The 245,525-nt window shown below is 40.5% G+C and overlaps 1 protein-coding gene across 1 annotated transcript; it reads left to right on the top strand.

The window, feature by feature from the left end:
• The first annotated feature begins 24,306 nt into the window (after nt 1-24,306).
• Nucleotides 24,307-202,801, top strand: gsk3ba (glycogen synthase kinase 3 beta, genome duplicate a). The gene is made up of 11 exons (XM_072260292.1): nt 24,307-24,950; nt 96,353-96,546; nt 127,797-127,880; nt 170,722-170,832; nt 176,998-177,128; nt 178,645-178,751; nt 180,910-181,007; nt 181,919-182,014; nt 187,903-188,089; nt 193,511-193,609; nt 198,624-202,801. Exons 1-11 carry the CDS (start codon nt 24,863-24,865, stop codon nt 198,692-198,694), a joined length of 1,266 nt encoding a protein of 421 aa, XP_072116393.1. The 5' UTR covers nt 24,307-24,862; the 3' UTR covers nt 198,695-202,801.
• The last annotated feature ends 42,724 nt before the right edge of the window (nt 202,802-245,525 follow it).

Raw genomic sequence — 245,525 nt, forward strand, 5'->3', positions numbered from 1 at the left:
TTCTGCTTTCTCCCAGCCAAATGATTAGGCATGGTGCATGAGAGAATGAAAAGAATACATTGAGTACACTAGTTAGCTTAACAATAGTTTAAAAGCTTCCAGGAAGAGATACAATACCACACTAATTCCTGGAAGTCCCTGGCTCATGACCACTCAGTGTGGAGATGAAGCATTTGGGATGGTACAAAGAGCTTCAAAGCCCTGCACTGGGAGAAAACAGAAGTGGATGAAGCATAGCACCTCACAAGCTACCCAGTCAAACAACCCATTAGCCACCACTTGCCCTTCTGCAAAAGGATCAGCAGTTCTCATGTTGGTATCAACAGGCTCCTATGAACCCATAAAACTGGAAGGGAAATGGGTTTTTCTCAATTCCAAATGGTAGTCTAAGAAGATGAAGTTGGGCCCATCAGTATATATGTGTTTGGTGGTCAGTGGTTCAGGAGGTGGTTCAATGCAAAGTGTTGAATTTATATTTTAAATGAAAGCCAGGGAAATAAATTTTTCTTTCATAATCACAATATCAGATTCCAAAAAGATATGATTTTGTCTGATTATGGAAAAAAGAACACTTTTATTACTTGGTCAATTTAATTTTGTCTCAGGATATCAATGACTTTGGCAAACCACACTTAGTTGTCCATTGCTAATTGTTCTGATAATTGACTTGGCTGCTAGACCACTTCAACGTGTATTAAATGTCAATCAACAAATGTACAACATACACCATTCCCTATACTTCACCTGATTCAGCCGTGAGGAAGAGAAGCAGATATCAAAGGCAGTGGAACAAGGGTCCCAGGGTGCCTGGACAAAATGGGATCTGCCTAAGCGCAAGATCTCATGGGCAGAGTTATGGAGACTGGAGCCCTTCCGTATTTCCTTCCTCCTGTGATCCGTGTATGACACCCTTCCTTCACCATTACGTCTGTACACACGGGGGATGAGAGTAGACTCGAACTGTAAGCTCTGTGGTCAAAAGGGGACACTGGCTCATACACTGTCCGGGTGTAAAACAGCTCTAACTCAAGGATGGTATAGGAGGCGCCATGATAAGGTGCTTCTGGCTCTTGCTGACACACTAGAGTGAGAGAGACGCAAGAAGAGGACAGCTGGAATAGATTTGAGGAAGGCCACCACCTTCATCAAAGAAGGAGCTAGGCCTTTCGTAACCAAACAACCAAAGCCCAATCTGCTGCTAACGGCCAGGTCCTGGGAGATGAGGGTCGATGTGGGAAGGGGGTTGCAGTTCCCAGATGTGGTGCACACAACCCTATGCCCAGACATTGTACTGTGGTCAACCGAAGACAAGAAAATAATTCTGGTTGAGCTGACTGTGCCGTGGGAGGAGGGATGGGAAGAGGCCCACAAGAGAGAGGCCTTGAAGTACCAGCCCTTAGTGCAGGAGTGTAAAGACAAGGGATGGCAGGCATGGTTGTTCCCTGTGGAGATCGGCTGAAGAGGTTTCCCAGCCAAATCAGCATGGCATTTGTTGTCAGATCTGGGCCTGGACAAAAGGAGCAAAAAACAAGCAGCTCGTAGGATGGGGGAAGAGGCAGAACGAGCCTCTTGTTGGATTTGGAGTAGGCGAGAGGAAGGAAGCTGGAAGCCAGGAGCAGATGGGCAGTGATTTGGCCACCACTGCTAGCCCACCAACTGGAGAGTGTCGTGGTTAAGGGTCGAAACACTCGGTGAAGATTGGGAGCCACCTGATGACATCTGCTCCTGGCTGAAGGCTACTGTTACCTTATAAGGTAACTGGAGAATGCACCCTAACAGGTGTATGTAACAAGTAACAAGTGGATTTCCCAGTCAATACAACCTTTGATGTTTCCTGATTCACCAGTTTTCCCATCTATCATTCAATACCTTCATACAACAGGCCTGATTCCATGCTGTGTCTAATAGAATAGAGTCAAAGGACACTACAGCACAGAAACAGGACCTTCAGTTCATCTAGTCTATGCCATGATGTCTGCTTGGTCCCATCAACCTGCACCCAGACCATAACCCTCCATACCCCTCCCATCCATGTACCTATCCAAATTTCTCTTAAATGTTGAAATTGTACCTGCATCCACCACTTTCACTGGCAGCTTGTGCCATAGTCTCATGTCCCTCTGAGTGAAGATGTTTCCACTAATGTTCCCCTTAAACTTCTCACCTTAATCCATGACCTCTAGTTGTAGTCTTACCCAACCTCAATGGAAGCCTGCTTCCATTTATCTTCTCTATACTCCTCATAATTTTAGATACCTCTATCAAATCTTCCTCTAGGGAATAAAGTTTTAACTTATTCACTTTTTCCCTATAACTCAGGACCCCAAATCCTAGCAATATCCTTGCAAATTTTCTCTACATTCTTTCAATCTTATTGACATCTTCCTTGTAGGTGGATGACCAAAACATGCACACAATAGGCCAAATTAGGTCTCGCCAATGCCTTAAACAACTTCAATGTAACATCCCAAGTCCTGGACTCAATACTTAATTTATGAAAGCCAATGTACCAGAAGCTTTCTTTATGACCCTATCTACCTGTGATGACACTTTCAAGGAATTATGGATCTGTAATCCCAGATCCCACTGTTCTACCACACTGCTCAGCGCCCTACCACTCACCATGTAAGTCCTACTCTAGTTTGTCCTCTCAAAATGCAACACCTTACACTAGTATGCATTAAACACCATCTGCCATTTTTTCAGCCCATTTATCAAGCTGGTCCAGATACCACTGCAAGTTGTGATGGTCTTCTTTGCTGTCCACTACACCTCCAATCTTGGTATCATCTGCAAATTTGCTGATTCAGTTTACCACATTATCATCCAGTTTGTTGATATAGATGACAAACAACAATGGACCCAACATTGATCCCTGTGACACATCATTAGTCACAGGCCTCCAGTCAGAGGAAATCATCTACTACAACTCTTTGGCTAATCCCATTTACTACCTCATCTTGAATGCCAAACAACATCCGATGTGGGATCTTGTCAAATGCCTTGCTAAAGTCCATGTAGGCAACACCCATTGCCTTGCCTCCATTAGCATTCCAGGTAACTTCCTCAAAAAACTCTATAAGATTGGTTAGACACAACTTACCATGCACAAAGCCACACTAACTATCTCTAATCAGTCCCTGTCTGTCCAAATACTTATATATCCAACCCCTTAAAATATTTTTGAATAATCTACCCATAACTGATGTCAGGATTACTGGCCTATAGTTTCCTGGCCTATTCTTAGAGACTTTCTTAAACAGTGGAACAACATTAGCTATCCTCCAATCCTCCGGTACCTCACCTATCGCTAAGGCTGATTTAAATATCTCTGCTAGGGCCCCTGCAATTTCTGGAATAGCCTCCCACAGGAAGGCTCATGACCTCACTGCTGCTTTGCTTCACTTCTATAGACTCTGGTCCAACTCCTGAGTAAATACAGATGCAAAAAAATCAATTTAAAATCTCACCCTTTTCTTGCGGCTCCATGCATAAATGACCACTCTGATCTTCAAGAGGACCAATTTTGTCCTTTACTATCCTTTTGCTCTTAATATATCTGTAGAAGCCATTGGGATTCTCCTTCAAGTTGTCTGCTAGAGCAACTTCATGCCTTCTTTTAGCCCTCCCAATGTCCTTTTAAGTGTTCTCTTGCATTTCTTAATACTTCTCAAGTACCTCATTTGTTCCTGTCTACCTCTACCTGCTATGCATCTTCTTCTTCTTCTTCTTAACCAGGACCTCAATATCTGTCAAGGACCAAGGTTTCCTAAACCTGTTTTCTTTACCTTTTATTCTGACGGGCACATACAGAATTGATACTCTCAAAATTTCACTTTTGAAGGCCTCCCACTTGCCAAGTATACTCTTGCCAGAAAACAGCCTGTTCCAATCCACACTTGCCAGATCCTTTCAATTACCATCAAAATTGGCCTTTCTCAGCCTGAGGACCATGCTTATCCTTCCTCATAATTACCTTGAAACTAATGGCATTATGATCACTAGATACAAAGAGTTCCCATACACAACTTCTGTAAACTGCCCTGTCTCATTCCCTAGTAAGTGTTCTCGTATCGCATTCTCTCTAGTTGGGACCTCTATGTACTGATCAAGGAAACTCTATCCCATCCAGTCCTTTCACAACATGGTAGTCCCAGTCAATAGATGGAAAGTTAAAATCACCTATTATCACAACCTTATGTCTCTCGCAACAGTCTGCGATCCTCTACAAATTTGCTCCTCTAAATCCTATGACCTGTTGGGTGGTCAAAAATGTAATCCCATTAATGTAGTCATCCCTTGCTTCTTCTTCAGTTCCACCCACATAGCCTCAGTTGATGAACTCTAAGGCCTGTCATGTTTGAGCACTGCCATGACATTTTCCCTGACTAGTAATGCCACCCCTTCTCCTTTAATCCCTCCCGCTCTATCACGTCTAAAGCAATGGAAACCTGGAACATTGAGCTACCCCTCCTCTAACCAAGTTTCTCTAATGGCTAAAATATCATAATTATACCTGCTGATCCATGCCCTAAGCTCACCTGCCTTTCCTACATTACTCTTTGCATTGAAATGCACAGAATTTAGAACATTAGTCCCACCATACTTAATTGTTTGATTCCCAACTTTGTATGTAGCTTAATAACATCTTTCCCCACAACCACTCCACTATCTGCTCTGTCATTCTGGTTCCCATCCCCCTGCAACTCCAGTTTAACCCCTCCCCCCCAACAAGAATATTAGTTTCCCTGCAGTTCAGGTGCAAACTGTCTTTTCTGTACAGGTCCCACCTTCCCTGTACGACAGCCCCAAGGATGTGAAAATCTGAAGCCCTCCTCCCTCCTGAACCATCTCCCAAGCCACCAGTTAAACTGTATGATCTTTCTACTTCTGGCCTCACTAGCACATGGTACACGTAGCAATCCTGAGATCACATTCCTGAAGGCCCTATACTTTAAATGAGCATCTAACTCCCCAAACTCACTTTGTTCTACTTCTTCACTCTTCCTACCCATGTAATTGGTACCAACATGGACCATGATCTCTGGTTGCTCACCCTCCCACTTAAGAATGCTGTGGACGCTATCGAAGATGTCCTCACCCTGGCATCTAAGTGGTAACACCATCGGGAATCTCATTCTTTTCCATGGCACCTCCTGTTTGTTCCCCTAACCAATGAATTCCCTATCACTACAGTTCACCTCATCTCTCCCCTCCAGCTTCCTTCTGAGCCACAGTTAGATTCAGTGCCTGAGACCCGACTGCTGTGGCTTTCCTCTGCAAGGTCATCACTACCCACCCCCAATAGAATCCAAAGGTGTATATCAGTGGTTGAGGGGAATGGCTACAGGGGAACTCTGAACTAGTCCCCACTCCCCCTCCTGATCACCCAGCTACCTGTGTCCTGCACCTCGGATGTAACTACCGCCCTGTTTGTCCTGTCGATCAACTCTCAGCCTCCTGAAAAATCTGGAGTTCATCCAGCTCCAGCTCCAATTCCCTAACAAGGTCTGAAAGAAGTTGCAATTGGATGCACGTCAGGGATACTGGAGGTCTCCCTGCCTCCCCACATCCCACCAGAGGAGCATTCCACTATACTTCTTGGCATCCCTACTGCTCTAACTATGCAATAAGAAAAAATAAACAAAAGTAATTCTACCTACAGCCTTCGCCTCTCCAAAGCCTGAACTCCCCACTCTAGTACTGGCTCATTCACACAATAGCCGCTCCACTCAATCCTAACCTTTTTATGGGCCCTTAACAAGTGTATAATTATGCATAATCCAATGACGCCTTGGGAACTGTGGCGCACAGAATGTCTCTATGACTAATAGTTAAAATTACTTTACTTTTGCTGTGGAATATGTCCTAAGGATTTTCTGCAACAAAAAAAGAACAAAAGACTAATGGATTATTTCCATTGAGAAGTCTATTTTTGTCTACAAGGATGGAGTGAATTTCTAGCTATCAAATTTATAGTGAATACATCCATTACATGCATTATTAACTATGGATTGATTGACTACTCACTAACCTGTTTATAGTCCAGAGTTATACAGCATGGAAATAGGTCCTTCACCCAACTCATCCAGGCCAATCATGGTTCCTTCCTGAGCTGGTGCATTTACCTGCATCTAGCCCAAACCTTTCCTATCCATGAACTTGAACCAATTCTCACTGAAGGGCCAGTGGTGGAAAGGGTATGCAGTTTCAAGTTCATGGACTTCAGTATCTCAGAGGATCTATCCAGGGTCCTACGCATTGATGCAATCCTGATGAAGGCATACAATATTTCATCAGGAGTTTGAGGATATTTGATATGTCACCAAAAACTCAAGCAAATTTCTACAGAGTTTTCTGACTGGTTGCATCACAGACTGGTATGAAGGCGCCAATGCACAGGATCGTATGGGGTTTCAGTGTTGTAGTCTGAGCCAGCTCCATCATGGACACAAACCTCCCCATCATCAAAGACATCTTCAAAAGACAGTAGCTCAAGAAGGCAACATCCATCATTAAGGACCCTCATCATTTGGGCCATGACCTCTTCTCATTACTGTCATCAGGGAGGGGATACAGGAGCCTGAAGATCCACACTCAACATTTTAAGAACAGTTTCTTCCTTTCTTGTCATCAAATTTCTGAACGGTCTATGAACACTAATTCACTATTCCTATTTTGTACTAGTTATTTATACTTTATTGTAACTTAGAGTAACTTGTTATGCCTGACTGTATCGCTGCCACAAAACAATAAATTTCACATTTTATGCCACTGACAATAAACCGGATTCCGATTTTATTTACTAGTATGCCTAGGTCTATCTGATCTACAATAATCCAAATGACCTTGTCATTTACTATACAAGTTCTACCTTGGTTTAACTTCCCAAAGTGCACAAACTATACTTTATTGTCGCCAAGCAATTGATACTAGAATGTACAATCATCACAACGATATTTGATTCTGCACTTCCCGCTCACTGGAGTACAAATCGATAGTAAATATTAAAAATTTAAATTATAAATCATAAATAGAAAATAGAAAATGGAAAGTAAGGTAATGCAAAAAAAATACCAAGAGGCAGGTCTGGATATTTGGAGGGTATGGCCCAGATCCGGGTCAGGATCCGTTCAGCAGTCTTATCACAGTTGAAAAGAAGCTCTTCCCAAATCTGGCCGTACGAGTCTTCAAGCTCCCGAGCCTTCTCCCGGAGGGAAGAGGGACGAAAGTGTGTTGGCTGGGTGGGTCGTGTCCTTGATTATCCTGGCAGCACTGCTCCGACAGCGTTCGATGTAAAGTGAGTCCAAGGATGGAAGATTGATTTGTGTGATGCGCTGCGCTGTGTTCACGATCTTCTGCAGCTTCTTTCGGTCTTGGACAGGACAACTTACATACCAGGTTGTGATGCACCCTAGAAGAATGCTTTCTACGGTGCATCTATAAAAACTAGTGAGGGTTTTAGGGGACAGGCCAAATTTCTTTAGTTTTCTCAGGAAGTAAAGGCGCTGGTGGGCCTTCTTGGCAGTGGACTCTGCTTGGTTGAACCAAGTCAGGTCATTTGTGATATTGACCCCAAAGAACTTAAAGCTTTTGATCTGTTCCACTTGCGCACCACCGATGTAAATTGGGTCGTGCGGTCCGCTACTCCTTCTGAAGTCAACAACCAATTCCTTCATCTTGCTGACGTTGAGGGATAGGTTATTGTCTTCGCACCATGCCACCAGGTTCTTAATTTCCTCTCTGTACTCAAACTCATCATTACCCGAGATATGGCCTACAATTGTTGTGTCATCAGCAAGCTTATATATTGAGTTCGATGGAAATTTGGCTACACAATCATGGGTGTACAGTGAGTACAGCAGGGGGCTGAGTACACAGCCTTGTGGGGCACAGGTGCTCAGAGTGATTGTAGAGGAGAGCTTGTCCCCTATTTTTACAGCCTGGGTCCTGTCTGTGAGGAAGTTGAAGATCCAGCTGCGGATCTGAGTGCTAAGGCCCAGGTTCCGGAGCTTAGGAATCAGTTTATTTGGAACGATAGTATTAAAGGCAGAGCTTTAGTCAATGAAAAGGAGTTTTACGTATGTGTCTTTATTCTCCAGGTGTTCTAAGGAGGAATGTATGGCCAGAGAGATGGTATCTGCCGTTGACCTGTTGCTCCAGTATATACTTGTTACATTCCATCTGCCATTCCTTGACCCACTTTACCAGTTAGTCTAAATCCTGTTAAAACTTTAGGCAACTTTCTTTACTGCTCATCACACCATCAATTTTGTTGTCATTTAGAAGCTTACCAATCATGCCACTGCATTTTCATCTAAACAGAGGGGGATAATTCAAAAGTGATGTGAAGGCAGTGTACGTTCTTCACACAGAGAGTGGTAGGTATTTGGAATGTGCTGCTATGAGTGGTAGTGGAGGCATTTAAGATGCTCTAGGATGGACACAGGAGTATGCAGAGTACAGAGCAATATGGAATCTTGTGTAGGCAGAAGTATGGATTAGGCATCATTAGCTTGATGAGTTTGGCACAACGTAGTGGACCAAAAGGCCTGTCCCTGTCTATGTTCTATGTTCAAAATGTTAATTTGCATGTTTATATGCAGAACACACCTAGGTTTTTTTTGTGATGTATGAGTGATAGCAAAATTTACTTGCATGTCAGACGTCTGCCCTATGGTTCATAAGATAGAAATAAAATATACATTTTAAATCAATTCAAATATATAGTTATATTTAAATAAGGCTTTGGACATGGACATTAATAAAAATATTCCCAAGGAGGCAGATGCCTTTTCAATACTTAAAAAACTTCAGTAATTATAAAAAGGAACCAGAAAAGCTACATCCACACCTGAGGTTGTTGAGAACTATTTGCAAGTAATGCATTAATTCTGTTTGCACGCTTTTGTTTTCACTCGCCTAAGGAGCTCATTTACACTTTTTAGGATCTATCACCACACTTAAGCCATTATGATTTTCTTGTTAACTGGCTTCCAAGTGGCTGAAAGCAGCCAGGTGTTGTTTTGCCATTTGATCATTCCTCTCCTCATACATGACAGCACTTAATCATTGGCTGGCTTATGAAACATACACTCCTTAGAGAATTTCAGATATGGAAACATGTTTTCCCATTCCAACATGTGCTTTCTATCCTCTTAAACACATTAATATTTTTCAGGTATCATATAAAATAATTGCACATGAAAAATAGGTGAAAATGGGACAAAAAGAAAGCTGAGCACATCTTTTGCATTCTTATTCACTTAATCACATTATCTAACCATTTACAATTTTTAAATGGTTTCTTCAGTATATTCCCACAATCCCCATAATTTCAGTGGTGCTAGTTGTCAGTGAGGTTAAGCAGACACAGCCTTCACCATAACACCTTCAAACATCGGAGCATAATTAGGCCACTCGGCCCATCAAGTCTGCTACGCCATTCCATTATAGCTGATTTACTATCCCTCTCAACTCCATTCACCTGCCTTCTTCTCATAACCTTTGATGCCCTGGCTAATCAAAAACCTATCACTTCTGCTTTAAATATACTAATTGACTTGGCTTCACAACCAGCCAAGACAATGAATTCCACAGATTCACCGCCCCCCCTGCATAAAGAAATTCTTCCTCATCTCCGCTATAAATGGACATTCCTCTATTCTGAGGCTATGCCCTCTGGTCCTACAATCACCCACTCTACGAAACATCCTCTCCACATCTACTCATAAATTAACTCTTTCATTCCCAGAATCATTCTCATGAACCTCCTCTGAATCCTCTTCAATGTAATCACATCCTTTCTTAAATCAGCTCACAATACCCCAAGTAAGGCTTCGCTAGTGCTTTATAGAGCCTCAGCAATACATCCTTGTTTTCATATTTTAGTCCTCTCAAAATGAATGCTAACAGTTCTTTACCAGTGGCTCAACCTTCAAATTAACCTTTAGGGAATCCTGCATAAGAACTCCCAAGTCCCTATGCATCTCTGATTTTGAATTTTCTTCCTGTTTAGAAAATAATCTGCACCTTCATTCCTTCTACCAAAGTGCATGACCATTCATTTCCCTACACTCTATTCCACCTGTCACTACTTTTCCAATTCTCCCAATCTGTCAAAGTCTGCACTCCCTGATTCCTCAACATCACCTGTCCCTCCACCTACCTTTCTTATCATCTGCAAACTTGGTTGCAAAGCCATGAATTCTTTCATCCAAGTTGTTGACATATACTGTGAAAAGAAGTCTCCCCAATACAGGCCCCTACAGAACACCAGTAGTCACCATCAGTCAACCAGAATAGGCCCCCTTTATTCCTACTCTTGCTTCCTGTTAGTCAGCCAACCTTCTATCCATGCTAGTACCTTTCCTGTAACACCATCGGCTCTCAGCCTCATGCACAACATCTTGTCAAAGGCCTTCTGAAAACCCAAGGAAACAACACCCACTGACTCTCCTTTGTCTGCTATTTCCTCAAAGAATTCCAGCAGCTTTGTAAGGCAAGGTGTCCTCTTAACAAAACCATGCTGACTTTGGCTAACTTTATCATGCATCTCCAAATACCCCAAACCTCATTCTTAATAATGAACTCCAACATCTTCGAAACCACTGAAGTCAGGCTAACTGGCCTATAATTTCCTTTCTTCTGCCTCCTTTCCTTCATAAAGAGTGGAGAGACATTTGCAATTTCCCAGTCCTCTGGACTATTCTAGAATCTACTGATTCTTGAAGGATCATTACTAATGCCCCCACAATCTCTTCAGCCACCTCTTTCAAAACCTTGTGGTGCAGTCCAGCGGGTCCAAGTAACTTATCTACCTTAAGACCATAAGAAGACCTTCAGACCTTTAAGCTTCCCAAACACCCTTTCCTTACTAATAGCAACTACACTCATTTCTGCCCGACAGTCTCAAATTTCTGGCATAAGGCTAGTGTGTTCCACAAAATACCGATTAAGTTCATCCACCATTTCTTTGTCTCCATTACTACCTCTCTAGCGTCATTTTCCAGCGGTCCATTATCCACTCTCACCTTTCTTTTACTCTTTATATACCTGGTATTCTCTTTTATATTATTGACTAGCTTACCTTTATATTTCATCTTTTCTTCGCTTCTCGTTTTTTTTTTAGTTGCCTCTGTCAGCTTTTAGAAGCTTCACAATCCTCTAACTTCTCATTAATTTTTGCGATATTATATGCCCCCTCTTACTTTTTTGCTGTCTTTGATATCCCTTGTCAACCATGGTTGCTTCATCCACCCTTTAAAATACTTCATATTTGGGTATATCTATCCAGCACCTTCCAAATAGCCCCCAGAAGCTCCAGCCATTGCTGCTCTGCTGTCACCCCTTCTAATCAACTTCGGCCAGCTCCCTTCTTATGCATCTGTAATTCCCTTTACTCCACTGTAATACTGATACATCTGAGTTTAGCTTCTCCCTCTTAAATTGAAGGGGGAATTCTATCATGTTATGATCACTGCCTCCTAAGGGTGCCTTTACACTAAACTCTCTAATCAAAGCTGGTTCATTACACAACACCCAATCCAGAATTACCTTCTCCCAAGTGGGCTCAACCACAGACTGTTCTAAAAATCCATCTCATAGAAATTCTACAAATTCCATCTCTAGGGATCCAGCACCAACCTGATTTCCCCAATTTATCTGCATATTGAAATCCCCCATGACTATCGTAATATTGCTCTTATTAAATGCCTTTTCTATTTCTAGTTGAAATTTATATCCCACATCCTGGCTACTGTTCTGGGACCTGTATGTAACTGCAATCAGGGTCTTTTTACACATGCACTTTTTTAACTCTACCTACACGCTTTCAACAACTCTTTCTCACAGAATCAGGGACCTCGAGGTAAAGGAGCCATTAGGAGGTAGTGACCATAATATGATATGTTTTAATCTACAATTTGAGAGGGAGAAGGGAAACTCGGAAGTGTCAGTATTACAGTTGAACAAAGGGAACTATGGTGCTATGAGGGAGGAGCTGGCCAAAGTTCAATGGAACAATATCCTAGCAGGGATGACAGTGGAACAACAATGGCAAGTGTTTCTGGGAATAATGCGGAAGGTGCAGGATCAGTTTGTTCCAAAAAGGAAGAAAGATCCTAAGGGGAGTAAGGGGAGGCCTTGGATGACAAGGGAAGTAATGGACAGTATAAAAATAAAAGAGAAGAAGTATAACATAGCAAAGACGAGTGGGAAGCCGGAGGATTGGGAAACTTTTAAAGAGTAACAGAAGGTAACTAAAAAGGCAATACGTGGAGAAAAGATGAGGTACGAAGGTAAACTAGCCAAGAATATAAAGGAGGATAGTAAAAGCTTCTTTAGGTATGTGAAAAGGAAAAAAATAGTTAAGACCAAAATTGGGCCCTTGAAGACAGAAACGGGTGAATTTATTATGGGGAACAAGGAAATGGCAGACGAGTTGAACAGGTACTTTGGATCTGACTTCACTAGGGAAGACACAAACAATCTCCCAGATATAATAGTGGCCAAAGGACCTAGGGATGAACTGAAGGAAATTTATGAACTGAAGGAAATTTATATTAGGCAGGAAATGGTGTTGGATAGACTGTTGGGTCTGAAGGCTGATAAGTCCCCAGGACCTGATGGTCTGCACCCCAGGATACTTAGGGAGGTGGCTTTAGAAATCATGGACGCATTGGTAATCATTTTCCAATGTTCTATAGATTCAGGATCAGTTCCTGTGGATTGGAGGGTGGCTAATATTGTCCCTCTCTTCAAGAAGGGAGGAAGAGAGAAAACAGGGTACTATAGACCGGTTAGCCTGACATCGGTGGTGGGAAAGATGCTGGAGTCAATTGTAAAAATGAAATTATGACACATCTGGATAGCAGAAACAGGATCGTTCCGAGTCAGCATGGATTTATGAAGGGGAGATCGTGCTTGACTAATCTTGTGGAATTTTTTGAGGATGTAACTATGAAAATGGACAAGGGAGAGCCAGTGGATGTAGTGCCCCTGGACTTCCAGAAAGCCTTTGATAAAGTCCCACATAGGAGATTAGTGGGCAAAATTAGGGCACATGGTATTGGGGGCAGAGTACTGACATGGACTGAAAATTGGCTGGCTGACAGGAAACAAAGAGTAGCGATTAATGGGTCCCTTTCGGAATGGCAGGTGGTGACCGGTGAGGTACTGCAGGGTTCAGTGCTGGGACCGCAGCTATTTACAATATACATTAATGATTTAGATGAGGGAATTAAAGGTAACATTAGCAAATTTGCTGATGACACAAAGCTGGGTGGCAGTATGGAATGTGAGGAGGATGCTATGAGAATGCAGGGTGACTTGAACAGGCTGGGTGAGTGGGCAGATGCATGGCAGATGCAGTTTAATGTGGATAAATGCGAGGTTATCCACTTTGGTGGTAAGAACAGGAAGGCAGATTATTATCTAAATAATAGTCAAGTTAGGAAAAGGGGAAGTACAATGAGATCCAGGTGTTCTTGTACATCAGTCACTGAAAGCAAGCGTGCAAGTACAGCAGGCTGTGAAGAAAGCTAATGGCATGCTGGCCTTCATAACAAGGGGAATTGAGTATAAGAGCAAAGAGGTCCTTCTGCAGCTGTACAGGGCCCTGGTGAGACCACACTTGGAGTACTGTGTGCAGTTTTGGTCTCCAAATTTGAGGAAGAACATTCTTGCTATTGAGGGATTGCAGCGTAGGTTCACGAAGTTAATTCCCAGGATGGCGGGACTGTCATATGTCGAAAGATTGGAGCAACTGGGCTTGTATACTCTGGAATTTAGAAGGCTGAGAGGGGATCTTATTGAAACATATAAGATTATTAAGGGATTGGACACGCTGGAGGCAGGAAGCATGTTCCCGCTGATGGGTGAGTCCAGAACCAGAGGCCACAGTTTAAGAATAAGGGGTAGGCCATTTAGAACGGAGTTGAGGAAAAACTTTTTCACCCAGAGAGTGGTGGATGTATGGAATGCTCTGCCCCAGAAGGCTGTGGAGGCCAAGTCTCTGGATACTTTCAAGAAAGAGATGGATAGAGCTCTTAAAGATAGTGGAATCAAAGGTTATGGGGATAAGGCAGGAACTGGGTACTGATTGTGGATGATCAGCCATGATCACAGTGAATGGCAGTGCTGGCTCGAAGGGCCGAATGGCCTACTCCTGCACCTATTGTCTATTGCATTCTCCTATCTATTGAGTCTCCTAACTCTATCGCTCTGCCTGACTTTACTCTTCCATGTTGAGCCTCAGAGCACAGTGCCGTTGACCTAGTTGCCACTGCTGTTCCCTGACAGGTCATCCATCTAGAATTTTCCAAAGTGGTATATTTGTTGCTGAGGGGAATAGCCATGGGGAAACTGCACTAACCGCTTACTCTCCTTCCTTCCCTTGGTGGTCACCCATCTACTCTCTGAAGCCTGCAATCTGAGTGTGACCACCTCAGTAAAATCTCATCGATGAGGTTTTCAGCTTCCCAGATGGTCCTGAGTACATCTAGCTCCAGCTCTAGTTCCTTAATCTTGTCAGTCAGGAGCTGAAGTTGGGTCCACTTCTTACAAAGTAGTCATCAGTGAGATTGTCAGGTACCCTGAAACCCCCACATCCCATAGGAGGAGAATTTCACCGTCTGAACTACCATCCTGCCTACATTTGTTATATCTCTAACTTCTCAAGCTTAAGTTCTAACCTGTGCCTGTTCTCACCCAAGCCTGTTGAGCCAAAGCCTGACCACTCTAACACTGGTCCACTCCAACAATGGTTGCTCCACTTACAAGCCTCTTTTTATTGCCTCTGCCGAGTACCTAAAAGATCGCAATGACTGCAGCCGCCGAAATGTTCTGAAAGACCCAGAGCACTTTTAGAATCTTGCAGCCTCACCAAGGAATGACCACTCCCAATGATTGCAGCCTGTCATTAAAAAAAATGTGATTTAAAGTAATATATCAAAATTATTTTATATCCAATGGAAAATGCTATTTCATCAATTAACTAATCTGGTTGATAAAATGAAGTATAGCTGTGTTTTGCTCTCAGCTTTGATTCTGATACATAGGATAATCAGGAAAGCAATGTCATAGTCATACTTTATTGATCCCGGGGCAAATTGGTTTTCATTACAGTTGCACCATAAATAATTAAATAGTAACAAAACCATGAGTAATTAAATAGTAATATGTAAATTATGCCAGGAAATAAGTCCAGGACCAGCCTATTGGCTCAGGGTGTCTGACCCTCCAAGGGAGGAGTTGTAAAGTTTGATCGCCACAGGCAGGAATGACTTCCTATGACACTCTGTGTTGCATCTTGGTGGAATGAGTCTCTGGCTGCATGTACTCCTGTGCCCAACCAGTGCATTATGTTGGGAAGGGAGACATTGTCCAAGATGGCATGCAACTTGGACAGCATCCTCTTTTCAGACACCACTGTCAGAGAGTCCAGTTCCATCCCCACAACATCAATGGCCTTACGAATGAGTTTGTTGATTCTGTCGGTGTCTGCTACCCTCAGCCTACTGCCCCAGCACACAACAGCAAACATGATAGCACTGGCCACCACAGACTCGTAGAACATCCTCAGCATCGTCCGACAGATATTAAAAGACCTCAGTCTCCACAGGAAATAGAGACGGTTCTGACCCTTCTTGTAGACAGCCTCAGTGTTCTTTGACCAGTCCAATTTATTGTCAATTCGTATTCCCAGGTATTTGTAATCCTCCATGTCCACACTGACCCCCTGGATGGAAACAGGGGTCACCGGTGCCTTAGCTCTCCTCAGGTCTACCACCAGCTCCTTAGTCTTTTTCATATTAAGCTGCAGATAATTCTGCTTACACCATGTGACAAATTTTCCTACTGTAGCCCTGTACTCAGCCTCATCTCCCTTGCTGATGCATCCAACTATGGCAGAGTCATCAGAAAACTTCTGAAAATGACAAGACTCTGTGAAGTAGTTGAAGTCCAAGGTGTAAATGGTGAAGAGAAAGGGAGACAAGACAGTCCCCTGTGGAGCCCCAGTGCTGCTGATCACTCTGTCGGACACACAGTGTTGCAAGCACACGTACTGTGGTCTGCCAGTCAGGTAATCAAAAATCCATGACACCAGGAAAGCATCCACCTGCATCGCTGTCAGCTTCTCCCCCAGCAGAGCAGGGCGGATGGCGTTGAACGCACTGGAGAAGTCAGAAAACATGACCCTCACAATGCTCGCTGGCTTGTCCAGGTGGGCGTAGACACGGTTCAACAGGTAGACGATGACATCCTCAACTCCTAGTCGGGGCTGGTAGGCAAACTGGAGGGGATCTAAGTGTGGCCTAACCATAGGCCGGAGCAGCTCCAGAACAAGTCTCTCCAGGGTCATCATGATGTGGGAGGTCAATGCCACCGGTCTGTAGTCATTGAGGCCACTGGGGCGCGGCGTCTTCGGCACAGGGACGAGGCAGGACGTCTTCCACAGCACAGGAACCCTCCGGAGCCTCAGGCTCAGGTTGAAGACATGGCGAAGTACTCCACATAGCTGAGAGGCACAGGCAATCCTCTGTGGCTTTATCTCCATAAATTGCCACCTACTTTTGCGCATTTCAATTAACCTCACTTTAAAGCACTACGTAGAGCAGCTTATTGATTTTCTCTACCTGAAAAGTAGATGTTCATCCGTGCCCCTCAATCTAGCCTCCAAACACTTAATTCTGGATATTTCCTTTTCTTTCTAATTACTCTAGCCTGGAAACTCTAAGTTGTTTATCTCCAACCAGCCTCTTCAGACCTTATATCTCTAATCTCCTAGTGTGAGAACTGATCTTTGTTTTGGCACCCATCCATGTCCTATGTAACTCCATTTCTTCTGTGTCTATGCCATTTTGGTTGACATAGACAATTCTATTATTTTCCGATGACACTATTATGCCCTTCAGAACTCTTATCATAAATATCTTCTTGAATAAAACAGCAACTTTTAAAATCACATTATTGTTAGTAACTCACCCAAAATTTCCTGGAATCTTTTCAGTTTGGTTTATAGTCTTCACATGGAACAGAAACACTTACCTATTGTCACAAAGCTCTATTGTGGTTGTTATAATGGTGAAACGTCTTTTGCTGATATTTTTATGTTGTACGACATTTTATAATGTCCATGCCATCATTTTGCAGCAACTCTCTGTTTCTCACCCAAATCACAGGTGGTACAAGTATATCTTAGCTGAGGCCACTGTTTATTGATTTAATGCTCGCCTAATGACAGGGCAATTCAACCCAGTCTCCTGAGCTTCCGCTTTTAATTAGTTGGATCTAACACAGGACAGTGTGTAGATGTAATACAAATATTAAAGCAGTTGTGTTGCAAAGGTCATGAGGATATGGGCAATAAAGACTCAGTAAGTAAGAAGATGAAGGGAAAATATTGGCAAATGGTGAATTCCTCAGAGAAATTTAAATGCCACTCATGATACAGAAAAAAGCAAAAAGCAAATATAAATTGTTACCATACAAGAGAATAAACACAAAAAATCCCTCCAAATCTCTTCCTCTTCTGCTTTCAAGAAATACAGAACCAAATAGTGACATTTTCCAAAATCTTGCTTGTAGGTTAAAAAGGACTTTGAATGTAAAACAAGATCACCCAAAAGAAACTGAATATCATTCCAATAATGAATGCCAAGACCTCGTTACTTTTTAAAAGAGCTAACTATTTCCCCAACTCAATCCCCATAACTCTTGTTATTCTCCCTTTCAGCTACTTCCTCTCTGAAAGTGGTAGTTAAATCTATTTCCAGCATCTTAAGTCTACTTGTGGTAAGATTTTAAAATAATTATTTACTGGAGAAAATTAATACAATTTTAAAAAGATGGAGACTCTATTGTCAGACTCCTGCTGGGTCATTTGAAGTGTATTGCATGATCTCATCCAAGAAAAACCACAAATGGACTAGAAAGCCAAAAAATAATCGCTGCTCCAACTGGAATGTGTGGATCCTTGATGAGTATAGGATGAATATGTGAGCTAGAAAAGTCTGACAATATTCACAATATTGGCTCACACTTCAAAAATGGTGAAGAATTAGAGGCAGCCAAGTGTCCATTAAACTGTTCACTATGGAAGAAACAATGTTTTCAAAAAAAGGGAAAATAGGAGGAAAATAGTCTATTAGAGAGTAAATAAATTCAGGCATTCTTACTTTCATGATATATTTTGGAAATTAAAACAGAGTAACTTCAGAGGAACATGTTTATCTGGAGATGCAGGAGTTAAGTGCATTAACAATTAAATCTATAAAACTAACTAGAGTGGATTAATTTTCACTTTGCAATATTACTGTTATATCACAAAATGAAAATTAATCTACTATAGTCAGTAGTCAGTATATTTAAGAAAATTGATTAAATTGGCATTTTTAAGTAATGTTCTGCAGTTCCACAATAAGAATAGGTCACATTTATAGGTAAAAGAGTAATTAAGCCAATGTAAGTAAGATTATTGTGTTAGCACTGAATCTCAGCTTTTAATGTAAATTTTACATTGTTGGAAATATGATTCACTTTCCTCATCTCAATGTCACATAATGCTAAAAACAAAGTTAATAGGTGGGGGAACCTGCCTTATGAGCACACGTATTTTTCTTCTAGTTCTCTGCTTTAATTGCATTTTATACAGAATTTGGACTAGAAGTGGTAAGTGCCTGTTGCATCTCATTTGGTAACAAGAAAGACTATGGTCTAGATTTGCTGGATTGTGGCATCAAAATCATCTTTAATTCCTTGTTATTTTTAAGAGACAACTGGAGATTTAATCAGAGAGTGGATGGGCTGCCTCTCTGGAGTAAAAAAAACTTCAAACTTCAAAGTAAATTTATTATTAAAGTATTAAACCATGAGATTCATTTTCTTGCAGGCATTTACAGAGAGAAGAAAAAGAATTTATAAAAAAAGCATGTAAACAAAGACTGACAAACAACCAATGTGCAAAGACAAACTGCAATTAAAAATAATACTGAAAATAAGAGTTGTAAAAAGCCCTTGAAAGTGAGTCATAGAACGTTCAGAGTTACGGTGAGTGAGTTATAAATGCCAGTTCAGGAGCCCATTGGTTATAGGGTAATAATTGTTACTGAACCAGGCGGTGTGTCTAACTTTAAGCTTCTGTGCCTCCTGCCTTAAGGTAGTAATGAGATGACAACATGGCCTGGATGGTGGAGGTCTCTGATGATGGATGCTGCTTCCTCCAGGAGCGTTCCATATCAATGGTGGGGAGGGGCTTGCCTGCAATGGCTGCGTTGTGTCCATCACTTTCTGTAGCCTTTTCTGTTCAAGTGACAAGCAACTGTTAGGATCCTTTCAGTAGTTCTGAAATTCTATAACTCTTGACAAACAATGGAAGATAAAAGAAGTTGAAGAAAAAAATGATAGGCTCTGATTAGTAATGGAATAGAACGTTTGCAGCCTCTAGCCATCTGATTATTTGAAAGGATTGTTATCATTGTCACATGTTTTATTTCATGGGTCTTAATGCACCTTCCCAAATGTAATAGTCCTTGTGTTCTTCATACCTACTAAAGAGCACTGGCTCCTTTAAAATTTTCATTAATTGCTTTGTTGCTTATAACAATCCTCCAACATCTCTGAGCTGCTCCAAATGAGGCCTGTTGACAATCTCTAATTTCATTATTGGTATTCAGCTGCTTAGACCATAAGCTCTGGAAATGTCTCCCATAAAGTATAAGTCATCTTGCTCTCAACTATTTCAGGATTTGCATCCTCTTATTAAGACCAGCAATAATCCTTCACGGATTGATAATCAGCTTTGCTCAAGTTCCACAATGCTTTAAAAATTGCTCTGATTGATAAGTGCATAAAGTACTCCTTTTTAACTCAACTGTTTCAATAGTTCCATTTAATATCAGAGAATGTATATAATATACGAGGGGTGATTGATAAGTTCGTGGCCTAAGGTAGAAGGAGTCAATTTCAGAAAACCTAGCACATTTAGTTTTCAACATAGTCCCCTCCTACATTTACACACTTAGTCCAGCGGTCGTGGAGCATACAGATCCTGGACCTCCAGAAAGTGTCCACAGATGGGTGATTGATAAGTTTGTGGCCTAAGGTAGAAGGAGATGAGTTATACAGCTCTTGTTATATGCACATGCAGTTCAACTCTTTCAGTGATTATGCAGAAAGTTTGAAGCTAATATCTCATCTCCTTCTACCTTCAGCCACAAATTTATCAATCACCCCTGCTGTGGATCACTTTCTGGAGGTCCAAGACATCGACTTCTACAAAGAAGGGATCCGTTTGCTCCATGATTGCTGGACTAAGTGTGTGAATGTAGGAGGGGACTATGTTGAAAAATAAATGTGCAAGGTTTTCTAAAACTGACTCCTACCTTAGGCCACAAACTTATCAATCACCCCTTGTACAACCTGGAATTCTTGCTTTTCGCGGACATCCACGAAAACGTTAGAGGAGTACCCCAAGGAATGGGCAACAATAAAACTGTTGGAACCCCAAAGCCCCCTTCTCCCCCCATGCACAAGCAGCAGCAAAGTATCAACCCTCCCCCATTCATTTCAGCAAAAGCATCAGTGCCAACCACCCACCAAGCAAGCAATAGCAAAGCCCCCAATGGAGACCATGGTCTGCAGTATAACAAAAACTAATTGTTCACCTGACATTCGACATGCCACAGGCTCTCTCTCTCCCTAATAAAGGGGCAGAGAGGTGTCATACGGCAAAAAGGGAGATCAATAAAAACAACTCACAGATTACGGTCTTAAAGTCAGCTGCATCACTTTTTTGTTGTGTTCTCTGACTTGAGAATTAACAGTAAACTCACCCCCAACAAGAGAAAGGGTGTTTTGCTGAGAACAGAGACCTCCAACAGCTGATCCGCTGTTCCCAATATTTTGTTTTTTATTCTAATTTGCTCCTCCCAACAAAATCATACTTCAAGTACAGGTACCACTGTTATTTTGCTCTCTACAAAAATGAGCACATTGTATTAATCTTGTTTGACTTCTGTTGTAGTCATGGCATACTTCAGCACTGAAACAAGCCCTTCAGACCATCTATTCCATGCCAAACTACTATACTGCCCAATCTCATTGACCATACCTCTCCATCCATGTACCTACCCAAATTTCTCTTAAATGTTGAAATTGACCTGAAGAACTCTGATTTTGACCCAAAATGGCGTTTCAAACTCTATGTAAAATATAATGACAGTCAGCTATCTCTGCTTCAGTTCATTCATTTCCGCCATTTTTGGAGTTGACAAATTAATTATAATTGGCAACAGTGTTTCTCTGGCACTTGTTTTAATCCAAGGGCATGATAGATATGGGATCATAAACATGAATGTGCCTGTACTGTTGGCAATGTGACCAACTCTGCAGTTATATCACAATCATATTCTCAGTTAATACATTACTTGGAAATCAATAGTTACTTCCATAGGGCCAAGTCTACATACAGCATGTTAGTAACATTTAAATTACGGCTTGATGAACAGGTTACCAATCATCACACGTTCCTTGGAGGCCAAGGTTCACCGAGACTTCTTTTAAAAATTCAGTTTTGTAGCAACTTATGGAATTACTATTACTTTATTTACTTCAATGGACGGGCTTTAGCTATTTAAAGTTATTATAGCCAAGGGTGGTAGTGGGGATAAGCTCCCACTACCTATTAAATGGGGCCAATGGTGCGTGTCTCAAATAGCCACTGACAACCAAGCCCAGTTCCTGGTCTTCACCCAGCAGAACTGTTTCTACTGACAGAAGGGACAAGGGCAGGTTACTGGTGCCTTTAAACCAGTCGCTTTGGGCAGATGGGGCTTGTTTGCTGTGGATGGCGGCTCATCTAGAAGGAAAACTCTGATCTCAACCTCTGCTGCCTTACAGCTATACCCACTCATGGGGAAGGTCTTGGGAGTAAATCCTGAAGAAAAATCTGTATCTGGAGTCCCAATGTTGAGTCAACTACATTGAGTTCAACACTCACAACACGCTGGAGGAACTCAGCAGGTCGGGCAGCATCCGTGGAAATGATCAGTCAACGTTTCGGGCTGGAACCCTTTGTCGGGACTGTAGAGGGAAGGGGCAGAGGCCCTATAAATAAGGTGGGTGGAGGGTAGGAAGGAGAAGGCTGGTAGGTTCCAGCTGAAAAACCAGTAAGGGGGCAGAGTGAAATCCGACGCAGATTGGGGGACCGCTCATATACCGTCTAGGCCGTCCAGCCCCTTGGTATGAACATAGAATTCTCCAACTTCCAGTAATTCCCTCCACCTCCCTTCCCCTATCCCCATTTCACTCTGCCTCCTCCCTCAGCTGCCTATCACCTCCCTCATGGTTCCGCCTCCTTCTACTACCCATTGTGTTTTCCCCTATTCCATCTTCACCTTTCCTGCCTATCACCTTCCTGCTTCCCCTCCCCCATCCTTTTATCCTTCCCCTTACTGGTTTTTCACCTGGAACCTACCAGCCTTCTCCTTCCCACCCTCCCCCCACCTTCTTTATAGGGCCTCTGCCCCTTCCCCCTACAGTCCTGTCGAAGGGTTCCGGCCCGAAACGTTGACTGATCCACGGATGCTGCCCGACCTGCTGAGTTCCTCCAGCGTGTTGTGAGTGTTGCTTTGACCCCAGCATCTGCAGATTATCTTGTGTATGAGTTCAACACTGACTGGCAACCCCTGCTATGCCACTACAGCCAAACTGTATCGGTCTCTGCTGTCTCTTTGGATTCATCAGCCGTGTGTAGAGGGGGAGCCTGCTACATGGGCATCAGCTTGCTTTCCATATCGTACTGTCCTGGCTTGGGTATCACATACACAGCTGGGACACAACATCCATAGTCGATCACGACAATGGAGTGCCTCAAGACTCAAGAAGGATGGGATTTATTTATATAGAAAAGGAAGCAACTGTATTTTATCTGAAAGATTGCTACAAACAGAAGTTAATATGTTTAATGTGATAAACATCCCACGATGCTTCACATGCTTGACATCTAAACAGAAGGGAAAACCAGGGGCAATGATCAAGAACATGATTAAAGAGGCCAGATTGAAGGAAAAAAACGCAGTAAATAAAGAGAGATATAAAGATTTAAGAAAAGTATTCAACCCTATGGATCTTCCAGTGGTGGAAAAGGCAACACTGCTGATGTTCGAGTTATTAAATTCAGAGGCCCGAACTGGAGAGACGAAGACATTTTGGTGTGTTCTAGGTTCAGAGATAGAGCTGTCGGATTTGAAAATCAGGCAAGAATTTGAAAACTGAAGGGTTGCTTAAATGGGAGCCACCGCGAATCAACAAACGTGAAAACAGACACAGCAACGATGAAGGGTCTCGGCCCGAAACGTCGACTGTACCTCTTCCTAGAGATGCTGCCTGGCTGGCTGTGTTTACCAGCAACTTTGATGTGTGTTGCTTGAATTTCCAGCATCTGCAGAATTCCTCGTGTTTACAGCAATGTGCCGACCCTGTTCCGACCGAGTTTCTACTTCACTGCTACCTCCTGTGTAAACTCATTCTCTCGATTAGCTTTATTACATCTGAAAGTCAATCGGCCAATTCCTTGTGAGCCTCCACAAATTCTAAATATTTCTGCTCATCCCCAACCTGTATTGTTGATTCCTGGACTTTGTACAGTGATCTCTATAGTTCTGGTCATTCCTGGGCGAAGAACATCCTCAAATCTGCCCCACCAAGCCCCCTGAGAATCTTGGGTTATTCCGACTTCATACAAGTTGAGTCATAGGTATCGTTATGAGACTGCCTTAAGTTCATTGGGACGACCGCACTTCGCCACGCTATGGTTAACTCTAGATCTTACTACTTCTGTTTTGTTATGACCCTAACTCTGTCAAACTCGCAGACTACACCTGTAGAGTAAGGAGTGCCACCAGTTCCTCCCACCCCAGGGGCCGCTGTCCATTGCCTAACATCACATTCTCAGGGCGCCGTCTAATCACAAGAAGCGCTCGTCGTCAGGGCGTATAGGTCTCTCCGAGGATTCCGATTGGTTTGAGTCAGCGGCACTTCGCGGAGCTCGTGCCTTTCCATCATCGCTTCGTATGACCGATTGCGGAATTTCATTGGCTAGCGAAGACAAACGAGGAGGGGAAGGGCAATTCGAGGCTGACGGACAGTTTCCCCGTCGCTGTCAGTCAACCGAACTTGATAAGCACCTTAAGCAACACCCACCCTCACCAATTGGTCGAGAGCGCAGCTAGAGTGACGCTAATGTCTTCGACGCTTTCTGTGAATGGTTACTCCCTAAAGTCAATCATAACGCCCCGGCACCAAGTTAGATTGACCAAGAGGTTACAGCTGCAGTAAGAGGGAGAAAGAGCCAGGCAAAAAAATAGTACAAAGACAGCCGAGTGAATTAGGGAGGGGTTTTAACCGTTTTAATTTGGGTAAGAACAGGCTTCCCCCCCAGAAATCGTTTTAATTTTTTATCGTCTGATAAATGAGATGCGAATGGGCTTTTAAAGTCTGAAAAAGATAAGCCGAGAAATTAAAAGAAAAAAATTACCTCAGGATTGAATTGAACTGAAGGATCCGCCATGGCAGGAACCACCACCACCACCACCACCATCATCATCACCACCACCATCCTGCATTGAGCTCAGTCAAGATCAATGTGGAGTTCTGAAATTATTCAGATTTATTTCTGGCGATTCGTTTTGTAAGACGAATAGAAAAAAATATACACGACTAATTTGTCTGGGAAAAATTTACGCGATGAAACCTGGTGGACAGGATTAAAATTAAGAAAGAGGGGAAAGAAACTAAAGGATCATAGAAGAGTCTTTAAAAAATATATGTTTGAAAAATTAGATGTCGCTTTAAAGTAATCATGAGTGGTCGACCCAGGACAACGTCTTTTGCTGAGAGCTGCAAACCTGTGCAGCAGCCGTCTGCTTTTGGGAGCATGAAAGTCAGCAGTAAGTACATTTTAACGAAATGATCTTCTTTATTTTTTAGCTTCATCATCTTGGAAATATTATCAGTCGAGCGAATAATCGATTTCGTGATCAATATTAGGTTGATTAATTGGGTAGCATGCTATGTTAATTTAGAAAAATAAAGACTGGCCTGGTTTGGCCTGGTCTGCCTCCGATCATAAAGATTTCTGATCCCAAGCCCATTATTCATATACATTTTATTTCCTTCTATTTAAAATCTGTACAGAAGTTTAATTCGTTCAACGATGAATTGAAACTAGTAGTAGACTTTTTCTTTTAACTTGGTGAACAATTAGAGTTCCATTAACATTGATGTCCATTTCACATTTCTCATTATTCCTAAAGCTGTTGGAATGGATTTCTGACATTGCTGACGGGTAGAGGGGAGGCAAGTATTAGAATAACTTTATTGAACAACCAATCAATTTTGACCATTTTGATGATCCATTTTCAGGTTTTGCTACATCTACATGTCTACTAGATTGATTAGAACATCAATAACTTAATAAATTATTAAGAATTTGATAATCATGTGCCATTCAGTTCTTTTAATCAACTATTATTTAAGTTGATTTATTTCAGTGAGTTACCATTTGAAATATAGTATTTTTGGTTAAGTTTGAGTTTTGTTTGATATATTAACTAGGTTTTACATTGCAAGCATGTTAAGTTTAAGGAATTTCTCATTTTATTTGAGAAAACACAATGTATTGTAAGGACATATTAGTAAGTTATTACACTAATTTTCTGCAATTCACCATTTCACCATTTTTGTTAACTGAGTAAAAGAGAATTTAATAAAAAGTTGACTACTTAATTGATGAAGCATCATTGGTAGTATGATATCCATGCTGTATATGTGCAACCCACATATTCCCCATCAAGAATGTTAAAGGAAACATTTGAGGCTTATGTGAGGAGCGGGTGTGTAAGAATGATCTCTCATAACTGTAAAATTGAAAAGTTGTAAAATTTCACCAGTTCATATTGTTTCATAATATTTTTATAAGTAAGGCTTTATCTCTGATTTCATATGTCCAGAAACGGATAAAAATCTAGTTTTTCAATGTCGCTGAGTTAAATAAACCAAGAGACAAGCTAGATCCATGGTCTATGTTAGTTTATCATCTTGACCAAGAAGCTACTGTATGACTGTTATGTGATGTGGGGGAAAATAGCTAAGTCTTATGCTACTGATTTGGTTTCCTGTAATCCTTTTTGTAAGTACTTTTAGCATTTTGACTTCAAATCTGATATCAACAGAGCATAGTTGACACCATTGCTCCTTCCCCAACTCCTTTATTTCCCTCATTTTTTTTTCCTTTAAGGAGTTGCTTTGCTTTCCTAAAACCTCCAGTGGCAATCAGAGAAATGCACAAACCAACATGTCTCAAACTGTCCTTTCAATGAAGCACTTGTGATCAGTGAGTCTGATGTACAAACGGTTATGCTTGTTTAGTATTTGGGTACAATTTTTGAAACATGAATTTGCTACCCATTTTTCAGAAATTGTTAATAGCTAATTGATAAGACAACGTAAAATGTGCTGTTAATAAAGATTTTCATACATATTTATCAAATGGGGCCTGTTTAACTTCATTTTTAAGAAATAGTAATCACTCAGTGTAAATTTGTTTATTATAAGTTATAATAAAATTTGTATCTCACCTTATTTCTCTTTTACTGGAATATAAGCAAGAAAGAGGAGGTTTTGCTGATTTTTAAATCTTTTAAGCTGTTTGAACCTGCCTCAATTCATTTAATAGATTTTGTGTATTTTTTTGTTGCAGAACCAATGAAACTAAAAAAAAGGTTGAGGTTTCCAGTTATCTGTTTCTTTATCAAAGGAACAGCCAAATATTATCTTTAGGGTGAACACAGTTAACTTAATGAGGCATATTAGAGTATTATTGATTTTAGTTAAGAACAGTTTTGAAGAAAATGTTATTTAATTCATCATTTCCAGTAGGATTAAGCAATACAAATGCAAAGGTTGGAGGTTGATTGTGGATTTCTGTTGAATGTTCCGATGTTTGGCAATGCAGTTGCCATTAGAGCTTCCAGATTGACCAAGCTTCTGGGTCTTAATCATTCTGCATGAATCCAGTTCACTCTCACTGGAGGTGCATATGCAAGGATGAAATTGCACTATATCACTTCTTAGATGGCGCCCGGTGGTCTGGAAGCAGGAGTAAAACAAATGGCCATGAATGTGTTGGAACTGAGTAGAAATTTGGAAGTTAGTAATAGTAAATATGCTACTATTTTAAAATGGTATTTCAGTCGGCAAATCAGTTATGCTTGTATTCAGTTAATTGCCATGTCTTCAGAAGTTTGCAAATACTGCTGTACTTCATGTATTTTCTGTACAATTCATTGGATCAACTTTCACTTGACATCTTGTAGTTCATGTTAGTAACATGTATGTGCAAAAATGACAAGCGCTCAATGTTTCAATTCATTGTTTATTTTTACAAACTTCCATTACCTTTCTGTTAAGTAGTTTTATTGGGATTCTTGTCTACAGATTAATTTGGTTTTAAAGTGGTTGGCTAATTTCATTTGAAATTTAACATGATTTAAAACAGATTAATAACAAGTGTGGTGGTAATTGAATATTCCAATGCTTTTGTCTTGAGAAAAAATGAACTTTCCTTTCTATTGCCATTGAATGACCTTTACTTAAAAGTCCATGAACTTGGATATTAGGTAAGAAGATCATTTTAAGCTTTCATGGCTTACTCGGTTAGATAATTTCAGAGGACATTTTTAAATTGTTGGATACTTAGGTTCTGCTTCATTGAAGGTAGTCATTATCTGATGTGTGGTGAAAATGTTACCTGGTACTTACAGCCCAGCCTGAATGTTCAATAGAATTTGTTGCATGTGGGCATGAGCTGCTCTTGTTACCTAAGGAATTATGAATGGAAAAGGGTGCTGTGATGAAAATTGACATTCCAGATCTGAAAAAAATGGAAGGAAGTTGAAGCAAGTGAAAATGGAAGGAGCTTCAAGGAACTTGTGCAGAAGTACCCTAAGTCTGAGATAATTAGGATCCAACCACCAGTATTATCTTTATGGCAGCCATAAAGACATTGGGTGGAAAGTTCGAGTAAAAGAATATTTGTAAAATCATTAGGACTCATTATGTCTGTCCTAGTTGAAAAAGAGCAATCTTGACTAATCCAACATTTAAGTGCTTGGTCACAACACTTAAAGTATATATCTAAGTACTTTTAAAATGTGATGATCATCTTTGCCGTTACTGTTTCACATGATGAGTTCAAGATCCTTATCATCCTCTGGTAAATATTCTTTTCTTTGTTTTCTTTCTAATTCTAATAAACTTAAGAGCATAGGTTTAAAATTATTAAACACCTTGTGAAAGGAAATGGTCCTTCCAACTTGTACTTTTTTTGTCCTTGATTCTTATACACCTCAATCACATCTCTCCGAGGTGGTTAAAAATAAATCAATACCTGCTGATCGAATCTTCTAACTATAATCTTCCAGACTTGGAAATGCCCTCACAAGTTTGTATTACCCCGTTTCCAGTACACTGACATCTTTCCTGCAATGTGGTTACCAAACTTCGTGCTTTATGCAGTTCTGGCACAAACACTATGCTTTTATATTCAATCTATTAACTAGTAAAGGAAAGCGTTCTGTTTGCCTTGTTACTGTGGCTATTTTAACAAAAGGTATTCACCTCCTTTGGAAGTTTTCATGTTTTATTGTTTTACAACATTGAATCCCGGTGGATTTAATTTGGCTTTTTTGACTGTGATCAACAGAAAAAGACTTTTGTGTCAAAGTGAAAACAGATCTCTAGAAAGTGATCTAAATTAATCACAAATATAAAACACAAAATAATTGATTGTATAAGTATTCACCCCTGTCCCCCCCTTAAAATATGACATAGCAAATCATTACTGGTGTAGCCACTTGGTTTTAGAAGTTACATAATTAGTTAAATGGAGATCAACTGTGTGCAGTCAAGTAGTTTCAATTGATTGTAGCAAAAACACACCTGTATCTGGAAGGTTCAACTGCTGCTAAGTCAATATCCTGGCAAAAACTGCACTATGAAGACAAAAGAACACTCCAAACAACTCCACAAAAAGGTTATTGAAAAGCACATCTGGAGATGGATACAAGAAAATGTCCAAGTCACTGAATATCCCTTGGAGTACAGTTAAGTCAGTCATCAAGAGATGGAAAGAACATGGCACAGCTGAATATCTGCCTAGTGCAGGCCGTCCTCAAAAATTGAATGACTGTGCAAGAAGGTTTCCAGTGAGGGAGACCACCTAGAGACCTATGACCACGCTGGAAGAGTTACAAGCTGAAGCTGAGATGGGAGGGACTGCACATACAACAACTGTTACCTGGGTGCTTCACCAGTCACAGATTTATGGGAGAGTGGCAAAGAGAAAGCCACCATTGGGGGGGGAAAACGCAGATGAAATTCTGGCTAGAGTTTGCCAGAAGACATATGGGAGACACTGAAGTCAGCTGGAAGAAGGTTCTTTGGTCTGATTAAACCAAAATTGAGCCAAACACTGCACATAATCAAAATCACACCATCCCTGCCATGAAGCATGGTGGTGGCTGCATCATGTTGTGGGGATGCTTCAGTGTAGTAGGCCCTGGAAGACTTGTGGAGGTAGGGGGTAAAGTGAATGCAGCAAAATATAGGGAAATCCTGGAGGAAAATCTGATGCAGTCTGCAAGAGAACTGTGATTTGGGAGAATAACCCCAAGCATAAAGCCAAAGCTATACATGAATAGCTTAAAAGTTAATGGCCTGGAGTGGCCAAGTCAGAGTCCAGACCTCAATACAATTGGAAATTTGCGGCTGGCCACGAAAAGGGCTGTTCACTCAATCTCCGTGCAATCCGACAGAGCTTGAACAGTTTTGTAAAGAAGAATGGAGGGAAAAATGCAGTGTCCAGATGTGAAAAGCTGATAAGAGATCTATCCCCATAGACGATTGGGCTGTAATTGCTGCCTAAGGTGCTTCTACTAAATACTGATTTAAAGAGGGTGAATACTTATGCAATCAATTTTTTCGTATTTTATATTTGTAATTAACTTTGACCAATTGTAGAAATTTGTTATTTCTTTGACACAAAAGAATCTTTTCTGTTGATCAGTGTCAAAAAAGCCAGATTAAATCCACGGTGATCTAATGTTGCAAAACAATAAAACATGAAAACTTAAAACTAATTAGCTTATTAACCTGCTCTGATAAAGTTCTATGGACAAGCTTTCTGACGTCCTTTTGTTCTTTCATACCTCTCAATTGCTTTCATCTATTGTATATTTCCTTGATTTGTACCTCTACATTGCATTTCCTTGAATAATTTCTGATTAAGTTCCACATACCTCTTTTCTATCCAACTGACCAGACTATGTAGAGTCCAAGAATTTGCAGCTGAACAATGGACCCTTTTTCCCAACACAAACTTACTGAGCATTTTGTTCAAATAATAATCCCATTTACCCACAATAGGGCCATGACCATCTATCTGTTGCCTATTTAAGTCATATAAATGTACAGCGTAGACAGGCCCTTCAGCACACTGCATTTATGCTGACTAGCGTGCCTGCCTATACTAATCCTACTTTCCTGCACTAATTCCATTTCCCCTTATGCCTTGTTTGTTCAAGTACCTGCTCAGATATTGTTTAAATGTTATTACTGTTTCCATCTCCTGCACCCCTTCTGGCATCTCATTTCAGGTACCATCTACTCTTTGTATGAAACATTTACATTTCTGATCTGTAGCTCTCCTCTATCTTGGTTTAAACCTTTGCCTTCTACAATTTAGACACTTATGCTATGGGAAGCGTATTCTGGCTATCTATATCTCTCATAATTTTATTTTATGTGTCCTCTCAGCCTCTTTTGCTCTATGGAAAACGGACTCAGCCCATATAGTCTTTCCATATAACTCAAGCCCTTGAACATTTTTGTTCGGCAACATTCTTGTGAATCTTTCCTGAAGCTTCTCTAGCATAATCAAGTTTCCTATAGTGTGGCAATCCAAGCACAACCTAACTCAAAATTTTGTACATCTGTAACATGATGCTCCAACCAATGAATGCAGGCTTGCCAGATGCCACCTTTGCCCTACCTATCTGCGTTGCAACTTTCAGGGATCATGTATTGTACCCCTAAGACCATTCCACTTAACTACACTCACCAGAGCCCTGTCATCAGTTGGCACTTATCAGCGTAAAAACTGGTATTTGCACAGTTTGTTGTCTTTTGTCCTCTGGTTGAGTGCCCAGGTTGCTGTGGTCTTCATTTGATTCTATTATAGTTATTCTACTGTGGATTTATTGAGTATGCTCATAAGAAAATGAACCCCAGGGTTGTATATGGTGACATGTATGTACTTTGATCAAAAAATTACTTTGAACTTTTAAATGATAAGACCCAGTTGTGGCATGCCAAAAGATATTTAAACAAGTTCATAGATGGGAAAGGTTTAGAGCAGTGTTTCCCAACCCTTTTTTGGCCCAACGCCCCCCTAAAGTACTTCCATACTTGCCAACACTCCTCCCCGCCCCCCAAAAGCACCTTCATACTTGCCAATGCCCCTCTTAGGCACGATATATTATCCAATTCTCCCATGAGACAAGTTATTATGCGTTAAATTTTTATTTGTTTTTAAACCTAGCTTGCACAGTACCTAATGCACTGTATAGGAGCTTCGATATCAATGTGATCCTTGAGCTTGATGGTTTTTAGCAAGAGTTGAAATATCTGGTTCAAGTTCTGACAGCAAAAGCCTTAAGTTCTCGTACATAACAATGTCTAAGCAGTTTCTGTTTTTTGTGAGTATGTGGTTCACTGCACTGAAGCCTCTTTCAACAAGGTAGGAGGATGGAAATACAATGAAGAGCAGTTTGGCTCTTCTCCAAAGACCAGGAAACTTCATATGACATTATAGTCACATATCACAAAAGCTGATTTTTTTTGAAAAGCGTTTTTTGCTGCTTCATCGTTCTAAATTTTGATAATTTCTTCTTGCAAGCTCTCCCTTTTCTTCCACCTTGCAAAGAAATGGGTTAATTATTTGTTCTGTAATTTTTAGATCATTCAAATCCTTGAATCGATTCTGAGAATCCTTCTTAAGTGACTGCAGATGTAAGCAATACTCTTGCAAATCACCGTTCTGATAGAGAGCACCATGCTTTCCATACAGGGAAACTGAGAACATTCTTCTCCCAATGTTTTGCCTGTATATTTCCAATTTTCCAATAAAAATGGAAACTGCACTTTCTGCCTGAAATTCTCACTCTGCAGTTTCATATTTAGAATGTTCATTTTGTTATACAGGTCGGTATATCTCCACGTAGAAGTTCAATCTTTCTTCCCCCAAGTTCAAGTTGAGCAAAAATTCAAACACTGTGTCAAAAAGATCAAGAAACATTTTAAGCAGCAGCCTCTTGACAGCCAACACACTTCAGTGTGAAGAAGCAAGCATTCAAACGCTTCATCATTATCTTGCCATAACTGGTGAAATATTCTACTATTTAATGGATGAGCTTTAATTTTGTTGTTAGCAGATATTACAAGAGTCACGCTTGAAAAAAGTTGCTCGCTGAGGTTTTTGACTGCAAGATGTTGACGATGAATTACACAATGGATTGCGAACAGACTTGGAATTTCTTTTTTTTCATAAATGCCACTAAACCAGCCTGGCGACCTGTCATGTATGGTGCTCCATCTGTTGCACATAAAATCATGTTCCTAATTGGAAAACTTTTATCCTCAATATACATTTTGAGCTCATCATAGATTGATTCACCGTTGATGTTTGTTTCTCTCTTTTTTAAAAAGAATCTCTTCATAAACTTTTCCATTTTTGATAAACCATACGTATGCCATTAGCAATGTCTTGTTTTCTCGCACAGTTGACTCATCCAGTTGTATCCCAAGTTCTGTTTTTTTTTGTAGCTCTGCATAGTTGATACTCAATGTCTTCACTCACTCTGTCAATGTGACGAGCTACAAAGCTATTACTTTAGAGGAATTGATTTTAAAATTCTGCTCTCCATTTTGAGAACAGTGGTGAGCTCTTCTGATACAGCAGGCATTATTAATCTTTCACCAGTTGTTTGAGATTTTCCACACTGCTATCATTTTGAAAATGTTACAAGAAGCAATGAGACCATAATCAAGGTTGCTTTTAGCTTTCTTGGCAAATAACTGGAGTGTGCAAGGCTTTTCAAATGCTTCTTTCATCTTCTGGAACTGGATAATACCATAAGTAGCCTTTTCAGGGTGTCTTTTACGGAAGTGTTTGTGTAATGTTGATGATTTCTTGGCTTCATTAGACAGTACAGTATTACAGTATTACAGTGGAACTGGATAATACCATAAGTGGCCTTTTCAGGGTGTCTTTTACGGAAGTGTTTGTGTAATGTTGATGATTTCTTGGCTTCATTAGACAGTACAGTATTACAGTAGTACAGTGTTGCTGATCTGACAGGAACAGAATAAAAGCATACTCCAGGTATGTAACATTGTATTGCCATCTCTAGTTTGTTTCTTAGCAGGATTAGAATTCAAGGCTTTACTGCCTTCAGATGCATGTACATATGTATCCATCATTAACAGGGCTAAATTAAAATTAAAAAAACACAAACTGGGAATGCCTATCAGATATTGACAATGGCAGTGAGTTGATACAGATGGAATGATGGTAATGGCACACAAAGGAACGATAGTGGGAAGGTGAAGTCAATCACAACAGTGAAAATTACATTGATAAGGATTCAGATTGGAATCTGAGTATTAATCGGCATAGGGCTGGTGTTCAGCAAGCTACCTTGTACTACCTTTAGTGCGATTGACCAGTCATGTAAGGTCTCAATCCCCAAAGATGGTTCTTAACTGCACATATAAAACGTCCTTTTCCTTGGGTATCTAGGAGCTATTAGAGTTACGGTCACTGATACTGAAGTTCTCCCTTACTGACTCATCAACCATTACTTGGTTAGCGTCATTTCATAAGAAAAGGTTGAGTGTTGGACTTCCTATATATTGCTTTAGAAAACTTTCCTGAATGCACTGAGTTAATTCTGCCAAATCTAATCCTTTAGCACTTAGGTAGTCACTGTCAATTTTGGGAAAGTTTAAAATCACCTCTATTACAGTACTGCTGTTCCTACATCTATGTGTGATTTTCCTAATACAGTCGATTCCGATTAACTGGAATACATCGGAACCAGTATATTTTGGCCCAATTTAGCAGCAGCTTCAATTTGCCAAAGTTTCATGGAAACAGTTAAAATGGCATAAACGAGACAAACTGTTGTTTAACTAAGTAACAATTTATCTATTTAAATTATAGAGCAAATTCAAACACTACCAATACCTTCAAAGTATTATAAAACTGTATTTGTTCCTATACGTATCAATAAAAGAAATCATCCAGTGTATGCTGCCTTGTTCTTTTGATTGACGGTGACTGAACAAATCAGCGCAGATACCTCATGCAGATAATGGACTATCTTCAAACAATGCTTTCGACCATTGCATTCTCCAAATCTTCATTTTAATTGTACCATTCAAAATGATCATCAATACCATTTAATTCTTTGTAGTTCCTAACTTGAAGTAGTGAAATCATTTCATTTTCACCCTGGCCATTTCTGGAATCTCCTAAATGCTTGAAACTGCAATGAGCAAAACAAATCCTATTTGTTTTTCTGCTTATTTTTGGCCAACAATCAGTGACAAAAATCACTGCTTTTTTGAACACAAGCACAAGCAACTGACACTATTTTAAGAACTGTTGACTTCAAGTACAGTGTAGTGTCTAATGGCCACAAAATGCACACAACTGACACTAGTTAGAAACTGTTCAATAACAGTCTCCTGTCTTAATTAAGCAGCATTGTGTCCCAAATAAGTGAATGGAATCCCTACCATTTACTCTATCAGTTTTTGTCCTTAAAGAGCTGCCCCAAATAAGTTGCTGTCCCAATTAACTGATAGGCCAGTTAACCAGAATCCACTGATATGTGCTCTTCTAATTCCCACTGATCTTGGAGCTATAATTTACTCCCATCTGAGTGATCCCCTCTTTATTACCTCTTAAATTTTATCCATGTGGCCTTGGTAGATGTTTCTGCAAGAATACCTTCCTTCAGTGCTGCCATGATGTTCTGTCTTGGAAATGATACAACTTATTTTACCTCCAACTCTCGCACCAGTAGCATAGGTATTCTGGTACATTGAACTAATAGCCAGTCCTGTCCATTTCTCAACCATGTTTCTGTAAAAGCTTGCAAGCTGTTCCTTGTTCTGAGTTCATCTATTTTACCTGTGAGGCATCTTACATTAAAGTAAACATGCTTTAGTTTATCAGATATTTCTCATTCCCTGTTCTACCCCTGCCTAGCCTACCTACTGGTCTTGCATGCATTAACCTCTATAAAAGCTTCACCTTTCTCATCTGATACACTATTGCTTTGTGTACCATACCCCTGCTGAACTAGCTTATATCGTTCCAAGTAACATAATAAACCTCCCCACAATGGATATTGGTACCTTCTCCTTCCCCACCACCCCCCTCAAATGTCCCTCTCGTACAGGTAATTTCTTCCCTAGAAGAGCTCCAATTGGTCCAATTAGCTAAAGCCTTTCCACCTCCACCAGCACTTCAGCTGCTCAATCATTCTTGTCGTCGTGTGAGTGTGATACAGGGAATAATTTTAAGATAGCAACCTCAGATACTGCTTTTGACCTTCTATCAGCTCCTTATGTTTACTTTGAATTAGGCAGGAAGATTGAAATCCTGCAAAGTTCAAAGTAAATTTATTATCAAAGTATGTATATGTTGCCATACACGGTGAATTCCAGTTAATTGGGACACATTGAGACCAGTATATTTTGGCCCAATTAAGTGACTACCCTAATTAGCTGAACTTTCATGGAAATAGTTAAAGTATAAAAAAGACAAACTGAGTAATGAACTATGTATTTAAGTGAAATACAGAACCAATTAGAACACTACCAAGACTACTACAGTACTATCCAACTGTATTCGTCCCTAATATTTGCATCGTTGGTGGCATTTATTCACATCCCATTCTTCTGACTGTAACTGAAGAAAATCAGTGTAGTTGCCCAGTGCAGATAATGGATTGCCTTCACAAAATGCTGTCAATGATGGGATCCTGCGAATCTTCACTCTCATTGTAATAAGGCAAATGCAATGTTAGCATTCATTTTGAGAGGACTAGAATTTCAGAGCAAGGGTGTAATGATGAGGCTTTATGAAGCACTGGTCAGACCACACTTGGGAGTATTGTAAGCAGTTTTGGGCTTATTTATTTATTGAGTTACGGTGCGGAATAGACCTTCCAGCTGTTCAAGCCGCTCCACCCAGCAATCCCCTGATTTTAATCCTAGCCTAATCACTTTCAATGACCAATTAACCTAACCTACCAATTGGTACGTCTTTGGATTGTGGGAGGAAACGGGAGCATCCAGGGGAAACCCACGTGGTTACGAAGAGAACATACCAACTCCTTCCAAGCAGTGGCGGAAATTGAACCCGGATCACAGGTACTGTAAAGTGCTGTGTTAACCGCTATGCTACCATGCCGCCTAGCTTAGAAAAGATGTGTTGGCATTGGAGAGGATCCAGAGAAGGTTCATGAGAATAATTCCAGGAATGAAAGGATTAATGTATGAGGAGTGCTTTATGGCTCTGGCCCTGTACTTGCGAGAGTTTAGAAGAATGAGGAGGGATCTCACTGAAACCTATCAGATTTTGAAAGGCCTAGATAGAGTGGGTGTGGAGAGAACGTCTTTCTATAGTGAGCGAGTCTAAGACCAGAGACACAGCCTCATAATAGAGGGATGTCCATTTAGAACAGAGATGAGGTGGAATTTCTTTAGCCAGAGGGTAGTGAATCTGGAATTCATTGCGACAGATGATGTGGAGGCCAAGTCATTGAGTGTATTTAAAGCAGAAGTTGAGAGGTTCTTGATTTGTCATGGCAACAAAGGTTATAGGGAGAATACAGGAGAATGGGGTTGAAAGGGATAATAAATCACCCATGATGGACCAGTGGAGCAGACATGATGAGACAGATGGCCTAATTCTACTCCTGTGTGTTGTCTTGTTGTCTTATAGTCTAAATATACTCAAAGGTGGGAAGGGCTTAGCCTGTGATGGACTGGGCTTTATCCACAACTTTCTATAGTATTTTCCATTCTTGGGCATTGGTGTTTCCATATCAAGTCATGATGCAACCAGTTAGGATACTCCCCATTGCATCTACAGAAGTTTGTTGAAGTTCTTGGTGACAGGCCGTACTTAGGCAAACTTCTAAGTAAGGACTGGTGCTGTGTTGCCTTCTTTGTGATGGTACTTGCATGTTGGTCCCAGAGTAGACCCTCTCTACCTTTGATCTCCAATTGTGGACTGGGTCATGGATCTCCAGTTTCTTCCTGTAGTGGATTATCAGCTTTGATTTTTCTGACATTGAATGAGAGGCAGTTGTTTTGATATCATTCAGCTAGATTTTTATTCTCTCCTATATGCTGATTTGTCCCACTTTTGATTGAGCCTAGGGGTCCCCAGCCTTCTTTGCACTGCGGACTGGTTTAATATTAACAATATTCTTGCGGACCGGCTGACGGGGTTGGGGGGGTTGGCGAGGGTAGGGTTGCCAATGGACAAGAGTAGCAGTCAAATACGGGACACTTGTTTTTACCCTGAGAAAGACTACCATGACCATGAAGCCTTACGCGGGCACCTGTGTGCGCATGTATGACGTGTGCATGCGTGTATGTGCTGATTTTTTTTTCTACAAATCGTTTTTGGCGATTCTATTCAGTGAAACTACAGTACACTACATACATTATCTGTACTTTAGATAGGCTGTGTATTTATCATATCATTCCTGCTTTTACTATATGTTAGTGTTATTTTAGGTTTTATGTGTTATTTGGTATGATTTGGTAGGTTATTTTTTGGGTCTGGGAATACTGAAAAATTTTTTCCATATAAATTAATGGTAATTGCTTCTTTGCTTTACGCCATTTCGGCACGAAGGGTTTCATAGGAACGCTTTTCCTTAGTGGGGGAAATACAGGACAAGGGTGGTCCCCTATGGGACAAACCAATTTAGCCCAACATACGGGATGTCCTGGCTAATACAGGACAGTTGGCAACCCTGGGGGGGGGGGGTGTTAATCACAACCAGAATATGGGTGATAAGTCAACTATAAGTCACTTATAAGTGGCTGATACACTCAATTTCATTTCTAAAAAGGTTTATCTAATGATTTTAATATTAAACACACAGCGCATATTTTCCTCGCATGAATACAGTGATAAGTCAATTATAAGTCACTTATAAGTCAACAGCATCATAATATTTTAAGTAACGTTTGGATATTAAACACACAGCACATATTTTCCTCGTATGAACATATAAAATCATTGCAACACACCAATATCGCTGAATCGGTGGGAGCCCTGGGCTTGTTTCCCTGCAACAAGATGGTGTCATTGAGGGGTGATGGGAGACAGCGATACTCGAAGGGGGTTCCTTATGTCCAGTCTATTCCGCACATTAGTTTTCGTTGCATTTATTGCAGAAAACCCCGCTTTGCAGAGATATGTTGGAAATGGAAGCAACGTTTTCGATGCTTTCGTGGCTATCTCAGGATATTTAGCCTTGATTTTGATCCAGAATGCCGGCAGAGATGTTATGTCGAGCATACTTTTCAGCCCGTCGTCATTTTCAAGCTTGAGGAGTTGATCTTCCCGCACTGACATGGATGATGCGTGTGTAATGACCTCGCGTGCGTACAAGTTCAACAGAGCGTGACAGGGAATGAGGAAAGGTGCAGCTGACTCATATCGCCAAATCATATCGTTTCCTTGTGGCCTGGTAGCACGTGCCTTGCTACCAGGTGGTTGGGGACCGCTGATTTAGCCGACAACAGTGGTGTCATCAATAAACATAAATACAGCGTTGGAGCAGCAGTTAGCCACACAGTCATAGGTATAAAGTGAGTAAAGCAGGGGGTTAAGTACATTGCCTTGTGGTGCACCTTTGTTGATGGTGAGCATGGAGATGTTATTGCCAATATGTACTAACTGGTATCTGACAGTGAGGGAATCCAGGATCCAGTTGCACAGGGATGTATTGAAGCACAGGTTTTGGGACTTGGTGATAATTTTCAAAGGAAGAATAGTACTGAATGCTGAACTGTAGTCAAAGAGCATCTTGGTGTATGCATCTTCATTGTCCAGGTGTACCAGAGCTGAGTGAAGAGCCAATGAAAAGGCATCTACTGTTGACCTTCTGTGATGGAAGGCACATTGGAGTAGACCCAAGTCTCTGCTCAGACAGGAATTGATGTGCTTCATGACCAACTTCTTGAAGCACTTCATCTCAGTGGATGAAAGTGCTGCTAAATGATAGTCAATGAGGCAGGTTACCATCTTCTTCTTTGGCACTGGAATGATTGAAGACTACTATAAGCAAGTGGGCACCTCAGACCGTCAAAGGCAAGAGGTCGAAGATGTCCATAAAACTCCAGTCAGTTGATTAGCACAAATCTTCAGTACTCTCAGGGTCGTCAGTGGCCATGGGAGTTCATCAGGGTATCTCCATGTTCTGTTAGTTGAAGTAAGTATAAAAGGCACTGGGCTCATCTGGGAGTGAAACTATATTGTCATTTACGTTACTGGTTTTGCTTTGTTGGAGATGATGGCACTCAAGCCCTGCTGTGGTTGTTTATCCCTCTGTGATTCAAGTTTGGCACTTTGCGTGTGAGATGGCCTTCCTGAGGTGAGACCTGGACATCTTGTACTTTACTGGATCGCCAGTCCTAAGTGCCACGGATCTAGCCCTCAGTAGATTGCTGACGCTCATCTAGGATTTCTGGGTAAAGATTCAATAGTTTGTGTGGATACACTCATCCACAAAAATCTTTATAAAGTTTGTGACAACCATGGTGTATTCATTCAGGTCCTTGAACATGACCCGGTCCACCGACTTGATGCAATCCAGTAGCTGCTGCTCTGCATCCCATGACAGTCTTTGTTGTCCTTGCCTCTGTTGTCTTCCTCTTTAGTCTCTGCCAATATGCAGGTAAGAGGAAGTCATCCAGATGTTGTGATACTAATATGGACCAAGACCTCTGCCTACAGTCCTCACTGCTAACAATTTGCTCAGCTGTTGGCTATATGTAAGCTTTATTGTTCCCACTTGTATTTAAATCTAAATCATTAATACACATAGTACAAATAGCAAGTGACTGAGTACTGAACACTGGGGAACTCCATTTTATTTATCCTCTTGTTCCTCTATTTATAAAATATATCTGAATTTTATTAATTTTCTTTTAACCTGATGGTATTTTTTCATATCATCTCTTAGCTTTCACTGTTGCTCTCGATGGTCAACTTGATCATGGACAAGGATAGATCTGGTCCTAGGGTTGAGGTTCTTAACTGGAAGAAGGCCAAATTTGAAGAAATGAGAAATGATCTAAAAAGCATGGATTAGGACAGGTTGGTCTCTGGCAAGGATGTGATCGGTAGGTGGGAAACCTTCAAAGGAGAAATTTTGAGAGTGCAGAATTTGTATGTTCCTGTCAGGATTAAAGGCAAAGTGAATAGGAATAAGGAACCTTGGTTCTCAAGGGATATTGCAACTCTGATAAAGAAGAAGAGGGAATTGTATGACATGTTTAAGAAGCAGGGAGTAAATATGGTGCTTGAGGAGTATAAGAAGTGCAAGAAAATACTTAAGGAAGAAATCAGGAGGGCTAAAAGAAGACATGAGGTTGCCTTGGCAGTCAAAACGAAGGATAATCCAAAGAGCTTTTACAGGTATATTAAGAGCAAAAGGATTGTAAGGGATAAAATTGGTCCTCTTGAAGATCAGAGTGGTCGGCTATGTGCGGAACCAAAGGAAATGGGGGAGATCTTAAATAGGTTTCTCGCGTTTGTATTTACTAAGGAAACTGACATGAAGTCTATAGAATTAAGGGAAACAAGTAGTGAGATCATGGAAACTGTACAGATCGAAAAGGAGGAGGTCCTTGCTGACTTGACGAAAATTAAAGTGGATAAATCCCCGGAACCTGACAGAGTGTTCCCTCGGACCTTGAAGGAGACTAGTGTTGAAATTGCAAGGGCCCTGGCAGAAATATTTAAAATGTCGCTGTCTACAGGTGAGGTGCCGGAGGATTGGAGAGTGGCTCATGTTGTTCCGTTGTTTAAAAAAGGATCGAAAAGTAATCCGGGAAATTATAGGCCAGTAAGTTTAACGTCAGTAGTAAGTAAGTTATTGGAGGGAGTACTAAGAGACAGAATCTACACGCATTTGGATAGACAGGGACTTATTAGGGAGAGTCAACATGGCTTTGTGCGTGATAGGTCATGTTTGACCAATCTATTGGAGTTTTTCGAGGAGGTTACCAGGAAAGTGGATGAAGGGAAGGCAGTGGATATTGTCTACATGGACTTCAGTAAGGCCTTTGACAAGGTCCGGCATGGGAGGTTAGTTAGGAAAATTCAGTCGCTAGGTATACATGGAGAGGTGGTAAATTGGATTAGACATTGGCTAATGGAAGAAGCCAAGGAGTGGTAGTAGAGAATTGCTTCTCCGAGTGGAGGCCTGTGACTGGTGGTGTGCCACAGGGATCAGTGCTGGGTCCATTGTTATTTGTCATCTATATCAATGATCTGGATGATAATGTGGTAAATTGGATCAGCAAATTTGCTGATGATACAAAGATTGGAGGTGTAGTAGACAGTGAGGAAGGTTTTCAGAGCCTGCAGAGGGACTTGGACCAGCTGGAAAAATGGGCTGAAAAATGGCAGATGGAGTTTAATACAGACAAGTGTGAGGTATTGCACGTTGGAAGGACAAACCAACGTAGAACATACAGGGTTAATGGTAAGGCACTGAGGAGTGCAGTGGAACAGAGGGATCTGGGAATACAGAGATACAAAATTCCCTAAAAGTAGCGTTACAGGTAGATAGGGTCGTAAAGAGAGGTTTTGGTACATTGGCCTTTATTAATCAAAGTATTAAGAGCTGGAATGTTATGATGAGGTTGTATAAGGCATTGGTGAGGCCGAATCTGGAGTATTGTGTTCAGTTTTGGTCACCAAATTACAGGAAGGATATAAATAAAGTTGAAAGCAGAGAAAGTTTACAAGGATGTTGCCGGGACTTGAGAAACTCAGTTACAGGGAAGGGTTGAATAGGTTAGGACTTTATTCCCTGAAGCGTAGAAGAATGAGGGGAGATTTGATAGAGGTATATAAAATTATGATGGGTATAGATAGAGTGAATGCAAGCAGGCTTTTTCCACTGAGGCAAGGGGAGAAAAAAACCAGAGGACATGGGTTAAGGGTGAGGGGGGGGAAATTTAAAGGGAACATTAGGGGGGGCTTCTTCACACAGAGTGGTGGGAGTATGGAATGAGCTGCCAGATGAGGTGGTAAATGCGGGTTCTTTTTTAACATTTAAGAATAAATTGGACAGATACGTGGATGGGAGGTGTATGGAGGGATATGGTCCGTGTGCAGGTCAGTGGGACTAGGCAGAAAATGATTCGGCACAGCCAAGAAGGGCCAAAAGGCCTGTTTCTGTGCTGTAGTTTCTATGGTTTCTATGGTCTTCTAGGCCTCAAATCCTGGTATCTGAAATCACCTCCTGGTTTTATCATGCACTTGAGCTATCTTGCTATCATGGAAGTATTTTACACTTGGTAGTTCCACACTTGATCCTCATAGAAGGATCAGAAGTGGAGAGAGTGAGCAGCTTCAAGTTTCTCAGTGTCAATATTTCTGAGGATCTAACCTGGTCCCAACATATCGATGTAGTCATAAAGAAGGCAAGACAGCGGCTATACTTTATTAGGAGTTTGAAGAGATTTGGCATGTCAACAAGTACACTCAAAAACTTTTATAGTTGTACCGTGGAGAGCATTCTGACAGGCTGCATCACTGCCTGGAGGGGCTACTGCACAGGACTGAAAGAAGCTGCAGAAGGTTGTAAACAACAGGAATTCTGCAGATGCTGGAAATTCAAGCAACACACAAAAGTTGCTGGTGAACGCAGCAGGCCAGGCAGCATCTCTAGGAAGAGGTGCAGTCGACGTTTCAGGCCGACACCCTTCATCAGGACTTAGTTAGTTGTTCACTTGCCTACAAAGTACTCAGAACATCTTTAGGCAGCAGTGTCTCAGAAAGGCAGCGTCCATTATTAAGGACGTTCAGCACCCAGGGCATGCCCTTTTCTCACTGTTGCCATCAAGTAGGAGATACAGAAGCCTAAAGGCACACACTCAGCGATTCAGGTACAGCTTCTTCCCCTCTGCCATCCGATTCCTAAATGGACATTGAACCCGTAGACACTACCTCACTTTTTTTAATATACAGTATTTCTGTTTTTTGCACATTTTTAAAAATCTATTCAGTATATGTAATTGATTTACTTATTAATGTTTTGTTTTATTATTATTTCTCTCTCTGCTAAATTATGTATTGCATTGAACGCTGCTGCTAAGTTAACAAATTTCACATCCCGTGTCGGTGGTAATAAACCTGATTCTGAATCTTTATCTTGACCACCCCCCCCCAACCCCCATCCTCCCAAATCTCTTTATTGTATGCTTCTTGTTGTTCTGGGACTCACTTGCCACCTTGACTGTTTCAAATCCACATATGTTAATTCATAAGCCCAGTAAAGTTGGCCTTCTGGTGAAATAAATCCAAAACTACCCTTAAACAAGAGAAAATCTGCAGATGTTGGAAATCCGAGCAACAGACACAAGATGCTGGAGGAACTCAGCAGGTCAGGCAGCATCTATGGGGGGGGGGGAAGAAAAAAGCACAGTTGACATTTCAGTTAACATTTTGTGTGTTGCCTTGAACTACCTCCTTGGTTTGCTACATACTTAAAAATGTCTTCTTCAATGCAATTTAGAAATTCCAGTGATCTGTACTGACTCTATCCCAACTAATATTAGGGGAATTGAACCCCTATAAGAATTTTTCTATTTATTCAGAGAGCTCCCTCTGTCTCTTCTTTTGAGTTCTACGGTACACTCATAGAAGTGCGCTTACCTCTTGGTGTCATCTACAAATGTGCTGATCCAGTTAACCACATTATCATCCAGATCGTTGATCTAGATGATAAACAACACAGACCCAGCACCAATCCCTGCGGCACTCCACTAGTCACAGGCTTCCAGTCAGAGAGCTAACAATCTACCACCACTCTCTGGCTTCTTCCTCAAAGCCAGCATCTAATCCAATTTGCTACCTCTTCTTGAACTCCAAGTGACTGAACCTTTTTGACCAATCTCCTATGCAGGACTTCGGTTACCTTACTGAAGTCCATGTAGAAAACGTCTACTACTGTCTTGCCTTCATCATTGTTCCTGGTAACTTCTTCAAAAATCTCTTGTGAGATTGGTTAGACACGACCTACCATGCAAAAGCCATGCTGACGATCCCTAATCAGTCTCTTTCTATCCAAATACTCATACCTGGTCCCTTAGAGTACTTTTGTATAACTTTCCCATTACTGATGTTTGGCTCGCTGGTCTATAATTTCTTGGTTTAATCTTAGAGCCTTTCTTAAACAGTGAAACAACATCAGCTATCCTCCAATCCTACATTACCTCACCTGTCGCTGAGGCTGATTTAAATATCTTTACTAGAGCTCCTGCAATTTCTGCAGTTGCCCGCAGGGTCCGAGGAACACCTTGTCAGGCTCCAAGGATTTGTCCACCCTAATTTGTCTTAAGAGAGCAAACACATCCTCCTCTGTAATTTGTATAGGATCCATGACTTTGCTGTTGCTTTGCTCATCTCTGTAGGCTCTGTGTCTGCCTCCTGAGTAAATACAGATGCAAAAAAAAAATAAATTTAGGATCTTCCATATATCTTTTGGCTCTATGTATAGATTACCATTCTGATCTTCCAGAAGAGAAATTTGTTCCTTGCAATCCTTGGGATTCTCCTTCATCTTGTCTGTTAGAGCACTCGTGCATTCTTTTAGCGCTCTTGATTTCTTAAGTGTTCTCTTGCATTTCTTGTACTCTTGAAGTACCTCATTTGTTCCTACCTGCCTATATCTGCTGTGCACTTGCTTTTTTTTTTAAACCCAGGCCTCAATATCTCTTGAAAACCAAGGCTCCCCAAAACTGTTGTCCTTGCCTATTATTCTGACAGGAGTAAACAAGCTTTGCACTCTCCGAATTTCCCAAAATTTCACTTTTGAAGGCCTCCCGCTTACCAAGTACACTTTTGCTTGAAAACTGTCTGTCCCAATCCACACTTGCCAGATTCTTTCTGATGCAATCAAAATTGTCCTTTCTTCAATTAAGAATCTCAACCCGAGGACCAGACCTATCCTTTTCCATAACTACCCTGAAAATAATGAATTGAATTGACTTTATTTCTTACATCCTTCACATACATGAGGAGTAAAAAATCTTTACGTTACGTTTCCGTCATAATGTAATGGCAATATGTTCAAGGTGTTCCCCTACACTAACTTCTGTAACCTACTCTGTCTCATTCCGTAATAGGAGATCAAGTATTGTACATTCTGTCATTAGATATCTATGTAGTGATTAACACATTTGACAAATTATCCCATCTAGTCCTTTTACAGTATAGGAGTCCCAGTCAATATGTGGAAAAGTTATTATCACCTACTATCACAATGTTGTATTTTTTTGCAATGGTTTGCGATCTCTTTATGAATTTGTTCCTGTAGATCCTGTGGACTGTTGGGTGGTCTATAATATAGTCCCAATAACGTCGTCATACCTTTCTTATTCCTCAGTTCCACCCATAAAGCCTCACTAAATGAGTTCTCTAGTCTGTCTTCACTGAGCACTGCTGTGAATTTGCCCTGATGAGTAACACCATCCTTCCCGCTCTCTCACGTCTAAAACAACAGAACCCTTGACTATTGAACAGCTAGTCCTGCCCCCTCCTGCACGTCTTTCTAAGGGCTACAATATCATAATTCCGTGTGTTCATCCATGCCCTCAGCCCATCACCTTTCCTTCAATACTACTTGCATTGATATAGACCAGGGGTCCCCAACCCTTTTTTGCGCTGCGGACCAGTTTAATATTGACAATATTCTTGCGGACCGGCCGACCGCGGGGGAGGGGGGGGGGTAGGGTTGCCAACGGACAAGAGTAGCCTTTACCCTGAGAAAGACTACAATGACCATGAAGCCTTGCGCGGGCACCAGTGCGCATGCGTCACCCATGTATGCGTGTACCTGCCGATATTATTCTCTGCAAACCGTTTTTGGCGATTCTGTTTGGGGATGGGAGTGGGGGGGGGGTGTTAATCACGACCGGAATATGGGTAATAAGTGGATAATACACTCAATTTCGTTTCAAAAAGGGTTTATCTAACGAATTTAATATTAAACACACAGCGCTTATTTTCCTCGCATGAATACAGTGATAGGTCAATCATCAGGGGAGGAGGGGGAGCTTGAAGTGTTGAAAGAACTTCCAGTAGAAGTGGTAGAGGCAAGTTCGATATTATTTAAAGAAAAATTGGATAGGTATATGGACAGGAAAGGAATGGAGGGTTATGGGCTGAGTGCAGGTCGGTGGGACTAGGTGAGAGTAGCTTTCGGCACGGACTAGAAGGGCCGAGATCACCTATTTCCGTGCTGTAATTGTTATATGGTTATATAAGTCACTTATAATAACATTTTAAGTAACGTTTGGATATCAAACAGACAGCGCATCTTTTCCTCGTATGAACATATAAAATCATTGCAACGCACCAATATCGCTGAATCAGTGGGAGCCCTGGGCTGAATACTTGTTTCCCTGCAACTACACGGTCCCATCGAGGGGTGATGGGAGACAGCGATACTCGAAGGAGGTTCCTTATGTCCAGTTTATTCCACAATTTAGTTTTTGTTACATTCATCGCAGAGATATGTTGGAAATGGAAGCAATGTTTTCTGTGCTTCCGTAGCTACCTGAGGATATTCAGCCTTGACTTTGATCCGGAATGTCGGCAGAGATGTTATGTCAAGTATACTTTTCAGCCCGCTGTCATTTACAAGCTCGAGGAGTTGATCTCCTTCCCACGCTGACATGGATGACGCGCGGGTAATGATCTCGCGTGCGTGATAGCTCAACAGTGGGCGTGACAGGGAATGAGGAAAGGTGCAGCTGACTTATATCGCCAAATCATATCGTTTTGCCGCGGCCCGGTAGCGCATGCTTTGTGGCCCGGTGGTTGGGGACCGCTGATATAGACCATAAGATATAGGAACAGAAGTAGGCCATTCAGCCCATTGAGTCTGCTCCGCCATTCAATCATGGGCTGATCCAGTTCCTTCCGTCAACCCACTCCCCTGCCTTCTCCCCATACCCTTTGATGCCCTGGTTAATCAAAAACCTATCTATCTCTATCTTAAGTGCACCCAATAACTTGGCCTCCACAGCTGCTCGTGCAGCAAATTGCACAGATCTACCACCCTCTGAGTAAAGTAATTTCTCCACATCTCAGTTCTAAATGGACGTCCTTCAATCCTGAAGTCTAGGACAGGAGGGCATGACTCCCCTACCATGGGAAACAGTTTTGCCATACCTAATCTGTTCAGGTCTTTTAACATTCTATGAGACTCCTTCCCCCCCCCCCCCCCCCCCGGCCATTCTCCTGAACTCCAGGGAATACAGCCTAAGAGCTGTCAGACGTTCCTCATACGGTAACCCTCCCATTCCTGGAATCATTCTTGTCAATCTTCTCTGAGCCCTCTCCAATGTCAGTATATCCTTTCTAAAATAAGGAGCCCAAAACTGCACACAATACTCCCAAGTGTGGTCTCACAAGTGCCTTATAGAGCCCCAACATCGCATCACATCCCAGCTCTTATATTCTATATCTCTATAAATGAATGCTAATGTTGCATTCGCCTTCTTTACCACCGACTTAACTTGGAGCTTAACTTTTAGGGTATCCTGCACAAGGACTCCCAAGTCCCTTTGTATCTCTGCATTTTGAATTCTCTCTCCCCATCTAAATAATAGTCTGCCCGTTTATTTCTTCCACCAAGGTGCGTGACCATACACTTTCCAACATTGTATTTCATTTGCCACTTTGCCCATTCTCTTAAACTATTTAAGTCTCTCTGCAGGCTCTCTGTTTCCTTAACACTACCTGCTATCTTTGTATCATTGGCAAATTTAGCCACAAATCTATTAATCGCATAATCCAAATCATTGATATACATCATAAAAACCAGTGGTCCCAACACTGACCCCTGTGGAACTTCACTGGTAACTGGCAGCCAGCCAGAATAGGATCCATTTAATCCCACTCTCTGTTTTCTGCTGACCAGCCACTACTCCACCCACACTAGTAACTCCCCTGTAATTCCATGGGCTGTTTATCTTGCTCAGCAGCCTCATGTGTGTCACCTTGTCAAAGGCCTTCTGAAAATCCAAGTACACCACATCTCCTTTGTTTACCCTGCTTGTAATTTCCTCAAAGAATTGCAGTAGGTTAGTCAGGATTTTCCTTTCAGGAAACCATGCTGGCTTTGGCCTATCTTGTCATGTGCCTCCAGGTACTCCATAACCTCATCCCTAACAATCAATTCCAACAACTTCCCAACCACTGATGTCAGGCTAACAGGTCTATAGTTTCCTTTCTGCTGCCTCTCATCCTTCTTAAATAGCAGAGTAACATTTGCAATTTTCCAATCATTCGGTATAATTCTTGAATTTTATCGGTTCTTGAAAGATCATTGTTAATGCCTCTGCATTCTCTCCAGCTAATTCCTTCAGAACCCGAGGGCACATTCCATCAGGTCCAGGAGATTTATCCACCCTCAGACCATTAAGCTTCCTGAGCACCTTCTCAGTCGTAATTTTCACTACACAAACTTCACTTCCCTGACACTCTTGAATGTCTGGTATACTGTAGATGTCTTCCACAGTGAAGACTGATGCAGAATACGCATTCAGTTCCTCTGCCATCTCTGTGTCTCTCATTACAATATATCCAGCGTCATTTTCTATTACTCCTATATCCTTAACTCTCTTTTACCCTTTATATACTTAAAGATGCTTTTAGTATCTCCTTTGATATTAGGCACCAGCTTCCTTTCATTTCCTTCCTAATGACCTTCTTAGTTTCCTTCTGCAAGTTTTCAAAAGCTTCCCAATCCTCTGTCTTCCCACTAGCTCTGGCTTCCTTGTATGCCCTCTCTTTTGCTTTTACTTTGGCTCTGACTTCACTTGTCAGCCACGGTAGTGTCCCATTCGAACATTTCTTCTTATTTGGAATACATCTGTCTTGCACTTTCCTCATTTTTCACAGAAACTCCAGCCATTGCTGCTCTGCTGTGTATATACGCAGCTCAGAACATTAGTCCCACCATACTCAAGCTTAGGAGAATCAGTGGTGCCTAACGGCAACTCCTTTGCTTGTATCTTCAGAAACACCTCTGTTTCCATCTTTGATATTTCTATTTTTCCCTTTCAGGGTTCTTTTGAAGGCCCTGACCTGGAGTTGCACGCTGACTGGTTCTTTGCGGGCATGGAGCCCGCTCTTGGGGTTTCACGACTGGCCGTTATTTGGCACACCAGGGTACGGCCTAAGAGCTTCATTCGCCTTTGGTGTTTCGAGATTTCGTGGCTCGGGAGGGGGTTAGGGTGTGGGTGTGGAAATGGAGGACAGTGTCCGGGCAGGAGATTGGTGTGTTGTGGGAGATGGAAGATCTAAGGCTGCGTGCCCAGAGACCCAAGCTTGGAAAAAGCAATGCCGGGCCAGCTGGTGGTGCAACGACATCGGCGCTGGACCTGGGAGCAGAGGTTCCCGGGTTCGAAACTAGTCGGGTCCGCCCCCGAGTATGCTTTCCATCCGTGCCGGGTTGAGTGTCGAGAACGCAACTTGACCTCGTAAAATAAAGGGAAAATACTGTGAAAATGTCTCTGTGAGGAGTGGTGCGCCACACAGTCTCTCGCTCTCTCGTGCGCTCTCGCTCCACGCCTTGTAAAAGCCATGAAAAAGACATCACGAACGCACGCACAAACACGCAGATGCATACACATAGACTCACACGCACACAGGCACACGCCAAAAAAAAGGGAAAAAGCCACGCCACTGACTTCTAAAATTGTGAACCAGCGAGTTGTTTACGTCTCCCCTCTCGCTGTGAAACAGAGACATCTCTTTCTCCCTTATTAGGGCGAGAGAGAGAGAGCCTGTGGTATGTTGAATACCAGGTGAACGAGCAGTCTCTGGGGTACTGCAAGTCTTTATCTTTGCTGTTGTTTTCTCATGCTTGAGTGCTCGGTGGCAGGTGCCGATTTTTTTTGCAGGTGGGGGAGGGGATTTCGTTGCTTGCTGTTGCGTACGTGCAGGAGGGAGGGGAGCTGGGGGGGACTTTGGGGTTCTAACATTTAACTGTCATTCATTCTTTGGGGGCACTCCTGTTTTTCGTGGATGGTTGCGAAGAAAAAGCATTTCAGGATATATATTGTATACATTTCTCTGACATTAAATGCATCTTTGAAACCTTTTGATTCCTGACTTTGTGTGTAGACTTAACAATATCTGTCTCCACTATCTGTTCTGGCACTCTGGTTCCTTCCCCTTGCAACTCTAGTTTAATCCTACCACCCACTCCCCCCTGCCCCCCCATGTGCAGTCCAGCAAACCTTCCCATGCTGAAATTGGCCCCCTTCTAGTTCAGGTGCAAGCTGTCTCTTCTGTACAGGTCTCAGCTTCCCTGGAAGCGAGCCCAGTGACCCAAAAGCCTATGCCCTCCCTCCTATACCTTTGCTAATGAATCCTGATCTCTGATAGGCCATTGTTCAAACCTGAAACTCATGCGATGCGCTGCATTTTAAAGTGCACTCACCAGACTGGGTGAGTCACCTCTTCTTTCCAATCTCTTGCTGCTATTCAAATGCTGAAACTCCTGCAAAGCACTGCATTTTAAAGCACATACACCATCCTGTGTGAATTACCTCTTCTCTCGCTCCTGATCTGATTAGCCACTTGCTGACTTCTGTGAGTCACCTCTTCTCTTGTTTCCAATCTCTGAGCTGCTGTTCAAACACCACACATTAGAGATCTGAAAACTGAACCAGGATATTGCGTTGCTTATTCTGTCCGACTAGAACAGTGGTCCCCAATGACCGGGCCGTAAAGCATGTGCTACCGGGCCGCGAGGAAACAATATGATTTGGTGGTATGATGAATAAAAAACAAACGTCGCTTGAGAGTTTCTTTAGAAGAGGTGGTAGGGGACATAAAAGGCCTAACGATGATGATAACGCAGAGACAGCTGAGGCCGAGACTACAAAAAGAAAGAAAGCTTCCTTCAACTGAAAATACGATGAGTCGTACATAAAATATGGCTTTATTGCGACTGGTGACTTACACGCTTCAAGCCCCCTGTGTGTGATATATGGAGACAAGCTGTCTAATGAGGCAATGAAGCCCTCAAAACTGCTTCGGCACCTTGAGTCCAAGCACCCTGCACTTAAAGACAAACCTGTTGAGTTTTTTGAGCAGAAGAAACATGAGCAAGAAGGACAGAAGCAAGTGCTGAGAGCCACCACCTCCATAAATGCTGCTGCTCTGAGAGCGTTGTACTTAGTGGCTAGCTGTATTACTAAGGCTAAGAAATGTCTGTTTGAGTAACTTTGCGAGGAAATTGGATGCAGAGCACAAACGCTTCTCTTACACACTGAAGTCAGGTGACTATCAAGGGGGAGAGCCCTGGCCAGGATTTTTGAGTTAAGAGAGCAGCTACAGAGATTTCTTTCAGGAAAAAAAGTCACCACTGGTAGCACACTTCAGTGAAGAGGAGTGGATAGCAAAACTTGCTTATTTGTGTGACATCTTCATCCTGCTCAATGAACTCAATTTGTCACTTCAGGGGAGAATGACAACTGCCTTCAAGTTGGCAGATAAAGTGTCTGCTTTCACAGCCAAAACTGGAACTGGGGGGATGGCAAGTGGACAGGGGCATATTTGACATGTTCCCAACTTTAGCTGGGATTTTGGGAGAGACTGAGGCTGCACCGTCCTTCTCACAGCTGGTGTGCGATCACCTGTCTTTGCTGTCGACAGAATTCGAGCATTACTTCCTAACCACAAATGACCCAAGATGTGCAAAGGAATGGGTCTGTGACCCATTTGTGAATGTCCCTGGTGAATCATCCATGTTAGCGTGGGAAGATGATCAACTCCTCGAGCTTGCAGATGACGGTGGGCTGAGAAGTATGTTTGACATAACATCTCTGCTGGCATTCTGGATCAAAGTCAAGGCTGAATATCCTGAGATAGCCATGAAAGCACTGACAATGTTGCTTCCATTTCCAATATCATATCTCTGCGAAGCGAGGTTTTCTGCAATGAATGCAACAAAAACTAAGTTGCGGAATAGACTGGACACAAGGAACCCCCTTCGAGTATCGCTGTCTCCCATCACCCCTCGATGGCACAGTCTCATTTCAGGGAAACAAGCCCAGGGCTCCCACTGACTCAGCGATATTGGTGTGTTGCAATGATTTTATATGTTCATATGAGGAAAATATGCGCTGTGTGTTTAATATCCAAACGTTACTTAAAATGTTATGATGCTGTTGACTTATAAGTGTCTTATAATTGACTTATCACTGTATTCATGCGAGGAAAATATGCACTGTGTGTTTAACGTGGCAGGCCTGCTGCGTTCCAGCAGCATTTTTTGTGTGTGTTGCTTGAATTTCCAGCATCTGCAGATTTCCTTGTGGCTGTGTGTTTAATATTAAATTTGTTAGATAAACACTTTTAGAAACGAAATTGATTGTATTAGCCACTTATAAGTGACTTATAATTGACTTATCACCTATATATCACCTATATTCCGGTCATGATTAACACCGCCCCCGCCTCCCCCCCCGTCGGCCGGTCCGCAAGAATATTGTCAGTATTAAACCCGTCCGCGGTGCAAAAAAGGTTGGAGACCCCGGACTAGAAACTATATCAGTAGTAACTGGTAGTATCATTAAATTCCTGTCATCTTCAATTCTTATGAAAGGGAATTCTAGTGAAGCACAAGTGGTGAGTCATAAACAAGTTGCAAATCAGAATCGGGTTTATTGTCACTGACATATGTTGTGAACTTTGTTCTTTTCCTGCACCAGTGCAGTGCAAAACATAAAAATTAATTAAGTTAGTGTAAAATATATTTTTAAAAAAATCAATAATGTGACAAGTGTTGCTTAGTAGCACTGTCTCTGTTGGTGAATTGAGAGGACAAATGGGTAGTGACTGCTCAATTGGATTTTGCCCTATCTTTTCTGAACAGGACATGATATATAATTTTGTACAAAGTTACATGTACATTCCTTTTCTGTCCACCAATCACTTAGGACTTTTTTTTTCTCACCACTTCCTTTTCTCTTCATGCTGGCCATCTTTCCTCCACTCTCAGTCCTGATGCGGGGTTTTAACCAGAAACAGAGACAATTGTTTTCCTCCCACAGAACATTCTCGACTTTCTTTCAGCAGAGTGTCTGTTCAGAATCTTTGTACATGTCACACAACACATTGGAAAGCATTCTCAATATGAAGGTGGAACTTTTTCATAGGACTGCCTGGTTGTCACTGATAACAGTACCCTTAAAAGGCAGGTGTATCTGGTATAGACAGACAAAAGTTTATTTCATAAAATTTTTATTGGGTTGTGATTAATCCATTAACATAGATCAAAATCTTCTAAAAGGCAAAACTTTTGGGATAAATGGGTCATTTTTGGATTGCCAGTTTGTTACTAGTGGTGTACCACACAGATCAATACAGGGTACTAGCTATCTGCAGTTGTTATAAATTGTAATTACCTGGAATGAAAAGAAAATAACATTTGCTGATGATGCAAAGCTGCAAGCAAAAGTGATCTTTGAGAAACGGCAGAAATCTACAACAGATTATTGATGAGTAGGCACCAAGATAACTGCTGGGAAAGTGAGAGATTTTGTATTTAAATTTTGCTTTGGTAGGATAAATAGAATGACAATACTTTTTCTAACAGTGAGCAATCAGTGAACAGCGGAATTTTGCTCTACTGGTACATGGGCATAGCAAGTAATTGTTGAAATTATACAAGGAAGATTCTGAGAGCGATGAGGTGAAAGTTGAAGATGCTTCTTGTTGCTGGAACATAAGGATGGGGGAATCAGTCCTTCGAGGTTGCAAAATTATTTAGATAGAATATTGTATATATTTTGGAATTTGTACCTTAGAGGAATGAATCAATTATTTATTGTTGTTTATTTACTCTGACATTGTATTTTTGAATTATAAAATAATTAGTGGATTTGGATGTTAGCAAGAAATATCAGGTGATCCTATTGAATGTCAGAGTAGCTTTGAGAGGGCAAACTCCAACTTCCATTTCTTGTATTGCTTAATGAAAATATGGGAAAGCTTTTCTTTTGATTTCCTCATCATGTTAGTAAACCTAGTTTTGCAACTATGTCTTTGCTCATCAGCGATCTTTTCCAGATCTGAGCATTGAACTTTCCCAAACAGCGCTCAATACTGCAGTCACGTGGTGTTTAATACGGAGGTAAACTGATTTATCACAGGAGGAAAGGTGAGTAGGTTTACTTTTCTGAGTTGGTCGACATTGTATATGTGTGTGTTCACAAACTTTGATCAAAACAATTTTCGGAGGGCCTTAGAAGAATTGTAGAGATGCATGAAGCTGGAAAAGGCTAGAAAAGCATTTCTAAAGACCTGAGAGTTCATCAGTCCACAGTAAGAGAAATTGTCTACAAATGCAGGAAATTCAGTACTGTTCCTACTCTTCCCTGTGAGTGGGCATCCTGCAAAGAATATACCAAGAGCACAACATAAGATGCTGAAGGAGATGAAAAAGAACTCGAGGGTAACAGCAAAAGACCTGCAGAAATCTCTACAACTTGCAAAAGTGTTTGTTCATATGTCCACTGTAAGAAAAACACTCAACAAGAATGGTGTTCATGGAAGGACACCATAGAGGAAACCACTGCTTTCCAAAATAAAGCATTGCTCCCAAAGACTACCTGACTATTCCACAACACTTCTGAGACAATGTTCTGTGGACAGATGAGACAAACCTTGAACTTTTTGGCTGAAATGCACATTATGTTTGGAGGAAAAAGGGTACTGCTCACCAACACCAAAACCTCATCCCAACTGTGAAGTATGGTGGAAGGAGCCTCATGGTTTGGGGCTGCTTTGCTGCCTCAGGGCCTAGACAGCTTGCAATTGTTCAGGAACCATGAATTCAAAATTACATCAAGACAGCTTACAGGGGATTGTCGGGGTAGCAGTCCGTTACTTGAAGCTTAATACAAGTTGGATGATGCAACAAGACAATGATCTGAAACACGAGTAAATCAACAACAGAGTGGTTTAAAAAGAACATTTGTGTTTTGGAATGGCCAAGTCAGAGTTCAGACCTTAACCCCATTGAGATGCTGTGGTATGATCTGAAGAGGACTGTTCGTGCAAGGTATCCCAAAAATATTGATGAACTGAAACAGTTTTGTATGGAGGAATGGTCTAAAATTCCTCCTTGGCTTTGTGCAAGTCTGATCAGCAACTGCAGGAAATGTTTGATGGAGGTTATTGATGCTAAAAGGGGCTCTGCCAGCTATTAAATACAATGGTTCACAAATGTTTTACAGCCTGGACTGTGAATGATTAAACAATGTGTTCAATAAAGACATGTTTGTATGTTATTAATTTAGGCAGATTGTGTTGGTGTATTATTGTGACCTAGATGAAGATCAGACCATATTTTATGAGTAATTAATCCAGAAAATCAAGTAATTTCAAAGGGTTCACAAACTTCTTTTACAACAGTGTGCGTGTGTAATATTGTATGATTTAATTTTTTGAAAACATGGATACTTAAGCTATGTCTTCCTGATATCATGTCACCCTTCAAGCAGATCTAGTAAATATGGCTTACCAATGAGATAAAGCGTGAGCAGAGATCATTAATGTGGAATCTAGGTGTTAGCTGTTGTGTATGATCGTACTAATATGACTGTCAGGCTATTGCTTGTCCAATCTGTGGGGATCAGCACATCTATTTTGATAGAAATCCTTGGATGTTTGGAAGGAATACTTTGCAGAATTTGCCTAGATTAGATTTTTATTTGTCATAGTTTTATTAGATGCTGAGGTTGATGCTTTTTCATCCTTTCGGTAGGTAAATTAGATTGCATGTTATGACATTTGGTAATTTCATGGTTGCATAGTATTGTATTGAGGTTACTTAAAATATGTTTTAGATGTTGCATTTATGTGTAATGATTTTCATGTCATTAAAGAATCATTTTCATTTTTTATTTTCTACAGTATTGATATCAAGGTAATGTTCATCTGTTTTACATTACCTTATAATGTTTTTCTGATTTGTAAATGTTGGGTGAAATTGAAGCATCAGCAGCTGCCTGGCCTTGGCAACAAAAAGGTTACCAAAGTAATCAGTGTTTATCAGTATCAACACTACAACAGGCTCTTTATTTCAGTTGTACATTATGAGAAGCAATTGTTAACTTGAAATTCGCTAATATTGTGCACAGAGCTTTAGAATGAACCTGCCATAGAGTTGAGCCGTTGCATATACAGTTGAAGTCAGAAGTTTACATACACCTTAGCCAAATACATTTAAACTCAGTTTTTCACGATTCCTGACATTTAATCCTAGAAAACATTCCCTGCCTTGGATCAGGTAGGATCACTACTTTATTTTAAGAATGTGAAATGTCAGAATAATAGTAGAGAGAATGATTTATTTCAGCTTTTATTTCTTTCATCACTTTCCCAGTGGGTCAGAAGTTTACATACACTTTGATAGTATTTGGTAGCATTGCCTTTAAATTGCTTAACTTGGGTCAAACATTTTGGGTAGCCTTCCACAAGTTTCTCACAGTAAGTAGCTGGAACTTTGTTCCATTCCTCCAGACAGAACTGGTGTAACTGAGTCAGGTTTGTAGGCCTCCTTGCTCACACACACTTTTTCAGTTCTGCCCACAAATTTTCTATCGGATTCAGGTCAGAAAATGATGTCAGGTCTGGTTCATCCTTGGGAGCAATTTCCAAACGCCTGAAGGTACCATGTTCATCTGTACAAACAATAGTACACAAGTATAAACAACATGGGACTACGCAGCCATCATACCGCTCAGGAAGGAGACGCATTCTGTCTCCTAGAGATGAACGTATTTTGGCGCAAAAAGTGCAAATCAATCCCAGAACAACAGCAAAGGATCTTGTGAAGATGCTGGAGGAAACAGGTAGACAAATATCTATATCCACAGTAAAACAAGTCTTATATTGACATAACCTGAAAGGCTGCTCAGCAAGGATGAAGCCACTGCTCCAAAACCGCCATAAAAAAGCCAGACTACAGTTTTGCAAGTGCACATTGGGACAAAGATCTTACTTTTTGAAGAATCGTCCTCTGGTGAAACAAAAATTGAACTTTTTGGCCATAATGATCATTGTTATGTTTGGAGGAAAAAGGGGGTGAGGCTTGCAAGTTGAAGAACACCATCCCAACCGTGAAACATGGGGGTGGCAGCATCATGTTGTGGGAGTGCTTTGCTGCAGGAGGGACTTATGCAGTTCACAAAATAGATGGCATCATGAGGAAGGAAAATTAGGTGGATATATTGAAGCAACATCTCAAGACATCAGCCAGGAAGTTAAAGCGCGATCACAAATGGGTTTTCCAAATGGACAATGACCCCAAGCATACCTCCAAAGTTGTGGCAAAATTCCTTAAGGACAACAAAGTCAAGGTATTGGAGTGGCCATCACAAAACCCTGACCTCAATCCGATAGAAAAATTTATGGGCAGAACTGAAAAAGCATGTGCGAGCAAGGAAGCCTACAAACCTGACTCAGTTACACCAGTTCTGTCTGGAGGAATGGAACAAAGTTCCAGCTACTTACTGTGAGAAGCTTGTGGAAGGCTACCGGAAATGTTTGACCCAAGTTAAGCAATTTAAAGACAATGCTACCAAATACCTTCAAAGTGTATGTAAACTTCTGACCCACTGGGAAAGTGAAGAAAGAAATAAAAGCTAAAATAAATCATTCTCTCTACTATTATTCTGACATTTCACATTCTTAAAGTAGTGATCCTAACTGACCTAAGACAGGGAATGTTTTCTAGGATTAAATGTCAAGAATCGTGAAAAACTGAGTTTAAGTGTATTTGGCTAAGGTGTATGTAAACTTCTTTGGTCTCGGCCCAAAACGTCGACTGTACCTCTTCCTAGAGATGCTGCCTGGCCTGCTGTGTTCACCAGCAACTTTGATGTGTGTTGCTTAAGGCTAATTTTGTTCATTTGCCCATCTAAATTCTACATCCATTAGTACATTATTAATTTGGCAATGGTTTTATCTATCTGTTTTAATATTTTCAATCAATTTGCTTAATTGTTACCCTTTTTATATTAACATTTTCCCTACCAAGAAAATAGACTTACTCATCTACCCTAACAATTGACTGTCACTTTACTATTCTTTCTCATATGAAGGGAGATGGAGTTTGTTTCGCCTATGCCCACTGGAATTTAGTAGGATGAGTGGTAATCGTATTGAAACACCCAGCCTTCTGAGCAGGTTGATTTGTGTGGATACTAAGAGAATGTGTTTATCTTAAACAATGTGTCCAGATTTTGGAGCATAGCTTCAGGATAAAGGGGTTGCCAACTTAAAACAGATGAGGAAGATTTCTTCTGAGATCCGTGGAGATGGAGTCATTGAATGCTTTCAAGGTAGAGACCGACACAGATCTAAACTTCAAGGTAGTGCTAGTGTATGTAGAGACCGGGAGCTGGTGTGGATCCACCATGATAGTTAGTAAATTGTGCAGCAGATGCAAGATGCTGATTAGCCTGATCTTGGTTCCATTTCTTATTTTCTTAGGTAAATACAATGACTATCTATATACTACTAAAACTCTCATGCTCTGGTTGTCTGTTTGTGACTTCCACTTAGCGTAAGCGGTGCATTACAGCGGCACTTTTTTTTTGGCTAAATCAAATTAAAATGTGCTAACTTAATGCAGGCAAAGTTCAGGGTTATATATTAGTATAAAATTGCTCGTTTGCCAAAATCATCAGGCTCGCTTTCACCTGGGAGACGATCCGACATCATGGAAATCAGGATGCGACAGCCCGACACATGTGCACAGCCAGCCTCAGCAGCGACACCTACCAGAGCAAAAGGGCAGGGCAGCTCTATTTCGAGGGGGACACATTCTGCTAATCACCATCGGTATGTGCAGGATTGGGACAGATCTAACTGCCACCCATCAGTAAGAGATAATTAAATCTTATTGTAGTGACGTACTTCAAGACACCCATAAAACCCTTTGCGATCGCTAAAGGACAGCAGTGACTATATCACGTCCATTTAGGAGAACGCCAACCACATCATCAAGGATAATCAGCATCCTTTGGTGTTACTGCTTCGTATCCTCTATCCAGCATTAGGGTTAAAAAAAAATGGTCTGCCTAATTAAGCCATGTGGAAAGGAAAGGGGGACATTGTGGTCAAGGGATGATGCCAAGCGTCTTCGGGAAGTGGCAAGGAGAGGGAGAGAAGAAGAATTGGATGAGGCCAGGGCTGCACGACTCCAGGATCAAAGAGTTAGGACAAAAAAAAAATGAGAGAAGAGACAGAGGAGGAGAGGCATGCATGTCTCCAGGATCAGAGACAAACAACAAACAACAGAAGAGATGAAGAGACGGGGATAAAAGGGCTGCACGTTTCCAGAATGACAAAAACAGGCACAGGAGGAGGAGAGAGGAAGAGACAAAGGAGCTGAGAAATGCACGTCTCCAGGATCAGAGACAAATAACAAACAGAAGAGATGGGGGTTGAAAGGACTGCATGTCTCCAGAATGACAGCGAGAGGCACAATGGTGGCAGATAAACCAGAAATGATGCCATCAAAAGTGTCCTTCGTTAAACGAGGAGGAGCTATATTTGCTTTGCTACGCGTTGTTCTTCTTTAATAAACTGAGGTTTTCTACTTCAGTTTCCAAAGCAAAGTGATACCAATAGCATTCAGAAAAATTTAATGTTCATTCTGGTCACATCAGACTACACTACCTTTCTCTCAAAGGGTGGCCCAACGGGTCACCCCGTTGTCTAGTAATGACTATTTGTGGGTAGGAGTTGATTCATATTGGTGGGCTGTGTCCAGTGTTCTATGGTGGGAACAATCTTTCACTGCATTTAGAGGTAACTGGAGGATGAGTTAAACAACACAATATTCCCACGTTTGCTGTTTACATGAAGTTCAAAGCATTGGATTCAAAACCAAATGCTGTGTTGACTTTAGTATTTAGTCTGATCTGCATTGAAGTTCTGCCAAGCCTTGGTTCAATCACATTTGCAGTATTGTAGAATTCAATTTTGTTATTGTTAAATTAACTGTTTCAGAAATATATTTTAAATAAAATATTCAAAGCTAAGAATCCAAATAATTAGAACAAAGTTTTCCAAATGAAACTGTCATCCTTCAGATGGCTGGGTCTGCACAGAGTGGACCATCTCTCTGTTTTCTAAGACGAGTGCTTTTCTGAATAGACCAATCGGTTTATCAGTAAGTAGTTCTTCATGTTTTGCTCTGCTGCTATTTGATTTTTTTTACTGCTAGCAGATGCATACCTAGCCAATGATGACTGAGGCCTTCTTTCTCCTGATCCTTGGGAGTATCAACAGCTTGAATATCATGCCACAATTTCCTTCACCTTCCTCATTGCTTGTTGAACAAGCATAGGAAAATAAGATGTATGCTTGTTCACAGGTGCTATGACTTCAGAATAGTGACAATGGCTGAGCAGCAGGCGCCACTTTGATTCAAGATTGTTTGATGTCATTTCCAGTGCACAAGTGTAAAGGAGTATGAAATAATTACTACGACGGATCTGAAGCAGAACAAAAAAAAACACAAGTTAAAGAACACTAATAATTAAAAAAGCATAAAAAATATAAATAGTTACAGGATTTTCTGTACACAAAGTGACTGACAGGAAATGATAAAGTAGGGGTGGTTGGGGGTGTGGAGGGCTGAGTTAGTGGGTGGAAGTGTTGATCAGCCTTGCAGTTTGGGGAAACTAACTGTTCTTGAGTCTGGTAGTCCTGGGGAGTCAAATAGTCCATGAGCAGGATGGGTAGTACACTTCATGATGTTACTGTCCCTTTGCAGACACCTTTCTGTGTATAGGTGCCCTGGCAAAGATTTAGTTGAAGTTTTATTTGCTTGTTGCAGTTTGACAAAATTGTAATTTTGACGAACTGCTGTTGACAAAGTTATAATTTGGATCAAGACGCTAATGGAACCATTCATAAATCAGAAGAACATAGAAACATGCAATTGACTTCAGCCTGATAAAGTAGGCAAGATTAATAACTTCCTGGTTCAAGTATATTTATCTCTATACTTCAGCAGGTGATTACATAGTTATTAATAGTGTACTTTTGTCACTAAATTTTCTGTTTGCACAGCCCAGATTTTTTGCAATCTAAAAATTCAAATCTGTAAAACAAAATAAACGGATTCCTGAAGTTAAAATTGGATATTTCCTGCTTAAATTATAGAAGAATTCAAGATGACAATACCAAACTTAAAAAAATTATGAATGGGTTTGGATACACATATTGGGTCTGGAGAGAATGCAACAAATTTAACAAACTGCTGTATTGACACTAAGGGAAATACTCTACAGTTTATTCTGTGGGGAAGGGTGAGATGCACGTTATAGAGATCACTAGCTGTTTACGGGCACCTTGATCAGCAGCAAGCATGATCACTTCATTAATATCAAATCCCAAATCTTGAGTACCTTGCAGTCTAACATTTCTTTGAAAGCCTGATTCATTTTGTGTATTACACTCAGAACCTGCCTAATGCTGATGATGCGTTCCTCTGAAGTGGAGCGTGATGTAAATCAGCACAATGCAGGGTCATTATAACATTATGTAATTTAAAAAGTCACCACCTGAAATATTTTATGTATACACATTCATTTGTGGAGTAACACCCACGCAAATAGGCGTAACCTCCTCCAACTTTAGCTTCTTCAAGTAGGCGTCAAGATTTGACTGCCTTTTTTTCCTAAAGTTTCCAGTCATGTAGCAGGAAATTGTGTGGAGCCCACCTACCTCTCTTTGCCTTATTGCGTTGCTCCCAGTCAGGGTCATTATTGATGAACTGGCCCATGATTTGTGTGATTGTGGTGATGTTAGTGTTGAGGAATTTTGTGGTGAGTTTTCTTGCTGGTGTTTCCTCTTCTCCATCTGTGTCCTCATATTCATCCAGAATGAGTTGCTCTGCCAATTCTCAAAGCTCTTCAATGTTAAGGCTGTGACCATGAGAATGCAGTAACTCTTCAACATCACCATTATTAACATCCTCTAATCCTGCTTCATTGGCCAGCTTAACGATGTTTTGGATGACTGGTTCTGCCTGAAATCCTAGGAGTTTCATATCCATGCTAATACTTTTCCTAGACATCTTAGACGTACTACCCTCACTGGAAATTGCTGGCCGTTTTACAGACATGGGTGAAAAAACAGAATAAATGGGTGAGGGAGCAAGAACATTTACATGCAGGGGAGGTAGAGTGTGAACTAAATTAGTTCTTGTCATTTTTAAAAATTTCAAAGAAGAATTGAATAACTGCATTGTAATGAGTCAGTGCTATGTGGGGTAGCATTGTGCAGGGTCTGAGTATATTAACTATTTTCCCCACACTTGATATGATTAATATTTATTTTTGGTTTAAAATTTTCAAATTCAAACCAGTATCAATTAAAAACTGTGTGCTTTTGAATTTCTATAATCAATTTTTCATGAATCGCATTGACAACTGATCTGTGGTTTTGATAAGATGAATTGAAACTGCAAAAGCTATGCAGGTGTTTTGGATAGGTGACGGGGAAAATGATAATGGGTAGCAAATGTGATTAGAATGGTTTGCTCATGTAAAGGGGTAAAATAGTAATGTAGGTTGAACAGACAATTTCTATGTTGTCTCAATTTGTGTGGTTCCATGTGTCTGTGAAATTATGCCTCTTATTTTTGGATTCCCCATGAGGAAACATTCACCCAGTAGTTTTTCCACTGAACTTATCTTGATAAATGTTAAAGAGAAAACATTGGTGACAAAGCAGTAGAATTACACTACACCAATGATCAGTGTCCTTGCACATCAGGTTCCTGTAGCACCATTAGTGAGTTAAAAAGCAATTCCATTTGTGTCCTCCTATGGTCCTGCCATAATGTTACAAAATAAGTTATTTAAATGAAGCATTGGAAATGGGCATAAATCTCTTTGAAAGAGCTTGAAATAACAGATTTTCATCACTTCTGTAGACACTTCCTGAATTTGTAGTTCTTGACTTGCATTTATAAAGCACCAATTTTCTCTGCAACAAGAAAAAGGTTAGATTAATGTGAATGGAAATGGAGAAGATTGAAAGACTTGATCAAGGTATTTGTATAAAGAATGATCTTGGAAAATATAGTATATATGAAAAGGGTAGAGATATTCGGGTAGGAAATTTCAAGTAATGGGAGCAACATTTGTCACACTTTAGCCTGTTAATGTTGTATTCATATCATTGTTCTTGACGGAGAAAAATCAATAAATAATGAGTTGGCTTCATCTGAAATGCAATTGAAGATCTAATCACTATTACTAAGCTTATTTTTGTCCTCAAGAGTGACATTAGGAAGAATGTTAAGGTTGCAAAGACAGCCTTTTTACCCTCGCACCCTCAATTAACTTAACATAGCACAGAAGAAGGCTGTTCAATCTATCAGGGTCCACACAAGCTTCCAGCAGATCAATGCCATCAGTCCCAGTTCTCTGCACCTAAATACATTTTTTTCCACAAACCAATCAAAACCTCTTTAATTAGTTTGCAACAGTGGCCATACCCAAAGAAATACATTGTTTCACATGTTGGATTTTGGTCCCAGACAGGAGCCTTGGTTCTGTGCCTCATTGTCTCCAGAAAGCCAAAAAGGGAGCCAAAATAATTGTAACTATATAATGCTTTACTCTAAAATTGCTGTGTTTGATTACAGTTTTCCCAACGTGGAGTACAGAAACAGGCCTTTCTGCCCATAATGTTGTGCCGAACTATTTAAATTGCAATTAAATGCTTAACTAAACTATTTTCTGTCTGCACAATATCCATATCCCATCGTTATCTGCACACTAATGTACCTATCTAAGAGCCTTTTAAACACTTCTATTGTATTTGTCTGTGCTACCACTACCATTCTTGGAAGTGCGTTCAGGCACCCACCACTCTGGGAGGAAACCGAACACTCTATACACCCCCTTTCGAATTTACTCCTCTCTCAACTTAAATGCATGACTTTTAGTATTAGACATTTCCACCCTGGTGGAGTGGAGGGGAGATACTATCTATCTTTCCTTCTGTTCCTTTCCTAAACCCTCAGCCTCTGTGGCTCTAGAGAAAACAACACCTGTTTGTCTGACCTGTCCTTAGAGCATACACCTTCGAATCCGGTAAACCTCTTCTGCACCAGCTCCTAAGCCTTCCTATAATTGAGTGAACAGAATTGAATGCAGTATTCCAGATGCAACCTAGACAGAATCTTACAAAGCTGCAACATAACTTCCTGTCTCTTAAACTCAGTGCCTCGAGTGATATATGGACGAACTATTTTATTACTCATGATGACAAAAATAGGCAGGACCAAAAGTTGCCTGCTGTTGTTTGAATTATGTGGAATTTGTATATTAATCAATCTCTAAATAAGCCCAGACTGATCACCAGCAATTTTTCAACAAAATAAGGAAAAGCTTGGCAACCTTAGAGATATACTGAAGAGTTAATGCTGAATGCCAGTATATTCTGATTTAGATTTAAAATCAATGAAATACATCTGCCATAAGAAAATTTAGAAAAACATATGGAAGTAAAATGGGTTCATCATTTTGAAAGTTGCATGCTGGCTTACAGCAATGTCTTGTAATACCTCCTTGTATTTCAATCTATTACCATTCAGGTAATTTGCCTTCTTGTTGTCACTGAAATTGATAACTTCAGGTTTATCCACATTATTCTGTATCTCAGTTGTCCCCAGTAAATCCCTCAATGGGTCTAGGTAACCTGGAACTTCTCTGCCTCATTCTCAAGGCTCACCCTCCTACTCTCCATGTCATTTGCAAACCTGGAGATGTTGCATTTAATTCCCTCATCTAAATCATTAATGCACTGATCACTGAAGTAGCACCCTAATGCCTGCCTGCCACTCGGAAAAAGCACGTCAATCCTTATTTTCCTGTGGCCAACCACTTCTATCTATATTAACACTTTGTTACAAGACAAGAAAAAGAGCAGGGCCTCAAAGGTCTCTGGATTGATTCCAGTGCCACATGCTAGTGAGGGTACAAACAGAAAGTCAGAGCAGATGTATGGGTGGCTGAGGATCTGATGCAGGGGGGAGGGTTTCAGGTTTCTGGGTCATCGGGACAGGTGACCTATTCAAGAGAGACAGGTTACTACACCTGAACTAGAGAGGGACCAATATCCTGGCAGGGACGGTTTGCTGCTGCTCCCAGGCAGCAGTTAAACTAGCTTCGCAGGGGGATGGGATCCAGATCATGAGGTCATAGAATGGAGGGATTGAAGCAAAGTTAGGTAAGTTTGAGTAGCAGAACTGTAAGCAAGGATACAGGAGCCAATACAGGAAGTTTTAAACTTAACAGTAGTGAACTTAGACTACGGATCAGTACCTGGAACCATGATTTTGTGGCAGTTGCAGAGATTTGGTTGGGAGAGGGCTAGGACTGGCCTTCCAGGTTTTGACAGTTTAAAGAGATCATTAACTTAGGACTTATACGTAAGGTTTGGGAAACTGAAATCGAACAGGGTACTTAACTTCAAGGGAGCCAGAAAGGGATTCAAGAAGGGCCTTGGGAGAGCTAGAAGGCATCCTGAAAAGTACTTGGTGAGAAGGTTGAAAGAGAATCCCAAAGTATTTTACACCTATCAAAAGCAAGGGAGAGGAGGTAGAACCAATCAAGAATAAATGTGGGATCATGTGTTTAGAGGTGGAGGATGTGGGCGAGATCCTAAATTCTTTGCATTGGTACTTGCCAACAGAAAAGATGTAAAGAATAGTGAGGTCAGAATCCTGAAGCATTTTGAGATTATGAAAAACAGTGTTAGATCTCTTGGGGAGAAAACATTTACAGTGTGTCCATAGGGCCTGATGACATGTACTCAAGGTTATTGAGAGACGTGAAATGAGATTGCTAAGGCTTTGACCAAGGTTGTCGTATCTTCACTAGTGGCAGGTGTAGTGCCAGAGCACTGGCGGGTAGCTATTTTGTGTTTGTTCAAGAAGAGAAATAGGGATAATAATAGAAATTATAGACCATTAAGGGTTGTGTCAGTAATAGTGAAACTTGGTGAGGATTCTTAGGGACAGGATTTATGAGCATTTGGAGAAGCATGGTCTAATTAGGGACAGTCAGCAGAGTTTTGTGTGGTGTAGGTTATGTCTGACTAACCTGATTGAGTTTTTCGAGGAAGTGAGGATGTTATATACAAAGTTCAAAGTAAATTTATTATCAAAGTATGCATATGTCACCCTACACAACTCTTGAGATTCATTTTCTAGAAGGCATACATAGTAAGTCCATGAAATACAATAGAATCAATGAAAGACCTCACCCAACAGGATGGACATACAACCTTATGTGCAAAAGACAACTACAGGTTTTCCCCGCCGTCCGAAGGTAGAGCGTTCCTATGAAACGGTTCGTAAGCGGAAATGTCGTAAAGCGAAGAAGCAATTACCATTTATTTATATGGGAAAAATTTGTGAGCGTTCACAGACCCAAAAATAACCTACCAAATCATGCCAAATAACACACAAAGCCTAAAATAACAGTAACATATAGTAAAAGCAGGAATGATATAATAAATACACAGCCTATATAAAGTAGAAATACTTTACCACAATCATTACTGAACTGTTCGCCGAAGCGAAAATCTCACGCAAGCACTGTCGGCAAGAACACTCTCTCCAGTAACCGTTAAGCTATGAAGCTGCCAAATCATACCAAATAACACGTAAAAATACACAGCCTATATAAAGTAGAAATAATGTATGTACAGTGTAGTATCACTTACAGGAATCGGGAAGACAGCGTCGAGCACACTGATGATGGTGTGTTAGACTGAGTCATCGCAGGTTGGGGTGGTGCAGTGGCCCCCACCCTCTAGGCCGCTGAGCGATACATTGCCGCAAAGAACGCAGGGGTCCAGTGGTAGCCGGGAGGTACACAGCACATCTTTAAGAAAAAAGCCGAAACAAACATGCTAATTAATTAGGTGCCACCCGTAATTGTCGGCCCAGATCAGTACCGATTTCCTATTGCATCGGCTCTGATCTCGGCCGATTACGTGTCGGCGGCACCTAATTAATTAGCATGTTTATTTCGGCTTTTTTCTTAAAGATGTGCTGTGTGCCACCCGGCTACCTTTGCATTCTCCGCGAATAGGTATCTGTCCGTGGCCTTGGCGTTGGGGTGGTGGGACACTGGGGTGTCATCTTGTCGTCTGTTTCCATTAGAGCAGGCGGCTCATCTTCTTCTATCTCTGCCCACCTCGATGTCGAAGGTCGAGATTTGTCATCTGCTGTGGCTGATGTGGAAGGCTTGCTTGACTGCTGAGCCTCGCTTATTTTTCTATCACACAGTTCTTTAATGAGGACTCAAACCATCCTGCAAATATCCTCTAAACTGTCGTACCCTTTCAAAATTAAAGTCGTACTTTATCATTACTCATTCGGTTTCGATTGTTATCCTTTTTTCTTCCAATTGCATCAGCTGTTCACCTGTCAGTTCTTGGTGATGGGATGCCAAAACCTCTTAATCATCATATTCGTCAGCTTCCACAAGCCAAACTCACATTTTCCTTACCTCGTTCACCACGACCAAAACGCTTAATTATGTCTAGTTTTACCATAAATGTAACACCCTTACGAGCTCTTTCAGGCTTTTCTGATACCATAGAACTCATCTTGCATACGGCTGCTCACAGGCACGTGTTAAGCAAAGCAGTTCCAAATCCGGGGGAGAGCGGCTGCTCGGGGCGCGCTGCCTTTTATCGCACGCTGAATTTTTTTTCGTAACAGTGAAAACACCTGAAAGCGAAAACAGGGTACTAATGTAGGTCTTTCATAACAGTGAGGTTTCGTAAAGCGAACGTTTGAAAAGTGGGGGACACCTGTATACAAATACAAAAGAGAAAAATAATAATAAATAATTAAGCAAAACTGAAATGATAACACCAAGGAATTTAAAGTTACTGACCCTCTCCATCTGATACCCCAATGAGGACCTCCAGTTTCCGCCTCCTCAGATCAATAATCAATTCCTTGGTCTAGCTGACATTGATAAGAGGTTGTTGTGGCACCACTCAGCCAGATTTTCTTTCTCCTTCCTATATACTGATTCGTCATCATCTTTGTTTCAGACAATGGCAATGGTGTCTTAACTTGTACATGGCATTGGTGCCATGCTTAGCCCCACAGTTAAGTGTAAAGTGAGGAGAGCAAGGGGGTAAGCACGCATCCTTGTGGTGCACCAGTGCTGATTGAGATTGTGGATGTTTTTTGCAAATCCAAACTGACTGGGATTTGCAAGTGAGGAAATCGAGGATCCAATTATACAAGAAGGTGTTGAGGCCAAGCTATTGAAGCGTATCTCAAAACTAATCGATAAGAATTTTAGTAAGGCATTCAATGTAGTAGACTCATCCAGAAAATTAGGATGCATGGGATCCTCTGTGACTTGGGTGATTGGATCCAAAGTTAGCTTGGCTATTGAAGATGGTGGTGGATGGGTCTTAGTCTGGGTAGAGGTCTGTGACCAGTGTTCCATAAGGATCTGTCCTGGAACCTCTGTCTGTCTTGTAAATAAATGATTTTGATAAAAATGTGCAAGGCTGGTGATTTATAGATGACACAAAGATTGCTGGCATTGTTGATTGAATAGAAGATTGCCAAATGATTCAGCGTGATATAGATCAGTTTAATCTGGGCAAGTACGAGATGCTGCATTCTGAAGTCCAACGTTAAGAGAAAGAGCCCAGGATACTTAACAGTGCTGCTGAACAGAGATGTGGGGTCTCAGCACGGGGCTGCACAGGTTGATAGAGTGGTAAAGAAGGTGTATGGCTACTTGCCTTTAGTCAAGGCATTCACTTAGGTTGTGTCTTTCTAAAACTCTGGTTAGGCCACATTTAGAGTATTACATTCAGTTCTAGTCATCTCAGTAAAGGGAAGATATGGAGGCTTTGGAGATGGTGCGGAGGAGGTTTACCAGGATATTTTCTGGTTTGGAGGTCTACATGAGGAGAGAGTAGACAAGCTGGGACTATTTCCTCTATTGCAGTGGAGGCTGAAGGGAGATTTGATAGTTTATAAAATTATGCATGTTGTAGATGGGCAGCAAGCATCTTTTTCTCAGAGTTGAAATATCTGGTAATAGAGGGCATATACTTAAGATAAGTTGGGTAAAATTCAAAGGAGATGTGTGACGTAAGTTTTTTTGACTCAGTAATGGCATGGAATGCACTGGCGCAGTGGTGGCAATGGCCAAAAGCATAGGAGAATTTAAGAGAGCCTTAGGCATATAAATATGCAGAAAAGGGGGGCTGTGGTCATTGAAAGAAGACGAGAGATTAATTAAGAGTTGTTGGTTTAATTAGGTCAACACAACTTTGTGGGCCAAAGGGCCTCCCCTGCGATGTTCTGTTTTTGATTTAATCCCATGTGCCTTAATTTTGCTTATTAATTTCTTATATGGAATCTTATCAACTGTTCAATTATCATTCAGCCATACATGAATATAGCCAAAACAGCAGTCCCCTGGGACCAAGGTGCAAAAACACATTACCAGCAGCACATTGTACATAGCATATATGGTTACAATAGCAGAAAAACATAATCACAAAGAAAAAAAAATATAGCCCAAGTCCCTGAGTGGCATGACCTGTAAATTGATGGTGTGTTGTCCTGGTCTGTGTTGTTCTTCCATTGAGCGAACACCAGAGGGAAGCACTGATGGGAAGGCCCAGCCCCCAACCCAGTATGGATTCCAGGGTGCCTACAGGGGCTCCTGTTCTCTCCCACAGCACCTCCACATCTCCTCTCCTGGGCAGCTTCAACAGGTGACACTGTGGCTTGAGGACTTAGTCATTGCCACACCTGAGGCAATACAGTTCTCCTGCTATCAGTCTCACCTGTGAACTGGACTTGCAATGTACTACATTAGCAATGTCCAACAGGGTCTTGTGATCACAATAAAAAAAAAACAGCCAAGGCAATCACTCGCACCACCTTGCCACATCTATGGTACATAACAAGTAAGTGCAGGCAAAAACACAACAGTGCGACATGAGTCGAGCTGTATCACTATCAAGCAACTTGCTGATGAGATAACCCTGCAGTACTTGATACTGTTAGTATCCAGCATTTTTTTGTGATTGTAAAAAAAGACATAAAAGGCAAACATTTACACCATCAATTGGATCCGGAGTGGCCACTATGTCTGAGTGCACTACAAACAACCAGTGTTTTAAAATGCACTCACAACATGCTGGAGAAACTCAGCAGGTTGGGCAGCATCCGTGGAAATGATCAGTCAACGTTTCGGGCCAGAACCCTTCGTCAGGACTGAAGAGGGAAGGGGCAGAGGCCCTATAAAGAAGGTGGGAGGAGGGTGGGAAGGAGAAGGCTGGTAGGTTCCAGGTGAAAAACCAGTAAGGGGAAAGATAAAGGGGTGGGGGAGGGGAAGCAGGGAGGTGATAGGCAGGAAAGGTGAAGAAGGAATAGGGGAAAACACAATGGGTAGTAGAAGGAGGCGGAACCATGAGGGAGGTGATAGGCAGCTGGATCATCTGTTGCATCCGGTGCTCACGCTGCAGCCTGTACATCGGTGAAACCCGACGCAGATTGGGGGACTGCTTCTTCGAGCATCTCCGCTCCGTCCGCAACAACAGACAGAATCTCCTGGTTGCCACCAACTTCAACTCTGCTTCCCATTCCCATTTGGATATGTTCATACATGGCCTCCTCTACTGCCATGATGAGGCTAAACTCAGGTTGGAGGAACAACACCTCATATACCGTCTAGGTAGTCTCCAGTGCCTTGGTATGAACATAGAATTCTCCAACTTCCAATAATTTCCTCCCCCTCCCTTCCCCTATCTCTTTTTCACTAAGCCCCTCCCCCAGCTGCCTACCACCTCCCTCATGGTTCCGCCTCCTTCTACTACCCATTGTGTTTTCCCTTATTCCTTCTTCACCTTTCCTGCCTATCACCTGCCTGCTTCCCCTCCCCCACCCCTTTATCTTTCCCCTTACTGGTTTTTCACCTGGAACCTACCAGTCTTCTCCTTCCCACCCTCCTCCCACCTTCTTTATAGGGCCTCTGCCCCTTCCCTCTTCAGTCCTGACAAAGGGTTCCGGCCCGAAACGTTGACTGATCGTTTCCATGGATGCTGTCCGACCTGCTGAGTTCCTCCAGTGTGTTGTGGGTGTTGCTTTGACCCCAGTATCTGCAGATTATTTTGTGTTTTAAAATGCAGCAGTTCTATCTCATTTGCTTTTGGGTATGTTCTTAAAAACTTGACTAGATTTGACAGGCATGATTTCTTTCATAAATTTGTGTTGACTTCGACCTAAGCGCATTGCTATTAGATATTTTATAATAGATCTAGCATTTTCCCCATCACTGATGTAAACCTAACTGATCCATAGTTCCATTTTTTTTCCTACCTCCCTTTTAAAGGTAGTTATACTCCAATCCATTGGAATTGTTTCTAACTTTAAAGGCAAGTGGAAAATGTTAGTTAATACATTACAATTTCTTGGGCAACTTGCTTTGGGATGTCTATTAAACCATAGGGATTTGATTAAACCATGGGCATTTGTCAGTCTTTAATCCCTGCTGTGTATCACCATTTCACTAGTGATACGAATTTTCTTTAGTTCCATTGGTTTTATGCTTGTCCTTGTTGCACATGTAGAAAAGGCTTTTCTACAGCCACTTATTTTTTAAAATCAGACTGGCTCTGTTATGATTCACTGTTTTCCAATCACACAAGATAAATCATTTTGGTAAACTGCAGCAGCTGAGTTATTGGACATTCTTAATCTTTGGACATTACAAATCTTTAAAGAAAGATTACCACTTATCCTTACAAAATAAGATCAACACTAGATTCATTTTTTTCATAAACCCGTGCAGACTTTTGTCATTCAGGAAATCATCCAGTATCTCGAGCGATAGTAGGTACCACTACTTAAAATACCCAGCTCCCCAAAAAATCCTTAAGATATAAAGTTCGTAGAGGAGTACAGCATCGGTTTTATGGACTATTATCAGTGCTCTAGCAGTTTGATTAAAAGAGTTTATATAAATCAGTGTTTAATAAAGTATCAGTGGTTAAGTGGAGATTTGAGGGTTTTAAGATTTTGTAATAATTAATAGAGTAGATGCAACAGTCTTAAAATCAGAGGCAGTTCATTCAGTTGAGAAAGTAACACATTTTCAAACAATGGGTTCTTACTAAATGGATTGTCAGAGCCAGTCAGAGGAAGAGCCTTTGCTGCTCTTGTGTATTTCCATGTTGTGATCTTTTCCCTTTAAATCAATTTAAATTTCCTTTTTAGAATTTAATAGATTTGGTAAAACAGATTTGGACAAACAAGAATTGGGTATGTTGAGGGAGGTTCTAACTGTAATCATATGTAATACTGTCTGTCTACCAAGTTGTCTGATTTGTATTGAAAATCTTGGTTCACTAGTAACTTAGATACTTAAATAGTAACTTTTTATAAGAAACTGTACAAAATTATACCCCTGGGATTTGATTGTTTTGGTTTAGAAGAGTTGAACATATTGTGGATGCTATTAATTATATATGAAGGTTTTCCCTGGGTTATGGCCTTTTTTTTTGTGCACCACTGATAATCTAAACAGTTTATCAGTGCAAGTCAGAAATGGAGCAAGTTGCCAAGTAGCTGATGATGTCTGTAGCCTGGCAACAAATGGCAGATTCACACTGCCAATCGCCCAAATGTTGGTTCATTTGTATAGTGTGCAGTTGGGTGTTAGTAAGCTTGCATAGTACATAGTACTGCTCACAGTAGCAAAAGGCAGGTATGCACTTTGAATGTAAATTGCCAAAAATTGCAGTCCAAGCTGTGCCAAGCCACTATTGGCTTAAAAAAATAGTATTTCGGTATTCACAATACTTCATTAAGTGTGTTGTGATGTTGCTCAGAATTAAACCCATCAAAGAAACATAGGGGCTCATAATTACAAGCCTGTGGATTTGTGATGTTAGTAATACTTAATAATTATAGATTAATGATTCACACATTTCCAGTTTTATTCCTTGATGTCATGAATTTAGGCAGATTCTGAAAAATACCGTTTTACAAAAACAAAATCTTGCATTTTCTTTAGTTTTTTTTGATTATTTTTCCCTTTGAATTACTCCTCTTCGCTCTTGCCTTTCTTTTGAATCATGCCCATGTTTATTTCCCATTCCTCAAATCTTGTTTGTGAAGGAAGTAACATGTTGGTTGATTTGTCCAGCCTACTTTCTGGTTTGACATATTTGCTTTTTCTTGGGGTGTCATTCAGAATGTTCGGCATTTAGTGGGTAAAGTTGTTTTGAAATGAAGAACATATTGAACTAATGCTTTAGAATGACAAAGTATTTTATATATTGACCCATGGAGATTTAGTGTGTTATTTTTCATTGGTTTTGGTGTTGTAGCTTTTGATTTTTTTTTCATGAAACCATGCTTGTAGCTTTTATCTAATTTCAGTGTTTTATGTAAAGGATTGTCACTGTTTCCTTTTTAATTTAGTGTGGCAGTTTGAATCAGTGCTATTTTGTTGCAATTCAGTAGCAGTAACCTCTTTGGAATTAGAAGGCAGCCACTTCAATTAGCTTTATGTATCATAGAATCTGTCCCCATAAGTCTTCATTTGTTAATCAGCAAAATACATACATCACATTATGACTGTTCACACTTCATGTTCGGTTTGTCGGTTATTTCCATTGTCTGCCTCTTAATGATATCTATCTACAGTCATTCCTTGCTTTATGAAAGGAATGTGTTTGTGGAAATGTAATTATTTGAAATGTAAGTGCGATCAGAGGCATTGTGGGCAGGGTGATGCACCATATTACAAAATAGCTTTGTAAATCCAAGTACACCAGAAAGCTTTTGGCAAAAATCTTTCATCTTTGGTTGACCCTAGAAATGCCATGATTTACAACTGCTGGCTCAGTTAAGATTATTTGGGATATTTCTTTTATGCAATGGCTTAATAACAAGTATTCAGGTGTTCAAAGTAACATGCAAGTAAATATAGGGTTTATGTGATCTAGTAATGCTGTTATTGCTAATGTTAGGCAATTACTTACAAGGCGCTGCGTTTGAAAACTTACCACCTATTCAAAGAAAAATTCTTGTTTGAAATGATCAAGTGATGTGGTGAAAATGCAGTTTTAAGTTACAGTACTCATCAGCAGTTTTTCCAATTTGCTAGCATAGTTCATCTTTTGCAACTTCCATTGCTAGCATTCATATTATAGAAGCTTGCTTAAAAATAGATTTTAAACTGTCTGTCACATCCAGTCATTAGAAAAAAAATAATCTGCTTGCAAATAAAACATTAAATATTGCACTAAAGTATGGTTGAGATTGTGGTATGATATTGAAATTTGGACTCTGCAGAATAACACTCTCATGACTCAGTTTTTAATGTAAGTGTTGTGTACCCTGTGTTGCATTAGCAGACAACTCAGCACAAATACTAGGAATTAAGTTTGTTCATTTCCTTGTAATACTGGCTAATCAATCATTGTAATTTTAAGACAATTGAAGTGCTGTGGTTAACATATGAATTAAAAATGCAAGTTAAACGTGTATTTAAGTGGAGGTTGATCTATCAACAAAATTGGACAAGTGAAGCATTTTATAAAGTGAGGACAGAGGTGGGGGGAAATACTTAATTGGAAACACAAAATACTCTGCAGATGCTGGGGTCAAAGCAACATGCACAACACGCTGGAGGAACTCAGCAGGTTGGGCAGCATCCGTGGAAACGAACAGTCAACGTTTCGGGCCAAGACTCTTCGTCAGGACTGAAGAGGAAGGGGGCAGGTGCCCTATAAAGAAGGAAGTGTAAACTAGTAGAAGGGAGATCTGGCAAGATCATGGGGAGGGAAAAATTGAAAGTGGGTTGGTAGTGGTTGTTTATGGTGTTTGGTAAAGTAGGATTGGTTAATTAATCTTAATCAGTGGAGTAGGGGAGCAGAGGTGAGTTCAGTGTTTGAAAAATGGTGGCGCAACGACATTGGCGCCGGACCCGGGAGCCGAGGTTCCCGGGTTCGAAACTAGGCAGGTCTGCCCCCAAGTACGCTTTCCATCCGTGCCGGGTTGAGTTTTAAGATCGCAACGCGGCCTCGTAAAATAAAAAGGGAAAATACTGCGAAAATGTCTGTGTGAGGAGTGGTGCGCCACACAGTCTCTCTTTTGCTCAGCGCCATGTAAAAGCCATAAAAAAGACATTACGGACGCATGCAGACACGCAGAGGCACACGCACAGACGCGCATACACACGCAGAGGCACAAGCACAGACTCACAGGCACATGCCCAAAAAAAAGAAAAATGGGTACATAATGTAAGGATCTACTTTTAAAATTAATTTTTGAAGAATTGGGCATTGCTGGCAAGGGCAGCATTTATAGCCCATTCCTTGTTGCCCTTGCACAGAGTGTCATTAGATGATTTCAGAGCGGACTGCAATGATGGTCAGTCCCTCTTAGTATACTACAAATGAAGGATATTTGGCCTATAGAGTTCAAGCCAGTTTCCCATGGAGCAATGCCATCAGTTCCATTCCCCTGTTCCATGTAGTTGTGTAACTTTTTTTCTCTTGCACATCTATCAACTCCCCTTGCTAATTAACCTACCATGTGGGAGGAAATGCACAAGGTCAGAGAACATGTAAACTCCATACAGATAACATCCAAGGTTGGCATTAAATCTGAGTCCAGAAGCAATGAAGTGTAGCAGTTAGTAGCATCTGCAGTCACTTTGAATCTGATGATTCTGTGGTTTCTAGGCAACAATTTCTTAAGCTGCATTGAAAATGCGTTTTGAGGCCAAGAATAATTTATCAGTGTGTTGGGGAGTATTCTGGAGTTGTGTGAATATAGCAGATATTAATTTGAGCACAAACCAGTCTTAGTTATTGTAAATTGAAATTAAAAGCACACTATTGCAAATGAACAATACTGTGTGTAGCACAGATTAAGAAGATGTGGGATGCAAAATAGTGACCATGATACTGATGCATATGCATTAGTCAAATGTAAAGACAATAGGGTTGTGCAAATTGGCCTTTGTCAATCCAGGATTTGGTAATTTGCAATATTGTAAACAAATTCAAGGAAGCTTGTACAGTAATTAGTTTGTCCTAGCAAAGGTATTTGAGCATTCAGAACATGAAATTCAAAGAAGCATTGTCAACCTAAAGTATTGAAGTAAACAATGTTATTGTAACTATTGAAGTTGTATTGAATTATCTTACTGTTACCTTTCATCTTGGGGATATAAGAATATGATGTACTTTGAGTTTTTGGGACTCTTGAGAGGGTCTCCTGAAGAATCTCTATTTGTCATGGGAAATAAAGACTTTCATATACACAATTTTTCCAGTGACTTAGTCACAATAAGTGGATCGTGGAATCAAAATTATTAAGAAATGGAAACTTGGGCTTGATCTGAAAGTTGTTGTTCAGCAAAATGATCAATAAGATACTGAATAAAATGATATATGCCTGAAATGGAAACAGGTTTTAACAGATTGTTCAAAATTTGATGAAACTATTGGATTGTAGGTTTTAAATGCAATGCATACAGGTGTTGAGGCAATGCCAAATTGATGCACGTCTTTTGTTGAATTACATGGATATACAACGTCCAGATTTGGGCATCTTCAGAAAGTATGTAAATTAAATAATATTAAAAGGTCAAAGAGCTTTATTTATTGGGTCTGAAGAAACTGGAGATCTAACTAGACCAGAAGATTCCAACAAAGTGTTCAAAATTGTTAGTATTAGTTATTGAAATGATAAATGCATCAAGGTTGGATGATTAAATTGAGATTAATTTAGAAAGTTACGATGGTTTGCTCTTTTGCTGGAAGATATTGAATCGCTTTCCAAAAACATTGGAATTGTTTTATTATTGTGACATGTACCCAAGTAACAGTGAATTACACACTATTCATAGGAATCAGATCATTACACAGTGCATTGAGATGGAACAAGGTAAAACAATAACAATGCAGAATAAAGTGAAACAGCTACAGAGAAAGGACAGTGCAGGTAGACAGTAAGGTGCAAGATCATAACAGTGTAGTTTGGGAGATCAAGAGACCATCTTACTTAATAGTCTTATTATAGTAGAGTAGAAGCTGTCCTTGAGCCTGGCGGTATGTGCTTTCAAGCTTTTCTGCGTGAAGAAGAGAGAATGTCCAGGATGGATTGGGTCTTACTATTTGGCTGCTTTACTGAGGCATTGAGTAGTATAGACAGAGTCCATTGTGGAGAGGTTGGTTTCTGTGATGTGCTGAGTTGTGTCCTTAATTCTCTATAGTTTTATCTTGTTCACATAGAGCAGCTGCCAGAGCAAACTGTGATAAATTCAAAGAGAATGCTTTCTATGGTGCATCAGTAAAAATGGGTAAGGATTAACAGGGGCATACTGTTTTTCTTTAGCTTCCAGAGGAAGTAGAGACAGTGGTAATCCTTCTTGGCCATGACATCTGCTTGGTTGGACTAGGACAGACTGTTGGTGGTGTTCACACCTGGTAACTCTTAATCCTCTCAACCTCAACACTTGATTTGGGGCACTTGGGGATAAATATTTGAAAATAATGCAATTAATAAAATTTTTAGTTTGAATGAAGTGTTGGCTATTGTAACAAAATAGTTAACTTCCACTGAATCAACACAGTTTGAGATGAGTGGTATCCTGTACAATTCTTCAAAATTAGAATGTTAGTTCAAATTCATTACAACAAAGGTGTGGTCCAATTAGTAGGTTCCATAATATGGGCTATAATTAACTTTGTCATTCTTGATAATGTTATGATTTACATTTCAACAGAAGCATGTATTGGGATTAATATTTTAGTTGTATACATTTACAAATTGTAATGAATTTATCATCAGTTATACACATGCATTGCCAACCACACCTTTCCATATTCTCTCACATTTTACAAGCTGCATACGCCTAGAATTCAAAAGGCTTTCAGTTCTCAGCAGGTTTTTAGTTTACTATTCCATGTCTGTAGAATGCGACCTGTCAGATGTAGTATATGGGTATGCCCCTTTCACAATGTGGCTGTGCTTAGAAGTTGGAAATGGAATAATTTTGTTGATTCTAATGGAGTTTTTCCTGGAATTGGGTGAAGTTTGAACTTTAAAACCAGTTGGATTGAACTCAAAGTTCAAAGTAAAAATTCTTATCAGGTTACATACATGTCACCACATACAACCTTGAGGTTCTTTTCCCTGTGGGCATACTCCTCCATTGAATCATATTTTAGTATAATTCATCATAAGCCAATCAAGCTTAATAACCTCTAGCCTCATCTAAATTGAGTATTCAAACTCTTGATAATAAGCCCCATATTGCATTCATTAGTTTCTGATCTTTTCACACTGTTCTGAGCAACAAATATGTAAAGGAAAGGAAATTTAGATTCCTGTCAACATGGAATTGTATTTTAAAAGTTCAAAGAACATTCGACCAAATGGAATATTTAAGATACTTCAGGATTTTTTTTATTGAGTATGTACTTATGTTAGAATCTGTAAAATATTTTTAAATATGCTGTGAAATATCTGAAGTACTTGTTCATTTCAAATGCCTTTTAATGTAAAGAAATGTTGCTGGCCTCTTAAAAATCCTGAAGTTTAATGACTTGAAAAAAACATTTTTTGCTAATGTTTCATGATTTGGTTCAGGGAATTGTTAAGGAGATGAATCATCTGAGAATTAAAATATATGGGAGAAATTGCACTTATTTAGCATTTAGGGCGGTTTGTCTAGTGTTTATAAATAGCAATGTAGGAAAATATATAATGTTGGAAAATAATACAATAGCTTAATCTTATGACAGAAAGCAGTATTTAGTCTAAACCTATGAGAAGAGTAATATGGAAAATAGAAAAATCTGCATTTCTGAGGCTAAATTCAGTTTTTCTCGTGTGTATTTTATAGGATGCAATGTTCTTTTAATCGTGGGATGTGGGAAATGAGAATTGTTTAAACTTGTGAAAATCATTTTGGATTTTAAAGAAGCTAAAATTTCAATTCAAATTTAATTGTCATTCAATTATTCATGAATGCTCATGAATACAGCCAAACAAAACGTTACTCCGGGGGTCAAGGTGCAAAACACAGTACCAGCAGTCATACACACAAGATAGCAAGCACAAATAGTAATACGGTCAAGCAAAAAGAGTCCGAAACTCATGCTATTGAACACTGGGGTGGGGGGGGGGGGCGACGGGGAAGCGGCACCAACTCCAACCTGCAAAATGCAATCCAGGTATTAGGGGTGGTACTTTAACATATCAGTTAGCACAATGTTTTACAGTGCCAGTTGTAAGATGGGGTTCAGTTCTCACCGCTGTCTGTAAGGTATTTGCACGTTCTACCCATGACCTTGTGGGCTTCCTCTGGGTGCTCTGGTTTCATCCCTTATTCAGAGGATGTTCAAGTTAAGGGTGTGCTGCATTGGCACAGGAAGCATGGCTCCGCTTGTGGGCTGCCCAGCACAATTTTTGCTCATTTGATTTGATGCATTTCACTGGGTTCTGATGTACATGTGGCCAATAATGCTAATCTTTATTAATTTCAGAGTAATTCCTGTGAAAGTAATGAGATCCTGAAAGTCTATAATTTAACAGTAGGCATGAGCAAACTTTGCTAATTGAGTTTAAAAAATATTTTATTAGTTTTTGATATGTGAAGTATTTAAAATTCCAGCACTCCCTTTTAACTATGAAATCATATAATTTGAGGAACAAGGGAATACAAATCTTAATATCTTCATGAATGCACTATAATTTCTTAAAGTTGGGCATTATTGAAAATAATGGCAGAAGAATTGACTGAAGGGGTTGACAATTTTCTAAATGGAGAGAAAATACAAAAAACTGAGGTGCAAAGGGACTTGGGAATCCTTATGCAGGATTCCCTAAAGGTTAATTTGCAGGTTGAGTCTATGGTGATGAAGGCAACTGCAATGTTAGCATTCATTTTATATTAGAATGCATTTTATATAGAATATAAAAACAAGGATGTAGAAAGAATGCTCTGAAATTGGAGAGGGTTCAAGGCAGGTTCAAGAAAATGATTTCAGGATTGATTGGCTTGTCATATGAAGAGGGTCTGATGGCTCTGGAATTCACTAGAATTCAGAAGAATGAGGGTGGCCTCATATAAACCTATCAAATATTGAAAGGTCTTGATGGAGTGGATGTGGAGAGGATGTTTCTATGGTGGGAGAGTTTAAGACCAGAGGACACAGCCTCAGAATAGAGGGCGTCCTTTTAGAACAGAGATTAGGAGGAATTTCTTTAGCCAGAGAGTGGTGAATCTGGAATTCTTTGCCACAGGCAGCTGTGGAGGGAGGCCAAGTCTTTATGTATATTCAAGGCATAGGTTGATAGATTCTTGATTGGTCAGGGGAAGAAAGGAATATAGGGAGAAGGCAGGAGATTGAGGCTGAGAGGAAAATTGAATCAGCCATGATGAAATGGCAGAGCAGACTCGATATGCCAAATAGTGTAATTCTTCTCCTATACAGTATCCTATGGTCTTATGGAGAAGCATTATGTACTTGGATTAAGTGGGTTCTTTATGTTAAGAAAAAATTGTCCATTATATTCCAAAACTTTTTTTTTTGCGGAACCTGTTCTTATCATTAACAATGCTGATTCATTTGTATTATAGCAGAGTTTTCATCTATGCTATAATGGAAACGGGTCTTTAAACAATTTTTCCTTCCTTCCTCCCTCCCTCTTCCCCTCTCACATCCCAGAAAAGAAATTGTTCTGCAGGAAATTTTCCCCTCTCGCGTATAATCATGTAGAGACTTTGAAGTTGTTGTTTGAATGCCCAGTTTTTGATATTATTCTGCTTGGTCAATTTACTCACTTGTCTGAAGCGCCACAATTCACATGTCATAGCTTCACTGTATTATCTACATAGATAAACTAAGTAGCCATAGGCATTGACAATCTCTTATAATCCTAACATGATCAGTTAGTGCACAAAATGCCACTGCTTTCAAGTTGCTCTCATTCATGTAGCATTATTATTCCGACTTGAGTTGCTTTTTTCAGTATGGGGAAAATCCAATGGAGGTACCTTAACTGTGCACATATCATGTAAGAAGAAACTCTTAAGGCCAACGTATGCAGGCCTTGCCAACAGGGCCAATGTCCCAACATTGGGGAAAAAAACATTAAGTTGAAAATATTAACCAGCTGCCTTGATATGGCTATCACAAAGTTGCTCAGTGATTTCACCTTCACTCCCTTAATTGTTTGCAACCTTCTCCAGCAGAATTGAAGAGAATCATTTTAATTGATCTTAAATAATTTATAAGCTAGTTTTGTACACAAGACTGGTCAGCAACTGTCAGCAGGCTGGATGGAGAGCGAGGTGTCTCCCAGTGGAGGTTGGTTGTAGGGGATTTGCAGCCCGTTCGTTAGTTAGAGCCTTCAGCATTTTGGGCATCGAGGGAGAGAGGAAGAGGAGAGCCATCTGCAGTACCACTGATGTGGCAGAGAGGGCCTCAAGATGGCTGTGGCTCAAAAGAGGGGAGCCATGGAGTCATAAGTAGCTAGCCATCTGGACACAAGCTGGGGTCTGATCAGCCCCGGCTGGGTCACCTGGAGGAGGTTGTATGATGTTGAAAGACCCGAAACACCCGATGATTCCAGGAACATCACTGAAGATGTGTCCAGAAGCATCAATAGATGTATGTACACAGGGGTAAAAGTCACTTCAAAGTGTAATTTTTCTTGCTTAAATTGAGCTTTTAGTAAATTGGGTTTACTAAATAAATGTCTGCTTGGGAAACGCTAGCTTTAACAAATGCATTTTATGATGGATTTTAGTCCACAGTATTAAATATTTAAAACTATAATAGGTTTTTAAATTAATATAAATACTAAGATAGTTCGGCTTCTACCTTGAATCTACATTTTCCAATATTTAATAAATGCTCTATAAATTGTTCTGTGTTCCTTAAAATGTCCCCCCCTTGATTTGTGAGCTGACAGCTTTATATTAGAAATATTTGATATTGGAGAAATGCCTTTTTCAGCTGATCAGTAGGATTTGTGAAGAGTAGGTCATAGTTAATGGAGATAATTAACACTTTTAAAAACTTATTTGAAGTAGTCGACAAAAGAATGTTGATGCATTTATTTGGTCTTGGAGAAAGCATTTCATAAAGTCCTGGTAAAAACTTGTTTAATTAAAGGCTAGTAGAGCTGAAGAAAAGTTATAGACAAGGATAAGAATTTTTGTAATTGGCAGGAGTCAATAGGGATTATTGGAAGAGGTTATCATTGGCACCTTCTAATGGATTCAAGGTAACATTCGTGTCAGATTTTACAAGAGTAGACTTGTGTTATACTTAATGTTATAATATCAGAAGATTGTTAATTTTAACTCATTTTCTCTTACGTAAATCATTAAAGGATATAAAATAGCCAGTGTTGGTCAGACAGCAGCTGTAGTAAGAGAAACACTTGTTTCAAAACGCAAACACAAGGAATTCTGCAGATGCTGGAAATTCAAGCAACACACATCAACGTTGCTGGTGAACGCAGCAGGCCAGGCAGCACCTCTAGGAAGAGGTACAGTCGATGTTTCGGGCCGAGACCCTTCGTCAGGAAGGGTCTTAGCCCGAAATGTCGACTGTACCTCTTCCTAGAGATGCTGCCTGGCCTGCTGCGTTCACCAGCAACGTTGTTGTGTGTTGCTTGAACACTTGTTTCAAGATTGATTCTGAATATTTCTAGCATTTTCGGTTTTTATTTCAGATTTACACCATATTTTGCTTTGATGTTCGTTATAGATCCATGATCATGCTGATATCTGGGAGTCGAATCTACTGTTCTTGTATTCCTATTCAGTTAAAACAAAAGCTCAATTTTGTTGTGGAACTCAGTAGAAGATAATAAAGGTGTTCTTCACACCTATCAATAAATTAATGTACATGTATCCGTCTGGGTAGCTTTTTGGCTATGATCATATTTACTTCTGTCACTTATCCAAAAAATCCTCTAACTTGATTTTACTGCCTTTATGCTTGCATGTGATCAACACTCCAGTGTTGCAAATAGCTACAGTGAATGAATTCTAAGGATGATAGGTTGACATTTAGCTAGGGTGACAATTGACAAGCTCTTGGGCATAATCATTCGAAGGTGTAATTATGAAAGTATGATCTTAGACATAATGCAAATCATAAAGCATTCAAATTTGATATAGTTAAAATTTGACCAGATCTGGTATAATAGTTTAATGAGTTTACTGTTTACCTATGGGGTAAAAGTCTTGCAGGTGACCCTGTCATATTAAGCTGCATGGGTAATGGAAATTCATCCTTACAGAGTTCACAAGTCACTAGATAAAAAGATGACATATGGAATAACATTTGCTCTAAAGGAATTTATGTGAGCAAGGGAAATAAAGAGTAAATTTTAAACTTTTCTTTCAACTTGTAGTTTTTTGACCCTTGTGCAGATGACACGCCTTCACTTTATGGAAAATTTCATTAAGAACAATGTTTTAAAGAAATTATTGAGATACAGTGCAGAATAGGCCCTTCAAGACATGCTGCCCAGCATTTCTGTGGGACAATTTACATTGACCAATTAACCTACCAATTGTATGCCTTTTGGACTGTGGGAGGAAACCAGAGCACCCAGAGGAAACCCATGCAGTCATGGGGAGAATGTACAAACTCATTACAAACAGTGTCAGGAACTGAATCCAGGTCACCTGCACTGTAAAGCATTGGGTGAACCACTAAGCTACCATGCCAACCACCTACCATAATGCGGCAGTGACCTGTATTTTAATAGCCAAGATGGCGAGTGTAACTTGGTTATAACTTTGCAATTATGAAAATAGTTTATTGACTGAAATACATTGTGTAGAATTTGAAAATTACTTTTGAGAGCAATGATACTTCATTTAGATGGGACCAGATTTTAATGGCTTTCCTTTCCTTCAAAAACTTCAGAGAGGATGACAATTCAATTTGGTGTCAAAATCATTCATTAAGATTAATGTAGTAGCATTGTGATGTAGTAATGACAACCTAGAATAATGTCTATAATTTTGGAAGCTATAGAAAGTAAATTTTAAATGAGCATTTGTTTTTAATTGAACCAAATGAGCAGTGAAGTGGTCTTGGATTGTAATGTAGGATATAAGCAGTGATGGACCTTGATGCCTTCCTGTATTAATTTCTGATATTTCTTAATTTACAAAAATGTATGGTGGAAGGCAATATTTGAGTGTACTGAGAGGTACACTATTATCACTGACATTTCATTTTACATTTGTTAGTGTATTTCTCATCTGGATTTAAATTGCCTCATTATTAGCCTAATCAGAATTTTCTTCAAGATGACATTGATGCATCATGAAGCTTTGCAAAAACATTATTTGAATCCAGTTGGCCATCTATCCACCTTATTCTGCCATCCTTTTCCTTGCATGTTAACAAGTATATCTTTGTTCTTTAAATTCTTTTCCCTGTAGCATCCAAATTTTGTCACTTTCTGCTTGATCATCTCTCATCAGGAGGCAAGAAAGTTTTATTGAGCATAGAACTTAATGATTGGTTCTCTTTGCCATTATGTTACCTGATGAATTTTGAGCAATTTTTCTTCATAACATTTTACATGAATCATTCCTCTTTCATGTGCATGTTCTTAAAACCGCGTATGCTACAAAGTAATCCAATACTTGTATTTTTTTTGTTGCATACCCTGCTTTAATCAAGATAAATTGAAGTTCTTCCTTGGACGAGCCACCTCCTGATTTAATCAATGCACCCTATTTTCATTGTCCTGTGGTCTGCTGATCATCAGCAGCCCACAGGACAATGAAAATTTACTTTCAGGCTTTTCATATAATTGCCACCGTGATTTGTAGAATGATACAGGTTCTAACTGCTGAATCTCACCTGAACTCCTGTAGATATGCCCCATCTACCTCACTTTTCCCCCTTTACATCTTTTCCCTCTCCTACTATCTGATGTAACTGTACAGGACCCTATTACATACCATGTGCATTACTTCATGCAAACTTTGTTTCTCCTCAACTTAATCAGTCAAATTGTCAAGATAATTAATCTTCTTGCTAAACCTTCATGATCTTTGCCCAATTTCTCCTCAGTTAAAAACGACATTTTTCCCTGCACCCCTTCCCTATCCTTTTTATAGTTAATCCCTGAACTGCTTCAAAGTTCACAATCCCTTTATCTTTCTGGACAATTAGACAATTAGTTCACCATTTTTTACTTGTGCTGCAATTCCACTTCTCACCTTTCTTCATCCAAACTATATCTGCAATAAGGCCAACAACAAATTGCCTCCTTCAGTCCTTACTGTTATGTATAAAACCTTATGTTGTATACAGACCCTCTATATACTAGCATTTCTATTAACTTGGAATTTGGATTCATACAGGTTTGTGTAGGTTAGAAGACTCGAGAGTAGCCGGAAGTGTATTGGACTAGATGACTATATTGAAGCTTGAATGAAATTTTCAGCATTCAGATGGTACTGCAGAGAGGGAATTGTTCAAGTGGGGTGGATTTGTGAATGAAAGCTCACTTTGAGAAGTGATTCTTATACTACTCTTCATAGGCCAGTACAGGCATTACTGCTTTCCGTAGTTGAGTAATTGCCCATCTGTCTGATGTCAACGTCCTCACACCCAATATTCTGCCGTCAGATAAATGCTCCAAATAAACGGTTCTCAAAAATCCATGTTTCAATGTCAAATATCATTCTGTGCAGGATGAGAATAGATTTGGCTAGTGTGGCTGACTTGGAACTCTCAGTGAGTAAAGGTATCTGCCACCTTTTAGTGTCACAAAATCAAAATAATGGTGTTATTTCAGATTTTGTAATTTTTGGTATTTGGAATGCTGAGAGTCTGCTGCAAATGCGTTTGCAGGAGGGAAAAATAATTGAAGATCTGACCACTAACTATCTCATTTTCTTTTGCTTGCAAAGCAAATAATGGCAGTTATTGACTTGAATTTGTGTGGGGCATAGCTATACTGGTTTAGTGAACAATGTTACAACTCAGCAGAATCAGGTTTATTACCACTGTCTCAAAAGATGTGAAATTTGTTTTGTAGCAGCCCTGTAGTGCAAATACATAAAATTACTATAAATTGCAAAATAAATAGTGCAATAAAAGGAATAATGAGGTTCATGGACTGTTCAGAAGGCTGATAGCAGAAGGAAAGAAGCTTTTTCTGAATCATTAAGTGTGGGTCTTCAGTCTCCTGTACCTCCTCACTAATGGAACAGGGCATTTCCTGGATGGTGAGGGTCCTTAATGATGACTGCCACCTTCTTGAAACACTACCTCTTGAAGTTGTCCCCGATGTATTGTGTGCAATTCTGGTCACCTAACTATAGGAAGGATATCAGTAAGATTGAAAGAGTGCAGAGATTTGCTAGGATGTTGCTGAATCTTCAGGAGTTGAGTTACAAGGAAAGATTGAACAGGTTAGGACTTTATTCCTTGGAGCGTGGAAGAATGAGGGGAGATTTGATAGAGGATTACAAAACTATGAGGGGTATAGACAGAGTAAATGCGAGTAGGCTCTTTCCACTTAGATTAGGAGAGATAAATACCAGAGGACATGGCTTTAGGGTGAAAGGGGAAAGGTTTAGGGGGAATATTAGGGGGAACTTCACTCAGGTGGGAGTGTGGAACGAGCTGCCATCTGACTTGGTAAATATGGGCTCACTCTAAGTTTTAAGAATAAATTGGATAGATACATGGAATGGAGAGGTCTGGAGGGTTGTGGACTGGGTGCAGGTCAATGGGACTAGTGGAATGAAGTTTCAGCACAGACTAGAAGGGCCGAATGGCCTGTTTTCTGTGCTGTAGTGTTCTGTGGATAGTGTAACGGGTTGTGCCCTTGATGGAGCTGGCTGAGTCTGCCATTCTCTGCAGCCACTTGTGATCCTGTGCATTGGAGCCTCCATACCAGTCAGAATGCTCTCCACAGTACAGCCAAATTTCTCAGTGAAATCCAGCTGCTGGCGAGGCTTCTTCATGATTGCATTAATATGTTGAACCCAGGTTCTGAATGGCCTTTCCTGAAGTCCAAAATCCAATCCTTTCGTCTTCCTGACATGGAATGTGAGGTTGTTGTTGTGAATCAACCAATTCTGTACATATCCTCATCACTGTCTTAAGATTCTACCGACAATAGTGATGTAACTGGCAAATTTATAGATGGCTATAAATGGGTGTGCACAGCCATACAGTCATGAGTGTAGAGAGAGCAATGGACTAAGCCTTAAAGTGCATCTGTGCTGATCTTCAGTGAGGAGGAGATGTTATCACTGGTCCCTACTGACTGTGGCCTCATGAGGGAGTCAGGGACGCAGTTGCAGAAGAAGGTACAGAGGCTCAAGTTTAGGAACTTGGTGATTTAATACTGAGGGGATGATGATGTTGAACGAAATAGTCAGACTTGTTGAACTTAGCCAGGTTCCAGTCCATCTTGAACTTTTAGTCACTAAGGAACAGAAGTATCTTAAATGCCCAATATGTCAGCTACTGTTATCAAGTCTAAATGTATAACTTCATGTACCATAGCTGGTATGGATTATGTCAGCCAAATAAAAGAAAATGTAACAAAGTTTTGCACTGTCAAATGTTCACTTAGTTACTTGCAAAGAACAAGCACCACACAGTCTAGATTACATGGTGATATTATTCCTATATCCCCACATGAGAAACATAGAAACATAGAAAACGTACAGCACAATACAGGCCCTTTGGTCCACAGTGCTGTGCCGAACATGTACGTACTTAGAAATTACCTAAGGTTACCCATAACCCTCTTTTTCTAAGCTCCATGTTCTATCCAGGTGTCTCTTAAAAGACCCTATTGTATCTGCCTCCACCCCCATCACCGGCAGCCAATTCCACGCACTCGCCACTGTCTGTGTATCTCCTCAGTATCTGCTTCCGTGCACCTTAAAACTGTGCCCTCTCATGTTAGCCATTTCAGCCCCGGGAAAAAGCCTCTGACTGTCCACACGATCAATGCCTCTCATCACCATCAATGTCTCTATCAGGTCACCTGTGATCCTGTCACTCCAAGGGAGAGAAGGCCGAGTCAACTCAGCCTATTCTCATAAGGCATGCTTCCCAATCCAGGCAACATCCTTGTAAGTCTTCCTCTGCACCCTTTCTATAGTTTTCACATCAGCCCTGTAGTGAAGTGACTAGAACTGAGCGCAATACTCCTGGTGGGGCCTGACCAGGGTCCTATATAGCTGTAACATTACCCCTCTGCTCTTAAACTCAGTCCCACGATTGATGAAGGCCAGTGCACTGTATGCCTTCTTAACCACAGGATCAACCTGCGCAAGTGGGTCTGAGTGTTACTCAGGAACATAATAAAAGGCATTTAAGTTATTTACAAGAGCAACCCATACAGTAAACTGAAAGTAACTGACACATGCAGTCCTTTTTCCTCTCCTATAAAATTCCCAGTGCCAAATTGTATTCACCGATTATTTTTATTAAAACGCTAGGTATTTTCCAGTTTGTGTTGGAAAAACACCTGTGCCCCTCAGCTGTGTGGAGTACTTCGCCATGTATTCAACATGAGCCTGAGGCTCTGGTACTGTGGAAGACGTCCTGCCTCTTCCCTGTGCCGAAGACGCCATGCCCCAGCGGCCTCAATGACTACAGACCGGTGGCATTGACCTCCCACATCATGAAGACCCTGGAGAGACTTCTTCTGGAGCTGCTCCGGCCTATGGTCAGGCCACACTTAGATCCCCTCCAGTTCGCCTACCAACCCCAACTAGGAGTTGAGGATGCCATCGTCTACCCGCTGAACCGTGTCTACGCCCACCTGGACAAGCCAGCAAGCACTGTGAGGGTCGTGTTTTTTGACTTCTCCAGTGCGTTCAACACCATCCGCCCTGCTCTGCTGGGGGAGAAGCTGACAGCGATGCAGGTGGATGCTTCCCTGGTGTCATGGATTCTTGATTACCTGACTGGCAGACCACAGTACGTGTGCTTGCAACACTGTGTGTCCGACAGAGTGATCAGCAGCACTGGGGCTCCACAGGGGACTGTCTTGTCTACCTTTCTCTTCACCATTTACACCTCGGACTACTGCACAGAGTCTTGTCATCTACAGAAGTTTTCGGATGACTCTGCCATAGTTAGATGCATCAGCAAGGGAGATGAGGTGGAGTACAGGACTACGGTAGGAAACTTTGTCATGTGGTGTGAGCAGAATTATCTGCAGCTTAATGTGAAAAAGACTAAGGAGCTGGTGGTAGACCTGAGGAGATCTAAGGTACCGGTGACCCCAGTTTCCATCCAGGGGGTCAGTGTGGACATGGTGGAGGATTACAAATACCTGGAGATACGAATTGACAATAAACTGGACTGGCCTAAGAACACTGAGGCTGTCTACAAGAAGGGTCAGAGCCGTCTCTATTTCCTGAGGAGACTGAGGTCCTTTAACATCTGCTGGACGATGCTGAGGATGTTCTACGAGTCTGTGGTGGCCAGTGCTATCATGTTTGCTGTTGTGTGCTGGGGCAGCAGGCTGAGGGTAGCAGACACCAACAGAATCAACAAACTCATTCATAAGGCCAGTGATGTTGTAGGGATGGAACTGGACTCTGTCACGGTGGTGTCTGAAAAGAGGTTGCTGTCTAAGTTGCATGCCATCTTGGTCAATGTCTCCCATCCACTACATAATGTTCTGGGTGGGCACAGGAGTACATTCAGCCAGAGACTCATTCCTCCGAGATGCAGCACAGAGCGTCATAGGAAGTCATTCCTGCCTGTGGCCATCAAACTTTACAACTCCTCCCTTGGAGCGTCAGACACCCTGAGCCGATAGGCTGGTCCTGGGCTTATTTCATAATTTACGGGCATAATTTACATATTACTATTTAACTATTTATGGTTCTATTACTATTTATTATTTATGGTGCAACTGTAACGAAAACCAATTTCCCCCAGGATCAATAAAGTATGACTATGACTAACAAAATAATCATTATTGCTTTTCAAGTACAGGCAGAAGCAGGTAGGATGTTAATTGCTGAATAAGTGGCTGTGTTGATAAATCAAGGGAGCGGATTAAAGACTAACAGTTTGCTCAATTCAAATATAAATAAAGGAATGAATAAGATCTTATGTAATCTGTGGTCATTCAAATACAATCACTAATGTAGTTTTGTAATACAATGGGCCATATCATTCCAATAAATCCAATCATTTTTGCAGTGAGCTAAGGTGATCTACTCCATGGAAGGAAGCAAGAGTGTGTATGATTGGCTAAATATGGAAATCCAGAACTTGCTGACTGATTCTAGTGGTGAATCTCTAAGCCTGTTCTCCTTATTGGATATGTTACAGCTTTTTGTAAGTAGTGTGAAAGCAAAGTAAGATTAAGCCAAGTTATTTATTTCAGGAATCTTTTAATTGTTTTTAAATCTAGGCATTTAAAAAAATATATCATTTTTAATGTTTGGAGTGCTTCTGACATTTAAAGTGACATTCAAAAACATTGAGTAATTAAGGCTGGGTCCTCAGTTTTTCCATCTCTCGGTGGTTTCCAGAGCAGTTCCTTGTATACATGGTTTCCAGGGTTATGCATGTGTCCAAGTTACCCTTGTCCTGGGATACAATTTGGCAGTAACGTCAGACTTTCTCATTCTAAACAAGGAAGGCATGAGGATTCTGTATAACAGGTTCCTTTTTTTTAATTTTAGGGGCTGACAAAGCCTGCACTTGTTGTTTCTCTCTTCCCCCCCCCCCCCAAATATTCTTGAAGGTGATCAAAAAACAAGGCAAGTATACAGGATAAGCTTTTTTCCCCACACTATCTTGGTACATGTGACAATAATAAACCAATTTATCAAAAAGATGGCTGAAAAACCTTCCTTGTGAAAGTATTCCCATAGTGCTGATGTTTGAAGGTTCTTGAGACTTTGACTTTGGTTTGATAAAGAACACCTTGTATTTGCAAGATGAGGTAGTGTGTCTTGGAGGAGCAGTAAGAAGATGTTCTTGTGCTCCTGCTGTTTCTGTCATCCATAAAGAGGTTATTGGTACGAGCTGCTGTTGGTGTAGTCATGTAACTCAGTGCTTTTTGCAGATGGTACACATTGCGGTAACTGTGAGGGGAAAAGATTTTAGGGTGGAGGAGTGGAGGATAGAGTAATAATCAAAGGTTTTGTACCAGGTAATGTTGAATGGCTTATTGTTGGGAGATGAAATCCAAGTATATCCAGTTGAGTTGAGTTTTGGTCAAGAAGACTCCAGGGAGGTGGTACACTTTGGAAGGACAAACTCCAAGGCAGAGTACAAAGTAAATGGCAGGATACTTGGTAGTGTGGAGGAGCAGAGGGATCTGGGGGTACATGTCCACAGATCCCTGAAAGTTGCCTCACAGGTAGATAGGGTAGTTAAGAAAGTTTATGGAGTGGTAGCTTTCATAAGTCGAGGGATAGAGTTTGAGAGTCGCAGGATAATGATGCAGCTCTATAAAACCCTGGTTCGGCTGCACTTGGAGTACTGTGTCCAGTTCTGGTTGCCTCACTATAGGAAGGATGTGGAAGCATTGGAAAGGGTACAGAGGAGATTTACCAGGATACTGCCTGGTTTAGAGAGTATGGGTTATGATCAGAGATTAAGGGAGCTAGGGCTTTACTCTTTGGAGAAGAGGAGGATGAGAGGAGACATGATATAAGAGGAATAGATAGAGTGGACAGCTAGCGCCTCTTCCCCAGGGCACCACTGCTCAATACAAGAGGACATGGCTTTAAGGTAAGGGGTGGGAAGTTCAAGGGGGACATTAGAGCAAGGTTTTTTACTCAGAGTGTGGTTGGTGCGTGGAATGCACTACCTGAGTCAGTGGTGGAGGCAGATACACTAGTGAAATTTAAGAGACTACTAGACAGGTATATGGAGGAATTTAAGGTGGGGGGTTATATGGGAGGCAGGGTTTAAGGGTTGGTACAACATTGTGGGCCGAAGGGCCTGTACTATTCTATATACTATGAATGTGGTGGAAATGGCATTTTATATTATTATTGTGGTGAAAGTGGTAGACTGCCTATTGATCAATGGTTAGAATAGTTTAAAAATGATTTTGATCTCCAATTGCGAAGGCAAGCACTGAAAGCTGAATTGGTACTTGAATGTCGGAAGGTGTAACTGACACCGTCCTTGAACTTTGGGAATAATCATTTATGTACTACAGCATGTAGGTATAAGACATTTTTCTGTGGGTATGTACTTGTAATGTAGGATAACATACAGATTCATAGACTAATAGGAAATAAATGAGGGAATCAAATTGGTTAAAAGTTAAAGGCGTAAGGGACTTGCTATCTGTTAAAGAAATTATTTTAGATACTTTTAAAAACAAATGATGTTATCTTGAAAATTCATTCAGTGTTTGTATTACTAAATCACAAAGCAGAAGACTGTTAAGAGAGTAGGCACAAAATTTAGCGACATTATTTAAAGCGGGTCGGCAACCTTTTTGCCTCTGTGGGCCAGATCGCGTATTAATGAGTGGATTGTGGGCCAGATAAATGCCATAAAAAAACTTGAAATATGGGAACTATCCATTTAAATACATCTAGTTATGTTTTGCCTCAAACTAATGAATAACGCATGCTAGAAAATCATTTGTGCTTAACCAAGGATGCCAATTAGTAATCAAAGAACTCAGTTTAGTTGCAATTTATTTCAATCAAGGCATCTTTTGAATCTATGAAAACAACATAAAGAGTCTTTAAACATAAAACGTATGAACATGATGCATTGAATGGTGGTAAATTATGTATAATAAAAAAGAAAATTTTAATGCAGACAGTCGATAAATTAATGTGAAACTTGATGCGGTTTGTTGTTTGAAAGCTTCTCAATATTGGGTGTCAGACTTGTTGATGCCAAGAGCAAGAGATTATCCAGATGAGTATCAGTCAATCTTGTTTTCAAATGGTTCTTGATGTGCTTCATTTTTGAAAATAATTGCTCACACAGATAACTGCTGCCAAACAATGATGCCATCTTTTTTGCATGGTCCACTAAATTAGGATACTTCCCACTTGGATGAATATATTTTCTATGGAAGTCAAGCACTGACACATCTTTAGAATGAAATTTCCATCTCAATGTGTTGTCACACTGCATCTCAATCAATTCCATTTGAAAAATTTCTGATGTAGTGTCCACTTCCACATCAAACAGAGTAGCAGCTTGAACTCATTTGCATGCAAGCAAATATCAGCAAAACGAGATGAAAACTCCTTTCTCAATTCTTGGACCATATTCACAAAAATGCCTGGATCTTGTGCTTTACTTATTTTGAAAAGTGGGAAAATGTGCACAATTTCCTTTTTAAAACTGGTACTGCCACAATTGCAGCTTTCTTTCCACTATGGCAGGTCTCGTAATGTCGCCTGATATTTGCCACTTTCTTCACAGCAACATTTTCTAGGCAAGTGAGAGAAACTGGTTTCCCGGATTGCTTGATGAAGAAGTAATCTAGTGTCCAAGTGTCTTGGAAATTTTGGTACTCAGCATCTACCTTCCTGCGTTTTGTATTAATTACCATTGGAATTTTTTTCTTCAAGTTTATTTCGAAATGCAAGTTATTCAACAAGTATCGTAGCACATGTAAATATCTGGATATTTAGCGTGGATTTCTTGTTAAAACACAGTGATGCTGTTTCTGTTTACAAATTTAAACAATCCCATCTGAAAACCTGTGCGTGCACGGAAAGTATCTAATAATGTTGGAGGGGAATGGAGGCGTCGACGCTGAGGTTTTCTTCTTTTCCATTTTTAAGTTGTTAGTTTTGCCCAAGTCTTTTAGTTTAGTTTAGTTGTTTTTTTTCTTTTGGGATGGGTTTTTTTTTCTTTTTTTTGTCTTTTTCCTTTTTTTTTGCTTTATATTATCCGTGATCAGTTCTACATGTATGGGAGTTTTGGTAATTTCCACTATTTGGTTTTGCAATTACTCTTTTTTTAAATGTAACAATACATCTCATATTATCTGTATTATTGCTATGTTTTGTTTCTATATTTTGAAATTAATAAAAAGATTGAAAAAGAAAGGAAAGTATCTAATACATATTAATAAGGTAGTCTGCCTTCCCGACATTTGTATATACCAGTGTTTGGTTTGGAACAAAATGGAACCTGGGCCAGTGTAACAAGATGCCATGCAGGTCCATCAGTGTGGTTGCGTGAAACACGCAGAATAAGGAAAAATTGCTCACGGGCCAGTCAAAATACCTTCGCGGGTTGTAGGTTGCCTACCCCTGGTTTAAAGTGTACATAGTTCTCTGCTCTTGTGTGGACTCTCTAAGTGCAAGCATGTATATTTTGGACAATTAAGAACTTTTGGGAAGGGACAAATGGCAAATCAGTTTTTAAGAACGTGGTAGCACAGCAGTTAACACAACGTTATTGCAGATCGGGACGCTTTGGATTTTGGAGTTCAATTCTGGCACCATCTGAAAGGAGTCTGTATGTCCTCCCCCTGGAATGCTTGGCTTTTCACCAGCTCCAGTTTCCTCCCGCAGTCTAAAGATGTACCAGCTAGATTAATTAGTCATTGTAAATTGTCCTATGATTAGTTTAGCGTTAATTGGACTTGTTGAGGGTTGCTGGGGCAGTATGGTTTAAAGGACCATACAGGCTTACTCCATGGTCTATCGCTAAATAAATAAAGATACTTTTGAGGTCCTAAGAATAACCATATTGTACTTTGAAAACTTGATGTTTGCTATAGGAGTGAAGGGTAGAGCTTTTCTTGGAGACATCTGCTCTGGAGTTTGCTTGTATCCAAGTGAGTGGTAACCAAGTGTGGGGAGTTGATTGGAACATGACTGATGGGAATGAGAAAAAATGGGATTAGTGTTAGATTTGTGTAAGTTGGCGCTTTACACTTGATGTGGACTTGGTGTGCCAAAGGGCCTGTTTCCATGTTGTATTATTCTATGACTTGAGGAACCTAAAATAAATTTCCCAAATAGCTTGTTGAAAATGTAAATAGATTGCACTGAATTTTATCGAATCTGATAGTCTTCCCTAGTATTAATTTGTCAGTGGGAAACGTGTTTAAAACTGATGTAAGTATTTTAACTGGAGAAGATGGGCCAAATGGCATGTACAATTTGTGGATAATTAGTCATAATACGGAGAGAGCATTAGTTACTCAGTGTTCTGTTTCTAATATTGTAAAGGTCTCTTATGGAGATACTGGATTTTACTGCATGAGAGATGCAAAGTCTCTTAAAGGAGAGGCTGACAAGAAGAATGGATTTGAGCATGGTTTTTGATTTGAGATCAGCAACGTTGTTTGAAAATTTTGTGTGTGAAGGAGCAAAGTGGAGATGAGAATGCAATGTATAATAGCTATAAAATGTGAGGAAGTAGCACAGAATAATGTTTGTGCCTTCGTGCTTTTTTTGTCTTTTCCTCTCTCAAGGTCTTTGTGATAGGACACAGGATGTTATTCCAATTCTATTTTTGTTTTTGGTTTAACAATATGCTTCATGGCGTAAATTATGGGGAGAAAGTAAATTGTTATTACCAAGTGCTGGTGCATGAAGTTACATCTGTAAACAGAATATGTGAGATATTAGTTTATAGAAATCTGCTTGTTTTGTGGTAAGTGTAAAGCTGTAGAAAATGGAAACTTGTGTACCCAGCATTGCCAGGTTTGTTTTATAATATGCTTCTGATGTGTATCTTAAATATTTTGGAGTGGTTTGTTATTTACATAATGTTCCTGATGGCATGATTTCCTTTTTGCTTTAGGGGACAAAGATGGCAGTAAGGTGACAACAGTAGTGGCAACCCCTGGACAGGGGCCTGACAGGCCACAGGAAGTCAGCTACACAGACACCAAGGTGATTGGTAATGGATCCTTCGGCGTGGTTTATCAAGCAAAACTATGTGACACGGGGGAGCTGGTGGCCATCAAGAAGGTTTTGCAAGACAAGAGATTTAAGGTAAAGAACACAATTCATCTTAGCTGGGAGATTCAAAGCAATTTACAGCATTGAACAGTGGAGTGCAGGTGAAAATGACTTGTGGAAGTCAGCCAACAATGTGTGTGCAGTTTTAAAAAAATTATACATGCATAACTTGTGCTCTTTGTATTTGCATGTACACACAGAAATCCTGGAATACACCAGTACTTACACTGTCCTGAACTGCCAGCTTTTCTCTGCAAGAGCTGAGCCATTCATATCAGTAGTGATGAAGGGTCATACAATTTTAGTATCAACAGGAAGCAAAGCAAAATATGCGTCCTTTTGAATGTTGTTCAAAATACTGGTATCCATTCTCATGCTTTGGTGAAATGATTCAAAAATTGTATTATTTATATTTCAACTTCAAGTTAACTGGGGCTAATTAGAGATCAGTGATTTTTTTTTTCCCTTTATCATGCAGAAGATACATACAGTTTACAGGCATCACAATTGTTAAATAGTATTTTCACTTTCAAGTTAAATGTGATGGTCAGTTGTCCACCTTGAGAGCAAAATTGGCAATGGAGGATAGCAATTAACTAAGTTGTGCCACTTTTGATGTTGCAGGTAATGTAGAATGCCCTTGGCTGCACAGTAAGATGGACCCAAATGATATAATGTATCAACTATTCAGCCCAATGCAGTGCACTAGGTGTGGCACATTGGAGTGGCACGGTAGCACAAGGCTGTAAGATTAGGGTTCAGTTTCTGCTGATATCTGTAAGGAGTTTGTACATTTTGTCCATGACCGCACGGGTTCCCTCTGAGTGCTCCAGTTTCTTCCCACATTCTAAGGAGTCACAGAATGGCTGGAGTTGTAGGTTTTTGCAAATAAAACGACGTGAGGCATTTTGTTTAAGAACAAGCAGGAACATTTATTGAACTCCAAAAAAAAAATTGATATTAAAGCGAGGTAAAAGTACTTTATGTAATCGTGTAATCACTTCAGACACGCCTCAAAGTGAATTCCAATTCAATGTCGGTGGTTCTGAATTCTGTACATTTCCAGCAGGCCCTACACAGGCCGCCCTCAGAATTCACTAAAATCGGCATTGTAAGTATGTTCAGAGCTTGGGACAAGCTACATGGCTCAGGTCCTATGTTCTATGGGTAGAGGAACAGCAGGTTCCTCTAGCTTATCCAGAGGTATGTTGACATGTTCATTATCATATCATGACAGCAGGGGCATGGCAGTGGAATCCTCCAAAACCTGGTGGGCCGATTTAAGGTGATCTACCAAAACACATTTGGGTTTTCCCCTCTCCTTGTTCCAAAAAGTAGAACAAGCCATTATAAGGGGGACTAAAGGGATGTAGATGCGCATCATAGCGGATGAAACAAAACTAGGCAGAATATAGGTTAACAGGAAACTGCGAATGCTATATGCCATGATGGCAGGTAGGAATAGGTGCAAAGAATTGAATTTACTGAGGAGGGTAGAATGCTGTTGAGAGGCCGACCAGGCAGTCGTGGCATCAGGAATAAAATCACCTGCCATTTGTAACAGCTGCCTGTATACCAGCTCAGCCACAGAGGATGGATTCCTTCCCTCCTTCCCTCCTTCCCTCCTTCCCTCCTTCCCTCCTTCCCTCCTTCCCTCCTTCCCTCCTTCCCTCCTTCCCTCCTTCCCTCCTTCCCTCCTTCCCTCCTTCCCTCCTTCCCTCCTTCCCTCCTTCCCTCCTTCCCTCCCCCCCCCCCCCACCAATCATGCCAACACTCATCCATTAGGCAAGCCATCAGAACAGCCTTTAAAGAGCGGTGAAAGCTCTCACGTAGGCCATTGGACTGTGGGTGATGTGCAGTGGTGTGATGTAGCCTAACGCTGAGGTCCTGGGCCATCACAGCCAAGAGCTCTCAAATGAATTGGGGACCGCAGTCAGAGGAAATATCAGATGGCTTGCCAAAGTGAGCAGTGCAGGTGCTGATGAACGCCTGAGCATATCTGTGGCTGTTGTCAATACTAGAGGAGTGACCTCTGGTCACCTGGTGGTTCGGTCCATCATGGTAAGGAGATGTGTGAAACCACTGGAGAGGGGAGAAGGACCAACAAGGTCCACATTGACATAGTCAAACCATCAATCAGGGGACCTCAAAAGGTGTCAATGGCACCTGGGTATGACGATGAAGTTTTTGCCTGCTGGCACTCCCCACAGTCTGCACTCCTGTCACTCACATCCTTCCTAAGGCTGTGCTACACAAACTTTGGTGCAACCAGTTTCTGTGAGGCCTTCTGGCCCGAATGCAAGAGGCCACTTATAAAGTTAAAAACAGTCCGCTTCCAGTTTGCGGTCACTATAGGGTGAGGGCAACTGGTTGAGGCATCGCACAGCAGAGAAACCTCAGCTTCCCCAAACAATATCAGCCAGCTGTAGGCCCATGACTGCTGTTCGGTAAGCCTGTACCTCTCTGTCAGTAGCTTGGCTGGCTGCCATGCCAGCGTGGTCAACCTGTATGTGTATGGCCTCAGTCAGCCGCAACATTATTTTTCCCCTTGATATGTTTCATATCAGTTGTGAACTATGCTGTGTAGGCCAGGTGCCATTGCTGCTGTGCAGACCAATGGTCTGATATTTTGGCTATCGCGTGCACAAGGGGCTCGTGGTCAATAAACACTGTGAAATAGTGACCCTAGAAGAAAGAGAAATGATGGACAGCCAGAAAATGACCGAGAAGCTCATGGTCAAATGTGCTGTACTTCCTTTCATTGGGAGGGGGTTGGGGGGGGGGCGGAGCTGCTGGCTGTAAAAGTCGAGCGGCTGCCACATGCCTCCAACCAACCCTTCATGCACGGCACCGACAGCATGGTCTGTAGTGTCAGTAATAAATGGCTATGGGAACGTTGGGGAGAGGGTGTGCCAGTAGGTCGCATTAGAAAGAGCTTGTTTGTTAATTAAGGAGTGTCCTGGTCATGTCCGCTGACCAGTCAAACATGTGGTGAGGGGTATTGCTTTTTAGCATAAGGGGGGAGCATAAGTTCAGCAGCTCATAGAATGAAGTGGTGATAGAAATTCACCATACCTAAAAAAAATTCCTGTAGTTTTTCAGTAGTGTGAAGCAGTGGGAAATCCATAATAGCGACTACTTTCAATGGGAGGTTGTTCGCACCTTCTGCAGAGTTGTGATGGCTGAGAAAGTCAATGGTTGATGACCCAAGCTGGCATTTAGCAGGCTTAATAATCAACCGGTGTTGGCTTAAGAGCTCAAATTGTGCAGAGATGAGATACATGTTCGGATTTGGATGCACTGGTGTGTCATCCAGGTAAACAAAAAGAAAATCTTGGTCTTTTAATATGGAGTCCATCAGTGTTGTAAGTCTGTCCTGCATTTTTCACCCCAAATGGCATGCGCAGAAACTCAGGCCAAACAGGATTAATGTAGCTGTTTTGGGAATGTCCTCAGCACACAGGCACCTGATGGTAGCCCCTAACTAGATCAACTTTGGAAAGGATTAACTTTCTTGCTAAGTATGCCAAAAAGTCCTGGATGTGTGGGTCTGGGTAACAATTGAGGGTGGTGGCCTCATTGAGGCGTCAGTAATCACCACATAGGTGGCACCTACCATTGGACCTGGGGACCATGTGGAGGGGCAGTGCCCAGGGGCTACTTGACCGGTGTACAATATCTAGTCTTTCCATGTTGGCAAACTCGGCCTTCGCAGTTGCCAGCTTTTCTGAGTCCAGTTTACACGCGCGGACACGGACTGGCGGGCCATTTGTGGGAATGAGGTGCACGACGCCATGTTTTGTGACAGTAGTGAATAATGTGGGTTTGGTGAGGTTTTGCAATTCACATAGCAGTCGCATGCACTTGACAGTTGTTGTGGGGAACTTGCTAGTGGAACAAGGTAACAACCCAAAGTCCTTGACATCCACAAGCCAGTAGTTTTTAAGATCGACTAATAGTCCTTGGGCACACAGGAAATCTGCACTGAGCAGAGTTCTAGCCACTTTAGCCAGGACAAGGTCGTCCACTGGGGCAGAGCGTCACCCGTCGTGTCCCTTAAGTCTGGATCCTGCTGCTGTTGGTCGGTGGCCTCCAGTGAGGTTTCATTGCTCTTTGTCTTCTCATCAATAGGTGATGGTGTCAGCACACTCACTTGAGCACCCTTGTCACACAGGAAGCGTCACCCTGAAAGGTGTCCATAATGAACAGTAGATGTCCTTGGCAGCTGGAACCCACAGCGTTCACAGACCTCTAATGTCCCAATATACTGACACTGTTGAAGCTGTAAGGTGGTCGGACATTGTAGCCTTTGTACCAAAGTAAGCATGATAAAACACAGGCCCAGCATTGTTTGTTTGCAGCATTAGTTAGTACATCCTATCCTCGTGATATGCAAGGGATAAGTTTCTCAAAGTTGACGCATAATGTGAATAATTATTTAAATGGAGAAAATAGGGATGCATTCCAGAAGGCTTCCTAAGTATGTTTTATCTGTAATTTATTAACATTTTCATACCAATACGACACAAAAACAGTACTACAAGACAACATTTGTATTATACTTAATCAATTTAAGGTAATATTCAATATAATAAATCATAGAAAGTTAACATCCTCTGGCATACAGTACTCACCAACAGTGGCAGGTGTGTTCGCTCTGGGAGATGAGTGGTTGTTGTGGTGTCGGGCGGCTTTACACGGATAAAGTGGATGGTTGTGGTTGTCAGGATCATATCAAGCACAGCAAGGGGTGAAGGAAGACTCACAGAACTCTTAGAACTGCTGGCAGCAGAAGATTACAGCGATTTGAATAAAGTGGTGAGGGTTGTTTGCTTGGCAGCATTTTGTTTTTCAGCATAAATTTGCTTGTAAGGAAGAAGGGTTAACGACTGAAATGCTGACTCCATTCTAAACTTGGGTCCACGTCCATCGCCATTTGTGCCAAGTGTTCGGACTTTCACCATTCCCTCACTGTTGGTAAACTCCTGGGATTTTCAAAATCGTCTGTTGCTTGCAGCATCTGAGAGATGGTTGGCAGTAAATAAAAATACATACGCGTTGAATGTGGATCACGCCGATCGAGTAGTTGAATCAGCGATGTTGTGTTAGGCAGCAGAAAACGCATTGTTATGTTAGGATGAGTGCTGTCCAAATGTTTAGGATGGGCTGGCGCATTGTCAAGCAACAAAAGGACTTTAAAGACAAGATTCTGTTCCCGGCAGTAGCGTCCCAGAGCTGTGTTACCTTTAGCTGATGCTGAGGTGTTTATAATTTCCAACTTTTTTTCAAGTGTTAAAGTGGTTCTCTGCCACTCGGCTGATGGTCCAAGACATGACATCGGGCGCTTAGGAGGCATAGTTAAATATTTCAAGCACAAAATCACCGCACCGTAGGTAAAACCAACAAAAGTTTAAGTTCGCGCATCCACACCTAGCCAAAACCAATGCAAGAGTGGCGGAAGTGAAATTGTGAGGCACGCGCACCGGACTTGTATTGGTGGGAAAGCGGTGCTTCTCATCCCAACAGTGAGAGTGCGGGGTGTGCGCATGTGACACATATTGGCGGGAAGGCGGTGCTCCTCGCATAACTGTGAATTTTGGACACACATAACGAGATGTTGGTAGAAATAAGTTCCTCGCATAACTGTGAATCTGCATACTCTGAAGACACCTTTTAACGAGGATAGGGTGTAGTCTGTTTCATGTGATTATGTTGGAGGCCTCACTGATCAGGCTTATTGAGACAAGGAAAGGAGGAGAAATTATGCACTGCTGCCTGGCTGAGTGTAGACTATCAGCCATTTTAGCAAGCTCCCTATAGTTCTTCACAGGTGCATAAGTGAGGGCTATGTGAACTTAATCAGGCATTTGTTGCATAGAGTTCTTTAAAAATCAAAGGAGGATGATGATTTTCCCAGGAAAGACAGCGTATGGTCCACCAGCTCCGACAGTTTAGCATTGCCAAGACTGGGCAAGGAGACCAACTGTTCGGCGCGCTCAGACTCCGATAGTCCAAAAGTCTGTAAAAGGTAAGTTTTCAGTGATCAGTAGTTATCTTGTTCAGGCAGGTGTTCTAGTAGACTCACCACTCTTGCAGCCATGGAGTTTCCAAGCATTAGTCATAGTCATACTTTATTGATCCAGGGGGAAATTGTTTTTTGTTACAGTTGCACCATGAATAATAAATAGTAATAGAAATAGTAATATTATTTTTAGTAAATAGTAATAGTTATAGAAATAATAAATAGTAATAGAATAGTAATAGAAAATAGTAATAAGTAGTTACATAGTAATATGTAGTTAAGTAGTCCATGGTAGAATTTGGTGTGGTGCTCAATGATTTCACTGATTTGATTGTACACAAACGCTGCATTTCACTGTGTATTTTGATGTACATGCAACAAAAATAATCTTTCTCTTCAGTGGGACACATACCAACTACCAGGGAAACAAATTCCATTTTCTCCCTCCATATTTTCACAATTTTTCTGAAACTTATTCTATCTTGCACATGCCCATTAATTCTCTTATTGATTCCTTTTGTTTTTAAGCTCCATCACTGGGTTACGAATGAATGCAAGTTTACATATGTCCATAAGTTGTTTTTGTCCATATGTTGGAAAACACGTAAAATTACTCGGTACATCAGCCATATCTCCACAATATTATAAAGAATGACACCAAAAATGCAATATAAGAAACCTAAGAAATAAGGCAGATAAAGTCAGCATGGGCTGGCTCTGGGGACTGGAATGTCATTAGTCATAACAGAAGTATGGCTGAGGTAAAGGCAGGGCTGAATGCTCAAAGTTCCAGGATGTAGATGTGACTGAGGAAGGGGATATTTCCATCTTGAAGAAAGACATAACAGAGGATATTCTTTGGGGATCATCCAGTGGGGTTGTATGGGTAGAACTTAATAACAAAAAACGGATAGTCAGTATGAGGTAGTATTATAGTCCTTTATAATTGGTGAAAATTGAAGGAAAAGTGAGTGGAGTGATTTCAACTGGTTCTACAAAGTACAAGTACAAAGTAAATTTATTATCAAAGTACATATGTCACCGTGTACAGCTCTGAGATTCGTTTTCTATCAGGTATACATAGTAAATCCAAGAAACATAATGGAATTAATGAAAGACCGCACCCAACAGGATGGACGAACAATCCATGTGCAAAATACAACAAACTGTGCAAATACAAAAGAAAAAAATAAATATATCAATAATAAATATCGAGGACATAAGATGAAGAATCCTTGGAAGTGAGTCAATAGGTTATGAAAACAGTTCAGTGATGGGGTGAGTGAAGTTATCCCCTCTGGTTTAAGAGCCTGATGGTTGAGGGGTAATAACTGTTCCTGCACCTGGTGGTGTGGGTCCAGAGGCTTTTGTACTACTCCCCCCCCCCCCCCCCCCCCCCCCGCCGATGGCAGCAGCAACAGGAGAGCATGGCGTGGATGCTGGGGATCCTTGATGGATGCTGCTCTCCTGCGACAGCGCTTTGTGTAGATGTGATCAGTGGTGGGGAGGGCTTTACTTGTGATGAACTGGGCCGTATACACTACTTTTTGTAGAATTTTCTGTTCAAGGGCATGATGCATCCAGTCAATATACTCTTCTCCACACACCTAAAGAAGTCTGTCAAAGTTTTGGATGTCATGCTAATCTTTGCAGAATTTCTACGGAAGTAGAGGCAGTGCTATATTTCCTTCGTAATGATATTTATGCACTGGGCCCAGTACAAATCCTCTGAAATAATAACACTGAGGAATTAAAGTTGCTGATCCTCTCCACCTCTGATCCTATGATGAGGAATGGCCCATAGACCTCTGGTTTCCTCCTTCTCAAGTCAATAATCAGCTCCTTTGTCTTGTTAACTGACATTGAGTGAGAGGTTGTTGTGACACCGCTCAGCGTGATTTTTAATCTCCCTCCTATATGCTGAATCATCACCACCTTTGAGCCCACAGTAGTCAGCAAACTTAAATATGGCATTGGAGTATCTTAGTCACAAGTACAAAGCGAGTAAGGCAGGGGCTAAGCACACATCCTTGTGGTTCACCAGTGCTGATGGAGATTATGCAGGATAGATATGTTTTTGCCAACTTAAACTGATTGGGGTCTGCGAGTGAGGAAATCGAGGATTCAATTCCTTAAGGAGGTAATGAGTCCAAGGCCTTGAAGCTGCTTGATTAATTTTGAGGCGATGATAGTATTGAATGCTGAGCTGTAGTCAACGATGAACATCCTGATGTATGTATTTTTGCTGTCCACATAATGGATCCAAGTTGCTTCTCAGGCTGGAGTTGATATATTTCAACACCAACCCCTCAAAGTATTTCATCACAGTGGATTTAAGTGCTAATGGACAACAGTTATTGAGGCATGTTACCATGTTTTTCTTAAAGTACTGGTATAATTGAAGCCTGCTTGAAGCAGGTGGGTACGTCATACTGCCAAAATGAGAGGTTAAAGATATCGGTGATAGCACAGGTCTTTAGTTCTCAGCTAGATGTGTTCCGTGCATCCACCCTCCTAAGGATACCCTCACATTTTAACTTTCCTAATATTGACAGGGCCAACTATAGTATAAAAGACTTGGGTGGAGTGGATTTTATGAAATGTGTCAAAGAAAGCTTCTTTTATCATTGTACATAGGGACCTACTAGAGAGTGTGCCTCCTTCGGTGACTGCCTGGGCAGTGGCAGAAGTGTCTGTCAGTGATTACCTTGGGTCCAGTGACCATAATTATGGAGAAGGATGTGACTAGTTTGCATGTTAAAATCCTGAACTGAGGCATTGCAAATTTTTGAGTCATTAAGGTGATTGAACAACATTGGTTGCAGGTAATGGAGTGTCTGCCAAGTAGAAGGGAGGATATGAGAAGGATCTGGCAGGCAAGGTGAAACAAAATCCCTTGTGATTCAATAGGTATAGAACATAGAAATTTACAGCACATTACAGACCCTTTGCTTACAATGTTGTGTTGACCATGTAACCTACTCTAGAGTCTGCCTAGAATTTCCCTAGCTCTTAGCCCTCTATTTTTCTAAGTTCCACGTACCTATCCAAGAGGCACCCTATTGTATCCACTTTCACCACCACTGCCACTGGCAGTGCATTCCATGCACCCACAACTCTCTTTGTGGAAAAACTTACCCCTGACACTCCCTTGATACCTCACAACACACTGGAGGAACTCAGCAGGTCGGGCAGCATCTGTGGAAACTATCAGTCAACGTTTCAGGCCGGAACCCTTCGTCAGGACTGTAGGGGGAAGGGGCAGAGGTCCTATAAAGAAGGTGGGGGGAGGGTGGGAAGGAGAAGGCTGGTAGGTTCCAGGTGAAAAACCAGTAAGGGGAAGGATAAAGGGGTGGGGGAGGGGAAGCCGGGAGGTGTTAGGCAGGAAAGGTGAAGAAGGAATAGGGGACAACACAATGGGTAGTAGAAGGAGGCAGAACCATGAGGGAGGTGATAGGCAGCTGGGGGAGGGGGCAGAGTGAAATAGGGATAGGGGAAGGGAGGGGGAGGGAATTACCAGAAGCTATGTTCATACCAAGGGGCTGGAGACTACCCAGACAGTATATGAGGTGTTGCTCCTCCAACCTGAGTTTAGCCTCATCATGGCAGTAGAGGAGGCTGTGTATAGACGTATCCGAATGGGAATGTGAAGCAGAGTTGAAGTGGGTGGCAACCAGGAGATCCTGTCTGTTGTGGCGGACGGAGCAGAGGTGCTCCTGCTGAATTCCTCCAGCGTGTTGTGAGTGTTGCTTTGACCCCAGCATCTGCAGAGTATTTTGTGTTTACGATTCCCTTGATACCTATTTCCAAGCACCTTAAAACTTTACCCCCTCATGTTAGCCATTTCAGCCTTGGGGAAAAAGCCTTTGGCTATCCACATGATCAATGCCACTCATCTTGTACATCTCTTATCAGGTCACCTCTCATCCTTTGTCACTCCAAGGAGAAAAGGCCAAATACACTCAACCTATTCTCACAAGGTACACTCTCCAATCCAGGCAACATCTTTGTAAATCTCCTCTGCACTCTCTGTAGTATCCATATTCTTCCTGTAGTGAGGTGACCAGAATTCCAGTACTCCAAGTGGGGTCTGACCAAGATCTTGTATAGCTGTTACATTACCTCACGACACTTGAACTCTAACCTATGGTGAATGAATACCAACACACCATACGCCTTCTTAACAACACTGCCAACCTTTGCAGCAGCTTTGGATGTCCTATCGATACGGACCCCAAGATCTCTCAGATCCTCCACACTGCCGAGTCTTACCATTTATATTATATTCTGTCTTCAAATTTGACCTACCAAAATGAACCACTTCACACTTATCTGGGTTGAAGTCCATCTGTAACTTCTCAGCCCAGTTCTGCATCCTATCAATGTCCCACTGTAACCTCTGACAACCCTCCAGACTATCCACAACACCCCCAACTTTTGTGTCATCAGCAAACTTACTAACCCACCCTTCTAATTCCTCATCCAGGTCATTTATCAAAATCACAAACAGGAGGGGTCCCAGAACGGATCCCTGCGGAACACCGCTGGTCACCAACCTCCATGCAGAATGCGAACCATTAATATGTATATTAAATGTATTGAGAGTAAAATTGTCATCAGGGAGAAAGTAGGTTTCCTTAAAGATCAGCCGAGTTGTCAATAGGAGACATTTTTAAATAAATATTTCTCTTCAGTTTTTACTATAGAGAAAACAATCTGAACAAATGAAATGAGTGGTCATGTCTTAAACCATATATAAATTTACAGGGAGGAAGTATTAGAGGTCTTTAAAGTACATTAAGGTAGTTAAATTTCCAGGGCATAGCCTGATGCATTATTGGACCCTGTGCGAAGTGAGAAGGGAAATTGTGAAGGCCCTTGCAGAGATTTTTTTGCTTTTTTTCTTGCCACAGATAAAGTTCCAGAGGACTGGACAGTGACAATTGAGGTATAATTGTTTTTTTTTAAATAAAGGTTATCAAAAACAAGTCCAAAAAGTACAGGCCACTATCAATGATGGATAAATTGCTAGAGTAAATTCTGAGTGATTAGATCTACCAACATTTAGATAGATGGGGTGTGATTCAGGATAGTTAGTGTGGCTTTGTGCATAGGAAGTCATGTCTACCAAGTCTCTCAGAGTTCTTTGAGGAGGTAACAAAGATATTAGATAAGGGTAGAGCACTGAATATTGTCCATATGGAATTGAGCAATATCTTTGACGCAGTCCCTTGTGGCAGGCTAGTCTGGAGGGTTAGATTGCATGGGATTCAGGGGGAGATTACAGATTAGATTCATAACTGTAGGAAGTCGAGTGATGATTGACGGTTGTCTGTTGGACTGGACACCAGTGTCTAGTACTGTGCCACGGGAGTCAGAACTGGGGCCTTAGTTTGTGCTGTGGGTAAGTTACTGGAGAGGATTCTTGGCAATAGGATTTGTAATAATAACTTTATTTATAGAGCACTTCTCATACAGATATAGTTCAAAGTGCTTTACAATGGGATAAAAGTACAAACATGAAAACAAAATTAAAAATGAACATGTAAATAAAAGACACAGATGTTAGTTAAAAGCAAGGTTAAATAAATAGGTTTTGGGCTGGTTCTATAAAATATTCCCATTAGAGTGATTACTCCCTTCCTGTTTCTGACTTCCACCCACACTGACTCAGCAGAGGATTCATGACCTCCCCCCTTTCCGAGCTGCGATACTATCCCTGGTTAGAAATGCCACTCACACACCTCTTTTGAAACGTGTAAACTCCAAAACAATCAGCAGTTATTGGTGCCCTTCTAACAGCCAAGTCTCTGTAATGGCCACAATGTCATAGATCCATTCTGTTAGTTCATCACCCTTGTGCCTGATACTTCTTGTATTAAAATAGATGCATTTCAACCCATCCAACTGACTGCAATTATGCTGTATTCTCTACCAATCCTTCCTCACAACCTACATGCTGCATTGACCTTCATATCGATTGCTTCATCCTCTGACATAGCACTTTGGTTCCCATACCCCAGCTAAACTAGTATAAATACTCCCCATCAGCTTTAGGAAACCTACCCACAAGGATATTAGTTCTCAAGTTCAGATGTAATCTGAATAGGTTTTACCTTCCCTAGAGAAGATGCCAATGATTCACAATTCTGAGACCCTGTCTTCCGTACCAAAGCTTTTGCCATACATTCAACTGCCATATCATTCTATTCCTGCCCTCGCTGTTGCATGATACAGGCAGCAAACCAGAGATTACTACCCTTCCTTCCAAATTCTCTATATTCTCTCTGCAGGACCTCGTCCCATTTCATACCTATGGCATTAGTACCAGGATATACAATGACTTCTGGCTACTCACCCTTTTCCTTTAGAATGCTGTGGACCCATTCTGAGATGTCCATTAACCTGGCAGTTTGGAGGCAACGTAATATCCAGAGTCTTATTCGTGATCACAAAACCTCTTTTCAGTTCTCCAATCTATTGAATCCGCTATTACCACTGGTCTCTTCTTCCACTTTCTTTTCTGAACCACAGTGCCAGACTCAGTGCCACCATTGTGGTTGATGCGACTTTCTACTGGAAGACCTTCCCCCTCTCCCAACAGTATCCAAAGCTGCGTGCCTATTATTGAAGGGAATAACGGCCATAGGGCTACACTGCACCATCTATCGAAAATATACCGCCCTAAAGAGAGAATATAAGGAATTGGAAAAGAAGATAAAAAGCAGGTCCTCAAGGGTAGTAATCACCAGTTTGCAGCCTATACCATGCATTCACTTTTCCCCTCTGACATGTACTCAGCCAGCTGTCTCCAGAAACTTGGGTGTGATTATCTACAAGAAAAAATCTGCAGATGCTGGAAATTGAAGCAACACACACAAAATGCTGAAGGAATTCAGCAGGCCAGGCAGCATCTATGGAAACATGTACAGTCGACATTTTGGGCCGAGACCCTTTGGCAGGACTGGAGAAAAAAAGATGAAGAGTAGATTTAAAAGGTGGGGGGGAGGGGAGAGAGAAGCACAAGGTGATAGGTGAAACTTGAGGGATGAAATAAAGAGCTGAGAAGTTGATTGGTAAAAGAGATACAGGGTTTGAGAACGGGGAGTGTGATAGAGGACAGAAGGCCATAGAAGAAAGAAAAGTAGGGAGAAGCACTAGATGGAGTCAGTGGGCAGGCAAGGAGATGAGGTGAGAGAGGGAAAAGGGGATGGGGGATGGTGAAGGGGGGCATTACCGTAAGTTTGAGGAAATCAATGTTCATGCCATTTGATTGGAGGCTACCCAGACGGAATATAAGATGTTGTTTCTCTAACCTGAGTGTGGCCTCATCGTGACAATAGAGAAGGCCATGGATTGACATATTGGAATGGGAAGTGGAATTAAGATGGGTGACCACTGGGAGACCCAGCTTCATCTGGCAGACGGAGCGTGGGTGCTCGGCGAAGCAGTCTCCCAATCTACAGCAGGTCTCACTGTTATACAGGAGTCCGCACCAGACATAGTATATGACTCCAACAGACTTGCAGGTGAAGTGTCACCTCACCTAGAAGGACTGTTTGGGACCCTGAATGGTAGTGAGGGAGAAGGTGTAGGGGCAGGTGAAGCACTTGTTCTGCTTGCGAGGGTAAGTGCAGGGAGGGACAAACTAACAAGGAAGTCGCATAGAAAATTGATCCCTGCAGAAAGTGGGAGGAGTGAAAGATGTGGTGGATCTCGTTGGAAATGGTGGAATCCCATTGGAAATGGTAGAAGTTCCATAGAATTATGTGCTGGACATGGAAGCTGGTGGGGTGGTAGGTGAGGACAAGAGGAGCCCTGTCCTTGGTAGGGTGGCAGGAGGATGGGATGAGAGCAAATGTGCATGAAATGGAAGAGATGCAGTTGAAGGCAGCGTTGATGGTAGAGGAAGGGAAGCCCCTTTCTTTGGGGAAAAAAAAAGCCATCTCCTCTGTTCTGGAATGAAAAGCCTCACCCTGAGAGCAGGCAGAGATGGAGGAATTGAGAGAAGGGGGTGGCATTTTTATAAGTGTCTGTGGGTTTATAATAGACATCAGTAGATGAGCTGTCTCCAGAGCTAGAGAAAGATCAAGAAAAGGGAGAAGGAGGTGTCAGAAAAGAACCAGGTAAATTTGAGGGCAGGGTGGAAGTTGGAGGCAAAGTTGATGAGCTCTGCATGGGTGCAGGAAGTAGCACCATTGCAGTTATTGATGTAACATAGGAAAAGTGAGGGGTGGACACCAGTGTAAGTTTGGAATATAGACTGTCCCATGTAGCCAACAAAAAGGCAATCATGGCTGGGACTCATGCGAGTGCTGATGGCTACACCTTTTGTTTGAAGGAAATGGGAGGAGCCAAAGGAGAAATTATGAAGAGTGAAGACCAGTTCTGCTAGATGATGATTACCACCTCATTTTATCTATCACCTCATTCTCCCAATTGAACTGTAGGTCCTCCAGATCAATCTCCAGTTCCCTAACCTGACCTATAAGGAGCTACATTCAGATGCACTTCTCGCAGATGTAGCAATCGGGGAGATTGGATATCTCCCAGATCTTGCATATTGTGCTTGAAGAGCACACCACTGACCTGGGATTCATTCTCACTATGCCAGCTAGGCACTAATAAAGAAAGAAATTGGAACTTAAGAGAAACACTAACCTAGCCTTCGCCTCTCCCGCTAAAGCCTCTTGAGCCAAAGCCTCAGTTCCCCACTTTAACTCTGACCTGTTTCTACAGTAGCTGCTCCGCTTAAACCTATCTTTTTATTGGCCTTTGGCAAGCTCCCAGTTACCCAAATGATCTCAATCTCCGCAGAATAGCCTGTCAACCCCCGCTTGCTTTTGAAATCTGGCACTAAACTCCATAAGGGTAGTGCTCACTTGTTTTTAAAATCTGGCGCTAAATTCCATAGCAGTTAGCGTGAGGCTATTAGATTGGGGCGTCAGAAGCTCAAAGTTCAATTCTGGTGCTGTCTGTAAGGAGTCTGTATGCATCCACCCAAGGAATGCATAGGTTTTCTCTGGGTGCTCCAGTTTCCTCCCACAGGCTCAAAAAGGTACCATGTAGGTTAATTGTTCATTGTAAATTGTCCAGTTATTAGGTAAGGGTTAAAATCATGGTTGTCAGGTTGCTGGGTGGTGTGGCTGGAAGGGCCTATCCTGCACTAGATATCAATAAATTAAAAATTAAAAATAAATGTTGTTGTAGACAGTGTAGAAGGTTATGAAAAATTATGGGATGAACAGCTGGGTATGTGGCTGAGGATTGGCAAATAACATTCAAATTCAGATAAATGTAAGAAAGATCAAGTCAGGGTAAGATGTGTGCATTGAATAGTAGTGCCTTAGAGAGTCTTACAAAATAGGGACTTCGGAGTGCAAGTGCATAGTTCACTCAGTGTGGTGCCACATGTAAATAGGGTGATGAAGAAGGCATCTGATACTGTGGCCTTCATTAGACAGGGCACTGAGTAGAGAAGCTTGGGATCTAACCCATCTATGCCTCTCATCATTTTACATCTCTTTAGTTTCCCCTCAGATTCTGCTCCAAAGAAATCAATGCGAGTCTAACAAACTTCCTCGTAGCTAAATACTCTTTAATCCAGGCAGCATCCAAGTGAACCTCTTCTGCACCTCGCCTTCACATCCTTCCTGTAATGCAGTGACCAGAGCATGCTATACTCAACTGCTTCCTAACTTCACTACTTTTATACTTGACTCACTGAAGAATGAAGGCAAGTATGTTATATGCTACCTTTACTGTATTGCCAGTTTCAGGGATTTATGGACTTTCACCCCAAGATCATGATTTATCAATACTCCTAATAGTCTTGCCATTTACTGTACACTTTCCTCTTGAAATTGGTCTCCCTAAGTTTAACATTTCAAATTTGGCCAGATTAAATTCCATCAGCCATTTGTGTCCCCACATTTCATGCTGATCTAAATCCTGATGAACCCTTTGACAACCCTTTTCACCATCCACAAATCACAAACAAGAGGTCACAGCCCTGACCCGTAGAACACCACTTGGCACCGAGCTCCAATTAGAAAAACACCCTTCCCATAAGACCATAAGATATAGCAGCAGAATTAGGCCATTTGACCTTTTGAGTTTGCTCCACCATTTTATCATGGCTGATTTATTTTTCCTCTCAGCACCAATCTTCTGCCTCATCCTCCCCCACCCCCGTGTCTCTTCGTGCCCTAGCCAATCAAGAATCTATCAACCTCTGTCTTAAATATACATAAAGACTTGGCCTCAACACCTGCCTGTGGTAACGAATTCCACAGGTACACCACTCTCTGGCTAAAGAAGTTGCTCCTCATCTCTGTTCTGTGAGGACACACCTCTATTCTGAAGCTGTGTCCTCTAGTCTTGGACTCTCCCAGCAGAGGAAATGTTCTCTCCACATCCACTCTATCAAGGCCTTTTACCATTCAATAAGTTTCAATTAGGTCGTCCCTCATTCTTCTGAATTCTAGTGAATGCAGGCCTAGATCGGGACTACAGAGCATCGTGGGAGCTGAATTGTGAAGGAAGGCAGTTCTTTTTTAAACTTCTTCGAGTGCAAGAAGGGCGAGACTGCGCAGGCGCGTGACGTCAGCAGGACCGCGCGGAGAGTTTAAAAAGGCGACCACCCTATACAGCGGGCAGCTGTTGGAGCGGGCAGCGGAGTGAGTGGGAGCAGAGTGTAGGGCTTTGGCTTCAACGGGCTTCGGCGATAAACGGGAAGAGGCGAGAGCGAAGCGCCAACTCTTTTTTCTCTCCCCCCCCCCCCACCCCTTTCGTGAATCGGCCTGGACAGACAGGAACAGCAGGGCTCTCACAGCTAACGGTTTAAAAAGTTTGTCTGTTTGGCGAGGTAAGTGGGTGAGTAGACTTATTTTTCCTGTTTCATTCGTGTAGAATTAGATAGCATGCCTGCAGGGTTAGTGCTTTGTTCAGGGTGTCAGATGTGGGAATCCTGGGAGACTTTCAGCCTCCCTGATGGCCACATCTGCGCCAGGTGCACTGAGTTACAGCTCCTCAGAGACCGTGTTAGGGATCTGCAGCTGCAGCTTGATGACCTAGTGGTTATCAAGGAAAGTGAAGAGGTGATAGACAGGAGCTACAGGGAGGTAGTCATCCCTAGGCTACAGGAGTCAGTAGTCATCCCTAGGCTACAGGAGTCAGAACACTGGGTCACTGTCAAGAGAGGGAAGGGAAATGCCCAGATAGTGGAGAGCACCCCTGTGGCTGTCCCCCTCAGCAACAAATATCTTGTTCTGGATGCTGTTGAGGGGGATGACCTGATGGGGGACGCCCACCGTGACCGGGTCTCTGGCACTGAGCCTGGCGCTGTTGTGCAGGAGAGAAGGAGGGTGAAGAGAAGTGTGGTAGTCGTGGGGGATTCCATAGTCAGGGGAACAGACAGGAGATTCTGTGAGCCTGACAGAGATACCCGCATGGTGTGTTGCCTCCCAGGTGCCAGGGTACGGGATGTCTCGGATCGGGTCCTGAATATTCTAAAGGGGGAGGGTGAGCAGCCAGTTGTCTTGGTACATGTTGGTACCAATGACATAGATAGGACAAAGGAGGAGGTCCTGAAGAGAGATCTCCAGGAGTTAGGAAGGAAGCTGAGAAGCGGGACCTCCAGGGTAGTAATCTCGGGATTGCTACCTGTGCCACGTGCTAGCGAGGGCAAGAGTAGTTGGATCAGGCAGATGAATGCCTGGCTGAGAGACTGGTGTAGGGGGCAGGGCTTCAGATTCTTGGATAATTGGGATCTCTTCTGGGGGAAGTATGACCTGTTCAAAAAGGACAGGTTACACCTGAACCCGAAGGGGACCAATATCCTGGCGGGAAAGTTTAATCGAGCTGTTAGGGAGGGTTTAAACTAATTTGGCAGGGGGGGTGGGAACTGGAATGTTAGAGCGGAGGAAGGGGAAAACAGAAATAAATCTAAGATAGTGAGCAGTAAAGATGTCAGGAAAGTCAGGCAGGTGATGGGGCAAATGTGTAGCCATTGGGATGAGTTGCAGTGCAATAAAGTTGCAGTGAAATCAAAGCAAAAAGTATCAAATTCTGGTCTTAAGGTGTTGTACTTAAATGTATGCAGCATAAGAAATAAGGTGGATGATCTTGTTGTACAGCTATAAATTGGCAGGTATGATATTGTGGCCATCACTGAGACCTGGCTAAAGGATGCATGTCTCTGGGAGCTGAACGTCCAAGGATACACGGTGTATCGGAAGGATAGGAAGGTAGGCAGAGGGGGAGGCGTGGCTTTATTGGTAAGAAATGATATTAAATCATTAGAAAGAGGTGATATAGGATCGGAAGGTGCAGAATCTTTATGGGTTGAGCTAAGGAATAGCAGGGGTAAAAGGACCCTGATGGCAGTTATTTATAGGCCTCCAAACAGCTGCAGGGATGTGGACTACAAATTACAACTGGAAATAGAAAAGGCTTGTCAGAAGGGCAGTGTTATGATAATTGTGGGGGATTTTAACATGCAAGTAGATTGGAAAAATCAGGTTGGCACTGGATCTCAAGAGAGAGAATTTGTAGAATGTCTGCGAGATGGCTTTTTAGAACAGCTTGTTGTTGAGCCCACTAGGGGATCAGCTGTACTGGATTGGGTATTGTGTAATGAACCGGAGGTGATTGGAGAGATTGAGGTGAAAGAACCCTTAGGAGGCAGTGATCATAACATGATTGAGTTCACTGTGAAATTAGAAAAAGAGAAGCCGAAATCTGATGTGTCGGTGTTTCAGTGGAGTAAAGGAAACTACAGTAGCATGAGAGAGGAACTGGCCAAAGTTGACTGGAAAGAGACACTGGCGGGAAAGACGGCAGAGCAGCAGTGGCTGGAGTTTATGCGAGAAATGAGGAATGTGCAAGACAGGTATATTCCAAAAAAGAAGAAATTTTCGAGTGGAAAAAGGATGCAACCGTGGTTGACAAGAGAAGTCAAAGCCAAAGTTAAAGCTAAGGAGAGGGCATACAAGAAAGCAAAAATTAGTGGGAAGGCAGAGGATTGGGAAGTCTTTAAAACCCTACAAAAGGAAACCAAGAAGGTCATTAAGAGAGAAAAGATTAACTATGAAAGGAAACTAACAAATAATATCAAAGAGGATACTAAAAGCTTTTTCAAGTATATAAAGAGTAAAAAACAGGTGAGAGTAGATATAGGACCGATAGAAAATGATACTGGAGAAATTGTAATAGGAGATGAGGAGATGGCAGAGGAACTGAACAAGTATTTTGCATCAGTCTTCACTGAGGAAGACAGCAGGATACCGGACACTCAAGGGTAGCAGGGAAGAGAAGTGTGCGCAGTCACAATTACGACAGAGAAAGTACTCAGGAAGCTGAATAGGCTAAAGGTTGATAAATCTCCTGGACCAGATGGAATGCACCCTTGTGTTCTGAAGGAAGTAGCTGTGGAGATTGCGGAGGCATTAGGGATGATCTTTCAAAAGTCGATAGATTCTGGCATGGTTCCGGAAGACTGGAAGATTGCAAATGTCAGTCTGCTATTTAAGAAGGGGGCAAGGAAGCAAAAAGGAAATTATAGACCTGTTAGCTTGATGTCGGTGGTTGGGAAGTTGTTGGAGTCGATTGTCAAGGATGAGGTTACAGAGTACCTGGAGGCATAAGACAAGATAGGCAGAACTCAGCATGGATTCCTTAAAGGAAAATCCTGCCTGACAAACCTATTACAATTTTTTGAGGAAATTACCAGTAGGCTAGACAAGGGAGATGCAGTGGATGTTGTATATTTGGATTTTCAGAAGGTGCCACACATGAGGTTGCTTAACAAGATAAGAGCCCATGGAATTACAGGAAAGTTACATACGTGGATAGAGCATTGGCTGATTGGCAGGAAACAGAGAGTGGGAATAAAGGGATCCTATTCTGGTTGGCTGCCGGTTACCAGTGGTGTTCCACAGGGATCAGTGTTGGGGCCACTTCTTTTTACATAGTACATCAACGATTTGGATTATGGAATAGATGGCTTTGTGGCTAAGTTTGCTGACGATACAAAGATAGGTGGAGGGGCCGGTAGTGCTGAGGAAACGGAGAGTCTGCAGAGAGACTTGGATAGATTGGAAGAATGGGCAGAGAAGTGGCAAATGAAGTACAATGTTGGAAAGTGTATGGTTATGCACTTTGGCAGAAAAAATAAACGGGCAGACTATTATTTAAATGGGGAAAGAATTCAAAATTCTGAGATGCAAAGGGACTTGGGAGTCCTCGTACAGGATTCCCTTAAAGTTAACCTCCAGGTTGAGTTGGTAGTGAAGAAGGCGAATGCAATGTTGGCATTCATTTCTAGAGGAATAGAGTATAGGAGCAGGGATGTGATGTTGAGGCTCTATAAGGCGCTGGTGAGACCTCACTTGTGGGCAGTTTTGGTCTCCTTATTTAAGAGAGGATGTGCTGACGTTGGAGAGGGTACAGAGAAGATTCACTAGAATGATTCCAGGAATGAGAGGGTTAACATACGAGGAACATTTGTCCGCTCTTGGACTGTATTCCTTGGAGTTTAGACTAATGAGGGGAGACCTCATAGAAACATTTCGAATGTTAAAAGGCATGGACAGAGTGGATGTGGCAAAGTTGTTTCCCATGATGGGGGAGTCTAGTATGAGGGGGCATGACTTCAGGATTGAAGGGTGCCCTTTTAGAACAGAAATGCGAAAAAAATTTTTTAGTCAGAGGGTGGTGAATCTATGGAATTTGTTGCCATGGGCAGCAGTGGAGGCCAAGTCATTGGGTGTATTTAAGGCAGAGATTGATAGGTATCTGAGTATCCAGGGCATCAAAGGTTATGGTGAGAAGGCGGGGCAGTGGGACTAAATAGGATAAAATGGATCAACTCGTGATAAAATGGCAGAGCAGACTCGATGGGCCGAATGGCCTACTTCTCCTTTGTCTTATGGTCTTATGGTCTAGAACCATCAGACACCCTTCATATGACAAGTCGTTCAATCCTGAATCATTTTCGTGAACCTCCTTTAATCCTTCCCAGTTTCATCACATCCTTTCTAAGATAAGGGGTCCAAAACTGCTCACAATACTCCAAGTGAGGCCTCACCAGCACTTTATGAAGTCTCAACATTACATCTGTTTATGTTCTAGTCCTCTTGAATTGAATGCTAGCATTGCATTTGCCTACCTCACCACAGACTCAACCTGCAAGTTAACTTTTAGGGAATCCTACATAAGGCCTTCATTAGACAGGGCACTGAGTAGAGAAGCTTGGGATCTAACCCATCTATGCCTCTCAAGTCCCTTTGTACCTCAGATTTTTGTATTTTCTCTCCATTTAGAAAATAGTCAACCTTTTCATTTCTTCTGTCAAAGTGCATGACTGTACTCCATTTGCTACTCCTTTGCCCATTCTCCTAGTCTAAGACCTTCTATAGCTTTCTACTTCCTCAAAGCTACTTGCCCCTCCTCCATCTTGGTATCATCTGCAAACTCTGTAGCAAAGCCATCAATTCCATCATCCAAATCATTGACATATAATGTAAAAGAGAATCGGTCCCAACACAGACCCCTGTGGAACACCACTAGTCACAGGCAACCAACAAGAAAAATGCTCCTTTTATTCCCACTCATTGCCTCTTGCCAATTAGCCACTGCTTTATCCATGCTAGAATCTATCCTGTAATACCATGGGCTTGTAGCTTGTTAGCAGCCTTGTGTGGCACCTTGTCAAAGGCCTTTTGAAAATCCAAGTCCACAACATGAACTGACTCTCTTTTGTCTATCCTATGTGTTATTTCTTCACAGAATTCCAACAGATTTGTCAGGCAAGATTTTCCCTTGAGGAAACCATGGCCTATTTTATCATGTGCTTCCAAGTACCCAGAAACCACATCCTTAGCAATTGACTCTAACATCTTCCCAACCACTGAGGTCAGACTAACTGCCCTGTAATTTCCTTTCTTCTTCTTCCCTCCCTTTTTAAAGAGTGGAGTGGCATTTGCAGTTTTCCTGTCTTCCAGATCCATTCCAGAATATAATGATTCTTGAAAGATCATTACAAATGCCTCCACAATCTCTTCAGCTATCTCTTTCAGAACTCTGGGCTGTACACCATGTGGTCCAGGTGACTTGTATACCTTCAGACCTTTCAGTTTCCCAAGAACCTTCTCCCTCGTAATAGAAACTTCACACACTTCATTACCCTGATACTTTGAACTTCCACCATACTGCTGGTGTCTTCCTCAGTGAAGACTGATGCAAATACTTATTCAGTTCATCTGCTATTTTCTTGTCCCCCATTTCTACCTCTCCAGCTCATTGCCCAGCGGATCAGTATCCACTCTTGCCTGTCTTTTACACTTTATGTATCTGAAGAAACTTTTGGTATCCTCTTTAACATTAGTGGCTAACTTACTTTCATATTCCACCTTTACCTTTTTAATGACTTTTTTAGTTGCCTTTTGTTGGTTTTTAAAGCTTCCCAATTCTTCTCACGAATTTTTGCTCTATTATATGTCCTCCTTTTTGCTTTTATGTTGGCTTTAACTTCTCTTTTTAACCATGGTTGTGTCACCTGTCCTTTAGAAGACTACTTCCTCTTTGGGATGTATATATCTTGTGCCTTCTGAATTGCTTCCAGAAATTCCAGCTGTTGCTGCTCTGCCGTCATCCCTGGCAGTGTTTTTTTCCTGTTGTTTCTAGCTAACTCCCCTCTCGTGCTTCTGTAATTCCCTTTACTCCACTCTAATACTGATCTGACTTTAGCTTCTCTTTCTCGTATTTCAGGGTGAATTCGATCATATGATCACTTGCTCCTAAGGGTTTTTTTTTACCTTAAACTTTCTAATCAATCTCAGTTTATGGCATAATACCCAATTCAGAGTAGCTGATCCTGTAGTGGGCTCAACCATGAACTTCTCAAAAAAGCCATCTTGTAGGCATTCTAGAAATTCCCCTTCTTGGAATCCAACATCAGCTTGATTTTCCTAATCTACCACCATATTGAAATCTCCCATGACTATCGCAACATTGCCCTTTTGGCATGCATTTTCTATCTCCCATTGTAACTTGTAGACCACATCCTTACCACTGAATGGTAGTCTATATATAACTCCCATCCACGTCTTTTTACCCTTGTAGTTCCTTAGCTCTATCCACAATGATTCAACGTCCTCTGACCTTGTGTCAACCCTTTCTAATGATTTGATTTCATTTTTTACCAACAGAGCAACACCGCTGCCTCTACCTTACTGCCTGCCCTTTCGATACAATGTGTATTTTTGGAGATCTATAATTTCCCATTTGTCTTCTATGTCTAAGCCGATTTCAAATCTAATTTAACAAGTCGACATGGATCCCATGTTCCTTAATCTCTGGATCAACTTACTCGGCGGGTGGCGGGGGAAGTGGTGTGTGTGGTGACTTTGTTGAAAGCTTCACTGAAGTCAATATTATACAACATCCATTGCCCTATCTTTATCAAAGTCACTTTTTCAAAAACTTAATCAAGTTTGTTTGACATGACTCCCCTGCAGAAAGCCATGCTGGCTGTCCCTTATTACTTTATGCTTTTTTAGATGTGAGTAAATTCTATCTCTAGGAATCTTCTTTAATATTTGACTTGCCACTGATGTGTAAAGTTCACCACCATATAACTCTTTGATTTATCTGAATTGCCTTTCTTAAACAGAGCTACATTGGCTATTCTCCAGTCCTCTGAGAGCTCGCATGTGGCTTAAAAGATACAAAGATCTCTGTCAAAGCTCCAGCAATCTGCTGTCTTACCCCTCTCAATAACTGAAGATCCCATCAGGTACTTGGGGCTTTATCCACTTTAATGTTCTTCAAGAGCCCAATACCTAAATAGCAAAATGCCTTAGAATATCAAATTTCAAAGTAAATTTGTCATTGTGAATGTATGTCACCACATGCGACCCTAAGATGGACCTTGGAGAGCACTCTAACTGGCTGCATCATTGTCTGTATGGAGGTGGGAGTGCTATTGCACAGGATTGAAATAAGCTGCAGAAAATTGTAAACTTAGACAGCTCCATCATGGGCACTAGCCTCCATGATATCCAGGCTGTCTTCAAGGAGGGATGCCTCCAGAAGGCAGCATCTATAATTGTGGACCCCCATCACCCAAGGTATGCCTTGTTTTCATTGCTACCGCTACCATCAGGAAGGAGCTACAGAAGCCAGAAGGTGCATACGCAAGGATTTAGGAACAGTTTCTGCCCCTCTGCCCTCTGATTTCTGAATGTACATTGAACCCATGAGCACTACTTCACTACTTTTTTATTTCTGTTATTTTGCACTGCTTGTTTAATTTCTGTGTGTACGGATGTGATGTGTGTGTATGTTTTTTATTATGTATTGTACTGCTGCCGCAGAGACAACAAATTTCATAAAGTATACCAGTGATATTAAACCTGATTCTGATTTTCTTGTGGGCAATCGCAATAAATCCAAGAAAGACAATAGAATCAATGAAAGGCCATACCCAACAAGATTACCAAACAAGCATTGTGCCAAAGCCAACAAGAAGTGCAAATACGAAAGAAAAAAGTAATAAATAAATAGCAATAAATATAGAGAGCTGAGATAAAGTCCTTGACAGTGAGTCCATAAGTTGTGGGTACAGTTCAGTGATGGGGTGAGTGAAGTTATCCCCACTGGTTCAGGAGACTGATGGTTGAGGGGTAATAACTGTTCCTGAACCTGGTAGTGTGGGCGCTGAGGCTCCTGTACCACCTTTCTCATTGCAGAAGTGAGAAGCAAACGTGGCCTGGATCATGGCCTTGGTGATGGATACCGCTTTCCTGTGACAGCACTTCGTGTAGATGTGCTCAGTGGTGGGGAGGGTTTTACCCGTGATGGACTACTTTTTGTAGGATTTTTGTGTTCAAGGGCATTGGTGTTTCCATGCTAGGCTGTGATGCAACTAGTCAATATACTCTCCACCACACATCTATCGAAGTTTGTCAAAGTTTTAGATGTCATGCCAAATCTTTGCAAACTTCTAAGGAAGTAGAGGCCTTACTGTGTGTTCTTTATAATGGCACTTGCGTGCTGGGCCTAGGACAGATCCTCTGAAGTGATAATACCAAGGAATTTGAAGTTGCTGACCCTCTCCACCTCTGATTCCCCCGATGAGGACTGACCAGCATACCTTACCTGATCTATCCTCCATGTCTTTTTTCTGGAAGATCATTTGGGATCTGTAATTTCCTCCATTTCTTTTATGCCATGGTATAGAAACCATATTCTGTAGACTTGTTTTGAGTCAGAATTTTTTTTATTGTTTTCTAAGGTCTATATTAATTTTAATTACTTTCCTTAATTTTTGGGGATTCCTGCATTACATTTTATATCAAAGATGTTGTCTGTAGCTGCCACATGGTATTTATGTCATATTCACCAAGTTATTTTCAGTTGCAGTGGTGCATTGAATAACACGAGTGAGACCCTCCACTTCAAGAGATCTAGATTTGTCATGAAGATTTCTTTAACAACTCTGAGTAACATTTCCTCCTTGCTGACAATCAACATATGCACTCAATGACGTGTGCTTAGCCCCTGCTGACTGTATGGCTTGGTGCAGTTCAAATACCATCTATAAATTCACCAATGGCACAGCTGTTGGCAGAATTTGAAATGGTGTCGAGGAGGCAAACAGGAGTGAGATTGGCTGGTTGAGTGGTGTTGCAACAACAACCTTGCATTCAACACCAGTGAGACTAAGGAATGGAAAGCATGAGCAGCTTCCAAGTTCCTGGGTTTCAACATCTCTGAAGGTCTATCGTAGGCCCAACATATCAACGCAGTTGCGAAGAAGGCATGCCAGCAGCTTTATTTCAAGAGTTTGTGGTGATTTGCTATGTCACCAAAGACTCCAGCAAATTTCTTCTAAATTTCTTCTGATGTACAGTGAAGTTTATCAATAGCTGGTCTGGAAGCACAAATGTACAGGATTGGAGAGGGTTATAAACTCAGCCAACTCCATTGTGGTCATTAGCCTCCCTGCAATTGAGGACATCTTCCAAAGGTGATGTCTTAAGAAAGCAGCATCATAAAGAACTCTCATCACCCAAGATGTGTCCTCTTATTACCACTATTAAGGAGGAGGTACAGGGGCCTGAAGGTGCACACTCAACATTTTAGAAACGGCATCTTCCCCTCTGCCGTCAGATTTCTGAGTGCTCTATAAACTCATGAACACTACCACACTATTGTGCTCTGTTGTTGCACTATTTTTATACACATTCTTGTCATTTATGGTCATTTTATGTATTGCTTTGCACTGCTGCTGCAAAACAACAAATTCCATGACATGTCAGTGATAATAAACCCAATTCTATTTCTGATACAGGTTTCCACCGCCATCCGAAGGTGGAGCGTTCCTATGGAACGGTTTGTAAGCCAAAATGTTGTAAAGCGAAGAAGCAATTACCATTTATTTATAAGGGAAAATTTTGTGAGCGTTCGCAGACCCAAAAATAACCTACCAAATCATGCCAAATAACACATAAAACCTAAAATAACAGTAACATACAGTAAAAGCAGGAATGATATGATAAATACACAACCTATATAAAGTAGAAATACTTTTCCACAATCATTACTGAACTGTTCTCCGTAGCGAAAATCTCACGCAAGCGCCGTCGGCAGAAAATCTCACGCAAGCACTGTTGGCAAAAACACGGCGCAAGCGCTCTCCAGTAACCTTTAAGCTATGAAGCAGCCAAATCATACCAAATACACGTAAAAATACACAGCCGATATAAAGTAGAAATAATGTATGTACAGTGTAGTATCACTTACTGGAATTGAGACAGGACCAAGCACACTGATGATGGTGTGTTAGACTGAGTCGTCGCAGGCTGGGGTGGTGCAGTGGCCCCCACCCTCCAGGCCGCTGACAGATACATTACCATGAAGTACGCAGGGGTCCAGCGGTAGCCGGGAGGAACCCAGCACATCATTAAGAAAAAAACCGAGATAAACATGCTAATTAATTAGGTGCTGCCCGGCACGTAATTGTCGGCTCAGATCAGTGCCGATTGCATCGCCTTTGATCTGGGCCGACATTTAAGTGTGGGGCGGCACCTAATTAATTAGCATGTTTATTTCGGCTTTTTTCTTAAAGGTGTGCTGTGTGCCTACCGGCTACTGCTGCATTTCTGCGAATCGGTACAGTATCTGTCCACGGCCTGGGTGTTGGGCTGGTGGGACACGGGGGTGTCATCTCGTCGTCTATTTCCATTAGAGCAGGCAGCTCATCTTTTCCTATGACTGCCCGCCTCGATGTCGAAGGTCGAGGTTCGTCATCTGCTGTGGCTGATGTGGAAGGCTTGCTTGACTGCTGAGCCTCGCGCATTTTTCTATCACACAGTTGTTTGTAAGGACGCAGACCATGCTGCAAATATCTCCTAAACCTACGTACCCTTTCAAAATTAAAGTCGTACTTATCATTGCAGCGAAAATCTCACTCAGTTGCTTCACGTTCATTTCGCTACTGCATTCGGTTTGGATTGTTATCTTTTCCTCTTCCAATTACATCAGCTCTTCATCTATCAGTTCTTGGTCATGGGATGCCAAAACCTTTTCAACATCATGTTCATCAGCTTCCACAAGCCAAACTCACTTTGTCCTTACTTCGTTCACCACGATCGAAACACTTAATTATGTCTAGTTTTACGCTAAGTGTAACACCCTTACAAGCTCTTTTAGGCTTTTCCGACACCATAGAACTCATCTTGCAAATGGCTGCTCGGGGCGCGCGCTGCCTTTTATCGCGTGCTGCTTTTTTTTCGTAACAGTGAAAACACCTTCTGGAAGCGAAAATGGTACTAATGTAGGTCTTTCATAACAGTGAGGTTTCGTAAAGCGAACGGTCGAAAAGCGGGGCACACCTGTACTAATCTTTCACTGTCCTTGAACCTTTGCTGTTGAAATACTTTACAGATTGTGTAGCAGTTTTCCAAAGCAAGCTTTTTGCTGATATTTGACTGCCCTGCTAGTTCTCTTTATGCTGTGTATAGTTTCAGTTATAGTGTTATTTTCTCCTGCACTGAGAGTAATTCTGCCTTAAAAATTAGATTCCAATTCTTAAATCTAGTATCTTTGAGCATTTGGTCATTTGACCTAGTGCTTTATAGTAAGTGTTAATGTTTGATGCCCTTCTACTCCATCAATTAATTGGATCTGTCAGGGAGCTAAATGCTGCATTTACAGCCTGATGCGTCAGGTTATGAGAAGTGTGTTTTACATCTTTGTCACTGAGTTTTGTTATTTAAAAAAGGCCTTTGCAAGTGTGTTTTTGGGAGTTGCTATGCATCTGTGGAGACCAAAGGTCTTTCCTCTTTTCCCACAATCTTGATGCAGAAACGCTGACATACACTTTTTGCATCCATAAATGCTACCTGACTGAGTTCTTCCAGAATTCCATTTAATGTATAAAATAATGACCTTGTTTTTTTTAAAAGTGAAATAAGTGGATTCTTTCAAAATAAAACTTTAAAACGTGCTTTTCAGTGCTCTGAGTGTGAAAGGAACTCTTTATATTTAATTTTAATGGGAGTGTTAGCTGGTCTGCTCTGAGGTTAATGCCAAACTTAGCTTGCCCAGAGGCATTAAGGTTTTGCATCCTGTCTTTTAAGAAACAAAATTACTACTCATGGCATGAGTGTAAATTAGCTGTTCAGTTCCAAAGTTGAATGTTTGAAGGGTCAACTTCTGCCATAGGATATTTTAAACTGGTACTATCAGTATAAAATTTCATAATCCAATGATTCCCTGAAAGGCCTTTTTAAAGGAAGTTAAGTTTTTTTATTTGAAGATACCCTATTGATGGTATACCTGTTAACTATTTTTGTTGATATTTCACTAATCAATTGCCCTTGAATCCTGCCTCAAAATACAGCTATAAATAAGTATCTAATTGAATTGTTGAAATTCTGTGACTTTTTTAAGATTAATTTCAAATTTAATTGATTCTATAGGAATTATACTTGGTTTACAATATTGGCCAAGACAGAATTTGTTGTGACCTCCATTTTAGATTGGTTTTAGATTGTTGAAATGGATGAAGCCCTTTGATTTTAATTTGAACTTGTCAGGAAGAAAAAATCTTCCACTGCGCAAGCATTATTTTTTAAAACAACGTGCTATCTAGGTATGTCTGAAAAATGAAAGATGTCTTGACCAATGTACCATACACCATTTGAAAACATTGTTAAGGGCAAGCAGATAGAGGAATAGAAACTATTTAATTTGATATTACAAGAAAATATGGAAAAAGTACCTTCAATGAATCCAGGAAATTAAACTGAAGCATACATTATGATGCAATTCAGTCGTACCTTGCAGGTGTAATTGTGGATATTGTTCCCTTCTTAGTTGTGGAGACTGCACTAAACATTTGGTGGTCACAGTACCTCTGAGACCGACCATGGCATGTTATTCATTCTAGAGTGCGGCATTTGAATTCTGCTTGTAAAACATAATTAGAGCATCTCCAGCAATGGCTTTCATCTTGGCACTGAGCTTTCTGGAGGTCTCACTGAATTTATTGTATGCACAATTTGGTCTAGGCAGCATATGCACAGGTATAGCTTTCCAGTTGCAATTGTCTAGTGAACTTCTGCTTCATGTCTCAAAGAAACCAGTTTCATCATATCTCATCTTCTATCCAGTATCATAGATGAGTCGCCTTTACTTATAACTGATACATGGGAATATTGAAGCAGAAAATGCTGGAAATATTCGACAGGAAAAGGAGCATCTGCAAAAAGAGAAACTTAGAATTTATGATATTTCACTGGGACTGGTGACAATTCTGTAGATTATCAATCAGATGATATTTGGGGCGGTGGGGGAGAGGGGGAGTCCGCAAGAGAACTTAAACAAGGAAAGTAGCATCTGAGGAGGCATATGAATGGTGCATCACCTGCTGAATTCCTCCACTTGTTTCTTCAGACTCTTGTCTCCACATTAACGCATAGTATTTTTGAATAACATAACTAAGTCAATGAACAGTGAACAACCAAAATATTTAACCACAATGGCAGAAGTTCAAAAGTTCAGACTCTGCTGTGAACATATCCTTTGTATTTTCCCAAGCTGATCTATTACTGTCTGCTTGCTTAGCTTGGAAGTGCTCACGGATGCCACAAAATGTAGATGCAGTGCTGAACAGCTGCTGTGAAATTGCCACAGGCTCTCTTGAACCAGCCAACATGAACATTTTGGATATTCTTGCTGGAGCAGTGTCACCTAACAACTGAGAACCAAAGGCAGTAGCATTGGACACTAGGCACCCTCTGCTTGATCAAACTGTGGCAGTTCATCTTCTGAAGTAGCACGGGAGCTCTGCCAGATAATAACATATGAACACAATACCTTTGATCATATGTAAGGAATTATCAGCATGAGTTGCAAAACTTGATAGTAGAATAAACATGGACAACAGGGTGACTATGGAGACAAATGAGACTATAGTTGCTGGAATCTGGAGCAACAATTGGTAATGTTTGATAAGGTTCTAGGATTGGTAGCCATACGTGTGTGTGTGGCCTTTGTGGGTGCCATGAAATCTGTTCTGGGTTGGGGGCTGGCCCTTCCCATTGGTGCTGCCCTCACTTGGTGGAAGAACTATATTTTTTCTTTGTGACTGTGTTACTCTGTTATCCTCCACTTGCTGCTGCCTTCCAACTTCATTCTACTTTCCTCCCCTATTAGGTGCAACCTGCCCACCCAATATTTCATTTCTCCTCTGTCTCTGTCCAGATGCAAGATCTTAACAAGTCTTTCTCTACATCTCTCTTTCCCCCCCCCCAACCCCCCACAAATGTGCTCAGTATGCTGAGTTGATCCCTCAGATTGCTTGTTGCATCAGGGTGAATGTATAGTGTTATTCAGGCCTAAGAAGAGGAGGCCATAAGCCATCAGTAGATAATTGTATAACCAAGAGTCGTCATGTCAGCCTTAAAAACGCAATCTCCTTCACTAAAACACTGCTTCTTCTACTTATGAAAGTCACACTTTTGACACTGAGTTGGGCCACTGCTCCATATTGGTCTTTGCAACATATCAGTTTGGATTTAAATGCAGGTTGTCAGAGATCAAAGATTGCATGTGTCCTTAATAAGGAAGGTTTCTACTTGGTCTTATTTTATGTGGTTTTCAGTACCATAGTATTAATATGAAGCATACTTACCAGTCACAGATAGATGCTAATTAATGTACAGATGAAGTATTGTTATTTCTTTTACAGAATCGTGAACTGCAGATAATGAGAAAACTGGATCATTGTAATATTGTTCGATTACGATACTTCTTCTACTCAAGTGGAGAAAAGGTACATTTTTATTTTTTTGGCTTTCCAAAATGTTAAATGGCATTTTCCATTTCTTATTCAATGGCAAATTAAATGCATGAATCAAGATTTATTCTTCAGTTTCATAGTTGCAAAAATAGTTGTATTACCTAAGTTCCTAACTTAAGCTTTATGGCTAGCTGGGTCTTGCTTCCTTTCCTATTACAGTTTCATTTGTGTAAATATGCTGATTGTGAATGCAAGGACAATTTTGATAGAAAGGGGTATGTCAGCATTTATTTGACAACATAGGATATTACTATACACTTGAAACATTTTACTTGGGTTCATTTTTGTGTTATTTCATCTGTAGGCTAACATTAATTACAGTGCCGAAGTATGGTTCTATTGCTAAATGGTATGTTTTACTTCAAGCCCCTCCCCCCCCACCCACCTGACGTCACCTATCATCTTCTAGCTTGTCCTCCTTCCCCCCTCCCTCATGATCTCATTTTGTCGTCTTCCCTCTCCCCCATTTTCTTATTCTGGCTTCTTCCCCCTTTCTTTCCAGTCTTGACTTCTCGGCCCAAAATGCCAGCTGTTTATTGACTTCCATTGATACAGCCTGAGTTCTGCCAGATTTTGTATTTTGTGTGTGTTGCTCTGGATTTCTAGCATCTGCAGGATCTCATGTCAATTATTCTTAATTATATAGCATTACTTCAGTGCAATCATGTAATGTACCTGACATCAATAGTCTGCAACCTATATCTGTAAACAAGTAGATTAATTGCTAGTGATATTTGTGCAGTCTTGTTTAAAGTGAGAACAGTTTTGGTTTGCATGAATGACTTGTTTTTTGCGGAATTAATTAAATTGGTAGCAATAAGCAAATTGAATCTTATTTGAGACTTTCATGTGCCTTTTTTATCTGGTTGGTTATTCTGCATGTTTCTCAGTAGAAATTGATGTTTAATAACAGGTATAGCTAATTATGTTAGTAGAAAATGGGTTACATCTACTTACACAATACAACTAAGTAGTCATAACAAGAAGTAATTGCACTCTGTCTTGCACTTGCAGCAACAAAAGTACAAAGCTGTTAAGTTTGCATTTCTTGTGCAAATATTAAGAGTGAAAGTGGTGATGGTAACTATTAATCAGGACACCAATTAATTATTTCTGAGTACCCAATTAGCCATCTATAAAATCAATGTTCCACCCTATGCAATGGTTATGGCAGTAATTAATGATTTAATTAATAGATTTATAAATGTATCCTGGACTTTTGAGTGCTGTAACTTTAAAACTTTAGAACTTTAGCAATTTCATCAGTGGGATGGTTTGTCACACCATTCATGGCCCGAGTATGTATCTTCTACCCAAGTCATTATTACTCAATTTTGTGGTAGTTTGAATAGTGAAATTCCTTTAATACCAGGAACATGTCTCATTGCCTGGATTTCCTCCTCCTCATCGAAGGGGAGACTGGTGTTGAATTTTTTTGTTTGCTCTCAAGTTGCTTTGCTAACTAAATATAATATAGTAAAATTAATATTACATTTAAATCACAGGCATGCAAACTTCAGCCTGGTCCAAGGATAATCCCACTGCAAAAGCACATTTCCCCTATACCCTCTTCTATTCAGTTCATGGTCTTTGGCTATTCATTCTTTCTCTTTGTGATGATATTTCTCAGGCCACAAAGATCATAAGGATTCTAATAATTGAGATCGGGGTCCTTCTGAATATCTAGACTTGCTAATAAATGTCCCATTGTTTATTTGAGAGAATTCATTGTTCCTGCTTTCATCTGCTATTCAGATGCCGAGTAATTTTAAATTTGGAAAGATAAACCCTTTTTAGATACCTTCTTTATTTTAAATAAAAGTTAACATAATTAGAACCATATTAATGAAACAAAACCAGGCAAAATGTTTAGCCAGATCTATGTTAGCAGCATTTCTATTACACTCCTAGTGAATTAACCACGTAATTTGGTCAAATATATAAAATTTTCACATGTCATAGCTTAAAATGTGACTATCATTTTTTCTTCCCCATTAATATTGTAGCAGTTACTTGAAAACTAACCAAAACCGCTGAGAGACTAAGCCAGGGTAATCGACTGACGCATTTCCAAATAACGAATTTCCAAATTGAGAAAAGTATGTTTGATCCTTTATTACTATTCCACCAAAGGCAAATGATCTTATAGTGACTTTTTTTTATTAAAAAAGCTAACAAAACTAAATTAGCAATATAGCGATCTTAGCATTCCAATTAGTGATAAAACTAAGCAATAGGAAGTGTAATTAATGGCCAAACTAAATTAGTGTTCCATTTAGCAAAGTTAGTGTATTTAAATGGTCAGCGAAAGAACATCTTTTCCCGTGGCTCATTCCCTCTGGCTAATGACTAATAAATCCCAAGCATTGATACATAACTATATTCATTTGCTTCTACCACGCCCAACCCCCATAACAGATTACCATAAAATACAATGCAGACAGAAAATATATGGCTCTTGCATCCCAGACCTTAATTATCATACTATAATGATCACAACTATATACTACTTAAATAGGAGACATGAATTCAAGGATAAAGGTAACATTTACACAGATGTCCCCTTTCTTCCAGTCAAGTCATATAACAGTCATCTAAGCCAGAGGTTGCCAACACTTAACCCTGTACAGAGTGATCTTTACCACCATGCTGTCAAGTCAGTAAGTCAAGTCAAAGTCATGAAACTGCTAGAGCTGTAGCTCTTCGAACCTCTGCCTGCTGTAGAAGACAGACCTTAGTTATAGGCTTTTCTGGATGGCTGGTCTTGGTCTTGATGTGCACCTGCTGCACAAATTCTCTTCTGTCTGGAAAAATGTGGATGATTCTTCCCACAGTCCATGAGTTCCAAGTAGCTGTGTTGTCAACAATAAGCACGGTGTCTCCTGGGAGAAAATTGTTTTTTATACCTCACCATTTCTGACGTTCCTGTAACTGTGGTAAATACTCCTTGACCCACTGTTTCCAAAACAAGTTTGACATATATTGGATTGCTTCCATCTATGATGAGCATAAATGTCTTCTTTTTGGAACTCTCCTGGTGGTAAGGATGGTGAGGTCTTCAGAAGCAACAGATGGTCGAGTGTTAGTGCTTCCAAATCATTGGGATCAGAGGATGCTTTAGTAATTTGACATCCACTGATAATAGCTTCTATGTCACAAAGGACTATGTAGAAACCCTCTTCGGCAAGAATCTGTACCTTCATGGTGGAATTGACCTTTCGCACAGACTTGATCAATCTCTCCCATGTTCCTCCAAGATGTGAACCAGCTGGAGAATTAGAAATCTACTTAATTCTCTTTTGAAGAGGGTCATCACTGATCCATGAATGGATTCCACTTCTCAGTGACTCCTCGCAACTTGCACTCAGCTCCAACAAAGTTTGTTGTATTATCAGAGCACAGTTCACAAACCTGTCCCTTCTTTCTATCAAGCATCAAAGTGCATTAACAAAGGAATCTGTATCTAACAAAAATGCCACTTCCATGTGAACAGTTTGTATAGCTAGACAGGTAAATAATACTTATACTTCTTCACTGTACTCCTCCTGCTTTTCATTTCAAAAAGGCCAAAGTAGTCTACTCCTACACATGTGAACAGAGGTTCATCTGGAGAGACCCTGTCCAAAGATAGATTTGCCATGTACTGGAATCCTGGAGTTTCGTGCAACCATTGACAAACAACACACTTCAGGATTCTTCTTGTAGCTGTACAAACACGGGGTATCCAGTATTTTTGGCGCAACCTGGATAACATGCGGCTATGGCCACCATGCCCCACTTCTTGAGGTACGTGCCTCAGAATGAGGTCTGAGATATGAAGATCCTTTGCCAGTATAACAGAATGTTCAGATTCTTCAGGCTGCCCTACTATGCCACCAACTCAAGACACCATCTTCAAGTACTGGATTGAGTTTGAAAATATGGCTGTTCTTTTTCACACTTTCCTCCTTTTGCAAACTTGAGAAGTCATCTGAAAATCTTCCTTTGGCAAAACCCAATGATCTCCATTTCAGCCTTCCTGACCTTTGGTCTTCTCAGTATCTGTTTCCAAAGAATACCTCTGTTGTTCTCTTAAATCAGATTGAGAACAAGTGATGTTCACTGGCTTCTTCTTCTGACCAAGAAACAAAACCAGGTTCTTAAATCTAAGAATCCAGGCCACTATCTTCCTCAAATGTGCCTAAGACAAGAAGTGATGAATAACACATTGTCACCACATCCACCTCCTTTTCAATCTGCATGGCATTCATTGTAGCACTCAGGTCTGGATCATCTAGCAGTAAGTTCTCCAGATCAATCAGGATTCGCGGCCCATTCACTTTAAGGCTGAAAAAGATACTGAGGCTCAGGCACCTATGTCTCATTCTTCAGGAAAGCTTTCACCTCCACCCTCTAGAGGCCACATCTGCCAAGTTGCTTAAAGTGTTTACATACCTCCATTGAGATGCTTCTGAAACCTTAAGAATTTCTGAAACTGTTTGCATCGAAGGTTCAGAACCTAGAAGTTTCATTCTTAATATACTTCAGCGTAGAGGTGCTATCAGTCTAAAATCCTGAGTGCATGTGCAACTCCTTGCTCCACAATGTGTCCATACAGCTAGCCATTGTAGAAGTGGTGAGCTCCGTATGAGAGGTGGAAACTGACTTCAGTAGAATTTTCCCATGGTAAAAGCACTGAGAGTGTGTGTTGTGCAACAATAAGTAGGTCACTGTTCCATAGCCATCTTCACTTACATCTGTAAAATGTTGTAACTGTGCAGCAGTAACTTCTCCAAAATCCAGGGGTTTCAGGCAAAAAACAATTTTGAATTCTTCCAACTGGCAGAGTTCTTCCAGCCAGATTGTCCACTCATGAGCAGCTGTTGTGGTATAGTGTCATCCTAGCCAAGCCGTTTCTTACAAAGACCTTGTAGAATCTTCTTAGCGGATAGCACCACTGGACTTAAGATTCTTAAAGGTTCATAGATGTAACTAACTGTGGAGAGGGTCCCCCTTCTGGTGAGTGGTCTATCTTGATCACGATCTTAAATTCGGAAGTATTAGACTGAATACACCATTGCACACTCAGTACTCTCTCCACTGAAGGTATACCTTGATCCAAATCTAAATCCTTCATGTCCTTCACTCTTTGCTCTTCTGTTATCACAGCTAGCACACTACGTCTGTTGCTTATCCATTTTGTGAGTTGAAAGCCATCTTTAGCACAAAAGGATGCAAGCTCATGATAGACAGGCGCCGATTCTTCCTCAGTGGACACTGGCACAAAGCAGCTGTCAACAGAGAAGCAATGCATAATGCTATTCACGGTCTTGCAGCTGAACTGTTCTTCACTGTCTTCTGCGCATTTCCTAAGAGTGAAATTGGTACAGCTTGGTGACGAAGTTGCTCCTAGGAGATGTACCAGCATTTTAAAGTCCATTGTATCTTGGCTGAGGTCTCCATCAGGCCACCAGAGCAACCTCAGCAGAGCTGCATCTTCTGCTAGTTTAACCTGATGAAACATTGATTTGATATCTGTCATGATGACCACCAGTTCTTTTCTGAATCTGATTATGACTGATCAGTGAGCTAGTAAGATCTAGTCCCTGTAAATCTGAGCATTAAGTGATATTCTCTGAAAAGTCACTCCACAGTCAAACATAGCAAAGTTTCCTTTTTCTGGGATAATAAACACTATGATGTGGAATATATTAGACTTCCCGATCACTGCGTTCTAGATCCTCTGCTGGTGCTCTTTTGACGTCCTTCATGAAAGTTGTGTAGTCAGTGTAAAATAACAAATATGTCTTAAACCTTTTGCTTCAGTTTAGAGCACGCTGTACAGCAATCTTCCTATTATTTAACACGTTAACCTCCTTTCTCAAAGGTAAACTATTCTGGTAGTGACCATCCACCAGTTTTGAAGAATTTGCAACCAGCTCTGTGAACTTGTGATTGTCTCTTGACAAGCCAGGTTGTTCATCCTGACTGCATTCAGGAAAGTCTATCCTGATCCGCTGTCAAAGATCATCCAATTTCAAAACTGAGATCCTGCTAAGTGTCAGCTCTGGCTTTGCACAGTCTCTTCCATCACCATTGTCCATTCACAGTCCAACCCAACATTGTTCTAATTGCATAAGATCCATCATTAACACTGCAAATCACTTGCAATGGCTCCAATGCTTTAGACACAATTGTCTCAATCAATCGCTGCCAAATGGACATGTTTCAGTTGAACCATTGCTTTGAAATCCCTCTGTCGTGGAATGTTCCCTTTGCTGACAGGTATACTTTCCCGTGTATAGATGTTAGGTAGTTCATTTCCAATCCTGAAACAATGTAGCTACTCACTACCTTCTCTTGACCCATGGTGCATAAGAGAATGTATGTCCTTTTTCTTGTGAGGCTGAGCTTGTTCATTAGGCCCACTGTGCAGAACACTGCTGTTCTCCCTTGATCTAAATAAGTATCCACTGTCTTGTTTCCCTTCTTAGACTTCACTTCTACAGGAACAATAGGAAGTTTACTATCTTCATCAGGCCATTAGATACTGACTAACAGTAATTTTACTGACTGTAAAAGCTTTTATAGATATGTAAAAAGGAAAAGACTGGTAAAGACAAATGTAGGTCCCCTACAGACAGAAACAGGTGAATTGATTATGGGGAGCAAGGACATGGCAGACCAATTGAATAATTACTTAGGTTCTGTCTTCACCAAGGAGGACATAAATAATCTTTCAGAAATAGTAGGGGACAGAGGGTCCAGTGAGATGGAGGAACTGAGCGAAATACATGTTAGTAGGGAAGTGGTGTTAAGTAAATTGAAGGGATTGAAGGCAGATAAATCCCCAGGGCCAGATGGTCTGCATCCTAGAGTGCTTAAGGAAGTAGCCCAAGAAATAGTGGATGCATTAGTGATAATTTTTCAAAACTCGTTAGATTCTGGACTAGTTCCTGAGGATTGGAGGGTGGCTAATGTAACCCCACTTTTTAAAAAAGGAGGGAGAGAGAAACCGGGGAATTATAGACCAGTTAGCCTAACGTCGGTGGTGGGGAAACTGCTGGAGTCAGTTATCAAAGATGTGATGACAGCACATTTGGAAAGCGGTGAAATCATTGGACAAAGTCAGCATGGATTTGTGAAAGGAAAATCATGTCTGACGAATCTCATAGAATTTTTTGAGGATGTAACTAGTAGAGTGGATAGGGGAGAACCAGTGGATGTGGTATATTTCGATTTTCAAAAGGCTTTTGACAAGGTCCCACACAGGAGATTAGTGTGCAAACTTAAAGCACACAGTATTTGGGGTAAGGTATTGATGTGGGTGGAGAATTGGTTAGCAGACAGGAAGCAAAGAGTGGGAATAAACGGGACCTTTGCAGAATGGCAGGCGGTGACTAGTGGGGTACCGCAAGGCTCAGTGCTGGGACCCCAGTTGTTTACAATATATATTAATGACTTGGATGAGGGAATTAAATACAGCATCTCCAAGTTTGCGGATGACACGAAGCTGGGTGGCAGTGTTAGCTGTGAGGAGGATGCCAAGAGGATGCAGAGTGACTTGGATAGGTTGGGTGAGTGGGCAAATTCATGGCAGATGCAATTTAATGTGGATAAATGTGAAGTTATCCACTCTGGTGGCAAAAATAGGAAAACAGATTATTATCTGAATGGTGGCTGATTAGGAAAAGGGGAGGTGCAACGAGACCTGGGTGTCATTATACACCAGTCATTGAAAGTGGGCATGCAGGTACAGCAGGCGGTGAAAAAGGCGAATGGTATGCTGGCATTTATAGCGAGAGGATTCGAGTACAGGAGCAGGGAGGTACTGCTGCAGTTGTACAAGGCCTTGGTGAGACCACACCTGGAGTATTGTGTGCAGTTTTGGTCCCCTAATCTGAGGAAGGACATCCTTGCCATAGAGGGAGTACAAAGAAGGTTCACCAGATTGATTCCTGGGATGGCAGGACTTTCATATGAAGAAAGACTGGATGAACTGGGCTTGTACTCGTTGGAATTTAGAAGATTGAGGGAGGATCTGATTGAAACGTATAAAATCCTAAAGGGATTGGACAGGCTAGATGCAGGAAGATTGTTCCCGAAGTTGGGGAAGTCCAGAACAAGGGGTCACAGTTTGAGGATAAAGGGGAAGCCTTTTAGGACCGAGATTAGGAAAAACTTCTTCACACAGAGAGTGGTGAATCTGTGGAATTCTCTGCCACAGGAAACAGTTGAGGCCAGTTCATTGGCTATATTTAAGAGGGAGTTAGATATGGCCCTTGTGGCTACGGGGATCAGGGGGTATGGAGGGAAGGCTGGGGCGGGGTTCTGAGTTGGATGATCAGCCATGATCACAAAAAATGGTGGTGCAGGCTCGAAGGGCCGAATGGCCTACTCCACCTATTTTCTATGTTTCTATACCAGGGCACTGCTCACTGCTGTGTCTTATTCTTTGACAGCTTATTTTGATTTTGTTCCCTTTTCATTAGAGTATGAAGTGTGCTGAGATGGTTTCCACTACCTATCTTGAATGAAAAAGATACTTCTTGCTGATGTGTTCTGTACACAAACAGCTAAAGCAGACACCATTTTCTTTTAGGAAGGCAATATTCTCACTATGAGCCCCTTTCTCCAAGATGACGGCATGAATCCAATGTATGTTCACCCTCACAGAACAGACAAACTGTTTTGACTGATAGGACCATTTCCCTTCCATTAGTTCCAGGTTTAGTTTTAGCTTTACTTCTCACAGTGGCCACAGTAGTGACAAAACTGTTTCCTTTTAGCCTTAGAATGAAATTATGACGTAGTTTTGTTTATACCTTTGCTTATTGTAAGTGATGTAGCACCCTGTATATTCCCATACATCGGATATGTAGCAATCTTTACTTTTCTATAAAATCAATTAATTGCAGAGTTAAGACTATCCCTTGGCTTAAAGTGTTAAGCTACTGGGAAGGATATGTAGGGGAACAGTTCAAATGGCAAAGGTAGATCATAGGACTGGAGGGTGGAAAATGTAACACTCAGTTTTTGTTTTTAAATAATGTAAGTGGGGGCAAAGACTTACATAATTGTTTTTTCCCGAAAGAGTTAATAGGATAAAGAAAAGGAAGTGAGGGAAGAGATGGCTTGGGTGTGATGATCTTTGTGTCCTCCCTGGCCATGGGTGTGGTACCAGAGGGTTAGAGGGGTGGCAAATGTGATTCCATTATTGAAGAAAGGTAATAGGGATACTTTTGGGAATTGTAGATCAGCAAGTCTTACATTAGTGGCATGAGTGATAGGGAAATTATTGAAGAGGATTCTTAGGAACAGGATTTGTGAGCATTTAGAGCAGCATAGTCTTATTAGTGATAACACTGCTTTGTGAAGGGCTGTTTGTGTCTCATGAGCCTACCAGAGTTTTTCAAAGAGGTGACAGAACAAATTGAAGATAGAATTGTGAGTAAAAGAGTATATGAATTTTAGTAAGGCATGTTGCAAGGTTCTATATGGTAGTCTCATCCAGAACATCATTTGGCGTGGATGCATGGAAACTGGCTGCATGGATTCAGCACTAGATTGCCCATAGAAGGCTGAAGGTGATAATAAATGGAGGGTGTTTTGCCTGGAGATCAATGACTAGTCATGTTCTGCAGCAATCTGTTCTGGGACCCCTGCCCTTTATGAGTTTTAAAAAGACAGATGAAGAAGTGGAAGATTGGGTTAGTAAGTTTGCAGATGACATGAAGATTGGTGTTGGTGTAGATAACCTGAAAGTTTGTTGTAGGTTACAACGGGCATTGAAGGATGCAGTGTTGAGCTGAGAGGTGGCAGATGGAGTTCAATCTGGAAAAGTATCTGATATACTTTGAAAGAACAAACTTGAAGATGGAGTACAAGGTTAATGGCAGGATTCATAGCAGTGGAGGAACAGATGATCTTGGGGTCTAAGTCCATAGAGCGCTCAAAGTTGTTGAATAAGTTCATAGGGTGGTTAAGGTGTGTTTTCTTCGTCAGTTGGGAGATTAAGTTCAAGAACTTTGAGATAATGTTGCAGCTCTATAAAACTCTGGTTAGGATACGCTTGAAGTATTGTGTCCAATTCTGGTTGTCTTGGGTGGAATAGAGACGGTGCAGAGATATTTACCAGGATGTTGCCTGGACTGGAGAACATTTCTTATGAGGAAAGTTTGAGCGATCTAGGGCTTTTCTCTTTGTAGCAAAGGAGGTTGAGGGGCAACTTGGAGGTGTATATGATTATGGAGGACATAGATTGAGTGGATAGCTTGCACCTTTTACCCTGTGCAGCTATGGCCAATACAAGAGGATATCCTTTTAAGCTGAGTGGAGGAAAGTTAAGGGGAGATGTTAGAGATAGGTTTTGTAACAGCAAGTGATTAGTGCCTGGAATGCACAGCTGGGGTGGTGGTAGAAGCTAATACAATAGGGCCATTTAAAAGACTCTTAGATAGGCACATGGATGTAAGAAATGTGGAGAGTTCTGGGCTGTGTAAGCGCGAAGGGTTAGATTGATCATAACGTAGCTTTATATAGGTTGGCACAACATCATGGGCCAAAGGGCTTGTACTGTCCAGTACTATCCTATGTACACATTTCCTCCGCCATCCAAAGGTAGAGCGTTCCTATGAAACGGTTCGTAAGCCGGAAAGTTGTAAAGTTAAGAAGCAATTACCATTTACAGGTGTACCCCACTTTTCGAACGTTCGCTTTACGAAACCTCACTGTTACAAAAGACCCTCATTAGTTCCCTGTTTTTGCTAACAGAAGGTGTTTTCACTGTTACGAAAAAATCAGCGCGTGAAGAAAAGCAGCGTGCGCCCCGAGCAGCCACTCTCTCCCGGATTCGGAACTGCATTCTCACCGGCATTGCTTAAACATGTGCCTGTGAGCAGCCGTTATCAAGATGAGTTCTAAGGTATCGGAAAAGCCTAAAAGAGCTTGTAAGGTTGTTACACTTAGCGTAAAACTAGACATAATTAAGCGTTTCGATCGTGGTGAACGAAGTAGGGACAAAGTGAGTTTGGCTTGTGGAAGCTGACGAAGATGATGTTGAAGAGGTTTTGGCATCCCATGACCAAGAACTGATAGATGAAGAGCTGATGCAATTGGAAGAGGAAAGGATAACAATTGAAACCGAATGAGTAATAATAAAGTACGACTTTAACTTTAAAAGGGTACGTTGGTTTAGGGCATATTTGCAAGATGGTTTGAGTGCTTACAAAGAACTGTATGATAGAAAAATGCGCGAGGCTAAGCAGTCACGCAAGCCTTCCACATCAGCCACAGCAGACGACGAACCTCAACCTTCGACATCGAGGCGGGCAGTCATAGGAGAAGATGACCTGCCTGCCCTAATGGAAACAGACAACGATGAGATGACACCCCAGTGTCCTACCACCCCAACCCCCAGGCTGCGGACAGATACCAATTCGTGGAGAATGCAGCGGTAGCCGGGAGGCACACAGCACACCTCTAAGAAAAAAGCGGAAATAAACAAGCTAATTAATTAGGTGCCGCCCAGCACGTAATTAATTAGCATGTTTATTTTGGCTTTTTTCTTAAAGATGTGCTGTGTGCCTCCCGGCTACTGCTGGACCCCTGCATGCTTCACAGATCAGTATTGGGTTGCGGCCTGGAGGGTGGGGGCCACTGCACCACCCCAGCCTGCGACGACTCAGCCTAACACACCATTATCAGTGTGCTCTGCGCCGTCTTCCCGATTCCCGTAAGTGATACTACATTGTACATATATTATTTCTACTTTATATAGGCTGTGTATTTTTACATGTTATTTGGTATGATTTGGCAGCTTCATAGCTTAACGGTTACTGGAGAGCGCTTGTGCCATGTTTTTGCCGATGGCACTTGCGTGAGATTTTCGCTATGGAGAACAGTTCGGGTAATGATTGTGGAAAGGTATTTCTACTTTACATAGGCTGTGTATTTATCATATCATTCCTGCTTTTACTATATGTTACTGTTATTTTAGGTCTTATGTATTATTTGGCATGATTTGGTAGGTTATTTTTGGATCTGCGAACGCTCACAAAATTTTTCCATATAAATAAATGGTAATTGCTTCTTCGCTTTACGACATTCCGGCTTACGAACCGTTTCATAGGAACGCTCTACCTTTGGATGGCAGGGGAAACATGTATTTATATGGGAAAAATCTGTGAGCATTCGCAGACCCAAAAAATAACCTACCAAATCGTGCCAAATAACACATAAAACCTAAAATAACAGTAACATGTAGTAAAAGTAGGACTGATATGATAAATACACAGCCTATATAAGGTAGAAATACTTCAATCATTGCACTGTCCACCGTGGCGAAAACTTCACACAAGCGCTCTCGGCAGAAACATGGCGCAAACGCTGTCAGCAGAAACACTCTCTCCAGTAACCTTTAAGCTATGAAGCTGCCAAATCATACCAAATAACACATACACAGCCTATATAAAGTAGAAATAACGTATGTACAGTGTAGTATCACTTACCAGAATCAGGAAGACAGCACCAAGCACACTGATGATGGTGTGTTAGGCTGAGTCGTCGGAGGTTGCAGTGTTGCAGTGGTCCCTAACTCCAGGTGGCCAATTGATACCAATCCGCAAAGCATGCAGTGGTGCAGCCATAGCCGGGACGCACCCAGCACATCTTTAAGAAAAAAGCCGAAATAAACAAGCTAATTAATTAGGTGCGTCGCCTCTGATCTGGGCTGACATTTACGTGCCGGGCGGCACCTAATTAATTAGCTTGTATATTTTGGCTTTTTTCTTGAAGACGTGCTGGGTGCGATCCGGCTACCACTACATGCTTCGCGGATCAGTAGTGGTCTGCAGCCCGGGGGTTGGGGTGGTGGGACACTGGGGTGTCATCTCATCATCGTCTGTTTCCATCAGGGCAGGCAGGTCATCTTCTTCTATGTCTGCCTGCCTCGATGTCGAAGGTTGAGGTTCGTCGTCTGCTGTGGCTGATGTGGAAGGCTTGAAAAATGACAGTATGCTTGACTGCTTAGCCTCACGCATTTTTCTATCACAGTTCTTTGTAAGCACTCAAACCATCCTGCAAATATGCCCTAAGCCGATGTACCCTTTCAAAATTAAAATCGTACTTTTCTGCCATCATTACAGCGAAAATCTCATGCAGTTGCTTCACGTTCAGTTCCTGGACAACATCACTTTCGGTCCGCTTGCTACTGCATTCGGTTTTGATGGTTACCCTTTCCTCTTCCAATTGCATCAGCTCTTCATCTATCAGTTCTTGGTTATGGGATGCCAAAACCTCTTCAACATCTTCGTCAACTTTCACAAGCCGAACTCACTTTGTCCTTCCTTTGTTCACCACGATGGAAACGCTTAATTATGTCTAGTTTTATGCTAAGTGTAACACCCTTACGAGCACTTTTAGGCTTTTCTGATACCTTAGAACTCATCTGGCTAACGGCTGCTCACAGGCACGTGTTTAAGCAATGCTGGCTAGAATGCAGTTCTGGTGGAGGAGCTTGCCTGCTCGGAGCGTGCGCTGCCTTTTATTGCGCGCTGATTTTTTCGTGACAGTGAAAACACCTTCTGTTAGCAAAAACGGAACGAATGTAGGTCTTTCGTAACAGCGAGGTTTTGTAAAGCGAACGTTCGAAAAGCGGGGGACACCTGTAATTATTTTCATTGAGAGTTCAGTATACTTTATGCAAAAGGTTCAACTAACTCGTACCTTTGTCTATCCTCAATGTTGAAGCTACCTGACCTGATGCAGTTTTCCAATATTTTCAGCTTTTATTTCAGAGTTCTTGCACAGTGGTTTCTTTGCTTTTTGGTTTGATAGCTTTTGCATCAAAATTTAAACCAAATAACCACTGTAAATGCAGGAAATATGAAATAAAATTTGAGCTTTTGAATTTTTATACAATTAGGCCTGATTTGCTATTCACTCTATTCCATGTTAAGAGATGGATATAAATTGAGTGATCTATTAAGTTATTAAGAAACAATTCCTTAATATTATGTATCTCATAAATAGTGTCCTTTTTCAAAAATAAATTCCATAATTCTACATCGGAAATGTTAATTGCTTCCTCAGTGTTTTATAGGTTTGTAGTTCAAAATATTTTAATATATAATATTTTAGTATGTAAATTTGAAAATTGGAAAAGCTTGCAGAGAGAAATTGAGAGAAAGAATCAGATTGAAGGTTCTGGAGAGTCATGTAGGCTGGGTAAGATGGCATATTTCTTGAAGACATTTGTAAATTAGGTGTTTTTTTTTGCAAACTGCTAGTTTTAGGCTGCTGTTCCTGGTACAGAAAAATTCCAATATTTTACTATTGAAATGCTTGGAAGTCTTGAAGGCTGCATGTATTACTCCATAGGTGATGTTTCTCACACCCTTTCTGAACTCATTAGGACTCTGTTCCCAATGCTCCCTTTAAACTTGCCAGGTTTAGTTTCTTGTCTCTAAGCTCAATTGATTTACTAGGGAAGTTATTATATAGTTGATTAATATTTAAAACAAATTAAAAAGGGGTGAGATTTTAATAACAGTAGCATCCAGTAGTCCAGAGAATTTGCCAGTCCAACACTACCAAAGGGGTGCTAGATAATTAGCATTTTACTATATTAGTTATTCCAAATATTTTAAATTACTTAAATTTCCTTGCTGTGGATGGGATTCTAGCACCTAATTAATGGTAGTGTGTTCTAATTATTGTGTTGCCATATTGTACAGGTTATATGTGAAGAGAAGATGAGTAAGGTATATTATTTAATGTGGAGTCAGGATTTTAGTTAAGGAAAGCCACAAGAATAATAAGGTAGACAGACTATTTACATATTTTAGACAAGAAAAGGGAAATATCATCAAATCCTATCAGTATTAAATGATCATATCCATCTGCCCAATAGAGTTCTTAGTGATAGAGCTTTTTTAAAAAGTTGCTAATTGAATTATCCTGGGGTTGTCCTTGGGATCAGAGTATCATTCTGGTGTGTTATTGTTGTCGGCAGAAGTAAGGCCTGATGATATTTGAAATAAAAACAGAAAAGTGTGGAAATTATGTCCAGTTTTTATAGATCTGAAAAGTCTTTTACAATCTTTTTTTTCCATTTCATTGTGCCAAGTCAAGTTGGTCTTAGACTTTGCGTTCAGATTCAGGGGAATAGTTTCACATGCCAAAGCTAGAGGGAGTGGAATGGAAAGTTAAGGTGATAGACATTCAGAAACTCAAGACTACCAGTTGGTCTGAACAAAACTGTCCACAAAGCGACCATCCAGTTTGGCTTTAGTTTCCCCAGTGTATTGTGATGTAAATTGTAAAAGGTACAGCTGATCTTTGGAGATGTTGACCCCTAGGTACCCAGGAATGGCAGAGACTGATACAATTTGGCACCAGACCAGTGATGTTGCAGGAGTTGCTAGCCATCATTAAACTCGATGTATATTAGAAGGTCTAGACCTTGTATCTGCGTGTGCTCAAAAGCTTTCTTGAAGAAATACATCCTCTCTTACCCCTGAGTATCTTGGGCTCATAATGACTTAAGTAGAGAAAGAGTATTTGGAATGTTGTTCAGAATCTTAAGGTTGTGCATGGGAGGATATTGAGGCCCTGCACAAGGAGTAAACAATCTACAATACAATACAGTTATTTTATGTAAGTGTATAAGAAGTCTGACAAATGGAGAACAAAAGTTGTAAAATGTGTAAATACTAGTTTTGGAATTTAAAAAGATATCAACTAAATGATTTCAGATTCCTGAGATGTAGAGGATCTGGCTCATGAAAGGAAAGCAGAAAGTTATGACTTGTTATGAAAACTGTACACAAAAATATGATGTTATTATAAGGCATTGATAAAATTACATTGAAAACACTGGTATTAGTATCCTTATTTAAGGAAGGTAATTAAATGCATTGTAAGCAGTTTAAAGAAGACTGACTGTATGAATAACTGGAGTGGGCATGTTTCTGTTATTGTAGAGGGTTGAATAGGCTGAGTTTTTATTGACAAAATGCCCAAAGAAATTGGGTAAGGCATAAACTATGGAGGGAAATGAACAGTTCAGGTTAAATCTGAGTTTAAAGATGAAGGGCAGATGGCCAGGGAGTAAAAAGCAGATAGAAGAGGGGAGAGTTGGTCTTCCCACCCTGAATCTCTTTATTCTATTCTCCATCTTCCTTTGCTATCAGACTCTATCTTCTTCAGCTCTGTCACTTCCACCAACTTGTGCTGTTTTCACACTGCCCTCCCCTAGCCGCACACCCCCCTCTCCCAACCTGATCCATCAATGGGCTGCCAGCTCTTGTTCCACCCTTCCCTCCAGCTTTTATATTGGCCACCTCCCCTCTGTCCTTCAGTCCAAGTGAAGGGTCTTGACCCGATGGCAACTGTCCATTACTTTGTATAAACCTTGCCTAACCTGTGGCATTCCTCTAGTTTCATTCTTTCGATCCGCCCAATCGCTAGGCCCTTCCATCCCAACGGGCTACGTCGCCCAGCAACCCACCTATTTCATCCTAGCTTAATCACAGGACAATTTGCAATGACCATTTAACCTAACTAATATGTCTTTAGGCTGTGGGAGGAAACTGGAGTACCTGGATGAAACCCACACGGTCATGGGGAGAAATTATGTTGTTGCAGATTTCAGCAACTGCAATATCATTCTGTGTCTTCACTCAGCTTTTATCCAGTACCATTTAGAAGAGTGAGAGGTGATTGAAATGCAGAAGATGCTGTATGGTTTTGATAGGTTGGAGGGGCAAGCAGTATACAGGCAGTCCCTGATTTACGACACCTGACTTATGAACAAACGTACATACAAAAAAGCTCCTATAATGTTGAATTCAAAAGTCCAATATGTTCACTCTTATGGATGGCAGAACTGTTTCCCTCCCCCTTCCCCTCTTACCCACTTCCTCCCTCCCCCTGCTCTTTGCCCCCCCGCCCCCATTTCTCTTCAGGGGAGATTACTGAGGGGGATAGGTTTCTTCTATCATTCTTATGCTATTCCTTACAATTCCGCTGAGGTATGATTACCATATCAAGTACTGCTTTTCAAGCTTTCTGCAAATTTATGTTAATAGATGTGTGTATAAAATGGAACCTGTTACCAGGGGGGGTCAGGTAATTTGGGGAATATGTTTCATCTTCTGAGAGAATATAGAATAAATGATCACTATTTACAAATGCTCGACTATATAATTTTTAAAACGCAAACTACAGTCGACGTTTCAGGCCGAGCCCCGAGGGTCCTGACGAAGGGTCTCGGCCTGAAACGTCAACTATACCTCTTCCTAGAGATGCTGCCTGGCCTGCTGCGTTCACCAGCAACTTTGATGTGTGTTGCCTATATAATTTTTATTCTCCCCCCCCCCCCCCCCCCGGTGATCATGAGTCTTCATAACATTGTTCCACAAAGCATGCCCAATTACAGAATCTCTGAATATTTTGAAGGCAGTAGTAAGAATGAAAGGTTGGAGATGGTAGATGGAGGTGCAAAGTTGAGGTTACAGTTTAGCTGTGATCTTGTTAAATGGTGGAAAGGGCTAAAATGGTGTAGTCCTGCTTTTCAGTCATGTGTTTTTGCACTTTTCTCTGATCTACTGAATCATACCACTTTGAGTGTTGGTGACGAATGTAGTAAGCAGATGAATGAGTACACTTTATGTGCAGACGGGTATTGGATGCATGTCCTTTACCATGACTCATAACTGGGTGGATGTCTAACTGCAAGTAAAGAAAACAACCTTTAAGATGACTCCATATGATGAATTTCTATTTGGGACAATAGAGAGACTGCAAATACATTTTTACTTTAGATTTCGTGCCATTCAAATTGATCCAAATTGCTTCAGAGCAAATAACATAATTTTCAAGTTGTTGGAAATACAGAGCAAGATCTACCAAACAGCAGTGAAATAATGATTAGATAATCAGCATCTCTAAACTAATTTTTTTCAATAAATAATAGCTGTGTCATTGGATTGATCCTCTTTGAAATGGTACTTTGAGTTTTGGATATTTATGCAGGTTGGGCTTTTGGTTGTTATGAAAAAACACATTTCAAAGTGCATTTTAGTTTCAAAGTATGTATACAGTTTGCAACCTTGAGATTCATCATCTTGCAGGCAACCACAAAACAAAGAAACACAACAGAACCTGCTCAAAGAAACACCCCAACAAAAAGCCATCAAACACCCAATGTACGAAAAAAGAACAAGTCCTGCAAGAATAAAAAGTGAACAAATAACATAAACCGCAGAATCCCCAAAAGTGAGTTCTCAGTGCTGTGCTTGTGGCCACAGCCGCTGAGTTAGTTCAGAGCTGAAGTTCCCTGATCATATCACACAAATAGTTTAAAAAAAAGTAAACAAAAACACAAGGAACATGAACTGCAGAGTTCCTGAAGTGAGTCCACAACTCTGGAGCACGTTCAGTGCTCAAGCTAGCCTGTCCAGAAGCCTGATGGCTGCCAAGCAACAGCCACTCCTGTACCTGGTGACATAGGACACTAGACTCCACCCACAGGCAGACAGTGCTGAACATCTGTTCATTTTCCACCCTTTCCTTGACGATTTTAAAGCTTGAGGCTTTAATCGGCGCAGAGTATTGGAGCAGAACACGGGTTCGTGTTCCACCGTTAGGAATTGACACAGAATCTCATCCACAATGAATCCCCCAGGAGTTCACAGAAGCGCCAGATCATTCAGTTAACCCAAAAATACATTCTTAAAAGGGAAAACTACAGGCTGCAATTGATTTCAATTTAGATTGAATTTCATTAATTATTCAATATGGTTGTCAAAGTGCATAAAATTGTGATTTGTACAGGTTGATCCAGAAAAAATATATTATTTCCTCTGGTACAGAAATTCTCAAATCTCAAAATTAAAGCTAAGTCATTCTATATAAATGTAGATTTACATACACTGTAGGCCTTGAATGCTAAATCAGTGGAAGTTTGTTCTTGACCCATCAAAACAAGTAATCAATATTTTGCTCCTACTGCTATGTCCCCTATCATGTCATAGTTCCCTTGATGCTCAGTTATCTCTGCCCTGAATATTGCTATCGGTTCCCATTCTTGGTGGAGAGTCCTGGCATTTTGTTCATTATTTGTGCTTGGATCAGATCACTTTCTAAAACTACATTGAACTTTCAGTAAGGTATTTACTTAAAATAAAATGTGGAGTATTTCTTGGGTCAAGTATGATTTTCCAGCAGGGAAGTAAATAAATTGCACCAGTTTCTTCCCACCCAATTGTCCTGTGCTAATATTCCATGTGGCACTCAGTTCTCCATCCAAATACTTTGCAGAGCATTCGACTTTGCATTTTTCCACAAGTTCTATTCCATTTGAAGCTGTTAATGGTGTAATGTCTTCCAATTATACTGAATGTTTAAGTGAAAATTTGTTTCCTCTTGAACTTGTTCATCCTGTGATCAAACCTGTGAGTTTATAAATGAATATTCAAATGCAAATTAAAATGATGTAAAATGTTTTTTTGAAGAATCAGTTTGAAAAGCATTAAGAATCTTAATACATTGTTTTTATGAACTTGAACTTTGTACATGATGAAGTTATAAAGTTCCTTACTATTAAAATGTCTACATTAGTGCTTGCAGGTTATTTGGTTTTGTTGAGTATACATTTTTATGAAGCATTACTCATTTACTTCAAGAATTTATATGTGAGGTCTAATTTGTGTAGATGTTTAGAATGTGTTATATGTTTTTGCTGAGTTGTCTTTTGGTGCTTTTTGATAGTGGACTTGGGTGCCATTGACACAGACAATGCTTCAAATATATTTTTTGCACTAACATTCTCTGATTCTATCACTCATTTTGTGACTGAAGCTATGTGTTTCTCAGTGTTACATTATGGAAGTGGCAGCTACTTGAATTTTCACTCATGCATTGTTAACCATGGAAATCCCAATACTTGTATGCAGATTATTGCTCTGAATCTTTGCACAATATAACCAAGGGCAATTATGAATGATCACATGAAATGTGTACAGAGTATTCTCACTGTATGGAGAAACGAGACAACAGATGCTGGAACCTGGAGCAAAAAATAAAATGCTGAAGAACTCAGTAGGCCATGCAGCATTTCTGATGGCCCTGCATCTGGACTGGTAGTGGGAAAGCTGCAGAAGAAAGTTGGCTAGTATGTAGATATTGAAGGACGTCCATTTAGAACAGAGATGCGGAGAAATTACTTTAGTCAAAGGGTGGTAAATCTGGAATTTGTTGCCACGAGCGACAGTGGAGGCCAAGTCATTGGGTAAATTTAAGGCAGAGTTATATAAGTTCTTGATTAGCCAGGGCGTCAAGTCAGGTCACTTTATATTGTCATTTCGACTATAACTGCTGGTACAGTATACAGTAAGAACGAGACGTTTTTCAGGACCATGGTGCTACATGAAACAATACAAGAATTACACTGAACTACGTAAAACAACACAAGACTACACTAGACTACAGACCTAGCCCAGAACTGCATAAAGTGCACAAAACAGTGCAGGCATTACAATAAATAATAAGACAATATGCACAGTAGAGGGCACAGTAGTATGCACAAAGGGAATGGAGAGAAGGCAGGGGAGTGGGGATGACTGGAAGAATTGTATCAGGCCATGATTGAATGGCAGAGCAGACTCAATGGGCTGAATGGCCTATTTCTGCTCCAATATCTTATGGTTTAAGTGTGGACAAAGAGTGGGTTTGTGAATGAATGGTGCAATTAGATGAGTAGAGTGAAAATTGTGATGGAGCTAGGTGGAAGTAAGGAATAAAGATGAAAAAAGCAAACAAAGACCAAGCACAGAAAAATTTTACTGTACAGGTTCGTAAGCCGGAATGTCATAAAGTGAAGAAGCAATTACCATTTATTTATATGGAAAAAAATTGTGAGTGTTCACAGACCCAAAAAATAACCTACCAAATCATGCGAAATAATGCATAAAACCTAAAATAACAGTAACATATAGTAAAAGCATGAATGATATGATAAATACACAGCCTATATAAAGTAGAAATACTTTTCTGCAATCATTGCACTGTCCACCATAGTGAAAATCTCACGCAAGTGCTCTCGGCAGAAACACTCTTTCCAGTGACCTTTGTCCAGCTTCATCCAGTAATGAAGCTGCCAAATCATACCAAATAACACATAAAAATACACAGCCTGTATAAAGTAGGAATAATGTATGTACAGTGTAGTATCACTTACCAGAATCGGGAAGACACTGATGATGGTGTGTTAGGCTGAGTCGTCGGAGGTTGGGGTGGTGGGATACTGGGGTGTCATCTCATCATCGTCTGTTTCCATCAGGGAAGGCAGGTCATCTTCTTCTATCTCTGCCTGCCTCAATGTCGAAGGTCGAGGTTCGTCGTCTGCTGTGGCTGATGCGGAAGGCTTGAAAAATGACAGTATGCTTGACTGCTTAGCCTCGTGCATTTTTCTATCATACAGTTCTTTGTAAGCACTCAAACCATCATGCAAATATGCCCTAAACCTACGTACCCTTTCAAAATTAAAGTCGTACTTTTCTGCAATCATTGTTGTCAATTGCAGCGAAAATCTCACACAGTTGCTTCATGTTCAGTTCCTGGACGACTTCACTTTTGGTCCGTTCGCTACTGCATTCGGTTTCGATTGTTATCCTTTCCTCTTACAATTGCGTCAGGTCTTCATTATCAGTTCTTGGTCATGGGATGCCAAAACCTCTTCAACACCATCTTCGTCAGCTTCCACAAGCCAAGCTCACTTTGTCCTTACCTCATTCACCATGATCGAAACGCTTAATTATGTCTAGTTTTATGCTAAGTGTAACACCCTTACGAACTCTTTTAGGCTTTTCTGATACCTTAGAACTCATCTTGCTAACAGATGCTCAAAATAACTCAACATAAAATACAGATGCTCACAGGCTCGTGTTTAAGCAATGCCGGCTAGAATGCAGTTCCGGAGGAGGAGCTTGGCTGCATGGGGCACGCGCTGCCTTTTTTCATAACAGTGGAAACACCTTCTGTTAGCGAAAACAGGTAACTAATGTAGATCTTTTGTAACAGTGTGGTGTCGTAAAGCGAACGTTTGAAAAATGGGGGACACCTGTATAATGTTATGTACATTGAATTTTCCCATTTCAGGTAACCCACACCCCATGTGTTTTCTCCCATGCCCACCATTACTCCCAAATACACTTCCCATACACCACACCCCACCTGCTCTATTTGCCTATCATTCCCCTGCCCTGCCCTACCCTACCAACATCCAAATAACTCCATTCTCTTGCATTTCTATATTGGCTAACCTTGTACTCTTTCCTCCCTCCCCCCTCAAATCTTGATGCAGTATCTTGGTCCAAAAGGTCAACACATCCCCTTTGCCTTCACAGATGTTATTTGACCTGCTGATTCCTTCCAGCAGTTCTTTTTTAATCTGGGTTATATACCCTGAAATTGACATGCTTTTTGTTTCTGATGCGACGTGCCAGGTCACAATTACTGCTGAGCAAACTCTCTGACCCTAAAATAATACTGTTATTTTGTGAATTATAATTTTTGGGTAAGTATTTCAATACTTTTTTAAAAGCTCTCTTCCCTTCCCCTTTGTTTTATTTTTTGTTGTTTCAGCTTTTGTCCGACAGCTCCCTAGGCCTGAGTGGACGTTCTAGTAGTAGCTTTTGTCCTTGTGTTTGTATTCTAATGTATTGAAACTTAATAGAATTTGGTTGTTTGGCTAAATTGAAGACACAAAAACATTTGAGTCCAGGTGGTCACAGATATCAAAGAAAAGTTCATACCACAGAGATCATGCAATATTTGAAGCTGGCTTTCTTTTTCTTTTGGTAACAAGTGCTTTTGCTTCTTTGCTGACTGCCAAGTCCAGATTTGTGTCAGATCACTATCCAGGACAAATTTCCTGTGTCAATAATAATCTTAACATGTTTAAGAATAATTTCAATAGCACCTCCAGTCTTGGCTCAGAAGAATTGAAAGTTTTGTTTATGCAATATAGGTGACCTCTGCATTATGGCCTATGGGTAATGGAAATTCACCCTTACGGTATTCACATATTGCTAGCCAAGTATTTGAGACATAGAAGAAAATTCATTTTCATGGAATTTATGTTGGGGGGTGTGTCCATAAACAATTATTTTTTAGCTCATGTTTTTTGATGCATTGCAAATGATGTAGCTTCCTGGTATGGAAGATGGTATTACAGTCAGTTTCTAGGAATGCTACCTCCCCCATAATGCCATGGTCAGCTTTAGAGGGAAAAATAAAGACCATGTCAAATAATAGGATTTGGTAGGCAATATCATTACAAAACAGATGATTTTTTAAAAATAATTGACCAATGTAGAATTATGCAATAACTCAACTGCTTTGATTTACCTGTCCAATAAACTTCATGCAGCATTGCATGGTTATTTACTTGCAATTCTGAACTTGGCTTTGTGTAACCAAAATCTTTAGTTAGGAATCAACGTTGGCAAATGCTGTTATTACACAGATCTATGTGCATGTTGAATAGCAAAAATAGCATGCAATAAAGCATAGTGATTACACCACTTTGAACTATATATTAATTTATTTGTAATATTTTGTTTGATGTGCTGTGTGTGATGTATGTTTTATGAGTGCACAATGATCTGGAGGAACGTTGCTTTGTTGTATATATGTACAGTCAGATGACTATAGACTTGAAATTGAACGATGTTAATGGACCAGAACAAAGCTCTGCAAGCCATGCAAAGTGGTGGCCAACTACACAGCCTATGAGAGGAGATGCTTCCAAAAGCATATTCAGTGATGGCAGGATCTCTACCATTGACTGTTTTATGACCTGGAGGAACAAACAGAATTGGCTTCGGCAAAGAGAACTCAGACACTGGAAATATTATAGGCCCAAACAACATCTGGCTACAGTCCCAAAAACCAGTGCCCCAGTGTTTGTAACTGGCTTTTCTGCCATAAGGCAGACATCCCACCTCTCCCGGAAGTTCCGGGATTCTCCTGCATATCAATAGTGACTCCCTGACGCCCGGAAATTATATACAATATCCCGGAAATAGATATTTTTTGAGGGAGAGCGAGCATCCTGATTGGTCTCTCCTCGTGCTAAGAGTGGTCCCCAGCCACCTGGGTGCGAGGAAACAATATGATTTCGCAATATGAAACGATATGAGTCAGCTGCACCTTTCCTCATTCCCTGTCACGCACTGTTGAATTTTAACGCACGCGAGGTCATCAGTGACCCAAGATGTGCAAAGGAATGGGTCCTTGACCCATTTGTGAATGTCTCTGGTGAATCATCCATGTCAGCACGGGAAAAAGATCAATTTCTCGAGCTTGCAATGACGGTGGGCTGAAAAGTATGTTTGACATAACATCTTTACCAGCATTCTGGATCAAAGTAAAGGCTGAATATCCTGAGATAGCCACGAAAGGACTGAAAACGTTGCTTCCATTTCCAACATATTTCTGCGAAGCAGAGTTTTCTGCACTGAATGCAACGAAAACTAAATTGCGGAATAGACTGGACATAAGGAACCCCCTTCGAATATCGCTGTCTCCCATCATCCCTCGATAAGACCGTGTTGTTGCAGGAAAACAAGCCCAGGGCTCCCACTGATTCAGCGATATTGGTGTGTTGCAATGAATTTACCTGTTCATACGAGGAAAATATGTGCTGTGTGTTTAATATCCAAACGTTACTTAAAATGTTATGATGCTCTTGACTTATAAGTGACTTATAATCAGTTAGCTTGTTTATTTCGACTTTTTTCTTAAAGATGTGCTGGGTGCGTTCTGGCTACCGCTGTACTTCTGCATTCTTCACGGCCCAGAGGTTTGGGACCACTGTTATAATTGACCTATCACTACATTCATGCGAAGAAAATATGCGCTGTGTGATAAACCCCTTTAGAAATGAAATTGAGTGTATTAGCCACTTACAAGTGACTTACAGTTGACCTATTACCTATATTCGGGTTGTGTTTAACACCCCCCCCCGCCCCCCACCAGGTCGGCCAGTCCGCAAGAATATTGTCAATATTAAACCGGTCCGCGGTGCAAAAAAGGTTGGGGACCTCTGATTTAAACTAGCTGGCTAGCTGCCAAGGAGCTACGCTATTGATGTCCTAAGTGATGAAGCCAAACTCCCTGTAGACTTAAAGTTGTAATAGAATAAACATGATACAGTAATATAATTACATATTTTAATGCCACATTTGCTGCATATACCCAACTTGGTTTACAGATTAGACAAAATCACTAAACAAACTATTACATACATCCTTGGAGGTCGACAGGGGAGGGGGGGATATGGGGTTGCAGTGGGGGGGCAGGGTGCTACCTCCCTGAAATGGGCTTTTGCAGGGTGGAATGTCTGATAAGGTGAAAGATTATCTTTAAAAAAAGGACAATCCAATCAAGCTAATTACTGTAATCTTCAATCAACAATGTAATGGAAGATGTTGTCAACATGATTTCAACTGATACTGAGCAGTGGCTTGCTCACTGATTCCAATTTGTTTTGCAGCAGAATTGCTTGTTTCCAGAAATTACAGCAGCTATAGAAAAAAGTGGGCCAAAAAGCTGAATTCCAGAGGAAATTGGATTTTCATGTGGAAAATTGGCTATTTTATTCACAAAAAGCAGGACAAGTCCATTTTGGCCAATCACTGGTTAATTACTATGCTCTCAATCATCAGCAAAGTGAAGTGTTTAAAGTGCTATCCAGCAGCATTTACTAATAACTTACTCACCAGTGCCTGTTTTGGGTTTCTCAAGGACCACTCACCTGAAGTTGTTATTACAGCCTTCCTCCAAAGAGTCACTTCCAGAGATGAGGCAAAAATAACTGCCTTGACATCAGGTAAAATTTAAGTGTCAGGGAACTTTTGTAAAACTATGGTCAATTGCATCAGAGGAAAGTACTGCTTTGGGTGGAATCATCTTTTTGGGAAAGAAGGCTTTTATTTTTGGTGCTCAATCATCCTAGTGTTTGGACATCACTGCAAAGTTTCATTTTGCAATGTCCAAGGCATTACCTTCTGCAGGTGCATCATCATTAAAAGTCACCAATGTTTGCTGATGATTGTAAAACATTTTCCATTCACATCTCTTAAAATAAAATCAAATTATTTCTGCATAGAACAGGGCCAGAATACTTGGACATCAGCTTAAGTGGCACATGGTACTATTGGTGCCACACGTCGGCATTTCCAACAAGTGTGAGTCCAACTATTTCAAACTTCTGTCCTTCTCTAAAATGATCCTAAAGAGGTCACTGTTAACCAGAATATCAGCTGGACCAGCCAAACTACAAGTATTGCGGTTACATTAATCTGTGAAAGGCTGAGTATCATCCAGTATGAGATCCACTTTCTAACACCTCAAAAACCTTTCCACTTTTTATAAGATGCCTGTCAAGAGTATGATCAAGTACCCTTCATTTACCTGAATGTTTGGAACTCAAGCAGCACAGAATCTGCACAGTGCAGCCCATTTGATCGATGCCATCCACCTTAAACTTTTATTCTCTCCATTGTTGACATGTCTCCCAAACCTGAAATTTGCCATCAGAAACACCAAGGGCAGCTCACACATATGAACATACCTGTATGAATTAGTGGCAACTGTAGATCACCTTGCTTATCAAGCCTGTCCTGTCTACATTAGGTAAAATGAGTAAAGTTTAAAAAATCATATGCACGTGCACTGAATAATTTTGGCAGTTTAGTGTATGGTTTACACGTGACATCAGGTTGCCAAGAAATAACAGTGATTATGGTGGTAAACCAGTGATCCAGAGATTTAAAAAGAAATAAAGGCCCAATCTGTGCAGGTAAACGGAGTTAAGATTTCAGTTTGATGACCTATCATTAGAACTGGGAGAAGCTGAGGATAATTAAGGTTGCAGAGAAAATGTGGTAAAGACAAGTGAAATACAAAAGGTATGTGTGGGGCTGGTATAAATACAGTTGCAAGAAAAGGTTTGTGAACGGTTTGCAATTAGCTGGTTTTCTGCATTAATTACTCAAAATGTGGCCTGATCTTCAGCTAAGTCACGATAATAGACAAACGCAATCTGCCTAAACTAGTAACACACAAGCAATTGTACTACTTCTCATCACTACTGAGTACACCATTTAAACAATCAGTTAAAATTCAAAAACATATGTAAACCTTTGGGGGGAAATACCTTCTATAAAAGCTATTTACAGTCAGGTGTTCCTGTCAGTGAGATGAGATTGGAGGTGTGGGTTGTAGAGGTGACCTGCCCTGTTTAAAATTTTTTTTTGAAAGGCAGGTTACTGACAGAGCCAGTTCTTCTCAAGAAAGATCTGTTTATGTGCACTATGCCTTGATGAAAACAACTTTCAGAGGACCTGAGAAGAAGAATTGTAAAGATAATTGAAACTGCAAAAGGCAAGAAAAGCATTTTTAAAGACCTGAGTGCTCATCATTCCACAGTAAGAAAAATCGTCTACAAATGAAAGAAATTCAGTACTGTTGCTACTCTCCCTAGGAGTGGGCGTCCTGCAAGGATTGCATGAAGAGCACAACCTGCCATGCTGAAGGAGATGAAAAAGAACTCATGGGTAACAGCAAAAGACCTGTGGAAATCTCTAGAACTTCTTGAAATCTGTTTGTGTGTCCTCTAGAAGAAAAACACCGAATAAGAATGATGTTCATGAAAGGACACCACTGATCTTCAATTTAAAAAAATTGCTGTAAGTCTCAAGTTTGCAAAAGACCAGCTGGATGTTCCAAAATATTTCTTGGACAATGTTCTGTGGACAGATGAGACAAAACTTGAACTTTTTGGCAGAAATGCACATCACTATGTTTGAAGGGAAAAGGGCACTGCACACCAACACCAAAACCTCATCCCAACTGGGAAGCATGGTGGAAAAAGCATCATGGTTTGGGGCTGCTTTGCTACCCCAGGGTCTGGATAGTTTGCAAATGTTGAGGGAACAATTAATTAAAAATTGTTTCAAGACATCTTACTAGAGAATGTCAGGGGTAGTTACCTGAAGCTTTATAGAAGTTGGATGATGCAACAAGACGGTGATCTGAAACACAAGTAAATTAACAACAGAATAGTTTAAATAGAAGAAAATTTGTGTTTTGAAATGGCCAAATCAGAGTCCAAACCTTAACCCAATTGAGATGCTGCAGCATGACCTGAGAGGGCTGTTCATGGAAGGTATCCCAGAAATATTGATGAACTGAAACTGTTTTCCATGGAGGAATGGTCTAAAATTCCTCCTTGCCATTGATAAAACAATGTGTTCAATAAATACATGAAATATTCAATTGTTTGTGTGTTATTAGTCTAGACAGATCGTGTTTATCTATTATTGTGACTTAGATGAAAAATTGGATTTGGTTTCCACAGAGTGGTAGGGACAATACGTGAGTGTTGGGTACAATGTAAAAAAAAATGAAGGAAGTACAAGGAAATTGCAGATTAACATGGGAAGAATATTTAGGGCCCCAGATAACAGATCCTAGAATCAGAAGGAAGAAAAAGTGCAATTCCTTGATGCATTTTCAGAATCTCAAGTTTTGCCCAAAGAGTTGAGACTGAAATGCCATTTTATTTGTATAGCCATATACTTTGAGCTCTTATTCAAGTTTTTCTTTACTTGTCCTAAACAGAAGAGTGCATTTATATAGCTCCTTTCACTTAGTTAAAAATAGTCTATTACAAGATATCTAAGCATCATCAGACAAATAACTCCATTGGACATATCCAGCCCTGCTTTCTACAGTTACCTCAGCCAGTTAAAAGAAAACCTTACCACGAGTCGCTCTCTACCATTGGAAAAGCTAGAGTATTTTTGGTGCAGCTTGTTGAGCATCTTATTGGTTTTATAGATAAAGTTTGCTAATTCTCTTCACAACTCATTAGTCAGGGCTTCTGCTGGTCTCCACATTTACGTTAAGAGGCATTTTACTTTTTTTATCATGGGTTACATCTCAATTATGTGTGCCATCAGTAAACCTTATATTTGCAGAGGACTTGGGGTAGCTAACTTGCTGCCTATTTTTAAGAGGAGGGAAGAACTTGTTCAAGAATTTAGAATTACATCAGTGCTGGGAAAAGTTAGGGAATCCCAAATAGAGTTCAAAGTAAATTTGCTAAAGTACATGTATGTCACCATATACAACCCTGAGATTAATTTTTTTGCGGATATTCACAGTAAACACAAGAAATGCAAGACACATCCTCTTAAATGATAACACAAGGAGTTTAAAGTTGCTGACCCTCTCCACCTCTGATTTCCCCCTCTTCCCCCCCCCCCATGAGAACAAGTTCATGGACTCTTGGTTTCCTCCTCCTGAAGTCAATAATCAGCTCCTTGGTCTTGCTGACACTGAGGGAGTTGTTGTTGTGACACCATTCAGCCAGATTTCCTTACTCCTTCCTATGTAGATTTGTCACCACCTTTAATTAAACCAATGATAGTGGTGTTGTCAGCAATTTAAATATGGTATTGGAGCTTTACTTGGTTCACTGTCATAGTGTAAAGTGAGTAGAGCAGGGGTCTAAGCAGCCTTATGGTACGCCTGTGTTGATCGAGATTGTGAAGGAGATGTTGTTGCCGATCCAAACTGACTGGGGTCTGAAAGCGAGGAAATCAAGGATCCAGTTGCACAAGGAGGTACTGAGGCCCAGGACTTGAAGCTTATTGATTAGTTTTGAGGGGAAGATAGTATTGAATGCTGAGCTGCAGTCAATGAAGAGAGTCCTGATGTATGCATCTTCACTGTCCAAATGTTTCAGGATTGAGTGAAGAGCCAGTGAAATAGCATCAGAGTGAATCCAACCCACCTCTCAGGCAGAAGTTAGTGATGAAATCGTATCAACCCCTCAAAGCACTTCATCACAGTGGATAATAGTCATTGAGGAATGTTACCATGTTTTATTTTTTTTATGAATCTGTATAATCAAAGCCTGCTTGAAGCAAATGGTACCTCAGACTACTGAAGCGCGAGGTTAAAGATATTGCCGAACATTCCAGCCAGTTGATCAGCACAGTTATTCAAAATTCGATCAGGTCCCCCCTCAGGGCCATCTGCCTTCCATGGGTTCAGACTCATGAAAGGTGCTATCACGTCAGCCTTGGAGACTGAAATCACAAGGTCATCTGGGGCTCTGGGGGTTCATGAAGGTGCTTCCATATTCTGGTGATCAAAGTGAGCACAAAAGGCATTGAACTCATCAAGGTGCGAAACCTTGTGGTCACCTGTGTTGCTTGGTTTCACTTTGCAAGAAGTAATAGCATCTAAGCCCTGCCACCGCTGTCTAGCATCCTTCCGTGTTTCAAGTTTGGTCCAGAATTGCCACTTTGCAAGTGAGATGACTTTCTGGAGATCGTACCTGGATGTCCTGTATTTTACTTGGTCTCCAGACCTGAAATCCACTGATTTGGCCCTTTGCAGATTGTGGATCTCCTGGTTCATCCAGGGCTTCTGGTTGGGGAAGGCTCTGAATGATTTTGTGGGGACATAGTCGTCCACGGCTGTTTTTATAAAGTCCATGACAACTGTGGTGAATTAATTCAGATCCTCTGAGTTCTTGAACACAATCCATTCCACCAACTGGAAACAATTCTGTAGCTGCTCCCACAGCCATCTCTTTGTTGCCCTCATCTCTGGAGCATTGCTCTTTAGCCTCTGCCTGTATGAAGGAGAACAGCCAAGTGATCAGATTTTCTGAAATGCGGTCTAGGTATTCCTAATCCTAATACAGGTGCCCCCTGCTTTTCGAATGTTCGCTTTATGAAACCTCACTGTTATGAAAGACCTATATTAGTACCCTGTTTTCGCTTTCAGAAGGTGTTTTCACTGTTACGAAAAAAAAACAGCGCGCCCCGAACAGCCACTCTCCCCCGGATTCGGAACTGCATTCTTGCCGGCATTGCTTTAACACGTGCCTGTGAACAGCCATCAGCAAGATGAGTTCTAAGGTGTTGGAAAAGCCTAAAAGAGCTCGTAAGGGTGTTACACTTAGTGTAAAACTAGACATAATTAAGCGTTTCGATGATGGTGAATGAAGTAAGGACAAAATGAGATTGGCTTGTGGAAGCTGATGAACATGATATTGAAGAGGTTTTGGCATCCCATGACCAGGAACTGATGGATGAAGAGCTGATGCAATTGGAAGAAGAAAGGATAACAATTGAAACTGAATGCAGTAGCGAACGGACCAAAAGTGAAGTCGTCCAGGAACTGAACGTGAAGCAAGTGTGTGAGATTTTCGCTGCAATGATAAAGTACTACTTTAATTTGAAAGGGTACGTAGGTTTAGGGTATATTTGCAGGATGGTCTGAATCCTCACAAAGAACTGTATGATAGAAAAATGCGCGAGGCTCAGCAGTCAAGCAAGCCTTCCACATCAGCCACAGCAGACAACGAACCTCGACCTTCGACATCGAGGCAGGCAGACATAGGAGAAGATGAGCTGCTTGCCCTAATGCAAACAGATGCCGAGATGACACCCCAGTGTCCCACCACCCCAACCCCCGGGCCACGGACAGATACCGATTCGCGGAGAATGCAGCGGTAGCTGGGAGGCACTCAACACATCTTTAAGAAAAAAGCCGAAATAAGCATGCTAATTAATTAGGTGCTGCCCGACACGTAACTGTCGGCCCAGATCAGAGACAACGCAATCGGAAATCGGCACTGATCTGGGCTGACAATTACGTGCCAGGCAGCACCTAATTAATTAGCATGTTTATTTCGGTTTTTTTCTCAAAGATGTGCTGGGTTCCTCTTGGCTACCGCTGCACCCCTGCGTGCTTCGCGGTTCCGTATCTGTTGGCCTGGAGGGTGGGGACACTGCACCACCCAACCTGCAACGACTCAGTCTAACACACCACCATCAGTGTGCTTGGTCCTGTCCCAATTCCGGTAAGTGATACTACACTGTACATACATTATCTCTACTTTATATCGGCTGTGTATTTTTACGTGTATTTGGTATGATTTGGCAGCTTCATAACTTAAAGGTTACTGGAGAGCACTTGCGCCGTGTTTTTGCCAACAGCGCTTGCGTGAGATTTTCTGCCGACGGCGCTTGCATGAAATTTTCACTATGGAGAACAGTGCAGTAATGATTGTGGAAAAGTATTTCTGCTTTATATAGGCTGTGTATTTATCATATCATTCCTGCTTTTACTATATGTTACTGTTATTTTAGGTTTTATATGTTATTTGGCATGATTTAGTAGGTTATTTTTGGGTCTGCGAACGCTCACAAATTTTTCCCATATAAATGGTAATTGCTTCTTCGCTTTACGACATTTCGGCTTACAAACCGTTTCATAGGAACGCTCCACCTTCGGATGGCGGGGGAAACCTGTATAACAGTAGTGAAGAATTTTGGGACTCTTGGTGCTGCAGGTGATATGTTGATGATAATTGGGCAGAGATTTCTTCAAACATGATTGAAGTCTCTGACAATGATTTGAGAGGCTTTAGGGTAGGCTGTTTCTTGTTTGTTCATGGCGTCACTCAATACATCAAGTGCCTGCTTAACATCAGCCTTTGTCGGGATGTAAACTGCGGTCAGGATCACGGAGGAGAACTCTCTTGGTAAGTACAACGGTCGGCACTTAATCATTAAATGTTCCGGGTGGACTATTAAGTGTTCCTCCCCTCCTCCCTGTCTTTCGGTCATGGCAGTGTACCTTCATCCGCTTAAAGCAAACCTGAGGAAATGGAAGAACAAAGTATAAATAATAAGCATAGAAATATAAGTAAAATATTATTGAATTTTGAGGTTATGCAAAGAGAATTCTGCTATACATAAAAATTAGATATTCAAAAGGCCTGTGATAACATACCTCACCATAAACTAATGAATAACATCAAAGGATGCGGAGTTGAAGGACAAGGGATTGTCTAGTGAAGTTGTACAGATTTTTTCGCTCCCCCCCCCCCAATTATGTTTGACTTTGCTATTCTGCATGTAGATTTTCCGAACTGTCAGGAAGCTCTACAATGAAGACTTAATAGCCATATAAAAATGTTACTCCAGTAGGTGGTTAAGTTTGTCTGTTTGTCTTGTCAGTTGTTTACTTTGACTGGCAGTGGGAACTGGACTTTCATTTACTGAGTATTCTACTTAACAAAATTTTCCCCTCCATATTTCAGATTGATTCAATTTATAAATATGGCAGATTTGTAATAATTAAAAAATGCAATAAAATGTTGTTCAAACCGAATGCATGGAATAAAGAGGTAAATTGTCAAAATTTTCATATAGTTTTGAGTAAAGGTGCTTGGTGTTTTTAGCTGCTCCAAAATTTAGCATTTTTTCAGCAAGAAATAGCCAAAAGATTCTTGTATAAGTTACTGCCTTTTATATTTTTCATCATAGATGCAGGTTATACATTTACATCTAGCCTTCATTGAAATGAGTAATCCAGCTTGAAGCTTGAGTTCTTTCTGTTAAGTTTGAACATGTTGTTGTTCTCAACAAAATCACCAACAGTACCTGGACTTCATTATGCTTTGGTATTTGGCAGGAAATGAATCATCCAGGTATCAATGAACGTTAAGTTCCTTCTCAGTCTGAGTCAGGTTATTCATAGACAACCTAGCCCACTGATATTGAATTAAGCATGCAGCCACATCCTCTTCCATGCCTCCTTATCTCATCTTCACAAAGACCAGTTACCACTTTAAGATTACCTCATTTTTGTCCCAGCCGTTGCTCAGTTACTGAAGCCTTCATCTGTGCCTTTTTTGCCTGTACCTTCTCCATGATTTCCTGGTCTGTCTCAAAATCTTACACTCTGCATAAACTTGCACATACAAAATTCCTACCTAATTCCTAATTAGCACCATTCAAATCAATTGTCAATTAAGAATTTGCAGATCAAGATTAGCTAATGATCAGTTCCAAGAAAACAAGATTAATATGATTTCATATCAGTTTAATACCCCTCCAAATATCACAGTTTACATAAGTTAATAGAACTAACCATGGAAACAGGAATTATTAATCAGATCCCTCTTTTGTTTTTATTCATGGTTCATTGCCAGTTTTAAAGATTCAAGATTCAAAAAACTTTATTGTCATTCTAACGGTACATCAGCTCTGCAGGGCAGAATGAGACAGCGTTTCTCAGGAGCAGTGCAATCATAACATAACAAACGCAACACTAAATAATAAACATAACAATAAATAGTAAAACACAACAGCCACATGCCTTCACTGAGGTTTATCCAATTTACTCTTCAGAATCAGATTTCCAGTTTACTCTTCAGAATCAGATTTATTATCATTGGCATGTGACGTGAAATTTGATAACTTAGCAGCAGTTCAATGCAATACATAATATAGCAGAACAAAAAGCAAAATAAAATAAATTACAATAAACATATATTGAAAAATCGCACAAAAAAACATACTATATATGGAAACATGAGGAATTTTGCAGATGCTGGAAATTGAAGCAACGCACATCAAAGTTGCTAGTGAACGCAGCTGGTCAGGCAGCATCTCTAGGAAGAGGTACAGTCGACGTTTCAGGCCGAGACCCTTCGTCCTGACGAAGAGTCTCGGCCTGAAACGTCAACTGTACCTCTTCATAGAGATGCTGCCTGACCTGCTGCGTTCACCAAATACTATATATATTTTTTTTAAAGTGAGGTTGTGTCCAAAGGTTCAGCATCCATTGAGGAATCGGATGGCAAAGGGGAAGAAGCTGTTCCTGAATCACTGAGTGTGTGCCTTCAGGCTTCTGTACCTCCTGCCTGATAGTAACAGTGAGAAAAGGGCATGCCCTGGGTGCTGGACGTCCTTACTAATGGACGCTGTCTTTCTAAGTCACCGCTCCTTGAAGATGTCCTGGGTTCTTTGTAGGGTAGTACTCAAGATGGAGCTGACTAAATGTACAACCCTCTTCAGCTTTTTTTGGTCCTGTGCAGTAAGTCTCTCCGCGCACCCCCCCCCCCATAGCTAACAGTGATGCAGCCTGTCAGAATACTCTCTGCTGTACATCTATAGAAGTTTTTGAGTGTATTTGGTGACATACCACATCTCTTCAAACCCCATGACATACCACATCTCTTCAAACCCCTAATGAAGTATAGTCACTGTCTTGCCTTCTTTACAACTGCATCGATATGTTGGGACCAGGTTAGATCCTCAGAGATCTTGACACCCAGGAACTTGAAACTGCTCACTCTCTCCACTTCTGATCCCTCTATGACCCTTAAACTAACTATTAATCATGCTGGCTCCTGTCCTCAATATTTCTTGTTTAGAGAAGAAATTTTGAGGACAGGAGCTAGCATGGATAATAGTTAAATATCAGTCAGATCTTCCATATGGGTTTGTACTGTTATTTTGTTTCTAGTACAATTTGCTGCCTTTCAGGTCCAATTCCTGCCCAATAGAATTTGTGGATTTATCTTATTGGATTAAATTTTGCTGTTGAACGTCAGCAGTTCTGCAACAAGTTGCTGTCATTTACTAGCCTGGTTTTGGTGTATGTGTAACAAAACTCGGATCCCAAAATTGCTAGAATATTCCATAAAAATAAATCTATGTATGGTGCACTGCTGAAATCCATGTGGAATTCAGCCAGTGAAGCTCAAATTTTTTGGTTGATCCTATTGCATCATTGAAACTCTGTTTACAGGTTAAGTGCTGAGTTAATCTACTGAAGAATCTGTAGATCCATCCATTGTGGTAGAGGTTTTAAAGCTGCAAGTTTTAATTATTCTACTTTTCATATTTTTAGTTGTTACAGGGGCTTTCAGAAGCATTCTAAAATTTTGACAGCTTTAACAGTCAGCAAAGTTGGGAGTAAGGTTTTGCCTTCTCTCAAAGATTCAGCTCACCCTTGTGGCTGGATTATGTCATACAAGTCCATGATTCACCGGGGCCATGCTGGTGACACATGAATGACAAATATGAGCATGTTTCTAGTCAATATGTTCCTTGTCAAATAATAAAGACTTGGCTTCCACAGCTGCTTGTGGCAACAAATTCCACAGATTGACCACTCTCTGGCTAAAGAACTTGCTCATCTCCATTCTAAAAGGACACCCCTCTATTCTGAGGCTGTGGTCTTAGATTCTCCTACCACAGGAAACATCCTCTCCACATCCACTCTATCAAGGCCTTTTGCCATTCAATTGGTTTCAATTAGGTCATGCATTATTCGACTGAATTTGTGAATACAGGACCAGAGCCATCAACTGTTCTTCATATGACAAGCCGTTTAATCCTGGAAACAATTTTCGTGAACCACCTCTGAATCCTCTCCAGTTCAGCACATCCTTTCTAAGATAAGGGGTCCAAAACTGCTCACAAATACGCAAGTGAGGCCACACCAGTGCTTTATAAAGTCTCAACATTACATTCTTACTTTTATATTCTAGTTCTCTAGAATGTTGATATCACATTTGCCTTCATCACCTCGGATTCAAGTTGCAAATTAACCTTTAGGGAATCCTGCACAAGGACTTCCAAGTCCCTTTGCACCTCAGATTTTGGTATTTTCTCTCCATTTCAAAAATAGTCAACCCTTGCATTTCTTCGACTAACGTGCATGACCATACACTTCCTGACATTGTATTCCATCTGCCACTTCTTTGCCCGTTCTCCTAATCTGTCTAAGACCTTCCATAGTGCCTCTAGTTCATCAAAGCTACCTGACCCTTCAGCTCTTTTCATATTGTCTGCAAACTTTGCAACAAAGCCATCAACTTCACCATCCAAATCATTGACAAATAATGTAAAAAGAATTGGTCCCAACACAGAACCCTGTGGAACACCACTAGTCACTGGCAGCCAACCAGAAAAGGTTCCCTTAATTCCCACTCTGCCTCCTGCCAATCAGCACTGCTTTATCCATTCTAGAATCTTTCCTGTAATACCATGGGCTGTTAGGTTGAAAAGCAGCCTCATGTATGACACTTTGTCAAAGGCCTTCTGAAAATCCAAGTACACAACATCCACCAATTCTCCTGCTTGTTATTTCTTCACAGAATTCCAACGATTTGTCGGGCAAGATTTTCCCTTGAAGAAACTAACCGGCCTTTAATTCCTTTCTTCTGCCTTTCTCCCTTGAAGAGTACAGTGACATTTGCAATTTTAGTCTTTTAGAACCATTCCAGACTCTAGTAATTCAAAGATTATTACTAATGCCTCCACAATCTCTTCAGCTGCTTCTTTTAGAACACTGGGGTGTACACCATCTGGTCCAGGTGACTTCAGACCTTTCAGTTTCCTAAGAACCCTTCTCCCTAGTAATCGTAACTTAACATACTTCATGAGCCCAGACACCTGGAACTTCCACCATACTGCTAGTGTCTTCCATAGTGAAGACTGCAAAACACTTATTCAGTTTGTCCACCATTTCCTTGTTCCCCCCTCACTATCTCTCCAGCATCGTTTTCCAGCTGTTCGAAATCCACTCACTTCTCTTTTATACTTTATGTATCTGAAGAAACTTCTGGTATCCTCTTTAATATTAGTGGCTAGCTTACTTTTGTATTCCATTTTTTCCCCTCAATGACTTTTTTAGTTGTTTTCTGTTGGGATTTATAAGCTTCCCAATCCTCTAACTTCTCTTGTTATCCAGGTTGTGTCATCTTGCCTTTAAAATACTTCTTCCTCTTTGGAATGTATATATCCTGTGCCTTCCAAACTGCTTCCAGATATTCCAGCCATTGCTGCTGTACTGTCATCCTTGCCTGTGCACTTTTCCAATCAATTCTGGCCAACTCCTTTCTCGTACTTGTGTCATTCCCTTCACTCCTGTAATACTGATGCATCTGACTTTAGCCTCTCCTTCTCAAATTTCAGGGTAAATTTGATCATATGGTCACCTGCCCCTAAGGGTTGTTTCACCTTAAGTGCTCTAATCATTTCCAGTTCATTGCACAACACCCAATCCAGAATAGCTGATCCTCTAATGGGCTCAACCACGAGTTGCTCTAAAAAGCCATCTTGCAGGCATTCTAGAAATTCCCTCTTGGAATCCAGCACCAATCTGACTTTCCCAATTTACCTGCTTCTTGAAATCCTCCAATACTATTGTAACATTGCCTTTTTTAGCATGAATTTTCTATCTCCCGTGAAACTTGTAGACCACATCAGTACTACTGTTTGGGGGTCTTGATATAACTCCCATCAGTGTCTTTTTACCCTTGCAGTTCCTTAGTTCTATCCATAATGATTCATCACCTTCCAACCCTATGTCACCTCTTTCTAATGATTTAATTTCAATTTTTTTTAACCAAAAAAGCCATGCCACACCTCCCCCTTTGCCCCCCTGCCTCTCCTTTCCATACAATGTGTCAACCTCAGCCATGATTCAGTGATGCCTACAAGATTGTACATGCCAATCTGTAACTGTGCTGCAAGTTCATCAACCTTACTATGTACACTGCACGCACCCTTCCCAATTTTGACGACTTTTTATTTTGCAGCTCATCCTGTTGACTGTAATTTTGCCCTATCATCAGCCTCTCCTTGCTAGGAGTCTCACTGTACAATGCTTCTGTTTGTAAACCAACTACCTTATCTTTATCACTATCACTCCATTTCCCACCACCTTATCAAATTGGTTTAAACCCACCTGAATGACTCTAACCAACCTGCCCACGAGGATATTGGACCCCTCAGGTTCATGTGTACTCCTCCCTTTTGTACAGGTCTATCTTTCCCTGAAGAGATCCCAATGAATCTAAACCCCTGCCCTGCCCCCTGCACCAGTTCCTCAGCCACGTATTATGTATTCACCTGCCAAATCATTCTATTCTTACCCTCACTGGCACGTGGTATAGGCAACAATCCAGAGATTACTACTGTGGAGGTTCTGTTTTTCAGCTTTTACCTAGTCCCTAATAGCTCTCTTCAGGACCTCCTCACCTTGTCTATCTATGTCATTGGTACCAATATGTACCAAGACTTCTGTCTGCTCACCCTCCCCTTTGAGAATGCCATTGAGAATCATCCCTGGAGTCATCCCTGATCCTGGCCCTAGGGTGGCAACATGCTATTTATGCCCATGGAACCTCATGTCTGTTCCTCTGACTAAGGAATCTTCTATCAGCACTGCAGTCTTCTTCACATCCCTGCTCTTGGGAGCCACAGCACCAGACTCAGTGCCAGAAACCTGTTCACTGTGGCTCCCCACCGGTAGGTCATCCCCTTAATAGTATCTAAAGTTGTATACTTATTATTGACGGGAACAGCAGCAGGTTTTCACTGCACAGGCTGTGTGTTTCTCCTCCTCCTGACAGTTACCTGTCTCTTGCAACCTAGGGGTGACTGCCTTCCTGTAGCTCATCTATCACCTCATCATTCTCCTGTATGAATTGAAGTTCATCGAGCTGCAGCTTAGTGCACCTGGTACAGATGCTCTTTATCTAGGAGACTGGATGTCTCCCAGACTTCCCACATCCCACACACAGTACAAAACATTGCCCCTCAAGCTAATCTCACTAAACTATTATGCCCTATTAGATGAGGAATGAACAAATAAGAACAGAGAGCACGTAACTTGTAAGAGAATTTACTTCACCCAAGCTTGATGAGCTAAATCCAGTCTAAAGACTGGCACACTCACAAGAATGGCTGCTTTGCTTGTCCTTGAGTTATTTTTATTGGCCTTTTCTAATGAATCTGCTGATTGGCTGCTCCTCAACTCAAACTGTAACAAAACTCTGCCTATGGCTTGTCTGCCTCTGAATAGCTAGGATGAATTGGTGTTCAGAACTACTGCGTATTATTATCCTGTTAACTTTTGTGGTTGTTAGTTTAACAGATCAGTTTCCATTATTTTAAATCTGGTATATTTTCTAGTATGTTGTAGTGTGAGTTAACGTTGAATATCTTTGCTTAATAACACTGTTATTTCAGTATGCTGCAATTTTTAAGAATTAGGTTGTAGGCAAGTTAACTTGCTGCCTACATTTCCAAATTATGACCTGTATCCCAAGATTATTAGATTTATCACTTGTACACTTGATTGAAGCAAAGTTTTCTATAATATTGATATGTTATACATGGACAATTCTTAAAGAAAATGGGATAGGATCTTCAAAAGTGAGGCTTTATTCAAAAAAATTATTATGTTACACTCGTGTAAGCATGAATTTTCTTTTGAAACTTTCACAACTTTAAAATTGCTGTGATGGCATTGGAACAAATGCACGTTGTTTTTGGACTGCATATTCCAGTATTGCAGTGGTCCCAAACCTCCGGGCCGCAAAGCATGGGCCACGAGGAAACGATATGATTTGGTGATATGAAACAATATGAGTCAGCTGCACTTTTCCTCATTCCCTGTCACGCCCACTGGTGAACTTAAAACGCAAGCGAGGTCATCACTGACCCAAGATGTGCAAAGGAATGGGTCTGTGACCCATTTGTGAATGTCCCCGGTGAATCATCCATGTCAGCATGGGAAAAAGATCAACTCCTCGAGCTTGCAGATGTCGGTGGGCTGAAAAGTATGTTTGACATAACATCTCTGCCGGCATTCTGGATCAAAGTCAAGGCTGAATATCCTGAGATAGCCACAAAAGCACTGAAAACGTTGCTTCCATTTCCAACATATCTCTGTGAAGCGGAGTTTTCTGCAATGAACGCAACAAAAACTAAATTGCGGAATAGACTGGACATAAGGAACCCCCTTCGAGTATCGCTGTCTCCCATCAAGCCCAGGGCTCCCACTAATTCAGCGATATTGGTGTATTGCAATGATTTTACATGTTCATACTAGGAAAATGTGTGCTGTGTGTTTAATATCCAAATGTTACTTAAAATGTTATGCTATTGACTTATAAGTGACTTATAATTCAGTGGTCCCCAACCTCCGGGCTGCGGACCGATACATTGCCACGAAGAATGCAGGGATGCAGCGGTGGCTGGAACGCACCTAGCACACCTTTAAGAAAAAGGCCAAAATAAATAAGCTAATTAATTAGGTGCCACCCAGCGTGTATCGCGGCAACGTATCAGTCTGCAGCCCGGAGGTTGGGGACCACTGTTATAATTGACATCGCTATATCCATGTGAGGAAAATATGCGTTGTGTGTTTATTATGAAATTGAGTGTTATTAGCCACTTATAAGTGACTTATAGTTGACTTATCACCTATATTCCGATTGTGATTAACACCCCCCCCCCCCCCCCCCCGGGTTGGCCGGTCCACAAGAATATTGTCAGTATTAAACTGGTCCGCGGTGCAAAAAAGTTTGGGGACCCCTGCATGTATTGCACTTTTCCTGGATGATGTGTTTATGGTTATTAATGTTTTCTAGAAATAATAGCAAATAATGAGAGTTTGTACAAGGGGTGATTGATAAGTTTGTGGCCTAAGATAGAAGGAGTCAGTTTTGGAAAACCTAGCACATTTATTTTTCAACATAGACCCCTCCTACATTTACACACTTAGTCCAGCGGTCGTGGAGCATACAGATCCCTTCTTTGTAGAAGTCGACATCTTGGACCTCCAGAAAGTGGTCCACAGCAGGTGTGATTGATATGTTTGTGGCCTAAGGTAGAAGGGGATGAGTTATTAACTTCAAACTTTCTGCATAATCACTCAGAGTTGAACTGCACGTGCATGTAACGAGAGCTGTATAAGGGCTGATTTATACTTGTGCATACTGGCTTATGCCGTAGCCTACGCAAGTGGGCTACGCCGTTGTGAGCATTTATACTTGTGCGTTGGTGTGCCAGCGTTGCTCTGCAATTCACCACCAAAACGCTAGTTGGCGGTGGGGTTTCTATTGCCACTGTGTTGAGTTTCTTCGTGTTGAAACTCAACACGAAGAAACTCAAACTTCAAACTCAACTTCAATGGCGACTGAAACTGAAGGAGGGTGAATTTTCTGTGCTTGTCCGGCCACTGGAAGAGGAAATGCATTTCAAATATTTTCGGATGTCGGCAGGTAGGTTTGACAATTTGGTTCATCATCTCCAACCATTTATTTCGCATCAGTGTACGCACAGTATACTCAGAGACTGGCAATCACCATTCGAGTTTTAGCTTCAGGTGGAAGTCAACAGGCTGTAACAGCTAGCTACAAACTGGCATCAAGCACAGGGTCCTCCATAACATTGGAGGTCTATAAAGCTTTATGGAAAGCATTGCAGCCAGAGTTCCTTCCCTGCCCTTCAGTCGCCCAATGGGAAGCTATTGCAGCGTAGGAGGAAATGTGATGCTACCAAGCGGACCAATCACATTTGTTGGGGTCTGCGTTGCCGCAACGCGTAGTTACATTTTTGGGGAGGTGCGCATCAGGCTACAGCATAGGGTATGGCATAGGGTACGCGTCTATGCTGTACCTATGGCATCAATTTGACGCACAAGTATAGATTGGTCTTGACTCATCTCCTTCTACTGTAGGCCACAGACTTATCAATCACCCCTGCTGTGGACCACTTTCTGGAGGTCCAAGGTGCTGACTTCTACAAAGAAAGGATTCGTATGCTCCACAACCTCTGGACTAAGTGTGTAATTGTAGGAGGGCACTACGTTGAAAAATAAATGTGCTAAGTTTTCTAAAATTGACTCCTATCTTAGGCACAAACTTATCAATCACCCCTCGTATAATGTATAAAAAAAACAGAACAGCTATTGGAGATGATTGAAAACTGTTGGAATCATGTAGAACTTTTACTGTTTGCTAGACATGATCCTGTATTCAGCAGTGAATTGATGCAGTGAAATTGGCAAATCCATAGATTGGAGCAAACTGTCATAGTTGTGTACTTACAAATAATAATTTCAACCCTTTTGTCTCCCTTTCTAGAAAGATGAAGTGTACCTCAACTTGGTGCTAGACTATGTTCCGGAAACTGTGTACAGAGTTGCCAGACATTACAGCCGAGCCAAGCAGACACTCCCAATGATTTATGTAAAAGTAAGCAATTCAATGTCTAGAATTGGTGTCAATTTGTCTTTATGTTGGGGTGGAAAACTTAGTGAATTTTCTTTGCAACATGTTCTCGATGTCTACCAGGAACCAAACTCTTATTTCAAAGGATGCAAATTTTATTGTTGATCAAGGCTAGAATTGAAATGTTTGAATAGACAGAATGCATCCAATAAGTAAGAAATGCCATTTTCAATTAATTTAGCCTGGCCTTATGTAATGAGATCAGTCAGTAAATTTTAAGTTCTCTTAAATGGTCTTTCATTCATGATCTGCAACTGAAGAGTATGGAACCAAAGAGTAATTGAGGAGTATGTTGGGAAAAAAAGATCATTGTATTGCATTTATGACAATTATACATTTTCAACTTTTACAAATATTTGGCATGCTATCTGTTAAAATTTGTAACTTTTATCACTGACCTGGTAAATGTTTGTGCCCACATTTTTAACAGTAGCAATCACAGAAAGTCAATTGTACACTAAAATCTTCATGTGTTTAAAACGTTGGATGATAAATCTTTTAATAAGCTTCATATAATTTCTGGCATTTCTGAATCTTCTCTACTAACACTGTTAGGCTATCCTTTGTGAACAGCAGTGACTGTCTGGGAATTTGTCATAAAAGTCATTTTTGTTTAGAATGGATTGTGAGCATTGGTTATTTTAAATATGGCTATAAGAAGCAAAGACAACTCTTTCCTTAGCTGGAATGATAGTATGAAGGGTTCAGCTAAAAATGTTCCATGCATTGACTAATCACTGAGGTTCTTTTACTAATTATCTTCGGTAAAAAAAAGTAAAATAGAAAATGGTTGTTACTTTGTTTCTGCTTTGGAATCCTTATAAAGAAAGATATATTCAGCAAACCTGTAGATGACATTTGAGTTGTGCCTAGACACACAATCAATCATGGGTATAGAGAGAGTAGAGAAACCTTCCAACGAGGAGGAGATGTTATTTCTGATCTGCACAGACTGTGGTGTCCGGATGAGGAAGTCAAGTATCCAGTTGCAGAGGGAGCTACGGAACCCCATGTTTTAAAACTTGTTGATTACTACTGAAGGTATGATTGTGTTAAATACTGAGCTGTAGTCAATAAACAGCAGCCTGCCCTTATCTGATATCCTCTTTGACAAGTTTTGAGGTAGTTCTCGTGCATTTCACTGCATGTGGTGACTCAGAAAACACTCCCAAAATGATGTCTTATAACTTTGCTAATTGGGTTGCAAGCTTAATGGCTAGAGGTTTGTTCACAAATGTACTTTTGTAATATTTAATTTTGTTTATTATTTTTACTTGAAGCTACTCTGACAAGTTTCTATTCAGATTATTAGCAATTTTAGTATATTTATTATTGTCATAAATTGTTGATTTGCTGTCTTCCATTCCATTCACTCCAATTCCTTCATTCTCCTCCAGTGAGATGGTATTACACCAATTACTCAAATCCAGTTTTACCCATTTTTGTCTATTTTTGACCCATTGCAACTAGACTATTGGTTAGTACAATACCACTACATTTTGCACGTGTACAGTTGCATAGCATCCTGGTAGATAGTGATGAGCTTGTCAGATATACGTGAGCATGGAATTGTATTGATTCTGACAAATAATACGTAATCTCCACACTCCCATGGGTCGCAATAAGGAGTTTCATTTTGTTTGGCAAGTTAGCATTTCGGTGTCTCAAAGCTTTGAGCTACCTCTTATTACCACTGTAATGGTCAACTGTTCTGCCCATTGGTGGAATCTTGGATGCTACTAAAGATGTTTGAGAGTGAACCCATTGTTTCTTACTACAACCAGATTACTATTCCTACTGCCTCCGATTTATTGTGTCTTAGTAAAGTGAATTAATATGCCAGTTCAGCTTAATAAAACAAAGAGTGTTACATTGGCACATTGTCATTGTCTCTTACTGGACTAGTTCATTCTATGCGTAATCCGAGTTAAAAACTCCTGTGGCTAAGTTGTCATCAAATTTCTTCCTTGTATTTTCTTAACGTTCTCTGAAATCTTCACACTTCATCCATTAAAATGCTTTTATATGGCAACCTCCAGGTGGTAGTTCACACTGAGCATGTTGTCCATTCCTCTGTGATGGTTTCTTAATCCTTGATAACCAGATTGTACTGTGTTACTTTTGCTGCACTGTAGCTGCTGTTTTGTAATTGAAGTAAAAACTCATTTTGAAAAGAAATCTACATTTTTCATAACTGTTTACAATCTTTTGTGTTAATTTTAAAACATATGGTTGAAATCAGATTTTTCCCTTGAAACTCATATTGTACTTCCCAGGAATTTATTTAGCTGTAGAAAATTGGTTCATCTGCAGGCCCACAGTGATTGTGTGACCTATAAATTACCTCCAGCAAGTTTGTAGACAATGTCTCCAATCTTTCATAATATCTGCTGTTTGGAAATGAACAAGGGAGATCTCAATCGGGAATCCTTCTAGTGCAATTCTAAATTTTCCTTTGGCCAAGAGTTATGCAGATCATTTGTCAAATCCAAAGGCTGTTTGTAGGTTTTGATTCTATCTCGGTTTAGCAGATCCTAGGCAGAAATGGCTTGAATGCAAGACTAGTATGGCAGATGAACCTGCAAAATCTCTTGTGTTTAAGATTTTCTTAAATTTTCATAATTAGATTTTCAATGTAGTGGCAGGTTTAAATTTTCCAAATATTGTCAAGCTGCTTTTGATTTATTTAATTTGCAGGGGAAAGAGCAGTTCTAAAAATAATAGTATGAGCTAAGAGCATGATTTTTAGTAAACAAGTTACAGAAAAATGTTGTATCCCATTTGTGCTATCTTAGGGAATACCTAATGACTATGCCATCTCAAGGCATTGCTGTGCCAAAGTTCAGCAATTGTCTTGCAGTATTGAATCTTTAACACCAGGGGCAAATGCAGTAGATTAATGGGCAGTATGTTTTTTAAGATACAAATTGCTGCATTGAAAATAATATGTTGCCTAACATGCAAAATTAACCTTAAGCTGGAAGTTGCATGGTTTTTTATTCAAGTAGGAAAACATTCAAGATTTTTCATGGAATTGTATTGAGACAGTAAATCAGTGGTGCACAGTATTTTGTTGGAGGGTGCCAGACTGACATTCTGAGTTTCATTCATATTAACATCAAATCTCAAACTTCCCAGGGTGGCTTGGTTGCATAGCAGGATCCAGTGACTTCTAACCCCTCGTTCTACATGGGTTTCCATGGAATGCTCCAGTTTCCTCCTGCTTCTCAGTGATGTGTGGTTGGTTAATTGACTTCTGTATATTACCACTTGGAGTAACTAAGTTGCAAAAGTTTCAAATAATAGCTTGCTTTCATATTTCATCTCTTCCCTCTTAATGATTCTTTTAGTAGCTCTCTGTAGGTTTTTAAAAGCTTCCCTATCCTCTGTCTTCCCACTCATTTTTGCTTTGTTCTATGCCTTTTTTTTTTGCTTTTACATTAGCTTTGACTTCTCTTGTCAACCACAGTTGTACTGTTTTGCCATTTGAGTATTTCTTTGTTTTTGGAATACATTTATCCTGTACCTTCCTCATTTTTCCCGGAAACTCACGCCATTGCTGCTCTGCTGTCACCCCTGCTAGCATCTCCTTCCAGCTCTTCTCTCATACCACTGTAATTTCCTTTACTGAAATACTGCTATACTAGACTTTTTCCCTATCAAATTTCAATTTGAACCCAATCGTCTTGTTATCACTGCTTCCTAAGGGTTCTTTTACCTTAAACTCCCTGATCACCTTCAATTCATTACACAACACCCAATCCAGTATAGCTGATCCCCTAATAGGTTCAAAGACAAACTGCTCTTAAAAAGTTATCTCGTTGGCATTCAACAAACTCACTGTCTTGAGATCCATTATCAATGTGAATTTCCCAATTGACCTGCATGTTAAAATCTCTCATGACTATCATTGCCCTTTTGACATGCCTTTTCTATTTCTTGTTGTAATCTGTGGTCCACATCCCAGCCACTGTTGGGAGGCCTGTATATAACTGCCATCAGGGTCCTTTTACCCTTGCAGTCTCTTAACTCAGCCCACAAGGATTTAACATCTTCTGATCCAATGTCACACCTTTCTACTGATTTGATGCCATTCTTTACCAGCAGAGCCACACCATCTCTTCTGCTTACCTTCCTATCCCTCTGACATTCAGATCCCAACTGCAACCATCCTGCAGCTACGATACAGTGATGGCCACATTATACCTGACAATCTGTAATAGTGCAACAAGATCATCTACCTTATTTCTTGTACTCCGTGCATTGGAAATATAACACTGAGTACTATATTTGTTACCTTTTTTGATTCTGCATCCCTAATGCACTGATACTCGCCCTGCTGGCTACAATTATGTCCTATCATCTACCTGCCTTCCCTGCCAGCCTGACTGCATGCTATCTTTGCTTTTTTACCATCCGTCCTATTTTGTAGAGATTGAATGCTGTACAAGCACGTTAATAGTAGGAAATCTGGGGCAGATTAAATGTAGTGGAAAAATGGAACTGGTGTCATCAGTGTGCATGTAGGGACTGACCTGGATGTTGTCACATGATGGAAAGAAAAGGAACTGAGCTTCAATCCTCAAGACTCAAGGCGTAGCAATATGGGTGATCTTGTAAGTAACGCACTGGGACAGTCACTGAACTAATCTTTGGAATACAATGGAGCAAGAAGTGTTTTATCTTTCTATTGAATTAGAGATGGAAATTTATTTGTGGTTTTAAACAGTTTTAGGAAAGCTAGCCATGGCATTGTAAGGCCTTTAAGAAGGCTTAAGTACTTTAGAATGTCATGAACATTACTTGGCCTGTCATAACTAGATGAGCATCAGGTACCTCTTCAATTCTGTCTCTATTCAAAGCCCATTTGGCATGCTTCCTGCTGGGATTATTAAATGGTAATCTGAAATAAGCACATTTTGATCTTTAACCAAGGTGTGTAGTACTCTTATTACTTCAGCTGAGATCACTTAAAACTCCTTGCAGACCATGAAACCTGTGACTGAGCTCTGTTTTAACAATGAGCAAAAATTTTGTAGTTCAGAGTCAGGCCCTTGAATGTTTATTCGTTACCATAATTTGACATCAATATGGCATGCAAGTGATTGCACAAGATAGCACGTAGATGCATGCATTCTAGCAATTCCCAGCCATTTAGTTGACATTAAGCAAGTATCAGTTGCTGAAATTATGATTTATTTTCCTCATAAATTTAAAGTAGCAATTTATTTACAATTGTTCATTACCTTTCAATCATTTCAGAATATTTTAAATATGAAACTATAAAGTTCTGTGGGAACTATGTAGACAAGGCCAGTATTCATATTGCACACGAGTTGATTGGCCATTTAGTCTGTAATAGTTTGAAAAGCCAAAAGGTCTACCACCAGCTCCTTAGTCTTTTTCACATTAAACTGCAGATAATTCTGCTCACACCATGTGACAAAGTTTCCTACCGTACCCCTGTACTCGGCCTCATCTCCCTTGCTGATGCATCCAACTCTGGCATAATTTACATATTACTATTTAATTATTTATGGTGCAACTGTAACAAAAACCAGTTTCCCCCGGGATCAATAAAGTATGACTATGACTAAAAGCAATTAAAAGATTTTTCAATGGCCAACTCATTCAGCCGAACATTAAGTGCAACTGCAGTTTAAGTTATCATTCATTTTTGCAAACTAATATTAATAACCCTGGAATGATTATGCTCGCATCTCAGTAGTGTCCTGAGCCTGGAAACCTTTGAGCGAAGCATGCATACAACTAAAACAGATATGTATGCTGTGCCATGTTTTAACTTGTCAATTTATTAATTACACTATTGAAGCTGTTCTGCCTGAGTTGCTAACTATTATGTTAAACTAAGACTATCTGCCATTCTGTCTGTAGTAGATGTATCGAGTGCAATTCTTTCATGTCAAAAGTTCCTGGCGCAACTAGCATCATAAAGCTCAGATTGTATGTCTAGTATTTTGCTGTATAATTTGATTGACAAACAATCAAATTATTATTAATATCAAATTATATTTTAAGGTGCCTTGGGAATGCAAATATAATAAGTCTTTAACGATTCCTAATTAGAAATTCTGACATTCATTTTTGAAAAAATCTTTTTTTATTTAGTTGTATATGTATCAGCTGTTCCGGAGTTTAGCATACATCCATTCCTTTGGAATTTGCCACCGGGATATCAAACCACAAAATCTGCTGCTTGATCCTGATACAGCTGTGCTAAAACTTTGTGACTTTGGCAGGTGAGTGATCATGGCGTTACTTACGACATTTTCATCAACATCTCCCAAATCCGCGGCTTCAAACAACTGGGAATGCTGCCACTTGAAATGCCCTCCAAGGTCTACACTTTCTAGAAGTATATTGGTGTACCACCTTTGTCACTAGGTTTAAGCTCAGGAACTCCCTTCCCTTCAGTACTTCAGGGAATACCTTCACAATAAATACTCAATTCACAAAGGCTGCTCTCTGGGTGACCAATACAGTCTGTATTTGCCAGCAAAACTCACCACTTGAACGAATAGAAGTAGGGTTGGTGGATGATATATAGATGAAATATCTGTGTTTGCCTTGGCTTTAATTTTTAAGCTCAGCTGTTACTTATAACAAATAAATACATTAGCTAATAAAGGTTGAGTACCCTTTATCTGAAATGCTTGGGGACAAAAGTGTTTCAGATTTTGGAATACATAATGAGATAGATTGGGATTGCCATCATTTCTGACTCTGAATTTATGTGCTACTGGTAAGCAGTCTTTGTCTTGTACTTCATTACACATATGAACTTAACAAGTAAAAAAAAATTACATACCATTAATATAATGAAAATATAATGTGTGCAGGGTAACAAAAGCAGCACAGCAGCATCGAGAGAATACCTGAATCAGCTGTTGAACAGCAACAAACAACGGCAGGCTTTCACTCTCCACCTAGGATGCCGTGTTTTGATTAAAAGGTTACAGTAAACTCTATTTGTATTTTACTTTTTTTTAGGCTTATGTAAGGTTTAAAAACAATCCATTGTAGACTTGTTCTGGATGTTCATCAGCAGCAATCTTTGCGTGATCAGTGGACAATTATCTTTAAAATGTTTTAAATCTTTGAAAACTTAATGCTGGGCCTTAATTTTTTGCAACCAGCCTGCTAAATATTCACAATTACCTTTAGTTTTCAGTTTGTTGTGATAGCTGTTTACTTGTTTCATGATCAGCATACTGCAGCACATGTTCACTCTAAAGCTGACAAATGCATTCTTTCAATACATAATTGAAATCTTCATTTTTCACTTTCTGCAGTGTTTTTCTATTTTTCATTAACTTCTGTTCATTACGTATGTGAGGTTATCTCTCAGAACTGTCTGTAATGCACAGAGGCATGCACGTCGCCTGGGAACCTTCCCAGCGCCTTATTGCATTTTTCAATTATGATGTCATGTCAGCACTCAAAAAAATCTGTATTTCAAAAGTTTTTGGATAAGGGGTACTCAACCTATATATCAATATTACATGCAGATCTCAATTTATTTTTTCATGGTTACCATTAAGCTAATTTCTACTGATCTACACCCTCCATTCTGATATTCCAGAGATTATGAAGTCTGAATTCTCAAGTGGGCTTATCCATATGTTTAAAGAAATAATTGACTTTTACATTTACAACCATGAATTATTTTGCTTTTAACGTCTGAAAATTAGGATGTAAATATCTTGTTACTTACATTATTCCAGTTTGCTTATTTCTTCAAATGTTTTATTTCAGTGCAAAACAATTGGTGCGTGGTGAACCAAATGTTTCTTATATCTGCTCACGGTACTATAGGGCACCGGAGTTGATCTTTGGTGCCACGGATTATACCTCCAGTATAGGTAAGTTTTGTTATTTCAGTAATTTTTATTTGTTACTTGATTTGCAGCTTCAGTCTTTTGTTCTTGCTATATGAAATAATTAAACTTCCTGCGATATGTGAGTGAGACATATTTGTTCTTGATTCATTGTTTAAAATTGTTCTATTCCCTGATATGCAGCAAGCATTGTTTTCCTAACCTATATATTGCACTTTGAAGACACAATGATAGCTCTGATCTCTACAATGGGTAGCTTTGTAGTTCTTGAGGATCAAAAGTCTAGATGCTGGAAGTCTTAAATAAAAGTATATATTCAGCTGTGGAGAGAAAAACAGTTAACGTTTCAGGTCATTGACCCCTAACCAGTTCTGAAGGAGATTTGTTAACCTAAAATCTGAACTCTGTTTCTTTCTCCACAAATGCTGCCTGTGCATTCTATTTCCAGCATTTAGTTTTTACTTTAACTTCCTTTACAGCTGAGGTTAATAAAATTGTACCTCACTATACAACTAAATGAAACTGATTTATTCTTCATTGTTAGTTCAAGGAACCTGTGGAATAACACATCATTTGCTGCTCACCAAATGGGTGCTAAATAGTGAGAATGGAATTAAAACTGACTATCCAATGAACTTTGAATTAGCTATCATGTAGTTAGTAATTAACTGTTATGTCGGTCTTTTTTTTGTGTCAAAAGGTAAGACCAATAAACATTTAGTTTTGCTGCAGAGGCATTCTCCTTGCCTTGGTTGAACAAGATGCCCCAAAAAATATGCTTTTCAAGCTTAGGAATGTGAGAATGCAGGTTTGTAACAATAGTTCCTATTCAAAATGGAATATCCTTTAGCAGATGGATTATCTGATCCAAGAGGAAAGTTGTGACAGTGCAGTTATTGGTCCACAGTTGGACATTCTGTCTTCAGACTTGATTTAAAAGTTTCAGAATACGCTATCAACAGTGATGCATTTATACATCTGAAAAGACAAGAGATGTAAATCCTGTCACTTGAAGGCTGGGTGGCGTAGAACAACCCTGTACAGAAAATGGCTATAGAAACCATGACAGGCAGCTAAGAACAAATTTAGTACTTTTTTTAATAAATTAAGTTGTACTTCCTGTATTTCATTTTCTGTGCATCTATTTATTGTCCAAGATTCCATATATCAATTGCTTTGTTAGCTTGTCATGAGGTCTGGGTGTAGGCAGAAAAACAGGTCAGCATGGACTAGGTGGGTCGAATGGATTGTCTACTGTAGTGCTGTATGGCTCTCTTAAACATTTCAAGGATTTATTGACCTGCAATTCTTGCACCCCTTGATTAATCATTCTTCCTATCAAATATTATTCACACTACTCTGTACTGAATTTAATCTCTGATGTGTGTCTATTCTTCTAGTCAGTCACTACCATGTTTATTGTTTATGATGTTTATAAGTTTATTATCTTTTGCAAAGTTTTAAGTTGTACTGTGTTCACTAAAATGGTTAGATATACATATACATGTTTGTTCTAAGGCAGTACCAACTGTGCATCAAATGAATGGAGCCAAGACAAATGGCCCATCATAATTAAGCTGGTAGGGATGAGAATCTAAATTGTGGGCCTCTGGAAATCTGAGAAGCTGGATCCATATTGTGACTTTTGGGAACAAGCTAAATTTATCAAGGTTAATTCACTTTTCTAGATCTTTGATAAAATCCTGCTAGAGATAATTCAGCATTTTTAGAACTTGGGTGCTAAACTGGTAGTTTTTAGATATTACTTCAATTAATACAAAACATGCCTTTAATATACAGTACCTTTATTTATATATATATATTATATCAAAAATATATATTATATGATAGTATAATTGATTTTTCAGTAAACCTATTAAAAGCGAATTTGGGACCTGGTGTGTTTAAAGTGAGCGTAGGAGTGTGACTTCAATGAACCAAATGTGGAACCATCAGGATTTCCAAACAATGGGAGTTCTGCTGTATTCTGCTGAACATTCAATTCTCTGTTTTTATCCCAAAACAATCTGGAGAATAAATTTATACAAATTAATTAGGTGCCAATTTAGTTGTTTTGCTAATTCAAAAATATTCCAAAATATACTAGACACAATCAAATTTTTAATAAAAGTAATCATATTCACTGTTCTGAAAATTAACTACTTAACTTTTGTATTCGTAGATGTATGGTCAGCTGGCTGTGTATTAGCAGAGCTATTGCTAGGGCAGCCCATCTTCCCTGGTGACAGCGGTGTTGATCAGCTGGTAGAAATTATAAAGGTATGGGGGTGTCAGTTCTTGAAACACTTAATTTTGAAGTTCCTATTGTTTTGCTTCTCTGAATGCTTGCCTATGTTCAATTCCAGTACTTCAACAAAGGTAATTTTGAGCTTATTGTGACAGTTTGGTTTGATAAAAAAATTATTTGCTGTAGAATACTTTGTCTGTGAAAAGCTTTCTTTTCTGCTACTTCATGACACTTTCTGGACCTAACACAAGTTTTTAATTGATTTGATGTTGAATGATTTGTGTCATGCTCAATGATATACACTTTGTTCAAACAACAAACATAACTAATTCTTTCATGTGAAATAAATATAATTTTTATAATTGGAAAAGTCTTTGTGTACGTTTGAGTTAGAACTGACCAGATGGCAAATGGATAGTTGACAGGTCATCCAAACCTTTTGAGATTTGATTTTATTTTTTTGGCGTGCGTATGCGATGTTGGCGGGACGATGACTTTTTCATGCCTTTACTAGGCGCGGAGCGAGAGAGAGACTGTGTGGCACGCCACTCCTCACACAGATATCCCGTAGCATTTTTCCCTTTATTTTATGAGGTCAAGTTGTGATCTCGACACTCAACCCAGCACAGATGGAAAGTGTACTCGGGAGCAGCCCTGACTGGATTCAAATCTGGGAACCTTCGTTCCGGAGTCCGGTGCTGATGTCATTGTGCCGCCAGCTGGCCCTTGAGATTTTTTTGAGCGGAACTTCGCCTTGTTTGTGGTTGATAATTTTGAGTACTTAAAGCTCATGTCTTGCAACTCGTCGACATATATGCAATTCTCTAGCATTAAAGAGGTTTGGGAGCCTGTGTTCAACTTGAAATTGTATCACCTAATGAATTTTATTGTGTATTGATTCATCAGATTGTGCAATTTGTATTTATTCCATGTTTGTTTCCAGGTCCTGGGAACACCAACAAGGGAGCAAATCAGAGAGATGAATCCCAATTACACCGAGTTCAAATTTCCACAGATCAAGGCACATCCTTGGACTAAGGTAAGAAAGAGTTAAGATACACAAATTCATTTCATTTGGGTCTCTTTATTTGCAAGGTGTAGAGAAGAAACTCTCATGTCAGTGCTCAAAACTAAACTGACGAACATGTTAGTAATTTCACAATAATTATTAAATAGTAAGATTATTAAACAAAACAATCATTCAGTAGTTGACTTTGGTTCAGTCATAAAGCTGTTTGTACTATTACAGTTGTAGGAATTAAATGTTGTTCTTTACCCTCCTAAAAAATGGAATATAGATTACCTTTGAAACTAGCACTGGGCATGAGCAGTACAATACAAGGTTACATTGGTCTGCACAAGTAAACGTCTATTGAATCGGGTGACCTACAATCTTCAAATAGTTTTCTCTCGTGGGGTGATCGTATTGACCAGATTGATTATGAGTGTAAGAGTTCATTGATTAGGAATTATTGTTTGTGAGAGGGTGAGGGTGTATGTAAGATGGGTAAAAGTTTATGGGAAATCAGGGATGAGATTGAAAGTGAGGGCAAGAACGTACGATAAAATGGTCAGGTAATGTGAGCAAATATTGAATGGGAATCGGTGAGCTGCCTTAATCTAGTGAACTGCAGAGATCAATGGTACACTTTAACCTCATAATTTGCTAATTTATGGATTCCACTTTTCTCCTGTATAAGGTAGAATATAGAATTCCTTAGTTCTGCTGAAATACTGAGAGTAATCAAAGCTTTGCTGCAGCAAAAGTCCAACAACGAAATGGTTGCATGCTTTGTAGACTGAAATTGTTTCAAGGCCTCTCACAGAAGTTTATTTTACTCTTTAAAGCTTTTTCCTGATTAAAAATATTCTGCTCCATTATAGGATACACAGGTTTGACACTGGATGTAGTAGACAAGCATCATCTACATTAAACTGCAGGGAACTCAACTTGACTTTTTTTGTGCAGAGCCCTTTGACTGTGAGGTTTGAGTAGCTTTTCTAGAGTATAAAAGCTCTGTGTTCTGAAATAAACTGAAGCTCAAGAACAATTTGAAAATGTACATGTATCCATTACAGACTTGCCTTTTCATTTTCCTGAATCCAGAAACTTGAAGGCAAAATGATTCTTCACCATCTAATGCACGGCAACAGCGTGCATTAGTTTACTGTCTATAAACAAATGGGCAAAGACTTCATAGATGGTCTTTAAAGAGTTAATGGTTTGTCAGTTAGAGTCCCAGTTAAAATATGCATTGTGTTCTGATAATATTCTTCATTTCCTCTGAGTGAAAGACCTAAGTGATGAAAACATGACAGTTTAACTTTTAGTGACTAATTTTTACAGTGATCAGATTGATAGGTGCACATTAGACGTGAAGCGTTCTAGCTTAGATGTTCTAACTAACTGTTACTAATTAATTGCACCCTGGAGTAAGAAAGATTAAGGTGGCCTAGTAAGCCTTTTTGTGATGTGTTCTATGTGGTCTTTTCCTTGTTATTTACAACTATTGCATGTTGTTGCTGAGGGTATAGATTTTGGATTTATGCACACTGTCAAATTGTTACTGAGCTTCAATTTATTTCAGAATGCAGAATTTTCATATTTTGATACAGAATTAATACTCGTGTTAATAGTAATAGGAGCTTTTTCATATTGGCTTGGTACCTTAAGTATGATTTTTATTATTTGAATGTAGTTCAACCTTTTTGTTTTCTTTTTATCTGTTATATCATTAATCTCACTATTTTTCTCTATAAATGTCCAATTTTGAAAGAGCCGAATTATACTCAGAATTTATTCGATTAAACCGGGTAAAGGGAAAGCATCTATTCTTTAGGAGCATTGAATCTAAGGTTGTCCACCCTCAATGGTGTAAATCTCAGCCTACTTTCACCTCCAAATGGCTAGCGAGAGCAAGGGATGAAAGAACTGTTAGCTAAGAAGCTAGTTAGAATAATGCTGTCGTATTGGGGTTTTAGTAGCACATTGGCTGATGCCACAACAAAAATGGATGTGAGTTCAAAATTGGTTCTGTTTTGGTAGGAAGCAGGAGGTGGTAGTTGAAGGATGTTTCTTAGAATGGAAGCCAGTGACGAGTCGTGTGCAACAGGGGCAGTGTTGAGACTCTTGTTTTGCATATCTTATAAATGATTTAGGTGCAGACGCATAAGATTGATCAGTAAACTTATAGATGACGTGGGATTAAGAGGTGATGTTGATAGCGAAGAAGGTCATTGTAGATTGTAGGGGATCTTGATCAGTTAGAGAGGTGGACCAAGGAGCGGCAAATGGATTGCAATACAGTTGAGTGAAAATCAATGTATTTTAGAAAGGTAGTTAAGAAAGCTTATGGGGTGTTAGCTTTCATAAGTCGAGGGATAGAGTTTAAGAGTCGCGATGTAATGATGCAGCTCTGTAAAACTCTGGTTAGGCCACACTTGGAGTACTGTGTCCAGTTCTGGTCGCCTCACTGTAGGAAGGATGTGGAAGCATTGGAAAGGCTACAGAGGAGATTTACCAGGATGCTGCCTGGTTTAGAGAGTATGGATTATGATCAGAGATTAAGGGACCTAGGGCTTTACTCTCTGGAGAGAAGGAGGATGAGAGGAGACATGATAGAGGTATACAAGATATTAAGAGGAATAGATAGAGTGGATAGCCAGCACCTGTTCCCCAGGGCACCACTGCTCAATACAAGGGGACATGGCTTTAAGGTAAGGGGTGGAAAGTTCAAGGGGAATATTAGAGGAAGGTTTTTTACTCAGAGAGTGGTTGGTGCGTCGAATACAGTGCCTGAGTCAGTGGTGGAGGCAGATACACTAGTGAAATTTAAGAGACTACTAGACGGGTATATGGAGGAATTTAAGTGTGGGGGTTATATGGGAGGCAGGGTTTGAGGGTCGGCACAACAATGTGGGCCGAAGGGCCTGTACTATTCTATGTTCAAACTAAATCAGGGTTTATACCATGAATGATAGGGCACTCAGGAGTATATTGGAACAGTATTACAAGTGTGTCATTCATTGAAAGTGGCATCACAGAGAGATATAGTGAAAAAGGCATTGCACATAGAAATTGGGACATTATGTTGCAATTGTAAGAGTTGTCAGTGAGGCTGCAATTGGAATATTGTGTACAGTTTTGGTCACCCTGTTATAGGAAAGATGTGGTTAAACTGGGAAGAGTGCAGAAAAGATTTTCAAAGATGTTGCCAGGACTAGAGGAACTGAATTATAGGGTGATGTTGGCCAGGCTTGGTATTTATTCCTTGGAACATATGAGAACCTTGGAAGATCTTTAAAATTACAAAAAGCATGGATAAAATGGATGGTAAGTCTTTTCCCATGATTGAGCTGGCTGAGTTTACAACTTCCTGCAGCTTTTCTGATCCTTTGCAGTGGTCCCTCCATACCAGATGGTGATGCAACCAGTTAAAATGCTCTCCACGGTGCATCTGTAGAAATTTGCAAGTGCCTTTGGTAACATACGAATTCTCCTCAACCTGCTCCTTGTAATGTGCCTTCCTTGTAATTGCATCAATATATTAGACCCAGGGTAGATTCTCAGAGATGTTGACACCTAGGAACAGTGTTCCCTCTAATTTTTAGTAGTCAGTGTGCGCAAAAATCTTATGTTGTGCAAATTTTTTTCATGTGACAAAAGTATGTGCGCACTGAATGCACACATGGGACAGTTTATGTAGGTTTACAAAATATTTGACCATAAAACTGCACAGAATAACAACAAAATAACATACATATTTAAGTCACACACACAAAAAATGCTGGTGAACACAGCAGGCCAGGCAGCATCTATAGGAAGAGGTACAGTCGACGTTTCGGGCTGAGACCCTTCATCAGGACTAACTGAAAGAAGAGATATTAAGAGATTTGAAAGGGGGAGGGGGAGATCCAAAATGATAGGAGAAGACAGGAGAGGGAGGGATAGGGCTCAGAGCTGGAAAGTTGATTGGCAAAAGGGATATGAGGCTGGAGAAGGGAGAGGATCATGGGATGGGAGGCCTAGGGAGAAAGAAAGGGGAGGGAGGAAGCCCAGAAGATGGGCAAGGAGTTATAGAGAGAGGGACAGAGGGAGAAAAAAGAGGAAAAAAAGAAAGAAAAAAGAAACATAATAATGATAAATAAATAAGGGACGGGGTACAAAGGAAAGGAGGGGCACTAACAGAAGTTAGAGAAGTTAATGTTCATGCCATCAGATTGGAGATATTTAATTTTTATCATATTTAAGTTGCTCAGTTATTTTTTCTCTCTCCTGTCTTTGGCATTTACCCATTCTTTGTAAACTCTATCTCGACTAATAGAAGTTCCATCCCATTGATAGCTTTTGATTCTCATTAACATATCCAAATGACATTCACCTAAACAGTTTCTCAGCTTGTTTTTGAATTGATTTATTAGGCTAAAACCTTGCTCACGGTCCGCACTAGACGCAAGAACGGTTCCCCCAATGTCCATCAATTGTGCAAGGTTGTAAATCTGTTCATTTTGAAGTACAAATGCCACCATTTGAGCAAAGTTTGAAATCAGGTTGGACTTAATTTTTTCTTGCACGGAAAATTTGAAATCATTAAACTGTCTAACTATTACTATATTTTCAGCTAGAAAATCATAATATTTTAGACATAAGGCATTAACTTGTTCATCGCCAAGTGTGAAGTCACAATCTGCAATTGCGGTGAAATCAAAAGCTGACCATTCTTGCATCTCAACTTTGATCTTCTCTGAGTTTGATCGTTTTCGCTCTCGCTCATCTGCACTCAACCGTAACATGCATAGCACTCCTGTTAACGGGTAATGACGGGTTCTGTTGCCTGAGCTTTTGTACACCATCCAAATGCGGTTTACTTGCCAAATGATGCTTCAGGAAGTCAAGTTTCCAAATATCATCCCACTTCTTTCCACTAGCAAATTCTCCAGCAACTTTCGCATCATGACAATACAAACAGATAACTCCAGTTTCGGAATCATACATAAATGTTTCTGGTAGCTGAATGCTCATGACCTCATGAGCTTTCGGTGTAACAGTTTCTACTATTTTGTTAAGCCATTCAATTTTAAACAAATTTGCAGTTCTTTTGCGCTTCACGCCCTTCGCTTCTTTTGAATTCGACATAGTGAATCAATATTTTTTCCAATGAAAACTTAGTAAGCTATCTACAGGATTTGAAACAGATCTTTGTAAACTTCACGATATGAACATTGTCTACTAAACATGACTGCTGATGTGATGCAGCTGTACAAACCGGAACAGGAGAGGTGAGGTGACTTAAATTAGTGACATGTATTGTGGTATTTGAAAAACCAACTAACTAGTTAACAGAAGCAGTTAGCTAAAAGATTATTTTCAATAAGTATAATTATTAACTACTACATTATTTTAGGTAACTAACCCTTTGTGTGCACAGTAATTTCCTTTGTGCGCTGGCTGAAAAACGTATGTGCGCACGCACAAGCGCACAGCTTAGAGGGAACTATGCCTAGGAACTTGAAATTGCTGACCCTTTCTGCTTTGAGGTCTGATCAGCCATACCAGTTTTTAATTTTATTTCATGTATTTGCATAACTATCTGATGACATTTTTCATATGTGCTTTTTTCATGCTCTTTGATTTTGAATTATTTTAATCCCTCTTGAAATATCTAAATCCCAGAACATGCTGCAGCCATTCTTGCCCTTGTGCGAGCAAAGTCTCTGTAATGGTCACAACATTGTAGTTTCAGATACTGATCCACACCCGATGTTAATCACCCTTGTTCCTGATATTTTTTGTATTAATGGATTTATCTATTATTAGTGAGGTTGTCGATTATCAAAATGATTCGTAATGCACACTGCACTCTTGTACTTTTGGAAAAGATGGATCAATTACTTTTTAGTTATTGATTAAGCCGTTTATTTTGACAGGTCTTCCGACCCCGCACTCCCCCAGAAGCTATTGCTCTTTGTAGCCGGCTGCTTGAATATACACCAACTGCCCGCCTGACTCCTCTAGAGGCATGTGCACATACATTCTTTGATGAACTACGGGACCCAAATGTCAAGTTACCAAATGGACGTGAGAAACCTTTACTGTTCAACTTCACTACTCAAGGTGAGAGAAAAATAATGAAGTTTTTGAAGATCAAATTGAAAAAATAAGCTATATTTAAGTTGTTTTCTCTACATGAAACACTCTGGTTTCCTCGGCTGCACAGGCCTAGGGAAGACGGTCTCCTGCCCCGCCAAATGTGTGAAATTGAGGCACGAGTCTCCCCGTTCCTCCCCCCGTCCCCGGCAACCCACTATTTGTGTGTGGGTGCTGTGTAATTCGCTACCCTGTTACAAATTAATGCCACAAAATAACAGACAGGACACTGCATGAGATTAAAGGAATTATATTTGTGAATCTTAACTAAAGGGTTAGTAAATAATAACAAAAAGAAAAGGCTCCATCCTAATTAACAGTCAAATGTGCATGAGTTGGAGCTCATCTTGAACTTCTCTGTCACTCACGTGCTGGGCCCTCGGTCAACGTGAAAGCACACACCACCTTCTGAACGTCACTTGCAATCCACCTCGAACAAACGGGTCTCCCACCAGATTGTATTCTATAAGCGGTTCTCCCCAGCATCTTCTCTCCATCTCCTCCCAAACAAAAAGAAAACCCAAGACCAACCTTATTGTCCCTCACCAAGAAAAACTTCCCACTAATTGGATGGCACACGCTCCACATCATCTCTTATCTTCAACAATAACCCAAACTATCTCCCATAGTTTTTCTTAATTAAGAGATCCGCTTGGGATGGGTGGAACTTGGACCTGGGATATGCTACTCAGATTGCATCTTATTCCTATTTCTATGGCTACATAGCTGTTCACAGCACTGTCATGTCTGTGGTGCCAGAGAGTATACATCAAGGGCACAGTTTTTTGGTTTGTAATGCTAGTGTTGTACTAAACCTTGTATGCTCAAAACAGATTTAGTAGCAAAAAATCTGCACTTAATGAAACACTGCAAATCAGCAGCAGAATATATTCCACAATTTGTAACCTCATGCATGATCTTAATACTCAGTATTATTTCAGTCAAGGCAAGAGATCAACCTTGGTTTAATGATTACTGAAGGGCATGCTAGATTAGCACCAGGCACAATTAAAAATGCCAACCTGGTGAGGGGTAACACAGGACTGAGTTCTTACTTAACAGAATTAAGGCAATCCCTAACCCATGAATTAGATCAAAGATCTGCAATCCATTCACATCCATCCATGAATGATGGTAAACAATTGAATAGCTAACAGGAGAAGATGACTCCAAAAACAAACCTGTCCTCTAGGATAGTTTGATTCCTGAGGTCAGGTGAGAGTGACTGACTTTGAAGGCCGAATCTGACAGTGTTTGGAATCAGGAAGCACAAGTACATTTGGTCATCAAGAGGAAAAATCATCAATTATGGGCAACATAGCTCTCAACAATGAGATTAGCTCTTTGACATTACTGAAGATTTTCCTCAATACAGAGCTTACTATTTTCCCCTTCATTATCAAACATTTTTTTCCATCATTAGGTCAGAGGTGAGGATGGTTTAGTTATTTGCACAAAATCTTCAATTCTACCTGCAACTTCTCAGCAGGTCTTTCCATGCTTGCTTGCAGAAAGACTTAGAGAACATTCAGGCATGATAAGAGGCAAATGAGGTTCTAAGCAGTCATCATCTCTAACAAGAGAGAGTATCTAATCATTTAATCTTGATAGTGACATTACAATCACAAGGTCACATGCCTTAAATCCTGAAGTCACCTTTGACATGAAAGTCAACTAAACTGGGCACAGATACTGTGGCTGTAATAGTGGGTAAGGGGTTGGGTATCTTGCATCCAGTAATTCACCTGATACTCAAAGCCACCATTTTAAGATGCAGGTCTGGAATGTGATGGAATTTGTGACTTTGAGAACAGCTTCAACAAGCAATAAACTTGACCCCATCCAGGTCAAACCAGGCTACTTGTTTGATATCCCATTCGTTGCCCTTACCATTTATGCCTTCTGCAGATATGCTGTGACTAGGTGCCACAGTACTGTGACTATGCATCTTGACTAATTTGAAACGTCTTTATGGTTTCCTTTCAAGTTGTATCTCTTACTGACGTGGAAGTATATAATCACTCTTGCTCAAAAACCTAGACATTCTTAGCTGACAGCTTAGTGGAAGCATCTTCACTCGTCTGTTCCAGAAAAAGCAATAAAATCAACTATGTAACCGTGATTTGTAGCTGGATTCAGTTTCCAATGAGTACTAAACTTATTTTAGCTAGTAGATAATAAAGACACTTTGATTAGCTTCAACATGCCTCATCTTTGTTTTCCTAATTTGGCCTTGTAAAGATGTGCTCTCAACAGCTCTGTAATTTGTTGCTGTTCATTGGTGAAGCTTTGAACAAACGTTTTCTTATTAAGTGACATGATTAGGCCCAAATATAGACCTAGCATGTGAAACCTGTGCTTTTTTTTTGTAACACAAATACTCAATTCTGGGTTGAACTTGAGATCAGCATACATGGACTTCATCTTCAACTGAAATGAGACAACTTCTATCCTTGCTGTTGTGATGCTTGTTAAACAAGAAAAGCTTGCTCACACATGCAAGAAGTTGAAAACTGCAGCAAAATGTTCATTGCTTTCCTATGAATGGCAGAATACTCTTTCATGGAAATCCAGAACTTGTCCAGAGGCAGGTCAGTAAATCTCATCTTGAGTGCATGATCAGACTGCAGCTCACAAAGTTCTTCCTGTTCTCTCAAAGTCAGGTTATCAGTCTGAGCAGACGATTCAGAGAGAGGTCCCTCACTCAGTCATTGTTGAATGGGAGGAAAAATACTGTTCAAGTTTGTTCTGCATTTCTTCTAGGTGGTTTTCAATAAAACTCGAGAATTTGATAACCTTCCTCACTCTCAAGCCCAAGCAGCGGTGGAAACATTTCAAGATTTCCTTTTGCAACATGACTTTTCCAAAGATTCGTTTTCCTTTTAAATCCAAGAACCTTGTCACTTGAAGTCAAAATATTTTCTCCAGGGCCTTACAAAGACTTGTTCAACTGTTTAAATGATGAAAATGTCTGCTAGGTAGGGTAGGTTCTGCTGCCATTCTTCATCTTCAAAGAACCCAGCAAAATCTGGCCTACTATTTTCTTGAAAGTACTCCTGCAATTCACCTTTCAGCTCAAACACCCTGTTGAGAACTCTTCTGCTAGCAAGAGATTAGTGTGTTCTTTGTCCAGGTTTCAACACGGTTTTTTTTCAAATTCTGAAGTGAACTGGTCTTTGTTTAATAAAGTTAACCATATTTGTAGTATCAACCAGAAATTTTTTTATTTCATCTCGAAGAGTTTCTGACATCTTCGCTTCTCCGTGAAGAAAGCAGTGTGTTGTGATGTCACAGCCCAAGTTGGGCAAGTGCATTCAATGCTTGGAAAATGAACTTTACGCTCCTCATCAGCCTACTATCCTCCCCTCCAATACTCCAATTATCAACAGCCTCCCTACCTCGTGTTTAAAAACTGAGAATGGACTAAACCAAATAAACACGATCCTACTGCACACTGCCACACTGGACTGAGAGTCCGGGGCTGCTAGCATCATGTATTGTGCACAGTTCAAAAAACTAGGTTTTCACTACGATCTCTTGCAGAACTCCTAGCCATCTCTAGTGGAACCCTAGGGTTCTGCAGAACCTTGGTTGAGAAACCTTGGGATAGATGGTTTTTATTATTCCCCAGGGCAGGAGGGTGTAGGACTAGAGGGTACACATTCAGGTGAGAGTGGAGAAATTTGAGAGATCCGAGGAGCAAGTCTTTTTTTCTCACCGAAGGTGATTGTTACATAGTCATAGAGCATTACAGAACAGAAACAGATTATTTGGCCTATCTAGTCGTTGCTGAACTATTATTCTGCCTAGTTCCATCAACCCACACCTGGACCATATTCCTTTATATCCTTCCCATCCTTCCCATCTATGTACGTATCCAAACTTCTCTTAAATCCTGTAACCGAACCAATTTTTACCACTTTCCCTGCCAGCTCATTCCACACTTGCAGCACCTCTGAGTGAAGATGTTCCCCTCAAGTATTTCACCTTTCACATTAATCTATGACCTCTACTTGCATTTACTTGGTAAAAGTACTTAGTAATCTATGACCATCTACTTGCAAAATCTGCTTGCATTTACCCTATATCTATACCACTCATAATTTTGTATACCTATGTCAAATCTACCCCCTCTCTCCTCTGCTCCAGGGAATAAAGTCCTAAGATATTCAGCCTTATAACTTAAAACCTCAAGTCCCAGCAATATTCTTGCAAATTTTCTCTGTACCCTTTTATTCATACTGATATCTTTCCTGTAGGTAGTTGACCAGAACTGCAGACAATACTCAATTTGGACTCACCAATATCTTGTAGACCATAATACATAACATCCCAACTTCTGTACTCAGTAATTTGATATATGAAGGCCGATGTGCTAGAAGCTCTCTTTACAACCCTATCTGCCTATGACACCACTTTCAGAGAATTATGGGTTTGTATTCCCAAATCCCTTTATTTTACTGCACTCCTAAGTGTTCTGCCATTCACTGTGTATGTCCTATCCTGGTTAATCCTCCCAAAGTGCAAGGCCTCACACTTAAATTCCATCTGCCATTTTCAGCCCTTTTTTTCCCAGCTGGTCCAGGTCCAGATGCAAGCTTTGATAGTGGACAGCGAGGAAGGCTGTGGCCCAATCTTAGTGTCATGCACATTTGCTGATCCAGTTTACTACACTCAAATCATTAATATAGATGCAACAAGCAGGCAGAAAAAGTGGTAGAGGCAGGTGTGATTGCAATGTTTCAAAGCCATTTGGACAGGTATTTTGAATTAAAAAGGTGTTGATGGTTTCAGACCTAATGCAAGCAAATTAGATGACTGTTGGTAGATACACGAGTAACATGGATGAGTTGGGCCAAAAGGACCTATTTCTGTGGTGTCTGATTCTGTGAAAAATTAAACTCCTCAGTTAGAGCACAGTGAAGTTTATATAGCTGTGGTATTAGTGATTTTAGGGATTCATAGAAAAAAAATGAAAATGGAGTTTAAGTTGATCTAACCAAAGAAGAGAAAATTCTTTTTCTAGAATTACCTCTTCCTCTTGAGGTGTACCTCTTCCTAGAGATGCTGCCTGGCCTGCTGCATTCACCAGCAACTTTGATGTGTGTTGCTTCTTTTTCTAGAAGTGGTTTTTTTCTGGTACCAAAACAGAAAATGTTGGAAAATTTGGCAATGTTGTTCATTATCAGACATTTTCCTGATGGGCTTTTTAATATAACAGCAATGGAAGTCTATCATCAATCAACACAGGGAAGTTTTCTGGTAAACTTTCATTGTATTGTGACAGTCACGAGAATTTTTGAACTGTTCAGCATGAATCCCAGTCAGTGCTTCAGTTGAAGTAATTTGGTGAATGAAATGTTATAAGCAGTTATCTTGTGTTTACAGAACTGTCGAGCAACCCAGCGCTGGCAACAATCCTCATCCCTCCTCACATTCGGAATCAGGCTCCTGCTTCAACTCCAACAAATGCTTCCGCAGTGTCAGGTGGGTGTCATTGGACACATGGTTACATAGAATTTGCTGATGGGATTCTTTGCCACTGAAATATTTAACAAAAATATGGCTTAGGATGCATATAGAGAATGGGAATTTCAAGCAGTTCAATGCGATGTAATAAAACTGTAATAGCTTGAAGATTGAATGATGCAGGGGAAAACACAGAAGTTATCTTAGTTGGACCTGACAAAGATCCTGTGATGAGAGTGCTGAAACCTTTGAAACATGGTATAATGAGGTTTCCCTTTGATTGCATTTATCATGCACCAATTTTATTGGGAGAAGAAGTTGCTGCCTCCAAACTGCTATCCTCAACCTCAGTTTGTGAATGTTTGTTCTTTAAAAGAGAGCTTCATTTGAAATATGTTTTATGTCAGATATTTAAAATCCAGTTGTTCAGTTTCCTTTGAGTCCTTTTAGATATTTTTATTGCATAATTTTATGTATATAATACTAAAGTTTATGCACTCAGTTTATACTTAGAAGACTATGAGCAAATTAATTAATGCTAAATGTTTACACTTAGGATTGTGCAGTTTCGCACATTCACTCTAGACTACACTTGTGAATATGTCAGGTGATACTAAAGGCAAGTAAGATATTTGGATTAGTCATTGTACTCTTTGTACAAATGTACATTTGAAGAAGCTATTTAGTTTATTTCATCCCCCTAACCCTGCAAATTAGATGCCATGAGGTGCTTTCAATTGCTTGAGATGAGGGGAATTAATTTCAAATCTATTTTATCTGTCACTATGGATATCATGTTGGAGATCTTAGCCTCTGTTTGGTAGTGGGTATTTCCTTTGTTGCTTTTTTTGCCAATTAGTTTAACCCTATGATTTCTACTTAGCAGAAGAATCTGTTTCTTGTTGTTCTTTATCAATTTTGAAAGCTTTGTTTTAAGGCCCCTTTAATCTTAATCTGTGCATAGCTCTAGTGTGTCAACCCTGGTAAATCTATCTCCTGCAAGAGTCTTGACATTTTTTGTAAAGTGCGATAATAGCACAACGCACTATGTTTCAGCTGAGAAATAATCAGTAATTCATAGAGTGCAAGAGGGCTTCCTTATTTTATAATTATGTTAGCAATTGTGATTACAAAATAATTTGTTCATTGCTCAGCTTTGGCATGACTTGTGGTAATAAGCTGTTGCAACAAATGATACGGATTTTTTTTTTAAAAAGGAAAAAGAATGCTTGTTAGGAAAAGTTGTGTTCAATGCAGTCGTAAAATTTGATTCTTCAGTCATTCAGGAAGTAGCAGTCATAGACTCTCCGGCACATGATCCTTTTTGCTGTACAAATAATAACAATTCATTAATTAAGGTAGTCATTGGGGAGCTCTAATAGTTGGCAGTTCATTGCTCAGGTTTTCAAAAGTATTTGCAGACTTTTTGCAAATAGTTTTCAAGTGCTTTCTACTTAAATTTGGGTAAGTTACTAATGCTGCTATCCCGCAACTAAGATTTTTAGAAAAAAATTATTCTTCACTTTCAGAGGTGAATTGTGCAAACACATTACAAAATTCTTTATTTACTAAGTGTCCTTTTGTTTTCTGTCTTGTGACCATCCTATATTTTGGAACTATCCCACTTTTGTGCAGTTTTCTTTTGGTCCCATTATATCTATTTAAGTTATTGTTTTTAAAAAATGCTTTTGAACTCACAATCAGTCTTCATCAGTTGTTTTCCTCTGGTCAGTTTCTCCAAGCAGTTCAGAATTTTTTTGCCTCATCTTGTTTGAAAATTTCTATTATTTTCACAATTTCAGAGCTCATTCTAAATTTTCCAAAATTTTTAATACATTTTCTTAAAATTAATAACTATTGAATTTGTTATTAACAAAATTTAATAGTTATTGAAATATAAGATTTTTTTGTATATCCCATACTCAATATAACACATTTGTTTGATAACTTGCTCTGTGGCTACAATAGTGTACAGTATTGTGTTACTGGTGATGCATTCTTTGTCTTTCCATATACGTCATATGCTTCCCTCTGACTCTTCACACATGCACTAGTATATATCATTAAATTGATCTGTTCACAGAACTGCTTTGTTATTGCCACCTGCTAAGTCCATGTCATGGATGTATGGGTGTGCAGCACGTTCACAGACTGTGGAACATCATAACACACAGTTGAACTTAAATCAATTTTGCACTGTGACATTAAAACATTCAGCTCTAGAGAAAATAATCAATTTAGTCTTCAAGTTATGGGGTTTCATACCATGTTGCAAAGTGCATGAGGATGTCTATAAAATCTTTGGAGACAATGTCTTATCTCACTTTAAGGAACTGTTCTTTCAGGTGACTTAAGTGAAGGTAGCACGTTCTGAAATTCTTAGACCTGCGTATTAAGAAGAATGGTAGGGAGTGAGCTACCTTAAACTACATGGAATATGAAACCAGGGCATGCAAGATTGTTAAGGCATTTGGAAATGTACATTTCTTCTCAGTCAGTCAGTCAGTAGATGCTGTCCCGAATGGGGGGTTGGCGGCTATGCACCTCCATCTTCTTCAATCTTGCAACATCACCGAGTACAGCCTCTCCTCCAGTTTGTTCTCGCTGGCCGCCTTGGCACCGTCCGCCGCTGCCCCCGCCAAACTCTAGCCGGAGGCCGTGTCAGCCTCCAGCCACAGCTGCCTCTTCGAGCTCAGCCCTTCCTTAGGCAGAGGCCTTGGGCAGGTCCAGACACACGGTGCAGCGCCCAAGTTCATCGTGTCTCTTCTAACTAGGTGCATAGCATACAATTCGTAGATACGTGGTGAGGCTTTAATCTCTTCCACAGAAGATGGCCGTTGGCTCACAAGGAGCTCATCCGCCCTTTGTCAGGTCTTGTTTTTTTTAGTCCTGTTGGATGTCCTCACACCCTCCTCACCAGACTAATTCTGGTGGGGGAGCAGGCCCAAGTCGCTGACCATTTGACCACGGCCCCTGGCTGAGCACCGGGCACCCGCCCCCCGCTGAATCACTCCGAGCATCCGACGCCCGACCGAAAACCATATGACCTTTACTGAAGCATTTCTTCTACATTACAGAATAACAGGAGGAAAGTCATACTCAATCTGTATAAAGCACCAAGTCCTTGCTAGATTACTGTTCACAGTTTTATTCTGTGCTACAGAGAGGATGCGATAGAGGTGATGAAAGTGTGGCAAACATTTATAAGGATGCTCCCAAGTGGAAAATTATGATTTGGGCTTGACTGGCAGGGCTTGACCAGTTTTCTTTGAAGGTGATCGATGTGAGAATCATATGATGTGTCCAAAATTTTATGGTCTGAGCAAGTCACCAAGGTTAGCTATCAGAGGGCATTAGTTGAAGCTAATTGATAGAAATATTAGAGGGAAGAAAGTTGTTTTGTGTTTTCATCAGTAAGTAGTGGTTGTATCTGCTGTATGATGACATTTTGGCAGCAGGAAACAAAACATTTAAGAAGTTCTTGGATGAACACTCAAGGCTTTCTGACTTTCATTATTTCTTTTTCTGTCACTATAGATGCCGATTCACTGAATATTCCCATGATTTTGTTCTTATTTCAGATTTCGATCATTTGCAGAATGTTTTGTTTGCAACATGAATAGCTTCATCACAGGCACAATATTCCAAAGTGCCTCTGTGTTGTGCTTTAAATTGTTGTACTTCTGTGTGGGTACCCATCTGGATGGATTTCTGTAATCATTATGTCATTAAGTGAATGCACTGGGCTTTGCTGGGCTTGCTGACCAATTTTAAATTTTGCTTTCTGCATCCCTAGTTGAAGTGTCATGTCCATGATGGTTGCAGGAACATGTTAAAAATGCTTTGCTCCTCTCCTCCAGTTATTCTTATTGCTGAAGTTGGGGAATATTTACTTATGAGTCGCGAGGTAATGATGCAGCTCTATAAAACTCTGGTTAGGCTGCACTTGGAGTACTGTGTCCAGTTCTGGTCACCTCACTATAGGAAGGATGTGGAAGTATTGGAAAGGCTACAGAGGAGAGTTACCAGGATGCTTCCTGGTTTAGAGAGTATGCATTATGATCGGAGATTAAGGGAGCTAGGGCTTTACTCTTTGGAGAGGAGGAGGATGAGAGGAGACATGATAGTGGTATACAAGATATTAAGAGGAATAGATAGAGTGGACAGCCAGTGCCTCTTCCCCAGGGCACCACTGCTCAATACAAGAGGACATGGCTTTAAGGTAAGGGGTGGGAAGTTCAAGGGGGATATTAGATGAAGGGTTTTTACTCAGAGAGTGGTTGGTATGTGGAATGCACTGCCTGAGTCAGTGGTGGAGGCAGATACACTAGGGAAATTTAAGAGACTACTAGACAGGTATATGGAGGAATTTAAGGTGGGGGGTTATATGGGAGGCAGGGTTTAAGGGTCGTCACAACATTGTGGGGCGAAGGGCCTGTACTGTGCTGTACTATTCTATGTTCTATGTTAAGTGTGGCTATGATGCTTCTATGCTTGACAACGATATTTAGTGGATGAACAAATCTTAAAAAGAAGCTGTTGGAGGATCGCCCTTCCCTCAAGCAACTCATTTTATTGCTCCAAATGTGTGCATCTGCTATCTCCTGTCTCTTAAATCTTAAGTTTTCTCATTGCTTTCTGGCATTGACCTCAGTGCAAGAGTTGATCTTCTCAGATGTTTTCATTGGGTGCTTAGTGTAATAAAAGTTCTGATAAATTCTCAGTAAAAGTTGGTCTTGATCCACTTGTGTGCTATGTTGGAGATGATCAGTCAGCTATTGATTTTTACTTTGCTTACGTGTGGGTCAGATTCTGAGACAAGATACGTTTAAATTTCAGAATGGGCTCATCAGAAACAAATATGCATGCAGGGAAAATGTTACAAATTCTCTAAATGGAGGAATCAATGTTGCATTAATTAGTGTTTTTGAATAAAATAGAGTTTAAATAGTATTTCAAAAGTGAGTTGCACAAGTCGACGCATTTGTAGTGGATCACCTAAAATGTCATCCTTTTTCCATTTCTTTCCCAGATACAAATACTGCTGTGGACCGTGGGCAGTCAACCAATGCAGCTTCAGCCTCTGCATCCAACTCAACCTGAGAATGGGGTAACCCTACCTCAGATTTCCAGTCAGCTGCAAAAAAGCTGGTCAATTATGGAAAAACAATGTCATTAGTGTTCATTTTATTTAATCTTGTTTTAAAAAAAGTACACAAATTATACAAACCAATCATTTACTCACTGAAGAGGGATTGAAAAGGAATGTGGGGCAAGGTTACCTCCTCCCTCGACAATCTTTATTGAAGTCTGCCATAGTGTTCTAATCTCCCCCAACTTCGTCCAAACACATGAAACACTGAGAGGTGTTTCACTCTGTAGTGCAGGGTTTGGATTTGGCAAAGAAGATTGCCATCAGGTTCCTTCTAAAGAATCTGAGTAAGAAGTGGTAGTATTTTGATAAAGGTATTAGGTTTTATTTGTACTAGCACAAATGGACAATACAAATCCACTCAAGCAATCGCTATCAAAAAAGACCATAATACTTCCCTGCATTGGTTGAGGTGAAGTTTGACATGTTCAGTCCCTATATTTTGTCACTAGATTATTTGACTGTTCAGGGCTAATGGTTATTTTTTTGTGGTCCAATGCACTCTGTACTGGCCCCATTTATTTAAAGCAAGACATTGCAAAATCATTGTAGTGTGTAATCCCTAGTTAAATGTATAGCTAAATCCATAGGTCTCAGTAGGTTTCTGATCTCCAAATGAAATACAATCTTGAGTTCCCAACGAAGTGTAAAAATGAACCCATTAATTTCAGACTTCTTCCCTCTTCTCTACCCCACCCATTTTATTATTTTTGTACATAAAGTATGTGGACCTGGGAACTGATGAGAGCGACAAACATTCAGGGCAAATTTTGTTAATTGTAGGAGAGCTTTTAAGCCATATAGTTTCAATTCTGTACTATAGGTGCGGCTACAATGTAACAAGGAATTAATTAGTGCTGTATAGTATCTAGTTTGGAGTGCCTTTTGCTTCCAATGTTTGATTTTTTTAAATTGTCCCTCACTGAAGTATATTTGCTGTTTCTTTCATATTTAACCCTTTATGTACCTTTTTAAGTTGACCTATCAATTAGAGAATTTTATTTTTGGTTGTCATATTCACACTGCAGTTGGAAAAGAGTTGTACAGAATTGTTGAACACTTCAAAAGTTGCATATTTCATTAGTTAAATGTTTGGGCTCTCAACAGGTAATGACGATTTGAGATTTGAAGCTGGCTTATTCTATATATATATATAAAAATATAATTGTTTTCATTTGATTTGGCAGAGTTAATTTGAAAGAAATCTACTATACAAATTTTAGTACATCGTATACATGTATAACCTGCTATTTTTGAACACTTAATGTGCTATGCCAACTCTGTTTTACTCTCCAAAAATTTGCGTAGAATATGAAACAAGGAATGAAAGTAAACCTGGCAGAGTTGCTACTAGTGCTGCATGAACTTTAAATTTTTAATGTACAAATGATATAATTATTTGACATTTTATAATGCAAATCTTGATTTTTTTAATGAGTTTTGTTTTACCAAATGCTTTTATCTTGTGTGCACCGAGTTAACACTGGAGTGTCCCATTATAAGGCTTTTTTTAAACTATAGCCTTTAATTTGGTCAGTTGCAGCTTCTGAAGTTTCAGTAGATTTGTACTAAGGATGAGAGAACTTTTGGAATCTGATTAGTGCCTTTTAAAGAAGGAAAGTCAAATTGCCAATTGACCTTTCCTTCCTAATTACCTTTCTGTTTTTGCAACAGACATAGCACTATTTTAGTTAAACACCATCACACTGGTGATATTTTTAACATTTTTCATATTCACACAACTAGTAGTATTAAATAGATGAGGAGGAAATGCCACTAAATATAGCAGCGGTTAAAAGTGGGCATTGATCTACAAGTGGGATAAAGGGCATGTCTAATCAGAATGGTTTGCTCATCCTTAATGCACCTCTGGCTGCAGTATATATCCTTTACAAGCAACAAGGTATGGACTGGCTTCTGCATTGTACCAGGAGTGAATGAATTTCCTAGCTGAATCAAGCTGAATAGGCAGTTACTCCTGTAATGGGATGTACACTATCCACTTTGTCACTTTCTTTATCTTTTGGAACTTGATAGCAATTCCTAATGGACATTCAGCCCAACAGGTCCAATGCATTTTTTCAGGCAATTCAATGTTATACATCGTCTCATGAACTTTCTTGTAGTTAGTTCATGATTTGAATCCTGCTTTAGCATCATATGAAAATACTTTCCACTATTTGTAATTGTGCAACAGTACCATTGAAAGTAGTAGGCAAATGGAATGTTTGGAAATTGAGTGCAAAAAAAATTGCTTGTGTTTAATGTTACAAAATCTTTAAAGTTATTTCATTTTATTTTCAGCTTAATATGATCTTTATTTTACCTGGTTCTGAGCCCCTGATGCTGCTCTAAACCAGCCATTAATGAGAAGACTGATATATTCAGAATTTGCTAATCTTTGTGCCGTGCTCACTTTTTACATGAGGACTTGTGTGTGAGGGTATGATCAAAGTAAACAATTGAAGTCTCCAAGTTCAGGAACTTAAGTTAGAGTTCTTGTATTTTATTTTAAGTAAAATGAGTACAGTAGGAAGTGCATGTCTAAGCCATGGCCTGCTCTTAAGCATTCTACCAGTTTAATCTGTTTGGGAGGTGTGGGGCAGGAATAAAAACGTCATTGTTATAACTGTTACATTAGAAAATTCTAAATAAACAGTGATTTGTAGTGCCATGGTGATTCTTTCCAGTTAATATTGCTGAGTACTGCAGTGGAAGTGCTGAGCCAACCCGATTATTGACTTTGTCCCAGACTGGCAAGTATACAAATTCAAAGGAATTCCAAATTATAAGAAAATCACTTGGGATTGGTTCATACAATTTTCTTTGGTGTAAACCATTTTTAATAGCATCAAATATTTTTACAATATGGAAATTAATATTCAGACAGGCATATTGCATTCTTTAGGTATTTTAAGTATACATTTAATATTCCTCTGTTTAATTGTTACAATGAAAGGCTGACATAAAAGTGAGGATCTGTGCCTTAGCACACTAGTCACAAGATTCTAAACGGACCCATTCAAGATGTGGGATGCAGGAAGTGATAAGTTAAAGCAGGTAGTAAGTAAGTTAATCATTGATGTGGGCAGTTTTTTCATTGGGGTGATATTTATTTCACCACTAGTATCAGTATCCAAAATTGTGAATATTAGTGCTCTTTAATATTCCTAGAGGGAGAGGAGGGAAGAGAAAATGAGCAGTTTACTGAGACAATTATTCTAAAATGTAGCCATTAATGAAGCAGCAAATGAAATGAGAGCCATTCATAAGCATATTGCTAGCCAGCTAGAAATAAATTCAAGTCTACTTCCTTCTGCAATGGCTGCAGTGTTTCATTGCTTTAGTTTTTTAAAAAAAGTTGGGAGTATTTCCAATTCCCTGTCTTGAAAAGATCCAATTAGTGTCAGGGTAAAGAGAAAACTGTAGGAAGTGACCTCAAGGTGGCAAGGTAGACTGAAATTAGCAAAACTTTGAAAATTTGGATTTGAGCTTTTATTTTGGAAGAGGTGGAGGTGGTCTCTAGTTGCTGCCTGTCCAATTTTGATTTCTAGAATTGTACTGAATGATTAGAATTCCGTTTTAAAGACCAACCAAATCTTTGAAATTGTCTGAGGATATATGTTGAAGTCCTAGTCTATATCCTTGATTTTATGTTGCAATTGGTACACAAAGGGTTAAACGTGGTAATTTACTTGTGTGACTACCTGCTTGCCTGTATAATCCGCCTTAGAGATGTTTTGCTATGCTTCACATAGCCTGTATACAAAAGCGTGACCACCTCTGTCAAAAAGGACTGTGGATACTATACAACCATTGCATCACTTGTGAACTGTCTTGGTTTTAAAAAAAAACAAAAACAACAAAAAAATCTGTTTAACATTATTACTTGAATGCTTCTGTTTGTGACTGAATTTTTATTTCATTTTAATATAAATTTTGTGACGTATGCTTGATGTTTATCCCTGTAAATATAATTTGTTCTGTGTGACTCAGTTCCGAATAGATACTGGTACTGTAATTTGCATTAAATAAAAAGTAGGATAGGCCACAAACAACTCATAGTCCCTTCCTGTCTAATTTTGTAAGTCTTCCTTTTTAATGTGCAGTTGATTTTGATCAAGTAAAATGGTTAATCCTTTCACAGGTATTGACCAGTAATGTAAGATTGCAATGTAGTCTGCCTTTGTGTCTTTAATAAAATGTCTTAACTGTAGCATTTTATGAAATAAATACATGTGAAACATATAGTTTTATCACTAGTAAAGAGCTACTGCAATAGCAAAATTATCGGTATACTTCAATATAAACATGCCCATTTTATGGTCATCAAGCACTCAGCCCAACTGCTTGAAACTCTAGAGATGTAAGCTTAGATGAATTAAATTAGCATCATGTTTTCAAGATCAGTTTGGTGAGTAGTGCAAATGCTCACTATGACAGATCCAAATGTTAGCAGGCAAGAGAACTAACTGTGCATCACCAATTCAGTGATCCACATTAATGACCCTGCTCACTGCTCATACTTAACAGCATTTCAATATTTCTATATGTATTCTTTCCCAATATTGCCCCCAATAGAATCTGACAAATCAGCCTTAAGGTAGACCTGATGTTGAAATCAATTTAATTTTTTCTTTAATCTCAGACATGATTTATTTTACTAAATAATTTGGTTTGGAAACAAAGTCCATCAAAATTGATCAATTTTAGTAGCAATATTTTAAAGTGACCTTGACAAATACCAAGGTATCAGTTACATTTTCTTCAGAAGTATTCAAGATGAACCACTTTATAATGCAATTATTGTGAATTTAATCACTTTACTCTATTTTATTTATACTGTGCATTCGGATGGAGCTGTGATTATTGCATCTGACTGGTTAAACAATGTGAAGCTGAACTGCAAAATATATGGTTGTATATCAATACATATACAAGTGAGCTACCAGAGAAAATAATAGAAATTGCTGCTGTTCTTGTTTCCTCAAAGTGTTACTTGGCTTAAAACAATAAAATTATACCTATAAATTGAAACATTGGTCTGAAAAATATCAGTTCCAGTGTATTGTAAGCATAATGTTTTTTTTTGTTTTGTGTATGAATACTAGAAGTTTGGGTGGAGGGGAAATGCTGTTGGATTTGGTAAGGTCTGTTAAATTTAAAACAAAAATCCTATGAAAAAGATCCTCATAACAGCAAACCTCAGAGGAACAGGCTAATTTTTTTAATGAATTTAAAACTTAAGATTTTATGAAAATAACTGTTTAATTAATTGAATTGTATTTTATTCCACATATGGTTTAAGTGATGCCACTGAAACTGAGGATGAGTTTATTTCTGTTGATTTTGCACCATGCTTTTTTGACTTTCCCTTATGCAATATTTGATTATATCCTCCATATGTTTGTACATTATTTCAATAAAATATGGTTTAGCAGCAGGTCCAGTGTTAAAACTAAAGTTTCTTCAGATTTTCTTACTTGGTATACAGGAAAGCTATTCTTAAAGAAATGTAATCTGAATCTTTTTAACCAATGTATTAAAAGGAATTAAATAAATAGCTTTTATAAAATAGAGATAAGATATTTAAGGAATTATGTTCAATAATGTTAGCTGTGTTATGTTGAATGAGGTTTATTTTACAAACTTGCAACTAAAAATGTTCTCTGTTTTATTCACTATAATTGAATTTGTATTAATTGTAAGCAGGACAGAGTTTGCAATTGCTTACTACCTTGGCTCCGGTCCCATTGACAGCTTTAGTATAGGAAACTGATGGAATGGTGAGAAGCAGCTATGTGTCAACAGTTCACAGCAACATCAGCTCTAATCTGATAAACAGGCAAATGGCACCCAAGCATGAGGGTGAGTCTCTTTATTCTATTGGCGAGTAATAAGCTTCTGGCCTTTTGGAAAGAGTTTTGGCTGTGCAATAAACGAGAAATAAGTGAAACTCCACTGATGTTTTCTAAGCAGTTAGGTTATTGCAGGAACCTAAAATTGGTTAATGCATAACCTGAATTATATTAAACCCAAGGGGGGAGAAAAAAGGGGAAATAAAACCTGCCAAGATGTGATGGAAACTAGGTTTTAAGTGGAGAAATTTGGAGATGATGATCAAAGGTTTTGCCACCACCACAGGGATACATACAGCAAAAGATAATGAACACTTTGTTCGAACTGGAAAACAGGGCTATGGAAGTCTTATTATTGGAAATACTTGTTTAAGAATAGGGTAGAATGAAAATTTAGAGACCAATGTGAGGGCTATAGCCAGGTAATATGAAGTACAAGTGTCTTGCCTTTGGAAGTCCATAGGTCTTTGACTCCAGAGGTCACAAGTGGGTGATGCACTGTGAAGCTGACAATGTGGAAGACAGTTCAAAAATCTGCAGATGATAGAAATCTGAAAAACAAAATGCTGAAAATACTCAGTAAGCAGGTCATGCAGAGTCTGGAAAGGGGTCCCTTCAGAAATGTTAGGGCAATGGACCTGGATATGTTAACTGTTTCTCTTTCCACAAAGATTGCCCAACCTCCTGCATATTTTCACTAACGTGAAGAAATAGCCAATGTCTAGTCCTAACCAAAGAGGTACAATCCCTTTACATCTCCATTATGCACTGGAATAGGCTTTGCCCCCTCCATTTGAAAGGAAGCCCAACCAGTCTCCATCATCATCCTCCAGTTGCCTTTGCAGCCATTTTAACTGCTCACTTTCTCCAAATAAAAGATAACATTCTGAGAACTTGTATCAGTCTTTGTTGTCCCATATTTTTGTTGGGGTGGGTGTAGAGGGAAGTGGAGTGGGGACATGCTCCGTCCAATTCTCACCTTGTCCCATGTTTCACCTTTTCCTATAACATTAATGATACTAATTGTGCTGCCAACTATTTCTACCATTCATGGCAAAATCTAACAATGTAAGTGAAAGGTCTTGACCTAAAACATCAATTGTCCATTTTCCTATACAGTAGTGAATGTAAAAGGATCTAGTACTTTCCTGGTATATATCGTAAATAAAATCTTCTTGGGCTTCCATCGGGGTACAGGTATCAATTTTAACCAACATTTCGATGACAAGCTCTGCCATCTTCATCAGGGATGATCGTTGGGCATGTCTAGCCCAGTGATATTTATACCCCCGTCATCTGTCCGTTCTGATTGGTTAGTCATCATCCAATCAGTTTTTTGCTGTCCCATCTTGTTTACAACAGAATTCCAGTTCTTTCTTGGAGCGAGACCTTCGTCCTTGTTAAAATTCAAATGTGGCAATTTAAGGTGGGTATTTTTATAGCTATTGTAAATAACCTTGTTCTTGCATAAAAATACAGAATACATACAAAGTGACCAGTCTCGAACATGTGAAAGCTACATAGGCAAGAAAATAAAGTAACTATAGTCGTCTATTACATGTAGAAATGGAATCTTGCAATGCTGCATCTGGTTACACATTATCACTGGAGTTTGTCTAAGTGTACTCCACAAAGTTGTTTCCATTCAAATTTTAATTACTGTAGACAGAAGTAAGCCCTGTGCACAGCTTTTACTTCTGTCATTTGAATATGGGGTGTTTTGGACCTCAATTACATATCATCTGACACTACTTACTATTGAAGTCTTGCTGTGCAACTCCAGGGTATGCAGATCAATGAGATTGGCCCTTTGTATCTGAGCTAAGAAAATGCATGTGGCCGGGGGCCATGGATGGAAGGTTGAGAACAAGATGATCCAGTCTGTGAGTGAGTGCACAGGCAACTATTTTTGAGATAGTGGAAGCAGGATAGAAATCAGTATTGGGTGCAGGAGTGAAGTAGTGATGGAGGGGGTAAAGTAGGGGTGACTACTGTAATGTAAAGAATTGCATTGGTAGTAGTGTGTTTTATGTTTGAGTGAACTTATAATACTTATTGAATCTCATGCTTTAAATTTCAGTTTAGATTTTAAAACAGTAAACTAATTGGAAATGAGTTAATAAAAAAAAAATCAGATGTGAATGCTTAATTAGTGATAACTACTGTGAGCAAGGGCTGAGTGAACACGAGTGTCATTTAAAAGGAAACAGCTCTTGGAACACAGTTGTTAGAAACAGCATCTTTAAAGAAGTGTAAAGTTAGTTGAGAATCCAATGTAGAGAGGGGATACTCAAAACATGAGGAATATAAACAGGAATAGGTCATCTGTCATTTTGGGCTTGCACAGCCATGCAACAAAATTATGATTGATTTATTTCAATGTTATTTTCTAGCATTATCCATATATCACTTGATTCCAGTTAATACACAGAAATCTATTGATCCCAGTTTTGAATAAACAATGATTGCACAACTACTGTGTTCCTGGGCTGAGAAATTCAAAATCTCACTACCCACTAAATGAACAAATTACTTAAGATTTCTGCTGTAAATTATCTGTGACTTACTCTGAAAAGAGCTCCCTTTCTGGACTCTGCAAACAAAGGAAACTACATCTAGTCTGTCAAGCCCTCAAGAAATTTGGAACAAGATGCTAGAGGAACAGATATAGGAGCAGAATTAGGTAATTTCTCATGGTCTGCTCTGCCATTTCATCATGATTGATTTATTTTCCCTTTCAACCCTTTTCTCCTGCCTTCTCCCCATAACTGACACTCTTACTAATTTAGAATCTTTCAACCTTAACTTTAAATATACCCAGCTGTCAGTGGTGATGAATTCCACAAATTTACAACCCTTTGGCTAGAGAAATTCCTCCTCATCTCTGTCCTTCTATTCAGAGGCTGTGTCCTCTGGTCCTAGACTCTCCCACTATTGGAAACATTTGTGGACAGAAATTGTCAATGTTTTGGATTGAGACACTCATCCAGTCTAGTTCCTCCAGCATCTTGTTATTGCTCCAGATTCCAGCATCTGCAGTTTCAAATCTCTCCTTAAAATTTTGTATGTTTCAGTGATATTTCTCTTTCTTCAAAACTCAAGAATATAGTTCTGGTCTACCCATTTTTATTAATTTTTTCTTTTGAAATGGTGAATCTACCTTTCCTGGAATTAGTAGTGGATCTTTGCTGAGTAGGTGTATTCTTTCTAAGGTCAAACGATAAGAAACACAGTACTCAAGGTGAACCCTCACAAAAACTATACTATTGTACAAAGGTAATCAAACCCTCTCATAATAAAGCCGTTCCTTCTGAGTAACTTGCATAGTGCTGCATTTCTTTGAGCATGGGAAGGAGTCAAATGGGATATTTACTCTGGAATTGTACTGACACTGTCATTGAATGTAACCATGAAGAGAGTAAATGCACATGTTCCTTAATGTTAAAATTAAATTCAAAGAAAAACAACTTCAACATTTGGTACATAATTGTTTACAAATACACATCAATATTTTAATACACTCAATGAAATCTTTGTTATTAAACTTGTGGAACTAAATGGAAACCATGTCTCTGATATATTTATTGTACTTTATTGTAATGAACTTGCTACCAGTAGACTGAGATTTTAATATAGTATGTATATTGATGTGTATATGTATATAATATTTGAAGGCCCCAGTTCTTTGAAACTATTCCTACATCTACTCTTCATCACGATCTATGAAGTATCCCAACCAGACCACAACTTTGAATGTGTAGTTCAGGACATTTAGCAAAAAATTAAGTATGCATGTTTTAAGATGATGAATCGACACTTTTCACGTACATTTGGCATAGCTGTTGCATTAGAGATAGTTCCTAAATGTTTTACTATAATTAAATGTTGCAAATATACAATGTTAATATACCACATGATTTATTAATGACCTTTAGGACTCTGAAATACATATCCTACTCTCTAGAAGGAGCCGAAGATGAAAGTTCAAGGGTGAAGAAGGCAGTATGTCCTACTAGCAACCTGTCTGGAGAAATGCCTTTTCCTTTTACACTGTCCTTCGATAAATGTGAATATTACTGCATGCCATTAACTTGGGTGGGTGAGGCTGTCTTCCGAGCTGTGCCCAAGGCTTCCACTCCAACCACAGATGTTTCCTTGCGGATCCAAATATTGCTGTCCACGCCACCCCTATAGTGTGGACATCTACTGCTGTGCTGTGATTTTTTTTTTTAGAAACCAAATGTTTCAAAAGTAGGATATACCTATTAATCAAAGTACCGCTGTGGAAATACAAAATAAAAACAAATGTCATGATCTGGGTGCTTGCTGTGAATGGTTAATAAAATGTGGCTTCCAATGGGCCTTTGTAAACTATGGGTCCAGCATTGTGTGAGCCTTGTAATTTTACTTTCAGCTCTAAATAACTCCCTAGATCTGTAATTGCATGTTTCTTAAGCTTATTCATTTTCAAAAACTGCTTAAATGTATTGCACTGTTAAAATGGCAGGTGAGTTGCGATTAAATTTCTCCACCATATATTCTGTGTTTATCCTCTTTGCTATCTCAGATTTTCTTTCTCCTCAGCTTTATTTACTTTTGTATCTACAAGATAGTTTTGAAACTGGTGTAGAGATAGCAAGAGCTGAAATCATCTAACTCACCATAATCACTCTTTAATTTTTCATCTGAATAGGTGTCTGCCTTAAGTCAGAAGCTATAGATTCATGCTCATAATACAGCTGCTCTAAGAATGTGCTGCAGTGTCAGAGATAAAAGCAAAATACTGAAAATTGCAAGTCAGCTGCCTTCTATGGAGAAATAGAATATATGTTTGAAGTGCAAGGAAAGGGAGACAAGGTGCCACATATGAGGTTGCTAGTCAAGATAAGAGCCCATGGTGTTATAGGAAAGATGCTAGTATGGACAGAAGATTGGCTGACTGGCAAAAGGCAAAGCATCAGGGTAATAATGGAGGCATTTTATTTTTTGGTTGGCTGCTGGTGACTAGTAGTGCTCTGCAGGGATCATCATTGTTGGTTCTACTACTTGTCATATTTTATGTTAGATCTGGATGGCAGAATTGATGGCTTTGAGGCTAATGATACAAAGATGGGTAGTCTACAGAAGGACTGGGACAGATTAGGAGACTGGGCAAAGAAGAGGCAAATGGAATGCAGTGTCAGGAAGTGTATGGTCATGAACTTCAGTAGAAGGAATAAAGGCACAGACTATTTTCTAAACAGTGAATTCAGAAATTGGAGGTGCAAAGGGACTTGGGAGTCTTAGTGCAGGTTAACTATAGGTTGAGTTAGTAGTAAGGAAGGCAAATGCAATGAAGGCATTCATTTCAAGAGGACTGTACTAGAAAAAACAAGAGTCTAATGTTGGGGTTTTATAAGTTTTGGTCAGACCATATTTGGAGTATTGGGAATAGTTTTAGACTCCATATCTAAGGAAGAATGTACTAGCATTGGAGAGAGTCCAGAAAAGGTTCACAAACTATCCTGGGAAGAAAAAGGTTAATGTATTAGAAGTGTTTGGCTCTTGGCCTGTACTCACTGGAGTTTAGAAGGATGAAGAGGGAGGGATCTCATTGAATCCCATTGAATATTGAAAGGCCCAGATAGAGTGGATGTGGAAAGGATGTCTCCAATAGTGGGAGAGCCTAGGACCAGAGTACATAGCCTCAGAGTAGAAGGACATCCCTTTTAAGAACAGTTGAGGAGCAGTTTCCTTAGCCAGAGGGTGGTGGCGGTGAATCTGTTAGTATGAAAAAGCCTAATTCTGATTCTGTGACTTGTGTCTTATAGTATTTATCCTTCAGCATCACTTAGGTAAATGTGTGGATTAGAGGGCATGATCTATCAGGAGAGGTGGACAAACTTGGGTTGTTTTCTCTGGAGCACTGGGGTCTTGGAGAAGATCTGATAAGAGGTTTTAAAGATTATCAGGGACACTGATAGACAGCCATGATAGTTTCCACCCCCCCCCCCCCCAATTGTAATGTTTGATATCAAAGAGCACAAGTTCAGCAGGCAAGTACTTTAGACACAGTGGTGGGTACCTGGAATGCGCTGCTTGGAGTGATGGTGGAGGCAAATATGATAGAAGCATTCAAGAGAATCTTAAACACATTAATATACAGGAAATTCAAAGATATGGGCATTGTGGGAGCAGCTTCTTACCCTGTGCAATCAGATTTCTGAATGGACATTACCCTCTCCATTTGCATTTTTTGTATACCATATGTACATTGTAATTTATAGTTTTAATGTATATTGCAATGTATTGCTGCCATAAAACAAACAAAAAAAATGCCAATATGTGGCTAAACAGCTCCGACACCATATTCAAGTTTGCTGTTGACACCACTTGTAGGTCGAATCAAAGGTGAATCTGCACATAGGAGGGAGATTGAAAATCTGGCTCAGTGGTGCCATAACAATAACCTTTCACTCAATGTCAGCAAGACTAAGGAGCTGGTTATTGATTTCAGGAGAAGGAAATCAGAGGTCAATGAGCTGATGCCATTTGGAGAATCAGAGTTGCAGGAAAGCAGAACCTTCATCAAGGACCCCCACCACCCAAGCCATGTTCTCTTCTCGCTGCTGTCTTCACGAAGAAGGTATAGGAGCCTCAGGACGCACACCAGGTTCAGGAACAGTTATTACCCCTCAACCATCAGGCTCTTGAACCAAAAGGGATAACTTCATGCCACATCATTGAAGTATTCCCACCACCTCTGGGCTCACTGTCAATAAATTTTCATCTCATGTTCTCTATATATTGTTTATTAGTTTATTATTATTTCTTTCTTTCTTTTGTCTGCACAGTTTGTCGTCTTTTGGACATTGGTTGAACGCCCAAGTTAACGGTTGCTATTCTATGGATTTATTGAGTATGCCTGCAAGAAAATGAATCTCAGGGTTGTTTATAGTGATATATATGTACTTTGATAATAAATTTACTTATAACTTTGATATTAAACCTAATTCTGGTTCTGATTGTGTAGACAGGTGGGATTGGCTTGCTGTAGTTGGTCGTTAGATGACTAATTTAGTAGGACACAAAATTGTGGGCTAAAAGGCCTGTTCTGATGCAGTACTGTTCTATGTTTTATATTCAAATAGTATTTAAGAGACAGGAAAACTGTTATGTTATCTGACCTGAGTATTTCCAGCATTTAGTTTAATGTCAGATTTCTAACAAATGTTCTCCATGTCACATTTCTAATATTGTTTTCTAATTGCCCCTGCCTTTCTGTATTTGCATTCTTTCAGACAAACCCTCTCTCAAGTTATTTTGAATGCAATTGTGTCACCTAAGTAACCTTGGTCTCCACCATATTCAACTAATTCTAGAATGTTTAATGTTCTTCACAATATGCAAGTGTAAGGGAGAACAAAATAATTGATACGAACCTGAGAAAATCTGCAGATGGGGGCAATCCAAAGCAACAGGCACAAAATGCTGGAGGAGCTCAGCAGGTCAGGCAGCAACAATGGAAGTAAGAGTAAACAGTTGACATTTCAGGCCGAGATCCTCCTTCAGGATTTAAATAATTGTTACTCTGGATCCAATGTGGCACAAAAACAAAACACAATAAGGCCCACAATAATGAAATTAATAAAATAAATATAAATTGTAAGAAGCTAAAATGCATTGTTTTGTATGTCCATAAAGTGATACTAGGCATGAGTGTCTGACAGGAAATGACAAAGTAGTGATGGTCAGGCTGTGAAGAGGTGGGTTAGTAGGTGGAGTTGTAGATCAGCCTTACTCCTTGTGGAACGTAACTTCTGTGTCTGGTGGTTTTGTTGTGAATGCTACATAGCCTTCTCCCTAATGGTAGTGGGAAAAACAGTCCATGGGCAAGGTGGATGTGATCCTTTAAGATGTTTTTGGCCCTTTTCTGACACCTTTCTTTATATCTGTCCTTGATGGTGGGTAGGCAGGTGCCGGTGATGCATTGCATAGTTCTGACTACCTGTTGTAGAGACTCCTAGTCCGCTGCGGTGCATTTTCTGTATCATGCAGTGATGCAGATCACTAGGATGCTCTCTACAGTGCATCTGTAGAATTACATGAGTATTGATGTATGTAGTCCATCTCTCTTTAGCCTTCTCAGAAGTAGAGGTATCAGTGAGTTTACTTGATTGTATAGGATGGGTTTTGGAAAAATTAGAGGTGTTGTGAGATATGCACTCCCAGGAAATTGAAACTGCTCACAGTTTCCACTGCTGTGCCACCAATATAAAGAGGGGAGTGAGTGGTGCGAGTTCTTCTGAAGTCAATACTTTTTCCTTTGTCTATTGACATTGAGAAAGTGGTTCTTTGCCTGGTACCAGTCTTCAAACTCTTCCGTCTCCTGTCTATAGGCCATCTCATCGTGTCTGGTGATGAGCGCCACCACTGGCATGTCATTGGTGAACTTAACAGTGTGATTATTTGGGTGTTTGGCTGTGCAGTCATGTGTGACCAGAGTGTACAGCAATGGACTCAACACACAACTCCAATGGGCACCCGTATTGAGGATGATAGAGAGGGAGGAGTGATTGTGTATCTGATTATCAGGGGTTAGGAAACCCAGCACCCAGTTGCACAGTGGTGTACCTAGACCGAGGATTAGGTGTTCGTTCATAGTATTGTAACAGATGTTCCCTTTGCCCTCTCCTCCCCTCTCTGCATCTTAAAACACATTGTATTCACACTTTTCCAATTCTGATTCAGGTCTATACTGAATCCCAAGCATTATCGGTTTTACTTCTTTATCAGTTGGTAACTTCATTGTTAACACTTTTTATATTCACAAATTGTTAAATGCTGTTCCCATGTTGCAAGGTGCTAAACTTCAGAAGGATCACTTGCCTTTGAAATGCTCTGAGATATCCTGAGTAAGTGAAACAAATGTATAAACACAGGCTTCTCTCCCCCCACCCCCCCTGCATTCTAACTTTAAAATTTTAATAAAATGAGTTAAAATGCAATAGGAATGTCTAAGGTACCTAGCATAAATAATATTTCGGTCTAATTTATGCTTAAAATACTCCATTTAACCTTAGAAGTTAATTGAAGAAGAGTATAGTAATTGCTCATAATTTTCAATATACTTTAATCTTCTCTAAAACTATTCACCAACAGATTAACATCAATCACAAGCCAATACTGGAAACATTTCATGATCGGTGGCATCAGCTTGTGGTTAATAAGCTATATTGTTTAAGAGCATAGTTAAATTAAGAAATCTTTGTTTTTGCTGCCTTAAGCATTCCAATTAGATATCATGTACACTTGCAGCTAAGTAGTTGCTAGGAGATGTGAATTCTCAAGGCTGATTAAAGAAAAGTATCTTTTTTTCTCTCATTCCCATCTCTCAATATTTTCCAGATAGTTTTAAATGCCTTTAAATATTAGATGTACCATAATACTATTGTATTATGTCCAATTGCAGGCAAGGTTTTGGCAGCTTCCAGCAAATAGAATATACTTTCCAGCAATTTACTTTAATAAATGACAAAGCTGAAGTCACAACACAGAGTTTGAGTGGGCGAAAGGTATCAAGTTGCAACTGGATATGTCTGTTTTTAAAGATTTTAATCATTAAACTATTTGTTCATACTAACTGTTGCATTACTGACTAGTTTGGCAACTAGGCTACAAGTCAGAATTAAACTGTCTTTATTGTAAACTATATGTATCTGGTAAAATATGTGACTTAACTATTGGCAAAATTTCAGGTGGTGACGCAAGGCTGTACAGGAGCGAGATATATCAGCTAGTTGAGTGGTTTTGCAGCAATAACCTCTCACTCAATGTCAGTGAGGACCAAAGAACTGATTGTGGGCTTCAGAAAGGGTAAGATGAGGGAACATATGCCAGTCCTCATAAAGGGATCAGAGTGGACCAGAGTGAGCAATTTCAAGTTCCTGTGTATAAATATGGTACATATCGATGCAGCTACAAAAAAGGCAGGACGGTGGGGGTGGGGGATGTATTTCATTAGGAGTTTGAGGAGATTTGGTATGTCACCAAAGACGCTTGCAAATCTCTACAGATGTACCGTGGAGACTATTGCAACTATTCCAATTTTGTATCCAGTCTGCAATCAGACCTGGTTAATTGCCAATGTTTCACATGTTGTATCTCACGTAGTGACTGCACAGCAATTCTGTTGCAATATTTAGTTTTATTACTGCAGTGGGTTAAGTACTAAAAGGAGCATGTGGGTAAAATGTATGCTTTTTAAAAAAAAAGTAAGGTTTACGTTTTAGTCAGATTTCTTTCTGCCTTTAAATATTCAAAGTAGAGAGTAAACATCACGGAATACCTGAAGAAACATTATTGTTTTTCTCACGGTGTTTTAAAAAATATTCAAACTGATAAAACATACAAAGCTTGAAATACTCAGATCTGACAAGATAATGAATTTCAGGCACTGGAAAAGACAGAAGTAAAATAAGTTCTGAGTTTGGTGTAGGGTGGTGGTGGGAATGCAGGGTGATGAAAATGTAGAAGTGTGAGTTTATGATAACTAAAGGGTACAAGGGATTAAATGAGAAATGGAACAGTGGAGCTGGATGAAAGTGTGGTAAAGGCATTGTGGATAACAAAAGTACACCTTAGGGATTGTAAACGGGGCAAAACATAACCATCAACAATGACCAGCAGAGAATAAAAATGAAAATGTTAGAACAAACTCAGATTGCTGGAAATCAGATACAAAGGTGTGCACTTGTTAATGGTCCTAAATAGTTGAATTCCACATTATCTAGAAGTCTGTCATGTGCCTAGTCAAATGATGATGTACTGTTCCTCAGGCCTGTAATCAGCTTTATTAGAATACAGCAGGTCAGTGGAAGAGGTCAGCAAGGGAATGATATACTATATCTACGTAAAGTGATGCTAGGCACAGGAGTATCTGTACATAAGATGACTGACAGGAAATGATAAAGTAGTGGGATTGTGGAGGTGTTGACCAGCGTTACTGCTTGGGAAGAGTAACTGTTTCTGAGTCTGGTGGTCCTGGCATTGATTCTGCGTAGCCCCCTCCCTGATGGGAGTGGGACAAGCAGTCCATGAGCAGGGTGGGTGATATTGCTGGCCTTCCTCCAGCACCTTTCTGTCTGTATGTTCTTGATGATGGGTAAGCTGGTACCGGTGATGCGTTGGGCAGTTTGTGACTACCTGTCATAGAGCCTTCCTGTCCACCACAGTATAGTTTCCGTACCATGCGGCGAAGCAGGATGCTCTCTACGGTGCATCTGTAGAAGGTCAGTTATGGCTTGAACGAAGAGAGGTCAATGGTCAACTGCAGTTTATCTGCTTTTCCCAATATAAAGGAAACCATATTATGAGCATAAATGAAATGTGCTAAACTAGAAGTACAGGTATAATGAAATGGCTAAATAATTTAGAGACTTTGGAAAGGAAGGAGGTATAAAGGTACATGTTGTATAGGAAGTGGCAATGGGAAAAACAGCAAGTATTGATAAAGCAAGTTGTGAACCAGCATGACTAAGAGGGAATATTGCGAGGGGAAGATGGAAAATGTACCTTTTGGATGATATCTAATGTAGGTGGAGATGGGCAGGTTGAAAGGTGAAGATGAGGGTCCCCTTGTCCTTGTACTGGGAAGCAGGTGAAGAAAATGGAACACTATTGATTATTGGATAGCTATAAACATACAGCAGGTGAAAATGAGACTTTTTTAAAGGAAGCTTCCTTTTAAAGTCAGTTATTGCCCTATGTTTTTTTTTTAACCAGGGCTTATGAGACAATGATTTGGATAGTGTTGCTCTTAGTAGTGTTATTACCGGTATACTTCCTGGCCTATTTCGTCTTGAACTTGTGTTGCACTTCCCTGGGACACCTGTAATTACCCTGCCATTGCTGACACCTCTCTCGCCCCCCCCCCCCCCGTCTCCCTCCACCTCTCCCTCTTTTTCTCTCCCTCCCTCCCCCCCCCCCCACTTTTCACCCTCACTTTAATTTAATAAATACCTTTTGTTTGTGATTCCTGTTGTGGCCTGACTCCTTTGTGTTACTTCCTGAGAGCTGAGGTTGTAAATACTGGGGGCTCGTCCGTTTTTTTTTTATTTTGAAAGGATGGGCCCAAGTTGTGTTTGCCCCTAGATTTTTTGCAGTGAACAGGCCTTCTGTTGGCATACTGCTACTGTGTCATTTATCTCCCTTTTGGTACAACTGCCAGGTGAGTATGGTGGTTTAAGTGCTGTTACGTTAACTAGTGAATGAGTACCCAGGTTAGATTGGAGGGGGTGGGGGACTGAGTAATCAGTTCTAACTACAGGTCACTCCTTTATTATTTTTCCTGTATTGTTTTCGAGGTTATCCTGGGTAGAGCATTTCAGGGCTGCATAACCATTAGCCTGATAGCCTGTGCTTCCTGAAGTGTTGCTTTTAAAGTTGCCTCTTGCCTGGTACACTTCAGAAGATGGGTAGGATAGAGCAAAGGCTAGGCGGGAATCTGGGTGGGTGGGGTGATGGTTGCTCATTCATTTGTTTCTTTAAATCTGCACTTATTGTATATTGTTTAGATTGGCAATCAGTGGCCATACTTACTTTGTACTGGGGTGGGGGAGGGGGTGAGATTGAGGGCATTGGTGAATTGGTTAAGTTAGGTAAGTTAAAGTGACTAAATTTTAGACACTTTTGTGGTGGGTCCATGATCAGCTTTTATGTGGCTCTACTTTTGAACTTGCTTGTAGACTAGTACCCTGACTTTTGATATTTAGGATGACTGGTAGGCTCCATTAGAGAATTGTGGTTCTTGTCTGGGGTGGGTAATCCTTTCAGTGCTATGCTGGTAGTTGAGTGGTAACGTCTAGTTCTATTTTTGTCTTTATGGCTGTTTTGTAGAGAGCAAAATTTGCCACACATTGTGTATAGGTAGCTATGTGCTGTACTGGGCCCTCTTGTGTGTTGTGTACACACAGGGTTAGTGTTGCTTTGTACTAAATGCTCTATTTGTATGTTTATGTTGACCTCTGTACTTTGTCAGTACTTTAGTGAGTGTACGAAAGCTTTTTAAATATGGCATCTCTTGAAGTGTTCATTAAACCACCTTCTGAGGAGCTTCTTGAGCTGTTTACAAAAGATCAACTCTTGCAGCTGGCTTCTAGTTTTAAAGCTGAGCTTACCAGCAGTGAAAAACATTTCAAAAGGAAGTATTGATAAACTCTGGGGTTCTCCCCAGTGCCCAAACCTACTCCTTTGTCAGAGGTTGCCATTGAGTTGAGGCTAAAGGAGATAGTGCTGCAGGAGAAGCAGTTCGAGGACAGGCACAAGGAATGATTGTCAAGGGAACACCAACTGCATTTGGAACATGAGCGTTTCCTAAAGGAATTAGCACTTAAAAGGCTCATAAGTCTGATTCTTATGTATTTACGTAGGTAGCCATATTAAGTTAGTTCTACCATTTGCAGAGAAGGATGTCGAGAAATCCTTCTCTCATTTTGAATAGGTGGCTACCGTATTAAATTGGCCTGAACATGTCTGGACTCTGCTTTGCAGAGTGTTTTGAAAGGTTAAGGCTCAGGTAGCCAACTTTGCTCTAAGCATTGAAATAAAGCTCAGATGATGATGAAGTCAAAGTGGCTATCTTGAAATCTGAGGAGTTAGTTCCTGAGGCTTATCACCAGCGCTTTAGGAGCTATTGTAACCTTGACCAGTAAACATATGTTGAGTTGCCAAAGAGAAAAAGAATCTGTTTGACTGCTGGTGTTTAGCTCAACAAGAAGAAATTAAAGAACAACTTAGTCAACTCATCTTGCTTGAGGAATTTAGGAGCTATCTGCCTGATGTATCTGTTTATTTAAATAAGCAAAAGGCATCAACCCTTGGGCAAGCTGCTTTATTGGCAGATGAGTATGTCTTAACCCAAAAAGTCAGTGTTGGCAGTTAACAGCAAGCTGAGTACATGGGTAAAGGCCGATCCCGTCACATGATCTTTAAAACCAGTACCCCCTGCCTCGCCCTTAGCTAAGAATTTTACATCTGACAATGCCACAGCTGACTGAGTGTGTTTCTACTGCAAGAAGTCTGCTCGCCTGGTCATCTCATTGCTGAATGGTCAGTGATTAATAAGAAGCAGAAATCAGTGAAGTCTGTAGCTTTTGTGAAACAGGAGCAAATACCCCTCTGTCTCCAGATAGTGATGTCTCAAGCAAGGAACTTGAGTTGTCTGGCTCTTCTTCCTTCCTGATGAAGTTCCTCATGCCTGTTTAGTTTCTCTTGCCTCTGATCCTGAGTCAAAGCAAACCATTAAGATCCGGAGGGACAGAAGCTTTTCAGTCTGTGATTCTCCAGGATGTTTTGCCATTCTGCTTTGGGTTCAGAGACACTTGTAAAGGGTTTGGAGCATGTTTTTTTATTCATACCTTTGCATAACATTTGTCTCTAGTCAGGTTTGGTTTCTGGTGAAGTTGTTGTTGCCCTCTGTTCCCAGATCCCAATTGAGGGTGTGCCATTCATTCTAGGGAGCGATTTGGCAGGTGGTGAAGTGCTACTTACTCCTGAAGTAACCTCCAATCCTGTGGTGCAGGAGATTGAACTGACTTCCCCAGACTCCTCTCCTGTTTGTGTTACCACTCATGTAATATCTGAAAGATCAAAGCAAAGGCATCTCCCTGATATTGCCCACTATGACACCTCTATGGCCAAGGGGGTTGTCAATCTAACAGGGTAGGCCAAGTGTTTCCCTCTTGTGAACAGCTACTGCTTGAACAGAAAAGAGACCCTTCTCTGTCTCCTGGGTTTGAAGAAGTGGTCTCAGAGGAAACAATTGTAAAGGCCTCCTGTGGCTATTTTATTAGCAATAGAATGTTAATGAGAAAGTGGACTCCTCCAAAGATGTCCATTCAGAATGATTGGAGTAGTGTTTATCAAATTGTTATTCCTGATGTTCACTGGCCTGACGTATTGTGTTTGGCTCATGATCATGGCCTTGTTGGTCATTTGGGCATTAGGAAATCTCTTGACCGTATGCTTAGGCATTTCTTCTGGCCTGATGTAGCACAGTGCTGTAGATCATGCCAGGTGTGTCAGGTCTAATCAAAATGTCTTCTTGCTCCCCTACATCCTATCCCTGCCAATGAGGTAACTTTAGGTTGCCTCAAAGCAGCCTTCTTAAGGGTAGGAGTGTTATGTCCTGTAGATTTCCTGACCGGTGTGTTGCAGTTCCCTGGGACACCTGCAATTCCCCTTCCCTTGCCAGCACCTGCTGGGTCTGCTTAACAACAAGGCCACTCCCTCTCTCTCATTCTGCAGCCAGCACTACCACACCATACATCACCCTTTTCCCCTTTACCCTAATTTTAATTTAATAAATATCTTTTGTTCGTAATTCCTGTTGTGGCCTGACTCCATCCTGTTACCTCCTGAAAGTGGAAGTTGTAACAGTAGTATTATGGATGTTGTTACTGATTGAATTGTAAAGCGGTAGCCTCATACTCCATATCAAATTGAACTTCATGGTTCAGTGCACACGTCAAAAATATAACGAAACTGACATCAGTTCTTGTGTTTTACAGGTTTAACACTTGTTCCATCACATCGTTCAGTAATGTAGCTAACATAATGTGTGAACCATGTGCAGGAAATCTGCTCCACAGACGCAATGCGTGAATCATTCACAGGAAACTGCGTCCCCATACACACACAATATGTGAACTATACACAGGAAACCTGGTTTGAACAGCAGCAATACACTCCCTTTCCTCATCCAACCTACAACCTGCACTATTTAAAGAGCTCCTCAGTAATTATAGACTTGGTAGAGTAACATGGGAGGAGAGCTCTTCCAATAGAACAAGTCTGTAGAATATTAATGAAACTTATGATAGAAAGCTCGAATTCAGGTTGAGATAAAGAGCGTTTGTTAGTTAGTTAAATTCTTCAGTACCACAAGGTGGAGAAGACAGCCTTACCAGGAAGGAAAGGGGAAGAGAAAGGGAAGATCTCTGGTAAAACTGTCTGAACTCCACTAGTCTTCCATGAGCAACAATCCTTTGTTTATCTACCCAGAAGTAATATATTTGAAAGGTAAGATTATTCCATGGAGGTGATCACTTAGATACAACTTCAATGGCCCAGACCGCTCAATAGCAAAATGAAGTCATGGTCTACACTTGACCTCAGGATAGAAGAGAAAGGGGTTATTGGGTACCCAAGACTTGGTGAAGAAACACGAAAGGCAAGTTCAAAGCATACATACACTGTTCCTTCATATCATTAAGACTTGTACACCATCCCCTCCAAGGGCTAATAAATGCTGATATCTATAGTATGTCCCTACTTTTAGCTCAATGCTGTAATAGGAAATTCAGCATTTCTTAAGGGAATACACCACTTACACTTTGGAACAGTAAAGAATGCAGGGCTCACAGGTTTGTTGATATAGCAAGCAGGCTTCTAAATCAATGATAAACTATACCCACCTGGTTTATGAGTGTCACAGAGGAATGTCAAACTACTCGGGGATGAAAAGGATTGGTTTCTAGAAACTTAACCACCATTGTCAGTACTAAATCCCCTATGGAGCAATACTCAAAAAGTTCAAAATAAATTTATTATCAGAGTACATATATGTCACCGTAAACAACCCTGAGATCATTTTCTTGCAGGCATACTCAATAAATTCATAATAACAATAATAATAACCATAACAGAATCAATGAAAGACCACACCAACTTGGGGTTCAACCTGTGTTCAAAAGACAACAAACTCTGCAAATACAAAAAGAAATAAGTAATAATAATATTAAATAAATAAGCAATGAATATTGAGAACATGAGATAAAGAGTTCTTGAAAGTGAATCCTTAGGTTGTGGGAATATTTCAATGATGGGGCAAGAGAAGTTGTTCTGTTTGGTTCAAGAGCCTGATGGTTGGGAGGTAATAATTGTTCCTGGATCTGGTGGTGTGAGCAAGAAGAGATCGTGACCTGGATGGTGGGAATCCCTGATGATGGATACTACTTTCCTGCGACAACCTTTTATGTGGATGTGCTCAATGGTGGGGAGGGCTTTACCTGTGATGGACTGGGCTGTATCCACTACTTTTGTAGGATTTTCCATTCAAGAAAATTTGGTGTTTCCAATCCATATACTCTCCACCACACATCTATAGAAGTTTGTCAAAGTTTTAGATGTCATGCTAAATCTTTGCAAACTCCTAAGGAAAGAGAGTCGCTGCCATGCTTTCTTCATAATTGAACTTATGTGCTGGGCCCAGGACAGGTCCTCCAAAATGATAACACCAAGGAATTTAAAGTTACTGACCCTCTGCAACTCTCATCTTCTGATTAGGACTGGCTCATGGACTTCTAGCTTCCTCCTCCTGAGGTCAATAATCATCTCCTTGATCTTGCTGACATTGAGTATGAGGTGGTTGTTGTGGCACCACTCAGCCAGATTTTCAATCTCCCTTCTACATGCTGTTTCATCACCATCTTTGATTTGGCCTATGGCATCAGCAAACTTGGATATGACATTGGAGCTGTGCTTAGCCACACAGTAATAGGTGTAAAGTGAGTAGAGCAGGGGGCTAAGCACACCGACTTATGATGCACCCGTGCTGATGGACATTGTGTAGGTGTTGTTGCCAATCTGAGCTGACTGGGGTCTGCAAGTGAGGAAATTGAGGATCCAATTGCACAAGGAGGTATTGTAGCTTATTAATTAGTTTTGCGAGGATGGTGGTATTGAATGCCACATAAAGAGCATCCCGATGTATGCATAGTTGCTGTCCAGTTGTTCCAGGGTTGAATGAACAGCCAATGACATGGCATCTTCTGTGGACCTGTTGTGCCGGTAGGCAAAATGGAACAGATCCAAATCGCTTCTCAGGCAGGAGTTGATAAGTTTCACCAACCTCTCAAAAACATTTCATCACAGTGGATGTAAGTGGGTGGAGGGGAGGAAGAAATACAAGGTAGTAGGTTTTTGGTGAAACCGGGGTATGGGGAATGGGGGAAAATGGGTAAAGAGCTGGGAAGTCAATTACTGAAAGAAATAAAGGGCTGGAGAAGGGGGAATCTGATAGGAGAGGACAGAAGACCATAGAAGAAAGGAAAGAGGAAGGAGGAGGAAGGGGATGGGCACGTAAGGAGATAAGGTGAGAGAGGGAAGGTGGGGGGGGGGGGGTGGTATTACCAGAAGTTCAAGGAATCGATGTTCATGCCATCAGGTTGGAGGCTACCCAGACAGAATACAAGGTGTTGCTCCTCCAACCTGAGTGTGGCCTCATTGCGGCAGTAGAGATGGCCATGGACTGACATGGCGGAATGGGAAGCAGAATTAAAATGGGTGGCCACTGGGAGATCTCACTTTTTCTGGAGCAAACTTAACTTCATTTTAGACTCCTGTCAACTATCTTGAAAAAAATACAGGAACGTTAAGACAGTATCACCTCAGTGCTACAGAGAGCACAGATAAATTCAGAAAAATAAAATTAGGAAGGTTATATTAGAGGGTGCATGAAAATAAGCATTCTCAAAGTTCTAGGAAACCTCAGGCAGTGAGTAAGATCTTGCATCTGCGTAAATGAAGATGATGATACAGAACTCAAAAAGAAGAATGTGCAATACAGGATATAATTGGAGAGGGAAAGTGGGAGCTTAGGGACCATGGACCAATTTGATTGTATTTCTTGTTGATAGGGAGGTTCATTGAAGGTTGACTATTTAATGTAACCTGTGTGGATCAACAAAATTGAACAGATCAGAGAATAAAATGCTTTTGGATTCAAGGGAAATCTGCAGGTCAGATAATATTGCCTTTGCAGCAGGAAATAAAGGGTAATAGTCAAGCATACTGGATAATTATGTGCAATGAAGACCTGCAAGGGCTAATTTGGACTTCAAATGTAGGGACCCTGATTAAGAAGTTTTCAGTTGACAACATGGAATTGTAATTATACTGAGAAAGAAATAGATAATAAAATATTTTAAATTGACTCCCCAAGTGGAGGAAAAATGTGACAATTGGATTCTAGCACATGCTCTCTAATCCAGGTAATATCCTGGTAAACCTCTTCTGAACCCTCTCCATGACCTTCCTATAATGGGGTGACCAGACTGAATGCAATCCACCAACACAACCTAACCAGATTTTTATAATGCATGCCATATGCTTCTTTATCACTCTGGCTGGTTCTGTGGGCACTTTCAGGGAGCTCTGAACCTGGACCCTAAGATACCTCTGTACGTTAATGCTGTTTAAGTTCCTGCCATTAACCAAGTACTTTCCCCTTGCATTAAGCTTCCCAAATTGCAACATCACACACTTGCTCAATAAATTCTGTACTGTTGTCTATGAATAGAGGAAACCAAGAACTTTCATCAAAGTGCATAAAATTATGAAAGGTCTACCAGAAAGGATCCTTCGACAGAGAAGTCTTTAATGAGGAAACATAACTTTATGTGAAAGATTACATGTTTTTTTCTTCTTTTGATAGTACTGGAATTCTTAAACTTCTTGCATGAAAGTGTTGAAGGCGTAATTTACATCATGTTTTAAGAAACAATTTAGAGTCATAAACTACAACACCATAGATAACTCAGAGTAGGATTAGCCAAAATATCTTTTTGACTAGTGTAGACATGAAGGGGAGATTAACCTAGTCCCTAATCTGTCTTCTCAAATTAATGAAAATGTTCTATGACACCACTTCTGACAAAAACTTTACCTATCCTTTGAAGATGTCCTTGAGGACACAATCAGAGTCAGGTTTAATAGCACTTGCATACTGTATGTCATGAAATTTGTTATTTGTAACAACATTACATTACAATACTTAATAAAAAACTTTCAACTACATTCAAAAATATACATCTATAAAATTGGTGAAGAAGGAGTGCAAACACAAAGATAATGTTTATGAGTTCGTTGTCCATTCAGAAATCTGAGGTTTCATGTTTATGGAGGGGAAAAAATCTGTTCCTGAAACGTTGAGTGTGCGTCTTCAGGCTCCTGTACCACTTCTTTGATGGTGATGGGGTTCCTGATTGATGGATGCCGCATTTTTGAGGCATAGCCTTTTGAAGGTGTCCTGAATGCTGGGGAAACTAGAGCCCATGATGGAGCTGACAGAGTTTACAACTTTCTGTAGTTTTTTCTCATTCTGTGCAGTGATGCAACCAGTAAAAATGCTCTCCATGATACATCTGGAGAAGATTGCAAATTTCTTTGGTGACATACCAATTTTTCCTAATGCCTAATGAAATATGGCTGCTGTCATGCCTCCTTTGTAATCGTATCAATATGTCGAGCACAGGATAGATCCTCAGAGATGTAGGTGCCCAGGAACTGGAAACAGCTCACCCTTCCCACTTCTGATCCCTCAATCAAGAATGGGTTGTGTTATATCAACTTCCCCCTTCCTGAAGTCTACAATCAATTCCTTCATCTTACTGATGTCAAATGCAAGGTTGTTGCTGCAGCACCACTCAACCAGCTGAACAATTTCGCTCTTGTACACCTCCTCAACACCAGTCTGAATTTCTGCCAACAATAGTTGTGTTGTTGGCAAATTTATAGATGACATTTCAGTTGTGCCTATTCACACAGTTGTGGGTGTAGAGAGAGTAGAGCAGTGGGTTAAGCACACATCCTTGAGGTGTGCCAGTGTTGATTATAAGCAAGGAGGAGATGTTATTTCCGGTCCTCTGCAGCCTTGTAGTGAGGAAGTCAAGGATCCAGTTGTTGAAGAGGGAGGTAGAGGGGCCCGGGTTTTGGAGCTTTTTGATTAGAACTGAAGATGTGATTGTGTTAAAGACTGAGTGTCTAAAAATGTAACATTGAATTTAAATGGAGGAGATAGTTCAGGACAGTCAAAACATGGATAAAAATGTGGGAAAGCAGTAAATGTCTGTTCTTCATATGCAGGAAGGTGCCATTCTTAAGATGAAAGGAAATGGATGGTGAATCATCTCAGTCCTAGGTCAATGTTACTGGAGTTTCTTCCTCAGCCTATCATCTTCAGTTAATCAATTATTCTCTTATCTTCATAATGTCAGAGATATTTTTGGCACATTGCAGGTAATGAAGCAGATCACATTTGTGTATGGCAAGATCGTGACACCATTGAGGCTTGGGCTTGTGTGGTACAAATGTTACTTAAGTGCCAGGCAATGGCCTTCTCCAGCATCATTTCTTCAGCGGTTTGAACGGGGCACGACTGCACAAGCACGTGGAGGTTGGCAAGTGAGAACAGCGGGAAGAGTTTAAAAAGAAGACAGATTTACAGAGCGGGCGTCGGAGGAGCAGACAACAGAGTAGTGGAAGGCTTTGGCTCAAGGGGGCTTAGGCGATAAAAGGTCAAAGCCAGGTAGGTCATCTGTTTAAAATAAAGACAGAAAGTATGTGTGAGAGACCTGTTTTCTGTACTTAGTGTCAGAGCTGCAGCTCCTTAGAGACCGTGTTAGGGAACTGAAGCTGCAGCTCAATGACCGTCATCTGGTTAGGAAGAGTGAGGAGGTGATAGAGAGGAGCTATAGGCAGGTAGTCACACCAGGGCCACGGGAGACAGAGAAGTTGGTAACAGTCAGGATAGGGAAGGGCAAGAAGCAGGTGCTAGAGAGTACCCCTGTGGCTGTCCCACTTAACAATAAGTATCCCTGCTTGAGTACTGTTGAGGTGGACGGCCTAGCTGGGGGAAGCAACAGTGGTCGCGCCTCTGGCACAGGGTCTGGCCCTGTGGCTCAGAAGGGTAGGGAAAGGAAGAGGATGGCAGCAGTGATAGGGGACTCTATAGTTAGGGGGTCAGACAGGCAATTCTGTGGACGCAAGAAAGAAGTGCGGATGGTAGTTTGTCTTCCAGATGCCAGGGTCTGGAATGTTTCTGATCGCGTCCACGATATCTTGAAATGGGAAGGAGAACAGCCAGAGGTCGTGGTATATATTGGTACCAACGACATAGGTAAGAAAAGGGAGGAGGTCCTGAAAACAGATGACAGGGAGTTAGGAAAGAAGTTGAGAAGCAAGACCTCAAAGGTAGTAATCTCAGGATTACTGTCTGTGCCACGTGACAGTGAGTATAGGAATAGAATGAGGTGCAGGATAAATGCGTGGCTGAGGGATTGGAGCAGGGGGCAGGGATTTAGATTTCTGGATCATTGGGACCTCTTCTGGGGCAGGTGTAACCTGTACAAAAAGGACAGGTTGCACTTGAATCCGAGGAGGACCAATATCCTGGTGGGAAGGTTTGCTAAGGCTATCGGGTAGAGTTTAAACTAGAATTGCTGGGGGGTGGGAGCCGAACTGAAGTGGCGGGGGGAAGGGAGTTTGGCTCAGAAATAGAGAAAGTTTGGAGACAATGCGAAAGGGAGGATAGGCAGGTGATAGAGAAAGGACGCGCTCAGATCGATGATTGGAGATGTGTCTATTTTAATGCCAGGAGTATTATGAATAAAGCGAATAAAAAAAAAACTACAGCTAATACAAGTATATTAAGCCTCCCAAACTCTTAATATAATTAAACATGATAAGAAGGAAAATGAAAAATATCAAGAAAAAAAACACAAAATAAAAAAAATACTAAACTAAACTGAACCAAAAGCTAAACTAAACTAAACTAAACAAGCAACACACATCAAAGTTGCTGGTGAACGCAGCAGGCCAGGCAGCATCTCTAGGAAGAGGTGCAGTCGACGTTTCAGGCCGAGACCCTTCGTCAGGACTAACTGAAGGAAGAGTGAGTAAGCGATTTGAAAGTTGGAGGGGGAGGGGGAGATCCAAAATGATGGGAGAAGACAGGAGGGGGAGGGATGGAGCCAAGAGCTGGACAGGTGATAGGCAAAAGGGGATACGAGAGGATCATGGGACAGGAGGTCCGGGAAGAAAGACAAGGGGGGCCCAGAGGATGGGCAAGGGGTATATTTAGAGGGACAGAGGGAGAAAAAGGAGAGTGAGAGAAAAAATGTGTGTATAAAAATAAGTAACAGATGGGGTACGAGGGGGAGGTGGGGCCTTAGCGGAAGTCGATGTTCATGCCATCAGGTTGGAGGCTACCCAGACGGAATATAAGGTGTTGTTCCTCCAACCTGAGTGTGGCTTCATCTTTACAGTAGAGGAGGCCGTGGATAGACATGTCAGAATGGGAATGGGATGTGGAATTAAACTAAACTAAACAAAGCTGGGCTATTTTATTACATCGAGTGCAATCATTAATGTTGTTAACTCTGCTCCTCTGTCTATATATTTTAGGTTAATAAAAAGGATTCAGAAAAGGTCAAGCTACATCATATGAAAGTGTTGAATAAATGGCCTCCAGGTCTCTTCAAATTTAACCGAAGGATCAAAAGTGACACTTCTGATTTTTTTCTAAATTTAAACAAGACATAGTTTGGGAAAACCATTGAAATGTAGTAGGAGGATTGATCTCTTTCCAATTCAATAAAATGGATCTTCTGGCCATTAATGTAACAAATGTAATCATCCGACAAGCTGAAGAGGCTAAGTAACTATGTTCCATCATTGGTAAACCAAAAATTGCGGTCGTAGGGTGAAGTTGTAAATCAGTAAACAAAACTGTTGAAATAATATCAAAGATGTCTTTCCAAAATTTTTCCAAAAGAGGGCAAGACCAGAACATATGAGTCAAAGAAGCTGCCTCAGAATGACATCTGTCACAAACAGGACTTAAATGAGAGTAAAAACGAGCTAGTTTATCTTTAGGCATGTGGGCCACCTTAAATTGTATCAACATATGTTTAGCACATATAGAGGAAAAGTTAACTAATTGAAAAATTTTCTCCCATTCTCCATAAGCAAGTGAAGTTGAAGTTCCCTTTCCCAGTCATTCTTAATTTTATCAGCTGTACCTGGCTGTATTTTCATAATCATATCATAAATAATTGCTGTTAAACCCTTCTGATAAGAGTTTAAACCTAAAAATTTTTCTGTGATATCAGTTGGATATGAAGTTGGAAAGTTAGGTAGCGTAGTATTTAAAAAGTTTCTAATTTGTAAGTATCTTAAAAAAATGGGATCTGGGCAAATTATATTTATTAGACAACTGTTCAAAAGACTTGAAATAGTTATCCAAGAATAAATCTTGAAAACATATTATACCCTTCATTTTCCATATCAAAAAGGCTTGATGCATAACAGAGGGTTGGAAAAAAAATTAGATCTAATAGGGCTTGATAAAATAAATTTGTTCAAACCAAAAAATTTACAAAATTGAAGCCATGTTCGTAATGTGTATTTAATTGTATTATCTGTAGTTTTTAATTTGCATATGTCAATTACTAATAATGTAATCCCAATCTTTGTATTAGTATTGTTGCTACGTTTATTAATTTGAAAATTAATAAAAAGATTAAAAAGAAGAAAAGAATAAAGTGAATGAGCTTAGAGTATGGATCAGCACTTGGAGCTATGATGTTGTGGCCATTATAGAGACTTGGATGGTGCAAGGGCAGGAATGGCTACTTCAAGTGCCAGGCTTTAGATGTTTCAGAAAGGATAGGGAGAGAGGCAAAAGAGGTGGGGGCGTGGTTCTGTTGATCAGCGACAGTGTCACGGCTGCAGAAAAGGAGGATGTCATGGAGTGGTTGTCTATGGAGTCTCTGTGGGTGGAAATTAGGAATAGGAAGGGGTCAATAACTCTACTGGCTGCTTTTATTGACCACCCAATAGTAATAGGGACATCGAGGAGCATATAGGGAGACAGATTCTAGAAAGGAGTAATAATAACAGGGTTGTTGTGGTGGGAGATTTTAATTTCCCAAATATTGCTTGGCATCTCCCTAGAGTGAGGAGTTTAGATGGGGTAGAGTTTGTTAGGTGTGTTCAGGAAGGTTTCTTGACACAATATGTAGATAAGCCTACAAGAGAAGAGGCTGTACTTGATCTGGTATTGGGAAAAGAACCTGGTCAGGTGTCAGGTCTCTCAGTGGGAGAGCATTTTGGAGATAGTGATCACAATTCTATCTCCTTTACCATAGCACTGGGAGGGATAAGAACAGACAAGTTAGGAAAATGTTTAATTGCAGTAAGGGGAAATATGAGGCAATCAGGCAGGAACTTGGAAGCATAAATTGGAAACAGGTGTTCTCAGGGAAACGTACGAAAGAAATGTGGCAAATGTTCAGGGAATATTTGCATGGGGTTCTGAGTAGGTACACTCCCAATAAGACATGGAAAGGTTGGTAGGGTACAAGATCCATGGTGTACAAAGGCTGTTGTAAATCTTAGTCAAAAAGAAAAGAAGAGTTTATGAAAGGTTCAAAAAACTAAGTAATGATAGGAATCTAGAAGATTGTAAGACTAGCGGGAAGGAGCTTAAGAATGAAATTAGGAGAGCCAGAAGGGCCCATGAGAAGACCTTGGCAGACAGGATTAATGAAAACCCCAAAGCATTCTACAGGTATGTGAAGAGCAAGAGCATAAGACGTGAAAGAATAGGACCTATCAAGTGTGACAGCAGGAAAGTATATATGGAACCGGAGGAAATAGTGTAAGTAGTGTTACGTACCCCGTAACTGGGTTGCCAAACCAGCAGAAATGGATCACTCAGTTGGAGTCTGGATCACTGGAACTAAGAAAGTTTTATTAAAGAAATGAGCAACACAGTACTCTAATCAAAAGGATAATGAATACAACAGTTCAGCAATGATAAACACACATGTACACAGAAACTAGGATAATAGGATCAATCAAGCTCTATCGTCGTCTAGGGGTAAATGACCAGTTTCAAAGTGACACAAAGTTCAGTTCAATTGAGTTCAGTTCAGTTCACAGTAATCACTGCTGTGGGAGAGAGAGAGAGAGAAAGTGAATGAATATTCAAAAAAACGGCTTCCACACAGACCTTCGATACTCCTCGCAGTCAGCTTTCGGGCGAGCCCTTTGTAATGTCTTCTGAGGTCACCGACTGTGACCCCTCCATTCCTCTACAGTGAACCTGGCACCCAGGCAAGGGCGGACACACACCAGGTTCCCGCCGATCGTTCCTTTCCACCCTGTGCGTCTATGGCTTGGTCCCGCGACCAGCCCTCCAAAAACTCCCACTGACTTGTGGGAGACGCACCGCTTCCAGGGTCTCGTTACCTCGGGGTGTCGTGTGTGTCCTGCCTTAGCGAACCTGTCCCTTTTTATCTCCCTGCTGGGGTATCGCCTGTCCATCACTTCAAACAGTTCAGTGTTCAAAGAGGAGCCGGTCTTGACAATTCCCAGACCGCTGTCTCCTTCCGTTAGGCTCTCCCATCTCTTCATTAACATTTCCAAATGCTGCTCCATTGTCTTTACTTATCTCTCTCTCTCCTGAAGACAGGTGGCAGATCAACTGTTGATCCCACTGGTGATAGCACAGGACAGTCAATATCTTAGTCTATGTGTTTTTTCGTCACAGTACTTAATGAATACTTTGCTTCAGTATTCACTACGGAAAAGTATCTTGGCGATTGTAGGGATGACTTGCAGTGGACTGAACAGCTTGAGCATGTAGATATTAAGGAAGAAGATGTGCTGGAGATTTTGGGAAAGCATCAACTCAGCCTTTTCTCCTTGGAGCGATGGAGGGTGAGGGGTGACCTGATAGAGGTGTACAAGATGAAGAGAGGCATTGATCATGTGGATAGTCAGAGGCTTTCCCCAGGGCTGAAATGGCTAGCACGAGAGGACATAGTTTTAAGATGCTTGGAAGTAGGTACAGAGGAGATGTCAGGGTAAGTTTTTTTACGCAGAGGTCAGTGAGTGCGTGGAATGGGCCGCCTGTGGTGGGGGCGGAAACGATAGGGTCTTTTAAGTGACTCCTGGATGGCTACATGGAGCTTAGAAAAATAGAGGGCTATGGGTAAAGCCTAGGTAGTTCTAAGGTAGGGACATGTTTGGTACAGCTTTGTGGGCCGAAGGGCCTGTATTGTGCTGTAGGTTTTCTATGTTTCTCTATGTTTCCAAAGAAGGCAGATTTAATCACCTACCGTTCCAAATGAATGATCATCAAAATCCTGGGGTGTGTCCCTGTCGCTACAAGAGCAGGTTAAAGGCTTGGCACTCTGCAGCAGTAACTGATCTCCACATTCCCTGAAGCCTTTCCACAACCAACAAATTGGAAGCGTGATGGGATTCCCATTACCTTCTCTGCTTATATTCAAGAAGCCCATCATGGCAATCTGGACCACCTAATTAGCACTCACTCCTGTTATACATTCAAGCCTCCTTGATCTCTGTTTTGCAGGTTGTATGCACCATCTAAGACTTGCACTGTAGCAACTTGCTTGACATTGAAACTTGCACTTTATACAGGAAGAGCTTTAAGTTCTAATTAAGTTGGGTAATGAAATTAATTCAATTATTCTATTTTTACCAATTCTGCTTTGTTGACTTTATGATCGTGGAGTCAAAATGGTGCCAGTGCCTACCTCTTTGTGCTTATCTACGGAAACAGCTTAAATTTCTCTCTTATAAGGTCTCTTTTTTCCTTTTCAAGGTGGCTGGGGTTCTATTGAGGTCACTGATCTACAATGTCACTCAAACTGGGTATTTTCACAGCGATGAGTTCCTGCTCCTGGAACTCACCAACTGGCCATTTTCTGACATTCTCCAAGCACAACATGGAAGACGTGCCTCTGGGTTGCAGTCCTGTGTAACCCTATGGATGACCAACGCCAGGCCATGTCTGGAGAAGGAACATTAGGATTTCACAGTCATGGATGCTATGGATGGGAGATCTCTATCGTCAATCTCTCTGTCTCTCCCCCCCAACCCCCACCCCCCACCCCCCAGTTCTCGAGTTGGCAAATCTCAGAATAAAAAGCAACACTGCAGACTGTAAAATCATAATAGAGACTGGTTGTTGGTCACTGTGGACTGGGTGACATCTCTCTGTCCCTTGCTAGTGGAGGAGAGAGAGAGAGCCTGTGGCAAGTCAAACTGTCGGACAATAGGTCTTGTTGACTGCAAATCTTGATCTCTCCTTGGGTGCTTTGTTATTGTTTGCTTGGTGGGTGGAGGGCGCTGATGTCTTTTGCTGAAATGGGTGGGGGAGGTGAGAGAGTTGATTCTTTGCTGCTGCTTGCGTGGGAGAGGAGGAAAGGGGACTTTGGGGTTCTAACATTTTTCTATCGTTCATTTTTTTGGGGTTCTTTTGTTTTTCGTGGATGTCTGTGAAAACTAATAATTTCAGGTAGTATACTGTATACACTGATAATAAACAACTACAAACCATGAACGTGTCTCTATAAATTTTAAAGCATTTTTAAAATTTCATGTGTTACACATGCACAAATCTCACCTTTATTAATTTATTCTTATCAACATTTCCAAGATGATAACGTCCTTGATGTTTTTATTTTAGAATTACCAGTGATGAATTGGTGCCAAGAATGACATTCTTCAAACCTCAATGTAAAGTTAGGGTTTACAGAAACAAGAATCAAGCATTTGATTGTCTGATTTTCAATAGTATATATTATGTTTTGTAACTCCAAAACACAAAAACTAATTGAAAAGAAACATGGAGCCAGGAATAGTCATAGTCATAGTCATTCTTTATTGATCCTGAGGGAAAATGGTTTTTGTTGCAGCTGCACCATAAATAATAAATAGTAATAAAACCATAAATAGTTAAATGGTAATATGTAAATTATGCCAGGAAATAAGTCCAGGACCAGCCTATTGGCTCAGGGTGTCTGACCCTCCAAGGGAGGAGTTGTAAAGTTTGATGGCCACAGGCAGGAATGACTTCCTATGACGCTCTGGTTTGCATCTCGGTGGAATGAGTCTCTGGCTGAATGTACTCCTGTGCCCAAACTGTACGCTATGTAGTCTTAGTTGCATGTCTTAGTTTCATTTTCACTTATATTGTGTATATGTGAGACACATATACACAATATAACATGGAGGTGTGATAACGAATGCTATTCACATACTTTTACATATTATGAATTATTTGTACAAAGAATGCTTAACCAAACAATCCATTTACAATATTACTCAAATATTACTGATATATGATATACACAACACTCCTTCCTGCTTAGCCATGAGTTCCAACTCAATGTAGAAAGCATCTCAACTATATAACACAACCACTATACAGACATCCACAGTATAGTAAATTTTAAATTAATTATCCCATTTAGATCTAAAGACAATTGCTGTGTAGAATTTCTTACTCTTGGGGGATAATGTCTTTCTGACTGGGAGTGGGGTGGGTCGTCACTCTGCTTGAGACTTGTGGCTGTGAAATAATCTCACGTTCTGGGGTCTCGTCGGTGGTGGTTGTAGGAGTTGATTCTGGGACTGCAGCAAGTGCTTTGTACAGCTCTGGCCACCTTTTTCTCTGAGAATTGACTCTGCTCTCCTCAACTGATCTATGTGTCATCTTCAGATGATATCAGACACAATCTCCACTGTGAATGAGAATGGTCCAGTTCTGTCCTTAATCTTTCTGACTACCTACTTCTGTGGTTTCACACCAGACCAGTTCGTCCACGAGTGAAACATTGAACCACCTTGTTTGAGGAGCCTTCAGTTTGCCTCAGCTGTTTGTCCTGCATACTCCTTCTCAGATTGGGTTGGAGGGGATCCAAGCAAACGATGATCCAGGAACAGCATAACTAGTGAGCTGTCGGATGTGAAGTATGTTGCGTTGCGATATGCAAGGAGTAAATTGGTGAGCTTCTGATTCGGTGTCATTGTAGTGTGTTTTGCTGACATTACTCACAGTGTGTTCTTTAGATTCTGGACAAACCTTCCTGTCAAGACATTTGTAACTGGGTGGTACGGTGATGATGTAATATGTAACTTTATTCATTTTCAGGAATGACTGAAACTGAAAACGCAGGACATTCCCAGGGATGGAGAGGCTCTGCTCCTGGCATCTTCTGGACATATCAGAACATAGAATAGTACAGCACAGTACAGGCCCTTCAGCCCACAATGTTGTGCCGACCCTCAAACCCTGCCTCCCATATAAGCCCCCACCTTAAATTCCTCCATATACCTGTCTAGTAGTCTCTTAAACTTCACTAGTGTATCTACCTCCACCACTGACTCAGGCAGTGTATTCCGTGCACCATCCACTCTCTGAGTAAAAAACCTTCCTCTAATATCCCCCTTGAACTTCCCACCCCTTACCTTAAAGCCATGTCCTCTTGTATTGAGCAGTGGTGTCCTGGGGAAGCGGCGCTGGCTATCCACTCTACCTATTCCTCTTATTATCTTGTACACCTCTATCATGTCTCCTTTCATCCTCCTCCTCTCCAAAGAGTAAAGCCCTAGCTCCCTTAATCTCTGAGCATAATGCATACTCTCTAAACCAGGCAGCACCCTAGTATATCTCCTCTGTACCCTTTCCAATGCTTCCACATCCTTCCTATAGTGAGGTGACCAGAACTGGACACAGTACTCCAAGTGTGGCCTAACCAAAGTTTTATAGAGCTGCATCATTACATCGCGACTCTTAAACTCTATCCCTCGACTTATGAAAGCTAACACCCCATAAGCTTTCTTAACTACCCTAGCCACCTGTGAGGCAACTTTCAGGGATCTGTGGACATGTACCCTGAGATCCCTCTGCTCCTCCACACTACCAAGTATCCTGCCAATTACTTTGTACTCTGCCTTGGAGTTTGTCCTTCCAAAGTGTACCACCTCACACTTCTCCGGGTTGAACTCCATCTGCCACTTCTCAGCCCACTTCTGCATCCTATCAATGTCTCTCTGCAATCTTTGACAATCCTCTACACTATCTACAACACCATCAACCTTTGTGTCGTCTGCAAACTTGCCAACCCACCTACCCCACATCCAGGTCGTAAATAAAAATCACGAAAAGTAGAGGTCCCAGAACAGATCCTTGTGGAACACCACTAGTCACAATCCTCCAATCTGAATGTACTCCCTCCACCACCACCCTCTGCCTTCTGCAGGCAAGCCAATTCTGAATCCACCTGGCCAAACTTCCCTGGATCCCATGCCTTCTAACTTTCTGAATAAGCCTACCGTGTGGAACCTTGTCAAATGCCCTACTAAAATTCATATAGATCACATCCACTGCACTACCCTCAGCTATATGCCTGGTCACCTCCTCAAAGAACTCTTATCAGGCTTGTTAGACATGATCTGCCCTTCACAAAGCCATGCTGACTGTCCCTGATCAGACCATGATTCTCTAAATGTCTATAGATCCTATCTCTAAGAATCTTTTCCAACAGCTTTCCCACCACAGACGCAAGGCTCACTGGTCTATAGTTACCCGGACAATCCCTACTACCTTTTTTGAACAAGGGGACAACATTCGCCTCCCTCCAATCCTCCAGTACCATTCCCGTGGACAACGAGGACATAAAGATCCTAGCGAGAGGCTCAGCAATCTCTTCTCTCGCCTCGTGGAGCTGCCTGGGGAATATTCTGTCAGGCCCCGGGGACTTATCTGTCCTAATGTATTTTAACAACTCCAACACCTCCTCTCCCTTAATATCAACATGCTCCAGAACATCAACCTCACTCATATTGTCTTCACCATCATCAAGCTCCCTCTCATTGGTGAATACCAAAGAGAAGTATTCATTGAGGACCTTGCTCATTTCCACAGCCTCCAGGCACATCTTCCCACCTTTATCTCTAATCGGTCCTACCTTCACTCCTGTCATCCTTTTTTTCTTCACTTAATTGAAGAATGCCTTGGGGTTTTCCTTTAGCCTACTCGCCAAGGCCTTCTCATACCCCCTTCTTGCTCTTCTCAGCCCCTTCTTAAGCTCCTTTCTTGCTTCCCTATATTCCTCAATAGACACATCTGATCCTTGCTTCCTAAACCTCATGTATGCTGCCTTCTTCCACCTGACTAGATTTTCCACCTCACTTGTCACCCATGGTTCCTTCACCCTACCATTCTTTATCTTCCTCACCGGGACAAATTTATCCCTAACATCCTGCAAGAGATCTCTAAACATCGACCACATGTCCATAGTACACTTCCCTGCAAAAACATCATCCCAATTCACACCTGTAAATTCTAGCCTTATAGCCTCATAATTTGCCTTTCCCCAATTAAAAATTTTCCTGTCCTCTCTGATTCTATCCTTTTCCGTGATAATGGTAAAGGCCAGGGAGCAGTGGTCACTGTCTCCCAGATGCTCACCGAGAGATCTGTGACCTGATCCGGTTCATTACCTAGTACTAGATCTAGTATGGCATTCCCTCTGGTCGGCCTGTCCACATACTGTGACAGGAATCCGTCCTGGACATGCTTAACAAACTCAGCCCCACCTAAACCCTTGGAACTAATCAGGTGCCATCCTGAACAGTGTATGGCAAGCTGCTTGATCTGTTGACCTAACCCAGGACACCAAAGCTTCAGGCCAATGCTTTCATTTTGACCATGCCAGCTTGTAGCTCCACCAACACTTTGGCTCTCAGCTTGGATGGTACAACAACTCTCAATCCCCACATAGGGCAACCCTGTTCCAGGGCCAGTTCATCATGCTGCTGGTAAAAAGCGGGGCACTGGAGTTTCTGCTCCACAGTCCAGCCACTTTTGGTGACCATGTAGATCCGAGACAGTGTGGGGTCTTTTGTGGTTTCCCTCTGGATCACCTCTGCCATAAACGGGAGACTTTTGATTTGTGTTGGGGGAATATGTCAAGAGGGGTGTCCTCTATTGTAAATTTTTCAGGTGTTACCTTTTCCAAGGGTAACTAGGACAATCCATTAGCATTTCCATGATTAATTGTCCTCTTGAATTTGATCTTGTAATTGTGTCCTCCAAGAAATAAAGCCCATCTCTGCATTCATGCTGCTTCTGTCAATTGAAAATGAACATTAGTGAATGATGATCAATTACAAGGACAAACTATCTCCCATCCAAGTACTAGTTGAACCATTTTACATCCCAAACCAGACTCAAGGCCACTCTGTCAATCTATGCGTAATTTTTCTCTGCAGTGGTAAAAGAACAAGACACAAAGGCAATGGGGCATTCACTTTCATCACTTATAACAAGTGGCATGACAGCACCTCTACCAAAAGGCGAGACAATGCAGGCAAGCTTCACTGGGCAATGTGAATCATAATGTGCAAGTACAGTGTCTGATGTCACCATTTACTTTACCTTCTTTGAAAGCCACCTCACACTGCTTTGCTTCCTGATCTGTAGTAATGAGTTCAAGAGCTATATCACAGTAGCCAGGTTTGACAGAAACCTGTTGTAGTAATTGACAATTCCTAAAAGGGATCACAACTGTGACGTGCCCTTTGGTCTTGGGGCATTGACCTTTGCTTGAATTGTCTCAGCACACTTATGTTATCTGTGTGTGTCAGTGGTGTGACCACAGTAAATGATACTTGGATTAAAAAACTCAAACTTGTTGTGTTGTGCTCTGCACCCATTGACTTCTAATCTTTTTAACATTGCACTGAGATTTTGGAGATGTTCCTTGTCATCCTCCCCGGTAACAATGATGTCATCCAGGTAACACTGAGTGCCTGAACAGCCTTTCAGTACCTGGTCCATAGCTTTCTGCCAGAGTGCAGACACAGATGCTTCTCCAAAAATAAACTTATAATATTGATTAAGCCCTTTGTGAGTTTTTATGGTGAGAAACATTTTGGACTCTTCTATCTCCATCTGTAGGTAAGGCTCAGCTAAGTCCCCTTTGCTGAAGTGTTTTCCTCCAGAAAAGTTTGTGAAAATATCCTCTAACTTGGCTGAGGATATTCATTTACTTTCAGTACTAGGTTGATCGTGCTGGCTAGTGGCATAGTGGCATCAGCTCCAGACTTTGGAGCAAAGGCTCCCGAGTTTGAAAGCAGCCGGCTCCCTAGGCACGCTTTCCATCTGTGCTGGGTTGAGCGTTGAGCTAGCAACTTGACCTTGTAAAACAGGAATTGCCTGCTACAGAAACATCAACAGCAAAAAGTTGATGGCCTATGCTCTCTCGTGAGTTTAAAGGCAATTTCTCTGCTCACTAGGTTGATGGTGCCCTTCACATCTCCACAGATGCTAACAGACCCATCCTTCTTGGCTACTTGATGTTGTCACGGGCTACGCTCAACATTGGAAGAATTCCTTCAGTCTCCGTGTGATGTAAGCTCACTGGCTACTTTATCAGTATAAGGAACTGGACAAATTTTGTAAAACTTGTGTGACATTTTCATTTAACTTTTTACCCTTGAGATGTTTGAGTTTTCCAATGCTATCCTTGAACTCTGCAGTGGCATCATCCAGTACCTTTCTTAATTTTAGTTGATTCCGTTGCAGGGGATTTGGAATGCAAATAGTGGATGGATCTCCAATCAAGTTGTATTTGACTCAGCCAATCACATCCCCACAATGCTGGCCGTCCTGTTTTTAACATATACAAGCTCAATGTGGGTTGTTGGTTGTTGTATTTCACTGTCACAAATGTCATTCCTACAGGACTTAGCTTTCCTCCAATATAAGCTCTTAGTTGGATATCGGCTGGCATCAGTTTAGAATCTGAAATATTATTCAACCTCATTTTGTGGAATGACTGAAACAGCTGAGTCAGTATCCATTTCCATTTTAAATAATTTGCCATTCACTTCTGTGTAAGTATTATTGCTTGTTTCTTGTTAGTTTTTACATTGTAAATCGCAAGGCAACCCAATCCTGTATCACTCTCATTGTTATTGGATTTTTCGTCAATAGTATGCAGATTAGTGCATTTTTTGAAACTTCAATTTGACTTTTTAATCTCTTTCTCTTTACTATGCAGTCCGTTTATTTTTGTCTGCCCAAAATTCTCTTTGTATGTGTTCTACTTTCTTGCATTTTCTGCAAGTTTTGCCTTTAAGCCTGCATTGGTCTGGTGTATATGAACCCCTGCTACAACAGTAACACAATGTGCCTGGCTAGGCAGATTTCTGTTTAGATGTTGCAATTTTGTTCTCGCTCACTTTCATTCCTGACTGCAAATCAGTTGCATCTCTGTCTCCTTTTTCCATTGGATATGCCAGCAACTCTTTTAAACGTAAGTTGTGCTAAAGTCAGGAGCCATTTTGAATGACATCATAGAAACCATAAAACATTACAGCACAGAAACAGGCCTTTTGGCCCTCCTTGGCTATGCCGAACCATTTTTCTGCCTAGTCCCACTGACCTGCACCTGGACCATATCCCTCTATACACCTCTCATCCATGTACCTGTCCAAGTTTTTCTTAAATGTTAAAAGTGAGCCTGCATTTACCACTTTTTCTGGCAGCTCATTCCACACTCCCATCACTCTCTGTGTGAAGAAGCTCCCCCTAATGTTCTCTTTAAACTTTTCCCCCTTCACCCTTAACCCATGTCTTCTGGTTTTTTTCTCCACTAGCCTCAGTGGAAAAAGCCTGCTTGCATTCACACCATCTGTACCCATCATAATTTTATATACCTCTATCAAATCTCCCCTCATTCTTCTACACTCCAGGGAATAAAGTCCTAACCTATTCAACCTTTCTCTGTAACTGAGTTTCTCAAGTCCCGACAACATCCTTGTAAACCTTCTCTGCACTCTTTCAACCTTATTAATATCCTTCCTGTAATTAGGTGACCAAAACTGCACACAATACTCCAAATTTGGCCTCACCAGCATCTTATACTACTTCACCATAACATGCCCTACCATTTACCTTGTATTTTCTACCTTGATTTGTCCTTCCAAAGTGCAATACCTCACACTTGTTTGTATTAAACTCCATCTGCCATTTTTCAGCCCATTTTTCCAGCTGGTCCAAATCCCTCTGCAAGCTTTGAAAACCCTCCTCACTGTCCACTCCTCCTCCAATCTTTGTATCATCAGCAAATTTGCTGATCCAATTTACCACATTATCATCCAGATCATTGATATAGATGACAAATAACAATGGACCCAGCACTGATCCCTGTGACACACCACTAGTCACCGGCCTCCACTCAGAGAAGCAATCCTCCACTACCACTCTCTGGCTTCTCCCATTGAGCCAATGTCTAATCCAATTTACTACCTCACCATATATACCTAGCAACTGAATCTTCCTAACTAACTTCCCATGCGGGACCTTGTCAAAGGCCTTACTGAGGTCCATGTAGACAACATTCACTGCCTTCCCTACATCCACTTTCCTGGTAACCTCCTCGAAAAACTCTAATAGATTTGTTAAACATGACCTACCACTCACAAAGCCATGTTGACTCTCCCTAGTGAGTCCCTGTCTATCCAAATACTTGTAGAACCTATCTCTTAGTACTCCTTCCAATAATTTACCTACTACCGAAGTCAAATTTACCAGCCTGTAATTTCCCGGATTACTTTTTGAGCCTTTTTTAAACAATGGAAAAACACGAGCTATCCTCCAATCCTCCGGCACCCTGCCCCCTACACCAGTTCCTCAGCCACGTGTTCATCCGCCAGAGCATCCTATTCTTAACCTCGCTGGCACGTGGCATAGGTAGCAATCCTGAGATTACCACCCTCAAGGTCCTGCTTTTTAACTTCCTACCAAGCTCTCTATACTCACTCTGCAGGACCTCCTCACTTTTTCTTCCTAAGTCATTGGTACCGATGTGCACCATGACATCTGGCTGATCACCCTCCCACTTCAGAATGCTGTGCACGTGATCAGAGACATCCCTGACCCTGGCACCTGGGAGGCAACAAACCATCTGGGAGTCTCTGTCACGACCACAGAACCTCCTTTCTGTACCTCTATCTATCGAGTCCCCTATCACTATCACTCTCCTCTTCTTCCACCTTCCCTTCTGCACTGCAGAACCAGACTCAATGCCAGAGATCCGGCTGCTGCAGCTTGTCCCAGGTAGGTTATCCCCCACCCCCCAACAGTATCCAAATCGGTATACTTATTGTTGAGGGGAATGGCCACAGGGGAACCCTGCTGTGCCTGCCCTTTCCTCTTCCCTCGCCTGACAGTAACCCAATTACCTGTGTGCTGCTCCTTTGGCGTAACTACCTCCCTGTAGCTACTATCTATAATCTCATCATTCTCCCAAATGATCCAGAGGTCATCCAGCTCCTGTTCCAGTTTCCTAATGCAGTTTGTTAGGAGCTGCAGCTGGATGCACTTCTTTCAGATGTCGCTGTCAGGGACACCGGGGCATTCTCCATGACTTCCCACATCCTGCAAGAGGAGCATTCCAACATCCTGCCTGGCATTCTCTCTACTCTGAACAAACAGAACAAAACAACAACTTACTAGAACCTACCCTCGCCTCTGCCTGTGTACGCCGAAGCCTGTTGAGCCAAAGCCGTCCCACTCTGACTCAGTCCACTCCGATGATGGCCGCTTCGCTAGACGAAACTTCTTTTATAGTGCGCTAGCTGACTGGCTGTCTTCAGCTCCTCTGCTCCCAATTGGTTTGCCGTTTAAAAATTTGAAAAAGCCCGCGGATCCTCTGTTTCTCAGCTCTGATGCTTTCTTGTAAGATTCCACAAACTAAACGTTATCTCAGTGCATCACTTAAGTCCTTCACTGAACTGACAATGCTCAGACACTCTCTTCAATTTAGCCATGTAAGTTTTTGACCCTTTGCCTTTGACTCTGCTTATGAACCTTAAAGCATTCTGCAATCAACAATGGTTTGAGTTCTAAATGTTCCTGCGTTACTGTCACAATATCAGCAAAGCGCATTTAGACTGGTTTGGTTGGAGCAGTCAAACTTTTAAGCAAATTGTATGCTCTTCTACCCAATGTACACAGCAAAACTGGCAGTTGTTTCTCATCAGCTATTCCATTTGCTTCAAAATATTGCTCAATTCGCTCAGTGTACAAAATCTAGTTATCTCTTGTGCAATCAAATGTGTCTATCTTTCCAATGCTGTTTTAAAAATAATCATCACCCAGTGCTCACTGTAAATGAACCATGAGTTCATCCTTTTTATTTTGCCTTTTAACACTTGACTGCTTCTGTCACTTCCCGAAGAAGCACAAGTTGGCATTTTTAAAAAACTCAAATGTCTTGCTGAACTTCAACAGGTAAGTAGTTGTGTTTGAAACTTACTCATCACCACTGTTATTTTTTGTAACTTTAAAACATAAAAACTGATTATAAGGAAACACAGAGCTGGGAAGGTATGTCTTAGTTTTATTTTAGCGAGACACTTGAATATGACACGGTGTCATGATGATGTATGCCATTCATGTACTTTTACATAAAACCCATAGTGAATTAGTTAAACAAGCAAAGAATGCTTTATCAAATAATACTACTCAAACATTACTGATATATTAAATAAACAACAGTATAGAGTACATAGATGTTATTTATACCTCCAGAGTTTTTCCCAAACATATAACCATATAACAATTACAGCATGGAAACAGGCCATCTCGGCCCCTCTAGTCCATGCTGAACTCCTACTCTCACCTTGTCCCACTGACCTGCACTCGGCCCATAACCCTCCATTCCTTTCCTGTCCATATATCTATCCAATTTAACTTTAAATGTCAACATCAAACCTGCCTCAACCACTTCTGCTGGAAGCTCGTTCCACACAGCTACCACTCTCTGAGTAAAGAAGTTCCCCCTCATGTTACCCCTAAACTTTTGTCCTTCAACTCTCAACTCATGTCCTCTTGTTTGAATCTCCCCCACTCTCAATGGAAAAAGCCTATCCACGTCAACTCTATCAATCTCCCTCATAATTTTAAACACCTCTATCAAGTCCCCTCTCAACCTTCTACGCTCCAAAGAATAAAGACCTAACTTGTTCAACCTTTCTCTGTAACTTAGGAGATGAAACCCTGGCAACATTTTAGTAAACCTCCTCTGTACTCTCTCAATTTTATTGACATCTTTCCTACAATTCGGTGACCAGAACTGCACACAATACTCCAAATTTGGCCTTACCAATGCCTTATACAATTTCAACATTACATCCCAACTCCTATACTCGATGCTCTGATTTATAAAGGTCAGCATACCAAAAGCTTTCTTCACCACCCTGTCCACATGAGATTCCACCTTCAGGGAACTATGCACCATTATTCCTAGATCCCTCTGTTCTACAGCATTCTTCAATGCCCTATCATTTACCATGTATGTCCTATTTTGATTAGTCCTACCAAAATGTAGCACCTCACATTTATCAGCATTAAATTCCATCTGCCATCTTTCAGCCCACTCTTCTAACTGGCCTAAATCTCTCTGCAAGCTTTGAAAACCTACTTCATTATCCACAACTCCACCCATCTTAGTATCATCTACATACTTACTAATCCAATTTACCACCCCATCATCCAGATCATTAATATATATGACAAACAACATTGGGCACAGTACAGATCCCTGAGGCACACCACTACACACCATCCTCCAATCTGACACACAGCTATCCACCACTACTCTCTGGTGTCTCCCATCCAGCCACTGCTGAATCCATTTTACTACTTCGATATTAATGCCTAACAATTGAACCTTCCTAACTAACCTTCCGTGTGGAACCTTTTCAAAGGTCTTACTGAAGTCCATATAGGCAACATCCACCGCTTTACCCTCGTCAACTTTCTTAGTAACCTCATCAAAAAATTCAGTAAGAATTGTCAAACATGACCTTCCGCGCACAAATCCATGTTGACTGTTCCTAATCATACCCTGTCTATCCAGGTAATTATATATACCATCTCTAAGAATACTGTCCATCAATTTACCCACCACTGACATCAAACTCACAGGCTGATAATTGCTAGGTTTCTTCTTGGAACCCTTTTTAAACAATGGAACCACATGAGCAATACAACAATCCTCCAGCACCATTCCCGTTTTTAATGATATTTGAAATATTTCTGTCAGAGCCCCTGCTATTTCCACACTAACTTCCCTCAAGGTCCTAGGGAATATTTTGTCCGGACCCAGAGACTTATCCACTTTTATATTCCTTAAAAGTGCCAGTACTTCCTTTTCTTTAATCATCATACTTTCCATAACTACCCTTCTTGTTTGCTTTACCTTACACAATTCAATATTCTTCTCCTTAGTGAATACCGAAGAAAAGAAATTGTTTAAAATCTCCCCCATCTCTTTTGGCTCCGCACATAGCCGTCCACTCTGATTCTCTAAGGGACCAATTTTATCCCTCACTATCCTTTTGCTATTAATATAACTGTAGAAACCCTTTGGATTTATTTTCACCTTACTTGCTAAAGCTGCCTCACTCTTCTTTTAGCTTTTCTAATTTCTTTCTTAAGATTCTTTTTACAGCCAACTATTCTAGAGGACAGAGAAAATGATGTGTCAAGAACACGGTTGAATGTTATTAATCAGTAATAAAATTCAAAATAGGCTATTAGATTTGTAGGCATAACTTTGTGGGCTGAAGGGACTGTATGGTGTCGTACTGTTGTAAATTGTTTAAGCATAGAATTGGAGATCCAGTAGACAATGAAAAAAATGATGTAATGCCACCTCTTTTACTCATAGATTTTTTCTATTTACAATCTGTTTGTTAGGTAAGAGTCTCATGTAAAATTTAACTACACCATTCTATTTGTTAGAAATAACTATGCTTTTAATAAATATCTCCACAATATAGAAATTACATCAAAAACAGATAAAGCTATGTTTGAGGATGGAAGGTATCTTTAAAAATTACAATGAAAGAAAATGTTTAATCTCTTCTCACAACATGCAAGATTTTGCAAAATATTGCTGTGTGCTGTTCTAGATTTCCAGCATCTGCACATTCTGTTTATAACAAAATATTGTATTTATTTTAACCATAATACATATTTAGCAAAGTATGCCAAAATGCAATGAATCTAATGTTCATTCTTGCCCAATATTACATTTTTTTTAACAACATAAGTTTTTGACTATGAATCACTGTAGTTTGGTGAAAAAAATATTCTACTACAGTTACATTAAATAACATTAGCCATGGTGTTATTTCATCCTCATTCCTAATTAATGTGTTCCACCAATCAGTGAGTCCAAAACTAGTTTTGACTCCATGGAAGAAG

Source organism: Mobula birostris, chromosome 6 (assembly GCF_030028105.1).
Source record: "Mobula birostris isolate sMobBir1 chromosome 6, sMobBir1.hap1, whole genome shotgun sequence".
NCBI lineage: Eukaryota > Metazoa > Chordata > Chondrichthyes > Myliobatiformes > Myliobatidae > Mobula > Mobula birostris.

Bases quoted from the DNA above. Each gene is read 5' to 3' on its own strand.
- gsk3ba (XM_072260292.1), top strand. From the start codon at position 24,863: ATGAGTGGTCGACCCAGGACAACGTCTTTTGCTGAGAGCTGCAAACCT. The intron at 96,547-127,796 runs GTAAAGAACACA...TTTCTTTTACAG, and splicing joins TGCAAGACAAGAGATTTAAG to AATCGTGAACTGCAGATAAT. The intron at 181,008-181,918 runs GTATGGGGGTGT...GTTTGTTTCCAG, and splicing joins AGCTGGTAGAAATTATAAAG to GTCCTGGGAACACCAACAAG.